Source organism: Phaethon aethereus (genome assembly GCF_964289735.1).
Source record: "Phaethon aethereus genome assembly, chromosome: 6".
In the NCBI taxonomy this organism is placed as follows: domain Eukaryota; kingdom Metazoa; phylum Chordata; class Aves; order Phaethontiformes; family Phaethontidae; genus Phaethon; species Phaethon aethereus.
In genome coordinates this window covers 26,606,291-26,858,135 of record NC_138580.1, presented here as the reverse complement: position 1 = coordinate 26,858,135, position 251,845 = coordinate 26,606,291, and the positions used below count along the sequence as shown (strand labels likewise).

The window sequence follows — 251,845 nt, the reverse complement described above, 5'->3', positions numbered from 1 at the left end:
CTAAGAAAAATGTCACATTTTCTAAATTTTTTTTTCTGTTTTTAACAGAATTTATTTCTGTGAGCTTTCGTGTAATAAAACATTTTCAGTCAAAAACATTTGCATGGAAAATAAATTCATCTTGCAGAGAAAAAAATAAGGCTTCTATCTTGTTACACCACACAGCTAAAAATGCTTTAGTGGCATCATGAGGTACATGTTGTTTAAGCTGTGGTGGTTTTTCGTCCAACGCACTTCTCACTTTCAAAATGATTTGTGCATTTTGGCAGTGTGTGCTAATTCTGGGAAAACTTAACTTGAAGGAATGTTTTCTAAAAAGAATTCTGCCGATGATTGTTACACTTCTTTCATAGCTCTCTATGAATATTACTGAAAAGTATCTGTACTTCATAATGGTTTAATTGTACAAAGTTACTTAATTTATCTAGAGTAATGCTCCCCTTACTATGTTATGGGTTTAATAGCATAAATTTTATTAACCCATAACTTTTGAGATATTCTGGTCAAGTTAGAAAGCTTGTTAATTATGTATTTAATAAATGGAAAATACTAAAATGATAAATGTGAAAACATAAAACATTTATTAAAAAATAAAGCATTTGATCACAAACATGCTGATCAGGAAATGCCAGCTTAAACATCTCCAATTTTTTGTGTTATCTCATGCTATCTGATAAAAATACTGTGCTCTTTGGTGAGAAAAGGGAGAGGGTCAGATTAGGACTGGAGCTGGGGTCTTAGCTGCATTTGCAATTTCTTGGGGTGGGGTTTTTTTTTTCATTTCCAGGAATATGAATAGATACTTAATAGAATGACCTATTAAAAATAGCTGTTATTTTTACCATTACTACTATGAGCAGGTTAATGCTGGCTAAAAGCAGTAAGAGGAGGAGCAGTAGTTCCGACGCACGCACATGAACAGAAGCGTGCTCAGAAGAACGGCGGCGCAGTGGCCCGCCAGCGGCATCCCCGGCCCAGAGCCAGGAGTGGCAGTGGTCAGCGATACCCAGGGCATTCCCAGCTTCTAGCAGACTGTCGCTTGAGGACTTCTTGAGCCAAAGGCGCTATGTGCATCTCTTAATAAGGCCTTGCCCATTAAGTGGCCTAATTCTTTAACTCATTTTGAGGGGATTCTGCAGCATCCTGTGCCAGGAGTTCCTCTATGTTACTGTACAGTATGTGTAAAAGTATGTTTCTTTTATAGCTTCTGCCTGATCTCTCTCCTCTGCTGCCTTCACCTGTTTGCTGAATAGCCGTGTGTAGTTTCCTGCTTGCCGTCCTGTGTGTGATTTTTATAGACCTAAACCTGTATATTCTTTGCCACTTCTTTCCCAGAAGTTAAAATTCACCTGTAATCTCTCCTTGTGTGGGACTACTCCATAGCCCTGATCTTCCTGCCCTTCATTTATTTATTTATTTTTCTATATTCTTTATAAAGGAAAATAAGTGGAAATACGACGTAGTATTTAAAATGAGGATATTCCAGAGTTGCATAGTGTCGTGAGAGTTTTGGGGGTTGGTTTGTTTTCAGTCCATCCTCTCAGTCGCTGTGGAGCTGAATGATCCACAGCGATCCTGGGCTTGCTTTCCTCGGCAGGAACAGCCATGTAGACCATGCGCAGTAAGGAGGTGACTCGGGCATCTGATCGGTAATTAGTACTGGAGCGCTAATGAAAGACTTCAAGAAGTGGGGGTTCTATGACACTCTTCACTATTTTGATCAGTTGTTAATACTTAGAAGCGTACTGAAGCAGCCCAGACTTAGCTTTCTGCAGGTGGGTCTGGTTATGACCCTGCTGTCAGAAGTCAACATAGGTACCTCTGGGCCATGTTCAGGTGTGGCTTGGCTGCCAAAGTAAATACTAAACTGCTTTGGTCTTACTGAACTGCAAGTCTCAATCGCAAGTGCTCTTGACTCAGAAGAGTGAAAATGTTACGTCGGAGAAGAAATGCGTTTATTGGCCCCATAACTAGCAACCTATACCCCGGCCTTAAAGGTGTATTATGAGAAGGGTGTTCACAGGCATGTCGGTGTTGGGCACCTGGGCCTTGGTCTTTGTGGTGTGTTTGAATGTGGAACTGTTGCCAGCTCCTTGGGCTGGCTTATCCTTCTCGTCCCTTGTGCTGGTCTGCGTCCAGGTGTGAGTTATTGCTGAGCGAGGCTGTGTGCGCTGAGCACCTCTGCCTGTCGAGGGGGACAGCTGGGTCTGAGCTGGTGTGAACCGAAAAGACGTTTGGGAGGGAACTTGTGATGACCAGTTCTGATCTTGTATGCTTAAATTTACCTTTCAAAAGAGGTTGTGGTATTTAAGTCCATAGGTACAGTAAGGGAGATTGCATCCCTTTTGCTAGGGCTCCCTGGCCGAATTTCTGAATTTCCTCACGGTAGTGGCATTAGGTGTTGTAAAGAGGAGCTGCTGACTCCCCCAGTGAATTCACCATCCATGTAGGAATAAATTTTGGCTGAACTGTTTGTGGCATTTGTAAGAACTGTAATTCTGTTCTGTAACTATAATTTTCTTTGGAGCAAGGTCTCCGAAGCTTGATTATTCATATACTCAAGTCTGAAGAATGTTTTCTTGGGAGGGGGGGAAAAGACTACCACTGTTTAGGCCATCTTGTTATATAAATCATCAAAATATGACCTCATAGTATGAAAGCAGTTAGATAAATTTTGGGACAAAACTATCCACTCTCTTTGTTAAAAATACTTTAAAATTATCGTTAACAGATCATGCTTTCTAAAGCAATTTTAGTTGCTATTTAAGCAATATTGCTGTCTTCAAATTCTAGACGCTTCATCTTCACAGTTGTGCATGGGAATCTGACTAGAAAACTGTTTTTCTGTTTGCATTCATGTTAAATGAATTTTACAAACAGATCATGTACATACTGAAAATCAAATTCAGTTTTGAAAACTACTAGTAGTACTGATTGGATTTAGATGGAATATTATTTTAACCTAGGAGCATGGTGTTCTTTTAATTTACTTAAGACTCCAGTAACATAACTGTTCTACACTTTTCAGTGCAGGCTATACTCTAAAATAGCTTAGCACATGCCAGCCACCAAAAAATACATGAGTTAGGGTGGACACGTCAAGCTCTAGCAGCAATTTAAGTGCCTCCCTGTACAGTTTTATGAATATAAAAGATGACACTAGCTCATCTTCATTCACTGTTCTTAAACTACTTTGAATTGTCTTTCACTGTTGAGGAAAGCATGAGGCTAATTTTCATGGAGAATCTAAAAAGGCAAGAGTCTATTATTATGTTAGCAGAGAGAATTGACTCCAGTTACTCTAATAACATTCAGAGAGCAGGGAAACTTGTCCTTCAACTTACTTTCAATTAGATAAGTTAGTATTTTTTAAAGCTTTTTTATTTGTCAAAATACATTTTTAAGAAATGGTGAAGTCAAAATACAGAATAAAGGGGTATTTTAATCAAAAGTCTATTTAAAACATATATTAGTAGGTTAAAAGTGGCATGAGCAAAATACTACTTTGTACACTGGAAAAACTTGAGGTCACTTCAGAGATGTTTTGCTTTTTATATGTTTGCCGCAAGCAAGTCTATAATTTGGCTGAGACTAGGGATTTTCTTTTCTTGTCTGCTCCTCATGACTATCATCAAGCATTTTCTTCTAACTTAAAAAAAAAAAAAAGAGAGGGGATGCAACTTAAAGCCTTGGGAAACCGTGTTGGGAAAATGGTTTGTTAACCCATAAAACAGGCAAGTCCATTAAGAAAATAAACTGTCACATTTTGACTCTGTTTACACAACGTCCATTTTATGCTCTCTTTTTCCGCTATTTTGCAAAATAAAGAGGGGACCAAAGTTTTTCCTGAGGGAGGAAATAAGTTGCAACATTTCTTAAAAGAAGGTGGTGGGGGAAAGAGCAAGGGAGTCAAAAAGGATGCAAAGCTTCAAGAAACAAGAGAATTTGTTTTCAGTGTCAGAGTGCTCAGGGCAGGTGAGGAGGTGCGATGCTGATCGGTTTTAGCTTGTTGACTGGTATGGTTCCCGAATTACTGAACGAAAATGCATGTTCTCCCTTGAAAATTGCCGCTCCCTTGGCTTTTTTCCAGTTGCTTACTTATGGCCGGTACTTGATGCCTCAGTCACAGCTGTGAAATCTCTTGTGCAATTTCAGATTCTGGGCTTTTTGTATGATAATAAGCTGTGTAAAAATGCCTTTGTCACTAACTTGCCAAAAATTTCGTTTAACTTGAAGAAATTCCTTTTATTTTTAGATCCCCATGGATAAGCCCACTCCACCTCATAAACACTGGAAATTTTCAGCATCCTTTTTTGCTGTGGAGTCATACTTAAGCTAGTTGGAGAGATGCCCATTGATTTAAAAGGGAGAGGAATAAGACCTTTCATCTGTTGGTTATAGATGCTGCTCCTGCACTGACTGTATTTTTGTTGCTCAGTATTCTTATTTTGATTAGGCTTTTTCTCATTTTCTCCTGCTCTAGCTACAGTTTTTCCATTTTTTTTCTTAGCACTTCTGAACTTTGTTCTTTATCACGAGGCGTTAGCCATTTAGAAAATAATAATGCCAAAAATACACATCAAAAATTCACTATACATCACTTGCATAATGCATCAAGAAATGATCTTTAAAGGATAACTTGGCTGAAGGAATGGTGTGTGCGCACACGTACTATAAAGAACAAGTGTGCAGCATGCTTCTTGCCTTCTCCTTACCTCAAAATAGTGAGTTACATGACAATTGCAAGTTTGATGATGTTGATTAGTCCTGTATTTATGAACATTTCTTTCTCATTGCCTTGGAAGAAGTATTGGTGGAGTTTTACAGGTTTACTGAATTTAGATAAATAGGTGGTTGAAGGGTCTCATGTACGCCAGTATGCCCTCAGAGGAGCCGTGGTGGTACTAGTAACAGCAGAAAAAGTGAGGAGTGGTCAACATGTAGCATAAAGTTGGATGCCATAGGCCTCTGTGTGCCTGTAGGGAACATTAAGAGTTGGTATCTTCTTACTGGCGGATTACGTAATGAACCAGAGCCCTTTGGCCATAAAGGCTCACGCAGAGGCTCGTGGAGGGAGGTGTCCACTGCTCAGCCAGTTTATCCATCACCTATAGAAGGCTTATTAGGAGAGAGATGTGTCTTACTGTTCCCTCCCTGCCATCCCTCACCACGCAAGCTCAGAGCTGGGTGTGTTACGTTGATGTCCGTTTTGGTGATCATTGCTCCAGCAAAGATTCAAGCAAGGTAAACGGTAGGTCTGGTCAGCACAGAGGGTTTTCACAATGGCTGGCTTGAACCCTGTGAGTCTAACCTACTGTGGCTGCTTTAAGGGTCATAAGTGAAGAAAACCTCTGCAGCATACAATGAACTGAAAATGCCTCTCTTGGCTATAAAAAGAGCCCAGAGGGAATAGCTTCATTACACCAAGATTAGCTTTTGCAAATGCTTTCCTCCGTTCCTCCTTCATCTTCTTCCTGATTCTCGGTTGTAGGTGAATGTCTTATGTGAAATTGTGAAGTGTCCCAGTTTTTCATTTGGTAAACTAGAGACACAATGAGAAGTGCCCGAATAGTCAACCTGAAGATCCCCCTAGAAAAATAATGTAGGCTAGTGGTGCTGAAGGGAGAACTATTCCACCAGTTCATGAGTGGCCCCAGTTAGGTGCCTGACAGCAGCCCTTTATTTTGCTCTTTCGGTCTTAGTGAGAATGACATCCTCCCTCTCTTACCACCACCCCTTACCGCTAGGAGTGTAAAACACACTTCTTCAAGGGAATGCATGACAACAGATCTCTCTCAAACTGTCCTCCCCTTCCTCTCTCCCATGTGTCTGTCAAAAAGGAAGAGGTGGTCAGCTCTTTCTGTTCCCTGTTAAAAATGGCATCTCATGCCCCAAATCTGTGTGTGTATAAACAGCTTGAGAAGTGGGCTTAAGTAATTCATAAGTTTCATCTGGCCTTCTCTGGGTCTCCTCTGTCTGTTAACCTGTGTTAACAGAAGCCTTTGTGGCTTCCCATGAAGAAGGAATACTGAAGTGGTGACCACCTGGAATGGGACGCACACTTTTAACGAATATGCTTCCTTTGTTCAGGCCCTGAGGTTGGATGTCTGGTCCGTAGGCTCTCGTCCTTTCTTCTTGTGCTACACACTTTGTTATGAGTCATCAGAGGTGGAACGCAAAAGTGCTTAAGAAAAAAATGAAGCAGAATGACTTACTTGATCAGTGATTGAAATAAGAAACTGAAAATAGCATTTGGAAAAATATTGTCGCTTTGCAGCTCCTTTCCTTCCTGCCCTGTCTTCTCTGCACAGAAGAAAACCCTTGTTATACCTCTTTGTAGAAGAGAGATGGTGCATCAGCCTGTTTTGATCACTGTACCTGTTTGGAACAGGAATTCTTTGAGATGTCATCCACAAGCCCATCATCTCCTCCACTCTTGCTGAGTATATTTATGGGATTATGTCTCTGAGGAGAAACTGTGAGGCTGGGTTCGTTGCTACGCCCGTGGCAGGGAAGGACACAGCCTCCGTGCTCCTCGGGGAACCTCAGGCTAAATTCATCCCTCTGCATACCGAGTCAGTTAGTTTGCTTGTTTCATTTTGCAAAGTAATTCTTTCCTCCCATTTCATTTTTAGCTCTCTATTTACAGAGGTGCAGATATATTTGAGAACTGTATTTCAGTTTTCCACATATGTATAAACACACACACTTGCATACAGTCTTCTATTTTCATTCTCTTTTTACATGAGAGCTTAAGATTAGATGTATGCATGAATGAATACAGTTCACTGGAATAAATTTCAGCTATTTATACTCTCTGCAATAAGCTTTATCACTGTACTATCTGAATAGCTCGCAAGTGTTGTTTTTCATCTATACCCTGTTAAACAATAAAAATATTCATATCTTGATGTTGTGAAATGTGGCTGGGAAAAAAAAAATGTACGTGGTACATTAACTGAGGTTCTGTGGTGATACATGGTGTAATATAATGCCACCAAAGAGGAAAAATGTGGTTTGTTTTTTTTTTTTTTATAGTACCTAATGACAGGCACTTCAAAAGGTAGGATTACTGATACCAGCATAGTTAGTATATATTTTGGTGTCACATTCTGATGTTTTATATACATGCAATTATACTTTCCTTTCCAGGAGTAATTGAAGTTTAAGCTTAACTAGCAGAGCATGCATGTCAAGATGAGGCTATGCCTCGGTGTACCAGGGAAGATGGGTAGCACATCCTGTGGTCTGCGTGACTTCGATTACCAATGTGGTAAGGAGCAATGGCTGGGTTTAGTGCACAGGAGTTCTACCCAAGACTCGAGGTCTACCTCATTTTGGGTGCATATATAATCAAGAAATTTCTTTGTTTCACAGTATTTATAGGAAGGGTTTATTTCCATAAGTGCAGTTTCACTGTAGGTTATAAAGAAAATATAGTGTGAAGACCAATTGTTTTAATGATCTGTATATCACACTCCAGTCGAGGGAGAGTGAGTTTCAAGGTTAGTTGCATGGCAGTTGTCATCAGTCTGTGAAATTCTCATTTTGGATGACAGGTTTAATTTGCACTTTAACCCTAGCATTGGCTTCAACTCCTTGTTTTAGCTTGTTCCTAATAACTCCAGTCTCCCTTTTTTTGTCAAGACCATTATAATATCTTTTTATAAAAAGAAATTAAAGGGGAGACACACCTCATAAATCCAGAAGGACCCTTTTATTTTCTTAATAAGCTTTCTGCTCCACCTGATTGTTCTGAATTACATGTGAAATATTTAGTTCCTTATCAGTCAGTGTTTCAGAAGAAGATGCCACAAATCTTGCAGACTGTTATTATGGAATTGTCTACAACATTAAAAAAAAAAGCTGTAATCTGTTTTAAATGTGTTGTTTTCATTTTCATTGAATGTCTCTCCTGTTATGAGATAGGGTAAGAAGAGCTCATTTTCTCTTCCATATAATATTCATTATTGCCAATGTCCAGGGCTAAGTGCTTTTCTATTCATCTTTTCTGTAAACAATTCTTCAGAGTTTCACTTCGGAGGGAAAGCCTTCATAGCCTATAATCATTTTTATTCCCTCTCCTTTCTCTCTCTCTCTTCCTTCTGTACTCTGGGGCCATCAAACACAACGTGCCAGTTGATGGGACCATACCACTAATTTTCAAAAAGACATTGTGTTTTCCGTATTTTTTTTTGTTTTCCTTACACTTTGAACAGTCTGTTTGCTTTTTGACAGCCACTGAATATTGATAAGGTAGATTGAGCTGTCCACAGTGATGCTCTGGTCTTTCTTCCACAAAAGAAGTACGTCGTCTTCTTTTGGTACACCAAAGGTGTGTGAATAATTCACAAGATTTCCTCTAATGTTCATTACCACGTTCTTCTCAACCACAACTTTCAGCTGTCATTGTGTTGTCCTTTCAGCTAACTCAAGTTCTTTAGTTTCCTGTCACTTTGGTTCCAGGTAAGCTGAATGACAGCTAGCAGTACTACACTATGTTAGAACAAGGTTTTGTGGCTGTTTCACTGTTAACATACTGCCATAGAGAATATTGACCATGTCTTTGTATGTTTTATATTCTAGGACCGTGTTTCAAATCACTGTTCTCTTACCTCACAACTGGTTGGTTTCTGTGATCGTTTCTTGTGCAGGACTTGTTAAAGACTGGGAAGACTTTTGAAGGTCCAGATGAATGAGAGTATTCCAAGTAGGTTCCCTCCTATATCTTTTGGTGGTTCCTGTAATTTTAATTACATTTAAGTTAATACTTCTAATTTTTATGGAATAATTATAATGTAACTGAAAATGAGGTCCATAATTCCCCTAAAGACTTTTGATACAATTTATACAACTGACAACTTGAGTTAAAGGATTAAGTGGTTGAAGAAAAGATGAAAATCTTTCCAAGGGACTTCAAAGTCTTTTTGACGACTTTAAGTTCAAATAAATTTAAAAAGGTACTCAAAGGGAAAGGTAACAAGTAAGATAAAGGTGTGAAAAATCCTCTCCCTTGCTGTGGCTCCAGATGGTTAAGCAGCTTCGTTTGAAACTACTTCAGGAAGAGCTAGAGTCTAATTTCTTTCATGCCAAGGACCAAAAAAAAGCAGTGAAATAAAATATTTTACTTATTGAATCCCCTTGTTCAATGTCAAGTAGACACTGCAGAGCTGCTGTGTCCCTGACCTGCTACAGCAGGTGACAAAAGCAGGAGGACGTGCGAACGCAGCATTAGTCCCTCCGGATTAACTAACCCAGGGTCAGGGACGCGCAGCCTGGCACGGGGCACGGGCCGCGCGGGGAGAGCGTCGCCTCCAGAAAGGCTCGAGCGCAGGGCCGAGGGCAGCGCCGCCACGTCTCCTTGGGCGCTTTGCCTGCCTTTACGCCACAGTGCCTGGCCGGGCCCTTCTCCCTGCCCGCCAGCCGCCTGCGGCGCAGGGCGCGGGGACAGCCGGGGGAAGCAGCCTGCTGGCAGGGAGGGCGACGTCCCTGGCGCGGCCTGGAGCCGGCGCCCAGCCCCGGGCCCTGGCACTGCCTCCTCCTCAGATCCTACCTGCTGCGGCCGCGGAGGAGAGCGTGCGGCAGCCCCCGGAGTGACTGGTACAAGCTGACACAGGGACAGGGACCAACCTCCAGGGCTATAAACTCCCTTGTTGTAGACAACATTGAGTGCAACCTGCTCTGTTTGGGTTACACACACGCTCTTCACGCACGCGGTCCGTGCCAGAGGAACTCGGAGCTGGTCTCTTCTCCCAGCTAACCAGTGATAGGACAAGAGGAAATGGCCTCAAGTTGTGCCAGGGGAGGTTTAGATTGGATATTAGGAAAAATTTCTTCACCGAGAGGGTGGTCAAGCGTTGGAACAGGCTGCCCAGGGAGGTGGTGGAGTCGCCATCCCTGGAAGTGTTCAAAAAACGTGTGGATGTGGCGCTTCAGGACATGGTTTAGGGGACATGGTGGTTCTGGATTAATGGTTGGACTTGATGATCTTAAAGGTCCTTTCCAACCTAGTGATTCTGTGATTCTGTGATTCTGTGATTCTCAGTCTGTTCCGCAGAGTCCTCGCTCTCTTCTCCATAGAGAGCTGTGAGCAAGTTCTCTCACCAGGCTTTATGTCATTTCTAGGTCCTAATCTTAATGATTGGTCTTAAAAGGGGATTGCAGTTTACAACATGAAACGGCAAAATACTGCATACTTAACTTCCAGGTGGGATTGGTGTATTTGGGGTAGAAACCAGGAAACGCATGTTCATAATCCCAAGAGAGAGGTATCTACCACCACCTCCCAAATTACAGCCTAATTTCAAGAGGAGAGGGAAGGAGATAACAGAATCACAGAATCATTAAGGTTGGAAGGGACCTTCGAGATCATCAAGTCCAACCACCACACCCAATAAACCATGTCCTGAAGTGCCACATCCACACGCTTTTTGACCACTTCCAGTGATGGCGACTCCACCACCTCCCTGGGCAGCCTGTTCCAACGCTTGACCACCCTCTCGGTGAAGAAATTTTTCCTAATATCCAATCTAAACCTCCCCTGGCACAACTTGAGGCCATTTCCTCTTGTCCTATCACTGGTTAGCTGGGAGAAGAGACCAACACTCATGTTGCCACAACCCCCTTTTGGGTAGCTGTAGAGAGCGATAAGGTTTCCCCTCAGCCTCCTTTTCTCCAGACTGAACAACCCCAGTTCCCTCAGCCGGTCCTTATAAGACTTGTGCTCCAGACCCCTCACCAGCTTTGTTGCCACCGGTTTTACTTGTAGCAGTAGCTAAAGCAGACAAAAATTTTTTTTTTTTTTTTGTCATTGCAACATTCTGTAGGAGAGGGAGATTGTTTTGTTAAAGACCTATATTACTGAATCAGAAGGGACCACCTGGTGCAAGGTTCACACAGAAACTCCACTTGCTTTAATGAGCCGAGAGCGAGGCAGAAATACGACCTTTGGCCAGAGGGGCCGATGCCGGCTGGCCAGCCAGACCACGCAACGGGGGCTGCTGAGAGGCCAGTGACCAAGCTGCAGCTGCAAAGAGCTCTTGAGAAAACTTTATTTTTTTCTTGCCCATTTAGTATTCTTCATTGTACTGTGGAGAAAGAACTAATGCAGGCTCTTAGGGGGAGCCTGCCTGCCCCGCTACTTTTGCTGTCATGAAGATTTTTGAGCTCCAAAGGGAATGGGTGGAGGTTGTACGTTTTTTGGGGACGGTAGCTGGCAGTAGAGACAGTCACGTCATACATCGTTTCCTTTGCTGACACACAACAGCATGGCTGTGCCGTGCAGTTGCCAGACTGTCACATGTTTTCAAAAGAGCCCATTTCCTGTGCCTTACTGGGAAAAGTTGTCCCTAATGAGCTAAAAATTGTGAGAGAGAGGGACTTTCTGTAGGTGTAGATCTGGGCAGAGCATCCCTTTTTCTTCCTCTGAGTCCGATCCCAGAACTCATTCATTCGTTTCTGTGCTTGCTTCCAATAGGGATTTCTTGTTATAAGAAAATGAGATGTCCCAGTGTTTTGCTTGATTCTTTCCTATCTGCCCATGTTGTGCAAATGTAAAAAAAATCCTATTGTTTTAATATGTGTCTTGTTTAGTGTAAGTAAGGTTGTTTTTCATTTCTTCTGAGCACTGCTGCAGCCACAATTGCTGATGTCCTGATCAAACTAGTCATTCATTTCACCTTTATGGTGAAGTGAGAGGGAAGAGGGAAAGAGCGAGGGCACATGAATCATTTGGTAAAATATCCTGTAGGTTAATAGCTCATTTACCTTAAGTTATTAAAATTCCATTCAGTCCATTCCTCAGCGTAATCACGAGGTGGACCAACTTTGATAAAACCTCCCTAATATATAAACTACATTTGTTGTTTTGTAGATAAATGTGTGTCTGCGCACTGAAGCATTCTCTTATATGCATGGGAAACAGAATATTCATCAGTGTTCCCCCTGGACCTTCCATCAAATGGACATGGTAGGAGCTCAGGGGCCATTTGTTTCCCCTTTCTGGCACAGGCAGTAAATCTGGTACCAAAATTTGCACGTTCTCCAAAGCCTATAACAGGCCTTGAAAAGCCCCGAGAGATCCCTGTGCCTTATCGTTATCCCCGGGACTGCTGCTGTATTTCCTTACAGCCTGTCGCTGGCACTCGCAACACCCAGGAGAGAGATTTGTTCCACAGCCAACAGAAGCTTCTTGAAATAGAAACATCATGAATTTTTTTTTTTTTCACTAGTTCTGAGGAAGCACAGTGCCTGGCACATGTTACAAACCAGTGTCTCAGGCCTGCGTGCCCTCCAGACGTCCCTGACCACAAGGGTGGCTCAGCCCCGTACCCGGCACAGTGATGGGAAGGGTTTCACAGAGACCACCTTCCCTCTGCTCCAACAATGTCGTTGCCACCTGAGGAGCAATGTGAGGTAAGAAATCCACCAGTGCCAGACTAAGGATGGCTTTTGTTGCAATTGTAGTCGAAGCAATTCACTTCTGAGATCTAAGAGCTTCCCACTCCGCTTTTCCTTTTCACAGCGCTGAAGTTATCATTTTTTTGTACACATGCTAAGCCTCCTCTTAGAGAGAAGGCCGATCTCACAGCAGCACAGATTTGACCTTACACATGAGGTTTGATTTGCCTTTCTGTGGTTACATCAGATGTAATTTAGTTTGGGGGATACTATTTTGGTGACTGTTCTTTTTCAGAGCTGTGTAATCATATGGAGGCAGCTTTTGATCTGTTTAGTATATAATTAAGCTGTATCTATTGCTCTTCTTTTCTACAGAATGAGCGAGTAAATGAATGAATGAGAATGTGCTGGGAAAAAACCCTGTTTTTTCAGCTGAGTTATAAACCCAGAGAATTGAGGTGTTGATATAATTCCTATTCTATCAATCAGAATTAATCTCCTCCTAAAATCTTCATGTACAGGATCCATACAAACAATCTAAGGAAAGATTAACTACTTAAAAATTATTTTGTGACTTAGTGGCAAATACAGTAATCATAAGGGTATAATTTTGTAAGGCTGTGGGGCTGTATGTTTGATAAGCAGCTATTCATTACACAGTGTTGAGTTTTTTAAAATATATAATGTAATTACAATGCTGCATATTAAAATTAATCTTTAAAGTGAGGAACCCATCTTAAGTTTCCCAAAGTTATTTTACTATATTATCTGTTGACTATACAGTATAGAAAATTCAGTAATGGCAATATTACTCTTTAACCAATAGTATAATCCAGTCTCAACACTATGCATGAAATCCCTGTGTATTTTAAAAATGGTATGTCTACATAACATATCCATCCCTCGCACTGGGTAAGCAGAAGTTAACTTTCTGGAACTCAAATTAATACATGTATGCAGGCATGAAAACCCTATGGAAATAGGAAATCAGAATAATCTAAGTCGTCGTCTTGGTCACCTTTTGTTTCTCTTTCTGTGCTGTTCTTATGGCACAAGCACACTCTTGCAAGTTTTAGTATGGAAAAGGAAAAGTTTCCGTATGAGAGAGACGTCTTGATATGCAGTCTGTCTGCTGGTGGGGAAAAAAAAACAAACCAACAAACCAGTAGTCAAATGCTCATAAATTTTCAGAAATAATCGTATGGCACACGGTGTCCAATAGGTAATGCTAGTACAAACTCCTAGTGTGGATCTTTGTGTCAGGAGAGCTGATGTGTATACATATATCCTGGTATAGTAATAGCACTTGCATAGCCTTCCTAAACTGGAATATGCTGCAATATCAGTATAAAGCACCTAATAGAGGTATCTACACCCATACATAGAATTTTATGGCATGCTATACCAGTTCAGTTAAGTAGTGTCACCTGTGTTGCCAAATTTTTACTGGTAGTCTTGTTTAAGATACAGAGAGAGATGCAGTAAGAAACAAACCCTATTATTCTTGTCACTAGAATAATTCTCCACGGGGATTAATTAGAAGGACTATTATTTATTTCATAATTCTGGATGATGCATTGAGATTTCATACTGCACAGTGTTAATTCAAGTACTTGCAATCAAGGATTGCAATGCATTTTCATAATGTTTTCTTTTATTTTCATTGTTCAGAGAAGGTCCTGAGGCCGTTTTAAAGAAAAGAGTCTGTCTTTCACCACCACCTTTCTTATTTTATCCCACACTATCTCTTCCAAGGTAAGCTTTGGATGAAAGATTACTGTTATCCTTGGTACCTTTTTCAATCCACAGCACAAGATAGAAGATGACTAGTTTCCCGTGTGATCTAAACCACTAGCATTTACATTGGATTTTGTATTTCATAGTTTTCCATTAGGATGGCAAAACTATGCTGCATATGCTTGGTTTGTCTGTCCTTGAAGTGGCAGATCTCTCAGAGAAGAGACTGTCCCTTAGCTGAAGAATGATCTTGTTCAATTGAGATTTTCTTGGAATCATAGTTTGTTGCACTACTTTTATATTAATAGAAAAATTTCCAATATATAAGATTACATGATACATCATCCTTGTTTTTGACTCAGTGACACCAAAGTACAAATGCATTAGCTCAAATTCCTTATACTACTTTTCTCACAGTGCCTCATCTCCTATGCTGTGCAGGCAGTATTAGCTTTAAAAACAGATGGGAACTCAGGGGGTGACTCTGATCTTTCACCTGTACTTAGAAGAGAAACTGCATAGTTCTTATCTGGAAATCCCTGGTGATTTTTAATGGATGCTGGCCTAGGAACACTAAGTGAAAAAAATATTCTAATTGGTTTTGTTTTTCAGCTGAAGAACAGTTTGTTTCTATGTTAAATGAAGTAGTGAAAACAAATAGTATGCCATCTGGCTAGTCTACCTGGGTACTTTAGCAGAAGGTTTTCAGCTGTTCCCTCTGCCAGTTTTCAACTTCTTAAGTCCTGTATTACTAATGTACTTTCTTTATCCAATTGTTCTTCCCTGTGTAGGAAATATCTTGTTCCTTGAATTGAATTAGAATTTAAAAAACCTGACTCTCTTTTGCAAAGATTTTCGCTGTCTATTGTTGGAATTTTTTATCCTGCAAATTACGAATGCTGTGTTTCCAGCATTCACAGTAAATCAGTTACACAGAGGAATAGGCCTCCATGTGATCTGTGAAGCTGATATTCTCGGGGGACAGGATAACACTGAATAGTCTTAATACGTACCACTGAGCTCCCATTCTTAGAACAGATTGTGATGGAAAGGAAGGGTTTAGCTGCTTTTCAACTGCTTGGAAAGATGTCATATGTTTTTCTTTAGATCACTTTTTCCTGCTTCAGTTTCTCAAAGGAAGAACATCCTGCAAAAAGATAAAAACATTTAACGTAGTTGGGAAGGTAATGAAGTACAGGTGCAAATATTTCATTAAAACAAAATATTTGTTGCCGATTTGTAACTTTTAATATTGTTTTTACTTAGTATAAAACACAAACATCTCTTCAGAAGTGATTTTGAAAAGAATTCTGAGAATACATATAACTGAAAACAGGTTTGTGAAGAAGCATTCATATGACTATCCAGTCATTCTGTTTGTTATTTATTATTTATATTGAATGTGCACATTACAATCCTAATCATAGCTCATAGATGTGGTTTTCTGGGCATGATATAGACAGATAATAGAATTCCTTGTGCCAAACAGCTTACAATCTAAATCCACATAATTTTACTCCACATGCAATCAGGAAACAGAAATGCTATCACGGGAATTAACTGACCTGTCACACAGCACAAATAGCATAGTTATGTAAGATTGAATGGTTGGCAGATAATTCAGAGCGCAATGTATATTCATATAAACAACTTATCAAACAATATTAAATAATGCAGATAACTTGCAGGTACCCTCCCCAAGCTAAATTCATCAGATACTGAGCATTCTAGCTGTAGCTAGCAGACACAAGTTTAAAAAAAATGTATCTTTGAGCAGTTAAGAAGACAAGTGGGACACTTAAACACATTCTTTACAAATACCAGGAAATTGGAAATCTGTGGGGTAAAATAAAAAAGAGCAGTAAGGAGATAATAGCAAATTGCAAAAAGCATCTAACGTAACAAGGACTCCATCAAATATAGATGCAAGGTATAAAAGAACAACAAAATAATTCATTGCCCTACTTAAGACATAAAGATACATTGGTTAGCAAGTAGCAGGGTGGCTAAGTAGCTGCTTTGTCTGTTTTTAACAGGGGAGGCAGATGGAGATCTACTAAATCTGGGATTGTTTCCCCAGAGGCAGTAACAGGGAAGCTAGAAAATGTACAGGCATATAAGATATCTGGTTATAAAATGTCAGATTCCCTTAGAAGAACCGAAACTCAAGATGTGCATACACCTGTGAATTTTAAATTGAGTAAGGACATCAATGAAGTTTAAAAAGTCTTAAAAAAAAAAAAATTTAGAAACAACTCTGAAGAACTTTTTTACTGGGAAAAAAAAAAAAACAAACAGGTGACAAAGAAGGAATTGCATCCCAGTGGGAAAAACTCTTAGAAAGTCTTTTGAAGCAATATTGTGAGAAAATACCAGGAAAATCTCCTTGTGATTAGGGACTGGGACATGGATTCAGGCATGGAAGATGATACTTCAGTCATCAGAAGAACTTTCTTCACCATACTTTTTCCATACATGAAAGTAAATGGTTAGAATTTTAGCTGTGTTTTATTAAAACTCTTTTATCAGACGTTAATTTTGAAGACTATAGAAATGGGTGGAAATCTTCAGGAAAAAAAAAGCAAACACCTCTCAAGTTTTTTCTTCAGGTCTACATGGTGACAAGGCTATTACTGTCTTAGACTGAACAGAGTGCAAAGCAAACACAGAAGGCTGCCCATATTCAGTTAAAATCAAGAGAATATGAGTTTAGATCTGGGCCAGTTACCCTGGGAAAGAAGACATGTTGAGGTAATCACTTAGAAGCATCTCCCATTACAAGAAGAATTGGTACTTAATGGAGGGGAAATATTGAACTAAATTCACCTGTACTATCTGTTTCTACATCTGGTCTCCCAATTTCTGAAGTCTTTTTTACTGAAACATTTCTCACTAAGGGTAAGATTGAATCGGTTACTGGAGAAGCCAGCTGAAAAGGAATATTGGAAATACTTGGGTTTCTTTCCACAGAGGGAGACTTGTGTAACATGCCTTGGAAGTATTTATTCTTCTTGTTGTTCCTTGCATTATTGGCCTCATGGGATCACAAAAAAGGCAAATCAACATTTGGAGTATTAGGACAGTAATTTCATATTTTGCATAGACCACAAAAAAAAAAAAAAAAAAAAGCCTATATTCATACCTCAGATGCCCTGTGGTGCTTAGAGGCAGCTTATTTTTGAAATGGATGATAATAAAAAACTACTGAGCCTTAATTCTCATGAAAAGTACAACAGTCAAGTAAAGGAAAACTTCCTCAAAATAAATAGTAGGCCTTTCATACATATAAAATGGACTAGTGTGGAGAACTCAGCAGTTGCCTTGTTTTCTGGAGGAAAGCCAGAAAGTTACTTAGATTTCTTGCACTGTGTCTTATAGGGTGAATTACGTCTGTGAGGGTTGCTTGAAGCTTCCCAGTGGTGACCTCTCCTCATAATCTGACACAAAATGTCATCCATCCAGTATTACCATTCTCTTTGGCAGGAAATGCTTCACAGCTCTTGGGATTTCCCTAACTGATTTTGGGTTGCGGGCATCCCAAAGAGGTTTGCTTGCACACACCATTCTGCATGGATCTATTCCTTTCAGTGACAAATTGGCATCACACTGAATCTATTCTCAATGACAGATGCTTTAAAAAACCAAAACCATCTAAGTTTATTTTGGTAGAGCCAAATTTAAAGTTCTGAAAAAATTGAGATTATAAAATGCAATTCTAATTCACACTCAGCATGTCTTCTTCCTACATGTTCTTACTGTACTCAGGATAGGATCCCACCTCTACCTGTTTTTATAACTTGGTTTATGCAGCTTTTCAGTGGAAATGCAGCAAGGAGCAGCCTCTCCTTTCTGAGGTTCCTCTTTACAGACCAGTTATCTCCTTATAAGCTCTCCTAGGTTAAATGGTCTTCCTGTTGCTCACAGCACTTTTACAGTTGTTTTGATGTTCTTCAACTCCTACAAAATACTAATTTTACAACAATTCTGTAATTTTATAACTTCTAGTGTGCTTTCAAGCATTTGACAGAGACGAAATGTGACACATAATACAGATCACGGGGCATTTAAAATTTTCCATCTTTCCCACCTATACCATCTTCTAGAGCACAGCATTTGATAGGGAGCTGGAGTCAAGAATGGTGGGTTGCACAGTGGAAGACTTAACTGAAACGCTTTATAAAGAAGTTTACAATTATGGATTAAATGTTGCTGCTTCTGATGAGGACAAGTTCTTTCAAAGACAGATCCAAGATATACTTTCACAGAAAGTGTTCAAAACCATATACAATTATCTATCAGCCGTTACATCTCTTTGTAGGAGGTTGATGGTTAGCATTCACCAAAATGTCCTTTTTTTTATTTTTAAAGTAATTCATGAGCCTACTGAACAGAAATGTATTTGTTCTGAAGAATGTTATAGTTTAAGAAGCTCTGTGAATACATTTTTTTCTTAACAGCAAATATGGTGCATGGTTATTGTAGACCACCTTTCAATTTGAGATTGAATAACATCTCTATGGCAACTACAACAGCTGCTTACATAGAAAAATAATACTGCGTGAACATAATATTCTTAGTTCTTTACAATAGGACTTAACAGTTGAATATGAAGAGAAAATTGCTGATTTTTTTTCCCAGTCCTGATAGATATTTTGAGATTTCTGAACATATTTTGGAGACTGTTGTTCTTGATAGTCAAAAGATAATCAAATATGAAAATGCTGGATATTACTAATGTGCAATCATACAGGATGTTCCTTTTCGGGATAATCAATCTGGTATCTGATTGACCCCAAATCATGACAGCCTGGGTCTTTTTTTTTTTTTTTTTGTTGAGCTGAGTTACTGAAGAGGTTGTGTACACTCAGAATTCCTCTGCCATTGGTCCAATGTTCCCACTTTCAGTAATGGATTTTCCTACTGTCTCATCTCTTCTGCCACTATAGGTTCAGACAAACTCAGAATTTATGGGAAAAGGGAGATGTGTCCTGTTTTCAGCTTCTCTTTCTCTCTATAGGAGACATCAGCAAATCTTTCAAAAAGACTTAGTGATGCTTCAGAGTTCTGATTTCTTCTGAGCAAGAAGTTTGTGGTAGGTAAGGCACCAGAAGAAGGGCTGTATTCATGTTTTCACAGGATGATTAATTCAAACTCTGAAAATTTCCAGTCCTGAATTATAAAAGAACTTTTTGAACATGAAACTGTAAACAAGGTATGATGCAATTCTTAATGGAATTGAGTAGCACTGCTCTTCTCCAAAAACTGAAATTAAAATACTGCAATTCTCTGATGTTAAATGTTCTTGTTTTCCTTTCTGCAGAGGAATGACAAATTAAGCATTGCAGGATTTCCACCATTTGCATCATGTTCTACAGGAGGGATATTTGAATTATAAAAGCTGATACTATTAAAATGTTTATATTTAAGTTTTCATTGATTTTAATGTTTCTGTCACAGTATTCTTTTTCTAATAAGTACAATTACACAAATTGATGTTTTCTAGTGTAATGGTTATATTTAAGATACGGGTTTGTACAGTTCACAAAACAGGACTTACTAATAGTGCTTGTTGTTTTGCACCACTCACAGCTGGGCTGACAAAGCCAGAAGTTTTGGAGTCCCACTAGCGGTTTTGTTTAAATTTAGGAAACGAAGAGAAATCCCAGAAGATGAAGGGGGGCAAGAAAAGCAGAAGGCACTGTGTTTCAGCTGGGTTTTTTTTTTTCTTCTTCTTTTTTTGAAAGCTGTTGCTTCTGGGACACGGCTGCGGTGCTTCTGGCACGAGAAGTCCCGGAGGAATCGGAAAATACTGAGGTAACGGCCATCGGCCACCGCTGGGTTTGCCCAGCGGAAACAAACACGCTGTGCTTGAGAGGGCTCCTTCCAACAGCAGCCGGGTTCGTTCCCCCTCGCCGAGAGACTCCCGGGGCCCCGCTGCGCCTGCACCCCGGACATGCGGACACCGCTCACAGCCTCGGGCGGCTCAGCCCTCGGCCGGGCCACCCAGAAGCTGCGCCCGAACTCCCGGGCGGAGGCGGGGACCGAGCCGGGGCCGCCCGCGGCGAGCCCGGCCCTCAGCCCGCGGCGCTCTCGCAGGTCGCCCCTCACAGCGGCCGCAGGGGCAGCGCTTCGCCCCGGCCGGGGAAGAGACGCGGCCACAGGTGCCAACGGCGCCGCCGGCGCGAGCGCGCAGGCTCCGCCCGCGCGGGCGACCTCCCGGCCCGCGCGCGCCCCACCTGAGCCCGCTGAGGCGGGGCGGCGGCGAGTGCCGCCGGGGCCGGGCGGACGCATGCGCCGGGGCGGCGGCAGCGGGGGAGCCGCCGGGGTCCGGCGGAGTTGGGACGCTCTCGCTTCGGCGCGGCCGGTGAGGTGAGGTGATGGGCGGGCGGCGCCCCGGGGTTGGGCAGGTGCCGGCAGGGCCCTTCCTCAACGGCGCGGCGCGGCGGAGGGCGCGGAGGAGCCGGGGCGAGCGCTTTGCCCGGCGGCGGTACCCAGCCCGGCCGCGGGGCGCGGGTAGAGCCGGAGCCCCCGATCAGGCCCGCCCGCTCCGCGCCGCCGGGCAAACTTTGCCGGCGCGGCGCCGCAGGTAGCGGACGGCGGCGGGGGCTTCCCCGAGGTGCCCGCCCGCCCGGGCGGAGCGGGTTTATCGGCGTCTCTCGCAGCCGGGCGTTTGTTGCCAGAAAAGATACGGCGCGCCTCGAAATAGGTCAGGGTCTTCAGCAGCGCGTGAGGTTTGCGTAACAATTTTACTTACCTCGGAAGGGTACGGGGCTGCTCTCTCTGGGCTTCCAGGCGAGGCGGGGCTCGGTTTTCCTTGCATACCGAGGCACTCTTTAGAAAACAGCTGCATAGGCATAGTTCGGCTTTCTTGTTTTATAAATCGCGACTTTGGGAAGGTAAATTTCTTCAGCAAAGGAGCAATTAACCTACGTGAAGGAGTCATCCTTGGTGAGCTAATTACCCGTGATAAGTGTAAGTGCTTGACTTCACAAGCTTCTCCATCGCGAGCCCGTGGACTGGCATGGCAAGCTTTAAAATGCTAAACTTTAAGTCCTGATGACACTATGTTTCAAAGCGTGTGAAGGAGGAGAGGTAGGTGCAACGCTGTGTTTTCTGCGGGTGCAGACAGGAAATTTCCTTCTTTCATTGGAATTGTCGGAATATCCGTGCATGTGTGAATGCTGATGTTTGTTTTCTGTCGACTTTTGATTTCTAAACCAACTAGGGAACTCTGGTCATGGGTTTTAAATGTTCCGGGCACTAGGTGTTTATTGTTAATCTCGAATGGAAGAATTTGTACGTTGAAAAGTTAGAAAAGCGTGGCATTGTGAGCACTCAAAAGTTTAAATCTTCAAAGTGAACACTGAACTGCAGCTAACTGCTACTTACAGGAGGAAGGAGATGATTGATAGTTTTATTTCCCATCCTCTTTGCTGCTATTACAGCGATGTCTTTCACAAAGTATAAAAACGAGGTGCAAAACGAGTTCTTTATTACTGTCAAGAACCTCTGAGTTCTCGTCTCTGAATGAAATGTAATCTGAAAGGGTAGCGTAAAAACCTTACATTGATGGGGATGCATCTGTGCCATTGCCATAGATGTAGATGAAGCATTGCGACTGCAGGTCTGGAGTGAGGGGCCATGGTAGGTCACTGGTGAGACACCCAGGCTGGTCAGTGCTGGGAGGATGTGCCCTGTGCAGCTTCTGCCTCTCACGGCAGCATCGTGCTCACCAGTGGATGCAGCTGCCTCCTGCCCCGTTATTTCAGCTCTGAAAAGGAGAAAAAGGTGTCTCTTTGCACAGTCCAGAGCTGACGCTAGGCAGGTTTGCATGGGTTATGCCACTTCTCCTTTCCAAATTTAGTTTCCAAATTTAGTTTCTTGCTACTCCTTCCAACTCAGCAGGTCAGTAGACTGCTTAGAGGGAGGGACGTGGTTTTTCTTCTTTCTTCTTTTTGGTTGCTAAGACGTTCCTCCATGGACACAAACTTTTTTTTGGTGTTTGATCTCCCCGGATGGGTTTTCTGTACCTCACGCCTTTTCCAGAGAGCAGGGATCAATATGATTGTGTGAAGCCTGAAGGCAGAGGAGAAACATGAAGTTGTGAAATTGGTCATGTTACTAACTTCTCTTTCTGTTGTTTGATTAAATAATCCGTAAGTTAGTAAGAAATTAGAAGGGAAACAATCCTTTTACATGATATCTTCACTAAGTTGCCAAGCTCCTGCATTTTCCCCTGATTAATAATATAACGGGTGCTTGGTTAAACTTAAAAGTATTAACAAAAACTAGCTGGTATCAAAGGACTGTGCTGCCTTGCCTCTCTCCCCACTAGCAGGAGCCGTCTATCGCCCCATGCTCGGTCTGCGCTGCGCACTCTCTCGCCAGGCACGAACGTGCTCACACCAGCATGAATCTCTCTTAACCAACTGCTCTCAACTGTCCGCATCTCTTTTTATTCCTCTTCTGGATTTCTTCAGCTTAAGTTTTAACTGAGAGGATGTCTTCCTACTTGAGTACGGTTGCTCAGGGATAAGGTGGTATAAAAGCAGGAAAAAAGCCTTGTGGAAGATAATCTTTTGGGGGAGTGTAGGCTTGTTAGTTAATTGGCTCTGCAAGTCCTTGGATTTCAAACAGCAGTGAGAATTGCTGCATAAAACGTAAACAGATGCTTAACCGTCATTGCAGTCTTTGCTCTTCAGGTTATCACAAGGGACTGTGATTTGAGAATATTTGCTCTAAGAGTTTGAGAATTTATGAAATGAGGCATTAGTGTTATTTTTAAAATGAACATATGGTACAGCTGTGGTAGTCTCAAATCCTGAAACATTTGTCAGGGCGTGTTGGGATGTAACAGTATGGAACTGGAGTGCAAGGTTCTAGCGTACTGAAATACGCTGCAAAGCTTAGGTCATCTGTAGCGAATGGGAATTAAAAATGACTTTGCAATCTGAATAGCTTGCTTTCTGAAATTCTGCTGTCACTTCCTTATATGCTTTAAAACCACTGAAATTCCTTGAATGTCAGCTTGTAGCAGATAAATATTTTAGTCCTGTAACTTTTGCATTTCATTCAGAAAATTATAATACTTAATATATGTCACCCATCAAAATACAAGCACGAGTATCTTCTCAGATGTGATCCTTTATTACCTCTGATGCTGTGAAGGTAGATACAGATGTTAAATGCCATAATATCCCAGTTATCAAAAGGGAAATTTACCCAAATCCATAGACTGCACTTGCACCTTTTATCCTCAAGCATAGAGAGTTGGAGGAATTACAGGAACTTCACTCTCCTTTGTGACTCTATCTCTCTAGCTCCATAGGTTGGTAGATTTTTCATCAGATGCTCTGCATGGCTAACTTTACAGATGTAGTTCAAATGTTGGTTGAAGGGCAATTTTCTATTGTTATTTTTTCCCACAAGTGCAAAATGTACAAGTTCTTTTCAAAGGAAAATTTTCTCTTTCTTACTGCAACTTCACAGAGCATGAATAATCATACTTTAGGAAGTTTATGGGTTTTATCATTTAACAAATGGCAATGTTTTTAAAACAAAACATCTAAAACATTTTGAAAATTGTTTTTAAATTTTTTAAATGTTTTTCATGTAATTACTCTGTTTTCTGATTTTACGTAATGCACAGAGCAAACCGAGGAATTATGACAAAAATTGTATCTGCACAGTGCAGTCATTTGATGTCATTCTACGTTGTTGGAGAAAGAATACTAGCTACTCTTCTGCAGCACTAATACAGTTACATTCAGTGGAAGCATATATTATTCAGTAAGCATTGCTTAATTTATGGCATCAATAGTATGGTGGTAAAAATAACAAAATACTTGGGAATTTGTTTTGGTATAATGTGGCAGGAGGTAAGGGTCTTACTCTGACAAAAAGAAAGCCCTTTTTTCTGATGCCCTGCAATACATCACATTTCATGAAGTTGAGCCAATATTTCCAAGAGTGATGAATCATGCCCATTAACTTTCGCCATTTTATTGTGTTTCCTTTCTAGATGAGTGTTCTCATCAGATCATCTGCAACAATTCTTTTGACTCTCTCAAATGTAAAGCGTAGAATCTTAACACACATGTTGTACATTCTGCATGCAACTGTGATTTTTCTTGCGTATAAGCTAAACCTGACATTGCTTTCTATAAATATATTAATTGACATGTTAAAAATTCATTAGAGAACCTGAGATGCCAAGGTTTGTAAAAATAGAAGCCTTGTAAACCAATCTAACTGTATCAGTGCAGTTCCAGTCCTTCACTTATCAGTACTGGTGCCTTACCAATTTTGCTGCTGTTGAAGTGTCCGGCGGATCTTGTAATGCCAGGTAGTGCTGACACACATCTAGGTGCCTTAGAAATGTGCTGCTTACGTTATTGATGATTATTTGGGTATGAGCAAGCTTGGCTGTTATGAAAACATTGCTAATACTTCATTCCTCAGATAAATTATCCAATAACAGTTTTTTTTTATTGACAACAACTTTTTTTGATGTTAAACATTTATAATAAGGAATTTAAGGGGTGAGGATTAGCTAAACGTGAGTACAGGTAGAAGCTTTAGACACCTAAAGTCCTTTTCACTTCACGTTATGTACCTAACTTCTTTTCAATTACATAGGCTTCTCTGTCATAAGTTTTAAAATGTTGTGAGTCTGCCTTGAACACAGAGACTGCATAAATGGGTTTCAGTTTACAGATATGTGAAATGCACTTTCTTCTCTGGCAGAATGCAGGATCTGCATAATTACGCATCTTGGTTCACAATTTTCTAGACTTTTTCCTGGTGATTTTGCTGTGTGACCGGATAACGGGTTGTGGTATCGGTAAAATGCTGGGATTCTGGAATGCACCGAACAGCGTTTCGTTACTCCTGGCTTTCTCTTGGCAAACTGTTTGGTGCAGACGTGCCAGTGCTGAAAGGATGGAGGACTTGTGGCACACCTGCAACAAAGTCATTCGTTCTGCATGTGAAGTAGGGTAATCTTGTCTCCTGCAGCTCACTGAATACACCGAGACAAGCGTCACCAAGTCTCCTCTTGCAAATAAAGCTCAAAGCCAGTCCGCTCTGTGATAATATGATGCCACGCATCCCATTACTTGCATCCATGTGGCAGGGAAGGCGATCCTCATAAGACTAAGGTAAGTCTTGTGTATAAAGGAAGACTATGTAACTGCTTACTGCAGGCACTGAAGAACAATTCTGTACTTGACTGAAATGATACAATTAAGGTCAGGAGAGCCTGAAAAAAAATGAGGTGAAACTTGAATTATATTGTGACATTAAAACATACTACCTTTTTTTTTTTTTTTACTGTGCTGCAGTATTTTTTTGGTTTGTGAGGCTTTTGGCGCAGCATGGCAGCCAAAATGCTGCCATTCTACAACCAGTGTGCCTTCTCATGCTGAGTGGTTTGCAGTTGATTTACTTAATGGTGGCTGGTATGTAGTGCTGATTCCCAGCAGAGGATGACACCTACTGAATTTTTAACACTGTTCAGCATTACTAAACTTGTAAGATCTAATGAGTTTATAGCATAAGTGGTTATGGCTGTATGCCATGTTGTTCTCTCTGTATATACTTGTGCAGGTACCAGAAAGTTAAACATACGGTAGGAGATTTTGTTTAACAGTTCGTGCTGTTGAGCTCTAATGTGACACTTCTTAGTATATCCCATTTAAATACAGTTGACTGTCAGGTATCTTTAGTCCTATTACAATTTGATACAATTTCAAAGATTAATTTAAGGATTAGTGATGTGACAGGCAGCATTAGTACAGTATGCCTCAAAATGGGAGGAGAGGGGGAGAAAAAAGTATAATGTCATTTTTATGTAACTTGGTTTACACTTTACAGTGTTTATTTGTCTCTACCGTAATTTTGAGCTTTAAAAATGAGCTTGTTTTCCTAAGCTAGGGAAAAAAAATTGAGCATAGAACCTCATTATCAAGATGTACCCCAGAGAAGATGAGTTTGGGTAAGATAATAAGTAAACACTCCCACAGTTCTTACTCTGCCCTGTGCAGCAAGACTCCCAAGGAAGGTATAGGAACCTCCTAATGGGATTTTAAAATGGAAATGCTAATAGAAGCTAACAGAGGAGTACCTCGTCTCTATCTTTGCATGACTGCATATGCCAAAAAAAAAAAAAAAAAGTTGCGTAAACTTTCCTGCTTTGGCCACCCGCTAGTAATTGGATGGCAAATCTTTTGACTTGGAATTGCAAATGCACGTAAGTGCCTAGGTGCACTTCATCTTTTTATAAAAATGTGATTACTTAATACATGTTACTAATTAAGAAAAACCCTTATAAATCAGTGTCAAAGCTCTATGGAAAAAGATTCTGCCCTTGTCCATTTCTGCAATCTGTTACCTGCAATGCAGGTGCACTCTGTGCCAAACAGCTGCATATTTGCTAGATTGTGGGGCCTGTGCATAGTCAATATGATGTTTGATGCTTAACTTGGTCCCTTGTTAATCAGAGAAACAAGAATACCTGAATTGTAGACATCAAACAGCATTAACACAACTCAGAAGTTGCAAAGTTAACCATTTGAAAATTACGAAATGCCAGAAAGTGTCATCTGTCAAACCTTAACTGAGCCTGTTGGTGTGTATAATTATGAGAGTCATTTTTGTTTTTTTCTGTGGGACCCTCACCAGGCTTAAAGCACAGGATACATAATGCTTGCTTACTGACAAATGACTTTTCTTGGATCTCTCGGTGCATGGCTTGTCACTAAAAGTTATTCTGAAAATGTGGGCTTTTCCCTGGTGCTCAGCCTATAGTAGCTGTGTGCTTTACAAATAGTTAAAAAAAAAAAAGGAGGGAGGTGGAAATTTAATCGTTGCAACACTTCCATGACCTAAATGAATGGCCTTCTCCTGACATGGGTAGGAGCTTCAGCACAGACAGAGGTTTTCAGCAATGTTAGGTGTTCAGTTCGGGAGTCGTGGGGACTGGTGCATCAACTACATCAATGAAGTAGTCCGTGTTCACTGCAGAGCTTCTGTTGCATAAGTATTCAGCACGTCAGTAACTAGAGCTTGCAGCTATCAAGTTAGGCTCCCAGAAAAGGCATGTGCAATTAGTGATTGTGGAAGGGTTGATTTAAGCAACTTGCCCAGCCTTACTAGCAGTTCTGTGGTAGAGCCTGGGCTACAGACAGATTCTGCACTGCGGCATTCAAATGCCTTAACCTTGAGAGAATCTTTTTCTTTTGCAGTCTCCTGCTTTTCTTCCAACTTCTACAGCAAATGAGGTAGTTTTTTTCAGGAGGTAGCTGTTCTTATGACTTATGTTGATTGTCTTGAGTCATCTCCAGTCTGTGAGGAGAGGGGAAACATGATCTTGTAATTTGAAGAGCCTATTAGCTTTTTTTTTTTTTTTAATAAGCAAGCTATACTATCTGTAAGTCTTGTCCTAAGGAATCATGGTAAGTCTTGAATTGTTCATCAGTGCTTTTGAAATGTTTAGATCCAGAGCTTGGCTTCTGGAGCTTACTTAATGATTGAACAAATGGATTTTGTACTACGATGTGGAGCAGCATTAGAGGCTTGATGTGCTTTGTCTGAGTTTCACTGGTATTTGCTCAGATATCGTCAGATCCCAGTCTGGAGAACTTCAGCACATTCTTTTAGACAGGTGACATTGGAAGCAGCAGAACCTTATTGTAAGACAGTTTTGGGCAACCAAAATGGAGTTATGACACTCCTAGTCCCATAGGTACTAGCATACGGGTAGGGATGCTTGGTGCTATTGCCTTATTCTGTATAGTATTAAACTGCTCAAAATTAATATATGTTGTCTGCAAATGTATAAAAGAAATTTTGAAGATGGCAATAACTCTTATCTTAGAAGTATCTGAGACTGCTGTAGCTTTACTGATCTAGGTTTGAATACGGCTAAATCCGCTGTACTCGGGACGCCTTCTCTACTGCAGGCGGGTGACAGATGCTCTTGAGCAAGTGATATTCCTGAAAGGCTCAACAAGAGCCACCTTCAGTGGCATTTTCTTTCTCTTTCAGACAGGTTTAAGGAAACATTTCAAGTCAAATTCTGCTGTCTTTCCTCGGCATGTGGGTTAATCTCACCGACCCAAGAATGATACAGAAATAGCTTAAGAAACCAGACAATGGAGCTTTACAAACTTCAGCAAGCATCGAAGAAAGTTGCATTGATGATCAGTAATAGCAAATGTTGACAGAACTAATGTCAAAATTTGGTTATATTGTCAACTATGTTCCAATGCTGTATGTTAACTCTGTAAATTTGATGAGTCTCAATTTTCCCCCTCATAATTACAATTTACCATTGTAACTCAAATAGGATGGGGAGGAGCAAGCAAGAGGTAGCAAAACAGCAATGCTGTAATGCTTGTTTTTAATTCTTTCAGTGAATTTGTATTAGCTGATATTTCTGCATATAACTTAGTGGCAGTTTGTTGTTGCAGTTTAAAAGAGCTGGAAAAACTTCTGCCCTCGAAGGAACCCCCTGGACCTCTCTTATGTGTTGTTTGTAGCTCTCAGAAGCTTTTCACCTTGCTTCCTTAACTGTAAATCAACATATTGATCAAGTTTCTATGCAGTAGTTTTGTAAGAAAACTACTTCTTCTCTGTCTGTAAAGTGGACATCTAGATCTTGAGCAAAGACAGGAAAACTTCCTTCTTGGTCAGAGGAAAAGATTTGTACTAATCTGATTTGGTGAATGTTTAAAACAAAAAAAAAAAGCACATGCTGGTGTTAAACCCCAGTTGACATGACATAGAAGGGCTGCAGGGAGTCTGTGGCCGACAGGAGCGTGTGGGGTTTGTAATCTCTACGTGCAGCACCGCGGCCGCTTCCTGCTTCGTGTGCTGTACAGGGTTGATCAGAGGGTTATGTTACCATGTGGTTGTGATAACTACAGGAACTGTCATGGGGAGTTAGGAGTCAACAGCATGTTTCATGCTGAGTGTGGGGGTCTTAGCAGATTTGCTTTTGTACTCTACTACCATATAAATGTGTGTTTAATAATAACAACGATGTTTTGTATGGAGTGGCTCTTGTTTTTACAGAGCTGGAGATCACATGTGTGACACTGCATCAAAGTTTTGAATGTTTCTGATTATGTATTTTTAACTTGATATATTTTTTGAATCCGTTCCTGTCATTTATTGTTATGTTGCTACTGTCGTATTGCTTCTTCCATCTTATGAGAACCCTCAAATTCCTTTCATGTCAATGACTTGTTGCAAAAAAAAGATGTATTTTAAAATTACTTAAGGCTGAAGTAGCTGGTGTTGGGCCACAAAAGTATTTTATGTTGTTTAAAAAGATCATTTCAGCTTGCATTTCTGAACGGGCTAGTTTTCAAAAAAGGGCACTAGTAGTTTTTTAAGCATTGTCAAAATCTCTCTAGAACACTTGTTATTAGGGTTTGTATTTTATGTTTTTCCAAAAAGCCATAGGCAGAACTTAATTCACTTATCAGAATACTGCCCAATGCTTCTTAGAGTTGGTAGGATAGCGTGAAGGTGAAAAGCTTCCGCAAGGTTCCTTGGGATACTTCAGGTTTGAAGGTCGCAGGAGATTGAGTTGTGGCTTCATGGGCTGACTGCAGGCAGCCCTGCCTGGCCCCTGCGGCTCCTGATCATCTTCCACACACCTGCCTCCTTGTTGTCCCCTCAGGCAGCTTGATGGCTTGGTCTTCGGCCTTTCCTTCAGTAGTTGTATTTCTTGGCTTTTCTAATTTCTTGACCCCCGCGCTGGCTTGGTGAGCTTAGTATTAGACCTAGTTGTGTATCTGATCCATATCCCCCTTCCTGATTGCAGCCCAGCTCTAAAGAGACTCACTGGGATACTTGGGACACCCAAGTAAAATGTGAATCTTCGGATGGATGCTGCCCCATTTTTAATAAAAATGTTTTTGAGCCCCTTTTCCAGTCAGTCAAGCCTGAAATAAAATATTTTTTAGAAATTTCACACATCTTTTTTTTGCCTTCAGTAGAATAAAAGAAGAATGCTCTCTATTTTTAAAGCTTAGCTGTCAAACCTGTGTATACATTCAGAGTGGAAAAATATTTGTTCTTCCTTGGTTTAAGGTATTTGGTAGGAAACCAAAGTTAGGAAAATGGAGTATAAGACTGCCATATAAGCACCTGACTATTCTTTTCAGTTACACATTATTGAGGCTGATGAATATGTATATTTTAAAATGTATATAGTTAACGATTACTCTGAGATTAATTCTCTTGCGTTTGATGAATTGCTTTAGTAGCTACAATCATTAGGTCACTAAACAGAGGGTGAAGAAAGAGTACAAAGAAAACATATACCCATATCTCTATAAAAATCTTTTAGAGAAAAAGCTCTTGGAGTTAGAGGATCATCCTCATGCTGTATTTTTATATGGCCTTGGTATAACGGGTTTCTCGCCTACTAATGGATGCTCTAGGTGTCACAGTAATATTATGCATACTTAAAAGCCATCTTGCTGTGAGAGAGAGGGATATATATTTCACTTAACATGTCTGCATCAGATTTACCTCTAACCCTTCAAATCTGCATCAGATTTACCTCCAGCCCTTACCACATAATTGCATCAACTGAGAAATCTGGTATTAGGAAGTAGATGTTTTTTTCTCAAGTGAGCCATGCCTTATTGTAAAAGGAATCCTGCACATAGCCTGAAGTGCTCACACTTGCAGGATTTAGGTGCATCTGGTTAATGACATTCGATTTAAGACTGCACCGCAATACATGTGCGCAAGGCAGAGTTAAGTATGTTATGAAAAAAGAAAAAAAGGCTGACTCAGGGTTTCATGAGGCTTCCATGCTAGGAAATTAAATATCAATGTCTTTCAGATAGCAATGCCCACCTCTTAGAAGAAAATACCTATCTGCTTGAAATGTCTTTTAATATTTGACAGTATTTTATACAAAATACCGCCAATTTTAGAGTTCTGATATGCAACAATGGAAAATTATATGCTTAGCTGACACTTTAATTAGCTCTCATTCTTTCTCACATGATTTATAGCTCCATGACTCCTGTGTAAAAATTATATATGACTTAATGAAGTGGAAAGCTAGAATGGGTTCACACTTCTGGTTTTTTCGTGGCATTCCCTAGCTAGGTGACTGGGGTGCTGAAGCATCTTCTCATTTATTATGGCAAGGATGTAAAAGTCCGTGTTGCTGTGACTTATGATTGTTTGCTTCCTTGTCACATGCACAGTTCATTGCAGTGAGGAGGGAATGTGGCTCTTCCATAAAGCATAAAAATAGCAGGTAAGAATAGAAATGCAGATGTAATCTTTCTTGCTCAAACTTAGTTTAATGCAGCTGTCTCACATATTCAGAATCTAGCTCTAACTTTTTCTTGATAGTAGAGAAACACTATTTTAGTGTGATTTAATTCCAATAATGGGGTGGAAAACCCTTAGCAGGCCAACTGTTTTTGTAAGCTAAGGGATTTTGGGGCGGGTTTTTTCAAATGGCTACTTGGAAAAAGTACTTGAGTAACTTTTAAAAAGTTACTTAAATAACTTTTTTGAAGAAAGAGGTAATTGTTTTTTGTACTACTTTTACACCTGAAGTTTCTCTAGTTATGTTTCTGTTAGTTTCAGAATATTTGTCTTTATAACATCTTTGATATGGTGGTTCTGATATTCTTAACTACAGTACTGTAAACTCCAGTTAGTTAATTCTGGATTCTTAATAGTTTAAGTGGTCTAAGTGTTTCTTCTGGAATGGGGAGGGGAAAAAAATCAGGAACGAATTGCCTTCAGCCTTGTTTTGATCTCCAGAAACCCTTTGGTCTCTATTTGGGGCAGCTGCTTTCAGCAATCGTTAGGTATCTGGGAAAAAAAATAACAACACTCCTCCTCTGCCAAGCATCCTCCAAGCACCGGCAGTGGGTCTAATTGTGCAAGTGAGCTGTGCAGGTCATTGTTGTATTTGTGTCTTTGGCTTCTGGGCATTGGACTCTTGTCATTCTTTTAAATGTTAGTAGAAGAACAACTGTGACTTTCCATTTACAGTTGCAGCTTGTGCTTACTTCATGACTGCAGTTAAGATAACAGAAATACACTATTCAAGGAAATATGCAACCTTGTGATGTTGTGGCAGGGCTTGAGTAATTACTGAAAAGCAAAGGTTACTGGAAAGGTAGATCAGTCCTCTTAAACTCTGTGTTTGGTGATGTATTAGCTTGCTGTTCCAGAAGTGAATTATAGAAGCTTTCCCAGCACTTCTGAGATTGTTGCAACTTCTGGGAAATCTCAAACAAGCTGTAATTTCTGCTAGACTTAGGCAGTTTTGTAATCAGGATCTTGCTCAAGGTACAAGGAACATCAAAAGAGCCATTTCCAGAGTAAAGAGTAGACGGGCCATTCACTGAATAATCCTGGAAATACTCACTGCCAGAACGGCAAATTCCACAGTGCAATCCCCCTCATGCCCTGTGTGCTGCTATATGAGATGATCTGCCTCACTCCTCTCAAATTTGGATGGAGGCTTTTCAAAGGTTTGTGTGTGAGGCTTGTGTTTCTGTTGTAAACCAGAATTTTGGCAATGGTGGTGGTTCCTGGTCCTCTGCGTGCGTGTTCACCCGCTCATCGCTGCGAGGTAGGCTGAGGTCACCTACAGAGAGCAGCTCTGCGTGTGAATGATACCATAAGAAACTGTACTTTCTAGTTCAGATCATCAACTAGGGAAGAGTTTTAGTTAACATAAAATATAAGCACCTGTGCTGAGGTATTGTAAGTAAACATGTTTAGATTTGTGTCAAGTAATAGATACAGATGTTATTAAGATCATCTAGCATCTTAATTTTTCTTTGGGAATGTTTTATCCAATTCTGAGTAGGCTCATCCTAGCTTAACTTGGGATATGATCAATTTTATTTTACAAGGTGATGTGTTTTGTAGGGAGTTGGAATTTTAGTTACACGTTTTTCTAGGTAAGAAATGCGTATGTTGGTGAATATAATAGGGTAACACTGATAATATCTTTATGTACAAAGGTATTTGCCTACTTGCTGTCACCATAAGGTGGTTACTGAACTATTTAATTGTTCTTGTTGCCAACTCCGGCATTTTTTGAGATACAGATACATTGATGTACCTGGCTCCAATCATGCAAATATATTGGCATCTCTGTGTCCCTCCTTTTGTAGGGAGATTGTCGCATGCTCACTGATCCACCTGTGCAGAAGCATTTGTGAGATCAGAGCCTAAGCGTATTACTGGTGAATGTAATTAGATGTTAGACTTGCACTATTAGTGCAATTTCTTCCAAGTGTCACCCAAGATTAACTGAAGAACAGGAATAACTGAGGACACTTTAACTGCTGAACCCTTGAAAACCATTCTGAAGAAGTGGACTTTATAAATTGAGAACCGGGGACTGTGGGCCATTACCATGTGTAACTCGTTGCTGAACAAAAAAGTTTTGAAATGTTCCCCCTTGCGTAGTCTACTTTTAAAGAATACATATTTTTTCTTGAGAAATTATTTGACCAAAAAGTAGTATCTAAGTATTAATATATTGATTATTTGCTTCTGATTTTGTGTATCCAAGTGGTGGTGTCCGCTGATAAATCTTTCTTCTTTGTCTATATAAGAAATTTGGAATGAGTATCTAAAAGGCAGGGTCAGTATGATCAAATCAAATATTTCCCAACTTGAATGAAATATTCTATTAAAATGGCAAACAGTGGATGCTGTACTGGCACTGTTTAGGCTTGCTATGTTTTAGGAACCTTGGGATTAGTGTTTATCTGTTCCATAAAGGACACAAATCATTTAGATTAGAAGTAATCTGATTGTATTGAAGTACAAATTATAGCACAAAGGCCATTCAAGTGGGTTAAGTGACCAGGGTTGGTAAACACCATATGACTGCTGATTGGTCGATGAAAGAGTATTAAGTGAAAGATAATGATGGATTTTAATCCAAATCTCTAAAGCACAACAGCTGTAGTTCCCAAACGAGTTCACTCTCCGAAAGAGTTTTAGGACACTGATTTGTTCCCAACTATTTCTCTTGGACAAGAATTAATTTGAAATATAATTCATTATTCCTATATAGAATACAGCTATTCCATGCAGCTTTCTTTGATTGAGATTTCTATTCTACTTTCAGTAAATTACTTCACTATGATTTTTATGCACATTGGAGAAATTGTAGTGTTTTTATTTCAGTGTTCTGCATTATGCCAGGGTAAATTTTTAGTGTGATTTGGTTTAGGAGAATCAGATGATGTTCCTCCGTGTTCATGTCTTTTTATCAATGGAGTATGAAGTCTAGTTAAGTAAAAAAAAAAAAGGTAAACTGGATAACTAGGATTCCATATGTACTTGTTTCTAGAATGCTTAGTGATGTTAATGCCTAAGAATGGCGAGTAAATGCTTATCAATGATAATAAATTACATGAATTTGTGTAGTGTGCTTTATTTCAGAGGGTCTATATGTATTTTAAACATGGGAATTGCATCATATAACAATGAATTTATGATATCCTGAGAGTGAGAAGTGGCAGCTGTTTACGAGTACAATCTAACATTATTTAGGATGTGAAACGAAAAATTTAGGCTGGCTGTATTTATTAATGACCTCAATGTTGGGGCTATACTACTTTTTTTTGGTGGTTGTTACAATAAGAACTTTGCAAAGTTTCAGGTTCTCTCTTACATTTTTCCCCCAGAATTTGTGCTTTCGCTGAAATACACGTGTTCATTAAGGGAATCAGATGAATGACTGCAAAAGGAAAGTAATTTAACTTTGCGGTTCCCTGGTCCATCTCTCTATTTGGTTTGGGAAAGTCAACAAGAGAACAGATGAAATGGTCCTAAATTATTGTTTACCGTCCAAGCAGTCAGACACAGAAAAAAGACTTAAGGTCCTTTAAAATGATACTGTTTTATCTTATCTGTCTTCATATCTAGAAAATGTGCATGATTAAACCATTTGTCTATTGTTATTCAGGATTTATTCAGATAATCTAGATAAGATACGCCCTTATGGCAGGGGGAAAGGAGACCTTGAATGCAGTTGTGTTATAGTAGTCTGAAATGCCTTTAGAAAATAATGACAAAAAAACCTTGTGACCTACATTTTGTTTGGTTTTGGAGCCTGTGAAGTCTCTTATTTTAACTTGTTTTCTTATAAATGTAATAGATACTGCTTAGTATCTCAATAATGAGATGCAGGAGTTTTCTCACTGAGAAGCTGGATAAAACAGACTTCCAATAAATGGTAACTACACTGCAGGTGCTATCTTGAGAGTTAAAACTTATTTGAGTATTGGCTTGTGCGTTTGGGTATCAGGATGTCTGTTTTGCTACGACTTCATGGAAAGGGCAAAGCAAGAGACACAAAGTACCCATATATGTTTTATATATATGTGTGCGTATATGTGCTTGGCCTAGCAGTAGAAATGGAATATAATGGTGTCACGCTTGCTCAAGGAGTTGCGCAAGAAATTTGGTCTGCCGAAAGTTAGGATAGGATAGGAGATAGGATAGAGTAACCTGTTGAATTTTGTTTCTTGTGTTGACAGACCAAGTGTGTCTTACAGGTTTTGACAGTTTGAATGTGGTTAATCCATAGGTGATTAGTTGTGTGAATTTTTCGTTCATTGGACTTTATGAAGCTGGGCAAACCCAAAGGTGGACATGAGATTGCTCCCCTTCTTTGTACGCTCCAGTTACCTTGGGGAATTTTTGCAGTGTCGGGAATGTAAGGCTGGGCCACAAGCATGCAATGAGGAACTCAATAAAATGCAAATGGTGACTGTCCCATGAGTTTCTCCTGAGAATTTGTCATGATCCAGTGTGAACCGTGAATATTTTTAGGGGTCAAGAGCTCCAAGCTGATCAATACCAGGATATTGCTGTACTGTGGCTGAAGGTTTTTCAGATATTAAAGGGGGAGATTGGGGATTAGGATACAGCCTAATTTCCTGAAAAATATTTGTTGATCATCTCTAGCACAGCTACAACTGCCACCCAAGCCATGCCCCAGTTCAAAACAAGAGCAGGATTCCTCAAGGAGACTTTTGCAGTATCAGTGTAGTTCATGAAGGGTCTCTGAATTAAAGACTTTGTTGGTTAAAAGTGTTTGGAAACCAAAGCTGCCACCTCACTTTAACTTCTCAATGTTAATTTTTAATTCCTGCTCTAAATTTGGGGAAAAGTCTTTAAATGTTAAACACAAACAAAAACCCTTTGAAAGTTGCTTCTGTAAAATTTAGATTCTTAAGTTTTCAGTTTTTCCATTTGTGACGCTTGTTTGACAGTGCTGAAACGGATGCTCATGATGCTATTTAATGAATATGTAAATTCTGAAAATAACATTTTGACTAAATTGATTATTTTCTAGAGAAAACTTTGTCTACAAAACAGCATTTTCCAAGGGCAAGTAGAAAATGTAATTTGAAAATTTGCAGCTGCATATATTTTGGAAATTTCTTCTGGAAACTAAGTCCTTAATATCCATTCCTTTGCAAGGATATTTTGTGAAATCGCTGAACTCTAATTGCTTTCACATGTGGATTCCTGTGGCAGATGATAGTCTGTCTCTGCTGATGTTTGAACTGGGCTTTCTTTGCTCATGTCATAGCTAAGGACTGACAAATATTTAAAAACAATAAAGTGGCATTTAATTAGCAGTTTGGGTAACTGATTGAGTTGGCCTTTTAGCACAAGCTGAATGAATTGCCATAGCTGAGAACTCTCACTGATACTTGCCAGTTATTTGCTTGCTATATGTAATTAAACATGATTAAACAAATATAAACAATATACAACATAATTTTTAAAAGTTTTTTTTTTAAATGAATTAGTGATGCTTAACCTTCCTGCTTTTTAGGGATAAGGAAGCATTAACGTCGCAATTGCAAAACTGGTGAGTCCTCATCTGGAGTTCAAGGAACTGGTTTGATTACTGCTTATGAGAAGTTCAGACTGAGATGGGTGCCGAGGAGGGTTCTGGTTGGCAAAAAGGAGATGCTGTTTTTTAATGGGGAGCCTTACTTAGTCTTGGAAAATAAAGGCTAAGGGAAGGAAGAGGTTGTGGGAACACAGGGGAAGAGAAAACACCTGCTTTCTGATGCATTTATGGACTGCGTACACCAGGGAAAGAGAAACTTGGTAAACCAAGAGCCAGCGCTGTCTCAGAACAAGTGGCTGGACATCACCCTGGAAAACCTTGTGTGGCCAAGTACAGGTCTGATTGTCGGAGCTCTGTCCTGGCTGAGGTACACGAGGACTGTATTTGAAGTTGTTGGTTTTTTTGCTAAGTCTTGTATTTCTTACAGCGATAAAGCATAGCAGCAGTACAGGACTTGATCAAGTGCACGGCTGAGAGAACATCAATGCTCCTGCCTAGCTGCCAGAAATAGTCAGCTCTGAACATTCAAAAATCTTGTCAGGTCCTAGAAGAAAATTGAAATTGGTTTCTTTTTAATTCCCTTCCAGTTCTTGAGCCTTTAGGGTTCATATTTTCAGTCATCTCTGCAAGGATTAGAGGGATATTAAAAAAGCTAGAGTTCCTAGGGATTTTTATAACTGCATGAGCCAGGCTTAAGAAAAATGCCTAATACTGCAAGATATAATTCTGAGAGCTAGCAGCCCTGAACCGATGAGTGGAGTGTTATAAGCAAGAGAGACATCAGACTGATAAATTAGTTTTTCTTAAGTGAACCTTTCCAAATGTTTCACGTTTCAAAATGCCGTCTTTGTCATGTCGGCACAGGAGGCCTCTCCAATCCACTGGATCTTTTATGGCAATCAGTGTGTATAAAACTGCCTTTTAGCAGAAATTGTGCTCAGCTATCATCTATTTATCTAAGTATAACTTGAGCACAGGTCAACTAGGTAAGCTAGTGAGAGAGGAAGGTCTTGATTAAACAAGGGATCTGTTAGAGGAAACGTTTATCATGGGATGTTTTGCATCATGAAGTCAACTGGCACATGCAAAAAGAACATTTTTTTTTATTTCTTAATAAAATGTTTAGGAAATTGAAAAACCACCAAATGTCTCCAAGGAATATGACAGCTCGGACAAAGGAGAGCGATCTACTGAAATAAGGCATAAAAGTCAGCTTTACTGCAATCTTAAAGTTGCAAAGGGCTTTGAAAAGTGAATGACCGGAGAGAAATATCTCATGAGAGTAAAATGGGCTTCTGAAGGATAACTTCAGCTGTAAATGCTAAAGTAAAAGCTGCTTGTTATGCACCTCAGCATTTTCAAGTGCAAAAAATATATAATCTGGTCACACTTCCATCTTTTGGGGGGTTATATTTATTCAGAGGAGATTAACGGCCAATTTTCAGTGTGACTGCCTTCATCAGAAGTTTATCCCTTTGCAAAATGACGTTTTTACTTTTTATGGGAGCACTATGCTTGAATTTTTGTGAACACTACAAATTCATAGTTGTAAAATGAAAGGTGGAAAAATGTTTATATCCCTAAGGAGATGTCAGAATTGTATCCTGTGTAGGATGGCAGTATAAGACTGTGACTTGTGTAATTTTATTTGTCAGATGTACTTGTGTTAAATAACTTTATTGTGGTATTGAGTTTTAATTACATTTATGATGACATGGACATTTAATAAAGCCATGTGTTCTGCAGATAGCTGCAGCAGGATGCACAGATTGGTACTTGTGGTCTCTGCAGTAGAGGTGGCAGTCTGGGATGATTTAAAGCAACTGACGGTTGTACTAACCGTCATTCAAAGGAGAGGAAGGAAACTTTTTATTAGGCAGCATGGAGAAACTTTGCCTTGTGCCCCTCATTGCCTCTGGTTGCTTATGTGGGGGGATAGGAATGACAAACCTTTCTGCTTGCATGTACTTTCCTGGATTTTCTTTCTTTAGATGGCCTCTACTTTTTCTTAAGAGCTAAGCTGTCATTTGGAGATGACTGTTTGGTGTGTTCTGTTCTTCTGCCCTGCCTCTGCCCCACACGGTCTGAGTGCTGGAGGAGGTGATGCACTCGTGCTGGCCGGAGGCGTCTTCCTTCAGAACCTGTGGCTGGGCTCCCGGGAGGGTCTCTGCGGACCCAGCCGCGCTGGCATGAGCCGTAGCACCGGGGGCTCTTACACCGTCAGGCCCCCCCGAGACCTTTGCAACCCCTCTCTCTCATGACTCTGTAGCACAGACCTTTATGATTTCTCTCCTTTGTGTCCTGTTTTTCTAATGTTAACAATTTAAGGGCAATTTGGCCGTGTTTTGAAATTCCACTTCCTAAAAGCTGAGCTTAAGCAATATTTTTTTTTTTTAATCTGTGCAGACAGTGATGTAACACACTTGTGCAAGAGTTAATTCCCTTCCTCAGTGAAAGGTTTGCATGTAGCCGGTGATTTAGAAATGTTTGGAAAAATGTACAGGTGGATGTGTTTTTCTATTTTCTCTGTTTGCTTTAGATCTTTATCAATGTACAAAAAGAGATTTAATTAGACGATTTAAAAAGAATGTGTAGAATTACTTTATGTAGTTTGAGTGCTTAATGGCCCCAGATTGGGGAGATTTCTGTATTCTCTGTTAACAATCTATAAGTGGATATGACAGATTAAGCGAGTAAGCGGAAGTTTACGCAGTTTGTGAGACAGGCAGAAGATGTCACGCTAGTTCTGCTTTTTAATTGATTTTTCTTTCCTCTGTGCGTATGGTATGACAGCACGTGCGCAGGAGAAGAATCTATGGAGGTATGGGGGTAGGAAAAGAGCTGGGGCTGTGCAAGAAATCATAAGATGGAGAACAGCTGTCAAAATGATAGTGTAAGAGGGATGCAAGGAAAGGAGGCAGAAAAAACATCCTGTCAGCAACAAAGACAGTTTCTAAAATTTCTTCAGGCCAAAGAAATCTGTAAGTTCTGCAGAATTTCATCTTGCTGCTTGGTCTCCGGTTCCCTCTGAGCTTGTGAGCTGTATGTGCCTTTTGCCACTGATGACAGTGAGAATGCCTTGCAGCTCTTGGGGTGTTGGAGGTGGGGCCAGCAGCACGCCGTAACTTGTTCTTGAGATGTACCCCATGCCTGTTACAGTGCAACTCACCCTTCTTTTACGGAGCATTTAGAGAGCTACAGCCTCCTGACCTGTCTGATCTAAAATAAACTAACCTAGGTCTCAAAAAGTCTTATAAACTTGACAGCAGATGGCACATGCTTTTTGTTTAGCCCTGCATATACTATCTCGGTGGGTGGTAACAGCCTTTGGACAAAATCAGCATCCCACCAGTCACCATCTGGGATGGCAGATGATACGTGGGACTGTCATGAATAAGCATTCTGATGTTTGTAAATGTCCGAAGGAAGACACTGCTTGTTAGCATGTAGCTAACACCGCGAGAAGCTCGCTGGAGCAAAAGCTGAATTTGTGTGCCTCGGGTCCATCTCTGCAATATGGGTGGGTGTAAGGTGATTCTTCCATGGTTTGCTCATTTTGATGGTGAACTTGAATGGCTCGTATTTTGTAAGGTCTTTAATCTTTGTTGGTGCTCTTGTGATAAAAATAATTCCTTGGAAAAAACCACCTTGGACACAAAGGTGTAAAATTACTTGCAAAAGAAATAATAGTTTTGTTGCAGATGCAGGAGTAGAAATGCACATCTGGCCCTTGTCTACTTCCATTTTCCCTTCTCCCAGGTGAGGGTTGCACAGACGGGAATGTGAACCATGAGGATACCCACAGGCCACTTTCCTCATCGTTTCTGTCCCTGGCTCTATGCCCTAAGCCTCTCTTCCAGACATGCTTTGAGAAATAGTATTTAGACCAGTTTTGGTTGTAAGGGCTGCTTGTCATTCATGTGAGAGGTTCTTTAAGTAGTGTATTTTAGACAGTAAAGCTGGTCCCATAGGAAGCTCTGGGTTGTATCAAGAATAAACATCTTTAAAAGTAAGAAATCTGTGCATCGATCGTGCAATTTGTGTTATACTGCAGTTAAGACATCCATTTTGGTTTGTGTTAAAGCATGTTTTATTCACACTTAGCTGGCCTGTGTATCTGCTGAAATGGGTATGAAGCAACAGTAACGAAATGGCATCTGCTTTAGTGATTCAAAGAGCCGACGACGACTTTTTCTCAGTATCTTCAGGGTAGTTGGTGCAGAATACCCACAAAGGTGTGGGGCTTAAAATTTTTACGCTTTTTAGTGCTGTTGGCATTGCCAAAGGTTCTTTGGTATGAAGGTTTTGGGGTAGGGGGAATAAACTGATCTGAGTCTTTTCAAGTGTTTTTGCTGCTTAAGTATGATATGCAAGCAGTATACTGATTTTATACAAATGAATAATCAAAGGGAAGAAAATGAAACAAAACCTCACATGAATTCTTAATTCAAGTACTACCTTTCAGCTTAAAATTAAAATGTTAAGGTTAGAGGTATGTCCAAAAGTTAATCCAATTTGGGTTTGATAAATGCAATAGCATGGTTGCACTGGCTGGCATGCAAAGAATGCATGAGGAGGGTTTGTCTGTCAAATCCGTATGAGCAAATGCACTCACTTTAGCAGGCTCTTAGTTGAGGGGAGAGCAGGGTGGATTATTTGCAGCACGGAAACACATGCATGTGCTATTTCTGGATCAGGGTGTGAAATGTCAGCAAAAACAGTGAAAAGCTGCCTTATTTCTCACAAATGGAAGTGTGTATTTTAATGTGGAATAGGATAGGTATTCAGGATGGATTTTGCAGGCCATCCCTTAAAGCCTAAGGTGACTGGGCAGCTTGAGTTTAGGAGAGATCTGTGCAAGTCTGGGGGTGGGCAGGAGGAATTAAGGAGTGGCTGTATCTTCGACTCTGCCAGAGGTGCCTCTGAGTTCCGTATCGGCACAAAACACGCTTAGCCGTGGCTCCTTTAAATAAAGAAAACGGGAAGTTAAAGGTTACATTCAAGGCAATGCCGACTTTAACCCGGTCCGTTTCTGCAGGTGGCTTCAAACTGGGTGATCTGCTTGCCTGTTCTCATGGTCTGTCATTTAGCAGTTGGGTAATTCTCTTATAACTTGATCACAGATCTTAAGTAGTTAGTAAGACAAAATATATGTTATGTCCCTTTGCCTTTTTACTATAAGGGAACATTGCTTTCAGTATTTTTTCTGTTGCAGAAGAGAATTAATAGTTTACATAGACGCTAACAGTCTCTTACGGATGACTAATCTGGGACCATCTTTTTAGGAGTATATTAGGGTTGATGTTCATTGCCGCTGATCATGCTTGTAGTTTTGAGCACGGTTTTATCTTCTTAGTCTTCCTGGTGCTGTCAAGCAAGCTGATGTGTCTCAATCTCACATTATTTCTGAATGTAGCTTGTTCTCTGTTCATGTCCAGCTATTCTTTTCACACAGTCCTCAAAGTTCTTGCTGTCGTGTCCAAGAGCTCTTTTACAGCGTTACCAGGCTTTATTCTGAATTAATGGTTTCTGGCACAACTTATATGCAGCTCCTAGCATCGTCAGACTTACGCTAGATGAACAAGAAGGCTGTCTACTCTGCCTGGCTTTCTGTTGTGGCTTCCTTTTATGCTCGGGTGAATTCTCCATATTTTTAAGAGAGGTAGGAATGATTTTTGCTTCCCGAGACTGAAGCTTTATGTACTCCTCAAATGAGATTACGCTCAAGCAAGATAAAGCAACAGCCAGGTACAAATACTCTGTGGGAGTCTCCCATTATGCCTGTGGCTTTTGATCTTTATTTGTGCAAGTTCATGCCTAAAACTTTTTTTATAATTAAAATAGATGCTTTACTAGAAGTACCTTACATCTTTTACCAGTTCTTCAATTAGTTAAAAGCCATTTGCTTTCCTGTGGGTATTAAGTTATCTTATGTTTTAAGAGATGATTCTAAAACATATAGAAATAATTTTTTCTTTTAAAAAACTCTAATTTTTTGTGGGCCTTTTATTTTTGAAGGCAGGTTGAAACTATATCCTCTACATCATTTTCCTTTTATAAGTTTGTTTTCAGCTCTTATGAGTTGTAAAATCTGGTGGAGACACATCTAATTACATTGAATAACATAAAATATTAGGTGTTTTTTCAAAAGGAGTTCTTTGATTTAAAAGAATACTTGGATACAATACTTTGAAAGATGCAAATGAAGAACCCAATCTAGCAACTTTGTAGAAGTCGATTTATGAAATAGTCTTAGAAAATTATCTTAGAGGCAATATAATTAAATTTGTTTTATTAAGTTAGTGATTGATAAGACAGTTCCCTAGTCTCAAAGCAGCGGATTGTGAAAATGGGCAAAACTGGGAATACTCTTAAGAAAACTCACTTTGTTCGTTTCTACTTGGAAAAAATAAGCTTTTTTTAAATTTTTGTCTACTTTTTGAGGAATTGCTCTCAAAATGACTTGTACTTTTCACATTTAACCATTTAAAAGCATCCAACTTATTTTTTTTAAATATTATTTTTTGCTGTCTGCTTGGCATTTTGGCACATGGGATGTTTTTAGTCCTGGCTTTGTCCAACAAAGAACTCATCTAAGTTTGCCTATATTTTTGTGAGGTTTTTTTCCCCTCCTTCCTGGGTGTTGCTTTGGAATTCAAGAATATTTGGGATTTAGGTCTTTGATAGGAAACTAGAGTTCCTGGATAAAATAATATGTAAATATGACCTGATACTGACAATCAGTGATGTTTGGTATGTTGTGGACTCATTTTTGTTTGAGGACACTAAAACACAAAGACAGGACTTGGCTGAATGTGTGCAGACAACACACCTGGGTAGCAGTGTGGTTATCGGGGATGTTGTATGGGTTTATACATCAGACTTGTTCATAGAGAAAGCTAAGGGAGCTGAGTAGCTATTTTTCTGGCAGGTCTATTCTCTCTGATAGACTTGTGCACATGGTAGGGGAGGACAAAAGTGTAAGATGACATATACAACCATGTGTTAGACAGTTTGGGCATGTAAGATGTTCTTCTACAATTAGATAAGAGTACTGAAAGTAGAGTGTAAGTTAACTGAAGGTAAGTAATGGCTTAATGACAGATTCCTGAGTAGAAGGCACCAACTTGTCAAACGGTTCATCATGCAAAACTATGTTATGACAATGCTGGAAAACTATGTTTCTCTTGAAGCATAATCCAAGATAGCTGTCTGGACTCCAAACTTGATTAACTTTCTTGGCAGCAGTCAGATATATTTTGTCAGGTGAGGATATATCTCTTTGGCAAATAAGTCGATGTGTAAATCTATTCTTGTTAATGTAAAAAATGCCAGAAATCCGTAAGTATCGGGGCTAAAGAGGAAAGGATCAACCTAATTAGAGCTAGCTACAAGCATGGGCACGTGCAACCACAGTCTGTGATAATCAAAGTTGAGAATAATTTTATTTACTCCAGTTTAGTTGAGCTCACAGTCTAGTACAGTAGGTCTTATTAAAATGTAAAATTTTGAGGAAATTTTAGGTTTCCTTAAAATGGACAGTATCAAGGCTGGGAGAACAAAGCAAAATACTAGCTACTTGAATGTTTTCAGTTTTCTGAATTACCTTGTACTGAACAGCTAGTGTTTATGTTGTGAAACAACCATCTGTTTTTGTAGTTTAAAGAGAATCTTGTTCAAATGTTAAATATTCTAAAATGTGTTAGTGAAGAGGCTGTCAGCCATTTGTCATAGTACACCATTCAAAACTTTTCATGTGCAGGAATAGCAATCTGACTTCCTATTCCTATTTGCATTGATAAATCAGCATCAAAATACAGGCTAAAAAATTACTTAACCTGGTTTGGTCAGTGTGCCATGATTAAATGATTATTCTTTCACAAGGAATAAAAATGTATTTCTGTTTCTGAACCATTCAGTTTTTACTGTAACTTTGAATTAAAACATTCTATGTGCTTTGTGAGCAGAGATGAAAGAAATAAGGAAGTGTTGACCAGATGTGTATGGATGGGTAATAAACAGTTTAACAGGTGGAAACATTGCAGAATATGATGCCTCCTTGAGGAATTTCAGAACAGGATGAAGACTAGACATGGCAGTTCTCTGTTTTGATTTGTACTGAAAGAAAGAGGAGCACATCTTCTGAAAGGAAACGGGTCCCTTAAACATATGGGGGATTTTTCAAGGTTGGCTTCAAAATAGTCTCTGGTGCTTTTTTAACACTGTAGGATACTGTGCACAAGGCAGTATGCATATGCTGTTCGCCACAGTATCCCAATAGAACTTGTTGCCCAGATGGTGCAAACCATATGCCTCTCGATAGTTTAGCTATGTTTGGGAAATACTGTCGAAAAATATAAGGTCATAAGACTTCTCAAAAGCAGCTCTAGCGAGTTTCTTTTAAATAATGCTCTGGAGGAATTCAAGCTGGTTGTTTTCTTTTTTCTTTTTTTTTTTTTTTCCTTTTTCTTTTTTGAGTGTTTTATGGCAGAGATGAGGAACTATGGAATCGTACTTGCTCCAGTGCAAGACTATAGCTCTTACGAAGTCATGCATGCAGTCTTCACCGGTCCATCTGCATAGATAGCTTTTCCCCGTAGGTAGTGCTTCAGAAGTGTACAGCACAAGGCTCAGTCTTGGGTCTCCCTCTTTTTCTCCTCCCCGGCCCGCCCCAAGTTGTCTGAATGAACCTTTTTGGAAATGTAACAACATAGAAACCCAGTTAATTTTTATATTTGTTCCTGTGTCTTCCGTAAATCATTTGACTATTTCCAAAGGCTAAATGAGAAAATTCTCTTTGCCCATATGTAAGTTGTTAAAATATGTTTTCTATTTTGCTTACCTGCCACAGATCCACAGAGGGATGGCAGTCTAATTACATTTCCAGCATAGTGGCTCTTTGAAGTATCAACTAATTAGGAAAGGACATTGCAAAAGTTTAGACCAGCACTGGGGAAAACAATGCTTCATGTAACCATCACTAATTCATTAGGACAACCAAAGCTTATTTCCTTTGAGTAAAGATTTGCACATTCTCACCTACAGCAGTGTACTATATATAATACTTCTTTGTAGCTCCTCTGAAAGCACAACTCTGTTTAAAAGTAAATTAGTTAAATTGAAAGGCTAATTGCCTTGAGCTTCAAGTACAAAGGATGTCCATGCTTAGATTTCTTTGCCAGCTGCAAGAGGCTGAGAAGATGTGGCTTCAGAAATCATAACAGGGTATCTCATGACACCTAAGAATTTTAATGTGGTGTCATAAATCACTAATTTATTCTTGCTCCAGTATTACTTGCAGAATCTATTCAGATGGATCACAGTTCTGTGCATGGCGGGAGGAACTGTGACAGGGGGCACAACTCGTTTAGCCTGGGAACAGCTTATGTCAAATACCCAAAAAGCTCTTACACTTGGATTGCTTCCGCTTATGATTTTGATCAGAGTAAAAATGAGTATATCTGGTTTGAATCTTTTTGGAAGAGAAAGAAGCAGACTTTCAAGTATCTTTGAAAGATGAATATGGCATACAGTCCCTTTACGGACTTAGATATTTTTTTTTTTTCTCTGAATCATTTCAGCTGGATGTTTTCTAACATACTGGGATGTTCTTTGTTTCCTGCTTTTTTTCTTGTTTTCACTTTCTCACATTTCAATTTTTAATTGGGTATAGTCCTTTAAGTTGTTGAGTAAATACAACTACAGTGATATAGAACTATCTTGGTAAAGGGTGTGTCACTCCAGTGTGAGTCACAGAATCTTGTCCTTTTTTATGGAACATTTTAATTTGTGGATATTGTTATGTATCAGCTGCTGTTGAGACTTGGCTTATCCTGTGCTGTGTCCGGGTTATACAAAAGTGGGAGCTTACAGGATTGATCTGTTGTGTTTTCCCCATATGATAATTTCCATCCTTTCTCCCTTTTAATGAACTTAAATTCTTGTTTTTAGTCTTAAACCTGCTTCTAAATACTTTACAATCCCATCTGTAACTATTACTCTTCATAGTCCCATCTATTACTCCAAATGATTTTTTTTTTCTTTTACTTTGCACAATATAATGACCATGTAACTTCTCTTTATTCCTAGTTCACTGACTGTAGTCTCAGGTAGCTGCTTCTGTTACATGATAATGTTGTTGAACTATGTGTAAGCCTGAGGAATGAATGGCCCCATTTCATACCTGACTCCTGGTGAGTGAGAATAAGTACCATCCAGAACTCTTCAAAATCTGTCTGCAGTGAAAAGCTCTTTTTGAAGGAAAAAGATGACAACACTCGCCAGATGCTTGCTTTCATAAATTGGAGTGACTAGGAAATGTAGAAAATAGGAAGAATGCTCATGGGGTTTTGGGTTTTTTTTGTGTGTGTTTTTTTTAATCACAATTTAATATATCTGTACAAGTTTCTTTCATAAAAGTCTAAAGTATTCAGATAGCCTTCTAAAGAAAAGTTACCTCTTACAAAATAAATCGCATTCATGGTGAGATTCTTACGCTGACTCATACAGAAGTAGTACAATTCTGCATTACTCTAGAATGAGGACATTTCAGCAGGTATTTTTAAAGGTGTGTTTCTTCCAACCCTAACTTTAAAGAAGTTTAAAGAACAAAGGAAGGAGACAGAATTTTGAAGGGAAATGGGACCTTTCATGTAATAACCTTTTTATTTTTTGAACAAATACATACACCACAAGAAGTGATCAGTTATGGTAAAAGCTGTACTACCATGTGAAAGATGTGCATACTGTAAAATCTCTGTGGATGTTTGCCACCAACGTTTTCTTCTTAAAAAGGTTAGAAGGGACTGGGCAAGGCTTTTCAAACACAGATGACGTGCTGTACCAAATGTTCAGGTCTCTCAAATCCCAGGAAGACAATGGCTGGGATTTCTGTGCAGGAGCAGGCAGACTTCTGAGGGCTAGCATGGTTTGGTCTCTGGCGGCACGTACAGGTCCTCTCCAGGGTTGGACCTGTCACAGTATGCTGCTGCAAGCCATCCTGAAGCCAAGGTTTAAAGTGCTCAGTGTAGGTATTTTTTCAGAAGTGCTTTGCATCTGCTGCTCCCATCAGTTTTTGGGAGGTCAGTGCTGCTTACATTTTAATGTAGATGCAGAGCTTTAAGGTTATTTTACAATTTCAGCTGTGGCTTTTAATTCTTAAATTAGTAGCAAGAGATTGCTTTAAGGACTCATTTGTCCTGCGTTAATGCAACTAAGACAGTACTTTGTGGTAAAAGTGAGTTTAAAACTATTCTGTCTGTAAAAACAGAAGTGAAACTTGGACAGTGGTTTCTTTTTGTTTGAAGATTAATTTTCTTTCTGGACTGGCAGCTGGGATGCTGCCTTAGGGTGTAGGTGTGGTGTTTGGGTCCTTGCTAATGCTCACTTGTCCTTTCTGGGTGTGTCCATGCTAAAAACATTTTTGGTCACATCAGGAGTGCAGTTTCGTGGCTTACCTTGCTTTGTTTCATATTTCATCTGTCTCAGACTTCACAAACTGAAAGGTTTCATTCCTTTGGATGAAAGTAAACCAAAATGTGTAGTCCAGGAGTGTATGTATCTCGTACTGCAGTGATAATGGGCTAATGCAGTTACCAGGTTGGTGCTTTCCAAAATAAACCCTCTTTGAAAAGGTCTGGTGCTGTTACAGGTACTCAGCAGCAGCTGTCTGCTCCACACAGCTTCCTAATGCAGATATTTGCCTCTGCCGCTTTTACATCTATCTAAACCAACTGAGTTTCATTAAGACCATTGAAATAATTACTGAATTATAGTTTGAATGATTTGCTTTCTGCATTCAAACTTACGAGATTTCTGACAAGCCAGGATTTTTAAACCTATTTAATTATTAAATAATTACATTTGTATGTTTATAGCATCTAAAACAATGTAATAATGTACTAAGCAGGAAACAGTTAAGGACCTGCTAACCCACCTGGACACCCACAAGTCTATGGGGCTTGATGAGATCCACCCAAGAGTACTGAGGGAGCTGGCGGAGGAGCTTGCCAAGCCACTCTCCATCATTTATCAGCAGTCCTGGTTCACAGGGAAGGTCCCAGAAGACTGGAGGCTTGCCAATGTGACACCCATCTACAAGAAAGGCTGGAAGGAGGATCCTGGTAACTACTGGCCTGTCAGCCTGACCTTGGTACCAGGGACGATCATGGAGCGGTTGGTCTTGAGAGTGCTCACAGGGCATCTGCAGGACAACTGAGGGATCAGGCCCTGCCAGCATGGGTTCATGAAAGCCAGGTCCTGCTTGACCAGCCTGATCTCCTTCTATGACCAGGTGATCCACCTAGTGGACGAGGGAAAGGCTGTGGATGTTGTCTACCTGGACTTTAGTAAAGCCTTTGACAGCGTCTCCCACAGCATTCTCCTGGAGAAACCAGTGGCTCGTGGCTTAGATAGGTTTACTCTTCACTGGGTAAAGAACTGGCTGGATGGCCGAGCCCAGAGAGTTGTGTTGAACGGCGTTAAATCCAGTTGGTGGACAGTTACAAGCGGTGTTCCCCAGGGCTCGGTTCTGGGGCCGGTCTTGTTCAATATCTTTACTGATGATCTGGATGAGGGGATTGAGTGCTCCCTCAGTAAGTTTGCAGATGACACCAGTTGGGTGGGAGTGTTGATCTGCTGGAGAGCAGGAGAGCTCTGCAGGGGGATCTGGACAGGCTGGATCGATGGGCCGAGGTCAACTGTATGAGGTTTATTAAACCAAGTGCCGGTTCCTGCCCTTCGGTCACAACAACCCTGTGTAACCCTACAGGCTTGGGGAGGAGTGGCTGGAGAGCTGCCTGGCAGAAAAGGACCTGGGGGAGCTGGTTGACAGCCGGCTGAACATGAGCCAGCTGTGTGCCCAGGTGGCCAAGAAGGCCAACAGCGTCCTGGCCTGTATCAGGAATAGTGTGGCCAGCAGGAGTAGGGAAGTGATTGTGCCTCTGTACTCGGCACTGGTGAGGCTGCACCTTGAATCCTGTGTTCAGTTTTGGGCCCCTCACTACAAGAAGGACACTGAGGTGCTGGAGTGTGTCCAGAGAAGGGCAACGAAGCTGGTGAAGGGTCTGGAGAACAAGTCTTACAAGGAGCGGCTGAGGGACCTGGATTTTAGTCTGGAGGAGGCTGGGGGATACCTTATCACTCTCTACAACTACCTGAAAGGGGGTTGTGGTGAGGTGGGCATTGGTCTCTTCTCCCAACTAACTAGTGACAGACAAGAGGAAATGGCCTCAAGTTGCGCCAGGGGAGGTTTAGATTGGATATTAGGAAAAATTTCTTCACCGAGAGAGTGGTCAAGCATTGGGACAGGCTGCCCATGGAGGTGGTGGAGTCACCTTCTCTGGAAATGTTCAAAAAACATGTAGATGTGGCACTTCAGGATATGGTTTATTGGGCGTGGTGGTGTTGGGTTGTCGGGTAGACTTGATGATCTTAGGGGTCTTTTCCAACCTTAATGATTCTGTGAATATGAAAATACTTTTGTTTCAAAACCTTTTCAGGGAACAAAAACTACAACAGTGCTGTTGAAATAAAAGTATATAGAAAACAAAGGAAGCAGTGGAAGTTATTTGTGGTTTAAAAAATACATTGAGAAGTAACAAGTACCAAAGCTGTACGAAGATTAAATTTTCAGATGAAAATGTCAGCTGAGTCGAGGATCTTGGTTGCTTGCCTTGAAATATGATAGTTACGCCTAAATGATTTAGTGTGACAGTGTCTAGCCTAGATTTTCAGGATGATTAGTATTTTGTTTTTAAAAGCAATTAGGTACCTGGACCCTACAATTATTTTTAATAATTCTTTTTTTTAATATTTGATGTGGTGTATATCTTAGTGAATGTATTGCTTCTATTTTTTGTTTATTTGATGACAGGACTGTCCTTTATATGAAACAAATATATGACTATGAACTCTGATATTTAGAATACTTGATCGGTGAATCATGCTTGAGGAAGAATTTGTGCAAATACTTAAATGTTAAGCTTGGGCTAGAGTTGGGAATGTGATGAAATACTCCATGCCACCACAGAAATGACTCTTTAAATGACTCTATTTCTGAAGTAGTTTCCATTTATATACCTGTGCCAAAGAACTTACCTATGCCAAAGAACTAAACAGACTTTCTCCTGGTAATATACTTGTCTGGATAACGAGAGGAGTATTCTAGTATTGCTTGCAAATATCACACTGTTTCGGGGAGGATTGCTACAACTGCTTTTGTGTTTTGTTTTTTCTGTGTGGAGGTGCAGTCACCTCCACACACGCCTAGGCAGGAGGAATGCCTCCTGCCTAGCAGAGTGGTAGGAATGCACAAAGGTCTGTGCTGCTCTGGTTACTGGGCTGAAAAAGGAACCTTGTACCTGAAGCCTCTTTGCTTCTGAAAGCTGAATATAGGTCCACTCTTGCCTGGAAAGAGCTCTTCTGCATGGCTCCCTGAGCCAGCCTTCAGCTGATACAGAATATTTGGTTGGTGGTGGGAAAGAAGAAAATGTAAACAGAAAGTTGTTTAGCCAAGAAAACATAAATATTTTCTATTTGAGTTACCCCAGACCCTTCGCCCCCTTATAAAGAGCCTCCCCCCCCTCCCTTCTTCTCTACTGGTTTAGCAGCATACCTTAAATAAAACACACACCTACACACCTCCCCCCAGATATATAAAACTGTTCTTTGTGCAGCTCAGTTCATTTATCATGATGAAGTTCTTATTCTCTAGAGACAAGTGCATATTTCAGGCTCTTGGATTGTTGTCCAGGGACTGTCACTTAATGTGTATTTGTGTAGCTCCCATAAGACTAACTTCTAGCTGGCATTTCTCTGTGTAATAGTTTTAATTGTGAAGGTATTGATGGACTGCTATAGACAACATGTTAATGCTTGTATGAAGGCTGAAGATTTGGGTGTATATAAAAGTAGAAAGTATTCATTAGTCTCACTTGAATAGTCTACTGTTCAGTAGTATTCAATAACATCTCTTGTTGGCATCCTTTTTGTTGAATAATTTTATTTAGGGCAGTGGGTACTGCTACAGCCATTGGAAAGTGAAAAGCTCTGGAACCAGTCTTCAGTGAGGCGAAGGAAATGTATTTGAAAATAATCTTAACCTCTGCTTATAACAATAACAAACAATTGCTTATATGCAATAACAAACCTGCTTGAAAATACAGAGCTTGCAGAACAAAATGATGAGTTGTTGCGAGTTGTTGTTTTGCGCAGATTGTGATATATTGCCAACTTATTATTTCTGAGCTCTGTGGTGTGTCACAAATGCGTGTATTTCTCTATTAAGTGACGCCTCTGCAATTTGGAACTTTATTTGTTAGAACTGGTCTTTGGTTCATGTTGTATAGCATTTTAAAAAAGAAAACGCTGATTTAGTAGTAAGCATTATTAGTTTGCTTCTAGCAACAATTTTGTCTGTTTGCTTTGTAGGTATGAAGCGTCCATTAAGTCCTGACCACGTCTTTGAAGATGGGATTATGAATCAACCAGCTGTTCTATGGAGCTTTGAAGAAAAAGGACTGAGGAATGACAGACAGGACTATCAATTAAGCAAAGAAAAAAAGAAGATACTGTTTTCCTTCTGCGAAGTGTGCAATATACAGCTGAATTCTGCAGCACAAGCTCAAGTTCATTACAATGGGAAGTCTCACCTGAAAAGAGTGAAGCAACTAAATAATGGAAAACTCCCTACAAGTACAGCTCCTGGCACTTTGTTTGCAAGTACAAGCACAGGTACATGATTAGTATGAGATGTTGGATTTTGGTCAAGAAATCTGAGGATGCTTTTAAGCCCTACCTTCCCCACCCAACATAACCATTAAACTTAATATAGATTAATACTACTAGCTAATAATATTTTGTCATGTTCAGAATTACTCATGTATTTCTTTTCCTATGAAGCCAACTTGTATTAAGGCAGTATTGCATTAATGCATGATTAATGGCTGAGTTGAGCTTTGTGTAGTTGAGAGATGGTCTATTTAAAAGTAGCTGTTGTGGGTTCAAATAGTCCTGTATTTTGTCATCTGCTTTTGTTCCCAAAACAAAATTCTGGAAGGATGTTACATGTACAGCAGAAACTTCTAAAAGAAATGTAGTGGTGGGAAGAGGAGGAGGAGAGCTGGAATTTACAGGCCCGCCCCTTTCATTGTTTCTGCTTTCAGTGGTCTGCATTTTAATTACTCTTATTCAAGTGAGAAGTAACTTGAAATAATATTTTTTTACTTACTAGACAAAGGTCCCAAATGCTTGGGCAAAATGCATTTAAGATGTGTAATGAAAAGGTGCAAAGCACATAGCATGCTTTTTGTTGTGTTTTTTTATTTCAGTGTTAGACTCAGCTCAGAGCTATTCTGAGAGAAGCGTAGTATTTCCTTACTTCTCTACGCACATAGGAAAGTGAACAGACGGAACAAATGATTGAATCTTATATGGTGGTAAGGGTGAGGATGTTGTGACTCTCCCTCCCTTTTTTAAGGGGTCTTGGTATGCCACATGGTCTCTTGCTTTGATGTTCATACTTTAAGGATTTTGCTGCAGGATTATCCTTTTTCTGTGATGTTCAAACAGGATTGAAGAAAATTTGTTAGACTACTTCAAGGATACTTTTCTTACTGATAGTTGAAATAGATACTTTCTTCCTTCCACTTATTTTGTTAAAGAATCTTCAGGGGGTTTTGACATTCTGTAGAATCCAAAAGGGCCAAAGTTGATCTTAAAAATTATTATTTTATATCTCAAGCAAGTATAGCAAGTCATCCTTTCGGGTTGCAAGATAAATAAAATGTTGCAGGCTTCAGGAATTATCGTCTAGAAGAAACAAAAGTTGCTGCTTATTAACACTTGGTATTGATGAAGTAAGAGATCTCAAATCTTAATGAAAAAGGTTTTATTAATTTTATTAGAGAATTTTTTTATTAACCACATGAGGGGATTTGCTTTGGTTTTGTATAGCAACAGTCAAACTACATTAAAGTCAAACTGCTTTTTTGTTTTTTTATGATTTTGATTCCTGTTAACTGAATTTTACCTTTTTTTTTAATCTGTGGTATTGTTTTGTTTGGTTTAGAACGAAGCAGTGTAAGACTATCCTCACCTGGGTAAGGCCTGTGGTCCAAAGATTAAATTCCTAGTGAATAACACCTAAATTACTTGTGTGCATTCTTAAAATAGCTTAATATCTATGAGACATTCTAATTTAATATAAATTCCTCTGTGTGCTGATAGAAAACATATAAAGTGTTTGCACTGTATGTTTTCTGTTGCTTTTTGTTACCTGGACCCCTGCATCTGATGTCTTTGCTGTCATTCCTGGGTATCGCAGCTGATACTCTGGCACCGTTGCCCAAAGAATGCTCTGATGCTGAGGATATTTTACATTTGATGGAACACATGCTTTGGGCTTGCTGTACAGCTTAGGAGTTAAGAATACATGTTTCTTTGTGCTTTGTTCACTGATGTCTATATTACACTATATCCTAGTTATTGACTAGTTATGCTGGTCTATCCAGTGCATGTTGAAATAGGCATTCTGTTTTCACAGCTGAAGGATGTTGGTTTCATAGCATTTAAAAGAAAGAAATGTCTTGCATAGGCAGTTTATTATTATTATTGCATAGACAATTTAATATACTGCTTAAAAGCCAGTAGGAGATTTACTGAAATGTAGTTCTCAAAGAATACTTTCCAAAAATAAGTAAAAATTAATTTTCTTATAAATTCACATTATCCAGGCTCAGTTTTAGTCCGTGCCCTCTGGAGTGTTATTACCCCCTGTAATGGGAGTCTGCCTTTCCTATTTCTTTGGCTAACATTGTAAACAGAATTAATTGTGCAGGTGGTAAGAGAAAAATTATATTCATCTCACTTCACCAATGAACAAACTTTATTCCACGTGTGAAGGAAGCAAATAGTCCCTTCATTGTTATAACTACATACTCTTTTAATGAAGTGGGTAGTGAACAGTGCAGCACACCTCAGGAAGTTTTGTGCAAAGGTTCCTGCTAATCTCTGGTTGGAGTTTTCCTTGTCTTCATAAGATGAATGTGAAATTAGTAATATTCCTGTTGGAAAATAAGGTGACTGTAGAATATACGTGACTGTAGGTATTTGTTGACGCTACAGAAACCAAAATTACAGACCTGACAGAACTGTCTTGATCCCGTGTGACAGAACTGACCTGTACACCATCACTGCCTCCAGCCTCTCTGGTTCTTGGTGGACTTTCTTCCAAATGGGGATGAACACAAAGGAGTCATGAGACACATTTTCATATTCATCTTCTCTGAGGTCCTCTCTGTGATAGGTGGCCTCAGGTGGTTTTAAAGCGTCCTTTTAATAGTTGACTTCCACCATGTTTTAAAACATAACCTCAGTTTATTGCTCCTAACTTTCAGTGATGGGTAATGGTCCTTGTTGTACTACTATTGAAAAGTTTACTAAGATTTGATAACTGTGGAATTCCAGGTCTTGGCAATAATACTCTACAATGTGTAGATGAGGGGGACTGTTATATATTTGAACTCTAAATACCTTTTTAGAGATAACTTTGAAGTTAATTCTGTGTATCTTGAGTAAGGGTACGATCAGCATAGAATTTCAAAAGTTATTTAGCAACATATTTTTCTAAAAAGCCTACTCTGTTTCTATAGACTCATTTATTTTGCCTCCCCCACCCCGTTACTGAAATCTAGAAGCTATTTTGCCATTGTACTTGTGCCTGCAATTTTAGTTACTTCACAGCAAGTAAAATGGCATCTAAAATGAAGTTTAACAGCTGCTTTTCTTTATATTGACCAAATCAAGAAATTAATTGACTGAATTGGAAGGCTTTGGTGATTTCATCCACTCACTGAACTCATTTTCTTTAGCTTCCTGTTAAAAACCACGCGGGCGAAGAAAACAGTATTCTCCTGGGAAGGTGTATGATGTTAGATAGCCTTTGCAATTGCTTATGTTACCGATTGTTCTTTACCATTCGTACCCATCCTGTCTCATGACAGCTCAGGCTGAGGCTGGTCAGCCGCACCACTCCCAGGAGCCATCCCTACCCATGCGCCAGGCGTACCTGAGCTACGGCCAGGCTTCCATGTGAGGGAAAGAAATGACGTCTCAGGGAAAGAAGAAAGCGTGTATTTGTTTCTGCAGCTTGAAATGGAAATTGTTTCAGTTATTTCGTATAAACAGGAAAAGAAAAGGTAGGGGTTTTTGCAGCCTTGGGCCTGTTAACGGCTTCTCAGCAGCCCGCCTCGCTGGAGCCTGCCGCGGCGACCATGTCACAGGTGCCCGGCGGACGCAAGCTCCCACCGGCCGCCCTGAAGACCAGGGCGGCCGTACCGGCTCTTCAGCGGGGGGCCCGTCTGGCGGCTGCGGTGCCAACTCGGCCGCCGCAGGGCCGCTTGCCGCCTCTTACCTGCCAGCGGGTTAACGCGCGGCCGCGCTCGAGCGCGGCGGGGGCGGCACGCGGCCGGCAGGAACGGCGGCGCGGCCGCGCGACCGCCGCGAGGTGGTGCTGCCGGCCGGGCGGCTGCGGCTGCGGCGGCCGCTCGTTGGCCCCAGCCGCCGGCGGCGGAGCGAGCGCTCTGCCGGATGGCGGCGAGCCGCCGGCGGGCACAGGCGGTGGCTGCGTTGCATTCCTCCCCCGTTCCGCTGTGGAGATGACGCCGATTTTGCTCCACGAATTCTCGCTACTTGTTTCCTGGGGTGGTAGCTCAGGTATCCCTCCTGGCCTCCTGTCCTTTGCCCCCGTGCTAACCTGGGAACGGTTGCTGCGGTTCTAAGAGGGAGTGTACGGGAAATACCTGTCCAAGTCCGAATTTTACAGACCCCTGGAAATGGGTAGGGTAGTTTCGTTTTAGTTCCAGAAAGCGCCCAAATTCTAGAAGCAGGCAAAAGCAGAATCGGTTTTTTCCTGGGCCCTAGGCCGTTGTGGATGTGCGCCGGGGTCTGAGTGGCACTCGTGGACGCCCGTTCCAAGACCTTTCTGCAGGTTTGGCTGGGAGCGAGATGGGGAGGTCGGTCCTCTGGCAGTGTATTCTGGTAGCGGCTCTGCCTTCTTGCTCTTGAAACCTCTGACTTTGCGGGACAGTTTTGGAAATGCTGTGGGACCCTATGCTGTGACTCGTAGTAGGGAAGAGGCCTACAGGCCTACAAGTTAATGTGTTCCCCTGCGGTACTGAGGAAATAACAACAGGATGATTTCCTGAGAAATGATCAACACAGAGTTGTGCGATCTGGCTCTGGCTCACGGCAATGACAGCCAGGGATGTGTTGGGCTAGCAAAATAAATACATACATGACTAGACTTCTGCTGTGTTCATGACTTAAATCCGCTCACAGAAAGGGCCTGGTAATGCTCGTGCATGGGAGATGGTAAAACAGCCATCTTGGACCTGGGAGGAGCACAAAGGAGCATGGAGAAAGCAGGTTTTTTTCACTTTTGGCAATAGAAATTAGGACTGCGTTGCCTCCTTGTGTGATGCCATATTGAGATGGAAGTCTAGGCATCCTTTCAGGTTAATGGAGTCAAGGAAGCTTACAATTAAAGTGCTCAGAATTAACCTTCAAAGGATCCATGGACTATGTAGCTGACCTGCATATTAGTTTTTAAAATTAAATGTCTAGATTTAGGAAGTGTGAATAGTGTTTTCAGCCATGTCAAATTAAAAGGACCTTCTTAAACATCTAGTTTGGATTAATATTTAATTTTCTAAGCATTTGACTTTTTCTTTCTCTCAAAAAGTAAAACTCACCATTAGTAGACATTGAGAAATTATTCTGAAAATAATCCAGATAGCCTTAAATCCACATGACCATGTTTGGCCTGGTGCATATGAGGAAGACTTTTTTTAATGAAACTGTAAAGAAATTACCTTGCCAGGTGACTATGTCAGTGCAGGATTAAACAATGGTCTCTTACAACAGAATGAAACTGCAGTGCATTACTCTGATTTCAGTGGGGTTTTTCCTTGGTTTTTAGTTGTCAGACAATTCTGATCCTAAATGGAAGCCTTTTATGTGTAAGTTTGAATCCTTCGCTGGGCCGACTTTCTTTCTGACAGGTAGCTTAGTTGCCATCTCAGTGCTTTGTGCCAACTTAATGGAGAAAAGAATTTTTGCTTACTTTAAGCCTCTTGATGTAGGTCCTCAAATTCCTTATCAAAAGTTTGTCTTTCATTTTTCTAAAAAAAGAACAAAGATAATCTGATTTTTATTACAGAAGATCTTTATGAATTATTCTACCAAGTACTCAGAGCAGTGCTAAGCAGCAACTAAAAGTATCTTGAAAAAGTTTGTGAGCTGAGTCCTACTAAATGTGTGCATGCACAGCTACAGAATCGGTGTGTAAGTCTACAGAGAAGAGGAGGGTAACAGAAAGCACTGTGAGCTTACTCTTTCTTGTGGTATGCCAAAACCTTTTTTAGACTTGTAGAAGGTCGGTGCTTGCTCTGCCTTGTATGTCTGCTGCCTACAGCCCAACCTTTTGGAAAGCAGTATGAAGCAAGCTGCTGCTGTGGGTGCACAAAGTGGAGCAACACCTTAGGTCTTCCTCCCTCTGCCCCTGTGTGAAAGGGAGGTTGCTCCCTGCTTTGCTATCCTACTCTGGATAAAAATCTGTTTTTCTATTTGGGAAAGGTTAGACTCTTGCTAAAAAGCAAAACTATTACCTTTCTCCAATTTAATAATAATAAAGAGAGTTGTGTTCCTGTAATGCAACTTATTAGTGAGCTGTTGAGAAACTGTTGGTATTACACTTCTCACTACAGGGTATCTTGACTTCTTTTCTTACTCAGTAGTCTTTTGAAGAAGATTGCATTTGGTAAATGGTTCCACATTCTTTCCATCTTCCACAACTTACTTAAGAAATAGGTGATGTTACATAAGTTAACATTTTTCTTACAATATGAAATGTATTTATGATAAGTGATTGCCATTTTTCTTTCACAGCATTCATGATTAGCTGCTCTGAAATTAAGGAGATTTATTATATTCTTTTGGTACACTTGATACTCCTTACAAAATGTTGATGAGTTAATATCAAGGGACAGAGCTGACATTAAAGATGATTTCTCGTTTACTAATAACTACAAACTAGATCCATAGTACTTTGTTCTGCGTTTGAGTAGCTGCACTGTGAAAGTCCTGGTAAAATTCATAAAAATGATTAGATGCACTCACTGGTGGTCTTCAAGGAAAAAAAAAACGGAAATTGTTTCATTGAGGTTGGTTGTTTTTAAGTAACTGCATTACAGCAAAAAATTCAAAAATTCCCTAACAGCAAAAAGAAAACCCAACCTTTTTTGGAGTTGGTAAAGGTTATCAGACTAATTATTCATCTGTAGCCTTCCCTTCATTCTCTTGGAGGTGAGGAGCACATGAATGATGTTTGTAAGCAAACGGAGTATGTGACTCGCATGGAAAAAAGCAGTTTATGGGGGGCGGTACTTTGGGTGGAGTGGGGAAGGGTTTCAAAATAAAATTGGCTGCCACAGTTGACACTGTTTGCCACTAGTTTGCATAAATACATTCTCACATCAAAATTCTCTGCAAAATTCGTTCTTGGAGAGTTTAACCTCTCTTCAGGGGCAGTTATGCTGTGGTAAAGTACCAGCATTTAAGACATCAGATAATCAGATGTTCTAGAGTCTAGGACCAAAAATACAGCTGCTCACCAGCTATGATTCCAAGCTGGGAATGGCTGCAGGAATTTTGACGACACAACTTCTGCTCAGTTTGGGAGGTCTCCCTTGTCATTTAAACAGCCCGGGCCGTGGCCTGGAGAGCTCGTGAAATCAGTTGAGTTTGTATTGGTGCAAGGATTTCTTCACCCTCTCTTTCAAGGATGTGACCCACAGTTTACAGGTGTAGACAGCTGAGATGAAAAGGGATCTCTAAATGCAGAGTAATAATTTTTATTCTGTGTGTATTTCCAACAGTGGTTTCTGTATTAAAATGACTGAAAAACATAAAATAATAACTAAGATTTGCTTATTATCTTTATCTTGCAAAAGTAAATCAGATATTCTCTCTGTACGGTAAGTATCCTCATCTGGGATAAGATCTTGCCAAAATTTCCCTCATAGTTGTCTCATGACACAGTAGCATGTTTGGATAACTGCACAGGTATTATAATAGAAACTCTGGTATCTTCCTTCGCAAACTTAACCCAGTTGTGATTACATCTGATTCTTATTATGTTGTGTACCTTTGTGGGTGTGAGTATGCACAGCGACACATGCCCTCTTTTTTTGGAAGGAAAACGTATAAAATACCTGAAAAGACAAAAAGATATTCATAGCAGGAAGTCTGTGTGGGAGTAGGAAGAGCATGAATTTAATAAGCCATGGAGATTTTTCATAGTAAGTAATTAAAAATTATTGTTGTTTTTGAAAGACAATGGCCATGTAATGTCACGCTTTTAAGGGTTGATTTTTTTTTTTTTGGTTTTTTTGGTATAAATACTTAATCTGCTGGACTGTACAGATCTTTGCTGGGTCAGTATTCTAAAATTTTTCATCCAAATATTTATGCTGCTTCTTGATATATATCCTAGTTTTTATATATAACAGACTTTGTCTGTTATGTGGTTAAGAAATACTTATTTGTTCATTTGCATAATTGTAAATTAATCTTATTTAGAAAAGCTGTCAGGAATCATTAATTTTTATTGCTTGATTTCCCCCCCCCCCAATAATGAACCTCATCACAATACAGGCTACTGATTCTCCTCTGTCTCATGTTCATTGTAGAAAAGACAGAGCTATTTTTAACATTTACACAGTCTAGATAGACGATTCTTTGCTCTGTGTGGTTTGGAGCTGAATCTGTAGAGCCTTTCATAATCGTATCGGGTTTTTTTAATGGTTTGTTTGAATTTGATCACTGTAGCTGATTCCATGCATTGATAATGAAGGCTTGGGTTGCCTGTTTCTCAGCATAAATTCACCTCAGACTTCTACTTTGACAGTGCTCTGTGTTTCGGAACGCATGAAGATACAGAACTGAAATTGCTTTGCTTTCTTTACAAATGACTCAGAGTGTGCTTGTCCTTCCCTAAAATGTTGCCAGCGTGTGAAGGATTTTCAATGAGCAATGCAATAAGCCGGCATCTGGGAAGATTTGAGGCTGCACTGGTATAACAGTGTACTGTCACACCGCTGATCAGGGCTGGAGCCAAGTCTCTGTAACACCATAGATCATATTGGTCACATACTGGAAGTTTTGTTTATGTAACTTGGTTGCTGTTTAAGCTGCTTAAATAGTATTGCCATAATGTGGAGTGGACTTCCCAGTAGAGGTAAGCATGATTTTTATTATTAAACTTCACTGAATTGCTTTGTGATACGATATTGAGAGTGGATGCTTACATGTTTGGCAGTGTTTCTGTGTGCATGTCATTTGTGTTTTAGTTATTCCGGTGGAAAGGGTAAGAAAAATGGCAAGGCATATAATGCATATTTTTCTTTTCTTCTTCTTATCTCAGTATTAAAAGTAACTCTAAATATGTGGCAAGCTCCCTTTCCTTGCTTGCTGTTTGCAGAGGGCATCTTTCCAGTAGGTGACTTCCTATGCATTTTAAATGTTTTTGGAACATGCCAGTGATGCTGTATTATTGTTACTGAAAGAAGCTAATTAGCAGTGTGACTAAATACCTCATACCAGAGCTTGCTTTCAGGCTTGTTAAATCTCAAATTATAGTTATAATGATATGTAAAACACTGGAGCTGTCGGATTCTCCAGATAAACTAAGAAAGTAGAGAATGAAATAAATTGTATACTGGATTTGACATCTTGCATATGTCTGTCACTGCTAATATTGAAAGTTATGACCTGTCATGTTCAGGATAGCTTCCAGTAATTCATTTGCACTGACAACTTGCTTTGAGAAGGGTATAAAATTGCTGTCGCTTCTCCCTAACCAGTTAAATTTGAGATTTAGTGCAGTAAGTTTTATTTAAGGGAACAGATAGTGTGCTAAAGGTAGCCTGTGAAGTTCTAGTAGTAAATCTTTAAGCTCAAAAGAAGCATTATCGTAAACTAAATAGACTTTGTACGTATGTGTTAAAAAAAAAAAAGTTCTTTGTTGAGAATTTCACCTATAGCAGAACACAAAAAATTAGTTCAACTGAGTTACTTATTAACTGCTAATATGTTTACTTTGTGGTGAGACCTGCTATGATGATATTAGCATTTGCTGATAGTAATTTTTTAAATAAAAGAAAGGAAGATGCTGAAAAAATATTTATTAAAATGTTTTTCCTGCTTGCTATAGAAATGTCTGTGCTTACTATGTAAAGACTGCTGTGGGGTTTTTTTTTTTGATGAGGAACTAGGACAGCTCATGCGTTTTCCTGCTAAATATATTTATGAGGCAGCTGTTTTATAGCTTTCAGCTCTAAAGTTATAGATAAGTGTGTATTTGTTTGACAGAAGATTCGAGAATTTCCATTTACTGCCAGTACATGTAAAGCTTGGCTAAGCAGACTGCATCAGGAGCACACACCATTTGTATTAGCCAATCTGTCTTTGCAAGTCCCAGGGCCACTATCTTGCTAGAAGCCACTGTGTGCTTTTGAAAGCATGAAATTAGTTTTATACTGAGCACATGGTTTCTCATTTAGCAGCTCTTTTTATGGTAATGGTCAATTTATGGTTCAGTGCCAGAATTTTGGTGTTCTGTCAAAGCTGATAGCTTCTGCTAAGGTGTTCTTTGGAGATAAAAACAAACAAATCTCAAAACAATACCTGCCACCCCCCAAAAAAACCCCCAACCAACAAAAATGCAGTTTGTGGTGGGGATCTAGGGAGACCCCAATAAAGGAAAATTCTCCCCAATGACCTGAACTACTCACATTTCTGATAGCATTTTGGAGTTATTTTGTTGTTGTCTTTCAGATAACATTTGTAAGCATACATTTGTCATTCATGACATAAAATTATTGAATTAATTTTCTTCTTCTTGCTCTTCATACAGAATTTTATAATCACTTTACAATAAGTTGTTTTTTTCCATGACATGGAAAATTACTACTCCTTGATGCTAAATTGCTCTCTGTGCTTATTTAATGATCAAGGGCAAAATACACTTGAAAAATGTATATGAAGCACCCTAAACATACAGGAGAGTTGCTTTTTAGAAAGCAACTTTAAACCATGTTACAGACTTCCGTCTTTCCTTGGAAATCTATAGGAGTCGAAATAAGTTGTTAGTAAATACCTTTGTAAAACCTCCTTTAATACATGTAATTCATAAATTGATGAGCCAACTTTTCTACCTATGTTTCATTCTTGGAAGAGGGCATTCTGACTCTGCCAGATTGCTAAGTCTTCACTGACTAGCAGTTAACCTCAGTGAAAGATTAAGGTGGTTAACATTGCGCACTATTAGGCTTCACTTGGCTTACTTTGTCCTGCTTACATTGCATATTAGGTAATTTTAAATTGTGCTCCATAATTCTGACTTGATCCTGCATTAAGCTTTTATTTTTTATGATACAATATTTGCTTCCGTGCTAAGTTCTGTCTGCAAGGGGCAAAATTTGACTTCGTGTTTTGTGTGGAAGATGTGGGCTCTAGAACTGGTAACATTTCTTCCCTAAGTGCTGGGGAGAGATCCTGATCAGCTACTGATATGCTTTCCTGGGAAGGAAACAGCTGGAGGCCATAGCTTCCAGAAGCTTACTTAAGAAGTAAAGTTAAGTTGGTGTACCAGTTTTTTTTATTATTCCATCATCATGGAGGAGGAGGAGAAGTAGAAGCTATGGACACTACTGCTCTTTGTCAAAGACGCTTGGAAGGCACAGCAGAGTATCACTTCAGCAGAGCTCCTTTCTCAAAGCCATGTTGCAAACATCCTGTAGTCACAAAGTAGATGCAGACTGACAGCTTGGGTTTTTTATACAGCTTTGGAAAAAAAAAAGATTGCTGTCATTTTAGGACCTTTTGGATAAATTTGCTTTCTATTTTTCATCGTTTAAAGGCTACCAGGCAGAAAATATTGTTATGAACATTTGGAAAACAATGTGTGACGTCACCACCATGACATATAAAACTTGTTTTATTTCTTTAAGTGCTTGAGCTAGAATGCCTTTCTTTGTCCGTATATTCTTTTTATCCATGCTTTTTATCACTATAAATACAAGCTTGTCACATTTCAAACTGGTTAATTCTTTCTTCCGAGACATGGTTGTTTGTAAGGTGCTTTCAGCTTCAAAGATCTTGCATCCTCTTCCAAGTGTCTTTACTGCTGCGTATTTCCTCTCCTGCCATTTCACGGTGGTAGGTAAAGTGAGAAGCAAGACCTAGTGTGCTAGTTACACTGGGCAAAATGTCTTCGCTTCCTTGTAGGGAGCTCTGCTGTTTCAAGAGCCATTTCTGTATCAGATTGACAATTATCGTATGGCACCGTAATTTTGATTTCTTCTCCTTTAGAAGACATCAGTGTTAATGTATGGTGATTTTTTGCAATTTGAGAGTGTTTACGGGATAGGAGCTTCACTACTGCAATGTTACTTATAGGGAGATTCTGAAGAAGAGGATACTGTAAGCTAAAAGGAAAAAATTATTGGGGAAATGGTATGGGGTTGTGAGCAGTTCCATGTTGATCACTTGACTTTGGGACCCAAGTCTAGCCAAACTCTTCATGGAAATCCTGAATTTACCTTTTAGTGAAGGTCACTGATGATTCCTGCCAGAGGAGCCAAGTAAACTGAGAACTATAGCTCAGTGTGGCAGCCCTGTTGAAGCCCTACTGCTGAATCGAGAGTCTGCGGGCTAAAGAATCAGAGATGTTCTGGAGGTCTCACCAAGAAAGTTCAGCCATGAAACTGTGTGGTTTTTTCATATGCTTTCTGTTCTGTTGGATTCTAAGCAGTGCTCATAACATGTCTGAAGGGAAAATGAACTGAGTAAACTTCCCTCTTTTGCATACGCTTTTTGTTCCTGTAAGGAATTTTTTTTTTTTTTTTTTTTTTTTTTTTTTTTTTGCAAGCAAGGAAAGCAGGGTACTTTTTGATCTGTACAGGTGCAAGGAGAGTGCTTTTGTATTGACAGCAGCAGTTAGGGCAGATGAAAAGCTAAATTCTTTAGCCTTGGGTAGGTCCAAGACCTACCCTGAAGAAAGATTTTTGTCTGTGATTGAGCAGTGCGTATCTCGAGAGGAGATGAGAAAGTCTTTTTAATACTCTGTGAATAGAAAAATACAGCTTCTTTAAGGACTGAGATTTTCAAATTCATATAGTGTGTTACAGGATCTACCTGAGGGAAAGGATATGACTGTGAAAGCTCAGTGGGTAGAACCTTTCCTGGTAGGCAACTTGTGAAAGTGTCAGACTTCTGACTGGACAAGTGTTTGTGATATGATGCGTTTGGTGATACAACTGCTTAGTGTATGCTCTTGCACTGCAGGGTGTATGAGATCTGTGTTCAGATCACCTGTGTTCAGGTGATTAAAGGAGGTTTCCAGATCAAGGGACTTCTGAGGTTTTTGTGGTATGTTTGTTTTTTGAATTTTTTTTCTTTGTTTTGTTAGCTCTTCACTAGAAGAGACAGAGAGAGGAGGTCTCTAGTGTGCTGGTTTCCCTTTTGCTCTCTCCAAGTGTTCTGTGATGAAATAATTAGAAGTCAGTACGTATTGTCCAGAAGTTTGTGACTTCCACCCAGGGGCCTCCATTTTCTTTCTTTAGTGTACTTGATAGTAGGGGGAGGGGGGAGAGGAAGGGAAGGGAAGAAATCCATGAAGAAAGTTCTTAAAATTGTCTGTCTTTCGACTCATACTGGATTCAAAATTTTCACATATGTGCAATTTCCTCTCACTCAGCCTAAGGTGTTTGCAATGATGACATCCTGAAATGTTTTGTTTCAGAAATGAAATCATAGGTCTGAGACTGAGCATTTAAATGTGAACAGAAAAGGAGGTGCTTTTTTTTATCACTAGAACACACTTAAATGGAACATGGAGAAAATAAAGAGGTGAGGAAGATTTCTAGGCTTTAGAGTGGCACATCTGGATAAAGAGTCACAGAAATCACTTCATCAAGAAAAAGCAGAGTAGTTGGAAAGAACTGAAGTTTATTGTTAGGAATTGCAATTAGTGTATTGTGGCCAGCTTTGTTAGTGGTGCCATTGAAGCCTGATACGTCTCTAGTAAGGGTCTGAATAGTAAAAATCTACCCTCTATTAAGTAATCATTGTAGCAACCTCTTTTTAAGGAAACATAAATAGCACTTGGCACCTGTCTACCCAGGTTACTTCTGAAAATAAGATTTAAGCTTTTCAGTCACTTTGGCTGGTGAGCAGGGCACAGACTTTCAGAAAAGGCAAAGTGGGAACACCAGAAGTTTATTTGCTGGGGGATTAAATCATCATGAAAACATCCTCAGGTGTTTTTATTTAATAACTATTGACAGAAACAGGGAAAAATCTGGCAGAAACAAGTTGTCCCTTATTAATTTTGTAAACACTTGCTTATTTTAATAATTTCTCCTTTGAAGGAAAATCTTTTTTTTCTTTTCTCCTTCCTCAAAACAAACAAGTCAAATAGCTTTGTTTTAGAGATTACTTCAGATTGCTTTTTCTGGAAAAAATATTTGAGTCGACATTGTTCTCTTAATTGTGTACTAGACTTCTACTCTGGAAGTTATTGTTATTGTATGGTACCTATTCCATTGGTATCCTTCTGTAGGTAATGTTTCTCAACTGGATAATCAATGAGGCTTAAAATACAAATCAATGAAGTAATAATTTACCCGCAGCTAATGAATTAAATCTGTAGTCTAGTTATGCCTTGTAAGGAAATACTCACCCATGTATAGCTGGGTGACAAAGCTATTTACTTAAATACTTCATAAACTCCCACATTTTAGAAGATTTTTGTTGCAAATAGTCAGTGCTTGGTACTTAAGGTGTTTCATATTGTTCACTAGCAGTTAAGAGGCAGAAACAGCCGTTGCTTGATAGGTATACCAGGATACCCACTAGAAAAGAAGTGGTAAAAATGAGAAAAGTATAACTTATGGAAAGATTAGTTTGCAATATGTATCCAAACTATTAAGTAAGAATGAAAACCCAAATCTTTGACATAATTCCATATGTGATTTTCTCAGTACAGCTATATAATTGCAACTTTTAATTTATAATCAGATATTGGATTTGTAAACATTTGTCAAATAGTTTGACCAGCTTTTACCCAAAACTATTATGTTGTTCAGAACATGATATTTATTCATTGATCAAGCCCAAGTTTACTAGAGTCTTCTGAGAAATGGGTCAAAACAGAGGGAGCTATTGCGAGAATGGATAAAAGCTGCTGGGGATTTCCATGCTCTGAAGGTGCTCTGCAACCTAAACACATGGTGTCTACTCCTGCTCTTTCATGCACACGCTAACTTGTTGGAAAGGTGTTAATGGGCTGGGTGGTGAAGGGGCAGAGATTTGGGTTAGTGCTTAAGTAATTAACTCCAGAAATAAATTAAAATAAGAGGAAGGAATCTGTGAGAGCAGAAGGCATTGCAGCATCCTGATGCATGAAATGAAACAGCAGTGTGGCTGGAGTCAGGGTCTTCCAGACTTGCCAAAGTCCAGCTACCCTCACATGGGCACTCTATCTGAGACCTTAGTGATGAATATTCATCCACCTAAGGTTAAATATTCATGTAAGTGTTAACAGGTTGTTGACTATTGTTTGTGAATAGTTTGGACTGGAGCAGAAGAAAATAGAACTCCTGGCCACTGAAAATTTCATCTTAAAAAAGGTTGCATTAAAAAGTAACACATAGTATTTTTTGGGATAGGCTTAAAGAAATACTACTAGAGGAGATGTACACTGGATTTTGATTTTTTTTTTTGTCCTGTTTTTCACTTTCTGTCTGCTAGTTTGATCAGTTCCTTTATTTTCCTGCCTTGCAGAAAGTGAAGCTAATGAGAGGTGGTAGCGGTGCAGTACTCTGCCCAAGAAAGTGGGGGATGCTGGAGCATTCCAGGGGTTTGTCCCCATCACCTGTTCTTGTAAACTGGAAGTCATCACAGCTGAAGAGGCAAATGACTAGACAGTGTGAGTTCTGTGGTGCATTTTGGGGGGTTTGTTTTGGGTTTTAATTTGAAACATATTTTTAAATCTGGGAAGCTTTGTTGTGGAGAAAATTTGTTTTGAGGAAGTGCACAATTAATCAGAAAAACAATTCTGAAGAAATGCACAAATGTTTTAATTTTTAAAGTATTTTGTGTTGCTTCATATTTTTATAGCAAGAGTCTAGTATTTGAATAAATATGGTGTACTTCACCTTTTTATCTGTGTTTAGAAGCACAATTTAATATATCACATTTTTTAATCAGAAGTCCATTTTATGTATGATAGGCATGTTATTAAATAAAACAAAACTCAAAAGGTTAAAAATAGCTTTATAAATAATATTTTTGTCAGATGATTTAATTTTTATTGTTTCCAGTAAAACGTCTAGCCACCTTTACTGAAGCCTCTTTTGAAGAGAAGCTTTGTTGAGTTCTTTAATTGATGTAGGTTTCTTTGGGTGGTGGTCTTTTATATAGAAGAAATATATTTGAAGGGCTGTTAATTTATTGAATGCCAATCATCACTGAAATTTAAAGACCTATTTGAAATTGAAGTTATAGATTTCAATCACATTTTATGTCAAGACTCCAGTGGCAGAAGGAAAGAGCAGGTTTTAGGGGATAATGATCCTCTGTTGCAGTTTATTGCACTGGACATCTACCCTGGCAAAGACAGGCCATGTTTACAATCATAATGTGCTTATTTTTTGCTTGGAAGGTGATGGAATGACAGACACATACTTTCTGGTTTAGACTAAACACAGTTATTTTTCCATCTTTTTACAGTTTTGCTTCAGAAATATTTGTTATAAATACCCAGACTTGAAATCAGCGCAAAATAAGCACTGATAAAATAAAGCTATCTATAATTTTAAAATATTTCTACTTCATACTGCTTTCCTCATTTGAAAACCTGGGGTTGCTTTGATAGATAGCAGACTACCCTGGTCTACCCTACTTTAACTACTTTAAGGAACTAAGATGGGAATCCTAATCACAGAAATTGTCATGCATTAATTGAATAACTAGAGAGTGGAGAGCAGGAATTTGTTCTTTCTGCTGGCTGTCGCTTAGCAGGCTGTTCAGCTGCTCGGAGCCTTATCCATCCTGTGTGAGGGGTTCTCATTCTCAGAACTGACAGCTGCGCACTACACACAGAGGAGCTGATCCAGCTCCTCTGAAAGAGGATGTGCCTTGTTTGTTCAACAGCATCCCTCTGTGGCAAAGGCATCCTGCTGAAAAAACATTAGGAGTTTAAAAAGACTGGACAAGGTGCCCATGTATGAGGGCGCATGCATGGAATCTGGGTGAAAAAATGACAATTTTTATTCTGCCTTGAGTGGTCAAAAATGTATATCTAGAAATGATACATCCTAAAATGTGTCAAAATAGCAGCTTTTAGTAGGTAATTGAGTGGTGATAATCTTCAAGAAACTGATGTGCTACTGCAAATACACTACCTATCCTGAAATTGAAATCCATTTACTTGCTATATTATTTTCTGGGCCATCTATTGCATGAACACATTGCTTATTGCGTACATTTAATAGAGTTCTAGGGTCAGTAGAAATTGTATTGCGAACTCAAGGTTTCAGGTGTTACGTTGTTGTTAGAGCAACAACCAACCAGTAATGGTGCAGATGCGCAGTGGAGGACTCTTTGAAGAACCACAATCTTCTGTAAATGGTCTCTTTTTTTTTTTTTTTTTCCCCTGCCCCCTTTGATCTTGTTGCTGAATGTTAGTGGAACATGACCATACTGTTGTGGTGTGGAGGAATCAGCTGCCAGTTAAGCGAAGTCTGAAGGGACATTTACCAATTAACTGAAAATAATGAAAAAAAAATCTTCTTGTTACACTAATCAAAGCGAACTTGTTACCAAGAAATTTGGAAGTCAAGAAATTTCTAAGCCATGTATGGTCTAGCCTGACTCTTTTGGTATTAACAAAATCAGAATCAGTGCATCCACTGGGGCTCATAGACTCTGAGCAGCAAAGGAATCACTGAGTCTTATCTGCCGTACAATACCAGGCAAAATAATCTCAAGCATTAATTCCTTCAGTAGAAGAAATTGCTTTCCCTAACATGCCCGTGCTTGCTGTTAAGTCCAATAAATCTGCAATTGAACTAGAACACATTATTAAGAGACACATCCAAGTTCAATTTAAGGACTTCAGGTTGTGATGAATTTACTTGTTACACTGTTGAATTGTTTAAATAACTCTTTAGCTTTGCAGTTAAGAACTGCATCTTACTGCCAATTTAAATTTTCTAATTATGAGCCAGGAGGTGCCCTTTCTTCCCTACTATTAAAGAACCCCTATTATTAGATATTCTCCTTTTAAAATGGCAAGGTGGCTTGATTTAAAGTCCAGCACTATTTGCGTTAAGTGTGCAATTACAAACACAGATCATGTAACATCTGGAAAGAGTATGTATTAACTTTTTTTCTTTTAATAACATGGTTCACATCAGTAGTCTCAGTGACTCCTCCATGAATCAGAACGACAAGCTCTGCCTCCACAATAGTGGATTGGTGGATCCTGCTTTTTAAAGTGTCCACAACATACTCTTAACAGTAACAAATAACCTTCAGCCAGAACCAACTTCATAAAGCTGTCTTTGTTAGCATCAAGTTAGGAGCATGATACCAATACCTCTCAAGTTTTCTGGACTTTTGCTGTTTTTTTCCTCTCCTCCAGTTAATTTTCAGCTGGCAGGGTCAAGTTTTTCCTCAAGGAGCACTTGTGAAAGGATGGTTGTTTTCCAGGTCAAATTCCCTGCTTATGGTATACACTGCTTGTTTTACTCTTATGTAGAGGTTGGCCTCCGTTTCTAAAACTGTATGTTAAATACTGAAGGACAGCTATGCAGCAGCTATATGTCTGCTTTTTGATACCATCCAGGATGAGCAGTGACCTTTGTCACCTTTATTTTACTAATAGTTTCATTTTTTTTGCAAATGCATTAAGCTTAATATCGTGGCGGGAGGGGGGGAAGGCTGGGGTAGTTTTAGTGTGATTTCCTTTCTATGATGTGTGCTTATCATTCCACCTAATTTTCTCGGTATTAATTTAAAAGACTTTTATTTATCTAAAACATATCTTCAGTGAAGATGCAGAAAATGGAGAATACAGAACGTTCTGCCTATTTCCTAACCAGCTTGTAAAGACACTGCATATACAATTTACCTATCAGATTATTTTTTTATAGTTTCACCTGAAGTTTTGGAACTAATAATATCTGTAATCTAACAATGTAAACAATTTTGTGGAGTCTTTATCTTTTTCATACACTAGTACTAGCACCTGACAGGCATGCCCATTAGCCATTGTCTTTTCCTCACTTCGTCAGGATTGTTTAGAGACAATATCATATTGGATTGTATTGAGACTGTTATCCTTAGGATGTCTTTACCTCCTCTGGAGCATGTCCCCAGAACCCACATCCATCTATCCACAAAGACTTCTTTTTGTAGTTTGTGGTAAGAGGGGAAGCACAGCATAAGCATACTAATTTATTTGGATGACTGATTCCTTCCTGTTTTACTTAAGGTAAAATGCTTACAGTTTAGTTGCACAAAACTGTCTGGAAAAGATGTCACTGGTAACAGGCTTGCTCTTAAGCCTGTGACTGTAATACATAATACTAATCCTTCCAATACCTCGCAAGCTGGTGTTTGTGATTTCTGACTCCAAAGAGTGTGCTGCCAGAATATGGCTTTTTTTTCCCAATACCAAACTTTCTCCCGCAGAAGTGGAAGTGAAAAAGTTGCATGAATTTAAGTATCTCTAGGAATTTATTTCTGCAATTGCTGTATCACTTGCAAACTTGACCTTTTAGTGTAATAAGCTGCTGTTTATCTAAGCCCTTCTTACTTCTGCGTCAGGGTGACCCCTGATATATATGTGTACCTGTATTCATGCTGTCCATGCATAATCCAAAAATATGTTGCAATTTTGTATTTTAAGAACTGAAAATCACAGCATGGCTTGACTTAAAAAAAGGAAGTTGTTTTGTCACAGTGTGTGAAGTGGAAACACTCAAACTAAAATAGAAATAGAGTTCTGCTCTTCTGCACATCATTGAATGTCTGGGAAAGTCACTCCTGAATTGCCTGATGTTTTTCCTGCTGCGTAAGCTCTCCCTCTACTTCCCACTGCTGAAGTTAAGTAACTACTCTAGGTTGGTTACTTTTTTTTTTTCCTGAAAGATCATCTTACACCCTTGTAGTCTAAATTGAAATTTTATGTAATCACATGGTAGTATTTTTGCCCCGTCTGTTAATATTTTTCTTTTAGTGTCAGAGTTTGTAACTGATTTTTCTCTACAGTGAAATAAAAATGTGGCGTGCTTTCCTGTGACTTCCATTCCTTTAGAATTCCTGCAGAATTAACTTAAGTGTAACATGTATAAAGTTTTGGGTTTTTTTACATAAATAACTCTTCAGGCCTTTTTTTTTTTTTTTTTTTTAATTAAAAACCTAATGTTGCCTATTCTGCTTCATGTTTCAGCTCTGAGAATATCTTAAAATTTTGAAACACAGTTTTGGAAGTTGCTAGTAACTGATGAACAAAAAACCTTCTTTTTTGGTAAATAAAACATTTACAGCATGTGAGAAGTTGGAAGGAAAATATTTTCATCTAAGGTAGTGAACTTGGCTTGGTTCCTCTAAAATGACAACACATAGAAGTGTTTTTCCTCTTTTGTTATCCATCAGCCACATTTGAAGCTTCTGATCTTTGATGTAAACTGCTGTTAAGTTTTCATTATAAATGTGCCACCTACCGGAGCAAAAGGCCCATCAGCAAAGGTTTATTAATGTTATCTTCTCACAGACACATTTGCATAGTAATTTCTTGCTAGATTCCTTTGCTTCTGGTTGTCAGATCTACACTGCTTCTTGTCAGCCTCACCATAGGGTATAAAAATGGTAATAAGAATTGGAGAGGATGTGGAGCATGGAGGCTTAATAAAATGCCTTAAAAAAAAAAAAAAAAAAAAGATATAATGAACTGTAATGAAAAATACCTGCCTGCCAATGAATGTCCAATAAGGGAATCTTACATGTGTAGGTACTGTATGTCTTGATTTCAAGATGAAAAAAGTCACGTAAGTGTTCAACATAGGCTTGGAGCAAAAAGAAACTTTAAACAAGATTTTAGATTACACTGTGGTTTGTTGTTTTTAAAACAAATCTTCAGCCATTCCTTAGCATGGGACTAGTCATGATTATCTTTACAAATGAGAAGCATTTTGCTAAGAGCTTGCTGTCTTTTATGTTATAGTAATTAACTGAATGATTATTTATATTGCAAGCAAGTTTTAAGATCCACAGTTTTACTATGCTAGACTTGTACAGAATTATGGGAAAGTCTTATCCCTGAAATTTTAAAATCTGCTTTGAAACGAGGACAGTACAGCAAAGAAGAGAATTATCTAGAAACAATCACTCTGCTAAAGTCAAGTGATTTTTTTTCATGATGTTTCTCATGAAAATGAATGTTTGTTTTGGCAACACTTCATTATATTGTAGTAGAAAAATGGATAATGTGTGAACAAGAACAAGCAGAATGGCTTCCTGAAGATTAATCTTTTTTGCTGCATGTTAAATTTGTGTGTTTCTCTAGGACAGCCCTTGGCTGGCTTGGGCAGGATTGCCTTTTTTTTTTTTACTGAACTAAGCACAGTGTAGCTGATATGTTAATGAGACAGCTATCAAAATGCGGTGGTTTTCCTTATACATTTTGCTAGTTGTTTCTTTCCATGGCTTGTAAATAAAACTCAACCATGAGGGCATTTGCTTTTGAAAAGGAAGAATGAATAAATGAACCACCCTCAGAAAAACAGTGCACAGTCTAATGGGCTATGAAGAATGAGAGAGGAGGAGGTCAGAGACCTCCTAACTCAGTATCTCAGGTTGTGATGCACGTTGCACACACCCAGGTTTTCAGCAGCCCTGTCCAGGTCCTCAATGTTAAATGCAGAGAGTCCAAATTATATGCTTGCTGAATCGTAAACTTCTGTTATATTTCAATAGAAATATAAATATGCAATTGCATGAATTCAGAGATTTTTTTTAAAGGGTTTTGTAAGCTGCTCACCATAATCAGTGTCTTTGTACACTGCCTGTTCATTCTTTTCCTCTGTCAAATGCTATAAACATTTTTGGATCGGGAGATGTTGGGATGATCTTAAACATTTGGTTCATATGTCATAGATAAATAGAATGTAAGTATCTACAAGAGACTGTCAAGGTATTTGGAGTGACCGCTGATAGGGCTACATGGTACGTCTGGAGTGGCACAGAAATTGGAAGGAGCTAGTAGCAGGATATTTTCCTTCAAGTTTGGCACCTACTTCGTGCTTAAGAGGGAAATTGAATTTCTTCGTCATACGTATTTCTTGCATTAATTCTCTTTTCAGTTGTTTATTTGATAATTGAATGGCCAATTTCATATTGCTGGGTGAAGGAAATTTGGCTTTGTTAAGGTGTTTTTCTAATGTATGCAACTGAACAATTTCCAAAACATTCATTTTTTGAAAATACATTTTCTTGGCTTTGTGTGTGTCAGATTTGTGAGCAAAAGCTTGCACATTCATTTTCCATGCTACATGAACAAAGGAAAAACCTGTTGAAAGGGTCCATGAATTAATGGCTTTAAATGACTTGGAGATCCTCAAATGAAGGATTTTATAGAAACACACTGATTCTGATTTTTATTTTCCCATGATGGAACTGTGTCTTAAGCCACTTCCTTGGAGACAATAAGCTTTAATTTTTTTTTCCTTCTCATGACTCACCTGGCTTTATGTTGAGTAGTCCTGCTTATGGAAAATATAAATTACTACTTTTTCTTTGTCAGGCGACTGAGTGTAATCTTCTACAGTTTTGTGAAACAGGCCAGGGTATATGTGTGGCTTTGCTCCAGGTAGTGAGCACTTGGAGTGAGCTGGGCCAGTGCTTCAGGAAACATGCTGCTTGCGGGAACAGGGCTCACATTTCCATTGGCTTGAAAAGTGGGAACATCAGCTGGAGTCATTAACATCGTTGTCTTTAGGGGTGCCTGTAGCTGATCTGCCTACTTTCCCAGAATGGGACACTGAAGCCAGTAATGAGGCAATAAAATATTTCACAGGTAATAAATCTCAAACACCACAAGAAAATAAAATCTAAACAGTTCTAAGAAAAACATGGTTCTTTCAAATGTTAGGAGATTGAGATTGTATAGAAAGGGCACGGATAAAGAAAAACTCTGCTATTTTTGTAGGAGGTGGTAAAGATTGTATCTCAGGAAACTTCTGAAATGCTTTTAAACATTGCGATAATGAAAAAAACAGAAAAGGGAGGTAAGTCCTAAGCAATGTGTGAAAGTGAAAATGCTTAAAGTACGTGAACGTAGCTCAAGGAAATACCTGAGTGCAAGAACACATCCCAAGGAGATATTTGAAATAAGCAGAGTACACTATTACAGATCTGAAAAATAAAATAGAATAAAAAAAATCAAGTTCTGCACACAGTTTTATGGGCATGTGGAACTGATTCAAGGCCTATTTCTTCATAACTGGGCTTTCAAGGATAAAGAAATGACCTAATCTATTACTAAAACCATTGTTCAAAGCATGATTGAATTTTTGAGAATGATTTGATTATTAGCCTTTTGACTAATGAATGGGCTAAATCAGCAGTGTTTCAGTTTATACCCTTTTATAGAGATATATGTGCTTTATGTAGTATACGCACATGTAGAATTCAAAAATAACTGAGATAATTCCAAAGGACAAAACTGAGGCAGGCACAGCAGTGGTATACTAGTCATCTAAGCAGTGATAGATTATTTCAGTGAATTGCAATTAATTTAGAGTTGTGTGTAATTGTAATTTATGCCTTCATCATTTGGGTCTCATTTCAGTTTATTCCCTGTTATATCCCTAAGCAGAAGAAATATGCTTGGGAATATGCAGAATTCAGGACTATAGAATCTGGCAACAGTGGAAAAGACATGCTAGTTGAAGTCACCGAAAGATATATAATACCTGGATGTCTTTCATGAAATATTGCAGCATCTTAATTATAGCTGTTCAAAAATAGGGGAAGCTTTTTGTAATATTAACATAAACTACTAAAAATTAAATCGTTCTGGAGGAACATCTGGAAGTGTTTTGAAAGTCAAAAGTCTGTGTCTGGCTAACTCAGATAATGATGATGCTTTTCTTATGACGCCTTCATAAAGGCGTGCACATGATTAACACGCTGTGGTGACATTGCTGGTACTTGGTCTGTTTATAAGGAGTACCACCATTCTGAGTTTATTAAAGATGAGCTGCTCTTGTTTACATAGCTTGTTTATATTTTGAACGTGTCCTGTGTAGTTGCCTGCAGATATTCACTGTTCCTCATTTATCTTCCCAACTTAGCAACTGATTAAAGGAGAATTACCACTTGCAAAATCACATGAATGTTCCAACATAGCTTCATGAAACCCAAACTGAATCACTCCATGATTATCACACAAAAGTGTTGTGCATGGCTAAGCTTCTACACAAGAACAAATGTTAGATTATGCTGACTGCCATCATTAATTAGTTTCTAGATTCTGTCTGTCTAAGGTGGAGTTGTAAATCCATGTGTCCCACATCTAGAATTCTGCATTTCAGCCTCTGAGATTTCTGAGAGGTTTGTAAAATTGTCTGTTGCCAAGCTGCTTTCTACTGAGCACACCTCTGGGAGGGTTTCTGTGGTCCACTTGTTTTATCTCGTAGGAGTCACTCTAGAAATGTGTTCTTGATTTCCCCATTCAAGATGGTAGTGTACAAAGAACTGAGTTGAAGAGCTTGAAACTTTTGTTTTTATCCGGATTGGACTGTCTTCAAATGGATGCAGACGACATCAAGCTATCTTAGTATATGAATATTAAATTGGCAGAAACCTGTATAATGTGAAATTATACATTATGGTTGAATTAGGTCCTGACTTTTGAGTCAATAGCTATATTCATTTGTGATAGACTACAGTAGCTACTAATATGATAATTTTATCAGATAAATGTGATACCACAGGGCATGTTGGCTTACAATTTGTGCTTTAAAAACCTTGTGTTTCTTGCATAATAATACGAGCCTCTATTGATCTGTTAACATGCAATGCACTTATTTGCATTTTTTTCTAAAAAATGTACTTCAAATTACTGTTGGCGTAAAAAATATTCACTGAAAAGCACTGAAGATTTGTATCAGCAATATGGATATTAAAATTAGCAAGGCCAGGAAAACTCAAGGTGAACTGATATGACAGTTCATCCTGTGCGTAACAGCTTAATAGTTAAACAACGCGGCATACATTTGGGTTTTAGCAAGACTTAATCTGGCAAGGTGTTGCGTTTGCAATCCAATGGAGCACTTGAAAGCTTAAGTTTTTTAAATAACCGTCTTGTAGACTTGCGATTAAATATGAGTTTCTCTTCAGTGACTCAGGCAATAAAACCAGTGCAATGTCTTGTACTCTGGAGCTTCACCAGTGGGATTGTACATCAGAGCAAGGTCAAACACTGAAGCAAGTTCTGTGAGCAAAGTGCAGTACTCCAACTTTTATTGGCAAATCCTCAACAAGATGAGGAAAATTTGGTGCATGCAATGTGTCCTCCTTGGAAACCACTTGGGATTGGGGTAACTTGTTCATATTGTGGCATCCACATCAGTCAGCTAATTCTCTTGATTTGTGAGCTTTTTTTATGTATTTATTGCTTTGATAGGCTACTTATGTGTTTTTTAAGTAAGGCTCTGACGTGATTTTATTTTGACACATGCTGCCATCAATAACTATATGAAGAGGTATTGATATAATTAAGCTCTACACAGTTGATGGAGAATGACTTACTTTTGATGTGTTTCTAGATTCCGTCTATTTTCATTTACCAAAGTTGCTTAAATAAATAAAGGCTAAAGTAGTAGATTGAATTTCTATAATAGCGTAGAAGATTTTGTATTTTTAATACTTAATAAACCTTAAACTTGTATTAATGTGTCTAAATGTATTGGCAGTGCTACTCAAATTCAGGTGATATTTTCTCTCTTCTTTAGTTACATACAAGTTTTGAAATTAGGTGATAGAACCTGAAGGTTTTATCACCTAATTAGTTTAGAAACCTAAAGGTTTATTTTTCCTAGCTGTATCCAGTCTTACTGCAATGAATAATTTCAAAAGAAAGAATGGAAGTGCAGTGCTGAAGTTTGCATTATATGTTGAAATAACAAGTGTTATGTCTGCTTTCAGTTGATGTAAATTTTGCGTGCTTCTTACTGTTGCATCTATGCAAAGACACACCAAAATCTACATACTGCGTGAGAAATTGTATTTTCACACCTTCTTGAATATTTCCTCTCTTTCTCAATAAATAGCATTCACATTTATTAAAAATACATATTTCCTAGAGTAATAGCTTCTCCCCCCGCCCCATCCTTTCAACCCAGAACATTCGTAAAGCTTTGAATCCATACAATACTAGGTGCATAGGGGTTTTTTGGCAAATTTCATTTAGTTGATGAACTTTTTGATGCAGTTGATGAAGTTGACGTAGGCTTTATGATTATGGTACTGAAATTTAACTCATTACTTCCATAAGATTTATGTAGTCAGTTAGTATGTAGCTGATAAGAATTGTATAGCATTTAAAAACTTTCTTTGCTCTTATTCTAAAATTAACCGAAGCGGAGCAAAAGGTTCTATATAGTACTAGTCTACTTAATTATCATCTGTGTTTGAGGTACACAGTAGGGTATTTCCATTCATTCACCATATTTATAACTTTAAGACTCTGAGAGTTTCGGAAGTCATAGGTTTGTCATTTTTCCCAGCCAGCATGTGTAATACATGCACATCTCTCTGAATCAGAAGAGACAGCTGAATTACTTCCATAATTATTTACAAAATAAATTTTGAAAACATAATCTTTTTATACCATTTTAGTGGTGTCAAATGTGTTTTGGGGGATTGTTCCCCTTGCAGTTGTTGCTGCTGAAAATCAGTTTCTTCATGGATAAAACATGAATACTGCTTTTATCACATTATTATTAATTATATACATTCCTGTATAAATAAAATGGGAATTTATTCATCTGATATGTTTTCATATGAATTTGCAAAGGTTATTAGTCTACTTTGTGAAGCATATTTTCTGAATTCTTTTACAAGCACTTAAGTAAATGAGATTAAATTAAGCAGGCATTCCATTATTACAGGTTATGTGCTATTGAAAGGATGGGAGGAATCCTCAAAGTAAACAAAACAACTTCAAGTTAAATAATGCAAAATTTGCACATCTGACTGTATCTGTTAAATTTTCCTAATTTTTTCCCAAAATTCTTACTTTTGGTATCTTATGTTCATTGCAGTAACTTCAGTATCCTGATAAAAATGTTAGAATCACTGAATCACTATCACTATCACTAAGGTTGGAAAGGACCTTCAAGATCATCAAGTCCAACCATTAATCCAGCGCCACCATGTTCCCTAAACCATGTCCTGAAGCGCCACATCCACACGTTTTTTAAACACTTCCAGAGGTGGCGACTCCACCACCTCCCTGGGCAGCCTGTTCCAATGCCTGACCACCCTCTCAGTGAAGAAATTTTTCCTAATATCCAATCTAAACCTCCCCTGGTGCAACTTGAGGCCATTTCCTCTCGTCCTATCGCTGGTTACCTGGGAGAAGAGACCAACACCCACGTCGCCACAACCCCCTTTCAGGTAGTTGTAGAGAGCGATAAGGCCTTCCCTCAGGCTCCTCTTCTCCAGACTGAACAACCCCAGTTCCCTCAGCCGCTCCTCCTTTCTGCATGTTGGCATTCAGGGTTGTGTTGTGGTAGGCTCCTCCGTGGTAGAGGGCACAGGACAGTATTGAATTCCTGATTTACAGGGTTCTTTAAAACCATGCTCAGGAAGTGTGGGATCACAGGTAGAAGGAAGGAACATGGTTATAGGCCAAAATAAAGACAGAAGATTATGTAGAAAATACCTGATGTTTATATAGCCCAGATATGTAGCGCTGTTGCTGTTTCACGAACTGTACAGTATAAGCAAGTTAAATATTAATCCCTTCATAAAGCATCTACCTAGCTACTAGGAGGTGACAGTTTCTTTAAAATAATCCATTAAAAGATTTATGATGGCAAACAGGGTGACCATTAGAATTTTCTGGTGTCAGGGGTGGCGTAAGGAGTGATCTGCTTGTGAGAGACGAGTTGATTATCGGTGGAAGGACTGGTGAGGCCGGTAGAGAGACTGTTTTGCAAAGGGCCTTAAAAGTTCCTGTTCAACATCTAACCATAAGCCATGCTAGCGCTCGTCATTGTCTGATGAGAGCTCTCCCGCCACCAGCTCATGCATGTGTGTTTTGGCGGCATCTGGAATCCAGCCTCTCCTTTGGGCTGTGCAGTAGGTTTGTTCAGGAGAAGTCATCGTTGACTGCATTTTGAGAGAGTCCAATTTCTGCACTTGTGTTTTATGAATTAACATCAGACCTAATGTAGACTTTCATTCTGACTTATAATGGTGGTCATAACTACAATATCCAGATGATGTTTTCCATTATTTGAGCATTATTTTCCCATTCTCTTCAGCAAGGCTTGCATTACCCAGGCTTGACTGGGATGTTGTGTATACTGAGCAAGGCCTTACAGCAGTGCAGTCCCACCAGATGCAAGAAATGGTACTATAGTCAAAACCAGAACACTGACACCTTTCAAAGCAAACCGTAAGTTAAACTGCAACCAGGGTAAATATTTGAATAAAAAGGAACCAGTGTGGAGAAAAATGTGCTGTAGAGACCTATTAGCCATATCTGAAAAAGAGCCCAGAAGGACAATCCTATTGATTTTATTCTTATCTTTGTGACCTTGTAGTTTGAGGTAATGGTTTCTAAACTCCGCTGAAAAGTTTGCAGGACAGTCCTGTTTGTCTCCAGTCAAGGAGAAAGGGAAGTAATGTAGAGCTGAAAAACAGACTCTTAAGATTTTGTTCGTTCTCTAAATCTTTAATATGTATTTTGATTTGTATGGGTGTAGAAGCAATGAAAATTTTGTACTCATATAATCTAGACAAGACTGAAATTTAGTTAATCTGTGTTATTTATTTCTCTTAATGATCTGGAAGTCATCTGGAACTACACTAGTCATCCTTACTCTTACCTAATAAAAATTCTTGATGAAGCTGCATTTTGAGGAGGAGGAGGAGGAGGGGGGAAAAAAAGGAGTGGGGTCTTCCTGATCAGGAAGGCTGTTTCTCGCTGTGGCATTCATGGTGTGGCTTCTAAGGCAGAATCATCTGAGGAAAAGATCTTTTGTGATAGATCATTAATTGATTTAAAAACTGTCACAGCTTCTGCAAATCCAGACATAAAAGCGAGTATGCAGTATTTTGTGTAGTTAAGATAGAACCCAATTTTCAGTTCCCACATGGCATGGTGAACTTCACCTTCATACATAATGTTGTTGGTAAAACTTGGATGCTGGGTGTTTCATAGATGAAGAGGTTGTTGCTCTCTCGTAAATGTTAACTATCAGAGAAGTCTGCGTAAGATCAAGAGACACCGGGGGATAATGTAATTGCAATTTTTCAAACAACTGTATGTGTTTCAGAATGAAGATTCATGATAAGAAAAAATAAGACAAAATAAATCTCAGTAGTTTCAGGATAATTAACATTTTTGGTGGTGGCTATTATGGGAAAACTTTCTTAAATATTTTGCCCTTACCCCTTCAAAAGATTTGATGTTAGGTAAACAGGATTTTAATCCAGCATCAACTGTTAAAAAAAAAACATCTCTGATTCCCAAACTGGTAGCTGACAAAAAGGACCACAGCTGTAATTACCATGTTTAATTAACTTTTTTTTTTTTGCTTTCCTGATGGAAAGCTGCTCAAGTCCATCAAGATGAAGGGAAATTATGTTAAAACACAAAGTGTTTTGTTCTTACGAAAAAGTTGAGAAAAAACCAGAAACTATGTAATAATATCTAATTATATAAAATATAAAAAAATAAAATTAGGTTTGAGCATTGTGCTTTATTTGTTACGGATTTAAATTATGTAAATGTCTGCTTTGGGGAATTTACACATTAGTATTCTCTTCAGCAAGGTGGTTAAGCATGCTTAAGCATGTCCTCTGTTTTGTACAGGCAAGGAACAAAAACAAAAACCACAAACTGAACAAACTTATAGAAGGTATAAAGGGGGAAAAAAGCTTGTATTTTTACAATTATTTTTGCTTTAGTTCAAGTGAGCTTAATAACAATATGTAGAGGCTTCTATATAAAAAAATCCATCTATTATGAGCAGTATTAAAGCTCCATTTTAACAATATTGACAAGTAAACACTTGATCTCATACATGTTATTGTAGTAGAGATGTTTGAAAGACAGCCTTATCAACCTCTGCTTGGTTCATTTCTTGAAGATATCTGAGCAGCAGGCTATGTCTAGATTTTAAGGTAGATTCTTGTATTAATGGGCTAGTCTTTCTTTTCCTGAACTAGTATCATTTAGCACAACTTATTTTTATGATTCCCCCCCGCCGTCGCCTCCCCATTTAAGTGCTTGTGTTAGCTCTCATCTGCATAGAAAAAGTTAAATCAAGTTGTAGAGGTCTTGGAGAATCTGCTGCCATTTTCTTATAGTCTGTCTTGTTATTATGTTGCTTTATCTTAGCATGTAACAGAGAGGAAATGATTTAAGGAAAAACAGTAACTAATATTGCAGTAATAAAGTTCACATGAATAAGGTAGGGAAGAGGAAAGAACTTGTGGCAGAGTAATGTATTATATTGAAAATTGATAATAGCTTTATTCTGGAGAATTAATTTTTTTTCTGGTTATACATCACAAAAATGGGAGGTACAAGATGAGTAAAGGATTTGGGATTTGACCTTTCTGTTTGTACATCTAATGAATAAATTTCATAATAAGATACTAGTCTTATGTGAAATGGTAACGAGCCCGTTTCCAGGTTAGTATTGACTGGCTGTTCTTTTCTGCTACAAAAAATGCCTTCTGTGAGGAAAAGGAGCACAGCGCATGTAATGTTAGGTGCTATCACAGCTAGTTATAATCCACAAGCACTTTCTTGACAATATTGTAGTAATAATAATAGAGAAAATAAAACCTGACAAACTGTAGGGAGGTGTGTGGGGTGTGTTTCCCCTCAGGTTTCAGCAGCTGAAGCTGCACCTTTCCAAACCCTGATATTATGTGTAATATTTTTTTATTTGAATATAAAAGTGGATAGCCTATGTCACTTTCGCACTGGAGCTTCAGAGAATGTGTGGTGCAGTAGCGGTCTTTGATCCAGTTAAGAGGCTTTTTATTCTTGGAACTTTTATATCTTGAAAATCTTAAGTCACAGTATTTTGAGATGTGATCATTTAGTCATAAGAACAATAGTTTTTTCCATCTCTTGGGGTTCTGTACAAAGAATGGACTCTTAATCATTTCACATAGTCTACAGAGATTTTGGCAGGTAGCTGTTAGCATTATAGATGGCCACTTTCCCTTGTAGATTGATTTCATTAGGATAGATTTCATGAGATTTCTTGATGTTATTTTTGTGCTCTAGAATTGTATGTTTAGACCTCCTATCTATTACTAGATAAAACTGTTCATCTTTGGACTGTGCTATATATATTTGGCTGTGACTTGGAACTTGCTTAAGCAAGAAACACTGTACAAGCAGAATCATGGAAATCATCACGGAGTTTCAATGGCTGTTTTGAAAAAGGGTGAGCAAGAGATAAGCTCTTTGATAATACTGTGTTATGTGACATTTTTTTCACTACATTGTTTTTTTTTTTTTTTATTCAACTTTTGGCATCATGAGCATATATATGTATACTTATAACCTTTATCATGACATAGTCTTGCAAAACTGGTTAATTGTACTATCAGAGAACAGGATGGAGGGGATCTCAAAAGACCATCGGTTCCAACCTTTCCTGGGAAGGGGAGTCTAGATGAGATTACCGAGCACCCTGTCCGATCGCAGCTTGAAAACCTCCAGCAGTACAGACACCACCGTGCCTCCGGGGAGGTTGTTCTGGTGAATGATTGATCTCACTGTAAATTATTCTTTTTCTTCTCGTATCGAGATGAAATCTCTCCTGGTGTAACTTGTACTGATTGCCCCTTGTCTTCTCCATGCACTTCCTTGTGTAAAGAGAGCCTCCATCCTCTTTGTAGCTGCCTTTTAAGTACTGCAATACTGTGATGAGGTCCCTCTAAACCTTCTCTTTTCCAGGGAGAAAAGACCCAACTCATTCAGTCTTTCCTCACAGGGCAGATTCTCCAGCCCTCTGATCATCTTCAAGGCCCTTTGGACCTCTCCAGTCTGTCCATGTCTGTCTGGATTTGTGGAACCAGAACTGTACACAGTACTCCAGGTGCAGCCTGACAGGTGCTTAGTAGAGTGGGGTGATCGCATCTCTATCTTTGCTTATAAAGCCCCTGTGGATCCAGGATTAAAAATTAATCTTAATTAAATAAGATTAAACGTATTTTTGTTTCATATAGATTTCAAAAGTGGTTGAAATGACCAGCACTTGTTATGCTGTTCTGCAGTCACTCTGTGTTTGGATTCACAGCCAGTAGTGTCAGAAGTGGTTTCTACTTTATTCCATTCTTTATATGTGGGTTCTTAATCATAGATGATGTCCATTTCTCTGCAATTTAATACTAGGGTATTAGTTGTCTTCAAAAGTAGATGTGAGGTCGCAAGAAGATGTATTTCAGTGCTAGTCTTTATGTAACTATGTTACTGGTCATATGAAAAATAATAGGTCATACGAAGGATTGAGACAAAGTGGCTCTTGCTCTTCTTTGCATCTCAAGTTTCAGTCTAGATCCAAATCTGGCTCTGGTACAGAAGCCACACTTGTCTCGTTAGTCAGTTTTTCTCTTGCCAGGAGCCAGCAAAGCTGACTGATACAAATGAACGTGAGCTGTTTGGGAGGGGTAGACAGAAGAGTGCTTGTGTGACTGTTCAGAGATGTCCAGGAATAGAATACTGAATTATTGTTTTGCTGATTTCTTAGTGTGGAAATACTCGTGTTTCACAGTTCTGTTGCTGCTGTTCTTTCATGTTTGTTTACGCTGATGGGAGACAATTGCTTGGCTCCAGGTCCAATTTCTTTCCAAAGAGGACAAAAATTTTCTGTAAGAGTTCTTTTCTAGGTTCATGAGGTACCTACCTCTTTCTTGTGATGTATTTTGATGTATTAGCTGCCCTGTGCAGGTTAACCTACTGAAGAGAGAATACGCTCTGGGACAAGACTGATATTGGTCTGTATTCTTCCCACTAGTTTTGAAGGATGTAAAGTTCTTTTCTTGTAGGATTTGAGGACATTGAGTTAATTACACAGGCTTTTCCTTTCTGTGAATTATTTTTATACATTTCTTTTTGCTTTGTATATAAACATCTTGAAACCTATACTTCTTTCTAAAGCAGTTATTTTCTCATATACAACATGTTTTTAACGATTTGAGATGCCAAATGAAACACTAGTTTACCTGCATGTGTGGTGTTTAGATTTTCTTTAGAAGTCCAGTTTTTAAAATAAGAAACCAAAGTCAGTTTTACTCTTTTCAAGTTTCTCTCTGAGTGGATTTTTTGAAGAAAATTCTTCAGAAAGATGTTATTTTTATCTAAAGAAAGTGAAATTGAGAAGAAGAAATCTAAGGCTAAATTATCCTAAGATCAAGTGTTTCTGCTCGTCTTCCACTAAGTCTGCTTAACTACTGTGTACCTATTAAATTTTCCTTTGAAATAGGTGAGAAGAAAGAAACTACCTGACATGCTCAGTAAAGCCAGTAGGCAAGGAGACCTAGAAATATGTGCAAAATACAGAAATAGTAAAATAATACCCTGGTGCTTTAAAAAATTGCAGATAGGTTGGGAGCAGGTGAGCTTCCTTCTCAGACTGCCCCTCCACTAAGACACTTGTTAAGGTACTTATTTTAACTGGCAATACTATAGTGCAGACAGCAAGCCCAAATTACCCAGTTAATCCATTCCTAGACAAGACAGATATTTCTGTACATTGCAGGAGGAAATGAAAATGAGATTAAAAATACAGCCCACCATTCTTCATCCGCCTTTGAAATGAGAAAGCGTGACCTAGCCTTGCAGGCTGCTCTGTGCAGCCATATTTCTGGATGCTCATCATGTCTGCCGAGCACCTCAGGGGAACATCCCAGGTAAGTAGAAACCAACCAAAGTAGTGACCTGGAGTTGTCATAAAGTAGTGCCGATCACAGAATAGCAGAGCTGAGTTACAGGTAGTCACTATACCAGTTAGAATTTTTGGGGAAACAAGAAGCAGGTGACTTTTCAATTGCAAATTCATACACTAAAGCATGCTTAACTTCTGCACTGGCCTGACTTGAAGAAAAATGTAAAGACAAGTGCACAAAAAGCTTTATTGTCATTCTGTTAGGTTTGTAGGTAGGGGCCCAGTAGGGCTTTTAACAGGCCCTGTAGTCTCATTTTTGCTAGCATCTTGATCTTGGTGCAGTAGTTGATTTGCATTTGGAGGACTGGGCGTGGACATAAAAGAGTTTTTCTCCACTATGATCGTATCAAATGCTTGATGCTGGTCTGAGGATTTTTTGGAGCAGTTTGTAAGAACAACATGGGATTTTGTCAATATTTAAAAAAAAAAAAAAAGACTGGAGAGAATGATATAATTTTTTATTTGTTGCTAGAGGAGACATGAAATTTAGCTTATTGTTTTTTAAAATACATTGATAATCATTATGATGTATGTTGTCTTTTCCAGCTGTTTGATACAGCTTTACAGCTGTCAAAATGAGCAGGCTTCAAAAAATGACTCATTCACAGAAAGTGGTCCTCTGCTCAAGGCAGTTAAAATTTGCTTCTCTAAACTTTAAGCTTTCTATTTAAAAAAACGAACTCATATGATTTTATTAAACTGGAAAATATTGAGTGATTTCATTATTATTAATATTGGGCCCCAGAGGCCACACATAACCAGGCAAAGTGAGGGACCTGGGAATAACTTGGTACATTGGTAAAGAAAGAGATGATGACAAGACTTCATATGAATGTTTGATTTATCCAGGGTACTTTTTCAAGGAAAGAGTCCAAAAACCCTTTATATGTTTAAAAGAAAACATAAATTGTCTCTAATTTCCATTAAACTGTATTTAAGTGCTGTTAGGCATCTAAATACCCAGTGGCTGAAGGGGGTACTGGCTGTACTGTGGAGTTCATCTCATTCAGCTGTTTGTAGTTCATCTGTTCCTGCATGTTTATTTGTGTTTCACTGTGTGGCAACACATAAAGCTTCCCTAGTGAACTGGCTTGCTCAACAAAATCTGTCTCGTAGTACCATTGAAAAGTAGGACAGATGTAATGCACCTTAGTAGGTCTTGCCCATATTTTTATTAGGAAACAGGCCTATCGTGGCAGCTTAAATTAGTACTGAATAAGCAGGGGTAACTGCAATTGTTGTGGTTCAGTACCATTCATTTAAAGAGAGTTTGAGCTGTGATTTCTTTTAAGGGGAGCTCAGGCATAAACTGAGGTAAAGCTGAAGGATTGCAAGTCCTAGAAGATGGCTGGCCTGGTTTTCCAAGGACACGGTATCTGCAGTTTTTTGGCTTCTGTGTAGTTTCAGAGGCTCAGTGCTTTTGGAAGCTGTGTTGAATGGCAGATAATTCCTGAGGGCTGTTTCACTATTATCACCAGATTAGGACGAGATTAGTCAAATGGCTTTACACTTCTGATAGTTTTATTTAGATGATAACACTATTGAAATAACCTAATTTGAATGAGATTGTTATTTTTAAAAATGCATATGCTTATCTGTTGTATTTAGGAAAAAAATGTTGTGATGCTTATCTGTTTTCCATATAACAATTAAAAACTCAATTATGTTTTTATGGGCATAAATCTTCATCTGTCATGCACTGCAGTATGTTGGTACTTTGCCAAAAAGATGGCAGACTGCAGGGCTATAAATCTGTTGAAGAACATACAAATTTGTTTCAAGAAAATTGGTGAAAATACATGCCATTCTGATTGAGCAAATCTAAATTACTTCAACCTATGATTAATTAAATGCGGTTGCTTAAAAATTCATAACAGGTGTCTGGAATATCCTTACTTTAATGCCATCAGTGCTTTAAATGTCTCCACAGAACTTGGATTAGCTGACTGAGTACCCTGTTAAAGAAAGGATGTTCTACGTGAGCAAATTGTCCCAAAGGGATAAAACTGGTATGTCTCAGATGCCCTGGAGGAAATACATACCTAAATGCATGTGATTAAAAGGCAGCTAAGGTATCAGATAAGAAGCTTAGAGGTTAAAATTGCAAGATTAGTATTTCATCCAGATTGGAAGAGGGGATGTCATGTATACATTGCAAATAACCTTCTATGAGGAAAGCTTATTGTTTATAACATGATTCAGAGATAAAATTTCAAGATGAAGTAATTGCTCTGAGATGTCCCTGTGATTTTTGAGCCGTAGCAACATACCCTACACAATTCATGTGATGCCCTTGGAAATGTTAGCTTTGGAAGCTGCAGAACAAACTGATGGAATTTTCCATCAAAACGGGATAGGTGGAGGTCTGACAGTGAAGCCACTGCTGCAGCACTGTTTCTGGAGTCGCAGAGGGTTGTTTTTCTTCTTCCATCCAAAGCCTGGAAATTTTCAGCCAACCTTCTGTACATCTTGCACTTGTTCATACACAGCTTTGGGAGCATATGCTTGTATTTGCAGTAGGTATAAATACTTCTGGAGTCTCACAAACATTCAAACCACTGTGTGCATCTGTGAACCTGCAAACCTTTTGGGATGGATTTTAACAGGTGTAAATCTGCTTCTAGTTCTGATGTGTCTGTACAGATGCCATCTCTGCAAAGCCGATGCACATAATTCAATGACTTTGTAGAAAGAGAAGGCTGTCTGCCAAGAAAAATTAACTCCTTGTCTTTTGTCAGTTCAGCAGTTTAATTGGCTTTCACACCGTAGGCTGAAATAAAAAGGAGCTACTACTTGTCACCATTCTCTGAGAGACTGGTCTCTTTGTAGAGTACCACACATCCATCTGCTTCAGGGGGAATTTGTTACAACAGTGTCCTACCAAGCTGGAATTCAGCTGCCTGATCCCAGAAACGATCCCCCTATGCAGTGCAGAGCCCTTGGTCATCTCCTCACACACACATTCCATGTCAAAAATAATCCTGACATGGATTCTCATGTGCTGGGTGGCTCCATTCCTTACAGCTTTCTCCCTTTCCATGATCTACCATGTAGCTATGCTGATACTAGAGTGTGCTTTCCTTCCAGCTGGCTCTGAAGTGGGTGTCATTGATCTGAAGTATTGCAGAAATACAGAAATACTGAAACAGAGGCTAACTCAAGCAGCACCAAAGAGGAAGAGGATTCACTGTGCAAGAAGAAAAAAAACAGAGAGAGGCCAGTATCATCATAGTTATGCACAATGGAGTATGAATTAAGCAGAGAAAGGATAGATGGAAAGACCAAGAAAAGGAAAACTGAAAGTGGCAAAAGGAGAAGGATTGAAGGGATAGGAGTCTGGGGAACGTGCAATGCCTCTCCAACTTGGAAGAGGCTGTGTGGGAGAAGACTGGAGCCAATACACAGTCCACAGAAGAACAGACATCTCACTTCACATTTACAGAGTATGGGTGGAGGTTGTGTTTCTCAGATTGTGCCAGTTAAGCAGCTCAGCCCCTGAAGGCAGGAGACTTTTCTCAGCATCTGTTTTACAACTCTGGATTAACACAAATGCTGAGAGAATCGCACTGTGTCATACTTGAGTCCTGTTGGAACACCCAGGGTAGGACTAGACTGTACAGCCTTCCAGCCCTGCATTTTATCAAAGTGTTTTCATCTGTAGAAACTTCCAGTTGTGCCCTGCCATTAAATGAGAATGTCCATTCAGAGGGCGGGGACAGACACACACACAACAGAAAAACAAAAACAAAACCAGACTTTTCTGAACAGCAAGAGATATTAATACCTTGGCTAAGTCTGCCAATAAGATCCCCTAATGAGTGAGCCTGTGAGTCAGGGATGGTGTTTCTTGGCATGGTGTCATTTCTCTTTCTGTTTCTTCTTGCATCAGGATGTTATTCTTTTCATAACCCAGCACTCAAACATCAGAAGGTAATTTGGGGCCATTGCTACCACAAATTTGAACAAGTCAGTGGCTCAATGCTATCCTCAACTCTGAGTATTATTTATGAAAAAGGCCTCTCCTGCCAAAAATATGAACTTTAAATTGATCAATGTGTCGTCATCTCCTTAAAAATGTAAATTAAACAAATCAGTTCATCAAATGTTTTTTGTCTTTGCTATGCTGCTGCTTCTAATTTAATATTTTATTTCAAAACACTCTAGGGAGAGGGAAAAGGACAAATGAATAATCTCTATAAGATGGTCCTTAAAACAGGGGACTAATGCAGTTTGAGCTATCAGCCTGTATTATAATATACCTGGATGTGTCATTTGTTTCTTATGCCTTCATTCTCTCAATAAAACTGTCTTGATACTTCCTGCCTGTGTTCAAACTTTTTGGCATATTAGTCCTTGCAAACAGTATGCATGTGTTTGTTTTTTTTTAATAATTCCTAAGCCTCTTAGAGTTATTGGAAGGATTTGAATGTATTTTCAAACTAAATAATGGCTCAGAAGGCTGTCTTACACTTACTTTTTCATGTCACTGCAAATGTCTTTCTCTTTTTTTTTATCATGAAGCTAACATTTCTGTGATTGTGACCTACTCTGCTTCCATTTGTCATATGAATTGATGATTCGTTTTATAATGTCTGTTATCCCTTAACAGCAGAGGGAAGCATGCAGATTTTAAAAAAACCTATATATATCTGCATGGAACTTTTTATTGCTCCTCTCCCACAGCCTTTACTGTATTTTCATATTTCTGGTGTCAAAGGGGTGGCTTTCAAGATAGGTAAAGAGCTTCTTTCACGGTATTCATGATAATGAAGTCAAATACTTTCCTTAGAAATCAGACAGTAGCTCTTCCTAGTATCAACACATGCCACAATATACTCCCCCTGCCCAAGCTGTAGAAAGTTCTTTCAGCACCCCAGATCCCTGTCCCCTGCTCCCTTTTCCTCTTACTGTTCTCCTTGAAAGTGCTTCTGCTTTTCTTCAAGCACAAAGGCTTCCCCAGCCTGACCATGCAATTTTTTGCACCACAATTTGTGAATCTCTGGAGCATGACTGTTGCTTCTTCCACAGTGACAGAGTGCTTTGCAAACGGCGTTGGACTGTTAAGCCTTTGTCGGGTGGGTTGGTTGGTTTGGTTTTTTAATGGTGTGTCATCACTTTCTAAAAAACCCTTTTATTTCAAGAGTAATGTTACTGGATTTATCTGTTGTGATGGGATAACTGTTTTCTAGCTCTAGTAAAGATGTCTGAATTAAAGAAAATGATCAGAATAGAACACGCTTAGTAGAGAAGGTTTGTTGTTACAAGGCAAGGCATATCACATACTTTCTTTTTGACTCCAGGAAAGTCATAGATGCTTTAATTCATTATACATAAAACTTGGTGTGTTTGTCACATATCTTGTTTTAGTATTGCTTACTTGAACTGTTATCTCTTAGGTCAGGAATTCTTTCTTAACTTGTGTATGTAGGGCTCTTAGGACTGTGGACCTTGATGTCATTTGACACCTCAGCATTACTGTAATACATACAATTAAAAATCATCAAGGGATGTTTTAGAGAATTTTTTAGTCTAACTTGCAGCTGCTTCTGCTCTGTGATTCCCTGCTGTTCACATTATTTAGGAACTCTTTATCATTAACATTATGACGACTGTATATGTATTTGAATTTTGGAAACAAAAGTTGGGGAAGAGATATATATGACCGATAAAGTTTTACCATTTTCAAATATACCATTTTTTCAACTCTATTTTTTTCTGAAGATTATACAGAAATGCAGTGCAAACAGAGTTGGAGAACAGAGAGGTGAGGAGTCTATCACAAGCACACAGATTTTGAAAAAGAGGAAGGATTAAGGGGGTTTGATATACTGTAGGGGAAACATCCTCTTCTCCAGTGCTTGGGAGCACAAGAGCCAAAGCACAAAATAAGTTTGTCATTCTCATTTTCCAACTGCAGTGAAGCATTACTCTGATGGCTCCTAAAACATTTGCTGTCATCTAGACCTTATAATGACAGATTATTGGGTCAAAGTAGCAAGTGAGTTGGGGCAATGCTGATTAATGACTTGAAGAAAAATAGGTTTTACTGTGCATTTATAGCTGGAGTGGCATGCCTTTGATATTTTCATCAGTATTTGTTAGGGCCTTGAGGGCTGCATACCTGTTGGACCTGTTGCAGTCCTGGAGGCTGGAGACAGATTTAAGAATTTGTCTATGAAGACCCCTGTTGAGGGATGAGAATTAAATTGACACTAAGTTTTTATGGCTGCCTCATCCCTTGTCATGACAAAGGTGCACATCTTAAACAGCGTGGCACCTGGTTGCCAAGTATGGAAAGACTTCTGTGTTCCATAAAAGAGAAACATATATTCCCCTATATTTGTCATCGTGTCTGTGTCCTAGGAGGAGTTGTTGAAGGTAAAATGTCATCTGTAAGGGTGCACTGTAGGTCACCTCTCATGACGGAGTGTCATGCCAAAGGGCAAAATTAAGATCTAAGGAGCTGGAATGTAATGATATAATTCTAAATTATTTTTCTGAATACCATAAACTGGAAGAGGAATACTGTTTTCTTATTTCATTTAGCATGCAACAGAGTACAGAGTGCTAAGTTTAATGGGATGTATAAACACATGTGAATGCATGCGTGTAAACTTGATGCATCTCTGTGAAGTAGATATGCAGATGAGTAGCAATAAGCAGAATTTACAGCACAAATAACAAGATACACAGCATGACCTGGTAGTTTTTAATAGTCCTTTCATATGCATTTCAAGTACGTGTTTACTACGAGAGATACATTTTATCCATAAACTGGGGCAGACTTAAATGTTGCTTTTCTAAATCCTCCTAGAGCGAAACTTCTAGTGAGGGCTGGGTCCAGTGCTCTGTTTGGCAGGAAGAGGAAGAGCTGCAATTCATATATGACTGGATGTGCGTTTGTCTTGATGGGGGTTATGATTTGAGAGTTTGGGAAAATACAGTTGCTCGCCTGCTTTGAATCTGTGTCTGCATGTACCACAACTCACTGTAATTAACCTGATGTGGGAAAAAAACCTCCTTTGATTCACTGCTTTCCTGTTCTGAGAAATTTCTGAGAAGCCTTGGGACTTAATTGTGTCCAGTGAATTATATCTAGTGAGAAAGAGATTTAACTGTTACTCCCTGGGCATGTGCTTAGCAACGTCTTCTCCCTGTTCCTGTGTGTCTGTACACTAGGGTCAGGTTATTCTACCTTGCTTCTGACTTCTGTTTTCCTCCTTCAAACTGAGATGATTCTTAGGGATTGTTTTAAATGCGTTGGACTAAAATACTACCCAAGTGTGGCCAGCAGATTCCCCAGCATATTTGACAGGGCTTCAGTATTCTCCACACAAAGTTACGTTGCCTTTACTTTGATTTCTGCCTTGAATTTTAAAAGCAAAGTGTGGGTGATTTGGCACTCCCTATTACTGGTGCGAATTCTTTATTACAGGAGGAAGGATAGTTGTGTTTTTTATTGAACAAAGGTCCTTTCTTTCACATACTAGTCATGGGTTTAATTCAGTATCTCTGGAGAGTGCTTATAGTTCATTAGTGTGATATTCCATGTATGTATCATCATTATAAATTCGTTGAGGTATTCATGACATTCATTTTAGCTGAGATCTTAACAGTAGCGTTATTCTACTCAAAATATATATGAGAAAATATTTGGTGAACAAAGTTGGGGATTAAGAATCATGATGGGTGGTACAATAACAATAAGGTCAAACCTTAACTACTAAATTTTGTCTTTTTCTTAACTTTTATGGTATTACCAGATGTTATTACCCACTATAGCCTGTTTCTCCTAGACTGCCCTTCCGTGAAAAACTTCTGCAACACTTCTGTATCTGACTAGTATATGGTGCATTGAAGATACAACTTTGAGAAGAGGTAGAGCAAGCCTAAACGGTTGTTTGTGCATGAAAAGCAAAGGACCGAAACTAAAGGATCCGAGTATGGCTGTGCAGAGAAGCCTCTCATGAGTTTGACAGCAGGGTGCTATTATTGCTGTTTGACACCAATCTCTACAGAAGTCCAAAGTGCTAAATTTTGGACTTCTGGAAGGATGATTTGCTCCATGCTCAAGCCAGAAATACAACACATCTACATAACTGTCCATTTTTCTTCAGTCACATCCTGACAGTACAATTTTCCAAGTTTCTGAACATGCTTACACTTTGCCTAATATTATATTGCAGTCTGCTAGGGAGACTTGTCTGTATCAAAGCAATTTGGGGACAGAGAATGGACATAGAAAGAATGGCAGTCTAAACACCATGTTTTGTATAGACATTGATGGATGCTACGTGATTTTTGTTTGTTATTAAAACTTCTTAGCCAGAGATAATAAGTAGCCTCTTACAAATGCTCAAAATACCACTTCTTCAGCCTCCACATATGAGAGAGAGGTGCTAGGAAAATACAGGGGGAAAAAATTTAAAGCATGAGCTCTGGTTTAAAATAAAAAAAAAAAGCAAACCACCTGAGCATCTTACCAGTTGAGCTGTATGTCAACTCATTCTTTGACTATGGGAGCTGCTCGTGAATGAGACCTGAGTGCACTTGACCTCACATAACCTGCTCAAGAGGCCTTTCCTTTTTTGTTCCTCTATGGTCCCAGCGTGCATGTTCTCATGCTTTCTCTCTCTCCCCTTTAATTAGATTTGTGGTAGTAGGTACCACACATGCAGTGAATGTTGCACCAGCTTGTCTTCTGGAAGGCCAGCACCTGATAGCTAGCTGGAAAAAAATGCATTCACTTTTGTCATATTTCATTGGCCATTGTTTTACTTTAATTTCTCCTTAATGTTTTTGCTTTCTTTTCATCTCTCCTTCCCTGTCTTCTGCGATCTTAAAACATTTTCCCTTTTATTCCAATCTTCTCTCACATATTGTACTGTGTTTAAGCGCCTTTTTTTTTTAGTTTTTCTCCTCTGTATTCCGCTGTTTCTCCTCTTTCTCTTGCAGTACCTGTCGTTACCCTTGTTGCTTCTTTAGCTCATTAGCACCATCTATAAAAGTGATAGCTGCATGATCACCTCAGACTGGTGCTCCAAAAGAAAGTGCTGTCCTGCTTTCCTCCTCACCCACATCACCCCTGTGCTTGTACCTGTTGTGTTTGCACAAGCGTATTGCATATCCTCATAGCCAAAGAGGCCACCATGCTGGCAGTGTGGAGGGGCCATCAGTGCTGTGACAGCACTGATTATGGATCTCTGAAGTGGCCTTCTTGAACAAAATAAAAATCAAGGGATCTCCAAAATCTTAGGACACTGGGTGTTGGTAGAGTAGATGGGTGTTAATAGTTGTTTTGAAGGGAGGGGAAGAGAGATCTGTAGTTACAACTGTGACTGTTTTTGCCACGGAGATCACATTTTAAATATGAGCTAGAAGGCAGGCTAAAACATTAAAACTGTGATTAGTGAGGCCTAAGACCTTGCTCTGCAACCAAAGACTGGTCTTCTGTGAGACGGGCTGTTAGACACTGTTGAGAGGGAAAGAGAAAGGAGCTACAGTGCATCAAACCAGCTACATGGTTAAACCTGATCATGCTAGTCCATTGTAATGGCTTTAGCAAGGAACTATCAAACATTGCCAAAAAAGTGACATTACAGTCATTGAACAAGTGGAGGGAGCAGGGGAAGCATGCCTGCCTGTTCAGGGGGGCATATAGTCCTTGCCATTTTGTCTTGCTATAATGCATAAACATACTATGTGCTTATGGAATGTGTGAGACACTTCTGCAGTTCACAGTAAAATTTTAAAAAAAAAAAAGTCCTTCAGACATCACATAAAATACAAATAGTAGTATTACTGTCAACATGAGAAAACGTAGTATTTGCTTGGGAATACTGGTCATCTTGCTAAGTTATCTGAGTCTATATAAAACCCACATAAAGTTTCATAGAAGTTTGGTGTTGCCAATCCCAAGTGCACAACGAGAATGAGTCACATCTTCCAAGATCACAAGATTTGCTTAAAAATCAGAGGGTTTTATTTTTAATTTGGTTACATTTTTATTTGCTTTTTTATATCAAAGCTGATTAATTTTTTCCACTGTTTCTCTGTGATCGTTACTGCTTGCAGTGCCCACTCCCCTCTTTATTTTAAAAAAAAAAAAGGGGGGGGGGGGCTTTTAAAAAGAATACCATATATTTCAGGACATGTAGTTGTTACCAAGTCATGCTGGTGGGTAATTATTGAAGTAATCCCCCTTTTAGTAGAAAGAATGAGGAGTAGGAGGATGTAGAATAAAATAAGATTAAACTAAAGTTTTGTATGTGCTGTTCTGCGTAACCAGTAGTCACACCCTAGAGAAGTGTGGTCACTGGAACAGTATGTTCTATTGACGACTGGGTGCAAAATTAATCTGACCACAAAAATTTAGTCTAGTATTTCTAGGTATGTGAATGTTTGTTCCAAGTAATTTGCTTTTCAAAGTTCTCTTCTACACCTTCTTCTATCCCTTCACTTTTGTAAAAAACAAAAGAGGAAATCCAGTAAATCTTAACTCTATACAGTTAAGGCAAAACACTGAAGTGGAAGGGTTGTGCACAAGGTTTCTTCCGTAATTCCTCGTGGAGAAACTGAAGATTATCTGACACTACACCAAATGCAAATTGCATCAGGTAAAAATCTGTCCCTAATGTGCTTGGATTTTTTTTTTTTAATAAAACTTTCTATCAAGTATTCTTAGTGGAATGCTCTTGAAAAAGCTTCTTTTGAAGAGTCAGAAGTTCTGCACAGCCCTCAGTTGTGGTGTACTGACACAGCACATCTCAAAGTGAGGGGATGCAGGACATGGGCACGTCTTTCGGTTAGAAGTTTATGATTTGAGTCCAAGTTTTCAGATGTTGTGGCTTTTGCTTTCATAATAGGAAGAGGGTTTTTTCCCCTTCATAGCAGAGGTTAATTTTAATTGTGCAAAAACAGTCTGTGGTAGATTTTAGTGGACAGTAGGTACTTGCTATGGTAGCAGCAGTGTTCTACATGTTTTTATTCCATGTCCAAATTTGAGCTAAACAATTCCAGTTTTAAAAAATCCCAAGCAGCTCCCTGCTGGTATTTCTTTAAAGGAAGTATTTTTTATTAGAGGAGACAAATTCAGCTGTGAAGTAATCAAGCACTATGGAAAGATGGATTAATGGTTGGACTTGATGATCTTGAAGGTCCTTTCTAACCTTGTGATTCTGTGATGGAGCATTTGCTTTTGCAAAACTTGAATTTAGCCTACCGTTTAGATTTTCCTTGATACTCTAAGGAATATAGTAGTTCTGTAGGGAGTTTTTCCCTTGGTCCAGGATAGGCAACCAGTGTAAAACCAATTGCGAGACAGATATATTAAAATATATAACTTTTAAAACTTTAGTGAAATGATTACTTTTTTTTTTTGTTTTGTTACCTCAAATTATGGTGGCAGTAGCTACCGCCTGACTCTGCATCACTTCTACATAGTCTGAAGAGGTATCATTCACCAATGAGAGGGAAGTAAAGTGTCCCAGCAGCTTTGTGGAGCAAGGCGTATTTCTCAGCAGCTCGAGTTCAAACCCTACTCAAAACTTGCACCAAGTCAAGAAGGAGCTTGTGAGAAGGTTCCCTTTGCTAGATTTATCGTGCAGAACTTTCTGTTCTGCTGAACTAACTGTAGATGAGAAACATGCTTCTGGGTAAGTAATTCCATGTGGAGGCTGAAATCTGTCTTTCAACTAGCTGCATAGTAGAACGCTGTCTGTTTGCTCCAGCTGTATGGAAGGAGAAATACATGCACTATTTTGCTGATTTATTTTTAATAGCAATCCGTTAGTGAAAGCTGTACTCATTTGCTGTAGTTTAGGAACCGAGTAGTCAAATTAGGAAATATTAGCACTGTGGGTGCCTGTGATCTACTTTTTTTAGATACTTTTTATCTTTAGGTAAACTATGTCAGAGAAATACAAATGCCAAAATCAGCATTTGAACTTTATCTTTTTTTCCCCTGTTCAGATGGTAATCGTGACATTTTCTGAAGGAAGGCTATAAATGAAAATTCTTATTAGTAAGCCCATTGGAAGAATGAATTTCTTAAATATTAAAATAAGTTTGTTTCTTATTTGTGAGCATACTGATGGTTCACTGTAAAAATTTAATGCTTGATTATTGTATGTCTTTAATTTCCTTTTAGTATTATGCCGCTAAGTCCTGTTGACTGATATTATGTTATATAATAGTTTCAATAACCATAAATAGTAATAGCATTTGAAATAGGGAATGCCTTCATGTGTATATTAAAGAACAACTTAAAATTATTTAGCTTATGAAATGTTAATACATTGCAGATTACACTGTCCTGTTTAGCTGCAGTGTTAAAAATGTGCATGCTGTATTCAGAAAGTTCCTCTTAGGATGCCTTGTTAGGTCAAAAACATAAATGTTCTCCTTCTGTCCTCAAAGTCCTGTTTATAGTTAGACAATTAGCTTGTAGAAAACTTTTTTAATTATTTTTTTTTTCAATACAAGGCAACCTTGTCTGGAGGAATGTTGTTGGTAATTTTTTCAGATGTTGAAATTAATGCTAATAGAATGCTTATTTGTTGTGAATTGAGTGTTATAAAATAACCTCTGCTCTGTATAAGGACGATCATCCTTGGGCTGTGACAAATTCAGTTTCATACGATTCCATTGCCTTTAAAACTATTTCTTTAGCTCTTTTTTTTACTAAAAACAATATGTATCATTCACCATAAATTTTGGTTACTGTCAACTTGTTTAACTTTCTAAAGGCATGAGAGTGGCCTGGGGCAGGTGGGTTTTTTTAAGCAGAACTTAGGATTAGTGCAGTACTTGCCTTAGTCTAGTTAAATTTTTCAGATTTCAGCAAATCAAGTTGTGTGGTTTTAGGTACTTCAGGACTGCAAATACAGCTATTTCATAAGCATCTATCCCTTTTTCTCTTTCTCTCCATATATGTGTCTGTGACAGCGGGCATATGTTTTGTTTGATGATCGTAGTTTTACAGCTTGGGTGCTGAATTCTTTGTGGTAGGGAAATACTCTCTAATTTTTCTAGACCTTTTCTTCTCTGTGTCATTTTGTGTATTCAGACATAGTCATGATACTAAAAATTTGCCGTGTTGCAAAGAAGTAGATGTTTGCAGAAGGTTTTAACAGAGAAGTCAGAAAAAAATCTGACTATTTGGTTGTTTCTGTTGCACTCTCACGTGATTTCAGCATTCTGTATTTAGAAATGTATTAATTCTCTCTGAACTTGGAGCAGTCCACACCTTCCATGCTGCCTTCGGGATGTTTAACTAAACATCACTGGTCATAATTTCCCTGTGCTGCCATTATCACGGTCATGTCTAGATTCATATTTATGTTTGGTTTTCTAGTGTGGCTCTTCTGACAGCCCACAGAATGGGCCAGGCTGCCATATGTTGTCCACAGCAAATGGCTACTGGGCAGTGCAGGCAGCCCCAAAATCTTGGGCTTCTCCTAACTCCTGGGAGACAAAGCATAGGTGATGGGCAGCCCATGCTGGCCAGGCATCAGCTGTATGCTGCTCTTGGCCAGTGGATAGCAAGTCCAAGCTGACACCGTCCCGGCAAAATGGTTTTCAAGCTGAGAGAGAGAAGTGAGATTCCCAAAATTGGTGTTCAGCCTTTGGGGACAGTTGCAATGGGTTGAAAATGGTAGAGAAAATTCTGTCTATCCATAAAGTGTAAAAAAAGAGGAAAAAAAAAAAAAACAACCCAACCAAAAAAACCTCAGTTTTAACTCATCAAAACGGCTTTATGCAGAACATGCAGCTCTGTTAAGCTGAGAGATACTCTGTTGAGAGGGGAAACCCAATAAAACTTGGAAGCTTATGCTTCAAGATTCATATAACCCAAAGTTTATATGAATTTTGGCAAGGGCTAAGCGAGATAAATGCTGCCAGATGAGGAAAAAAGTCTAACCCTTGTTGGTGGCAGTGACTCCTGCTGACCCTGCTCTCAGGGAAGAAGGCACAGGGCTCTGAGTCATGGGGGCAAGAGGCAGCAATGGGGGTCAGAAAGGGTCCTGGAAAGGGACCTGTGTTTGAACAGGACTCTGAATTTGTGGGAGGTGTCTGGGTAGAAAAAGGGTGATCCAGAAGTACTCCACCATCACTTTCCCAATGATATTTCCTAATAATAGTAATTTTAAAAGCTTTCTTGGTAAAGCACAGTGTGCAAATAAAATTTGTGTCATAAGTTTGTGTTTAGATAGGTAAATATCCCAGATGTATGTACAGATTTCTTGTTTTGCAAACAGATATTTGGGTTTGTTCCGTACCTGAAAATTTGGCCTTTGGGGAAAAGATGCTTTTACGTGCTGTAATACTAAAATGCTTTGAGCAAAGTTTAAAAACATTATACTCTATAGCTGTAGAGAACATTGAGATCTTTTGGAATGACTTATAGTTGACGGTGTATTCGCATTTTAATAAACTCAAGAAAGATTCATCCTAAGCTGTTTCTATCCAGCACTGCTTTAAAGAAACAGGAAAATATAATAATTTCGTCACTTAGAGCTGCTTAAACTTTCAGGGGAAAAAGAGTTACTGCTTAAATTTCAGATGAAAGGAGTGTTTTGTGAATTCATCTGTGTCATGTATCGTACCTGAATTAAAATGAGCCATGATGTACTGCACTTTCTCAGGAACATTACATAAAGTTCCTTGTTCTAAACCACGTAAAAGTTTGAAATGTGCAAACAGAACTGAAAGAAACTTTGCAGTAGTTTCTCCACAAGCAGGAAGCCTAATATTGACACAACAATCAATAGGGCAATGGACACAGAAACAAGCAGTACTCTCTCCTACAAAACGTGGTTTAACTGGTAAAAGAAGGTAGGATCTATCTGAACAACAACTTTCTTTTTATTTAGACATGTACGGTTGGGGATGTGTTTGGCCCGAGTTCTGCAGAACCTTGTTGGCCAAGATTCAGAGTTGTGCAATTAAAACAAGGGTTTGTTTAGAAGTATGTTATATTTGGAACAGTTTTCACCTGCTTTAATTTCTGTGATTTTGATCAGCTCTTTCAGTAGTGTTTTCATGAGACTGAAGAAGATTATTTGAGGAAAAATCTGATCCTGATACAACTTACTTTGGCATAGTTAAGGAGTTTCTTTATCTATGATTTACTTATATCTTCCTGTAATTCTTTGCTGTGATGTTTATTTCTGTTTGTCCTCTGTGCCCCTAGGGAGAAATTCTGTCTCACTGTGGGCAGATAGGCAAAGGGAAGCAAGGACACAACTGACCTCAGTGCAACCAGAAAGGGACAAGAAGAGACAGGGGACAGTATACTTATTTCTTGTTATTGTCTTATCTACAGGGCTAATAATATTATCTGACAACAGAAGTTGGCAATTTTCAATTCAAGCAAAAAGTTGCTGAATCCAGGAACTTGTAAGAGGAAGCTAAACCTGTCTCGGTTTCTGTTGTTTCCAGCATCCTTCTTGCAAGGACTCTGAAAAATGTTGTTGTTCCCCAAGTTCTTTGGGTAGGAATGATTGCTAATCACATGGGCTACCTACAAAGAATGGTTGAGAGAAAGGTCTGCCTGTCCTCATACCCCTGGAGGAGACCTGTCCATTGGAAGGAGAGAGGAGGTAGCTGCAATATTGAGACGCTGTGCTAAATTTCAGTTTTGAGAGTCAACATTTTGCTCTTTTACCCTGGTGATCCTTCTTACTGCTCCAGTGGTGGTAGGGGACCAAGTGTGTGAACGTTACAGGTACGGCATGAGCTTTAGAAGTAGCATGGTCCTTCCTGAGATTGATCAGAGTTTTTGGTAGGTTGTTGAAACCTCTCTGGGGCAAAAGTGAGGGTAAGAATTAGTGATTTTTACAACTTCAGAAAGTACATCGGTAAATCAAAGATTAGGTAGGGAGGCTTAGGAGATTCTTCCAAATATCAATGGTCAGATATTTGGAACATCACAGAATTGTGAGATGTTCCCCCAAAATTTTAAGATTTCTTCACAATGGACAGCATCAGGTAACCCTAACTGTTATGTCTAACCCTAACCCTGATGTCTACCTGTTTTTCTTTGTTCGAGCATATATGCCCTCCAGTTATTTATAACAGGTGTTCTCAGAAGTAACTTTAAAGTTAAAACAATAATAGAAATTTAAACTAGGAAAGGAAAACCTCAACTAATAGACTGACAAATTATAAACTACTGAAAAAACATGGGCTTACAATAAAGAGTATTGTGCAAACCTCCTAGTTATTCTAAATGTGTTGCCTATTGTAGTAATACAAGCCTGACAGTGAAGTTCATCTTATACTATGAAACCAAATTTAATTTTGTAGCCTTTGTGCTTGAAATCTCTGTTTATTAGGTAATTTCATTAACAGTTATTACCAACGAGAAATGCGTCTCAGACTTGCACATTTCAAAGGTTAGTGCTCCCCAAAGAACTTACATATACCCTTTGGGCATAGAAGCAAACCAATGTCCAGTGTTCCTGGATAAAGCAGATTCCTTTATTTGAAGAGGTAATGATTGATAGAACAGTGATAAGTGCAGCTATCCACAAGTGATGAGGCATCTCACCAGCATTTACAAAGTACTTCCTGTATGTTATTTTTCAAAACCCACCAGTTGGCCAACTCGGATCTTCATGTCTATGCAGAGCTCCTTTGGTATTGCTTTCTTATTTAGCATCCCGCTTGTAAGGGTGTGTTTGTGCGGTACTAGAATGAAAAAAAGAGACTTTTGTATGTAGCTACACTATATTATGAAGTAATTTTTAATTTTTTCCTCTGTTTTTAGCAGATGTTTAGACAGGAACTAAAATGTATGTCCTTGGTTATGCTGTGTTTTGTACTAAACTGAAGTTGGTGACTAAACAATCAGATTGTTCTTCGTAGATTTTATGGGCAATCTGAAGAAAGAGAGAGATTTCAGAACAGAGGAGAGAATTTCTTTTTGAACTCTCCCTGTTTGTCATTCTACAACAATACATGCATTGTTAAATGTCAAGACATTTACTCAATGCAAAAGTATGCTCAAGTTCATCTCACCGTCATCTTGCTCCTTGTTACCTGTATTTCTTGTTCTTGCTCAGGAAAGCATGCAGTCACACCTTTTACCATATTACACAAAAACACCATATTGCTTAGCAACTTGGATGGTGTCTGTCCTAAGCCTATAGAATAGCCTGTTTTCATTAACTGAGAAAAGGCTAAGTATAAATGTAAAACCCCAAAACAAAACACCACCACCCAAAAAACGTAAACTTGTCATATAATTCTATAGTTGTGTTCAATTTAGAATACTTTGTTTCATTCATTGTTGTAAATAAACCAAAATATAATATATCCATGTATATAATCTGTAATTGTTAAAATAGAATTATAACTATTGCAGACTCTGGAGACTTAAATTACTTTTATGTTACTTAAGATCACTTAGGGATACAGTCCTACAGTGTTCTTAGGAAAGTAGTTGTTGCTGACATATATCAGGAGTCCTTAATCAAATTAGACTTAGAGGACAGAATGAAATAGTTATGGCAAGAGGCTAATGAGTCAACAATAGGCCAGCTTTTCTTTTAGAAAGTGCAATATATTTAAAAAACAACAATGAGTACTTTAAAATAAGGATATGAAAAGATAGTGTTGTTCTACATTCCTTGAGTTTTTTGGGGGTTTTGGTTTGTTTTGGGTTTTTTTGGGTAGTTGATGTCTTAAGGGTGGATACCAAATTAGAAGAATTCTGAAAAAGTGGCTAATTCTTAATCCCAGAAAGGTATCTAACGCATCTAAAGCGTTGTTTTTTCTAGAATTCCACCTTTAAAGAGTGAAAATATTTTGGAGGTTCTATGCTACTAAAAAAATTTTATTGTCTCATTTTTAAGGTTGGGTTTGAGAGGATTATGTAGATTAGAGATTGTGTTTGGCAATAGCTTGCAGCGCTATTCTCAAGTTGATTCAATGTGCTTTGTCTCCTCTACAAAAATTAATCACTTTGATATTAACAACTGCTCTTTAGTGACTTGAGATACCATATATTAATGTCTGTCAGCATGTCGTGGTGGCACAGCTGAAACTTAGGTGGAAACGTCAATAATAGGTCTAAAAATAGTTCTGAAAAGTTCTTTGAAAAGCTACTGCCAACTTCCTGAAATGACAGGTAGTAGCACAGCAGAACAAGAAAGCAGCCCTGCCTTATGGGTGGGTAAGGTTATCTCTGGCAGAGAACCAAAATACTGGTTGTATGAGTAAATAATAGAAAAATCATGGCTGACTAGAAGGCAGATGTTTTTTGTCCCTTTTGAGGGCTGGATATTAATCTAACTATAGGACATTCACTTACAAACTTTAAAAACTTACTCACTTATAAAAAGGAGGCTGCAACTCCTGAAGAAATAGCAATATTGCAAAGATCTTAATTTGAACTTCCCTACATGTATCACATAGCTATTCACATTTTTGCTAAGTATGAAACACCTCATAAGAATTAATTAATTCTGTCCTGAAATGTAAAGTCTATAGCTAAAGCTCTTCCTAAATCCCTGCACTTTCCCTTCCCATGTTCTTGTACAACCGAGAAACTTCATGTAGCTTAATCCAAAAGCCTGTCTATTTTCTCTAGGTAGTCCCAAATCTTTAGAACTACAGATAACTTGGTAAAGTGCTTCTCTGTAAATAGAGGATTTGTTAGTTAGGGTGCCTGGGAACAGAGGCCATTTTGGAGATGTACATTTTAAAGCTTCAAGTTATGGCTAAGTGTGAGTCAGTGGCTGAGGCTGAAAAGGAAAATTTTATGAGGAAAGTAGAATCATAGAATCATTAAGGTTGGAAAAGACCTTTAAGGTCATCAAGTCCAACCGTCAACCCAACACCACCACGCCCACTAAACTATGTCCTGAAGTGCCATGTCTACACGTTTTTTGAACACTTCCAGTGATGGTGACACCACCTCCCTGAGCAGCCTGTTCCAATGTTTGACCACTCTCTCAGTAAAGAAATTTTTCCTAATATCCAGTCTAAACTCCCCTGGTACAACTTCCTTATTTTCAACATGCTGTCTGAAACTGAAGGGAGGAAGAGATGTCAGAGCAGGTAGGGAGAGCATTGTGGTAGAGAATTATGGAAGCAGTGGGGTTTCTGGGGGAAAAAAACCCTCAGAGGATGTGGTCAAGATCAGAGTAGGGATATCACTAATAGCAGTAAGAGAGACTTTACTCCAGGCTTGCACAGAACTGTAGGAAACTAAGAGCTCTTTTCATCTAGATATGAAAAGAGAGTAGTTTAAATTGCTTAAAGCTTTTGAAAAGATTGAGGAATAAGGATAGATTCAATCTTACTGTTTAACTGAAAAGTACTTTCTATGCTTATGTGATTTCAATGGCACTGAAACGGTAGCTGCTCAGCCAGTAAAAGATATACGGAATACTTGGAGGTAAAGGAGTCCATCTCTCTTTCCCAGTGTTCTTATAGCTTATGGTATGTGCCGAGCTATAAAGCTGAGTGACCAGGTTTTACAAGACTCCCTGTGAATATTGTTCTTGCCCCTCACTGCAGTGGACTGAGCAGTTGGTATGAGTAGTATATTATATTTCTGACATGCTTTAAAACAAAAGGCTGATCAGCATCTCCACTGCCTATCAGTTGCCTAATGTACTGCAGGTCAGCCCGTCATGGGGCATATGTTTCAGCTCAGTGTCTTGTGGCTGGCTTGCTCAGTCTTTATTTTTAACCCGTGTGAATCGTCTGAGGCTAGTGGAATTGATCTAATGGACAAGAGCTTATGTGAGAATAGAAGTAGGCTCAGCAATCCACAAAATCTGGTCTTTGTCCAATGTAAATGAAAGGTAAGTAAAATCCTAGAAGGGGGAGCATTTTCATTTTGGTTCTGCATCTTGAATGCAAAGGAGTCCATGGGGAGTGATGTGCGGTTTCTGATTAAGTAGAACAAAGTCAGCTTTTCACTGAGCATACTCCATAGTAAAGGATATACTTTAAGGTCAGCAATGTTAGAGGCTACATGATTACTCTGTGGGTCTCTGCTCTTTAAATTTTAAGTTATGGTAATTATCACATTTAAAATACACTTTATAGGTTTTAATATTAAAAATACAATTGAAATACAAGTGAAACTGATATTGAAACACATGAAAATAGGCTGCCCTTACTAATTTCATTATTTTCTGATCTTTCTTTAGGAGTCCTGAGGTACCTGGCTTTCCTGCCTTTTCCCATAGAATGCTCTACTTTTGCTTTCATTATTGGATAGGTTGTTTTGGAGATTTGTTTTCCTGATATTGAGCCTTAGGAAAACACTCATTTCTTCCATCCCATCATTCCTAATTATGCCCCAGTGTATTAAACTAAGAGACATTCTTTGCTTACAGTATTTATGCCTCCAACATTTGTGGTGCAGTGAGGGGTACAAATACTAATGTCCTTTTAAATTAGTCCTAGTAATAGCATTAGGAATGGTCTTCTGTGGTCGCATTTAAGGGTCTTAATAACCTTATTAAAATATTTATTTCAAAATTGTCTTTATCTAGTCAACTCATAGATACCCTTTGAATAGTGCTTTCCCTGCAGTGGAGTTAGTCTGTGATTCCTGTCCTGGTCACTAGGTAACCTTGGAGTTACTTTTAGTGGCATACTCTGTGCATATATGGTGCTTTGAAACATTTGTTAGATTACATGAAAGCTCTTTAAGCCAAATGTTTACTTCTAGCAGATGTAAATGGTATTAGTTTACTGTTTTAGCTGTCTGCTCTTGGGACATTAAGAACACTATCATTTTACTTTTTGAGTCCCTGTTCAAGTTTGGTCACTGAGAAATTGTATCATATAATGAAAGGGATGAGATCCTGTTACAGCTTAATAATAGTAAAACAAACAAGCAAACAAAAATAACTAAATAACCCTTTATGTTCCTCTTCAGGAATCCAATTAAATTAAAAGTAAAGACTTACTATACTGTAGTGATACTTAAGAAGCTAGTAATAGTCTTAATGTTTCAAAGATACAGTACTGGGATCTAAGTAGCTCTTTGAGTTAAAAGAAATGAGCAGCTTTTGTGGACTGGGAGGGTGAGCTGATTACAGAAAAACTAACCACAGAACAAACGATAAAACTTTCTAATGCTTGGTCTAAATAGGAAACATTCATCCAGATACATTTAATGTGCTGAGTCCATAAACCTAGGGATTTATTTTGCTCATAGTTGGAGGGATAGTTGTAAGATTTGGGAAATCCTTCTGTTACAGCTGTTTGAGAAGTACTTTGAGATGTAGTTATGCAAGTCTAACAAAAATGAGGATCTTTGCACCGTCTTTGCTTTTCAAAATTAAACAAAGGAACGACTTCTACTTGAGAGGGAGAAATTGCTTCATGTGAATCCAAACATCAGGGATTGAAATCCTAAACCCTTAGAGCAAGGAAAGTGTAAGAAATATTAAGAAGCATAACAAAGTTTCTACAATGTTAGTATTTTATATCCAATTGTGAGCCATTCAGTACTTAAAAATTATATAATTCTGTCAATGATAAATACAAATCCAGGGGAAATTTTAAGACCTTTCATCAGATATGTTAAAACCCTGATACCCTAAGGATTAATTCCCTAGGGAAACATGAACATAAATAATAAAGTACCTGATACTGACCGCTGAGAAAATGCACAAACTCCTATTAAATTGCATCTGGAATGATTATTCACACCACAAGAAACAAAAGAATGAAAGATGGCCTTACTGAAAGGGCAGCAAGGTTTCTTAATTTGAGCTGTTGCAAGGACATTGCAACGGTGGTTGTAACAGCTTTGCCATGCTCTGCCCAGAGCCCCTTGCTCTAGCAGCAATGCAGCTTCTCTTTGACAGACTTCTCAAGGGAAAGGCTTCCTGCATCTGCACCTTCACACCAAGGAGTGCCTCATCTCACTGACCAAGGTGCAGTGAGGTAGTACTAAGCTAATATAACAAGATAACGTATAAGTATGTGCTTTTTGTGTTTATTGCTAGAAATTGCTAGATTATCTATGGGTGTGTTTGCCAGTTTCTGCATCATTCTTCATTTTCATAATTTGATTGGATCCCTTCTAAAACTTTATATGTTTGACATCTATTTACACGTAATCTTAAATGCATTTCTTTGCATTTGAGTACTCAGAGTACCCTACTCCTTCACCCCTCGGTTTATCCCGATATTGGTCCTCTTTATTTAAGATATTTAAGATATTTAAAATAGAAATATAGGAGCTGGAATCCTAGGCAAACCTCTAGCACTGCAAGTCAACTGTCTATAATTATCTTGGGGCATTGATTTTCTTTTTTTTAATTTGGTTGTCCCGTGAAAGAAAGACTCATATTTCACCTGAGGAAGTTATATGTCTGGGTTTTTCTCAGGTGTTCTTAAATTAATTAAGGTAGACTTCACATAGATGCTAATACAGTGTCTCTCTCACAAGGAATTAGTGCGAACTTATATTAAGTTTTAAATACACACCCTTTCATATTCCTCATAATTTCTGAATACATGTTAATCTTCAAATACAACTTGACCTTGCAGTTATCTGTTTCTTGCTTTATTTCTTTTTGAGTTCCATCTGGATTTTTTTTTTTTCATTGAACAATCTTTTCCAAAAGTCTTCCCCCTATAAAATGGTCTTTCTATATTACCTTTTAAATTGAAGCCTTTACTTTCCTGCCCCATCACATATTTCTTTAGATTGTGTTTCAGAGAAGATTTTTTTTTCTCCCAAGGTGGGAGCAATTCCAAACATATTTGCAAAAATGCCAGTGGGACTGAGCTGCCACTCAGCTGTTTTCCTTTTACCTTTGAGTTTTATCTGGTTTCATGGTGTGTGGACTTCTTTCCCTTCCATTCAGTCTTGACTGTGGGTGCACAAGATCAGAAACTTCAACATTTTGTTAGCAGATTTATCTTCTCTTTTCATCCCTCACTTTTAGAGGGATGTGGAATTGGGCTTGGCAACCCGTCAGTAGTGATGTGCTAGACTGTGTTTTTCTGTCTGTAGCTGGAGACCAGTGTGTTGGCTCAGACTCGTCAGAAACCAGCAGCTGCTGCAGTGTTGGTGGGGTGATGCCCAAGTCCCAGCCCTCCGGTGGCCCTGATGGATGCCCTTCCAAAGGGGGGGCTGCGTGCTGTTGTTGGGCATCCCTGTCATGGGCTGTTGATGCCTCTGAATAAGATGCCATGAGAGGAGAGCACTCTCTCTTTTTGGAATAAGTTCCTTTCTTGCTGGGCATCTGCCCAGTTGACTTGCTTAAGCTGTGCAGTCTGTGATTGGACAAGTCTACAGTAGGACCTGCTGAGGCAAAACTGAGGTTGGAATAATGAAACTCCTGAGTGGGCAAGGAGCTTATTTAAAATATTGTTCGTGCCCTCTTTTCGATGAAGTTGCTCTTATGTTTTCACTGCTTCTCTTTGTGGTTGTGATCATGTCATCATGTCCCTTAGACCTTAGGATTGCAGATCAGTGCTGTCTGAGATGTTGAAATTAAATAACTGTAATAAAAACTTCTTTCATCACTGTCTCTCTTCTTCTCCCTCAATTAATAGAAAAGTATTTGCTCAAAAGAACAAAAAAGAAAAATCCTTCTAGAATTTTATTTCCACTTTAAGCACTTGTGTTGTAGATCAGAGAATTTGTAAAACTAGGATCAATCTGTGTGTTTAATTTCAGTTTATCAATAGAATGTTCTCACTCAGCTGGAAACTTCCAAGCTAGAGGAACAGACCTCTGCTGTTACAGTCTGCCTGTTCTTTCATATATTAACATTTAATATTTTTGCTTCTGTGAGCTCCAAAGTCAATTCAAGGCTTCTTAGCAAAAGCAGATTTTGTGCAACTGGAGTAAAAGATCATAATCCTCAGTGTGAAGTGTTCTTTCTGAAGTGTCAACAAAAAGTATTTTGGCACAGAGGCTGGGGTTGTTGCAAGCTGTGGGTTCGCAAGAGGCTTCTTTAGAGGTAAAAGGAGCCGCAAGTGGAATGTCAGGGCTGTGGGGAGCAAAGGCAGGGAGGGAAGAGACAATTCAGTGACTGAGAAGTGGCGTGCAGGAGTCTTTCAGAAGGGAGGTCTGGTGAGGAGGAGGAAGAATCATCTTCATCCCAGTCTGACTCCTCCTCTTGTGTATTATCCCCTACCACTTGCTGTCTTGCTAGAATATTTCCTCCTGACTGTATTATCCTGCACCTCATGGGAACAGGCAAGGCAGGGTTTGCTCATGAGGCAGGAAACTGAGGGGGTAAAGCTGCTTCTACTGCTGGAGAAGGATCAGGTGGCAACCCCTGGGAATAGGTTTTGTGTTCTTGCTGCCACTGAGGTTTTGGGAGAGGGGTAGCAATGTCAAGTGGAGGGTGGGGAGAAGGCTTTTGCATAGGAAAATATTCCTTCAGCTGTCCCTGACAGCTGCTTGCTTTGCCTACTGGTTGGCTTTGTGGAACAAGACTCTGCTTTATTTAATTTTGTCTCTGATCCGCTGTACCAAACCAAAGATAATCTGCTGTTTATAATGGTCTTTAGAAATGCTCTGACTTGCCAACAACAGGATTTAAGGTAGAAGAGTCTTTAGGTGATACTCATTTTGATCCCATGTGTTCTGTCTGCTCAGGAGCAGGAGCTATGGTGAGATGGAAGGAATTAAACATCCAGGGCTGGGATCTGAAAGGTGCCAAGCATCCTGGGGCCGAGCACCCTCCATTCCCAGCAGTTGCAAGTTATACTGTAATGTGAGTTAATGGATTATGAGCAGAGCGCAGCGAGATTCAGCTGTTAGTCTGAGTTTCTACACATACTCTGTGTAGGAAGGGTTGTGCTAGAGAAAAAGCAGATCTGTATGGCTACAGGAATCAATTCAAGGAGAGGATCCTTGATTCTTTTCCTAGTTTGTGCTGTGTTTCTGTGGATGAAGCAGCACTTTACCTGAGTTGGTGAGGAAGATGAAGCATGGAACTTCCTTATTCCTTCCCATTCTGAGGTTATTTTCAACCTAGAGGCACTTGAAGAGAAGATAAGGTAAGCATCGTGGTGCAGAGACTGTTGTAACCTACAGGATATGGGGCTGGAGGCAACTTCTGCTGTGCTGATCTCTTGTTCCACAGCAGGGAGGTGGTCTTCTCTGCCTCTGTTCATTAACAGTAGAACTAGGGTGGGTAGGAAGAAGCACAAGTCGTTTGTTTGTTTGTTTGTTTTTTGTCTTTAGACCTTTTTGCAGCGAGGCTTGGATTCAAAAGTTAGTATTTAAAATAACTTCCATAAAACTCTGAGACTCCATACTGACAAGTAGCATCCTATTAATAAAGAATAAGCATTTCTCAAGGATTACAATTGCTGTTCAGCTGTTCTTTTGTCTCCATGGCAACTTTAAGCAACATAACAACAAAGCAGTAGGTGATGTCAGCCAAAAAAATCTGTAATGCTCAAGTGACTGTTGATAGCAACAAAATGGATGCCAGTGCAGGGTCACTTACAGCCAGTAATAGATACTGCACCTATGGCTGAAGTATTACATGTGACATTTAAAAGCAGAAAACATACCAGAAAAAAGTAGGGTTGATACAATTGGCAGTTTCTATAAATTATACATAAGGTACTGTTTTAAAATTCAACAGGAAACTGTGGTTTACCGTCTCTAATGAAAAGACTTGCATGAAGAGCGAAGAGTTCCTTGAATATACAGTATGTGCCACCTCGAGAGAGGAGCTCAAGCTTTCTTCTCAGTTTGTTGAGAGAGAAAGACCCTCTTTAGAAAAGTGGGGTCAATTCCTAAAGGGGATAAAAGCTTCAGTGTTGTTCTGAAAAAGGAAGCATATTAAAAAAAGAAAAGGCAATGCATTTCTTCCAAATAATAAAATAAAAGGGGGGTTGGAGGAATTATCAGTTTTTGATCTTAACCCCATGGTGCCAGGGGCTTGGATATTTTGCTGACATGTGAAATTGAAAATCATTCATGAGGAAAAAGCCTTGAGAAAATCAGACTGAACACTGCTGATACTAGTGCTGGAAACCAGCTATGAGAGGAGAACAGATTAAAGAAAAAAAAAGTGCTTGATGGTAAAGCAGGGAGAATCGGAATTAAAGCAGTTTTTATGTAGTTGAGACATACTAAATTAGGATATCTATTCTAAAACAAAAGTATTGACAGATGAGTTACTGAAAATAAAACTATTATTTTAAGTAATTTATGTCCAATATCTGACAAATCTCTTTGAACTGTTGATGCTGGATGTACTGTGGGGATTCTGCTTTTTAGTATGTATGTATACTAAATGCAGCATGCATCAAGACACTTTTTGGAGTCTTAAATTAGCCGAATTTGAATGCTAGTTTCTCTGGTTAATGTATCACATCAGTGCTCTGTATTTTGTAAAGGTGTCATCTCATTTCTTGAGTCCAGGGCTCTTGATTGTTTGAACTGTCTATTATCAAAGAAGGCTTTCCTCCTCTATGAGAAAAATGGAGGATGGAGATTGCAACCAGCTGTTATTCAGAGTCTGCCTTGACAGCATCACACAAACCCTCTTTTAATGCAGACAAACAGAACAGCTTCATTCACTGGCAACAGCATTAGATACCATCTGATGGCTGTTTTAGACTTCAGAGAACTGGATGGATACTCACGTGGTCTTTGGTTACTTGTGACTCTAGTTACATGTGTTTGTGTCCCTCCTAAATGAAGACGACACTAGTGTATTTTCTTTAATTTGTTTTATTCAAATAATTTAGCCTGTTTGCACTATGAAGCACACCCAACTCTGTTTCCTTGCCTTACGAGGGGGAAAAATGTTTCCTGCTTTTTTTGGGGGTGCAATGCTCATAAAACAAGATTTTCAGGGCTGCTAATGTCTCCTCTCCCACCCAAAAAAGCCTGATTTCCTTATTTGTTTTCATCTGTCTCCAATACAGAAACTTTCTGAGCAGTCTTTTGGTTTTGAAAGTCCATAGGTAAACCAAAAGCATGCCTGTAATTCAAATAAAATAGCACATTTTTTAAGCTCCCAGTTATATTAAACTTTCTTAAAACTGTTAATTAAATGGAAACTCTAACCTACATAGTCTTCGACTGTTCATATGCCAACCTGTTGTGTGAGAACTTATGCTGAGATCTTATAGAAATTATTAATTTGTTTGCTTACAGCTTCTACCGTACAGTTTGAGACCAGGTCTGCATGAGGGAGTGACCCAGCCACTGCTGTGTCAGCACAGGAACTGCAGGTTTCAAATGAGAGCACTGTTACAAATTATTTATTACTTGGTGTTAACAGCTCTAACTTTCTCATGAAAAGTTTGGGATTAGTTTGAATGAACTAATGAATTTTTTGTCTTGGATTTTTTTTTTTTTTCATATTTTAAAAGACATATTTACAGACAGGTACCCTTCAAAACATGGACCACTTCAGGAATTTGTCTTTGTGGTCAACACTGATACAGGCTCTCTGCAAGGGATCTCTTCCAGATCAGTGTTTGAACTTATTTTGTATTATTTTGTGTTTTGTGAACTTATTTTGTGCACGTGGTGCTGAGGAGACATACCGGTCAGGTGGGGAAGAATGAGACATCTTGCATATTCTTACCAGTTCTGCCATCATCTTATTGGTGTGATGTCAAGGCAAGCAGCTGAGAAAACTGCTTGGACATGCTTGACCGTCAGCTGAAAGGCATTGAAGGGGAACTGACAAATGTCAAGATTTCTGTCATTTTTACTTTTAATCTTTGGAGGGTGGACATCAGGGTAAAGAGCTGCCACCTACTCGTTCGTTTGTCAGGTACACTCAACTGTCTGTAAAGCAGTAAAAGAAAAGAGGCGGAATGGTGGGAATCTAAATGAGACTGAAGTAAACTTGGGGAAACATGTTTGATGAGATTAATAGGAATGAGTCGATGGAAGTGTGGGACAGTAGTTGCCAGGTTGCTTAATAAAATGAATTTTATTCTTATGAGAGACAGGGTAACAGCAGCACTTGAGACTGGCAGGCTCTTTTTGCCGGGTGGTTATATTTATAACATAAATATATGTTATGTTATATATTTATAACAAATACTGGAAGCTTCTCTGTACCTGTTTGCTCTCCTGAGAAGCCAGTTAAGTTTGTAATAGTGCCAAATATGACTACGTCTGTCATAGGAGGAACTGAAGACCACCGGATAACTCCAGGCTGGTCTCAAGCCGAGCAGTGCCCACTTAACTGAGTACCCCTTCAGGCTTGATTCTGTACCTTGTCTTACAGTGAAATTTTATGTCTCATTTCAGTCCTCTTCCCTTTGCTTGAATCTTTTGGGGAGCATTTCCCTTCTGATGTGTTGTATGTGTTAAATCTCACTGATTCCCAAAGCTGCTCAACCTACAAGCGAAGCTGTTACTGCTCCCAAGTACGGCCCTATAAGCTCTTCTGAAAATTGAAAGTTGCATACGATTTTTTTTTTGCTGTGATTTATCACCAATGACAGTATTTTTTGCAAGCAACATATGTATTTATGCTGTTGTAACTGTAACTTTTCCAGTGTAAGCAAAACTTTGAGAAGTGGGATTCCAGATCATCAGGGAAAGATGGACTATATGTCTATATTGTTTTCACTGGTATTAGACAAAATAGATCTCTCAACATCTAGTTGCTGTTGAAGGAGGAACTTTGAAATGCTTAAGTAGTTGTTATAACTCCATCAGTCTGCATAATTAACAACTATAATCTAGGTAATTATTTTCCTCTAAATCTTCTCTCAAGTAATTCTAAATCTTCTCTCAAGTAATTAAAGTTCCAGACTACGAGCAAGATCTTGATGCTTGTCATTATTTGCTATTTACTCTGCAAATATCACATAATCTTGCTGACGCATCTTTTAAATGTGAGACATATTAGAGACTTTTGTAGTTTCTAGTGAATACCTCTTTACAGTTCACTAAGATCTATTTCAAAGATCTGATTTTCTGAGCTACACGTGCACACAGAAAATGCACCAGATTCCACGGAGCCAGTAGCAGTCATTATTTTTTTTTCTTCTCTGGCCACCTTTTCACTTACATTTACCTCTTTTCCCTCTGTCTGAGTGCTTTTTATAGTAAAGCAATTTTCAAATAATGGGGAGTTTGACACCGTAAATTTAAGGTAGAATCCTTGTTTTATTTCATATAGATGTATTGGATTGCTTGAGAGTGTCTAGCCCTACTTTCCATGATTCAGTGATCAGCTTTTAGTCAAAATGCTTTCATGTGTCTAGTGATAATGTCTGAAAGTTGCTGTCACTCTAGAAAAAGTAAGTATAAATTCTTTGATAATATTTTACTTTGTTGCAACTTGCACAAATCCTCATGTCCCTAAATGACAGCTGTGTCTGCTTTTCGCTGATTTAGCTCACAGTGCTTTGTATGCAAGCAAATTATGGTAGGGGTAAGGGATGGGGCAACTAGCAGCTGTGCTCGGCGTGTTTTATCATGAACTTTGCTAGAAATGCACTGCGGAAAATTAACATTTAAAATCAGATACAACTTATATTTAGGAATAAAATTGTAAATCTTGTGTTTACTGCAAAGATAAGCAACCCTGCTCTTGACGATGACACGTTTGTGCTTAATATGAAAATAACTGGAGTGTTGGAATGGTAGGATACAGGCTCTTTAGGTAGTACAGGCATCTAAAGAATCTGAAGGTGTACAAGTCCATGGGACCTGATGAGATGCATCCGTGGGTCCTGAGAGAACTGGTGGATGAAGTTGCTAAGCCACTATCCATCATATTTGAATGGTCATGGCAGTCTGGTGAAGTTCCTACTGACTGGAAAAGTGGAAACATAACCCCCATTTTTAAAAGAAGAAAAAAGGAAGACCTGGGGAACTACAGGCCAGTCAGTCTCACCTCTGTGGCCTGCAAGATCATGGAGCAGATCCTCCTGAAAACTATGCTAAGGCACATGGAAAATAAGGTGGTGACTGATGACAGCCAACATGGCTTCACTAAGGGCAAATTGTGCCTGACAAATTTGGTGGCCTTCTATGATGGGTTACAGCATTGGTCGATAAGGGAGGAGCAACTGTCATCACCTACCTGGACTTGTGCAAAGCATTTGACACTATCCTGCATGACATCCTTGTCTCTAATTTAGAGAAACATGGATTTGATGGACCACTTGGTGAACAGGGAGTTGTGTGGATGGCCACACTCAGAGAGTTGTAGTCAACGGCTTGATGTCCAAGTGGAGACCAGTGACAAGTGGCATTCCTTAGGGGTCAGTATTGGGACTGGCACTGTTTAACATCTTTGTCAGCAACATGGACAGTGGGATTGAGTGCACCCTCAAGTGCACACTCAGTGCAAGTTTGCTGACAACACCAAGCTGTGTGGTGTGGTTGACACACTAGAGGGAAGGGATGCCATCCAGAGGGACTCGAGAGGTGGGCCTGTGTGAACCTCATGAGGTTCAACAAGGCCAGGTGCAAGGTCCTGCATATGGGTCAGGGCAAGCTCAAGCACAAATAACAGGCTGGGCAGAGAATGGGTTGAGAACAGCCCTGAGAAGGACTTGAGGGTGTTGGTTGATGAGAAGCTCAGCATGACCTGGCAATGTGCACTTGCAACCCAGAAAGCCAACCATATCCTGGGCTGCCTCAAAAGAAATGTGACCAGCAGGTCAAGGGAGGTGATTTGCCCCCTCTACTCTGCACTTGTGAACCCACACCTGGAGTACTGTTTCCAGCTCTCAGGCCCCCAACATAAGAAGGACATGGACCTGTTGGAGTGAGTCCAAAGGAGGGCGACAAAGATGATCAGAGGACCGGAGCACCTCTCCTGTGAAGACAGTCTGAGAGAATTGGGGTTGCTCATCCTGGAGGAGGTTCCGGGGGCACCTTGTAGCGACCTTCCAGTACCTGAAGGGGGCCTACAAGAAAGCTGGAGAGGGACTTTTTACAAGCGCCTGTAGTGATAGGACAAGAGGTAGTGGCTTTAAACTGAAAGAGGGTAAATTTAGATTAGATAAAAGGAAGAAATTCCTCACTATGAGGTTGGTGAGGCACTGGAACAGGTTGCCCAGAATTTGTGGATGCCTCATCCCTGGAAGCGTTCAAGGCCTGGTTGGATGGAGCTTTGAACAACCTGGTCTAGTGGAAAGTGTCCCTGCCCATGGCAGGGGGTTGGAACTAGATGATCTTTAAGGCCCCTTCCGACTCAAACCATTCTATGATTCTGTGATAAAAGTGTTCCATGAAGTTCCCAATTTTATTACAGCTGTGGAACTTTCCATTTCATGTGCGGTGGTAGCACGACTCTGTACAAGTTGCTTTGACAAAAATAGTGTTTATATATAGTGGAAAATTCCACTTGCAGAGTGAGAGGGAATCTTAGCAACCTTCTTTTCCCAGAATTTGCAGCTGCTGCTGTATTGAGAACTATTAAAATGTTCAATTGTCAACAACCATATTTGATGGAAGCGTAAATGTGAAAAGTTTTTCTGCTTTACTTGTCTGCAGGAATAGGTACATAATTCCTATCAGAGTGACTCAGTTAGTGTTTATATTGTTCTCTGCATTTCAAATGCAAAAAAACCTGCAAGTACCATAGGAAAATAAAAATGCAAATGTATATGTTTCTATGTATTTCCATGTTACGATGTTAAGATTTTGACAGCCCTCTTTGTGCAGGAAGGACCCGCTTTTGTGCTGTAGAATGGATGCAATAAAATACACCGCACTGGGGACATCATTGATGTTGGCTTGTAGCATATGTTTGTGCTTTTGTTTGCTTCTGATAAATTTTGTTTTATTGATCTCAACCAAAACTTGTGATAAAACTATTTCTGCAAGACATAGCCTCCTTGAAATCAAGCAGGGACTTGTTTGTACTTCATAAAAGAAAAGTTTGACACTGGCTGTAAATACCTTATTGCAATTTGTCTTTAATGACTGCAATCAGAGTACTCACTGCGGGTCATCTAATCCTCTCCTTGTCAATGTGGAATTGCTTCTCTTGTACATGTAACACCATTTTATTCAGTCTTGATACAAATCCATGTGTGGTTGAGATTCCCAAATTCTCTTGGGAGATTATTTCCACAGTCTGGTTCAGCTCAAAAAGGCTGCCACCGTGAACATTAAATATCACTCAGAATAATCTTGGTGTCAAGAAGCTTTCTGTGATGTTCAGACCTGTTTTTCTCAGTTATATCCTTTTATTTCAATTCTCTCTATTCTCCAAACTTTTCAGAATTCTTTACTTCAGAAGTCTTTCAAATACCCTGCCCCCCTCTTGGCGCTACGTCTGTCATGTATTGTTCCTAGGGTGTCCATATTTCACTTTTTGTGTTTCCTAGACTTCCCAGAGCTTGCTTCGTATATTGCTTTGCCTCAGTCCCTTTTCAATTTGTAAATCCTTTTCAAGTTAAAAGGTACCTGCTGCTCAACACAATAAGCATTATCAGACAATGACTGATAAGTCCTTGCTTCATGTAAGGGATACTCTGATACTTTGAGCTTTGTCCCTCATTCTGTGGCCAGGTTATGAGGCTTCATGCATGATGGTTTTATGCACAAGAGAGAACTGGGCTTTTTCCTCCTTACCTTAATTGCTACTCTGGCAGGTCAATCCCTCACTCTTGCAAACCAAATATTCTTTGGAAAAACATCAAACTCTGTTGATGTGTTTTTACTGTTTATACCTTTTTTCATATTTGTCACTGCACGATCAAGGTAATCTTTAAAAAAACTTTTCAGACAATGTCCAGATTTTTTATTTTCTGTAGTTTTTGCCTAAGTTTTATTTTAACTCTGCACTGCTGCCTAATTGATTGATTTATCAATCTATAATCTATACGTAGCCCAACTTATGAAGACCAGGTGGTCTTAAATTGATTTACAGTTTTTCTCCACTATTTTGTTTGAATATGCACATACAGAAATAAAAATACTGGGCAAGGCTTATCTTGTCCAAACCTCTGTTCTTGTAGGCACAGAGGCTTACAATCTCAAAACTAGTTGAAGCTTTCTAATTCTTACCACACTGGAATCCAGCTGCTCTTATGATTTCTTCTTATTCCCATCTTAAGTTCATTCTTCGTATCCTTCATCATGGATTCCAAGGGTTAAATAATGTGCTGCAGGTGAGATCTCATGCCATAGGATGACTACTTCTCAGTTTGTGTGGGAGACATAGTTCCTCATTTTTTTTTCATGTAGTATGATGGATTTTCTGGACTTCATTGTTGCAAACAATGCTGTTAAATCTGGGAAAAAGCACATGTTTATGGCTATTTTCTATTTTTTCTGTTCTGGCTCCAGAGTTGTCTAAAGGCACACCTATCTACTTTTTTTTTTTTTAGTTGATGTATCAGTCATGGTACTCTATTCAAATCTGCATTCCATAAAGCATTTAAAGTATGTGACATACATATCTGTTGTTCTATAATAGAAAAAACAGCTGAGCATTAAATTTCACTTTGCATGACTTTTTTTGGGTGTAACTTTTTCTGAAGTGTTTAATAGAAGATGTTTGAAGTTAATATCCTGGGAAAAAGGTGTTGTAGAAGCCTGAATTTCTATGTTGGCAGCAAGTTTTAAGATAAAAACTGTCTTTGCTAAACTTTTGTGGTGAAATGGACCTTAAATTAAAAAAAACAAAACTCAAAACTTTTTCCTTTGGAAGCAGCTACGGCCATAATGCATCTTCTTGATCAAAAAGCATAAAAGCAAGTTAGTGGTAAGTTCAGTTACCCGATCTTCTCCTGTGCTGGTAGGCGTATACTATAGTTATGGACAAGTTTCACCCAGACTCTAATGTCAAATACTTCCAGAGAATGGTTTTGAAAATTCTGAAAAACGACACAGAAATTCCAAGGCTGTAGGTATCGTCAGTAGAGGTGGAGGTGGAGACATCACTTATGCTGTCTGTTGTAGGTGACCATGTTAAAAGTTTGTAGGCTCTTTTGGTAGATGATTGACCTCCAGAGAGTAGTTCTGAAAATGCAAGTTCAGAGCCTACTTCTTCATCACCACTGCGTAAGGAACCTCAGCTCCTGAATTAGGGAGTTTGGTTAGATTCCTTAGGTTATACGGCAGTGAGTATGTTCTGGAGTATGGTTTCACTCTGAAAGGCTGTATCTATTGCAGAAATAGATGACATATTTTTAGCCCATTCTGAAATGCATACTTAACTGTGAAACCATGACTGGTGTATCCACAGGAATGTTATAAGGCTTGACCTTAACCAAGGAGCCAGTCTTTCATCCCTATCTTTGCCAGCTTCTTTGCCGAATTCAGCATGTTGCTGTAGCAACTATTCATGCAAGGAGATGTTAATGATTCAGGACACCTGCACAGAAATGGAGAGCGAGCCGCAGTGTGTAGTCCAGAATACGTGGTGATAGACAGAGGAGTGGGTAAGCTGTGATCCTCTCTCTGGACTGCAAGTCGTTCTGCATGACTTGCTTGCTGTGGTCCTCCTGCTACAAATGCTGCTATCTGTGTAATGTCGTAACCGACCTTTCCATTCACTGTTCATACATTTCATGTCTTCCCTGGGTTTCTCTGTGCAGCAGTTTAAGAATTACTAGTCAAAGAAGAGCATGTAGTAGTTTCTGTTCATGTAGTATCAAAGTGAAAACATGAAACTGTGCTAACAAATACTATGGTACATCCTCTTACTATTCCTTTACATTGAGGAATGCTAGCTACAGCGTCTGACCCAGCGGCTGTTGTTTTACACAGAGCTCCTCCTGCCAAAGTTAATTGGCCAAATTTCATACTTGTACTGCTGCTAATCCAAGTGATTCTGTGGGCTTAAAAGGAACGATGACAGCTTTGCAGCTGGGTAACAGATCCATGTTTAGACTGTTTGCCGCAGTTTGGTACATTCACACATCGTACCTTCAGGCCTTAAGTTTATAAAAGCAGTCTTGCTTCCCTCTGGTTTTCTCAATAGCAAATATAGACAATTAAAAGGGAAAAGCAAAGGTATGTTATAGTCTTTTTAAGATTTCGTAGTGTCTAAAAGTATACTCTTATAAAATGCTTTCAACTATGACTTCAAAATCTTACACAAATAATTCTTTCTCCAATAATCTGGGTTATATTTCAGGGTTTTTACTCTCCCTCTTGCAGCGAGCAGCACTATAGCTATCAGAAGCATTGCGGGGCGGGGGGAAGCTGTGCCTTTGTAGTAGCATGTTTTCTCTCCTTGGTGCCTTTTGCCGGTTCCTCCCACCTCACAAAAACAAAATTAATTTTCTTTGCATTATGTAGTCACATCTCTCATTTTTAAGTTTTGAAAAGTTCAGAGATATAGAGACACATTTCAAACCATATGTTTTCTGTAAAAAGTGTATTGCCTTTCAGTCAGAAAAGCCTCTTACTTCAGTCTTACCAACAGCTAAGTATGGTTAAATATATGTGGTACTCTTGAGGGAATTTGGAAAAATGTTTAAACATTAATTTATAGTCCAGTGATTGGGAATTTAAGCTCATTCTTAAAATGAGAATCAGGACAGAGTTAAAAAATGTAGTGTTAGTTTCTTCATTCTTACTTCTCAGAATGATAGGCTCAGTTATTTATCATACTATATAACCAGGGATTTAGAGTGTGTAAGGGTGAGGGAAATACATCTGCCTGTTCTAGGAGGCAGGCTGAAGCTTGTATGCTGCTTAGATGACTCTAACTAGCATTTAGAATACTAATTATTAAGTATGGATTTTTGCTTTTAAAATTTGAGTGAAATAATGTACTTATTTTTAAGATAATGCAAAAGATATTTATTAGAAGTGAGAGGGAATAATTTCTTAATAGAAAAAATAACAGAATAGCCATCTTACCTGATTTTTAAATTATGCAGCAAAATGCTACTACATTTACGTATTGATAGAAGCAGTGTAGTATACCAAATGGCCATTAGTGAAAGTAATTTTAAAGAGAGGATTGACTGGATTTTTTTCCTTCAAGATACACTTACCAGGATATTTCTTTTTTCAAGCATACTGTAAGGGTTTGGAAAGTCTTTTAAAGAGACCCTAATAAGAGCACAACTGCAAACTGTCCCATGGCGGAGGAAAGATGGGAAGTGTGGCAAGGATAATTTGACTAAACTATAAGCTCTTTATGGAATCAAGCACAAAAGGACTACAGGTATAGGCAGGAAATGAAAAGCAGTTTAATTTACTAAGGACGATGAAGGAGGAGTGACACAAATGTATAAGACAAAATTAGAAAAGAAATGAGGCTGAAATAAGCATCAAACATTAAGAAATCTTTCTCTAAGTGCACTTACAATACTTACAGAATACCAAGGAGAAAGGTGGATTGTTACTCTGTCAATGTCAGAGGAAGCCAAGAAGTTTGGTGCCATTTTTGCATTGTTTTTCATTAGAAAGATCAATTGTGTTAACCTGACAGTCATCAATATAAATAACAAAAGCGTGTAAGAACAGGTTAGAGTGTCTTGATGAACTAGAATCTTCAAAAGGCTGGTTCAGACAAACGTGACACAAGGATGCTTGCACGGATGGAAATACCAGAGCTGTTAACCACTTGTGAAGAGAAGATGACGTCCCAGAGCACTGGAAGAGAGCCGATGGGGCCACAGTATTTTGAAAAGAGAAGAAGGAACAAACTGGCTTTGAGAACTAATAGATTATCTCCCCTTTGAAGAAAGGGACAAATTAATTAACGCTAAAATATATGAAGGAAAACAGGAGCTGAGTAATAACCAACGCAGCACATAAGCAGGAATCACTGTGAATGCCAGTTAACACTGCTGCATTATCAACTAAGACAGATACCATCCTGAGAGCTATGACCAGAAACATAGTGTGGCAGGCTGCAGAAATTTGTCTGCTGCACTGCAAGAAAGGTGAGGGCCAGTTCAGGTGAGCCTGGATGAGAATGAGAAGCATCAGCACTCACAAAATTTTTTAATTCAGCCTCCCCCATCGTAGTACTGTCTGTTTCATGACCGTGAGTTCAGCTTAACCATCTCACTGGTCTGGTTGAAAGAAAATTTCTCTTTTGTTGGCTTGTTGCCAGTTTGTTTCCAACTGGTCTGACTCCCTGCGCTCGCGCAAGAGGAGTGTCGGGAACGGAGAGGCGGTGAGGCTGCCCAGCCTGCTCCCAGTGTGGTCATGGAAAGTAGATGCAAGGCTGTATGGCACACTTCATAAAAATGCTTTCATGCTTTTTTTTTTTACATAAACTCTCACCACCTGTTTATTTCTCTTTATTTTTAGTATACTGTTTGATTGATTAGATTTAATTTATGAAATAAGTCATTTCAAAGTGATCTTAATTAGTCTCTGGGAAATTAGAGGTGACTTTTTGGAAAGGCTTATACTAGCTGAAGTCCTGTTAAAAGTCAATTTGAATGTTTTGTTAAAAAAAGTCTTTGTTTGTCCAACCTCAGTTTAATTTAACAGAAACATTCTGTTATATGCTCCTTTTTTTGTCTCTCTCTTTCTGAATGTAGCTGAGGGTAGGGCTGCCCAAAGTCGTGTCATGTCATGCAGGCTTTGAAAACATAACAGCATCAAAAGTGTTTATGGTCCAGCCCTGGCAAGGCTGGTGCGCTGCGGCACCCAAAAGCAGAATAAGATTTCTAGTCAGATACCAGTGTTTAATTAATGTTTGATAAGATCACGAGTGTGGTGATGTGTGCTAACAGATCTGTTAATTTATTGCCTTCATTCCTTCCTGTGTAAGAGAGCATGTGTAGATAGCATGTATTATAGTTTTATAAATTTTCAAGTTCTTACTCATCAGTCCTGACCTTGAGAATAAGTAAAGCAGTGGGCCTTAATTCAGGAGAGTCAGGATTTGTGGACTTTGATCTTCTGAATGTCATGACCCCGTACTGTCTGTAATCCTGTGCTCCAAGTTCCCCTTTTATGAACTTTTTAAAAAATTCAAGCAGACACCATGCCTTCTTCTTTTTTTTTTTTCCAGAAGTTATTTAAAATGCAGCTCTGTAGCAGCCAGCCAGCTAGTAACCCTTTTAAGTTTAATTCTAAGAATAATAGCAGGGAAAATGCTACCGAAATACAGTTTATCGGTCTCTTAGGTTATATTTGATCTGGTGATGTCAATAGCAGGCTGCCCTCCGTCTGGAGTCAAGTTGCAAACACTCTCCTCAAGGGTAATTAAAGCTAAGCACACAATTACAACAGCCCGGATTTGTTCAGGCTTGCTGGTTGCCCCCTGTCTTACAGCACCTAACATCACAAAAGCACCTCGTTGAAATGAAAGGATCATTTGTCTCCAAGCCTTAAGCTGTGTGCATGTTTAAATGCTGCGGAGGAGGTGGGTTGTAACCTTAGGGACTAAGGTAAGCATCAAGGCACTGATTAACAGTGGGAAGCCGTTATGGGGCTACGTAGTCTGTGTGTTATTATGCTTTTGCTTTGCTGAAATGATTCATGGTTGTGTGGTCATAGCAAAAACCTCTGCAGCTTCTGAATATTGTAAGGCACTTGCAGTATCTGTCTTCCACTTTTAAATGGTCTAAAGAACTTTGGTCAGAAATGCAATTCTTGTGCTCTTTTCACAGCTAGGTTAAAGTACCTTTATTTGTATTTTTAGGCGAGAGAAGTGCTGAATCTGGCTCCTACTTTCCTAAGCTGGATGAGGTCTCTGCCCTTTTTATGTTTCCAGGCACAGTGCAACAGAGTGCTCGCAAGTTGTAAAGCTGAAGAAACAGAGCTTGTCCCTTGCTGTGACTTTTATGAGTGTGGGCTCTGAAAAGAAAGAGATGTAGCATGGCCTCTGAGAAAGTTGAAATCCTCCAGGAAATCCTATGAGGATCTTCTTGTTGCTTTAGCTAGGGGTGGCAGATAGACCACCAGGAAGAATTAGAGAAGTTTGGGAAGGAGGAGCTTTCCCCTTCTATAGTATTAACTGGGAAATTATGAAATAGTTCTTTTTTTATTTAAACTACTTCTAAGTCATCTAGGAATTTCTTCAGTGAACAAGTCCTAGAAAAAAGATTATATCACTTCGTCTTAACTTAAACTGCATGTGTGATAAATCTACCCACTACCTTTACACATTTGACCTCTCTTTGGGACGGATGCTTGTCTGCTGCATGCCCTATGCATGAGCAGTTAAATTCTGTGTGGAACGTAGGCAACATGAACAATGTTATGAAGGGTTTTTAAATCTGCCTTTCTTCCCTGTCTCATTGTTTCTTATTTCTAAAGAGAAAGATAGTGGTTATTCTAAAAGCAAGTACCTAACTATGGAAATGATAGCAACTAAGGGGAAGGTTGTGACTGAAGTGGCCTTTTGGATAGAAAGTGTGTGGATTGGATGTTCAAACTGCTTTTGAAATTTCTGAAAAATTGAACATTTTCCTTGGAAGGAGAACTAGATTTCATTCAGTAGAGATCCTGGTTTGCATTGCAGATAGTTTCAATAGACCAGTTTCAACAACTTAAATTAGCTGTTCTTGCAATCTTTTTTCTGAAGGATATTTAGGGAGCAATACCAAAAGAAGAACTTACGAAAAGATAACAGGGCACAACTTGGGTACCTGTATTTTGTAGAGATGGTTGCGTAACATGTGGGAAAAGCAAATGAGGCGTGAAATTCTCTGAGTTATTATGACTTTTAAGAGAGTTGGAAACTGTCTAATGTGGTTAAGTGATTAGACACATCTGTGAGGATGCATACGGGTCTAGAGCCCTGTTTACCTTTGTGCAGAGTGTTGCTGGGCTGGTGTGTTAGAGTATTGAAGTGGAATAACGGGCAAGAAGCTAACTGCAGATATAAATCCCCAAATTTAAAAGTTAAGGCATAATGGTTTTGACCAATTTATAATAAAATGGTCACCCAACAGCATTACCAGTAATAGACTTGTTCGATTTTACTGGATAGGAACTCAGTACCTCCTGAAAGAACATCTGTGTTGAGGCTCACTGAGGGTTAGATGATGAGCTCAGTGGCGACAGAATTCAGGATAACAGATGGATTTTGAGAGAGATCAGGTTATATGAGAGGTGAAGTGATAATGGACTAAAAAACTAACTGCAACCAAGTCACAGAATCACAGAATTTTGGGGTTGGAAGGGACCATTTAAGTTCATCTAGTCCAACCCCCCTGCAATAAGCAGGGACATCTTCAACTAGATCAGGTTGCTATCAGATCTACAAGATCAGTCCCATCCTCCAAATTATGAAACTTTTAAGGTAATGTAAATTGGGCTTTTTTGCTCCTGTTCCTTAGGGAAGCTTCAGTTTGTAAAGAAACTTTATGATAAGTCACAATCCTGAACTGAGAGAGAAGGGAGTTGCAGTCCGTCATCCTGGGACACTCAGGGGCTTGGTGCCCAGCACCTAATAATGTGCATTCAGGAGAAAAATGGGGACTGGCATGGAAGTTGCACCATGCTCTGTACGAGATTGTTGACTTCAGTAAGCATGTGGTGATACTGTGTTTTTAGTTGAGGGTGACAGCAGAAAAGCAAAAAGATACCCTCTCTCACTGCACCTTTGTGTTTGGGAGAGTGGAAAAGACATGGGGGGGGCTGGTTTGACTAAATCAAGAAAAAGGATCCTAAGGATTTCACAAAGATCTCCATTAGTGTAGATGGCAAGAAAATAGAGAGCTGAAAACGATGCAGCTGTTTTTTCTGTCATACTTGGAAAATTTCAAAGCGAAAACAACTCCAAAGCAGTGTTTCCTAGAGGCAGATAAGAACAGAGGAGGGGACAGAGCTGCTTGCTTGGACTGTGGGTACAAGGGGTAGAGGCTTGAGCAAGCCAGTCGATTCTGAGAAAAAGAAACTGGATAGACTGCAAAGGTCCAGCTGACTTTAATGCAGGCATGAGCATTGCATTTATTAGTAGTTGTCACTGTTTGATTAGGATAAAATCCAACTTACTGAGCTTGATGGTGTTAAGCTACAATGTGCCACTCCGCTTTCCAGTGAAACAAATTGTCTTGGTTTCTTTAGAATTCTAGAGAATTAGCTCTTGTAAGAAATGAATGACAAATATTTCCATACTACCTATCGATAATACCAAAGTGCAGTTTTATTACAGCCAGCATGTTTCTTCTAAATATAGTGAAGGATGTTCCTTAATTTATTTGATTGCTTAGACTTGACAAGGAGCCAGTGCTAACAAACATGCTTTGATACTAGTGTAGTACTTCTGTAGCTCACTTGACTTGGGAATAGAAATACTGAAAAAAAATGTGTGGAACAGTATAGCACAATTGCTGTAAAATTTCGGCTGCACATTGTGCAGGTGTGCAAGTCCTTTCTCAGCCACAAAAACACAAGGGTGGTGGCTAAAGGAGAAAGAGGACGGGAGTGTGTCTCACATGTTCTGCAAATCCAGGAAGGGACAGGGCTTGTCCAAATGTTATGATCAGGCAATTGTAACACAGTTATTTAAGGAAAATGCAAGATAATCTGTTCTGCTTCCAATTATTGGACTTCTCTTCCCACTCCATCTGTTCTGGTATTTTCTATTCAAAACCTACGGAGATTCCTGTTGTTATCGCAAACTATTAGAAATGCGCAAGGAGAATGAGATTTTTCTTGATTAATGTTTTGATGTATTTTTCTCTAAAATACTGAAATTCCAGTTTCCTGTTGTTATGCCTCTACTCCCCGCCCACCGGTACATATCATTATTTGTTCTCCATGATTTTGATGTACTAAATGTAGAGATTAGGGAAATAAATAGTGACATACTTCTTTTGAATATAATATTATTATATTAGAGATTTTCAATATCAACTTTTCCATGATTGTCTTCATATCAAGTATATGCACAGTATTTATGATGTATAGTCTGTGTTTTCATTTTTAGAAATTAACGTCCTTCAATCATAAGACAGTGGAGATGGAAAACAATTAGATAGGCAGAGGAATATTAACAATTCATGGAGTAAAAGTAATTCCAAGTCAGCCCCTAATGTTTCAGTGAGGAAGGGTCTGATCTAATGAAGCTTTGCCTACTTGTAAGTACAAGTAAGTTTGTGTTTTTATTTTCAGAATTCTTATGTGAAATACGTGCAATATATATCTATACTTCTTTTCTGATTATAAATGAACTATATATAATTATGAATATTAAGTTGATGGTTGACTTTTTGGATTGATTAAATGCCAGAGCTTTAATTCATTTCAGCAGCACCAGATTTCAGTTTATTTTTGGTATTGACCTAGTTGGTGGAATCCTACATGTATTTGAAATATAGAAATGCCTCATTTCACAGTATCTGATTTTATACAAAAGGAGAATATGGAATTCTGTTAGCACGCCTTCATAGAACATTTATTTCTAGATGGATAATAATGGAAATACTAACTTCATGCTCAAGTATACTGGAAATCATGTTTTAATTTGTAGGGAGAGAATTATTTTCATAATCTGACATGCTTTTTAGATAAGTCCTTCTTGAGCATGAGGAGCTTAAACTGTACAATATATAGATAATTTGTACATTGCAATGAAGTTGCAGCAAATGCCTCTGGGTTTGCTGAAACACCTACTGAAAAAATAAACTCAGAATGGAGTGCAAAATATTTGACATGTCACTCTGTATCCGTATGTTGCTATGGAAGGCTAGACCTGAACCAATGCTTTCTTATCACTTGTCTTATGAGTTACACAGAGTGGTTCTTGCTTCGTGCTGTTGAGTAGCCGTAAGCTCCATGCCAGTTCTTGCTGCCTTTCCTTGTGTCTTCTGAAAAAAAAAACCCACATCTTTTGAGGATTTACCTATTTTTATTAGCCAAATATGGATAGGCGTGTATGGTTTGTGCTTTTTAAATCCATCAATAAGTCAATGGAAGGTCTGAGTGCTCCATTGATAATGTTGAAGAGGTATGAATTCAGTGCACTCTCCAAGTCTTAAAAGATGTGTGTGTATCAGTAGCTCTGACAGGAATCATATCAGCTCCCAAAGGAGCTGCATCCTCGTTCATTAGTGAGTTAGTTTGTATGGTGCCCTGGGGCAGAGACGTTGTTAGCATTTTTCCTACTGTCAGTTGAGGGCTGTGCCATGCCTCATATATTCTGGGCTTCTGCTTCAAGTTATTTTTAAAAACAAGTTGCCTGGATAGTGACTTATCTCTTAGGATCATGTTAATTTGCCATTTGGGAAAAATCTGTTGAAGTAATGGTCTTGTGTCTCCTTGACTGCTTTATTTTGACAGACTGGAATCCCTATGGGTATCATAAAGTCTCATTTATCATAATACCATATTATAAGGAAGCAATGTTTGTTCTGCTGAGTTAATCCTGGGAAAAAAAAATCTACTAAAATGCTGTATTTATTCACATTGCTTTTTATTTAAGAGGGAAAAATGTCTTAAGGTTCACCTCCATAAGTATTATTAATTGAATACTTCTAGAAGCTTCTTCCTTAAGCATTTTGATATCAACACTTGCTGTTCAGAAACTCAATTATTTTACTTCCATTTAACTTGTTTTTAGCAGTTTATCTAAGGCATAAACAGAAACACGTGACATTTTCTAAAACCCATGTATAGCTGTAACTAAACAAACTAAATTAGAAAATTTCTGAATCCTGTAAACTGATCATACTGAGAAGGAAAAAAGACTAATTTTTACATTAAGTATTGGGAAAGATCTCAGGGACTAATGTCATATAAATACCTAAACTACAAAATGCAGTGAATTGCAAGTGATTGATTTTTACCTGTCATTTATGGGGAAAAAACATTGTTGTGAACACAGATAGATCTGGGGCATCAGATATAAAGGAAGAAAGTTATTAATTTTTTTATGGTGTGCATTTCTGTAGTTAGGTGAGGGTTTTGTTTTTTTAATAAACATAATTTCATTGTGCCAATCTTCCCATAAAGCTCCATTTAAGCAAGTGTGGGAAGGTCTTGTGCAAGTTGGGATTTTTTTGGTGGTGGTGGGTTTTTTGGGTTTTTTAATTTTTTGTAAGGCATAGGCAACAGAGCTGAAGAGATTTTTATTCAATATGAAAGCCTAGGTACTACCTTTGGCTCTAACCTGTTTATAAAACTGGTTATTGAGCCACATGCTGAAGTAAACGTTTGACAATGTTCAGAGCTTCCACTGACAAATTAATAAACTGTACTGAAACTGGAGGGTCCCAGAAAAAGCTAATAGATGAACACATGCAGAATTATCTTGGAATTCTTCCAGGGAGCTCTTTCAAATAAGTCCTGCCAGAGCTTCTGTCTTCTGGAGCTCTGAAGGAAAATGCTGTAAATGGAGATGACATTGTGAATTCTAAAGGCAGGGTGGCTGTGCATAGTGTGATTGCAGTTCATAAGGAATTCACCCAACATGGGCAAAATGAAAGGCACAACTTGTCATCCATCCTTTAAAGGGATATTGTTGTGGCTCAAGCAGGGTCTGAAAAACACTGCCCTATAAAGGTCAAGGGAGGAAAAAGCCCAGAACTGACCCATCCCATCACTTAGATTGCTACTGTTCCCTGGCCAGATGAGACTACTCAACGTCGGTGTAGAAGGTAAAGGTTCCTCATGGCTGAAAATGGTCAGATAATTCAGGGATGAAAAAGCCAGCACAGCCTGTCCATAAACTGAAAACTCTCAGTGGAATGCGTGTAGGTAGTGGTGGGTGTGAAAAACTCAAACAATGTCCCTTTGAAGTTTTCCCAAGTACCGTCCATGGCACAAGTTAAAACAAAGTCAATCACGTGCAATCTGAGGTGGGTGTAGATTGTCCGGTTCACAGAAATTTGTCAACTGGATACTTTTCTTCAGTCCTGATAGCACTTCAGTTACTCTTCCGCTGCTCTTGTTCCAAGAGTGGCCTGCTTCCTTGGCTCACAGGATTAAAACATTGTAGTAACATCTTTAGGTAATAGAAAAAGGGGAGAGACTTGAGTTTGGCTTTAGATGTCTCTATAGTTGCCTTTAATGAAGACTATGGAAGAGCATACTTTTAAGTCTGGACAGTAATAAATTTCTTTTAAGTATGCTGAAATTGTTCACAAAACATGTTTTAGATTAGTAAATTTTGTGATGGAATTGGATTTTTCATGTAATGATCTAATTAATAATCTAATGAGGAATTGATGTGCAGACGTTACACTTTTTTTTGTGTTTGCCAGTGATAAAGACAAGCACTTAGGGAGAAAAACACAGAAGTGATACTTTCACAAATAGTTTTCAGGAGGTGCAAAGGGAAAAACTGTGTGCCTAGATTTGACTGAACTTGACACCACTCTTACTTGAAAAAGATGAGCAGTAACTTCAACGATGGCCGAAGTTAACTTGACTGCCCCTGCTAAAACTGCGACCTTGCCAGTCTTGGCTTCTGCAGTTTTTCTGTGAAGCTGCACAAAAGCCTGGGGGTGGGGAGGGGGGAAGTTGTTGGTAGAGACTCCTCGAGTCCCGTGTTGTCTGCCGCCTCTCTGGCTGCTGGGTGAAGCATGGCTCACTGGCCCCCGGGACGCTTGCCTTGGGAGTGACCAATACAAGGCTTCCTAATTACTCCCCCAAAACAACACTTTCGCTGCTTAATCTGTTACATGCCTTTTTTGTTAGAAACAGATCAAATTTGGGTAACGATTTGCAAAAAAGTCAGTGTACCACTGTGTTGCAGTGTGCGTGAAGCCATATGCGCGTGGCTGCAGAGGAACAGTGCCTGTTACACAGGGACTTGTTTTTCAGATAAATACGTGTAGGAGGAAGAAAAACTTCTAATAAAATAATAAAATTTCATCTGAGATCATCTGCTCAGATGAAATCCTGTTTTCTTCCTCTTAGACAATGGTAAAAGGGACCAGTGAGAATCAGTGCCTTTTGGCAAAGTCTGCTGCTTGCATCTCCAATGCATAGGTAACTCCTGCCATGGGAGTCAAAATTGAAGTTACAAAGGTAAAATACTGTTTAAAAATCATGAAGCTGAAATGAGCAAATGAATTTACAAGAAAAATCAGTTATATTTATGCCAAAGATTTACAAGTAGTTTAAAACAATATGTGTTTGACATGGTAAGTTGTCTTTTATTAGAATGCTAATGAAATTGTAAACATCTGTTAAAGTCATGAAGAGAATGAAGCTTGTCAGCTACATCTTCCTTGTGCCAGTATTCCTGCTTAGTCTGCATACAGATTTGGTGGAGTGATGGTGAGAATCTATTTGACCTTTGGGAGCAATGCCAGTGTAAAACTGTGCCCTGTTCTGTTTGATGATTTTTTTTTTTTTTAAGTGCTTCTACCTGTAGTTTATGTCATCTTTACTTGATCGTTCTTACAGAGGCTTTCAAAGGTGAGACTGAAAATCAGTCAACAGGGTAACTGGTGTTTGATTAGCAATAGTTGAAATATTAAACTGGCGAACAGACGTGCACAAGTTTCTTATTATTAATGCCTCCACTCATCAGTCTCGTAGGTGCGTAAGTTTTCTGTTCTGTATGGACTCTGAATGTATCCTAGTCTACCGGCTATATATTACTCTGGCAGCAGCAGGAGTGCAAAGAAGATTGCATTGTTTGCAGGAGGATGCTAATTGGTTTTTAATTTTTAAAATTTTTATGCCAAATGCTTTCTATACCTTGGTTAACAACAGTATCAGAAACATAGCTTAACTCCGATTTTAAATGTCAGTCACAATTTAACTCTATCCTGTTATATTTTTTTCTGTAAAATTTTAGTTACAATATGTAACCATACCTTCATTGAAGTATGTATGTGTAAAGAGAGGACAGGTCTTTGTTTGGTTGGTTGGTTGGTTGGTTGGTTTTTGTTACTTCATGGATCTTTAATTGCTTATGAACTTCAAAGAGAAACTTGTGGAAGTTAGATTGATGATAGTACTTTATGGGCTTTATGTAATTTAATACAACATAGCTGCTGTCTGAATACAACCCTAAAATATAAATTATGTACATCTACTGTTTCAGAACAGCTAGTAGAAATAATCGTAATTTTTGCAGTTGAAGATATTTTCTTTGGATAAATCTTCTGGCACACTGCTTTTCTATTGATGCATTTTTTTTCATTATGGATATGAAGAAGAAACTATAGGCATGTTAGCCTTTAGCTTTTTGATGCTTGTGACTCCACTTGAATAAGCTTTGGCTTAAAATTAATTAAGCACAACTGTCAGTGAGTTTCATGGGCTTATGCAGAAACAAACCTTACATTTATGAAAATATTGGGGTAGGAGAAAGGGGAAAATATTCTGGGAAAGTCTCAAGCATACTTTTCCTTTCAAGTTGTGCAGCTCACTTGGGATGGTTTCAACAGTTCTCTCTCCGTAGTTGTCAATGACCCATCTTTGTGCAGTCATCACACTTTTCCTATAGAAGAAACAGGGAATAGATTGTAGCCACTATTCATCTGCTAGACCATAATATAATATTTACTGTGCTGCAGCTGTGATCAAAATGACTGTCTCTCCACCATCTACAAAATTTGAGCTTAGGGCTAGTGTTTGGTTGTCCAGAAAATCCATGCAGCCCCATCTGGCTTCTGAACTCAGCTTTCCTCTTGGATACCATAAGATGGGTTTAAAATTGTGTCCATGGAGGCAGGATGATGAGATGCAAAGGAGGAAAATGTCTACTCTGCCTTCAATTTTGTGTGTCCATAACAGGGGGAAAGGGAGATCCCTTAATGGAAGACTGGCATTCAGGCAGCCCATGTGGATTGCCTGGCATCTTGCAAGTGGATGCAGATGATTTCATTTTATGGGAGAAGAGAGGGAAAATTGTTTGTTTACTTTTGTCCTCCCTGCCACCTTCCTGACTGGGTTTACAAAGCTCAGATGACTTCTGTGAGAAAAAGCTTAGGTATTGTCAGCTCTGCTTGAGACCAGAGAAACTCCTGAGAGGACTGTTATGCTCCCAGCTGATGCGCTGGCCACCGGTGAGTGGGAGGAGGAGGTAATTATGGAGGAATTCTGGCAGAGGTAGGAGAGGCGGAGGGTGACTCACCCTCCTTTAGAGATGTGGGACAGTTGTGTTCCAGTGCCTGCTCCAGTCAGTGTTGAATTATTTATTCAACCCAGGAAGGAGAAACTGAGATTTTTTTTTTTCATTATTTATTTCAATGGGGGAAATTTTATTTGAAATCTATTTTGGATGATTTCAGGAAAAAAAGTACTCCTGCAGGCATAGCTGGAAGCTGTGTACTAGGCACACTATTGTGTGAATAGGGCAGATAGTTATATAAAAATGAATATTTGGACATCTGTGCCTTCCCATTCCTTCAGGGTCTTGCTGGGGAATGGTTCTCAAGTGTACACAGAAAGAATTTCAGCATGTAGATTTCTGGAAAGCTCTTGTTTGAAGAGAAAGATCTGGGCTCCAATTAAGAAAATGCTAGTTTGCATTGCATGTAAAGAGTTGCGTTCATTTATAATATTTTCTAATATTTATAATTATAATTTAAATTATAATATTATTTTATAATACTTTCTAGTATTTGCCTTGCAGTGTGAAACAGAAGGCTTTTTTTTAAATATTAGGTGGAATGGTGTTTGTGCAGTACCTGATAGTTATTGTCAGAAGGAGGTAAAAATAAACACGTAGCTCACTATTTAGAACGAATGTCGGGATTTCAGCTTGCATGTATTGTCTGTGCTCGCTGATCTAATAGGCAACTGTGAATTGCGAAAGCATCTGACTTTCATGGGTGCCCGTCCTGGCCTTTTTGGCACAGAAGAATTTTTCAGCTTTAGAAAGGATTTATTCTACCTGCCAGTGTGATTTATATACCATATGTCTCCTCTTCAGCGTCTGAGTATCCATGGCCATAGGGAAGTGCTCTGCCTCATCTGTACTGTGTGGAAATAGGTTTCTTTTAATGATATTAACTCCAACAGAGCCACTTTATTACCCCCATGTATTATTTTTTCTTGGCGTTTGTGTCAGCTATACTGTGTGTGACGTGGAAAGGAGAATACTATGAATTCCTGGTTTTGTTTGCTCTTGGCAGGCGCTACTACGCTTCCCACCCTTGTGCGCACACCTACCTTGATGATGCAGCCCTCCCTGGATATCAAACCCTTTATGTCCTTCCCCGTGGACAGCAGCTCTGCTGTTGGATTCTTCCCAAATTTTAACACAGTAAGTAAAGGTGTTTCCACATTTAGTTTCAGTGTATGCTTTCCAAGCCGGTTCTAATGTCCAGTATTGAAGCTGCCGTAAAACAGGGCATCACTGGCACAATTCTGGGGAAGCCTTTCTGTCTGTGCTGTGGTGGTTGCTGTCTCCTTGCGCAAAAGGCTCAGAGTGGTACCCAGCCTTCTCACTGTGAACGGGGTGATCCTTTTCTAACTTGGTCTGTTGAGGTGGTGTTTGCACACTGAAATAAAAACACGTGTTAAGGATTTGATGAGCGATAGAATAATTTTGAGCTTTTGCCTGGGCGTGTGCATTTCCATGTGCTGTATAAAAGGAAAAAGCTAATGGAAAAACAGGTATGACTGGTAAGACCTAGATCCTCCACTGATGTGAATCAGGCTAAGTCTATCATAGCCAGTGAAGCAACTGGAGGGTTTTCTTAATTCTGTATAATAACAATAATGTCTAAAACTGCACAGCCAGGCAGTGTGGAAAATGTGATCCTGCTACTTTTAGTGTATGGTAAAGCATCTTGGGTTTTTGCAGAAAAAATATCATTGCCAAAATAATGCTTAATGCTTCTCCATGTTCTCCATGTTTATCAGAGCAGCAATAACAAAAATACTGTCTTCTGTAATTCTCACTTCTTTAACGGCTCATAAAATGGTTCTGAATATATCAAAATGCTTTTTTGCTATCACACTTCATCATTTATTTAATGACTTCTTATCTCAAATGCACTGAGTACACCAAAACCAGTATTTTGCATGTCGCCACTCAGGTTTCCATGTGTAGAGGTAATTCAGCATGGAACAAGTTGGCCAATAGTAAGCTAATAGCAACGGGAAGGACACTGCTCTGGGTTGTGTCTGCCAAGTCAGCGTGTATGATCTGTTCATACATGACAGTCACCTGAACTGTACAGCATCGCCCCTGTCGCTGTAATGGGGGGGTATGGAAAGGGAAGCAGTGTCACCGTCGCCAGACAGCGATCGGCTGAACCACTGCCAAGTGTTTCCTTTCACAGACTCACCTTCTGCCTGAAGTTAAAACAGCAAGAGGAATTTTTTTCTTCATGACTTGCAAATACGTCTTGCTGACAGGCCTTGTGCTACAGCAGGCGGTTCTGCGGGGTGGTTACGAGGTAACGTGTCAGCCAGCTTCTTTCAAATGTCAGCAGCCCAACGCATATTATAAACAGCAGCAAATATTACCAATTCATTGCAAAATGTAGATGTGAAAATTATGCATTTATGAGGGAGATGTGGGGACGTGCCTGTGTGTAGATTTGGGGAGTACGTGAATGTGTACAAAGTAGAGATAAAAGATTTTTAAAAATCCAGGTATGTTTAAAGTGCAGGACCAAAACTCAAGTGCAATTTTAAGCAAGCAGTGTGATCATTCTCATCTTCTAGGCATGATGCAATTCATTTTCATTTTCCATCCTTTTTCTCATTTGAGAATTTTATTTATTACTGATTTGTCTGCTTTCCAGTTGCACCGTAACTATAAGTGAGCTTTTTCAGAGAACTGTACATAACGACTTGGAGAACCTTTTCTTTAAGGATGCTGTAGTTGTAGAGTCAACCAACATTGTTTGCTTACTGGTGGTATTACTGAATTTCTGAGTTGCAGTAGCCTCTAGAGACAGATTGATTTGGATATTTAGACTGGTTTTGCCTGTGTACACTAGCTTACGTTTACCTGGGTTACATTCCATTTGCCTAATTCCCAGAGTGTTTATCCTTCACACCTGTCGTTCCTCTCCAAACTTCTATGGGTTTTATTAAAAAAAAAAGAACAAAAAAAGAGGCATGGGGTAATCGGCAAATACTGTCGATGCAGTGTCTACCTCCTGCCTTGGAATTCTTGATAATTATATAAAATCATGCTGCTGTGCACCACAGACACTGCATGTTTAAACTCTCTTTTTTGAGGAACAGAGGTTCAGTACTACTCTATTTCTAATTCACAGACTTTGCCATTTATCTTGCAGGTATTGATTTTCCTTAACAGTTTTTTACAATGGACTTTAAAGCCCATTGGAAAACTAAATCATTCATGGTTATCTACTGACAGGCACAGTGAACGCCAGCTGTCATGCACTTCCTTTCTTTCTAATTTAGCACAACCTTTGCAAATGTAGATTTCTATGTTTGTGTATAAATAGTCTTTTTTCCTTTTTCGCTGTAAAGTAGGGAGGGAGCATGTAAAAGCTTGTAAAAAGCATTTTCCCAGAAGATAACTAAGTGAGTAGAAGCTAAATCCCGTTGGCCTGTAATGTCATCCAAAGTGCTATAATTTTTCATCTTGTGCAGGAACAGAATATTAGAAGAGCTTTTTGTCCCTTCCCTTAACAAAAAGCCATCATTTGCCTTATGAATCAGTCAGGAAATCTCTGCACTTCACTCACGAGGACCTGTCAAGGACTGTAGGCAGTGAAACCTCTAGTGTGCAGCACTCAATCTCTTCGCCTTCAGTAGGACTGAGGGGACCCTGCAGCATGTGCCAGGGCTGCTGTTCATGCTTGCATGTGTTCAGTGAAGGTGGCAAAAAGAAATGTGGTCTCAAGCGAAAACTTCTTTGGATCCACCTGTTCATTTTCAGTGGCAGACAGATATAGAAACGTTTTTCTAAACCTTGCCAGGAGCTGGTTTCTAAATTAATTTCAGTGGCCTGAAAAAGGAAAAGTTTCTGCTTAGGAGCTTAATATAGTAACTACCAGGGCAGGAAAAACAAGGTAAAATATATTAACTACAAACATGTTTAAAGGATCACCCCCTACAGTGTTTCTGAAAGAACTTCTCTTATTTATGGAAATATATTTAAAATCTGGGGTAAACCCTTTCTTACATAGTTTAACTTTGACAGTTTTCGATTCTGAAAACATCTGTGATGCTCCAGATGAAACATCAGTGTTCCCATTTTGTTTGTGAAAGTGTTCTGATCACTTGCTTCTCTCTCCACATGGGGTGTTTCAAATGAAGCACTGAGCAGACCATGATTTTTTTTTTTTTTTGGAAGAAATGCGTACCCCATGTATATCTTATTTCCTTGATGGAATTGCGTGATTTAGTTTAAAATGCCTCCCTTCTGTTTCTTCTAAAAACATTAATAGTTCCAAAAATGCTATGGATGTATCTAAAGTACTTATCAATTCACACTCCAATTAAATTTGTCTTTGTTCCTTAGGACTTGCTTATTATATAGGAAAAATTGATTTGTGAATGATTGCACTAACTCCTTGGATTAAATACCTTCATTCCTCAGTAAGGGTTCCTTTTGTTTCAATAGATCAGCCAGAAAAGGATCTTCTAAGGGCAGAATGAAGGATTCCAAGCAGAGGGGTATTGCAGAATAGGTGCTCTCTCCTTTCCTGGTCTTTTCACAGCGCCAGCAAATAGTTTTGTCAGAACAGCACAGGCGTAATCAGACTGTCACAGCCTGAACCTGAGTTGCTGCACAGAACGACAAACCCTCTCTCAGAAGTGCTGCAGCAGCGGATCCAAAGGTGACACCACGTTTGTCCTGGCATCAACTTCTAAAAGCTCTTGCTCAGTTACTCATAGCCCTCTGTCTGAAACGCATAGCTTGTATCAAATTCTTGGCTGGTATTACTTAAAATGTTCCTGTTCATAGCAGAATGGGAGACAGCCTTATAGGAACTTCCAAATTGGTACTTCCAATTTGGAATGGATGTGTACAAAAAAGTATTGTTTAAGCAGAGCTCTTTTTTAGCACACCAAAATGACTCTAATGATTCCTTAACACGTAACATCTTGCATGTTGATTACATTTAAAGATCGGTAAGACTTCAAAGTCAAGTGCATAAAGTCAGTGGAAATGGAAATTAAGGTTACTGTGGTCCCCATTGTGCCTTTTATAATAATGTAATCTTGAATTTTACACTTGCTGGCTTCTACCATGCAGCTTCACCTTCTGTACCATTCTTTCTCTACACCTCCCTGATTCTTTTTCTCATGACATCCATCTTGTGTACTGAATGAAGAAAGGATGCTTTGTGGTCACATCATGGAAGGTTATCATGATGCATGTGCTAAAGAGGCTGAAAGCCAGGATTTATCTTGCAAGGCAAACTTAATGATCACTGTCTGCATCTCCCTATAAAGGATGTTTACTCCCCAGGAAAAACATCTCAAAATTCCAGTGCATTCTACCTTGTCCTGAAACGAGAGCAGCACTACATGATTCAAATTTAGTTGAAGTGGTACAGCCAGGGACCTGTCAGTCTGCAAAAAAGCAGTATCGGCAACTTCTCAGATTCTATCATCATAGAAAATAATCAGCAATTCATATGCTTCCTTCTGAGTTTGTTATGGCCTCAGGGGTAATCAAAGATTATAGCATCTCTTGTAGCTTTCACATTAGTGAAATATTTTCCATCTAACTAGCCCATGATTGGTTTCTAAATGCTGGTTTATACCTTCATATTTTAGAGGACACACGGGTTAATGTGGCCTAGTTACTGCTTCAGTGTCTATTTCTCTTCAAGTAGGTTGATGCTGATTCTTTATATTAGAGTTCCCTCAGTCCCCTTGCAAAGTGGACCAGAAGTATTTTACATCTGCCAGTGAAGGTGAGCCAGCTGGAATGGGCTACAGGAAGGGAAAGAGGAGCTGACTAGTAACTTAGTCAGAAATCTCTGTCTCTTTTCCAGCATTAGCCCTGCCTGCACTAAGTATCCCTGGCCTACCCCCAAGACAACTACTGGGAGGGACTAATTCACTCTTTCCTCTTCTGCATTTTCGATTATGTCCCTCATTTTTATTTGCTACTTATCTAGTTCTCATTTGAAGGGCCCAGCCAAGGCAGAAGCGGAGGTCTGCAGATAAGGGCGCGTGGCACTTGTATCGCCGCCTTCGCTCGCCTCTCTGCGCCAAGTGCCCCTTCCGCGTTCGGCATGGCGCCGCGGCTCTGGAGCCTTCCCCATCCTCAGCAGGGTCTGAATTCAGCCACTGAACGCTCTGCTGCGGTGCCAAAGTACGCTCTGGAGCTCAGGACTGCATACAGGAGGAGCAAATTGCAGATGCAGCCAACTGCATGTTGCCAACCCATTATCTACGGTCCTCTCTATGGAAGTAGCCTGTCCATGTGCTCCGATTTCCCCTTTTCCCTTTTGGGAAGTGCTGGAGGGAAGTGACCTGCTCTGCTCCTCTCCTTCTGAAACACCCTGCTCCAGAGAGCCGGGGAAGTTTTGTAAGAGCTATACTTTTTACACTCGTTAATGGCACAGAAAGGAAATGTAAGCAATTAACTTCGAAGGAGAGGTGTTTTGTGGGGTAGCTGGGTATTTTGTTTGGGTTTTTTGTTTGGTTTTTTTTTAATCAAGAAATGGCAAGATTTTTTTCTTACAGACATCTTATACCCTTTTTTATAGTCATGCAGGCACAAAAGGCACTTCAGGTTTGCCTTCTATTCCTGTGTCGACCACTTAAAAATATTCCTATTTCACTTTTAGTTATTACAAATATAATAACTTGTGTTTCCCAAGTCATGGCCAGAATAATCGAAACTGCAACATCAGGAATCAGCCTGTTACCTTTTGAAAAGGGAATAAAAGGGAATATATGTGTGTTCCCGGATACTTACAGGTGAGGAAAGCAGAGGTTCAGGAGCCACATAATAAAGCCCAAATTCTGGCAGCACAGGCCTCTGCTCTCTAGCTAATCTTTGCTTTCTCCTCTGACTCTCTCCTCTCACAGTACTTGGGTGCAGAGCTCCTTTACTCTGTCTTTATCTTTTCAGTTTCCTGTAGTCCCTTTTCTTTGTGTCCTTAGGCCTTTTGTACCAAGCCAGGAATTCCCCCTGGTCTTTCTATGGCTTTGATGCAAACCAGCAGAGGCCTCTCTCAACCGTGGTAGCAATTTTTGGAAACATTATTCTCAGCCTTTGGAAGCCCTGAAAAACGCTTATTTAAGGTAGTATATTTTTCCCACAAAATGCTTGAGCCATTTCAGTTGAAACTTTCAAAAAAGATTGAGCTTCAAGCAGATACCTGGTAAGATACACAGAGTTAGATACAGAAAAAAAAATAAATTGCTGCCAAAAGCAGAGAGTTGTCAATCAATCTTAGACAGCTATTACAGTTTGTGGTATTTATGACGGTGAGAGACTTCACTGTAAGGCTCAAATTAACAATTTATTTGAACTCCACTTACAGGTCTAATAACAATATATTTGAACTTCACTCACAGGTCCAATACGCCACTCGTGCAGTTTTTTATGAATACAACGGAGGAATGCACTATTGCAATTCTAAACCACGGGCACGCTGGATATTAGTACCTTGAAAAGAGTGCACTAATCACAATCTTAAAGCACGCCAAATACCATATGTATGTTTCTTAATCACGTACCCTCTCTCAGGTAAGGCCTCTCAATCCCTGGGAAGTTACCTTGTGCAGCGTCCTGCACAAGGGGGGAGAGAATCTCCTCCAGGCCAGCTGGATCATTGGAAAGATGGCCCCGATTTCTGCCCAGACCTTAGGGGCTTTATCTCCTGATTTGATGGGGGGGGCAAGGCTCGTCGGAGTGGATAATTTTGTTCAGTCTGGTGCTGTGATGGCCCTTTAGTCTACGCTGACACAGAGTTACCGAGTAGCGGTGGAATGGTGCTCAGGGCATCTGTTAAGGGATTACTGAAGGCGCCACTCGGGCCTCGGTTCTTACCATGGTGCAGTGTTCAGGACACCCCGGGCTCAGCCGTTTGTGCAGCTGCCCCCAGGTCGTCTTCTGCAGAGCTGCTAAGGTGAGACGAAGCTGAGTCGGTTCACAGCTTCCTGCGTCTCGCCTTTGTGCTCCGAAACCGGTCTATCCAGGTGATCCCTTACAGTTGGACATCCCTTACAGTATTTTAACATCAAGATGCAGGTTCCCTAGTTCCTGTCAGGAATCTCTTCAAAGAGCAACTCTTTGTTAAATCAGTGAGCCTAAATAAGTACTTTTTTGCCTTGTTTCTATGTGTAATTCATATGCTTCTATATGTAATACATATTCTTCTCAGGAAAAAAAATCTTACTTAAAATTATAAGAGACTGGCTTTAAGGGAGAATCTCTTCAAACATTAATTATTCTTTAAAGTTTCCTGTTGCTTTGTATTTTGTCTAACAGGAATTGGATGAATGAGCGTCCTCTTCTCAGTTCCCAGATCAGCAGCTGAATAGGGAATCCCGTCTGTAAGGAGAAAGTGTGCTGACATGCGCTGGTGAGAAACAGAAGTCACTGGCTGCAGTAGTCTTTCCCTACCGCTGTACAAGAGCTCGGCGTCCATGGTGTGGTTTTTGCAAAATGGTTCCTAAATTGCTGCAATATGTCCATTATCGTGCATACCAGTAATTAGGTCATCAGCCTAATTCTTTGAAGAAATACAGTTTCTGCATACAAACCCTACCATTTGCCGAGTCCTCCAACCTCCAGTTCCTTGGCTGGGCGTTTCATCCCTGTCTTTACAGAAAGCTTGGAGTTAGTCTCTCCAGCACTTCAGCAGTATTTGTTTCTTTTACTGGTCAGCACAGGGAAAAGCTAAGAAGCCTTTATCTTCATTGAATTTCTTTTTTCTCATGTTAGTAGTATGTGTGTGACACAAGGAAGCTGGTTAAAGGGAGAGGGTTGATAGCCATAAATATTTTAGGCATTAGACTACTGAAGGATGTTTTGCAAATAGACTGTGAGGAAGATGTCTCCCCTCAAAGCAAGCAGTCACAAACTTGTAGCTTAAGACAAACAAGGCACATTGTTGCACCACTGTGCTTATAAAGGTTTTGCTAGTTCCTAATTATAAGTCTCGTCATAAACAAAATTCTAGAGCACCTTTAGAGAAATCTAATTCTCCGTGTGTCTGATGAATACAGAAGTGGCTGCTTTTGCAGCATCCTGGCCATATGTGGCTGGCTTTCCTGCCCTCCCTTAGACCTTCGTCGCATTGTTCCAAGAGAAACTAAGAATTACTGCAATAATTAATTAATTAAGAAATTATGAGAATGTAGCCAAGAATTAATTCTTGTTGTACTCTTTCTTTCTGATTGTGGATATAGCTACTGGTCTTTTAATCTAGATACAGTCAATTTTATGACAAAGTACTGTATGACAATTTAAAGTCATAGTGTGAAACCTGTCTTTCTTTAGCATACCTGAAAACCAATGATATGCAGGTTTGAAGCACTGAGCAGCTCATTTCAACTACCAGAGCAAGGCTGATTTGAAGACCTGTGCCTTTCAAACCAGTCTTCTCAGTCTGTCTGGTTTCACAGTAGAGATACCATGAACTTCAGCTTGTTCCCCAAGTTAACACTAGGGAAAGTGGATCACATTTCTTGCTCGTATATTTGATAGAAGAGACAGGTTTTTATCTTGCTTTGTGTCTCATTCAGATTTAAAGCGGAAAAAAAAACCAACCACCCAACCCTTCCCCCCAAACAACAAACTTTGATACTACATGAAGTTTCAGGACAGGTTTAATTAGAAATTGAAGGTTCCTTTAAAGATTCATATCTAAATACAACACTTTTTAATCAAAGGCATTGTAAAGTTTGTTTGTGTAGTGTGTGGTACTGATCAAAAAAAAAAAACCCCAAACAAAACCCAAATCAGAAACATCATTATTGATTTTTAAATGAAATTATTCCTTACTTACTCTGAAGAGATGACAGCTGTCAGCTAGCATACTTATGCAATTCTTGGTTCTGATCTGCTTCTCATTTCTATTCAGCCATTTTATACATTTATATTCAAATCTATATTTATATACACACACACATATAATTTATCCTCTTTTTAGATTTTTTCTTTTCAGTATGTGAAATGGAATTATATTAATCCATTTCAGAAGACTAGGCTTCTTGTGTCTTTATTCTCTCCTGTTCACAGAATTAATGAAGGCCATGAATTTGTCTTTAACCTCTCTTTGCACAGTTCAGAACTGTAGAGGAAATTCAAATCTACCTAATGGGATATCATTCATCTTTGTGTCATTGCTGTTCTGGAGCAGGCTGGGAGCAAGACAACTCTCATCAAAACTTAGAGCAGACCCTTAAGAAGAAAAGGGTCATATCTAAGGACCATCTCAAAGATGAAAGCAAAAATCAGCAATCTTGTTTACCCCACATGTTATCTAAGCTGCTTTTCTGACCACGAACTCCTAGGCTTGAGTCTTTTGACAGGCTTCTACTGAAAGGTAATTTTTTATATTATTTTACCTATTCATATTATTTTTCTGTCAGGTGGAAATAGGTCGTGTAACAAGAATAGCTTTGCTCTCAGGGTATGTTATTGGTTTGATTTTCAGCAAGTCTCAAACTGTAGTATGTTTTTATTTTTTGCTGGATCTGGAGGCAAGATGGTTTTGGTTATGTTTGTTTAGCTGAACACAGCCAAATGTTCTGAATAACAGCAGCCTAATAATAAATAGCAGTTATATAGCATGTTCCATTAGATGATTTTGAAGAGTTGTAAACATGTTATTTAGACCTTTCAGCCTTTTTGTGAGGTTGCACATATTTTTATCCCCATTTTAGAAATGCATAATATAAGGCTCAGGTGAAGTGACTAATGTACAGTTAAACTTGTGAGCCAGCAGAGCCACAAAGGGAAGGGAAATTGTCATATTCCTTGAATATTAGTTTAAACATGGAGTTTGTACTTGACTTTGTTCTTTTTCTCAGGTTTGGTCTGTCATCGTCCTAAAAGTTCATCTTACTGATACAAAGTCTTGTACTATGGTAGAGGAGTAATCTGGATGAATTAAAAAAGAAGCTGATGATTACTCAAAGCTGGTTCAATTTAGTATAAAAAAAGGCATTAAACCTTAGATGCTTGCTTTTTCCCTCATTCTCCATTTGCTTGGGGGGAATTCACTTTTATCCCAAAACATTTTCAGTAGCTTTTTGGTTTTTTAATCTACAAAAATCTCCAATCTTGTCTGGAGCAGAAAATTTGACATTTTTCCACCATAAGGGTTGAATCTAGTGTTGGTGTTCACATTACAAACACAATCATTTTATGTATTTATATGCTCACCTGAGAATAAGTCTTATAAGAAACTGAGACCATTCTTATAAGAAACTGAGAATATTTTTTTTTTCCTGTGGTATCTCACTAATCCTTTCTTTGGGTTAAGTCTTTCTACAGGAATCAAATATTTAATTTTAATAATCTTTTGCATGACAATTTCTAAAACAGCAGTGGTATTTAATTTTCAGAACACTCTTTCTAATGCTGTCCTAATTACAGTTTTCTAAACCAGAAATTATTTTTAACATGCAATAAATATATCCATGGATGAAGGGAAGGGCGGGCAGAGGAAATATTCCCACTACTGAAAAAAAAATAGTAAAAAAAAAAGAATAAAAGGTGTTTTCTCAATTGTCTTTTGATCTCTGTGCTTAATCATGTCATGTTATACAGGATGAAGAGAGGAGTAGAGAGAGATTAGTTATTTGCCTGTTTGTTTGGGGTTTTTTTTTATATCAGAGTTTCTTGATTTAAGCCAGATATGTGCAAAGATGGAGGAAGACAGAAGAGCAAAATATTAGAAAATCCCTGATTTTATTTCAGTTGGACAGTGTAGAATGTTTTTCCTTTTGCCTATGTTGGTCTAAACCACTGGTTTAGGAGAAAAAAAATTCTACTGAGGAGGCTGGGATTCATCCTTGGCCTCCTGAGCTTGGTCAGACAAAGACTTGCAAATTAGACTTTCTAAGTGAAAACCCTACTGAAAGCAGACTCTGCTTCCACATAAGATTCCCAGTTTGGTACTGTTTCAGCCAGCTCCCTCTCCCAGGCTGGATCAGAACACGTCCTAAGATAGAGAAGGATGTGTCATGGTGAAATTACCTGTGCTAGCACACAAAATGGGTAAATGGGCATGTCAGTAAAGATTTAGGGCTGTGATTCCCAAGTTGATGCTGAGACAAGAAGATTAATGCATTTCTTGTTAAAACAAAAAAGATGTAATTAAGTAGGTAAAGAGAAAGTATATTTGAGCATGTTGTTCTAACTTTTATTACCTATGTTTCAATAGCATATTGAAAATCTGAAAAGGAGTCGGAGGAAACCTACCAAATGAATCAAGGCTTTTATAGTGAGAGGCTTAAGGAACTTACTTGGTTTATCAAAGAGAAGGTTAAGAGCAGATTTGATTGCAGTGTATGAGTGCCTACTCATTCAGAAGCTATCTGAGATTTGGGTGACCTTTAATAGAGAAGTACAACTAGATCATGTGGCTTATAATAGACACAGTAAGCATCACTTCCCCAGTGATGTAAATTAACTTAGTTGGAAACTTTTAAATCAAGCTGTTGAGGTTTTTTTCCCAAAATTTGGGCTCTGGTTGACCACAGATTATCGGACTTCATAATAGGAAGAGCTGAAACTCTCCAGTGGATGAAATTGTGTCATGAATTTTTCAAGAAATCATATGTAATGGTTCCTTCTGGCCTAAAACAAATCTGTAAATTGCTGCAGACATCGCTTTCAGTATTCTGTGTGATTGTGAATAGAGGCATGTAGAGACAAACATCCCCTTTTTCATTTTTCCATGCAAGCTCTACTTTAAAAGGGGAATGTGCAAGAGGGTAGCACACCAAGTAGCTCTGCATTATGCCATAGGACTGGACATAAAAAAGTAGGGAGGGAAGCCTAACTGCTAGTGGCTGGAGACAGAAAATTGGTCTCCCAAGCCCAGGACTCCAGCCCTGCAACTCTGTTAATAGTCGTGTACTAAAAATGAAGTAGAAGTGTAAACTCGAAAGGTGTCTCTTTCCTTTTTTATTTTTCAAGCACTCACTGTTATTTCAACAACTCTTCATGCATAGCTGTAGTATCTGACATGTTAGCAAGTGAATTACCGCAAGATTTTGGTTTTCTTTTAAAATGCCTCCAGGCCGATTTCACTGACTAGTAGTAGCGTGTGGAGGTCACGGCTATCACAGCCACTGTTTTCCTCCAGGAAGCTGGAGCTTTCTGCCAAATTGATCAAGAGGAGGAGAGACAAACACAGTGAGAAGTTGCATTCAGAGAGGTTTGCCTTCAGAGTACAATGTTGTTGTTTTATTTTGGGAACCATGTGGAAGGGAAGGGAGATATTAGTCACTGTGGTCTGAATTCTTTCTTAGTGGATGCTTACGTCTTTTTGCACTTGGGGAAAGACATCTACTCAGAATTTAAAAAGAAAAAAAAAAAGTAAAATCCTGGACTCCTTGCAACCTGGATGTGGTTTGGTTTGATTTCAATGAGATCCAGATTTCATGCTCTATGCAAAGGTGGTATATGTAGGTACATTAAAAGAACCTGTTAAACAACAAAATGTGATTAAAGCAACCTTCAGTTACACCACAGGATTACGGTAAAAAAAAACCCTATAATGTTGTAAATTAATTATTCTTTCTGTTCTAATGAAATATTCGCACAAGTCTCTGAATCACCTGCTGGGAATCTGACAGCGCCCTCCACTGGCTTGGTTGTTGGCCATTTACCTCTGCTTGGCTTTTTTCAAACCACAAAATGTTGTGAAGAGCATAGAGATGGAGGTGGGGGAGGTGGTGTTTAGAGAGCTACAGGCTCGCCATACAGAAGTACATCTCTGTGGGGACACGTGCTGTGCTGGTCATGGAGGGCCGATATGCAGGGAGCGTTGATGGCATTCCCACGAGGAAAGGAAGTTATGCACATCATGGAATCAGAGAATCATTTAGGTTGGAAAAAACCCTTAAGATCATCAAGTCCAACCGTTAACCTAACAGTGCCAAGCCCACCACTAGACCGTGTCCCTAAGCACCACATCTACACATCTTTTAAATACCTTCAGGGATGGTGACTCAACCACTTCCCCTGGGCAGCCTGTTCCAGTGCTTGACAACCCTTTTGGTGAAGAAATTTTTCCTAATATGCAATTGAAACCTCCCCTGGCGCAACTTCAGGCCTTTTCCTCTCGTCCTATCGCTTGTTACCTGAGAAAAAGAGACTAACACTCATGTCACCACAACCTTTCAGGTAGAGCTCCTTCATATAGCTGACTCGAGTGTTCCTGGTGATGCAAAAAAAGCAAGGAAATGTATGACACTATAGCATTGTTTTGAACAGTAAATTACACTTAGCATTGGCCAAATGAGAAATATGGTCCCTGTTGGGACAAAAACAGCACAAACATGGAGAGAACAGATCCTTGCTAGTTTGCATTTGCCAAGTGTGCCAAGTATTGCATCACAATGTTAATGTTTCTGATTTTATGCTGGGCATTTTAAATATGTGCTCTGTTGAGCATGTGTATTCACCTCTGTCACTCTTCTAGTCATCACAATAGTTATGGCAGGAGGCTGTGTATATATGGCAGAGTTTACAATAAGCTTCAGTGTATGGTCATTCTCCACCTGGCAGCATGCTTGGCTTTCCTGACAGCTGGAGCTGAAAACACAGGAGGAGTTTACGTAGGCCCTGTGGTCTAGAAGGATGTTGGAAAGATCTGATCTACAGGATGTTTGTTGCTGTTTAATAATAATAATGGTACACAAAAGAGGAGTGTTGTCCAATGGTTTAAAAAAAAAATATCCCAGAACTTAATTTAGATGCTGCTCCTACATTGGTAATTTATATATACCACTGTTTTCTGCCTTTGCCAGAGGGAAGCACTGGATTATATTATTGGTTTGTTCCACAAACAGTATAAAATTTTGCTTTATCAGAGTAAAACAACACAGTATGCTGTAGGTTTGGGGTTTTTTTTCAGAAGCTTCTTAATGCCCAGTGGTTAAATCTCTCATACCCACTTACCGTTATGCCATTTACAAATGCTTGTCTAACAGACAACTGTAGATTTGACCAAATAATTACATCATGATGAGAGGTAACTGAATTCTCAGTCACAATTTTAAACCTTATTCAGAATTTAAGGTTATGATGCTGTTATGAGAAGGCAGAACTTTTGGGTGTAGATTTTTGTCGGAGTGGGTAGCAACAGGACGTATGACACTTGCTTAGCATGCTTCAATAGCTAAGCAGATCAGGAAGAAAAGGAAAGCTTAGAAATCAGGTCATTAGGTAGAAATGGCAAACATAAATCAGTGCACTATCACTAACTCAGATGTGTAACCAGCAACGTAGCCCTGCGTACTAGACAAGCACAAAAAGCTTCAACTCAGATAAGCATCTGGACTTACCCAAATTTTTAAACTGGAGGTTGTACCTGAGGAAAAACTAATACAAATATCCTGGATTTCCAACATCACAAAAGCAGCATTTCTTGCGATGTAGTGTCACTTGATTTAAACAAAAAGTTTAGAAATGATACCTAACCTTTCTGTTTGCAGCAACTTATCTCTTGACCAGATCAGTGCGATTTATTTCTGAGGCTCACAAATCAGTGTGTGTACTGTCTGCTACGGAATAGTTTCCATACCCAGAATGATTGAGCAACACAGAGACATCCTGGAATGTGGTACGGCTCTTATAAAATTGAGTTGCATGGAGCTACGTTTAAACAAAAAGAATTGTTTCATGACGTAGCAGGTTGTAGGCATTGGAACTCACTGCAAAGAGTGCAAACTGTTTTACGTCATCTCAAGGCGTGACTACGCAAGAGAAAATCGTCAGGGTTTACCAAGTACACAGAAACACCTGGCTCTGCAAAATAATTGGTGGAAAAATATGTGAACCTCGTGAAAATAGTTGGGGGAAATATGATGTATATTTGTGCTGCTCCTGTTCTTTTCTTGATAACTATGTATGTTCGTTTTGGGGGATAAAACAATAGGCTAGATGGAGCTTCAGTGGAGCGTAGCAGTTCTGTGCTTTTGGATTGTCTGTTGCTACATTTGCATTTCCTAAGTTCTTTGAAAGCCACTGTCACCAGTCTCAGTAGTTGTAGAGTATTTCTCATGTTTGCACGTTCTGAAATTGGGAAACAGAGGAAGTAGTAGTAGATTGCTGCTGAAACCTGTCTGGGTTCTGCTTATCCCTGCTCACTTTGATAGCTTGGGTGGCTTTAAGGAGACTTGTTGCAAAAAGATAATATCTTCAACTTTGTTGGAAAGACATTTTTAAATTTAACTTTTTATTAAACCAATTGAAATAGGAGAACCAGACTAAAAGGTTGTTAAACTTAGTTATGGCTACCAGAGCAGTGTGAATTGCTTTATTAATTCCTCCCGTAGCATAAACAGCGCTGTGCAGACTTTTATTTGCATTTGTGGTAGCTGTTAGTTTCTGTTATTATTTTGTTTTATAGAACTGGTTTTTAAATACTGGTGCTCCCCACTGGGCAAAGCATGCTGCGTCATTTCCTAATACCTACCTCAACAAATTACTCTCTCCCTCTTCCCTACTCCCTCCCTCCCTGCAATGTGTGTAGTGATCTGAGATCAGTTTATCCTGCAGCATCGATCTTTTAGCAGAGAGATACTATTTTATTTTTCCAGCATGCTGTAATCCACCCCAGTTTCTGATATATTTAAAACCTATTAATTGTTAATGTTGCACTTCTTGAATTCTAATCATGACCCGACTACGTGCGGGGCTCCGGTTCGGGAAGGATCGTTAGCTGTTCCCCTGGGGATCCCGAGTGGTACTTTCTGGAGGCGGCGTGAGCTCTATTACTGGGGTAGATTTTGTCCTTGTGCTGCTCCGGCTGTTTGAAACTGGGACTTTGTGCACAGGCTGCATTGTATGATTTTGAACTGCATTGCCCAACGCTGGCGCTGTGGATTGCTATCTGGCACGCACAGAGGACTCATTGATCACTGCGTCTTTTTCCCTTTTTATTTTTTTAAACGGGACTGCAGACGCTAGTGGGTAGTTTTGCTATTTCTTTTCACCGATCTCAGACACTTCAAATGGTTGAGGTACTTTTCAGCATTACTCTTTTGTTCTAGATTACCTGATCTAACAACAAATAGTTAAATTGAAAAGCAAAACGTATTTTCTATTTAAGAAAAAAACAAACAAGCCCACCCAACTATTCCCTAACGATACAGCAATCTTATATGTTAAAAATGTAATAATATATGGTGACTGGCATATCTATTATAAAATGGATGCTCAAAAAACTTTTATTCTACATATATAACTGTGATATATTATGGCGGGTGATACAAGTCAGAAACAGATTTTGTTGTTATATTTTAAGCTTTGAAACTTTGGACTGTCACTATATTCTAGAAACAGGAAATAAGGATATTTATTTTAGGGGTTTTTTAGATTTCATCACATTCATCATAACAACACTGTGTCATTTAATAGTTCAGTAGTTCATTCTAGACAAGGTGCTTTTACTTTTGCAATTGTCTTAATATGGTACCCCTATAGCAATGAAGTAGTCAATGGCAAAAGATGATAAAAATTATATAATCTCGCCAGAAAATTTTATAGCAATGACATTTACAAAACCATGCATTTGATTTAAAAGGAATGTAGCAAGAAATCTATGTAGCCATAGTAAAAAAAAAAAAAACCACAAAAACCTGTTAAGTGAGTGTTTAATGTTAGATAATGATTATTGGATAATATCTTCCTAGGCAGATATGATGCAATATGTTTTTCTTGAGTTAGTGCATTTGTGTGTGTGCATATATGTGAAGAAAATCCTCATTAGTGTAGGCTTCTCTGGAAGCTTAAATGTGTACTAAGGGAAAATTACAGTTTTTATCCTCAGGTTTACAAAGTCCGGAAGCAGCTAATTTACTGTTATAATTCTTTAACTATTATAATTCTTTAACTAATAAATCAGTAACTTCAACTTTTCTCTCTTCCTTTTGTAAATTGGCTTAGTATCAAAGATGTGATGTGTACCACCCAAAGTTAAACAGCCAGGTTTGGTTTCTTCAAATAGTACTGTAAAGGAAAAAAACCATCACTGTGACAGCAAAGCAAACTGCAGAAAAATACAACTTGATAACAAATTGAACTATTTTCTCCTGAGCTGGTTTAAAAACAAGGTTGGGAAATGAGCACTTAGCTTTTCTTGTAGACTGCCATTTTTTGCCCTCTCCTTTTCAGAATCCATTTCTGATACTAAGTAAGGATGGAGGAAGACACGTGCACAGATTCTCATAGGATAATGCAGGTTGGGAGGGACCTCAGAGGTCATCTGGCCTGATCTCCTGCTCGGAGCAGGATCAGTTGCGAGATCAGAGCAGATACTCTGTTTTATTTGAATTAAAAAAAAAACCCATTTGAGTCTTTTTGAGTCAGGAAATTCGTTTTAATCTGTATCAATGCCACATCAGGAAAAACAACGTTTATGCTTAATTGAAGCCTTGACGCAGTAGCAGTTACAAACTCTGTTTCCTTAACATCCAGTGCCATTCCCCAGCTCCTGCAGCGTCAAGGACAGAGCCCTCCGTCATCCTGAGGATGTTCTAAACCAGTGACCAAAGGAGTCCTGGTATTTACCGGAGATATAATCAGTTCCCAGTTCCTGGAACCATTCAGTTAAATTTGGGATTAATATATTCAGTGCTTCACTTAGCTCACATTTTTCACAGTGTTAAAATGTTTTCTGAAGCGTCCCAGCTTCAGTACTCTTTCCTGGCGCAAACTCTCCCCGCGCGCTGCTCTGAACCTCAGCCTTCCCGTGGGCTCCCTCACTTAGCGGTTCTGCGTGGAAACGTGTGGGCATTGTGACCCCTTTTCCCAGCCAGTGGCATTTCTAACGGAGCCTGCAGAGGACCTCCTCTCACTCAAAGCTCTCCCGGAGAGAATGTTTTCCAAATAAGTGCTAATATCTATCGCTGAACAGAAAAAAAAAGAAAGTAGAGAGGGACGACAGTGATTTGCTAAGGGGCAAAAGTGGTTTCTGGCAGCGTGTCTGTGGGGTGGGCAGGTGATGGGGGAAGGCTTCAGGGGGCTCTTTGCAGGTTGGGGGAGGAACTCTGTAGTAGCCTGGAGAAGGCAGCAATAGCGGAGCTGCCTTTTTCTTGATAAGCTCTGGCATGCTGCCAATTCCCTAACCTGTGTTAAATCTAATTATTATGAGGGGCACAGTTTTATTTCCTCCTGTTTATTTCAAAAAAAAAAAAAAAAAAAAGAAAAAGTAAAGAAAAAGTTTCCAGCAGAAAGTGTTGCGTTTTATTTTTCTTCTGTACTGGTATATTGCCCTGAAAAGTTGTAAATTGATTATTGTTTGTTCTCCAGATGGATCCTGTGCAAAAAGCCGTCATAAACCATACATTTGGAGTGTCCATTCCCCCAAAGAAGAAACAAGTCATTTCCTGTAATGTCTGCCAGCTTCGCTTTAACTCTGATGTGAGTATTGGCTATTTTCGTTTCTTTTTTTTTTTTTGGGGGGGGGGGGTGGGGGGGGTGGGGGGGCGAGGTGTGGGGGATGGGGGGGGTGTGGTGGTGTACATTAGGTGTAATTAATCTAAACCTCTTTTTCCCAAACAAAAAATTCCAGTTCTGCCTACATTCTGCTCAGCCTGTTGGGCTGATATTTTGTCCACTCAGAGGTAGAAGTCCATAGAGCTACACTGCTCTTTGATTTTCTTGAATCGGTCTAGCACGATATCCAGTGCCACGTCCATTGACAATATCCCATTTGATAGTCCAGTAACCTTCAAGAGGTATTTAAAAAAAAAAAAAAAAAAATTTTAAAAAGGAGGGAGAGCAGACAGAAACGCTTCCCTGTGAGCTCTCCATGTCATACCCGCTCTTCTTCCAGAAGAAATATGTTTTTCCTGTTGTTTCTATGTCCTTGCTGATAATGTCTTCCGATTTCTTAAAGAAGTCACTCTTCCAATAACTTTCATTTGTAATAAATATGAACAATTACTTCTAGTTGTCTTTTTGAGTATGATAAGGTTCAAGGAAACTGTTTTCTGAGGTGTAATAAAAAAAATTATTACAAAAGAATACATTGACTGATATGTCTAAAATATATATCCAATTAATTTTTTTCCTGAGTAGCTTGAAAATTAAAGAAATACAAGAAAACTATGTCTAAGAAAATTATTATTATCTTTGACACTTCAAAATATATATTTGTTCCTGGAGACTACTTACTAATGTCATTAAGCTAATTAAAAAAACCCCAAATTCTCAGATTTTTTGTTGATCTGAACTGTAAGAACAAATCCTTAAGTGATGTGTTACTATTACATATTTTGCTGTTATAATCTCAGTCTAATAGTTAGTTTGCAGACACCTCTTCAAAGCCTTTGAGTGCTTGGTGTTCACAGAGATTCGCAGTAAAGCACCCATACCTATTACTCTGATTTTCTCTGCCTCTACCATTCCACTTTGAAAAGTGTCTTGTGAAGTGGTTTCCCCAGTTGGGCTTTCTTGTCTAGGCTGGTAAGAGTTTTGAAGCAGTGCTATCTTACCTCCAAATTGACTTCTAAATCTGTCGTCTTTTGACAAGTCTATTAAGATTTCTTTGAAGAGGCAATATCTACTTAGTTAACCAATTTCAAAAGTCATTATTTAAAATTTAGTTCACTTGTCTTTCCTCTTTAAGGTTAAAATTTAAGGTAAAAAAAATCTTCCTGCTCTGATACTTGGTCCAGATACCTACTTTTACTGACTAAATCAAGGAACCAATAAAGTCTTTAAAAATTTCCTTGGGCTCTGTGGATCTGAATCTTGCTTCTGAGCTGGGCCTTACTCCATCACCAAGGAGGCATCTCAGCCTGTCCTCCTCTTCCCTCTCCTCCTGAGGTCAGGGTCCTTGTGATGATGGCTCCTGTGCCTAGAGGAGTCACTCACTTTGTCTGCACTGACAGTCAGGTGGACAAACAGCACTTTGGGCAGATGGATTGAATCACAATTCAGTAGTTCAAAGCAAAAAAAGAGCTGAAATGTTATATCATTTTGTACATCTGCCAACCAAGCTATTTTTCCTATCTAGACTTACAAAGTAGAACAAAAAGTGCGTATCGTATTTAGCTTTCAATAGTGGCATCACAAAAGCATGGCAGATTATAGCCTTCTTTCTTCTTCTGAGGTGGGTGTATTCATAGGGTGTCGTGCTCCTTTCTCTCTAAATGTGATCAATATGCTCAGTTCTAGTTACTAGAAAATATCATCATCCTTTTGTAATGGATGGTTGTAAGAAAAGATGAAGCATCATGACTGTGCCACTGTTAGTGATAAAATTACTTTCTACAGCAGTTTGCTTTACCAGGACACTCACAATCAACCTGGAAAATTGATTTTTAGAATGCACTGAGATTCTAGTAGTGTTATTAATACCAGAAATTTCTTAAATATAAATTTAAGCTTCACAAATATTTCATAACCACAACATACAGGAATATTGGAGACTTAGTTTTCATAGTATAGCATGTCTATTTTAAAAGGTATCCAGCCTTTCATTGGATTATTCACCTTCTGGGAAGCTTACATAAGATTTTAAATCTTTCCTCCAGTCTTTTGACCTTAAGAGTTATTTATCCGAGTGTGTGTTGCTTTTTTTTTTTTTTTTTTGAGAGAGAGAGAAAGTGAGATCTTATTTTATTCAGGTATTATGCTCACCTCTCCCCCCGCCCCCACCCCCAATCTGTGTTGTTATAATTTTGCGGAGGTAATGGTAACGGGCTTTCAGCTAAGATCGGCAGACTCTTATAGTCCTTTCTTAGCTTGGTAAAAGCTCCTTCACAGAAATAAAAATCTGGACTCTTTGCTTGTATTTTACTTTTTGGTCCCTTTATAATGTGAAATTATGCTTAAGTAGTGGAATGGTCTTTACAGTCGATCCTGTGTTTGCTGACTGGGGAAAAGGGAATCAGGTATTTGTGAACCTTGTAACTGTTGAATCTTTCAGTGAATCGGTTCTGCCATGTAACATCCCAAGGATGTACTGAGGGCCTCTCAGGTGGCATCAAACTGTGATAACCTGTGTTAAAACCTTGAGCATAGCACATTGCAGAATGAGATTTGTAGTACAGCCACTTCACACTTGCAGTTTCTTCTAGCTCTACAAGGCTGACATGCTCCTTCTTGTTGACGGGCATTTTGTTCCTTTGAACTTCCTTTGACCTAAATTGTGCAAGCAAATGAAATAAAAATGACAGAACTAACTATTAAGTTGTTTTCTTACTTGTGTTCTCATAAATGAATTCTTGGACTTGATGATCTTAAAGGTCTTTTCCAACCTTAATGATTCTGTGAATTTCATTTGCGTGGTATTTGAAGATTCTGACCAATTCTAGCAGTGCTTTATTTATTGCATGAGTAACATATGGACCGGTGGATATTCATCTGTGAGAAGAAGAAAACTGGTTTCCTTGCCTGCAGTCTTCTCCTTACACTGTGGACACCCACTGGTCTGGATCAATAGACAAAAAATTCAGACTCATCAATTTATAGTTGTCAAACCTCCTACTTAAATTAATACAGTAAATTGCAAAGGTTTCAATTTTCTTCTGCTAGTGTGTCTGCAGGTTTAACTTTTTGCTTAGAGTGTTCTGGCATCAGATTCAGAGGCGGGGATCTGTAGCTATCTGCAGGAAGAGAAAGCCTCATATCAGGGATGGAAGGACACTTTAAAATAGGTTGTCTCCAATGTGGGAGTAAACATATCTAATGTTGAAGTGATGCATTCTGTATTTTGAAAAATAAAAATTGCTAAGATGATGCTATTTTTCTTCTACCGTATTATAATTTGAACAGTGTTTCCTAACAGAATTCTTCAGGATCTTGCAGTTTGTACTTCTAAAACAATTATTTGAAGTACAACATGAAGAAAACATATGTGTACAAACTCTAAATTTGGTCTAGTTTTAGCCTGATCTGTTTATCCTCTTCCAAAAAAAGAAATGATGGGTTTTGACTCATAAACATTCAGCATCATATTCTATCTGTCCTTTTTTAGAATTCATTAGCTGCAGTTTGGTCAATTTGGAAGTTGTGTTTTTCTGTTAGTAAACGCTGGTGCAGACAGAATTGAGCACCCTTTCCGAGCTCTGTTAACTCCAGGAGAAACTGTAGTACAGAAGACATGATCCAAATCTTGAGAAACAGTAAAAGAAAATGCTACCTCTGTGAAGTATCACCAAACTAAAGTTGTTTTAATAGCCTGAACTTTGAGGTCCTTGAATGGGAATTTTATCTGTAGTAGTAGTGTTGACCTGACAACAGCGATAACTGACGTTGCTTCAACAATATTTTTCACATGATCTATTTAAGATGCTGTAGCTGGTGCTTAGAGTGGGATTAGGTGCCTAAACCCGTGTCTTGCATCCGAGGTATCTGGGACATCCACACCAGGCTGGTAGACCTGACAGAGGACTTGCAGTTGGAGGTCAGGCAGCAAACCTGAGGACATCCCAAATCATACTTGGATGCCTGTTTCTAGAACTGAATCCCCACTCATTAAGTTTGCTTTCTATTTTCTTTTTCCCGAAGCAGGATTTTCTTTTTCCTGAAACAGGATTTAGTGAGGAGAATAAGCATTACAAGAGATAGGAGAAAGTTAATTGACCTCAAGATTATTATATCAGAAAACTGGAAAGTTAGTAGAGCTCTCAACAATTCAAAGGAAGTGAAATGGCAAAAAAGTGAGGAGGGAACAGAGAAAAGGGCTTTTACCTAAACAAACTTTTAATGATGGTAGATACCAGGGGTCAACTGCTGTTGAATTAAGTTGGAAATCTCAATTTAGGAAGGATAGCGTTATGAGTATTGGTAGTTGATGAGATTGATGAGTCATAATAGTCATAATAGTCAATGAGATACTTATTCCAGCCTGCATAAACTTTATTCTGTTACACAGTTTTTTGGGAAAACTGTTTCTAAAAAAAAAAAAAAAAAAAAAAAGCAACACCATCCATTAACAGTTACAGCAATGACTAGCGTGGCAGTAAAGTTCAAGCTACAGTCTTGTGTTATAATCCAGCTCAGAATAAATAAGAACTATCTCAGTTGTGTTTACTACTACCAGAGACCATGCAGCAGAAGAGGAAGAATCCTCTTCATGGAACAGATTGTGGCAGTGAGTCAGATTTTAGCTTGCTTAAAGGCCACCAGAGCAAGGGACGTAACTGTATTCCACCAAGAGGAAGCAAGACTTGCTAAGAAAGATCTAGTTTATCCTTTGAAAAAAAATTTTTTTTTTCCTTTTAAGAATTCTGGGATTCCTTCCAAACTCATGATATATCTATGTGGACTATAGATAAACTTTGCTAAATAAGTTTTCATATTAATTACATAGGTCTGGCGTGTTGATATTAATTATTTATATTACAGACATTCTAGCAGAAACAAAAAGCAGCTTGAGTGAGTTTGCCGGATCCTTATGATACCTGTAAGAGGGTCCAGTAGCAACAGGGCAAGGGGAAAAATGGCTGTTTTCTATCCCACATAGATTCCTTCTCTGCCTACTCTTGGCTCGTTCTTTCTCATTCCTTCTGGCCACCAGATGTATCAGCAGCATCTCCTGCAGCTGCTGTGTGGCAGGAAGTCCCTCCAGCAGCTGTGGAGGTTTGGCCAGACTGTCCCTGAGATGTCTATTACATTCTGTTACGGCATCTGACACTAGCTTGCGGCCATAAGAGAAGAGTGAGTTGCAGTTGCAAGGAAACCTGTTTGGCTTCTGCAGAATTGCTTTTTCCTCCATATCTATGAATCATCACTTTGTCGTCAAGTAACTTCCCTCTGCTCTTCTCCATCCTTAATTGTCTTGATAGTCCACAGTTTTTGGAGCTTGGGCACTATGCAATAATGTCAGTGCTAATCCAGTCCCTTTCCTCAGCAACCAAACCTCTCTGTTCTCCAAACTCACAAATATATTATGCCAGCAGTCCACATGGGGTTTTTGTTTGTTTGTTTTTTGTTTGGTGGTGGTTGGGTTTTTTTTTTTAAAACGTAGTTTGTCATCTGTTGATCACGTCCAAAACAAGTATCTGCTTCCCTCTGCACACTTTCTCTTTCTTGTAGAAAGGTCTTTGACTGTGATACAGCCTGGTAGGTCCCATCTTGTTGATAGGATATCATTTTATTGAAATAAACTTGTGTTTGTGCAGTGTGTTGCTCTCTGAGTAATGACTGTAAGTCGTTACTGCTTTTTGGTGTCACCTGCAAAGACTCCAAAATCAGGAAAAAACACCTTGTAGGCAGATCAGAAAAAGCAGATGGGGCATTAAGAGATGCTGAAAGTCATCTTATTGTTGAATGCATTTATAGCTAATAAAAATGATGTGATTATAGTGATCACCTTTTTAAAAAGCCAGAAGGCAAATTTTTGAAGTTTAGGCAAGTGTTACCAAATGTTAACTTTGCAAATTTGAATGAATCACTCATGCTGTCAAAAAGATAACACACAAAATAATCAATAGCATCAAATAAAAATCTACAGAACTGTCATCGACTTTGTCAAATGTTTTACATTTTCCCTATAAATAAGACTATTTATATTGATTCTTTGGGCATGGAGGGTAGTGAAGCGGATAGGAGGTAATTAAAAGCATAAATCTCAGGAAGTTGTGAAGGTAATTTTCTGTTTTGTAGACAGAACTGACAAAATGATGAAAGTTGTTAGCTGCAACATGACAGAAATATTGCACGATTATAGGGTACAGGGTTATAACATGCTGAAAGTTATGTTCAAATAACAGCTATTTAACAGAGCTTTTAACTAAGTTTGGTTAGATATATAAAATATGAATTGACTTCTTTGATGAAAAATGGCTGATCTTCACAGCTTTTTTATTTTTCTATGTCTGTTTCAATAGTAATCTACCTTACTATTTGGAGCAATTAGGTTTTAGAAATCCATTGAGAACAGAAGTGAAAAAATAATGCATAGCTCTCGTATAACAAATGTGAACATTTCAATTTTGCAGATTTCTTCAATTACATCTATTATTAATATCAAATGAGATAAAACTAAATTTTTCAACACTGCTTCTTAATTTATCACTTCATGTAATTTTTATTGAAGTTATGATTCTAGTCTAAATTCTTTTTAATTTATATACTCCTCACATTAATATGCATACTCTTACAAGATGGTTCTAACAGGCAAACTATGTGATCAAACATTTGGTAGATCTCTTGCTATTTTAAGAAAGGGAGCTTTATAGTTTAGGACCTGCTGTGAATTAAAATGACAGTATGTTATGGATGTAAATACCCCTGTGTTCCTCCACATCTCTAACAGGACCACTGCCATTGCAGCCATGTCAGGGGAGCTCTCATAGGGATGCCGCACACACTTCATTAAACCACTTCTCCGTAATGCCTAGAGTAATGCAGCTACGGTTAGCCTAGCTGCTTCCAAGTTAAGAGCTTCACCTGCAAAATCAATGAATTTTTTTGTGTTTGAGACTATGTAGTTATGATGGAATTCTGTAGTTACCAGGAATTTTGGAAGTCATGGCCTTGCTTAGATCCATGCCTTTACAAGAATACTATTACTTATCTTCCAGTACTAGTTAGGCCTAGTCAAGCTATCAATAATTTAGGATAAAGACCTGAATATTATGAGGATGTTGTAAGTATTCGGAAAAAATTATAAAATAAGGAAATTCTGTAATAACGGTATGCCGCCTGGAATTGGCATCAGCTTGATGTATACAAAGTGTATACAAGTACACAGGTGTTGAGAGGTGGTCTTTCTACAGAGTATGTTATGACTATATTTAGGACATGTTAGATTATTTTTTTAGCTTAAAATTATGTAAAATTTTTTATGGTATGCAGGAAGAATTTATCTTTGTAGATACTCCAGAGCAGAATAGGAGTTTTCAGGTTTATTACATATCTGTTAAGTCTTCCAGCTGTAAATTGTCTATGTGGTTGAACTGTTACTGGCAGAAGCTTTTGTGGTATTTTCAAGAAAATAGTTTTCGTTGGAGACTACCACTGTGTTGCCACCAAATGAATACATACATAAAATTGCTGGTGAGAACACTTCCCACCCTGGGCGGAATTCCTGCTTTAAAAAGATGCAGTAGCAAGGGAGAAGAAATAGGAGCTAGGAGCCACCGTGTTCAGCTCCGTGTAGTTACGGCACTCACCTGGCATTGCAGAGTTTAAGGCATGAACCTGGACTTCCCATGTGGACGCTTCAGAGTCTCCCTTTATTTCTGTATTTCTCTTTCCGAATGTCATGCTGCTCTACATGGATTTAATTTTATATGTTAATTGCCAGACTGGATAACATATTAGCAGGTTCAAGCACTCAACTTGACTGTTGGTGGCCCGGTGGTCTTATTTCCATCAAGACCTACTGAAGGGCTACTTCAGCTGATCCTGAAGAAACCTGAAAAAAATCTTGTTCTCACACCCATACACACTAAACCATTAGGCTTAGTAAAACCTTGCATCAGCTTGTCATTGAAGGGATCCAGTAGGTTAATATTTTGTCTCTTCATGTAGTAATAAATTCAGTTAATTAGTCATTCACGTGCCAAATAGATTCTAAAGCTCAGTCGCTTGTGAACTGTCAAAATGAATAGTGTTGATTTCAAATATACCGTCAGTCATTGCTCCTGACAGGGATAATTTTCCGTAATATTTTGTACTGCGGACTTACTTGAATTTCAAAGTTTTCTTAAAGGTAATACCACTACCAATGAAATCTGTATGATCTGTATGTTTCCTGGGTATCTGTACCTTTATGTATGTATGTATTTATACATGTACATGTATTTAAGCTTATGCAAAGTAAAGTTACTGAAGTTATTTTAAGCACTACAATATGCTAATGATATTCACATTTATTTCAAAAAGTATGTTTACATGTAGAAGATTAAGATTTGCATTGTTGATGTTTTATTAGATGCAATCTAGTATATAAGGCTTTACATGTTGTAGATAGTCTCACAGTTTAACATCCTGATGCTTAGATTTCGAACTTAGTTTGTAGTTGAAAGTAGCAATTAACTTTAGATTTTAAATAAAATGTAACATTTGGATCATTTGTGTGTGTCAATGAAATATATTTTTAAGAGAGGAAAAACTTGTCATGACTCTTACAACCGAGTCATTAGTCCTTACAGCATAGAAGGCTTTCTTAGAAGCAAACCAACCAACCCAAACAAAACATAAAGTTTAGTTGGTTGGGTTTTTTTAATTACTACTTAAAGACTGTGAATGGAAGTAAAAACCTAGATTGCTTAAAGGGAAGACAGGCATCCTCCCACCATTTTAAGGTGTAGAAATCTGAAAAACAATGGGAGAAAATTGCATATTTATTTGTCTGTCAGTGATATTGTTAATTATTTGCAACTGAATTCAGAATACAGCTTTTCACTAAGCCATAATCTTCTGAAGATTTAGACATATGTTCAGTGTCTTAAAATATGCATCCTGCTGATCAAAAAGTAATGCCAGGCAAATGCATAAACACTTTTGTGGAATTTGGCCTGTCAGTAGAAAGGTATAGTTTGCATTCTGGTATTTAATGTCTCATTTATGACAGCTTAAAGCTTTTCCTATTCATTAAATCTTACTAGCCAGTGCTTGACAACTTTCTGTACTTTCTAGTAAGTAGGAGGATTCCATTTTGAATGGAATGTGTATATACCGAGCTAGTAGACCACAACCAGTTTTAGAACTAAGTGGAAATTAGATTTTCCTTTCAGGTAGCGAGTTCTTTCGTATGATATATTTTTTTATTCCACTTTTTCAAAAAGTGTCATCCTCTAACCTAGTAAGCATTTGATTTAATTATAATCATAATAATAATAAAAGTTCAATGGTGACATTTAATTTTGATTGTAAAAGCTATAAATGTAGCTAAATATTTTTAAAATAAAAAATTCAAATATTCCAATAATATTGAATTGTGGCACAGATAAATTATTTTACTGTAGAACTGATTCATCCCTACAGTAAATGCAGCCCTATACACTGGAATAAATTATTATGCAATTAAAAAGCATCACAGTACATGAGTACAGAGAGATTCATTAAGGTTACATATCTTTATTTTGGTTTTTCCAGACTTTTTTTATTTTTTCAAATATTGCTTTGATGATACAGAATTTGCATGAGTTAGTTGTACTTAGTTTAGTTAATGTTAATGATGATCAAAAAGTACATGCTGTATCCATTTAAAATAGTGCATTCCTAATATATTTACTCTTAATTTTATATTTTATTGGGGTTTTATGTTAAAACTGGTAAATTATCTTTCTTTTATACATGTGACTTAAATCTTGTGTGTACAGAACGTCCTTTGGATTATCAGAGCAAATGAAAATAAATGTTTGGCCTGTTGTCTTAACTAAAAAGAAATTTTTTTATCTCATTTTTTTATGTCACTAAACATATCATTCAAAGATATGTTTAGTATTTCAATGATGTATGTTACAAAGCTCGTAACCTGTACTGTGTTGCTGTATTTGTGTCAGAAACACATTTTAAATGGGACTTGGAGCAAATATGTTTGCCTTTAATGTGGTACTTGTGCAAATATTTTATAAAACTAGGATTAGTAATGATCAGGACATTAATAATCAGAATAATTGGTACCAGTAATAATCAGAACTTGAGTTCCAATTTCAGATTCCCACAGCTGTCCTTTTTTCTTTTGCTTACCGTGACTCCAGAAAAGTCCCATGGTTTTTGTAACACAGTTACACAGAACACAGTTCCGTGTTGATACTGCATCTCAGTTACCAAAAGGCAACTGGATCAAATGATTTATCCCACAGTGAATAATAAGCAAACTCTGAACTTCAGATGTGTCTGAAAGGGTTAGAAAATAGTGCTTATGTGGCTGGGAAACATCGCTACGTTATCTCAAGGAATGCTCCTCTTGCTTCATGTTTGAAAAGAGTGTCTGTGTTTCTACTTACAGAACAGAGATGAGTGGAAAGAGCCTAAAAAAAAAAAAAAAGGTTTAACAAAATCCAGCCACTGGAAGTTGAAACTAGACAAATTCGGTGTAGAAATAAATGGTATGTACTTAACTGACGAAGTGAAGCACTGAAACAATTTACCAAAGGTAGATTTTCCATCCCTAGCTACTTTAAAATCAAGACTGGACGATTGTTTTCCCTAAAGGAATATGGACTAGTTCAAACAGTTTTGGAACAGGCTGGTGTTTTCAGAAGCCCTACTTCGATGGTTATAGCAATGCCTTTTGGCCTTACAGTGTACAACTATGAATTTGATCATAAAAATATTATAATAATTACAAAACCTAAATCAAAAGTGAGTCCATTCACCACGTTTCCATGAGGCTTTGCTTGTGTTTATGGAAATCTTAATTTTAATTCTGCCTGGGCTTGTTTGTTCTCAACAGGTCTCATGTACACTATATGAGGATTGAATGAAGGGAATCAAAGACCGTAGTAGGTTATGACTGATATTGCAGCCATTATTATTGCAAATATCAGCAGAAAGGCTTGTTATCAAGGAATTGACTTACTAAGTCTTTCTCTTGAGTGCACTTATGTCTCTTATGTTTTAGCTTTGGCCTCAGACAGCATATGATCCTATCAACAGCACACATATGCGCAGAGCAGAGTTCAAATATTTAAAGGGACATCATCAACTTGAGAATGCTTGAGTGGAAAATCTTGTACTTGCTACTACTTGAAGTTAAAAGTATTGGAACAGAAAGGTTATGTATACACCTCAATTTTTAGCTTCACTTTTTGTACACCATCACGTGTGAATAGTTCATTTAATTTTGTTGATGGTGAACACTCCTTCTAGTGCGTCATTTAGCAACTTAAGCAAAGCTTAAGAGAAATGGACAAAACCCAGCAAGGATGGAGAGAGTCAGGGTGCGACTCCTGTGCCTGCCGCGTAAGGCACATCGACATAGCAGGGTACAAAGAGCTCTGTGCCCCTCTACCCCCATTCAGAACTGAAGAGGTCCAACCCAGAAGTTGACAAGTGTCCCTTTAAGTAGTGCACGTCGTAGTAGTGGTATAGCTGTTTAGTTGTTTCCTTATAATCCTTAAATTGTGTTTGTACATGTGTTAATATTTCAGAGGTTTTAAAATCAAGAAATAGTTTAATAGCAATTGATGAGTAGACTCTATACGGGTTTTATACTAAAGGGTTCTTTTAAATCTCGGTTTCAAAGGAATTCAAAGTAAAACTTACCTGGCAGCCTTTCTTACTGAATGCTTGCTTACTGAAATCTGCTATAAAAGAAGAGATGCAGCCACAACATGCCACCGACACTGTCCTTTCGAGGTGGAAAGCACTGTGTTTCACAGGATGTATAATCACTTCAGAAGCTTCGGTGTATACGAACTTCGGTCTATTTTAGCAGCAGTTCTCCCTCAGTTTTAATAGTGCATATAATTTTTATGAGGACTCCCACACACTGTCTATTCTCTTGTCTGGTCCAGCTGTTTCTACTCTTCACTTACACTCTGCCATACGATAAAACTCTTATTACATGCTGTCCCAAGGTGACTGTATTGTAATGCCCATTTCTGCTGATCTTAAAATGATTTTTCCTCATTATGGCAGCACTCTATGGGATTCAAACGTCTTAGATGTTATAGTTACTTTTTATAAAAGCATGTGACTTGTTTCATGGCTTGCTTCACTTAACACAGTGAACTAAGTAAAATAGTCCTAATAATTGAAGAGAGAATGTGTTTTTGCATGAACATGGTTAAAGTTTACTTGCACTGATGTTTTTATATGCCAGGTGCCAAGATGTGGTCATCTGGCTACATGAAGCATGCTTTCTCTGAGTGTTTTACTTTGAAATGAACTACAATATTAACTTTTTCTAGTTAATATGTAACCTTCAATAGAGGCACCTAGTAGTATGTGTGAAATTATTTTTTTTAAATTATGTTTGGAAATATTAATAATGCAAATCTATTGCTGAATAGTATAATTTTATGAAAATTGTGTTTTGTATAAAATTATGTTTCTTAGCAATTTTTTTGTAAATTAATTTCTTAAGAAGTCAAGAAAAATGTTTAAATTCATTAGCTGAAATTTCCAAGCTTTGGAGTTTGTATTAAGCATGTAGTTCCTTAGTTTTGCACCTAATAAAGTGGCCTGATTTGTCAAGGCAGCTGGTTATGTGGAGTCAGGGACAATAATGGGTACTCAGAATCACTGAAAAAAAGGTCATTTATTTATGTGTCTAGCTTTAGCTGTGCAACTTCAAAAACACTGACCTAGTTTCTGAAGGTAGTTTCAAGACAAAGGTGAAGTAAACATTACATCTTGGTACATATTTTTACAGTTCTGTTTGGGCAGACCAAGAAGAGTACATTATATATAAAGCACTTCAACCACACAAAAAAATAATAAAAAAAAATAAATCTCCTCTCCTTCCTGTCCTTCAGGTTCCAGTTTTCTTAGTCTTTGGAAAAATATATTCAAGGCAATTTGTAAAACAGCCAAGACTGATAGGTATTTAGTTTTCTGCGTTTTATTTGGGTCTGCTGAAGCTTATAGGTGTGGTGTTTCTTCATTTTAGCCCTTCTTGCGTGATCTAATAGGGAAGTCATAATGTCATTAATGCCTGTTTCAATTGCTGTTAGTGTAATGATGAAAATACTTCATGACTTTTGTACTAGATCAAACAGAAGGAAAAATTGATTATTTAATCATGTTACAGCATCATACTCTTTCTAACTACAGGCAATAAAGACTAGGGAAAAGTACATGAAAATTGAGTAGCATCTTTCTCAATTGGATGTGTTTACATCTGTATAGTGCTTTAAATCTTTAAGCATCATGGCAGCAAAGAATTACATTAGGAGTGACAGAGCTTTCTGTAATCTTGAAGCCTCTTTTTCCAAATTACTGAAAACATGTACCATTCATTAAAATCCTGTTGTTTGAATTATGTAAGTAACTACATCTAGGAAAACTGTTAGTATAAAGCTACTAAAGTTTTCTAGGTGGAATAATATGGTGCCTACTATTGAAAGTGTCACTTTTCTGCCTTGTCATCCATTGTGTTATATAGAAGTACAGAAAAAAGTGAGCCTGATTTGTTCTCCTTTGTAGAGCCAGGCCGAGGCCCACTACAAAGGAAGTAAACATGCCAAGAAGGTCAAAGCACTAGAGGCAACGAAAAATAAACCCAAAGTTGGTTCTTCCAAGGACAGCGCAAAGGCTAACACAAGCTGCTCCACCACGCCAGTCACAGCCAACATCTCTGACAAATCAGGTCAATGAAAACTTTTTGTTCTCTACGTTCTTTATTTTCTCCTTTTTTGGTGTTTGTATGAGAGAATCTGGTTGCATGACGGTGAGCCATGACTTGTGTTTCCGAAACTATTTGCTATACTTTCTTGTACAGAATTGATTGGTTTTGATATTATCAAAGTGCTTTTTCACATCTGTGAAACATCTGGTTTCTCTGAATGCTAAAGTATTTTTTTTTTTTCAAACTTGTGAAATTTACTCTTATAAAGTATGGTTGTGGTTCATACAATAATAATAACGAATGGGTGTGGATGGGGGAGCAAGTCTGAAATGTACGTATTTAGCTGAAGCACAACAAACCTTTGCAAGACATTTTTCCTTTCTGAATAGGATAATATTGCTCAAACAGGAAAACACACCTACAGAAATGTAGTGAAGCCTCATGACATGGATATTTGCTGACTTCTACAGCTCATTAGTGCTTCAACATCACTTCTTTCTTTTTTTTTTTCTTTCCGTATTAGTAATCTGAGGAAGATCAGTAACACTAATTGCAGTGGAGTTGCTTGAGTCTCTTTTTGCTCTGTCAGTGTTGTGTTACTGAATGAAACAGGAGAATTTCCTGAACTTGCTGACAGCCTGAAATGCTGTAACTTGTTACCCAGGAGAAAGCACCTACTGTGGGTTACCCAGTTGGTCTAACCAGCTGCTGCTGATAAATTTGCTTCTGCCTTGGTAGCCATTTGTTATCCTCTTCACTGGAGCTGAGCTTGACTCAGATGCCATAAGGTGAATGACAGTTTTCTCTCTCTCTCTCACACACACACATACACAAAAAGAAAAAAAGAAACAGGAAAAAAAAAGTGTCGGTTGCTATTTGTCATCCTGCTTTCTTCACAGCAGCACCAGAACTGTCTTTGTCTGGGTCCTTAGCAATGACAACAGGTCCCAAATTTTGGGTTGATTTACCTGGAAAATCACACTTTAGGTTTGAGAGACATAATATGAATCCAAGTAGCATCTTCAGGTAAACAAGCCATGTTACTATAAAATGGTAGCAAAATAACATTGATCTAAGTATGTGGACTATTGAATGGAAAGAGATTTAAAATATTTGAGAAATATTTTACTCTCTGAAATACCAAAAATAGCTTTGGTTAAAATAGTTACTGCTCCAGGTGTACTCAGACAACCGCTTAAGTTATCAGTTAAAACTTGAGAGGATTTAACATGTTAAGAACGCATTCTGTGATAATGTCATTGTAAAATGCCTTCCCCCACCTGTGCTAAAGGCTGAGGGCCAAGTAACAAAAGTACAAACTCCATCATCTCTTCTGTAAGTCTGGATCTGTCTCATGTTTCCTTTGCCGGACTATGAGATCTGTCCCTGACTTAACTTCCTTCTTCTCTGTGCAGCGTACCGAAAATCATTCACACCTCTTCACTGGACTTCTGATAAAATAATCTAACCAATGACAATGAAAACCTGCTCTTGATATTTTTGTGTTGCCCTTTTTTGGCAGTGTATTGTTTTATGCTATTAATTACTCAGCTAACCATCTGTGTCTGTTGGACTATACCACTGCAAGTGTTTCTACACTAAAATATATCCCAGTGGCTATCTAGTTAAATGCTTGCTTCCTGTTGGGAGGACAGTGGGATTCTCTGTGAAGGGGAGGCTGCTCAGAGCCTGTTACAGCGCTACAGGAGATTGTGGGTGGGACGTTTGGGAGGACAAAAACCTGAATCTGGAGTGGCAAATTCTCCGTATACACAGGGAATGCTGGCTGCAGAGGTGGGGAACGGCTTGGAGATGGGGGTTTTTACCAGCCTATGGACTTGAAACCAAACCATAATTTTGTTCAGCCACACTTCCCCTTACAGAGGCTATTGTTAGTCTGTTCTTTAACATATGTTTATCTTTTCAACATAATGCTTACTGCAGCTAGAGCAATCACTATGTTCCTTCTGGGAATCAGTGGTGGGGCTTTTTTTGCCTTGGAGCAAATTAACTGATACCATTTTTTCCTCAATATTTTAACACAGCTTTCATTCTCTGAGAAATGGATTATTACTACATATTAGCTGTATAGATATATTTTAGTTTTCTTGAAAAGATTTCTAATACTCAGAGTTTCAGTTCACATGTGTCTTTGAGGTCTTGGCGGTTTTTTTCCCGATTTCATCAGGAAGTGAGACTTATGGTCACATCATCTGTCCTTATCTCTGTTATTCTCCGGTCCTGTCTTCACAACTTTGACTGTATTGCCTAGTATCAAAAAGATTCATGACATGAAGAGGTTTTAATGAAGCTCCCGTAAGTTTGATGAAAATTGGCACCTGGGTAGAAGAGAAATCTTAACTTATGCTCCATCCTGAGAGATGTGAACTCTTTTTGCTTGGCCAGGAACTATGTTTGCCTTCAGGGTGGGGGATTTGAGAGTGTGTGTGCGTGGTGTAGGTCTAAAAAAAATTGCATTAGAAGGACATAAGATAGGGGCTAAATGGCATCAAGGAATGAAATTAAATTCGGCCACTTGTGGAGCTATTGTTTAACCATTGTACCTTGGAGGATTTCTAAGTTCCTGAGAAATGTTCATCAAGAAGTCAGTCATTCCTGGTGCCCTCTTCTTGAGTATGGAAGAGGAGAATGAAAAGCTAAACAGAGGAGACAGTTTTAACTTCCCGTGTTCCTTTGTTATCAACTGTTTTTCCACAGGTATTAGTGCAGAATGGGTAAAGGAGTATTATAGTAAACTGATAAACTGAATTTACTCTTCTCTTGTATTGGTCTGGACACAACAGGCACAACTAGCAGACTTTTTGATGTACAGTCATTTTGAGTGACATAATGATGAATGATCTGGAACTTTCCAGACTGAACAATTGGTATATATGGAACTAAAATGTCAAGTTAAGTTTGCTACAGAGCCATGTCTTCTGTGGATCAGATATAGCATGAGATACAAAAACTTATTTATCACAAGTCGCTACTGTAGTAGTAACAGTAAAAATAACTTCATTTAGTCCAGCTTGTGTGATGAATCTATCAAATCTATCAAAGGCAAAATCCCAATTCATCCAGTCCTTATTTTTCAAAACCTGTGATGCAGTGGTCTCTCGACAGCTGTTCCTTTCAACTTAAGAAGTGTGGCTGCTGGTAGAGCTACGAAAGTTAAATTAATCTTTAAGGTCTCTTGGAAAGTTTCCAGAAGAACATGGGCTCCTGCAGACAAAAGTGGCCTCAGCCAAATGGAAAGAGGTGACTCTGGAACTCGGTCTGAACATGACAATGCCCAAATTGTGAGAGAGTGGTCTTCCCTGCTGATGTTAATAATACATTATGACTCAGAAATTACTTTTGTAAATTGATCATCTGCAATGTGTAATAATAAAATACCGTACTGGCGAGTTGACTGCAACCTCAGGTAAGTGGATATTGATGGGTTGGATTGCACAAGTTTTGTGTCCTAACATGATTAGACTACTATGTAATCTTTTTTTCTAAGTTCACAACTCTTCACCACTTAGAAAATACTTGTTTATTGGTACTTGTAAGTACCATCATCCTATCCCATTTACTGTTTCTGAAGACAGAAAGAAAAAACCACAGATGATGTGCGACAAGGTGGTTGTTCCCGTACCTCTTGCTGGGTCATTTCTGCTTGTCTTGATGGGTGTTTGCAGATTGGAGGTGTCCATAGGGGACCCTTTCATAACCTGTCTCCCACACAGTTTCTCTAACCACCCAGGAAAAGTCTAGTAACAGCTATAGAACAGTTTCATGCACTAAAAAATCTCTACTGTGACACTGCAAGCTTTTTTGTAGCTGCTTTGAGACGTGGTTACAGAACAGCAGTGTTAACAGCACTGAGAGCTGCTCTTTCATGTAGGGCAGAGATTCCCTTCCCTCCCTGTGGAAGCCCAGGATTTTCAGGATGGCTTCACACAGAAGTATACATACATGTATGGCATATATGTATGGTATTGCTTTAGATAAGGGCAGGGGTAGCAACCAGTACATAACACAGTTTAAAATATTTAGACTGTGTTTTAAATATAGCTCTGAGAATGCAATAGAAGACAGTGTCTGTGATACCAGGTTAGCATAGTCTAGATGCTTACAGTGATGAGTCCTTTAGGAGTGCATATGATAACAACTGGATTGAAATGTCACTGTTTACTTATCAAGCGAAGAGGAATTCTTTGATCATGCTTCCAAATCAAAATAAATAGTTCAAAATGAAGCACACAGAGGATGTGGTATCACCTTCTTTGCATTTTGCTTTGATATAAAAATCAGGAAGTAAATGCAACTGTTTTAAACTACTCAAGAGTCAAAACCAGGTTTCAGATTATAAACTTAAGGTCATTTTTTTTTCAGTCTTTTATCTATTCAGTTTGTGCTCTGTTTTCTTTGTGCCAGTGGGAGCTGTTTATGAAATGATACGCATGGGCATTTCAAGTTCAGTCCTCATTCAGATAAGATCAGAAGGCTTTGCTACTTGGGACTTAGTAGGTACTGATAAACCCTTTGGATGCTCTGTGAAAACTCCTTTTTGTTCAGCTGGTACAGGGGTAGGTGACATTATGCACCTAACTAGGCCAAATTCTAGACCCTGTTTCAAATCCTGACACCTCTTACTACTGCTTTGCTCTGTAGCCATGTCTCAGGGCAGCTTAACGAGCAGTTCACGGTGTCACGGTGATGATATTCCAGCATAGGAGCAGGCCTGTGCTGACCGGCTGTGTATGCCAAGGGCGGCAGGAAAGGAATGCAACTGCGAAGTTCTTTGCCAGCTTCTCGATCCTAAGCGGGCCCTGTAAGAGTTATTCCAGTCGCTACAGCTGTGTAACTAAAAGCAGCTGGAGGTTGTTCTGAGGAACGTTGTCATGCTGGAGTGCGGTACAGTGCCTGACACCGAATGGGCTAGCTCACATTTTGAAAACAGCCTGGACATATTGACGGACCCAATAAATGCCACTTGATGTCATGTGGACATATGGTAATTAGTTGGCCCATTAGACAGGACTGGCAACTCCAAGCTTTATCAGACATAGAAAAGTTGACCTTGAGGTCTTGTCTGTGGGTTTTGGTTGATTAAGGGCTTTCTGTGGGTGCTTTGACAACAAAACTGAGTGTTTTTTCCTTCTGTTCCTGAAGTAGAGCACAACACATTGAATCGCATTTACTGAGGAAGATTGTGATGGGCTGGATTTCTCCAGTGTCTCAATTACCAGTGCTGTTTATTCATCAACTACCAATGAGATGTAATGTCCCAAGGGAGGGCTGAGTTCGTATTTCACAAGTCCACCATCAGGACACTCCCTTAGTCATGTTGCTTTCATTGCTTATTTTAAAAATCTTTCTGCCAATGTTTAAACACTAAACTTTTCCATATACATCTCAATACTTGGAGTAATCCCAAAAACGGTACCAGTTGTTTTAACTTAAAACCCTTTTCACCTTAACATTTATTTCCATTTATCACCTTGTTTTCCACTCATTTTAAAGGAATGGCTTGTTTACGTAGCTCCGGTAAACTTTTTTTTAGGTAATCCTTCAGAACTAGAAGCCTCCACAGCTGAACTGTGGTATATCTGTTCTGGGGAATTCTAGGTCATTTGTCGTATCAGTATCATTATAAGAACCTCACAGTTTAGGGTGTTTTTTAGGGCATTTCTTCTTCAATCTTTTAATTCTTTGTAATGTACCCAAGTCCTCTAGACCTCAAAATTCATTGTAATAAAGTTGAATTTTGAGGGCGGGATAGGGAGGTAGAGAAGCTATAAGAGAGGAACTGGACAAGGATAGGTTTGGCTTGCTGTCCCCCAGTGTCAATGAGCCATATTTAGATGTTCTGCCTTATACCCCTCAGAGATGCTTGTCATGTCTAGCCTCCATCAAAAGCCACTGATGAGCCTCATCAGTTCTTCACATTTATACTTACATAAAGAATTCTGCTGAAGTTATATGCTATAAAATAATCGTGCGTCTGTGTTTATGTGTATTCAGATAGTGCCTGCTAAGAACAGGCATATTTCTGTTAGATAAAGACATTAGTTTATGGTCAACTAAGTAGTAAATTCAATCAGATTCAGCCACCAGGAAGAGTCAATTCAAGGGCATTTTTTCATTAAACCCTCTGAGGATGGTAAGTTTTGTTCTCTTTTCCTTCAATGTTTCACAGTCATCTGAAGATCACTCCATATCTCTGGCTGTTGAAACTGTCCCCAAAACAGAGATGAAGGCACAGTATAGAATTTGCTGCTTGACCACAGTGCTTTCATAGTGATGGTATAAAATAGAATTAATAAATGCTCATCAATTCATCACAGATACAGTGTTGCAAGTACCATGTGTGTATTTACATGAACATTATATTATCATTATTAGTACATAAAATATACTGTCGGTGTCACATTTAATGCCTGTAAATAGCTTCTGGGCATTTTCTGGTGGGTTATTTCAGCAGCTGTTTCAGGAAGTTGCTGTTTGGTTTATGCTCTCAGGATGAAAGGTTAGCCAAAAGGATAATTAGCAAATCAAAGTCGATTAACAGGAAACCATTATAATAGTTTGGATTTTTAAACACTTTCTTCCCTGTCACTGTTACTGTTCATACTTTACAAAAGTGGATAATCAAGCCTCAGCTTCCCATGTATCTCTTAAAATCTGAATGGGAGAACAGTCATTCTGCATGTTTTGGTGTTGATAAACTCCTGGGAGCTCCTGGAAGTCTTCAGGTGTTTCCTCAGTCTGTCTGTAACAATGCTAACTAGCACATACCAAATTCTGCACCTCTACTGAAAACTGATTATAGGTGCCATTAACTGAAAAATAAGCTCTGTGGCTGACACATCTACATCGAAAAGCTGTTGCAATTCCTGTTCAGATTGAAAAAAGTCTTTTCTTTATCCAGTTATTATATCAATCAGAAATATATGCAAGCAGGATTTTGTTTTGAAGAAACGGTAAGATTTTTCTCCTGCAGTAACTTTCTCCAGCAAAAGCATAGCATCAAAAATATATTGTAAGATGAAATAAGGCTTTTTTTGGGTGCTCTGCCACGTGGCTGAGCATTCATGTGTCCTGTATCACTAAAACTGTATAACACTATTACTTATTCCAGTTCCAAAAACTGGAGTTTCATTCCCTATTTTTTTGGTTAGTGTCCTTAAAATTATACAAAGTTTTTCTTACTTTGCGGGGAGGTAAAGATAGGCATTGGGCCAAGCGAGAATGATTCTTCTAATGTTGCTGGACAGTGTGAGCAGAGCCAGGGATGCTGTCAGCTACTGTTTTTTTAAGCTAAATGTATGTGGTCATTTAAAGAATCCATTTATATACATTGAATCTTTCAGCAACCCTTTTATATTGTGAAATCAGGCATCTATTTTTCCTGTTTGTTCCACTAATGATGTGCCTACTGAATATCCAAAGATTTTTTTTTTGATAGGATGATGATGATAATGGAATGATAATAACACGAATACGAAATTCATTCAAAGTACTAGCAAATGTATGTATGTATGTATATTTCCGTAGAGGACATAATGCAAGAGAGGTGGCACTACCAGAACTGTTAATGTATCACATAATTCTTTACTCATCACTGTCTTTACAACATACTAATATAAGAGTTCTTGAGTCTTCAGGTTAGGAAATATAGAAGGGGAGAAAGTGGGACTCTTTCTCCCACTTTTTCTCTTTTCTCTGGTGAAAAGAGAGTTGAGACTGAGATACCAATGTCATTTATCTGCTTTGCAATTTTCTATTAGGAAGAAAGACGATCCAGAAGTATCCTAAAAAGTGAGGGTTATGTAATGAGATTTTGTAAAAACTGCGAATGAGAGAAATAAAATATCCCCTTCTATTGCTTTAAGATGGTTATTGTTTTGATGATGAATGACGGTATTATTTGCCTAAGAAAAAAATAATTCATGAACCAAGCCTTAGGTCTGTTTTTAGATGCTTAAGAAATTCAGACCAGTGGAAGTTCTCTTTATTTACATAGGACTGAAATTAGCCTTTTAAATCCATTAGAATGGAAAACTCACAAAAAAGACAGCTGATGGTTTTGTTGGTTTTTTAACAAGCCAGGGAGACGTATTTGGAGCTGTTGAAATTGTAGGGAGTAGTAGTACCTAATACTTTCACAAAGTTTATTAAAGAAATATGTTGTTAAAGAAGTAAGGCCGTTCTTTTGATGACAGACATTTAGTTTTCTCACATAATCAGAGAATAAATAACAAAATGCTGGCAATTACTCGTATAATTGGTACTTGAACGGTGTTTTGTCTGTGTCCAGTTGTGCCAAAGTCACAGGTTGTGTTGAGTCTGTAAAATTTGAGTTAAATTTCTTCCTTTTCTCTCAGCCTTTGAGTGAATTTAGTCTCCAAATGTAAAACAATGCGTCAGGCCTAATGCTGTTGCTTCAGGATCCTTGGGTTTTGCCCCTAAATGAGATAAATGTTCTATTTTTCAACTTTTTTTCTGGAAAATGTGTACTTACAGTTGTGGAAAACAGTCCTGCAGGTGGCTTTTTTTCTGTATTTCTCAGCAACTATTTAAGTAAAGGAAAAGACCTCGGAGAGTACAAGCTGGTCTAGAGGCAATTTCCACACAATCAATAATGTGGCTTGATTTCAGGATTTTTTAGTAAGTGTTATTTTTACTCATATTTTGTTTTTGTAACATAAATACAGCAGTATTTAGAACACAAGGAAAAATGCATGTTGCTAGGGGATGGCAGGCAATTGTGAGACCAAGAAGTTTGGTGAGCTGGTTTTGATGCAGAATTATTCAGAGATCCTGAATCAAAAACGAGCAAAAATATCTATGGCTGGCACATCAGACAGTTAAATCGGTCTTTTGAAAAACCTTCCTATATCATCATTCCACCTTAATTCTACAGCTGCTGCATTATTGACTTGGTATGAGAAATACGCTACATTTCCTATAGCATAAAAGTTATACATACAAACAATAGGTTACATATTATTTCCTTACTACTTGTTTTTAAGGAGAGTGAAACTATTTTGGTGTCTGTTAGACAAGTTATCTTTGAAATGGCATTTATTGGTCAAATCTTGAGGGCATGACTAAATACTCACAGTCCTCAGCCAAACCTGCCACGGAAATCAGTGAGAGTGCACAATTATAGGTGTCATTTAACTGAAATGAAGATGAGTGGTTCATAGTTGACTTCAATGGCAGTTCTACCTGGGCAAGTACTGAGTAAGTAGTTCAGACACAGGCCTGTGAGAATGTTCTTGCATGCAGATTGTCAGTTCTTGATTCATTTGTTTAGACACCCATGAATTTTGTATTTAGTTCCAAAGCACTTTAGCAGCTGTGGATAGAATTTTAAGATTTCCCCACCCCGCCACAAACAGCAAGTGGAATGTGTTTCTAGTAATATGTTTCAGATTCATAGATGGAGGCAGCAATGTTATTTTTGTAGTTGAGGAGATGAACCAAAACATTTTTAAGCAGATGTGAAGGACGTCTGGGCAGAATACAGTATGTTTGTTGTAATCTTTGTGCGTTATTTTCCTGAGCATTCCTACATTACTGAAATGTTAAAAGGACAGTGCAGTACTGTAGAAACTTTGCATTCCAGAACCTCTGAAATAAATGTGGCAGAGTCTGTAATGGGAATATAAAATATTTACAAAATAATAGATGTCTGGTGTCAGAAAAAGATAAGTTTAACCAACAAAAACATTTACTTTCACCCAGATGAGAGTCACATTTTGTAAAAACAGAACTTGTATTTCAAACTTTGCCCAAACTGTAGTATAATTTTCCAACTCTTAAATTTTTCCATTCCAGCCAATACAGACTGGCATAGGTCAGAAAAGATGAAAGGTTAAGGTAGATTTAAAGTAAATTTGCCCAGGTATACAGCAGCAGGACCCAAGAAGACTTAAGTTCTTGGATAGTGTCACTTTACAGGTACTCATTAAATTAACGTCCACCCTCGCCAGCCGTGTGTTATGTGTCCCCTGGTTAGATCCAGCTCGTTTTCAACTGCTGGCAGCATCGTGCTACTGATCTTGCTGAGCTTTATGAACAAACCTCTAGTGAAAGTTTTCTCAACCTACTGTAACAGGGGTTGATGTGTCACTGAGAAATCAGGTATCAGCAATGTACAGTAGGAAATTGCTCTGTATTCGTGTTTGTAGACGAGCTGGTTTTCTCCAGAACTAATGCACTGCAATTACCAGTTACCTGTTCACCCTGCTCAGTTGAAAAATTGTAAAAAAAAAAAAGGGGGGGTGTGGAGAAGTTGTAGTAATCTCTTTTCAAATGAGGAAAAGAGAAATCTGATACAACCTGCATTCTGTAAAAAAGCGTAATTGAAGACAAGCAGGTGAAATGGAGACACAACACAAGTTGCTTGAGTGAGTGCTAGGAGTTAGTTTCTTTGCTCCAGACATAGCACATACACTCCCACGTTTTGGCTAACAGTGCAGAATCAACCCCTCTTCTTGTTTCTTTTGCTTTTGCACAGAGAAATTGCGTTGTGTTGAAATATGAAATAAGAGACTGTTTGAAATACGAATGCCCTTCCCCCGGCAGAGAGTGCACCCAGATTTTTCTTGATCTTGGTCAGTAAAACGGATCCAAAACACCAGCCAACCAACCAAAAACAATTCCCCAAGAATACGCAACTATGCAAGGAATTGACTAAAAATCACGGGTGATATAGTAAGATCATCTCAGACACCCCAGTAATTGGAGCAGCAGGCACTCTCTGTTCAGGAAGGTGTACAAATAGGTACAGAAATAGATTTTGCAGGGCAAGATTTCACAGTTGCAGAACTGTGTGTACTTCTGAACATTTTCTAATTCCCGTCAGTCTGCTTTCAGAAAAATTAAACCCATACAAAATTTCAAAACCAAACCTATGTAACTTTACATCTTTAATCTGATCAGTTGCAAATAATTTTGTACTCTGAAAAAATGACATGTTCCTTTGTAAGAAAATTCCCTGGAACCTTTGGTATGCCAAATCAGAAATAAAATATCTAAGAAATTAAGTATCAACATCACTGTTGTACCATAGCCAAACAAGCAATACTTCTGAAATGAAAAAGATACTTTGCTCAGCCCATTGGAGAGTAGTGATGCAGTTAATCAAATAATCAGTCCAGCTACAGAGTTCACTCAATATCGCAGAGCCATCCAGACATTTCCTAATGTAGCTTCCGTACCTCGAGAAAATATGTTGTAGCTTATTTCAGTGCACATTTGTGTTTGAGATGAAAAGCTTTGTATTTATAGCTGCCATTTGTTTCTCATCTTTGTATAGAAACAAAATTGGTTTTCTTTAGAATGTGTCAGATTTATCTCGTGTAACAACTTTTCATTATATAAAACCTAGCTGTTTTTCAGACAGGTCTGAAGTACAAGAAAAGACATTTTACTAAAACTAAAGGTAATCAAAGGGTTAACAGATATACTGTGCTGTCTGATTTGCATGTAGGTTTGCAGTGGAATTTTTCTAGAACAGAGCCCTACGGGTTTTTCAGCCTCATTTCTCAGTAGACTGCACAACTGGTGAGAAAGTAGGTATTTTGTCTGACAGCCATTAGAGTCTCATTATTCAGCAAATGTGGAGATAAAACAAAAAAGATTTTGAAAGCCCTTATCAAAGTTAGCTAACTCTGTCTTAATGAGTGTCAAGAAATAATCTAATGCTCTTTGTTGTTTTTTTTTTGGTGATGCTGAGATGCAGGGCAGAGTGCTCACAAATGCTGTAAAGGTTGTGACCACTAGTGACTTAACTGCTTTCCTGCTATTGCCTCTATGGCATATATTACTCAATAGTGTTAATCTTTTTCTTCATAAAAAGGATAATTAATTGTCTAAGTGCATGCTTTATTCCTTTATAGCAGTGTAAGACAGCAGAAGATAAGACTTTCTGTGAAGAACAATGTTTTGAAATTTGCTTTTCTTACCGGAGCTATTGTCTGCCTTTCTTTTCAGTAGCTTTTGTGATAATACATTGAAGGAGGCCCTTCTTGTCTTTCTATTAATTCAGTCATTAATCTTCTTTCCCTCTGTATCTTATTTCAGGGCAAAATATGTACAGCAACTATTGTTTCCAATATGACAACTTGTGGGTCCTCTCTCTCTGCCCCAGACCTGTGTCCCAGGGTAGATCCTTGGGTTTGTTTAGGTAGTCCTTCAAGTACAGTGTGGCTAAAGAAGTTGATTTTATTTTGTCATGGTTTCTTAACACCTCCCTTAATTACTTTCAGCCAGGCTTGTAACCCCTTTGACTGTGATCTCTCTACTTTCATTTTTTTGTTTTAAACACTGCAAGTTTTGTTACAGTATTTCTGTGATACAGATAAAGCTACTGATTTTTCAAAGCTCTCCATACCTTTATGTAGCTTTTGTAATGCACTTTCAAGATGCTGACTTGCACCTACCACCCATCAGCCGTTGATACCAGCTTCCCAAACGGCTTCCTGCTTTTCCTGGTCCTATTTGTGGAGAGCTCCCTGCAAACAGCTGCCAAACTTACTTCTGTTACTCACACCTCTGAAAACTTCTCTTTCTGTGATGGACTGAAAAACAGAAAGAAGCTTGTGAGAAGTTTGGCTGCCACGCCGGTGCCTGTTTTGGTGACCGGTTGTTCTGTCTCTTTTGTGATTTCATACCTGTCTGTCTGCAGCTGTGATCTCTGCTCTTAAACCAAAAATCTCTTGGTCTGGGGACCACCTTATTGTCCTCTGTGCAGAAAGCTTAGAAGAGCAAGGTCAAATGATAGATTTTCGTAATATCAACTAACTCGCCTCTCTTCAGCATTGTCAGTGGGCATATTTTATAAAGAAGTGGAGGAAGAAAAAGGTGTAGTGAGAAATAAGTGTCACTTTTTAGTTTTATGTCAGATGTCCCAAGCGTCTAAAATGTCAGATTTTAACTGAGAATCGTATTTTTCAATAAACATATTTTTTACTTTGTCTTTATTGATACTGATTTAGCTACAGTGATAAGCTTTTCAGCAAAATTTCTTGGATTATATATGGCTGTAATTAATGTAACTGATTTTACCTTTTCTCCACAGTTGATCAGGGAAAGAGCATTTATACAATAGTCTGACAACCTGATTGATCTCCTCTTCCCGTTCTGTGATCACAGTGTGCTTCACAGGTTGTTTAATGTGGCCCAATATTCATAGACATATTTGGAGCTGTTGAAATTGTAGGGAGAACCTGAAAATTGGTTTCACTCAGTACAGCTCTGCTGGTTTAGGAGATATGCTTGCTTTATCTCAAAGTGTCTGTTACTCTCAAAAATCAGCGCTTCAGACTAATACCAGTTTCCTGTAACACGACTTGTGTGAACTCGAGGCCCTCATAACACAGTCTTTGTACCACATTTCTAGTAACCCATAAATGAAACACAAACCCTTCCTTTCAGAAATCACTTTTGGTTTGAGTTGCCACAGGAAGTGGCATGGTCGGAAATGAACTGAAGGTGTTCAGTCATCAAGCTGTCCATGTTTTTAACCGTCCTCCTTTCAGTAGTCCTTTCAGTCCAACAAACAAGGCTGATCGCACCAAAGGATTTGCACCTAACCATGCATCGGTTCTGCTCGTTGGTTGCATAGTGTTGATAAGCAGTGATTCAGTAATACATGAAATTATTTTGTTGCTGTGTTTCTCCTAATGTGGCTTTTTTAGGCTGGAAATTGCATTGGAAATTGCATGGCTCTTTCCTTCAGGTTTTTCCAAGAAGAAAAGAAGCACAAGTACTCTATGATTCTATGATGCTATTTACTATTTTCTTAACTTTACAAAGGAGAATCACAAATATCTAGACTGCTGAAAAGTTTTTCCATTATGCTCATTTCTAAGCTGGCAATATGTTCTGTTCTGTGAGCAGGTGGAAGAATTATAACAACAAATCTCCATTTCTAGGATGGCAAATTAGCAAATCTCTCACAAGAGCGTAGGTGTAGGGTTGTCTGGAGCGGCAGCGGCCGCTTCGCAATGTCTGTGCTGCCCTTCTGTGGTAAGTACTTGGCGTATGGCTGCTGATCCGTGCCTGCAGCTGGGGGATGCAGTGAAGGACCGGGCACAAGGAAAGGTGCGAAGCCAAATGCTGAATCTCTAGATTTATACATGAGTTTTAGAATTCAGCTTGGTTTTATTTGTATTGAGAATCTCAATTCCGAATTAAGAATCTGAATTTTAAGTTACTTTTCCGCTGAAAGTAGTACATATACGTTCATCAAGAAGTCATGAAGTCCAAATTAGAACTTCCACCTAACACGCACCAAAATCGTCACTCACACTAAGAAAAAAAGAGGTATTTCCTAGCGATAGAAAGCAATACCTATAGGCACATTTTAGTACGGTAAGAGATCATTTTAAAACATAAATTTATAATGTGCAAATATATAAATGTTATAAACCAGTAAACACTTCACACAAATCACAGCGTAAACCAGGTGATCTGACTTAAAGGTACCTTATAAACCAAACCGTTAACGGAAGGTTGGTGGGGAATATTCTTTCTGCTTTCTGCATGGACTGCATCGATCGCTGGGCTACGAGCGCAGCATTCATGTTCACCGGGCAAGCAAGCCGCTGAAAACCAGAGATGCAGGTTGCGCGTCAGAGGGAAGAAGTTTTATGACAACATTTTTGCCCCCTTTTGAGCTAGGGCAAAACGCGTTCGCCTGGCCGGAGAGGGGTTTCGGCAAGAGCAGGTGGGTGCTGCCGGTTGTGCCGTAGCACCTGTAGCGCGAGCGCCGTGACCTGCCGAGGCTGGTGGATCTCTTAAACCGCCCTTGCTGCGGGAGCAGGGCCCCGCCAGGTTTGAGCCTCTCGGGTGCTATCCTGTGCCGAGCCCTGGCTGTGGTGCGTGCGGCTGAAACGAGGCGGTGCTAATTAGATAAATAAGTCTTGAATTCTAACGTGGTGCTGACACAACCAACCAGAAATATGTGAAAACAACTTCAAAGCAGAATTGAAACAATGTAAGTAGGCGACACGAGCATTGATATTACTGAGCCCAAAGCAATACTTAATTAACTTGCTGTATTTTTTCCTTGGGCTCTATTTCAAAATAAATTCAATCTTCGGTAAGAACTTGAAATGAACCATTGATTTACTTCTCTGGAGTCTTGAGGAAAAGGGAGACTTAATTTAAGGGAGACGGGAATTTAACGCAGATGAAATACGGTCTTTCTACGTGGAAAAAGAACACAGACACAGTGCAGCGGCGCGGGTTAGATTTTAAATGCCTCCCTTGCATGTGAGTTACGACACGAGCGTTTCCACCTGACCCTGACTCAGATTGAACCACAGCTGCAGTTTTCTGGGAGGAGGTTGGTACCGCCGAGATCTCCTGCTTCCAGCCGTGCTCTGCGGAGCGGCACGGCAGCGGCCAGCGGTTCGGCCCCGGCCCTGGGCAGGGCCGGCTCACTCATGCGCGGGCTTGGCCTTTGCCCAGCTCCGCTGGGCTGCGTTGGCTCGGCCCGGGTGGAAATCTGAGAAAAATTTGAGCCTATTCTCAATAACGCTTGCCTTCAGAAATAGCAAGAGGGCTGTAATCCTGCCCCTGCGTCTGACCATCTACATGTATTTTATATGGTGATGATGGTTTGGAAGTATGTATATGCTTGTGGGCACTAACAGTTACATTTCTGATTTCTGCATGGAGATATTATTTCTTAGCTCTGTGCTATAAGTACAAATAAAAGAGTAATCTTCGTGCTTTGTATGTACATGTGATTTGCATTTCCTGTGCTTCGCACGGTTGAACAGTTAGCATTTCTGTCTCAAACATAAAACTGTAAGTAATGGTGTTTTGAATTCTGTGGATTGAAAACAATAAGCTGTTATCAAAAGCCCATTTGGAGAAGTGCAATTTTCTCATTTTTGAAGCCAGGAAAATCTAATTCTGGCCCCACTGCACTGACAAATATGCACTTAGCTCCGTGTACTTTCTGTGGGAGTTAAACTGTATAATAACCTTACAATTAGGATCTTTGAAGATGTTCTGCGTTAAGCATTTAGAATGGTGGAAGGAAACATTAATTCGCAGAGGGGTGTGTGCGTCTCCTTATACGTATACTTCCCTATGGATGAAGAGCTTATTTCTGTCAGGAAGCTTTCCCAAACGTTGAAATTATTATGTGATCTGAAGTTCTTTCCAAAAGCTGAGATACTGGCAGAATTGAGCCCAGCTGGATGCTGGTAACGTCGCTCGAGTTTTCTGGAAGTTTTCTTGTCAGCTTGTTACACGTTATATACTCTAGAATTGCTTTGTATTATGAACAGTGAAAACACTGTAAATCTAGGGACTGATTTAAAAATTGACGTACTACATCAGCTGGTGACCGGCTAAGTGAGAAGGGGGAAATGAAATCTGTCATTTTTCAATCATCTGTTAAATTCAGCAATGGGAAACCATCAGTCTGTGATGGTAATTGGTGGCCTGTGTAAAATGGATCTTACCCCGTTGCTCAGATTCTCACTCCACAGACACTTGATGGCAAAACAAAAAAATGAAAAACGACTCCCTCGTGTTGCAGACAGTGGGAACGGCGAGGTCGGGGGCTGCAGGCGGGAGCGTGAATGATGCTCTTGCTCCGTGGGGCGGTCTCCCGGGCCGGGGTCCACCGCAGCGTGCGCCAGCTGGCCCCCTCCTGCGCTCTCTCTCACAGGAGGATACCATTTCTATCTCTGGGAAGTGTTTCAGAAGCACCAAATCTTCATGCTTGCGTTAAAAAAAATACGTGAGAAACAACAATAAAAAACCGCAAACTAAAAGTATAGTCTCTGTATATTAGTTCTGCAGGCGCATTCTTCTTTTAAGGCCTGAAATGCGAAATACTGAGGAACCTTCCTTTATTGCACTCAGGTTCACATCTATCCTGGTGTTACGTCTTTTGTAGTCTGGCATAATATTGCATAAAACAACAACAAGAAGTCGTTTATTTTCCTGTAAGGTGAATTCACAAATGGCAGAGGTTCAGCGTGTTTCCTTTGTAGACGTTAGCGCCTCTGAGAACCTTCCATATTGAAAACTCTTTAATTTAGAATGTTAGCAAATGCTGTTTATTAAAACTCTGTATTTTACGAAGACTCACGAGTCATATAATGTGTTCTAGATTTTTGCAGATGTGACTTATTACTATAGAGACATTAAAATTGAATAGTCTACGAACTATGATTTAACATCATTTTCTTTTGTCATGCTTTATCAATCAAAATACCTTCAGAATCTAGTTTTATCATTAATTTGGTCCTAACAGTCATCGTTGTACTTGATAATTTTCAGTGCTTGATGCAGTTCGTATCATGTAATTTCAAAGTATTTCTATCGCTATTTTAATAAATAATAATTCTTTTATTAGAATTTTTTTTTCTCCTGGTTTTTAACCATCTAAAATTGATGTACTGCAAAGCGCTTCTGGGAAGTATGCCAACAGCTGTGGGTTTTAGTTTCAGGATGCCTGTTCGTAGTTCATACACACTCCCAAGTGTTTGTTGTAGGGGGTACATACAATCCTGCTTTCAGAATTCTTGGTAGCACGACATTGGCCTGATACACAGAGTGATGTTAAGACAGAGTCTGGTAGCTGTAAATTTAAAGTGTAAGGGCCCATGTTTAAAAATAACCAAGTGCTCAAAATAGAACCTTGTTTTTCAAATCAGTTCAACACTGTTTAAAACAACGCCATAGTTATCAAACAGGATACAAGTAATTTTTAAGAGGTTGCCGTTATGTAGATGTTGTGCTTGCTTAGACGATAAAGTTCGATTGCTGCTGTTCAGAATGGCAACAGGTCACTTATATCCATTTTGTCGGGGTTGCTCGTACCAGCACCGCTGTACTGACCGCCTCCCATCCCGTGTTCGTTACAGGTGATCTTCTTTTACTGCCGGCAATGGGTATGGCTTGTGCTCACAAGACCTGCAGTTGAATAGGTTAAAATGCAATGAGCTCTTGTAGATAGCATGTAGGCAAGGAGCATCTGAATACTGCCTCTGGCACGAAGTTCCTCTGTAGGCACTTGGGACATTTAATCTCTCTCCTTGCAATTGCCATCTGTAAAATGAAGTAATACGCGCTTACCTGTCTCACAGGAGCACAGATGATTAACTTGTGCTTGTGAAGCGATACAGGAATGCACTGAATGCACATCGGAGCCATCTGATCTCCAGATATGGGCAATTGTTCTTGGAAAAAAACTAAAAATACTAGCAGCTGTGTTCATGTGTGTAGTGTAGTACCATAATCAACTCCTCTAACTGAAATGAGGGATATCATATGTCAAGATGGTGCTGGAGCCTTTCAGCATTCTCTCAGTGACTCTGCGAAACTTCAGCCATTCCAAATGTGAATATATTGCTTTTCAGAAATATTTTTGTAATCCTCAGTGCAAAGCCTCGCGTGTTTCTGAGTGCTCTCCAGTCTTTAACCCTGGCTGCCTTTGGGCTTTCTTGGGCTCCTTTCAGCTGGCTAAACCTGCAGCACGACAGCAACAACAGCTGGCATGAATTTGTTGAAGTCATTGGTATTCGCTGGTAAGCTTAAAAACAGGAAGATCACCCCTTTTGCCAAATTACACACATTTCATGGTAGGATTTTAAAAAGGTTTCAGGGATGCTGCTGTCCTGTGTAAAACGAGATGAATGAGGCCCCTGTTGCGTTAGGTGCACTAACACCACAGGACTGTTACTGTATGAGTTTGTGCGCAGCATATTATGACATACGTATTTTACTTCTTTTAGAAGACAAAGGGAAAGCAAAACCCAATAGTGCAAGTCAGCGGTCCAGTCCAGAAGTGGGTCCTTTTCTTCCCAAACCTGGAGTGGCAGCAGTGGCACCTGTAACACCTGCCTCATCCTCCAAGAGCACAAATGGAGCTCCTAACACAGTTTCTGAGTCAGAAGAGGAAAAAGCCAAAAAACTACTTTACTGTTCATTATGCAAAGTGGCTGTGAATTCCCTGTCACAACTAGAAGCCCACAATACAGGTGAGTGTGCGTACAGTGCAAGTCAGTTGTGTTTGTTATTTTAAAATTCAGTGTAACACGCTGGTTTTCTGACACTGTGGTAGCCACACTTCACTGAAGAATCTTTTAGTGAAAACATAGCAATGGCAAGTTACAAAAACAATGACAATTTCATGTGTAGTGTTTGATATTTTATTAAAGTGCTCTCTGAATTTTTTTGAACTGTCCTTCATGTAGTCTGTAAGCTTTTAGTTGACAAAATCCCTACCGTTGATGTTACCTAATCAGATTCCATCATACCTCCATAGTGAGGAGCGTAGTAAGATCATAGTGGTTTCTGTAACACTAAGGTTTCTAAAAAGTCAGTTCACTGTCTCTATCATATTTCATCTCACTGCCTCTGGTGTCTGGTTTTTTGCTGGTACGACTTACCGTAATTTTTGTTACTTGATATTTGTGATAATTTTAGGGTGGGCTCCTCAGATTTCCTAGATGTCCTAGAATCTTTTGATTATTGCAGATTAAATATGCTCCCTTTAAAAGGCCACAGGCAGCAGTCCCTAATGTGCTCTGGCTGCTCTGTGATGTGCTGGTGATGTAAAGCTTGTTAACAAATCGAGCTGGTTTTACAGCTGTAATCCATTCTTGAAATGGCCAAGCAGCCATTTCTTCCGAATCAGAGGATACTTACTGAAGTATTACTGTTCCTTAGGCAGATTTTGAGTGATTGCTGTGGTTCCTCTCCCACTCTTGGCTAATGCCCTTTTCCGTCATTCACCAGCTGTATGGATTTTGGCAGAAGAATAAGCAACAGACACCTTGGCCATACAGCCACACGCTGCCCTGAACAGAGAGGCAGTGGCCCAGCATGCCTGTTGTTCCCTTTTTGTACAACCCCTTCTTCCATTGTCTGGCTTTGCTTTAGATGGAGGAAGTGGGAACTACACTGACCAAGACCAGAGTCGTCATTAGTCCTGATCTGTGGTGACTTTAACGATTCTGTCTTGAAGATAAATGTGTTACAAAAAGTCCCAAGGCTAACGGGCATGGTTGTATGTTGCTGATCATTAACTCACCTGTGCCTCCTTGTGCATTAGGCTCCAAGCACAAGACCATGGTTGAGGCTCGGAACGGTGCCGGTCCCATCAAGTCTTACCCTAGACCTGGATCCCGGCTGAAGGTGCAGAATGGCAGTAAAGGCTCAGGACTGCAGAACAAGACGTTTCATTGTGAAATCTGTGATGTCCATGTTAATTCAGAAATTCAGCTTAAACAGGTAGCTTGCACGTATCTGGGGCTCCTTTGTTGTTTTTAGTTTCGTTGCAATATTGTAGGTGGAATATAGGTCCGTGTGAAGGTGTTTTGGCAAAAAGTGAAGTTAGTATAACTATTTCTAAGTAGTTCTGCATAGGTCAAGTTCACCTAATTGTTTCAGCTGGGAAAAAAATGAGCTTGAGAGCCATAAAGCAGAGGTGGACAAGGTGTCAGTATCATTGAATAACATAAGAGGTTCCCATAATTCCTCTTCTGGTGCTGTTTCAATCTGTTGGGATACTTTTTAATGCCATGTGAGAAGGAGAATGTGACTTGAATCTATTGGTTTAGGACAATCAGCAGGGGGGTGATACTACAGATACTTCTGAATTGTGTAGAGCACCATTATCCGTAACAGTGTAGCTGTGTTAACATGCAGCTCCGCTCTGTCCGAGCCCATCAGCCCTGGATTCAGAGCTGTGCCAACACAAATATGGTGTTTCTGATACCCAAATGTGAACCTCTAACTGGATGGTGCTGTGCCATGTGGTTGTGTCCCCTCGTTCCCTGTTACTTCAGTTATCTCTAAGGTAGTATTAAGTTGCATGGTATAGACATATCCCTGGGTACAGGTTCTTCCTTCAGCTAATACTGAATTATTTATACAACCGAACAGCATCACTGAGACTGAAATTTGCCTCCTACTTCTGAATATCCCTATGACCTAGTGATTATAGCTCTGCCTGGTTCAAAGCTCCTCAAGTGGAAAAAAGAAAGAGTAATCAAAATATCAATAATTTGCAGAGCCTGTCTCAGATCACAGTTAGCTGTATTCGATTAGTTCCTGATTCTCCATTTGATGTGCTCCAAATTGTTACGTTTAATTTAGCAAAACTCATCTTTGCTCTCTCTAAAGAACCTACTTTAACTTACAAACAGGGGCTTTGGCATATCCTGCTGATAAATCAATTTCAAACTCAAAACTGAGAAATGTTTAAACAGCTAATTAAATGTGAGGATATTTATTTCAGCACATTTCCAGCCGAAGGCATAAGGACAGAGTTGCAGGAAAGCCTATGAAACCTAAATATAGTCCTTACAACAAACTGCAGCGCAGCCCAAGTATTTTAGCAGTAAGTATTTTTATTTCTCATCACTGTCTATGTGAATTTGTGACCCTGGGGACTCCCACCACACAGAGACAGGAACGTGACAGACCTGATGCTTCCGCAGCGTTTCTTCCCCTGCAGGCTGAGTCTGCACGGGGATCAGATTTGAAGATAGTTATGTATTCTGTCTGCCCAGTCAAAGGCATGCAGACAGCACCGCGAGCGTTATTTACCGCTAGGAAGAAGGGAATAATCAGTGGGATGGGGAATGAGCCGTGTGCCCCGTGGAAAGGTGTTGGCTCTGCTGGGCTAGTGTGTTTCTCCTTGAAGGCAGCAATATCCCCTGTCTTTCTGGGCACCTGAGATAACTCAGTTGTGACAGATGCAGTCAGGGAAGAAGACATAAGATGTTAAGATATAAAAATACTAGTGCTCCTTCTCTGCATACAGCAAAACAGAGTGCTGTGTGGATGTATTATGTAGGTGCAAAAGAGTTATCAGGTGTTTAGTAGAATTGATTGCCTATCCGCATGCTCAGGCTGTGTCTGTCACGGGCTATCACAACACCTCTCCTGCCTTTGTGCCCCCAGCCATTCCCTTTTCCCACCCACCTGCATTTCCAGGAATTCCCCGAGCTGGTTCTGCCTGTCGGCAGCAGCCGGAGTTCAGCCTGGCTCTAGCACAACACAGATTGTTTGTATGTTTGCTCCTGACTCAGTCTGTATTTTCTTCATTAGGGAAAAGTGCATGCCACCTACAGCACAAAAACAATTTATAGGCTGGAAAGAGAGAGATGCAAATGTGTGTGCGCAAGAGTAGGCGTGTGAAAAGCCTTTAAAAGCTGAAATATTAATGTGTCTTTGTAATTGCATAGAGGCAAATGAAAATGCTACAGGCTTTCTCCAAGTTTCCCTATTCAATAGGTTCTGCACACACTAATCTTCTTCACTTGTGTAATGCAGTGAAGATCATTTTGTAATCTGTTGCATAAGGAGAGACCTCCACTAATAAAGGAAGGATCCTTGCCCCCAAAAACGTGTCATGGTGATGCAAACCATTTTCCGTGAGACTGTAGTGTGTGTATTTCTGATTAGCTTTTTTACCACAAGTGCTAGCGATGATTGTAGATCATCTGTATTGGCAGGTAAAAAGCTGATTGGACTACTTGCCTAGTCTACTAAGAACTACTAGTTTTCATCTTGACCACTGTACTTTTCTACATTGCAAGTGGAAAATTTGACTTTTGACATTGAAGTCTTAATCATGGGGTGGGTTTTTTTTTTATTTCCTGCACAGTTATGATTTACATAATTTAATGTTGCTCACTTGCAAATTATGCTTCCTTCTAAATGTCAGTGTGTCCCTACACTCAGGAGATTTATGTACCTTTAAATGTATTATTTGGTTGCTTTAGTTGCCTTGGGAGTAAGAAGACAATGTGGGTAAAATTTCTAAGCAGCTGACATGAAGCTTCTGTGAGAAACCATGGCGTGCCCTTTGTCAGGGTTCATTTTCTCCCTCATGTAAAAGAGGGCATGGAGAGAACTGTATTTATATTGGGGTTTTTGTGTGTTTTATTCCAGGCAAAACTCGCATTCCAGAAGGACATGATTAAGCCACTGGCACCTGCTTTCCTTTCATCTCCCCTTGCTGCGGCCGCAGCTGTATCATCGGCTCTGTCCCTTCCTCCCCGTCCCTCTGCCTCCTTGTTCCAGGCGCCTGCAATACCACCAGCTCTCCTCCGGCCGGGCCACGGTCCCATCCGGGCAACACCCGCCTCCATACTTTTTGCGCCATACTAATTTATTGATGTAAAAAAGAGGTAGCTATGGCCAGTAGAAAGGGTAGAAGAAAAGCAGGAAAGGGGTCAAGATTTTAAAATGTCTTTCTCTTTCGAAATGCCATCCAGCATGACACCTCAACAAAACACAGCATAAAATTCATCATTGATGGTACTGCATTTTGGAGTCTAGACAACTCTCTCTCTCTTTTTTTTTAATCCAGATAGAGTGATTTACTAGAAACTTAATTGCTCATAAAATTTATACCATTAAAGATTCATGCTTTTTTTTTTTTTTTGCTATGTGTATGATGCACCTTGGAATCAAGGAACGTAAAATATTCCTGACAGACTTGAAAACTAGGGTCTTCCTCACTCACACTTATGTAAATACTTCTCTGAAAGCCAATGGGTTATAATCTAATGTGGAAAAAACGTAGATGAACCAAACGCTTGATTGTGGATAACATCTCAAAAATTAATTGCGTCCTTTTTTTTTTTTCTTCAGTGTGCTCTTGTTGACAGGGACTGTGTACTGTCCTAGGCCCCAGTACTGGTGTATCTTGTGTAGTACTAAAGATGTATCACATGTCTGATTTTAATATTTTTAGTTTCTGTGCAAATGTTTGAAAGCAATGCAGCACTGAAGCTTTTAATTATTTCTTTTGTGTCACACTTTATTTAGAGAAATTAAAAATAGAAAGCCATATAAGATGTAGTTAGGATTACTCCTTGTTTGTTACTTTTATTTAACTTATTTTTGTTGTTTCCTCACTGATGTTGCTAAGCAATGTTTAAAGAGAAAAAAAGCTTTTCATTTGCACATTACCACGGCTCACATGCATTGTTCAAGAAGACAATGGATCCATGTATTTGTACGTAAATATAATTTTCTTCTTCATTTCTAACTAGTTTCCTTTGTAACGATGCTGCATAACATTGTGGCTCCCTAATGCAATAATGTACAGAACATAAAATATTTATAATTGACCGCATTCTCTGTTTACTGAATATATTGCAGTAATGCCCCACCTATCTTCTTACCTCCCCAACCCTTTTATAAAGGTGATGTCAATATGCAGTACTCAGACTGAAGTCATTATGTGATAGTGGGGACAACAGGTGGAAGACAGGAAAAAGAAACAGAATTAACTTTTAGAGCATCTTTATCTGCAATCCATAATAGTCAAATGTCTGTGTATTTTTTTAAATGTACCTTTTCAATAAAATAATAAGAAATATATACATGCTTCTTGTGTTTATTAATTGCTACAGGAAAAACAACCTGGAACAAGCAAAGTTAGTTAAAGGAGTCTTCGGGAGCAGGCAAAGCATTAGAGTTGGAATAAAGTATAATTACAGAACTTGTGTTTACTTCCCTTGTGTTTTAACATCATTTCATTGCTACATCCTGTTACAGCCTTTACTGGGGCTGTTTTGCAGTAAGACTAAACATTCGCTACGTCGGAGATTCAAAGAAGCAGTAGAGTCAGGTGGGTGATTATGGTTTTCTTATTGCACCACCAAAATGCTACAACATGGTTATGCAATCTCTGATGGAGATTAAGGATTAACTTTAAAACCAGCCTGGGCATACCTGAGACTGAAAGCAGCTCGCTTTGGAGCCAGGACTTGCTCTGAAGCATGGGCAAGGTAGGCAGCTGCTTCATGCAGCAGGCTTTTGAGGGCAGGTGTTTGCGGAAGCTTTGAAATAATCCTTGCTGAAAATCTTGATCTGTTCTGTGAAAATCTTTTCTTTGTTGCTACAAAGTGAAGAATAAAGAGTACAAGAGCAAAAAGACTCAACTATAAGGCTGTTAGGGTTAGCACAAAGCCAACAGGGCCATTACAAAGCCACCATGGCCAAGGAATAAAAATTTCAGGAACTTCAATAATACTGAATTTACAGACCAACATATACTTCATAGTTGCTAGATATTAGAGAGCATTTTCTAAAAGTGTAATTCTGCCCGTTTTCCACTATTCAGCGGAGCAGTCGACTGTATTGTGAGAGGATAATTCTCTGGAGAATCACCTCCAAAGGTAAGGGAGTCGGGGCTTTTAGCATCCTCTGGGGAAGCAGGTACAGTTGTATTGATCCTGCAGCCTGTGAGAATTACAGGGCAGTACAGGTGGGCTCTCTGCCATGTGTCTCTCCTTGTCTCTGGTTCTGCAACTCGTGCTCGTAAGGAGTCAGGTTGAGCTGCTCGCCTGCCTTCAGCCAAGTCGGGTGCACGAGGAGCCTGTTTCTCTCCAGCGTGAGACAGGTTTACGGATCTGTTGTATTTTAATTGGTTGTTCAGGACACAACGGCTGTATGTAATAAACCACTGTTGTACCTGCTTTTTGTAACGTACTGTTGGTGATGAGAAATTTAAAGCAATTACAAGTTTCTGCAATTAAAAATGTTCCCATGTAAAACACAGAGAACCTGTACTAAGGAGAGGACAGGCCAGGGGTGTGTAGATTTGTTTGACAGCTGGTTGTTTCAAAGAGCATCCTACACTGGAGAAATATTTAGGTTGCTAAGAGTGAAAGCATGTGTCATGTCATCCAGCAATGAGAGGAATTACTTAACCTGTGAAACACAAGGAGGTAGAAGACTGTGATTGTAAGCTAAGGAAGACTCCTGTTCAACGCCCTTTGTACTCTTTGCCGGGTTAACTTATATTTTGTGTACTGTTACTCCGCTTGCCACCAAAGCTTTGTCTATGACATGCAGGACTGAGCATTTGAGATGACAATTACATGACAAATGGCAAACCATCTCATTATGCCTGCCGGGATCTCATGCTTTAGAAACAAGCTCTACATGAGAAGAAAAATTTGTATCATACTTGTACAAAGGCTATCGTCTGCTTTTTTGATATGTTAGGATGTTTTCTCCTGAGGTGTAATACCATTACAGACAATTGGCTATGAAGTTCATGGGTTTGTTATAACAAAGAATTAGTACTGAAATCTAGTATTTGCACTGCAGTTACCATTTTGAATAAATATACTGAATGTGCAAACCACTGAGGTAGTAAGGCTAACGTAACAGCATCACATCCTCTTGTATGTCTATTGTGCTAGGTCTGCTCACCGCACTCTGAGCTGCAGGTTGTTCCTGTATGAGAAGTCAAAAGTTGTCAGGGACACTGTGTTGGTCAGGGGTTGTCCCCTGGCATTGCCATCTTTCTGTGGCGGGAGAAAAAGGATCCAGATCGGACAGAGACACATCAAGGGGAACTTTCTGCTGGTGCACGTGGCTGGATCATGGTCCCTGTACTGCAAAGGTTTTCCACAAAGGGTATCAAACAGAGGACGTGGCCCAGTAGTCTATACAGAGAGATAATTTTAAGAAAAATAATATAAATTGTATCTATCTTCTGTGACCACCGCAGGGTATTAGTATGTGTGCTCCTCGTTGCTGCAGGTCAAAATGATAAAACCTTTCCCTCTGATTTTGGTCAGATAGCAGAAGGAAGACGACAGAAGCTAGCACACACGTTGCCACTTGAACTCCTGTGATAACGTTACACTGGCAATTGGAGTCCATCTACTATAAATTAATAAAGGTTTCCTGCAAGAAAGAGATTATTTAATTAAAAAATACATTACCTTATTTTGCTCCCTTACTCTTGGGATCCTTGATCTTGGACTATAATTTTTATGCTCAGAAAAGTTTGCAAAAGAATTTGTCACATATTTTTCTGAAAAAAAAGATAGCACGGTTGTCTGAAGCTCTGCAGGAAGTATTTCACTATCTTTATGTATCTGACAATAATCCAGTGAGCCTCACTGTATATCTCTTGAACATGTCACCTTGAATAAGTGAGGTACTGTACTATTTATTCATTCTTGGTTGGACAGTAAATCTCCACAGCTGTCACCTCCTAGTCACAGCGGTCGCGATGATTTTCTTACTATGGCTAGCATATGTTTTTAACCCTTTTTTTTAAACATTCTCGTTTCAAGTGACAACCTAAACATTCTCAAGTATTTATTGGAATGACCAGCATTTCAGGTAAAACAATATATATATATATATATTTAGTATCTAGAATTCTTAGATATTATAATGTTTTTGAATTAAATAACATTGATTTAGAAATGTTTCTGTTTGGTTTCGTTTCCTATTCATATTTATTTGTATTGCTAGAGTACTGTGCTAGGTGCCGAATGCCAAGAGCTAACTCCTGCCAAGCACCAGAAGTGGAGGAGGCCGAATTGAGCCTGTGGCCTTTGAAAGGCTGCAACTGAGGGAGGTCCCCAGCAGCTGGAAAAAGGACAATTTTATGCCTGTCTTCAAAAATGGCAAGGAAGAGGACCCGGGTGCTTGAAAACAAGTAGGTGACTGGGACTGGCCAACATGGGTTTTCAAACGGCAAGATGGTGCCTGAGCACTTCCTGTGATGAGATGCCTGTCTGTGCAGACACGGGGGAGCAGCAGGTGCCCTTAGGTTGACTTCAGCAAGGCGTCGTTACTACTCAGGAGCGACACCATCTCTTGTAGAATCTCTGCCCGCAGATGGGGGCAGCACGGACGGGGTGGGTGGCTACCGGGTGACCGTAGGAGTGGCTGGGCCACCAAGCTCCAAGTGTTGGGCAGCTGTTTGCAGTCCGCAACGGCCAGTCGAGCGCTGTTCCTCGGGGGTCAGCGACACCCAGCGTGCTCACCAGCGACCTGTACAGCGCGATGGAGGGCACCTGGCAAGTGTGCAGGTTCCAATACCAAATGGGGGGCTGCTTGTGCAGGCGGTATGCTGGAGGGCCGGGCTGCTGTCCGGAGGGACCGCAGCGGGCTGGAAACGTGGCTTGGCAGGAGCCTCATGGGGTTCAGACAAAGGCCAGGTCCTGCGTCTGGGAAGGAGCCACCCCTGAGCCATACTGCAGACAGGGCCCGCTCCTCAGAAAGCAGCTTTGCAGGGAAGAACCCGGGTGGGGTGGGGGGACACCCAAATTTTGTGGTGGACGAATTGGACACAAGCCTGCAGTGCGCCCTTGTGGCAGCGGAGCTCGTCTGAGCGCCGTGCTGCTGTAGCAAAACCATGGCCAGCAGCGTAAACCACGCGGTAAAACTCCTCGCCGGCATGTTTGAAGCGGCGCCTGGAGTGACGTGTCCAGTCCGGGGCCTCCTATATGAGAGAGATTTTGGCAAATTGGAGGAAGTCTGGGAGAAGGCCACCAGGGTGGTTAGGAAACGAGCACGATGTGTTTGGGGAAGTGAGGTGGGTTTGTTGAGCCCGGAGAAGGCCTCAAGTGTCTGGTCGGTGGTCACAGGGAAGAGAGATGGACATTTCTCAGAGAAGCCCAGCGAGATGATGAGAGGAGACAGCCAGAAGCTGCAGGAAAGAACATTCTGGCTGCACGTAAGAAAAAAAAAGGTTTCCCATTAAAAGCGGGTAAGCCTTGGAGCTGGCTGCCCAGGAAGGTCGTTGCAGTTTCTACCCTTGGGGAACCCCTTATATGCAGCCAGATGAGCAACCTGATCCAACTCCGATTGCTCTGAGCAGGAGGCTGGACTAGGTGACCTCCAGAAGACCCTGCCATCTTAAATGAGTCAATAATTCCAAAAGATAAAAAGTTCTTCTGCTGAAAAAATCAGAGTAATCGTCGTGTTACAGGGCAATTAGAAGCTGAAGGAAACTTTGCAGCACTAAGTACTGACTGATCATTCACAATATGGTGGGCACCTGCTACGAAAGCCTGAAAAAGAATGAAGACGAGCATCTTACCTGTAATAGGCCAAAGAAGGGGAACTGAAAGGAGGATGTACCTGGAAAGGTGAGAGAGTCAAAGTGGCAGGGCGGGGAAATGATTTGTACCGCAGTATTGTGACTGGGTTTTGAAGGGGCTGAGGCTGTATTCTTCAGGCCAAAAAAAAAGGACTTTGCAGTAATTGCGATGTGGTGTGTTTCAGGCCTTGGTGAGTTTTGCTAAAACAAACACGTTTTCACAAAGTTATTTGTTTAGATTATCTGAAAGCATTTAACCAATTCAGTGGCTGAAAATCTTCTCACCAATCTTGTTCAAGCCCTGTGTTCACAGCCAAGCAGCTTCTATTAGTGCATCAAGCACCACGGCTGACACCTCTTCGGCGTTTGTCTCTGGGTACGTGTGTTTTGGGGCAATGGACGGTTTGGGTTTTGAATTGCATATTTCTTCTGCACCCTATCAGACTTTAAAGGTAAGATCAATCCAAAAATTGGTCATATTTTTTTGAAAAGTATTATGGACTCTTAAAGGGTAACATTGGCAATATAGTAAAGTAGGGTGGATTATAAAGTAAAGAGGATATATATATATAAAAAATATAGTAAAGAGGGTGGATTATCATAGGAAAAAAAATACTCTGTGCAAGAGACAGTAAGGCTGCTGGTGGCTGAATCTGATGAACACCCACTGGTTTATGCAGGTAAGGTGCTGACTGAAAAAAGGGCACCTGCTATCTCAGAAGCAGGGTTAAGTAAGGTGGAGACAGATTTCTGGGTCAGGAGAACTGGCCAGCAAAATCCACAGAACATAGATGAGCTGTCAGACATAAATCCATTACACAAATATTTTCTCTCTGAAAACAAATGCAGATCTACACAAATGTACAGACAAAGATGACCCCTTTCTCCCCCCTGAAATAAAGGTAGGGAAAATATTGTGATTTTACAATGCAAGCCAAATGAAAATGGAACAAAACTGAAAGGCTGAGTTCATACACAGCAACAGTTTTTCACTGACTCTTAGAAAGTATTTGAGTGCCTCCACTATTTCTCTAAATTCCGTGAGATGGAAAGGGAAAGGGATGTTAAGCACTTAGGTGGAACTGAAGAAAAAGTAGTAAAACATATTCCATCAGCATAAAACATTTTAACGTATTGCGTGAAGGGACAGAATCAGGTCAGTCCCGTTTCACAAGATGGGGTAGGTGTAGGCGTCTGCAGTGGGCTTGTTAGTTCAGGAACCACTTAGAAACAGACTGCTTCCTCTTGCACAGAAGACCTAAGGCATCCTGGAGGAAAGGGATGCCTTCTCCATCAGATGGACTGAGGAGAGGAACAGACATAGCCAGGCTCACAACCACAAAATGATAGAATCATGGAGTAGTTTGGGTTGAAAGGGGCCTTTAAAGGTCATCTAGTGCAATGCCCCTGCACTGAGCAGGAACATCTTCAACTCGATAAGGTTCCTCAGAGCCCCGTCTAACCTGACCTTGAATGTTTCCAGGGATGGGGCATCTACCACCTCTCTGGGCAACCTGTGCCAGTGTTCCACCACCGTCACTGTAAAAAAATTTCTTCCTTATATCTAGTCTAAATCTACCCTCTTTTAGTTTAAGACCATTACCCCTTGTCCTATCACTACAGGCCCTGCTAAACAGTCTGTCCCCATCTTTCCTATAAGCCCTCTTTAAGTACTGGAAGGCTGCAATAAGGTCTCCCCGGAGCCTTCTCTTCTCCAGGCTGAACAACCCCAACTCTCTCAGCCTGTTCTCACAGGAGAGGTGTTCCATCCCTCTGATCATTTTTATGTCCCTCCTCTGGACCTGCTCCAACAGGTCCATGTCTTTCCTGCGCTGAGGGCTCCAGAGCTGGATGCAGGACTCCGGGTGGGGTCTCACCAAAGGGGAGTAGAGGGGCAGAATCACCTCCCTCGACCTGCTGGCCAGCAGGCAGCATAAGTGCCAGGATGGCCATGTCTAGCCCTGTGAAGCAGGTTGCATCAGAAAAGGGACCAGCATGTTTAGGTCAGTCTTGCATAAAAGCATTTGACTGTAGTGGTACTGGAAGAACACGCCCGTTAGGAGGTGTTGGCTACTATAAGCTATTTTCCTAGGCTGGGACCAGCCACAGCACTCAAGGCTGCTTTTCAAAGTTTTGCACTTTAGATATATGATGTAACTTCAGCAGATTTAAATGCCCAACATACACAGCAGCCAGCTGATGCTGTCAGAGTATTCCATCTGAGCCATGGCTTTCAAGATACTTCAGGCAATGAGCACCCTCTGCAGCACTCCAGACCCAAACACGGCTCTTGTCCAGCAAGGGAAATTTCCATTTCATTTGCCCAGGATTTTGTGTTTCCTTCATGAGGTCAATTGCTCATAAAAAGCTGTAATTTTTGGTTAAACCTTCTCTCCAGATCCATCCACCCAAGTTACTTTTCCATTTGGACACTTCCTCTCCTCCAGCTGTAAGAGGGAGTTTTTTCCCGCTGTTCAAGGACTGATTTCTGCCAGCCAAGCTCTCGCCATCCCATGGCTGAACCTATTGCAGCATTGTCCTGCCTTGCCTCCTGATTATATCATCTAACTCTTTGATCCTCTCTCTAGCTCCTTCCTTGACCACGTCAAACCATGCCGCTTGTTTCTCCAGCCCTCTATCAGCCTCTTAAGTATCATATCTTATAGCCTGTCAAGATGTCAGCTCCCTCCTCCATCTCCTGAGTGAAGTCCGTCTTCATCTTCCAGCAAGCGCTGGTGAGATTTTTCCATTTTGCCCTTGAACTTGAAAGCAGCTCCCTAAAGTCACCAAACAGTCCACCTTCAGTATCTTCCCTGCAGCTCGCTCACAGCAGAACCCCACCTCCCACCCCTCCCAGAGAAAAGAACCACCACCACAATACCTGCAGGCAGAGTAAAACTGGCAGGAGTTTTTGTGATGTCAGTTTTCAGCACACCAACGCCTAAGAATAGGGGACAACATAACCATGACCCTTCTCATTTTATCTGTCTAAGCTCTGTCAGCCTTGACTGTGCTAAGCACATTTTCTGGCAGATCTGATGCTTGCCTTAGAGGGTCAGTGATGCCTGCAAACACTTCCTTTTCGGAATATATTATCTCTTCAGGAAGGCAGGTGGTAGCTTCATTCAAAGCTAATTTTCACCTTCAACTGTGCCAAATCAGGTTTTCACATGCAATTCAAATTTTAAAATGTTCTCTAACATTTTCTGCAAAGGCTGAATGAAAAATGGTTCTTTACTGCCTGACTTCACCAGAGCTGCTACGAATCTCTCACGGTCAAATAGTGTGAGCCTACCCGTTGCCAGGCAGGGCAAAGGAAATAGTGGGGGTTTGGTTTGTACAAGACCAAATGCACTGGCTCCATTCTTGCTTTTTCTTGTCTCCTGGTGGCATCACATACAGGTATGCTCCTACTCTGAACACAGTCCACCCACCCCACCAAACAGCGCTGTTTGCATCATAGCCACAGTACGGGGAGGCACACGCATGCCTTATAATGTGTGCTGGGGTTTAATTTCCTTTCCTGCTAAGTATCTGAGAGTCATCAGAGAGACAAGAGATCTGCCTCCTGTTGTATATCTGCCCCTGAGTCCAGGGGGGTACAGTAATCCTCCTCCATATCTTGAAAAGTTAATCCTTGAGTTGACGCCTCGCTTCTTCCCTGGGGCAGAGATGTGTTTCCGGCACCCCAGCTTCCTGCCTCCCTCCCCCAGCGGAGAGGCAATCAGAGTTCACTTAGAAAAACCCTCAGTATGAGATTTACCTGTGACTTTCACAGGTGAGCGTTTGCTGCTGAATTACTCCGCCTCCAAGAAAAAGGAGATGGCAACAGGAACACAATGTCTCTCTGACAGCAGTTTGGAATTCGTTAGTGAATGCTTTTCACCTGTGACAGCTACGAACCATAAATCCCAGACTCCAGCTCTTGGCTGATGCTAAACAGACTCCAGTCATATTCCCCTCCTTCTCCGCTACCCATCTTGGGAATACATGAGGGGTGGGGGGACATGGAAGCATGGATGCCTTCTACCCCCTGAGCCCGTTGTGGTGCCAGATCTGGCACCAGGCTCGTAAATCAGCTTCATCGGTTGCTCGCTGTAAATGATCCAGTGCAGGAGATACTGGTTAGTGGTAGCAAAGGCACCGGAACCGTTCAAATGTAGAGGGTGGTAAGAATTACGTCCACACTTTCAAATGCAAAAGTTAATTTTAAAAGTTATGACTTGCTGTTCCCCCTCTGGGATTGAATGCTGGGAATGTTCTCGTGCCTTCTAAATCACCGGAGCTGGCCTGCTCTGCAGTCCCTGTTATGGGAAAAGAAAGCATTACACAGTTTTATCCTCTGCCTGAAAATACTGAACTCCTTACATGTGCTGCCTGCCATTATTTACACCTATTTTTAAAGAGAATTAATGCAAATTTTAGATATTTTATATTTAAATTTGCATCCTGTAGCAACTACTTGACATGTGCCAGGATGACTCTCCACCAGCACAGAGAGGAGGCAGCGAGAGTGGGCTGCAAGAAGAGAGGGAGACCTCCCTGCACCAGGATGGTTTGTGAGCTACGAGGAGGTAGAATGCACTCGGGCATTTAAGGAGGAAAACATGTTTACAAAGCTGTGTTTTCAGACTGTCAGTTTTTGGTTTACATTGTGAGTGAGCAAGAATTCAGCTGTGATTTGAAATACACTTCTGCGTTGTCACTTAAAGAATATACAACTAAAGACTTAAAATAAAAAGCTGCTTGACAGATCTTATGAAGTGGGCCATCGAGGAGAAGACTCCACTCAGTGCCAGGAACTTCACCTGGCCACTTCAACCCATTCTACTAGCATCTCTCTTTCTGTGCACCGTGGCTTGACCATCTACAAAGTATATTTGCACACTAAAAGCCTTAAATTTTTTTTCAGCTTTGTTTTTTTCCTAGGGCTACAATTTTAACTGCCAAATTTTATTCTGTGATTTGAAAAAGCTCCGATGTGCAGTGAGTTCAGAAGTCCTATACATTTTCCACAAGGCACATTTACTGTCAACATCTCCAGAGTTGGCAAATGTTCCAAGTCAGGGAGTTACCAGAAAGCAATTAAATAACTTGGATGGTGATGGTTATTTCTTTCTATTCATATGTTCATTGCATGTGTTTACTCTAAAATAGACATTCAACACCACACCTCTGTAATAATGCAGAATATTGATAATGAAGGTAGAACTTTAAGACTATCAGAACTTGTCAGATATTTCCAATATTTCAGTAAAAATCTTGGTGATCACACAAAGAAATTTTCTTCTTGGCATGAGAGAGAAAGGATATCTCTCATCCTGATTCATTGGCATTGTTTGACCTTGGCTTAAGAAAGAAACACAAAATGCTATTGCATGTTGTTCCTCAGGAGGCAGCAATAGACAACTTGATATCACCGACAAAATGTTGACTTCTCGACATATTAGTATGGGTATAAAGAAAAAATACCTTTGCTTTATTGCCTCACGTTCTTAGTCTAATTTGAAACCTGTTCATGAGCCTTAAACTGCATGATGTTGTTTGGATGCTTTCTTCCACTGCTAATACAAATACCAAGTGGACTGATGACGATGTTTGAATGGGGTAACTGCACATAACCTTCAATGTATCAAAGAGGAATAACACTGAAGTGGTAACAACACAGAATTTAAATACAGCATATCTGCTTTACAAACAGTAATCCTCCCAAGACTTTATTGACATGACCAGACATGGTTAAAACATCCCATGTGGAAAATCTGTTCCTGCCTTGATCACATCTTACAGTACCCGATTTTTCCAAAATACACATAGAGGTTTTCAGAGAATAAGGTCAATAGAAATGGACTCCAGATAGCAAATAAGATTTCTTTTAAGAAGATATGAATCAAAAAATTACAATCATCCTCTTTCATTTTAGGAATGTATTTCACCACATTGTCAAAGGAATTGTCTTTTCTCATCATGACAGATAGAGAAGATGAAAATCATCAAACATATTTTGCTTGGTATTTGGAAGGCTGATAGCAGTGATTGTTCCCACCTTTTCTCAAAGCTTGGCTGCATGCTTCCAACGAGCAGTTCACACAACGATGCATTTCAGCAGATCACCCACTTGCTTTCTAGTTTCATTTAAAATAAGAAAGTTTTAAATTCTGCGAGTGTCTCTTTCACAAGCAGCTGAGACGAAGGGAGGGTTTTTTTATATTGCCTACCGGTGAAAAGGAACACCAGGACCTTAAAAACAGCTAGTGATTCTTTGAAAAGGGGAAAACATGGCCAGTTCTGCCAGGACTGAATCAATGCAATCTGTGAAACAGGCTGCCAGGCCCCTGTCCTGACGGGAAATTAGCCTCTCACCCATTATCTATTATTAAAAGGAAGAGCTAAGAAAGTAAAATGGGCATCACACCACAGGCCTTGTCTTTGCCTGACAACGGCAAGGAGGAAGAGGTGACGCTTTTCTCTTCCAGCAGCCTAGTGTCCTGGCAATAACTTTTGGAGATCTTGAGCGCTTGGCCTCAGTGGTCTCTGGCACTTGTCCTGCAGCCCGTGACTCTGCAGCCAGCCTGCGGACGGGGCTGCCTTGTCGTGGGAAAGGATCTGGAGCCATTCACAAGCTGATCTCCAGGAAGTGTGTACAGGTGGTGTAAAGAGAAAAAGCCAGTTGTCAGAGTTATTTGTGTATCTGACACATCTCACAGCAGTAAACCAGTCTAAGTTTCTTATTTCCATGTACTGTTAAGAAGGTATGATATTTGGTCTGCGTGTACTACTGGTGGCAGCATTTTTTCCCCGCTATTTGCTGGGAAGAATCTTCTTATTTCTAGCAGCATTAAAACGAAACAAACAAAATGCTTCTGCTGCACTGGAACTCTGTATTTTCAGAGTTAAATCTTGGAATAAGCAGACTCTGACCAGACTCTCTTTAGATGATAAAGAAGTCAAAAATTAACACCACGACTCCCCAGCAGAAATGCATGTCTTCTTGGCACTGATTGAAAGCACGGAGGTTATATATGTACCTCCAATGAAATTGCTCTGTAGGCATTGTAAAGGAATTGAGAGGTAATGCCAAGTATTTCTGAAGTTCCCGCAGAGTCTTCATACCGGGAGGACAACAATGAACTCCAAGAAAAGCTCAGTAGAGCTTGTCACACCTGGAACATCTGAATGTAGGTTTATAATAGAAATAGTTCAGTCTCCTAAGAAGCTTTCAGATTGATTTTTTAAAAAAGAAGAAAGAAAAGGGAAAAAAATTATTTACTGTTGCCTGAGAACTTCACTTCGATCATGCTTGTTGGTTTTCCTTTTTTTAAAATTTATTTTAATGTACTGAAAATAATCTTTAATATTCTCAAGATACAGCTAAGTTAGAAGAACTCTTCAAGCTATTTAATTACATACAACTTAAATTTGTAATTAATTGTATTTTCAAAGATTCCTCTCATACTTTTATTGATCTGCACAATGTCTCCACTTGGAGATACAGCCTAGGTATGGAGGTACACAGTGCAGTTCCATGTTCTGTGTGGCCTCTGTCCTCCTTTGTTTGCTTTCCCATTGGCGGAAAAATACAGTGGACAAAAGTGTCTCATAAAGGAGTTTCATCTAAGGAATTTCCTTTTCTTTGTCTCCAAACTGATTGAGATTCTTGAACTTACATTGTTGAATGTGCAGAGAGGCCAAGATCACACCTGTCACTCTGCTGAGCCAACAGTTTCTCCAGCCAGCAACAACATGCATCCACTAACCCAGCAAAGGAGGAAACAGGAAAGAACTGCACCCCTAAAATGCATTAAGTCTTTGTTGAGCAGAATCCTTGCAGGAACCTCCATCGAGTCAACCCCACTGCAGCTTTCTCAGAGCTGTGCTCCTCCCACAGGCATGCCTGCTGAAAAGAAAAGCATGGATCTTTATATTAGAAACTCTGACTTGGTGTGCAGATAAAGACTAACAATCTGTGATGCTTACTGATGCTTCATGCTGCCTTGAAATGCAAAACTTTAGGAATAAAAGTGTAACTCTCTTGGCTATCATTAGAGTCAGCGGTAGGGACGAATAGCACATTACATTTGATTTACACTGCGTCTCAAAGTAAAGAAAGTAATGCAGAGAGAGTTTCTTATGGCCTGCTGATGTTATTTTAGGATGAGTGCAGTTAAACTTGCAAATAGCTTTCTTTTTTCTTTTTAGAATTACAGCTTTAAGTTGCAGAAGTACTGCATGTCTGTAAAATGGTCTACCGAGTTCCTGTTTAAAGTATGTCACATATGCTTCACCTTCAAAGAATGACTTTATTAGGAGAGCCAGCTGTAGCAATACTTCCCTACTACTCCCCTACTACTTCCCTTAAAACACAGATTAATCAGAAATATATCATTAAAAGAGAAAGATACTTTTCTAAAGTACTTTCCAAATTACTTTCCTAAAGTAATTAGATTACTTCAGAGTTTACTGTTAGAAGCCAATAAATATTTTTGCCACAAAACCTAACAAGATGGTTTAAAAATATAGCATACAATGAAATCTTACTTCTTGTAAAGACACATTAAAAGCTTAACATTAATCAACATTTATCATGCTATAATAAAAATACTAGTGATCCATTTTTATAGGCAAATACTTTTATACTTAATTAGTCAGAGCCCATAAACTAGAAAGAGAGAGAGAGAAAAAAAAAAAAGCTCAAGAACCAAAGAGCAAATCCTTAAATCTGGAATTACATATCTTAACCTGGATCCAAACTATACTGAGCTAAGATATCTGAATAATGAAGGTGTATACACCATGATGCAGTTGCAAAACCTTTATATTTCATAATACTAAGAAATTCTGTTGAAAATGTTCTGAACTAAATTAAATTATTACAGTTTGAAAAAAATGGATGCAAGCCTAAAGCAACTCCAGCTGGGGAACCAATTAGATGTAAGACCAAAGATCCTCTCTAACTGGATTATTATAGATTTTTTACAGAAATTCAAAACATAACTCATAGAGTTGATGACTGAAAAGGACTAAAATTTGAAGCAAGCTAAACAAGTTGGGTTCCACCCTGGATTAGGGTTTTCTCTAGAGCCAGCACACTAGAAAGGTGCAGAACAGTTGAAATGGTACCACCTGCATCGCAAAGGTCAGTCACCCAGAGCGGATCACATCTAACACAGCAGCTCCTGCCTAGCAGCAGAAATACCCTTGGGGAAGCAACCTGTGATCCATCTGCCAAGTCCTGGCCTTGAGTGCCTGCCTGTGCAGGCAGGTCCTTGTCCACTACAGCTGTGACCTTTTGAACCACCCAGTGGTGGCAATTCTCGTGCCTTGTCTTCTTGTGTCCAACTAATAAGCGCATCAAAGAGGATGTAGATGGGTATGTACCTCTCAGTATGTATGCTATATGACAATTTAGACTCATTAGCCAGCATGCAACTACGCCTTATGTCACATCACTTCTGAACTTTGTCCATTAAGAAAACTTAAACTAGTATAACTTATGTTCTCTGAGACAGCAACAATCTGACCTTAAATGAACTGAATGTGAAATTGCCCAGTAATTGATTTTTCAATTTAATTATTTTTACTTTAGAAGTTAAATTTAAATGTGGCACTTTTCAGTTTACCGAATCTAGGTCAAATAGATGGGATATTAATAATAACCAGCCCTCTGTGAAATCTAGATGCTATATTTAACAGTAAACTCATTTTGAAAAATCCTGCAAAGCCTAAGTTTCATGCAAGTAGCCATCTCACACAAGACAAAGGTATAGGCCAGAGTTTCCCAGACTTCTGTAGATACTTGAATCCATTTAGGACTCTTCCTCCACGGCTCGCTTCCTTCCTCTGTACAGTTCTGGGCATCACGAGCACAGAAAGAAGTAGAGAGTTTCTAGGTGGTGATTCTCCTTATCCTTGTTTAATCATTTTTCTTCCTACCCCCAAGGAAATTAAGTGACTGAAGGAGGCTCTGCTATCTGCCTCACATACGGATAACTGCAAATAAAGACAGAGGGTTGTTTCCTTGGATCCGAGAAGGAAGCAGGATCCTGCGCTGACCCAGCCAGAAGGCAGCTAAGCTAAAAGGCAATGGGTAACATCCAGTCCAGCTAAACCACCTCAAAAGGCAAAAATCGAAAAACTAGACCTTGCAGGAATGACAGATCAACTAAAATGTTTTGGCTTGTGTGAGCTGAAACAAAATAACAGACTTGGAAACATGTAATTTATTTGTGTAGTGGTGAAGATTTGCTTTTCTGAAAAATCCGAGAAGCTTTGGTGATGCTGTTCTTTTTTACTGCAATGTGCTCTCTGTAATTTGCTCATAGATGATATTTAAGACAACGAAGGGGTGAATCTCTCCCTGCGTTTGGCTCTTGTGAATCACCTGGCTGGTGCCAGACAAACCGACACCGGCTACTGGCTGCAGGACACTGCCAGCACGGCGCAGCCCGCGGCGCCGCGGCGGCAGCCGACACGCAAGTGCCGCCCGGACGTGTCCGGAGTCCGGTGGTTGTACCGCCTTGGCACACCTTTAGCTGGGTTTACTTTTTCCCATGCACACAGCAAGTCCCACGGTCCCTGGCCGCCTCTGAGAATTCAGGGCAGGTTTATTTCTGCGCTTGACAGATAATGTTTTTGTGTCAAGGATCTGATTAACAGCCCTGGTGAATGCTTGTAATTTATTCAAGCTTCTGGTCCAGATGGTTTAAAAAACAAAGAAATACCCTATGCAGTAAATGAATGTAGAAATGGAGAGCTGGACAGGTGACAGCATACAGAAATGGGCAGTTGGAACGTGTAGGTAGAAACAGCATTTAACATTTTTGTCGAAAATGTAAAAATTTGGGGATGGAGAGATGGAGGACAAAGATGAAGAGTAGCATTTGCTTTGAAAAAGAAACTGCTTCACAATCTGCTGGGGGACTTTGTTAAATGTTTTTAAGATGAATCCCTGGAATAAATGAGTAAGTCCTATCTGATGCCTCTTCAATTCATGCTTCATCTTGTAGATGCCGTGTATTTGGGAGCTCCAATGGCTTGTTGAAAAGCCAGGGAAGCCCGGTGCAAGGAGAGAGACCCTTTCCAGGCGTGCTGATGAGCGCTGCACATTCGGGCAGGCTTTAGAAGAACTCTTAACGCAACCAAAGGTAAGCTGACATCAACCACCCGCAGCGCAAAGGTTTGGAGCGCGCTGTTTGCGTCGCGTTGCTGTAACGCAAAAGTCTAGCTAAACAGAGAAAGGCATGGAGGAATCAGAAGCGTGGCCCCCTTGCTACTGGGTCAATTTATTGGCAGCTAATGAGAATTTATCTGGGGTCCCCCCCCCCGAATTCCCAAATCTTTCGGTAAGGGGAGCGCCGCCGTGCTGCGGCGCGTTTTGATGACACCTAGTGGCAAAATTGGAATAATGCGCCAGAAATAGGAGGCACGTATGGGTGAAGTCAACGTTACTGAAGCTAAAGAGGAGATCCAGGGGGAGCAGAACGCGAACTAGGGGCTGACGGCAAGAAGTGGAAAATAATATGTTATGAATGAAATGGAGAAGCTTAATAACGTTATTTTAAGAAGCAAAACCAGCTCTGATAAATGTATTACACATCTTTATAAAGTGTTCCGTACAGAGGAGCTATAATGGGCTCTATGGGATCAGTTGCTGACTATTTAAAAACAACTGTAAACAGCAATAAGATAAGATTAATTAGTTTAGTTCAGTGAAGTTGTCTCCTTGAGTAACATTCAAGCGACTTCCACCATTGTTCATGTGAAATAACTGGGACTTCAAGCTTCGGAGTAATAAATACAGTGTTCCAGACAAACATTTGTCAAGTGAATTTGGTGTGGAAAAAATCTCTTTTCAGAGCAGAAGCTTTGAGGTTTGCCTTTAAACCCCTTGCAGCAGGCATGGGGAGGAGGGCAGAGGAGGGACTCTGCCCAGGGCAGCGCTCCCCAGCTTGGCACTGCCTGGGACCCGCCACGGCGGCAGGGGAGGAAGCCATAAGCCTCAGCAGGTACCTTTGGTGAGCTGCAGGTAGGCTGTTTGAGGATGTTACCCATCTATTTCTTTTATTGCCAAGCCGGATCCGTGAGGCTATTGAAGTGAAATGCCAGCATCTCTCTCCGTTCCCGGGTACGAGTCCTGAGACAGTCCTTTCACTGAAGAAAGGATTTAATGCTTTTTGTTTCGTTTCTTTCTTCAAACATACACCTCCTGTACCTTGCAGGTGAGCTCCTGAGAGAAGTCTGCCACCACCGTTACAGACCTGCAAAACACTCCAGATCTCTACCTGACCTCACACAACAATTTCTTTCACTCTAAATGTTTTTGGCACCTCACTCTTTAGCTGCTCTGTGTCAGATGTTTGTGTGCTGTCTTCTGTTTGCTTTATGGAAGCAGCCCTGAAATCACCTAAGGAACTTCAGTTGAGCTTCTCATTCCCCTGCGATGCCTGCTAATAGATGGTGTAGGCAGGGAGATGTGTACACAGAAAAGGAGGCGGTTGTAACCCTGCCGCCTGCGTTATTCTCCTCATCTCCCACCGTGTGCCACCTAATAGGAGCACTGGGGCTGCATTCAGCCTGCTACAGTGATTGCTTGGGGCACAGCTGAATTACCAGTTTGAGATTCCTCAGTCAATCGAACATTCATTTTAAAAATGTAATAACTTATAATTCGCAGAGTACCAGCGACGTTAAATAGTTGGTATTCTCTTTGTTTTAAAACTCTGAAAATTTCATGACTGGCTCCTCTTTCCCCACTCCATATCTTCTGTTACCTTAACTTGTACGTTGGGCTGGTTTGTTTTGGTTTTGGTTTTGGGTTTTTTTCCCCCAGAGAATAAAGACTCTTCCTCTAAATTATGGGTCTCTCAGTCGAAATATTCAGTTAGATAACTGAAGGGCACCAGTATTAATGATTTGCAAACAGTGACACACAGAGCTCCATTTTCCTTTCAGAATGCCCTCATTTTCACTTTGTAATATCACAGTTAGAGGTCAGCAACTACTTCAGTTTCAGGACTCTAAGTTAGAAAAGAAAGCAAGCAGGAAACTTTCAAAAACTCCCCTCCAACAACCTCTTTGTAATTTTTCTCCTCTTGGAACAATATCCCAAAGGTTAAAAGCCCAGTTTGAGTCTTTTTTGTCTCATTTAAATTTTTTCTCAAGGTTAAATAACATATCAATCCTACTTACGTGGGGTTTTTTCCTAATTATATGATTTAAATAGGTTAAAAAAAAAACTGGTGAAGAAGAAATACAATATAGATATTCTCACAATATGCAAGTCAAGTCTGTCCTATGCTCTAGCTAAAGCAAGAGTTAGTTTGTGTTTACAAGTAAGGAGTGAACTAAGTATGTATTTCCAACTTAAAGAAGTTACATATAAGGCAAATACCTTATCAAGACTCAATGACAGCAATCCTGGCTTTCAGCGCCCGCTCCTATGGGATGAATGAGAGCCCCTGTCTTGGCTTAGATAGCAGAGAGAGGATATGCCAAGATCTGTTGGCCTTCAGGTTTGAACTCACTATTTACACCCCTGGAAGGGGTGCAGCCCCCCATTCAGACCTGCTGGCGCTCACTACAGGAGCTGTAAGACCTGCGGTTTGCACAGCATGGCATAAGGGAAGGGCACGGCCCTCACCAGACCCTCACCAGACCCAAGCTGCTTATATGTCAAGTCTGTGAAAGGCTGTGGCAGAAAAGAACAAAACAACCTGTTCTCCATGTTCACTGAGGCTAGCAGAAGAGGCAACAAGCTTAAATTTGAGGAAGGAAGATTTAAATTAGATGTTAGGAAAAAATTCTCATGGTTTGGGTGAGTAAGCATTGGCATAGATTGCCTAGTCTTTGTTCTTAAAACCTACAACAGAGGAGATTTCACAACCTCTCAGCAAACTTTTGCCAAAAATGACTCACTGCAGAGTAATGTGTTGACTGATACCTTAAGATCCTTTGCCACTCTAGATTTTAATAGTCTGCATACGCACAGTTCATTGATTTGCTGGTTTGTTCAACCATTTGACATCTTAGCCCCAGTAATTACATCAAAATTCCTGTATCAGCTGCTAGTATGGTTGCATTACAGAGTGCTTTGATGCATTTTTACTAATTGGCTGCTTCTGTATTATTGTTTAAGTGCACATTAACTTTTAGCCTGACTCATAGAGAACACTTCAAGTACGAGTGCCAAACAATAATTAATGCTGTTAAAAATATGGTGCGGCAAAAAGTAGAAACTGAGAGCGATGAGTGAAATGTTTGCTGCTTTCTCCCCAGAAAGCTTCAGCATGAGAGGTATTACAGTATCAACTGCTGACATAACAATGAGGGCTTGCGGCCTCCTTGTTAGATCAATGCATTTCCATCAAGGATTCACTTTTTCGTAGAAAATCCTAGTAATTCAAGATTTCAAAGTACCCGAGTTAATATTAACAGCCAAACAGTCTAGCAGTCTGCCAGGGCCATCAACCTCTTGCAGCCTTTCTGTTCCTTTTCCTGCTACGTACCTGGCAGTGCAGAATTGATGTGGGGTTACAAACAGTGACCACCAAGGGCAGCTCTTGACTTAGAGGGACAGCTTGTTAACTAAAAAAGAAGTTACACTGATATCAAAAGTCATCTTTATTTTGTCTCCAGAGGAGATGAGAACAGCTGTCTAGCTCGTGTTGTGAAATGTGTCAGGAAAGCCACTGGGGTACAGTTTTAAGAAACTCAGTCCCACTTTCCCACTACCTCTAAATTAATAAAGATCCCAAGATGTCCCCATTGCTCATTTTGCAGCTGCTAGAAGGGTTTGTCACAAATATATTTTTCAGCCTTAGTCCCAGGTCTGCCTGATAGATAGTGAAACATAAATTGCGAAATAAATATTTATAATGTATAGTCGCTCGGATTCTTTTATTTATGGATTGTTCAGTGCAGATGCCTATCACAACAGTAAAGCTAAAACTGAGCTAGGTTTCAGCATTTATGATTCATCCACTATGGAAGGCTTAAATCATCAGTCTACTAAATGGAACGGTTCTAACTAAATCATGTAGTCTTTACAAGTGTCAGTCTTGCAAAGAAAGGAAATTTATGTTACATAGTTTTTGCGTTGACCAAAAAGACTATCTTGAATGCAGGGGACTGACTTACAATCTCTTGAATAGAGAGATTAGAATAACTGACTCTTAGAATAACTGACACTAGAAGAGTAGCTACTAGAGTTGACATTTCTAAGATGAGCATGGGGTTCAGCAGCGATCCCCACCTAACTGTATACAAAAGGGTTTCCAAAAGTCACTTGAGCTTTGCAAAACTCTGTGTCTGTCACAGATGCAGTGAAAGCTGCTGTGCTAGGCAAGAGGAGTTGACAGTCGATGAAAAACATCCTCTGCCTGACACTTCACTTTTTTGAAACCCCAGGTGCATATTTTTCATGCAATTTAACTTTCAAGAGACATATTCGTATCTGGCCATCAGAACCTAACCATCTCCAGCTCTGCAACTCTCCTCTTCATGGGCAATGATTGCAGATAAAATACCTTCAGGTAAGAAGATGGCTCTGTGTGCTTGTAACAAAGCATCTCAGCCTTTCCTCCAACGTCAAAAGACTGCTACTTTGGATCTACTGACATGAACCAATCTTGAACAGACAAGAAATGTAGTGTCTTCAGTTAAACACAAACAACATAAGGAAACGGTTGAAAATAGTTTAGATGCCAACCTAGCAACCTTTCTTGCTTTTAATGAACAGTGCTGGGAAAGCAAAACTTCTGGGTGAGGCTCAAGCATCCATTATCAGATTTTATACGCTAGGCTAGATCACATGTCAATCTCCCCCCCCCGCCCCGTATTTTTTACTGGTATTTGTATTTCAGGTGATCTTAGCAATCATATACCTCCACTGTGCTCGTACTGCTGGCACACAGAAAAGATGATCTTGCCACAGAAAGCCTACAGCTTAGGCATATGACAAATAAATTGATGTATGAAACTACTTTTGGTACTGAACTGATGTGAGATCTCTAACATTTCACAGTCTCTTTCATAGACGGTAGCGGTATGTCATCAGTTTGCTTTTTGCGCTTTCTATCTCGTGGAACTGCTGCAGGAGAGCAGGAAAGTTATCACTCAGGCATGAGGAGAAAAAAATAACCCTGCCTAATCAGCCCTCAAGTTTCTGGTGCTTTCATTTCATCTTTGAGAGTATTATTCACTCTGACCATGACCAGACTGAAAATGTGCAGAAGCAGCAATGACATTTACTACAAAGATCATTTGAACAGAGGGTTAAAAAGCAGGACTTTATTGACTTGTTATGTTTTTATCAGTATTGACTTGTCTGGTTTGGTGTCAGCTCAATATAAAAAGGAAGAAGTGATTGTTGTCCTAAAGAATTTTTGCAAGCTAAAACCTAAAATGGGCATTTCTGTGGATGGACCCTTGCCTGAGCCTCTGTGCCATAGGAAAGGTCTGTTCCTGTAGACTCTTCTGGCTTGAAGTGTAGAAATAAAACACGACATCTGATAATATTGCTTATGTGTCCTTACACTGGTTCTTTGGGAAGTAGTCTCACTTCAGTTATTGTCTGGGTTTTGGTCTAAGTCAAGCTGTTTGGACACAACTCTCATAATTCCCATGCAATTTCCCTTCTTTGTGATTTAATGAAGTTGAAATCACATCATTGTTGTTGAATGTATATAATTCCTCGGTAGCAAAGCTTTACTGAGTTTTTATACGTTTTATTGGTAACTAGCACTTACTTACCAGGCTGTAATATCATTTGCTTATCTTGCTTTTTTCGGCTCCAGAAGCAAATAGCACAAGAATAGATTGGCTTCTCTGAGGGAGACTGTTTTGGTGCCAGTCTAGAAATGAGCTTTGGCTGCTACTTGCCTACAGATGTTTGTCTAGGTGATAGGCTTGAAGGTCTGTCTTCTTCATGAGGGGCCCATAGGGCCTTTTTCCAGAGGGGCCCAAAGAAGTCAGCAGAGGTTTCACTGTTCGGTCTGCTTTCTTGCCATCCTGCAGTTCTCAGCACTATCAGAAGTTGTCAGGTTCACAGGCAACAAGTTTCCTACCAAGCAGGCGTTAGTACAGACGGTCCTTCCACCTGCCCCGTTCAGCAAAGGAGGACCCACACCGCAGTGTGGTGTAGCCACCTCAGCACGGCCATAAGTAACTATGAACCTGGCCTGCTACTTTAAAGGTCGTTTTCATCCCTTCCTGATGACAGAGGTCAGTCTGCTCAGCTAATTGCACAGAAAAGCTGCTCTCTGAGCTATGTGCTCCATAAGCAAATCTCACTAACATGATGAATCACTGAAGGGGAAAAGGCAAGTCTGAAGTAGGGAAGTTTAACAATCTACCGTATCCTTCCCTTAATTAAAGGTTTGGAGTGAGGCATGTAGATGTGAAGAAGAGATAACGAACTTCTCTCTTTAAAGGGGGGCGGGGGGAACCAGCTGTGGGTAGTTTTGGCTTTAAACATGACTGGCAGAATACCAGCCTGGAAGTCAAACAACCCTCCATGCTTCCGTAGTCCAGGGAGAGCACCTGGTTCCCACTAGGATGCTGGGACTTTATCTCCCTGTTCATCCTGAGGCCTATTTCAATTTTCTTGGAATTACATACAATGGAATTTCAGGCCTTCCAGGATTTATATAAAACATTAATGCAGGTGCAAGTAACAAAAGGGAAAATAGAAATTCTGTAAGAAGACCTTCATATGATTATGTAGGAAGGATAGCAAATGTGTGCTATGAATAAAGACGCACAAGAAAGATCTCTCTCGCAAGTAGCTAGAGGTTTATGGGACTCAGATCGTCATTGAAAGTCAATGTGTCAGCTGCTGTGCCTGTTGTGAAGGACTCGACCTGCCCCGTTCAGTCTGACAGTAATACTTTCATGTTTGCCATTGCTGTAGAGAACACGCAGGCCACCTTTCAGACCTACACGGCCACAGCGACAATTCCTGCAGTATTCAAAAGACTGAATAAAGGGATGGGTATGCATTGATATTCCTCATCTGAGCCTCCTAAAATGCTCATGTCTTCATCTAAGCCTTTGCAGTCCTGTTTCACGCCTCTGCTTACTGTAAATCAGAACTTTCCACCTGACAGAAACTTTGGATGGCATTCCCTGCTCTCCAGAACAAACTGTGGAGGAATCTGTCATTTTTGAAGTCCAAAGGCAATGAGTGACAGACTGGGATAAGAGCAGCAAGCAGATATTGATGCTGGGTACTTCTTAGTGGAGAGCGTTTCTTCTGCCAAGGGCAAACACACACCCAGATAGGACTGGTTGCACAGAGCTGAGATGAAGCCAGCTCTTACACCATTCAGCATCAGTCAAAATAAAATACTTCCTTACTTTGGAATGCTTGGAAGTAAGAGAGGGAGAAATCATACCCTATAGAATAAGTGTTGTTCAGATCAGTTGCCTCACTTAGCAGTCAGGGCAAAGACACAGCTCCAGTATTTCATCCTCTCCTAATGATGTCCCCACGCCCTTCACAAAGCTTATGGTCTTTACGGGTCTCCTGGAAGCAGCATTACTCACACTAACACTAAGACCGTCTATTGTGTTTTAAAGGGAATTGGTCCCCATGAGAAACTTCAAACACCATGCACACACACAAAATGTAAAAATTGTTCAATAAAACATTTGCTGTACAAGCAAAAGGATATCAAATACAAGAAATTAGGGGAAAACAGGCTTCAGTAACGAGGCACAGCAATCGTGTTCCTGATGGCACCACCCACTGTGGCTTTCCTGTGGGGACACGCTTCCCTTCGAAATGGTTGATGCTTAACTGAAATTTCAGATCAACAAAACCCCAGCACACAACCACTTTTTGAGTTTACTTTTCTCTCTCTTTGATACTTGAGAAAGACCCTTTTATTTCTCTCCTGCATTTAACAAGAAAAACTTGTTTTACAGAAATGCAGAACACAATGGTGGCAGACCTGTACCACATCAAACACTGTGGGAGACTCCTTTGGGTTTTTGTTCCAAGGTTTTGAAAAAAATTTATACTAATAGAAAGCTTTTGAGGGATGTTTTGTCCTGAAATGTTTCTACCTGCAAACAAATATGAAAACAAAGCCCAGTAAGTTTGTGGGGTTTATTGGCAAAAGAGTATTTCAGCAGAAAACATGAAATAAAATACTGTTTCTTTCACTTTGATCCATTTGATTGCACATAAAATGCTTAATAAATTGTAACTGCTAGTACCTTTGCTGTAACATAACATAAAAGATAATGTAATAATTAAGTGCAGAAGTGAATGTTGGTCTCTGGTATTTTATACTTAAGACTCTTATTGCCTTGGAAGGCAATATATATTATGGCACCCTGATGAAACACTGCTGTCTCATAAAGAACACCGCAGTGCTAAATTTTCCAAAGTACCATAAACGTAATTACCTCCTGCTGAGAATCGAAGTGTTCATTCATAGCATCATTACTTTCAGTAATTAAGTCTGTAATTTCCTTCAGAATATGATTCGTTCCTTCCTAAATCATAAAAGTTGGGGCAAAAGTTATATTTGATTGGTCAACGTATAGAAATTTTGTTACGTTTCCGCCGCTGAGCAGATTTTAACGGTATGCGTGAAACCCACTGGCCAGCGAGGACAGGGAGCACAGGCGTGTCTCTGTGCTTGGTCTGCAGCAGCCAACTTTCCGATTCTGCAGAAGGCCCATGAACTTTTGTCGTTCTTCTTACTGAATACAGAGAGCAGCATTTTGGTCCCTGTAAATGCTTCTGGCTGAGGTTGCTTTCCCTTCTCAGCGCAAAGGATGGTAGTCACCTACAGAAACTTCAAGTTAACACAACATTTTTCCTTTTGTTGCCTCTTTCTACCTGAAACAGCGAAGAGGATATAATCATAAGATGTCAGATAACACATCTTAATGGTAGAAGAATTAAGTTAGGTTGATCTTTGATTTTAATAGCAGAAGCTGACAAAGCTGTGCAACAGTTGCTGGTGCATACAGTATAGATATCCCCATGTTATTATGCATGTTGAATGTTAATATGGTATTTGCTTTTTTTTAATTCAACTCAATTTTCTTCCAATTTGTCTCTTTCTTTACATGATTTTTTTTTTTTTAATTCTGTTGGGAAAGAAAAATCTTACTGGTTGCTAAGTAACTGTAGCAGTAGTGCTGCAGATGTGCAATAGGCGTATCTGCTTACTATGGCGGTCTTTATTTTTTAAGTAAAAAAACCCTTTAAGTAAAATAAACACAATTTTGAAAGTAACAGTCACCTGATAAAAGATGCTTTTCATTATCCCAGATGTTTGCAGCCATGTACACATTACATCAGCTGATAGTAGAAGGGAGGAGTGGATTACTCTCGAATGGGTTGTTTTAGTAGCATCAGCCACCACAGGACCACCTCTCCCCAGAGACGTATGCACACGTCAGGTATGACAGACAGGCAGCCTTGTCACGCCTGGCTGCACCTGAGGTGGGACAGACTTTCTTCACAGCATACTCATGCTAAAAGCGTAGGCCAGAAGTTGCAAGATTGTGGGCTCTGATATTTACCAGTTTCTGCGAACATTCCTAAGTAGATCATGAGTCTTACCACTGACCAAGATCTAATATTTCTGCCCAAGGCGGCTGACGAGTCCTCCTTTGCCTTTGTCAGTACAGCACTCCAGAGCTTTAGCCAAAGCTTTATGGGAACATAATGCAGGTGGCTCTGGTGGCAGAAGGAAATCTCTCGGCTCGTTTGCATGGCTCCTCACAGGTAGCGCATACGTTACTCAAACGTCGAAGCTGTCCTTTCTCAAACCGCTTCCCTGAGCGCAGCGGACACCCTTGCGCTCTTTAAAGCCAGGAATCCCCACACCAAGCGAGATCTGCCCCCGATTCACATCACCCCGTGGCACACGGGGCAGCGTGCCGGCGTTCACTGACCAGTCCATGTGAGGGCCGGCAGCCGTCTCCGTCATCAGTTGCTTCTCTGTGTAACAGAACTGTGCTGACGGGTGTGAAGTATAGGAGTTGAAATCTTATTGATCATTAATTTGGGAGGAAAATACCAGAATGCATATGTAACAGTGAGTGCTTGCTCTACTGATAGATTTAATTTTAGCACTTGCTAATTTGGGGGTGCTTGACTTTGTACCCACAGCAGGATTTTAATGTAGTTTTTTAGCAGTAATTCTATATAGATAGACTCTCCTCTCAGTGCAGGAGGAACAGAAGAGATGTAATTGTTGACATTATTCAAAATTTATACATGGCATTTTAAAGATGTGGATATTGTGTTAATATTTAATTTACTGTAGCTAGGTTAGGAGGGTTCCATTTATTTTGTTTTTTTGTATTCAGTTTAATCAAATATGTCCATTAAGTGTAGGATGTGGCATTTGAATTCTTTTAGGGTGTGCTTGCAGGAGATTGATTTTTGCCTGTGTTTGCAGAGAGTGAAGGAGCTTGCCCGTGTAATCTCAAAAAAGGTCAAATCTTGACTTAATAAATGTATGATTCAGGAACATAAAGCTCATTCTTTAGGACATCACATTAATATTTATTGGGGTCTGGATACTACAAAGACCTGTTAATTAGCTACAGAGTCTTTTGTGTATTGGTTAAACTGGCTTAAATCCAGTTCTGCTCAAGAGGAATTAAAATTGCTCCCATTATGATAAATCTGCTAAGCAGAGGAGTCACATTCTCATTAATTCCTATGGCTCAGATTAGTGTGTAGGTACATCCTTCTGCCACGACTAATAGCTAGTGGTAGTCGACATTTTTAATAAACTCAGCAAATCATTCTTCCAAGGAAAATCATCCCCTATTGCTGACAGTAGAGTAAGAACCAGGGAGCCCAGCACGGGCTACACGGCTGCATCTGGAAGAGGCACCAACTGTCGCGCTCCGTGCATGACCTGCCCTGTGCAGGAAGGCAGCAAAGCAGCGAAGACCAGAGACCCAGTCTAGGAGGAAGAAAATGCTCCCAGATATACGGCTAACAGTCAGTCCAAATTTTAAAACTATAGAAAAATGGAGATGGCTACCCTACTGAGACCACAACAGAAAAGCAACTCTGAAACTGGAACACAGAGAAGAGTCTGCCATCCAAGTAAAGGGCTACTACGCACAGCTATAGTTGCAATACTGTCCAGGTGAGGGAGGATATATCTATATATTGCGCAAGACAATATGGTATAGACATCACCAGGCTGAACTGAGCCTGTAAATCCACAAGACTCAGTCTAGATCTGGTCCAGGATGAGTGCAGCTGTATTTGCATAGTGCCAGCCCTAATCAAGCATACCCTGCTTCTGGACTCCATTCAGCTGTTTCTCAAATACCTTTGATTACAGAGTTACTGGGTTGGAAAAAGATAAGATTCGACAAAGCAACTAGTAATCTCAGCATTTTTGTAAAGAAGGAAAGGGAATGTACACAGTGTAACAGCTGAAAAAAGACTTTGTGCCCTGGTAGAAAATTCCTAGAATGAGTGGTCTTAAGACGTACTGGCAATTAAAAGCTCATTCCTTACGTTGAGGGAAGAAGCCATGGAGTCAAGAGTGGATTGAAAAATTAAGGGCGGAAAGGACCTAAAAGTGAATCACATGGCACAGAAGGACACTAAGCAGAATCCGCATATTGTTTTTTCCTAAAGAAATGTGGAGAATACTGTTCCCAGGCATGCCACTAAAAGGTGCAAAGCAATGGGGGATGAGAGTAAGTTTTGTCAGCCTAAGATGCCCCAGCTGATCCTGCTTCTTGACATTATAGGTGGTGATATAGACCAAGGCGGGGAGGATGCGGAGGAGGCAGGCTCATGTCTTGGGATGTTGAAGTGAGGGAAGGAAAGTAAGCACTTATGTTTGTTTGAGGAATCTGAAGAGAATGCACTCAAATGTAACTGCAGTAGACCAGCTTAAATCTCAGAGGCACTTTCTGGGCCGGTCAGTGAGAGATAAGTATTAATGGAACTTGCTTGACCTTGAATCAACAGAAACATCTTTGTTTTCATAGAGCATATAGCATCTGATAACAGAGTGATTCAGCTGAAAAACTTTGCACCTTTACACAGTATCGTCAACACTGTGGTAAGTCTGGAGGGATATTGAGATTCTAAAAAATACTTGAATGCAGCTGTGGGAATCTTAACTCCTGTAATTTTTTTTGTTTGTTTTTTCTTCTGACAGGCTTTATTCTAAAATGGAAAAATATTGTTTCATAAAACCTCGTTTAAGCCCTATGCCCCGAATCTTCAGGACTCTCATCTCCTGGTGAAAGGGAGAATAATAGGCAGAGCACTAACCCATCTGAATAAAGTATTTACCCAGAACTCCTGATAGAGTAAAACCACCGAGAGTAAAACCACCGAGAATAAAACCACAGAGCTCTTAGTTATTGGCACACAGGGGAAAGTCAGCCATCAGAAAGCTTCATTTGCATCAACTTTCAACTCAGCACTTCCCCACTGATGCTTTTGAGCCATCATAACAGGAAGCAAATTAAAAACTGGTTTGGATAGTGAAACTGAACTTAATGTAGACTTCAGTTTGGAGTCCTTCTTCAGGAGTTTCCAAACAAAGTGAAGGTTATTCCAGAAGCTGAAGAGAGTAATAGCAAATTTGGATTAGCTCCATGATGGCCTCCTTTTTCCCAGGGCTAAAGAGAGCTGAAATGGCCACCGGTAACTGAACTGAAGGGCAGGGCTGGGCAGTGCTCCCAAGGGGCTGAAGCCTCTCCACGAGCCCTCTTGGACGGTACTACACAATGAAAACCATACACCAGCCACAGAAGTGGTGGCTAACAGCATGGCCTGCTGCATGCTCTTTCCAGTGAGTGAGGAGTCAAAATACTGAACTACTTCTAAAACTAGCTTAAGGAAATATGTTATCTATCATCACAAACACGTTGCTGGGGGCAGTACTCAGGTTGAAGCTGTGTTTCTCTAATAATGATAATCTCTTTTCCCACCCCTGAGAATCCAGTGCTTGGAAGGGGGATATATATGTATTGGTTCTAGAAATTCTGGCTGAGGGCTTGAACTAAAGGTATATGCTAAGCAAGAACCTTGAAATACATTGAACTAGTTTTTTTCTGATTATACCGATCAGCTAGGAGACAGTTTATATGATTTGAAGCTTTTATTTCTTGCTAACACGTGTTCACACACACAGTGGCATTCTGTTGAATTGTATCCAGAAAATTAATTATTCTTCAGAAGGATTTTGGCTTTCTCTGAGGACAGTCTCTACTTCTTTGCATTACAGAAATCTCTTGTCTTTGTTTAGCAAATAGGTGCAGTGGGGAAATACTTGCCTGGGAAATTCCTGGAGGGAATAAGATGCACAAAGATCTTGGTGCTGCAGTCCAAGATAAATAGGACATTGTAATACTCTTAGCAAATGAAAATGCAAATCACAGAAAAGTAGAGGAGGAAAAAATATATTCCCTGGCCTGAACATTCAGAGAAAGGGAGTGGGACTGGGAGGTGTCTGACAGGCGCATTATTTGCAGTCTCCTGCTAATTGAGTGTTATCTGAATTGCCTGTGGCTGTTGTTCCATGACCAAACGTATTTGTAGAAATGCCAGCAGTTTCAGAGAGACGATGCACTTACCAGAAAAAATTATGAGCACTGTAGGGAGACTACAAGTTAATGGTAACTGATAGAAGAGATGTCCAGGAGCACTCCTTGTGCTTGTCAGGAGTCCATCCTTAAAACCTAATCAGTGTCGTGTTAATTCATCAGGTACAGCTAAAGACTCTAATTGAAGTTTTCTTTGTATATGTGAGTTCAAATTACCAGTGTGCTTGGCCTCTCTACAACCTAACAAAGAATTACCATCTAAGCAATGAGATTTAGGTGATGTTAATGCAGAAAGATAGTTGGCAAAGCAAATAAATACTTTTAAAGGGACTCAAGAAGTAGGCACACAACTCTATGACACTTAGGAAGTAGAAAAAAAAAAACAAAGGAGAAAAAACATGAGTTGAGGGGAGATGTGTAAACATAAAGGAAGAAATTTGAGAAAAGGTGTAGAAAAAAAGAATAGGAGAGAAGGAAGGAACAACTGTGCAACACAGGAAAAGTTTGGATCATAGAAGGACAAATATAATTATGCAGAGGACAAGCAGAGAATGGTATGAGAAAAGAGAAAAAATGTGAAAATTAGAAAATAAAAACAAACTATCAACAAACTAGGATTATGGAACAAATAAAAGCCATACCTAACACTGTGCTCAGTGAATGTTTCATACTAGTTGTCTTAGGCTTTCTGATGAAACGATATTATCATAAACCATGAAGCCTTGATGTGCCATTGACGGACAGCGATATGGATCTTTAGAAGATGAGGCTGCATGTAACCAAACTGAAAAATGCTTTGCCTACAAGCAGGTGTGTTACCATGTTGTGATCCTCAAACGCAGCTTGAGGTAGCTACCTTTTAGATGCCCAAAAAAACACTCCTCTCTCCCTTCCGTCTGCCTTTGGCTGCTGCTAAATGACAGACTTGTGACGAATGTATGAGTCTGAAGGACCCTTACAAAATAACTACATCTCTGTAATTCATACTTTTATTTAGCAGATACAGTTTAACAAGTCTTCTGGCATGTATGATTTTACCCCTTGTAGGTTGTAGGAAAATTTTATGGATCTTTTTAATCCTTTTAATGACACTGAAATATATGTTCATGTTTATTTTCAACTAGAGATCATTTCATCTCCACGGTTTCTCCTTTTGGGAAAACCACAGTTTTATGGAGATGGAGCAATACAAATGACTGCATCCAACAAATTCTCTTTCTGATTTCTATTGTGTGGGTACCGAGTAGGTGCTTTGAAAAACCAAGCTCCAAATACTCCAAATTCCCTAAAATCAGATTTGCGTCGAGGTACCCTGCTGCTAGCGGTACCACTTGCCAGCTGTCAACCCCCCTGATATATCGCATCGCTTGTGACGCTTTTTGCCACGGGTTATTGACTGGGCATTGCGGATTTGCGATCCTGCTCCTGCCTTGGGTTACCGCTCTCTGCAGACGCGCGGGTATGCGCACGCCTGCTCCCGCCGTACCAGTGCGGCTCCCTCTTCGAAAGCATTAATCATTGCAGAAGAGCAAGGAGGATAATTGAAGTCCTGTGGGCATTTGAAAGCGTTCAGCCCCGCTCTGTTCTGTGAAGACTGCCAAGCTTTATGCGTTGTGAGACAAATAGGAAATGTTGTTTGAATAGAGTGTGTGGGGAGGGAGAAATAGATTAAAAGCCGCTCTTGGCACACAGCACCTTTTTCAAAGTGCTGACTAGCAGTTTTTATTTAGACAGTAATTTGGGACAGAGAGGATACTTTCAGATCGGCTCCTACCTAGCCAAGAAGAGTATGAGGGTGTGGGGAGTGACTTGACTCAACAAGGCTATTTTTCCCTGAATTATGGGCTCATTCATGTCTATGTTCTTAAAAGTAGGGTTCATTTTAGGTGTGTTACCTCATCCTTGAAGCCTCTCAGCAGGTACTGCTGGTTCGTTGTTTGGAAGATGACTTCTTCCACAGGTTTACACCGATAAATTCAATAATGTAAAAACCTCAGTAGAAATGGCTGTGTGCAGCTGTAAGTGCTTTAGATGATGCCGGAAGAACAGTGTTACCTACAAGCCACTATGAGCGTATAACATCTCCCAGATAATGGGAAATTGCTTCCATGCTAGAGATATCATATCTCAAAAAGCCCAAACAAACCATGCCACAAAAAAAAAAAAAAAAAACCACAAGTGGGAATGGTTTCTAAAGTGAAAATGGGTGGCAGTTTTTTCAGTGTCAGTAAGAATGAGGGATGTCTTCACAGTTGATGAATACTGGGAGAAGAAGCAGCGAAGAACTTGAAAAAATATCTGTCAGAGCTTTGAGTAACTTTGGGGTGTCTAACATACTTGTCCTCTTGAAATACGAAGACATGGTATAATTGCCTTGGAACCAGTAAGAGATCACAGTTTGGTCACTGCAGCAATTAAAAAAATCCAACCTAAAAGCAGAAAAGGAAGGGTATGGCGCAGTTCAGATATGTATGCCCTGAAGCCCTGGATGTTTTAAGTCATGGAAGAATACACATACAATTCAGCTTAAAAGGAATGGGAATGGCCCTGTTCATATAAATGTGGCACAAAGTGTCTATTTTGAGAAATGAAATGTAATGATAAGCTCTGCCTACTATTATGACTAAACTGACTTCTTAATCTACACCACAATTTATGTTCATGTAAGGTTTCAGACAAGCCATTTATTTTATCTCCTCTTTTGCTGCTTCAAGAAAGAAGCAGGAAGATTGGCTAAAATTTTCTCTTATTTTAGACAAATGCAATCCTGATGGCTGTGGCCTGAAGGGAAGAGCTACCCTCCCTCCGGAAGAGGAGCAGGACTCCATTGACATCTGGTGACAGGAGAGGAACAAAGGGTCGGCTCTGAGACGCACAGTTTGCTGCCAGCATTATAGGTAAGACATTTCTCTTTGTAATAAACAGACATACCATAACGTGCGTGAAATTGTGTAGTTGCGACACTGAGTATAAGTCTGGGCAAATCGGCTCACGTAAACGCAATTTGGGGTGCAAAAGTGTCGACTGACAAGGCAGGATAGGAAGTCTATTTAATAAGTCTCCTTTGAGTAGCAAAGACCCGGGTGCAAGCCTGTGTGTTACACACGCTCTTGCTGGAGAGCAGAGGGAATCGAGGAGCTGCTGGCAGAGCTGCAGTGATCACTCCCGTGAGCTTGGAGCTGCAAAGGCCCTTTGGAGCAACAGGGCGACCGAGGCAAGTGGCTAGAGGCACCAGCAGAGACAGCAGATGATGACCAGCTTGGACCTGTGGAGCTTCAGGAGATGGAGGCCTTGCTCCTCAAGCAGCGTGGGCAAGACATCCCCCCAACCCAACAGCCACAACCTGCAAGACCGAGGTGTTACTATAGGATGAGAAAACCAGCCACAGGACCCAGCACAAGAGGTGAAAGAGAAGGGCTATATATTATATACTGGCACTTCTGGAAAGGAGAGGTTAGCTATTATATACTACCCTATCTCTCTGTCACCACTTCCTCCTCCCCTCTTCAGGGAAATAGTGTTTTAATAACTGAGTTAATCTGTCATTTACAAGTGGGAATAATTAACTCAGTTTGATATTTCCGAATTTCAGGGTATAGATTTAAGATGGTGTTTATTACAAACTCCTGAAGTTTGAACCCAGCCCTTTTTGCTTTCAGTAAAAGCCTGACAGAAGGGTTATATTCCCCCATCTTCATATTTATGGTATTTCCTGAAATATTTTGCAGTTTACGTTTGAATATTAAGCCCTAATATATACTCAGAATAAGTGTGAGAAGTTCCATATGCTGCCATGTACTTCCATATACTGCAGGGCATCACTGAAGCTCCCAATTTGTTCTTATTTAAATTATACTCTTTTTATTACAGCTTGAATACGTGCTCTAGCTATTTCTAACGAATATAAGGTCATCAATTGCCTCGCAGCTGTTTACAGCGCCCAGCATTATGTTAAATGCCTCTGCCAGACTCAAAAGAGTGGCTCATCTTTCAGTGAAGCCTTTATAGCACCTAGAATGAGGCATCAGAAAGACACGAAGTGATTGGCAACCTGAGATCAACTTGTGTGGACAGGCTGCATTCCTCCCACCTCCCTCCCTGTGGGGTCAGGCATGCAACTGGTAGCGGTGCTCATAGTACGCCCGCCTCAATCTAAGTGTGGGTGCTTGGTGGGATATTCTTCATGGGGATCCCTGATGGCTTTGAGATGTCTTCTTGCTCTTGCTCTGAAATACTCTAGAGTTACTCATTTTGAGGCATAAGGCTCGGCTCATTTGTTTCAACTTTCCTTTAAAGAGGGGAAGAAAGCATGAAATACAGGCTCCTGTGTCTACCCTGGATACCCGCTAACGCTTGTGGGAGAAATTAAATAGATTGCATTTTCAGTTTTGCAGTAACTGAAATGGCTGATGGGGCATTCAGATGTGGTAGTTAAGTTCTTTAAACTACACAAAATTTCAGAAAACTAGGAGAAAAAATTTGCAACTTAACAGAAGTTACTGGTAGTCCAGGTATGATTTTAAAAAGATACTGCAACCACTATTGGTTTAACTTATTTTTATTTTTCATTTAAATATGCATGACTTACTGTATTAGTAGTATGTGAAAATATACCTTGCCTTCCTTAGAAAGGCAAAAGTTTCTCTTAACACCCCCATCTGTAGTCTCCCTACTTTACACTTGGACCCTCACATATAAACCTCACATTGTGGTTTTCAGTGATCATCAAGATATTAATTTGTAAAGCTGTATTTCTGCAAAGACCTCTACCATGTACTAAACTCACAGCAGAGAATACTTGACTGTTATTTAGATCACCACACTTTTCTAGCCCATTTGTCAATGTCCAAGTTTCTAAGTAATCATCTGTTACTTCAAATAATATAAAAATAGCATGTCATTACCATTAAGCACCAACTGCAAGGATTTAATTTTAAACCATTTCTCCTTCCTCTGACTAAAGAAATGCCTCTGCGATCATTTTTAACCTTTCATTAGCATAATTGCTAAATAATTAACAATGGTTAAATGATGAGAACCTGAGAGATTTGAAAATTATTACCAAAGCATGTATTTCACTGGAGCAATGACCTATATGAAACTGTCTCAAAATAAAAGCAACGTATATTCACCAATAGCAGCAGCACAAGTTCTTTATATGTGCTAGATCTTATGATATATGTGCTTATGCCTTAGTCACTTACAGCTGCTTGGGGTCCTACATCAAGGCATAAAGACCCATCTCACTGGAAATAACTACTTGTGTGCTGAGGCTGAGGAGCTCTACTTCTCCAAAATTACTTCATAATGCTTTGCAATGTCTTCATTTCCACTAATACAGAATACTTATTCCACAGAATAAGCAGTGGAAAACAACGTAAAGGGCCTATAATCCCTTTCTATTTCTGTAGCAGATATTATTTCTTTGCTTCTGTTAGCTGAGCTGATTAGCATGCTGAGTTTTTCTGCAGTTTCTCCACTCTTCTCAATGAGATCCATATGCTGACTTTGGATATGCCCTTTATACACCCTTTAGGAGCTGGCAGTCATCAGCCTCTCCATCCTGTCCCATCTCTGTGAGTCATGGGGGTTTACCCACTCCCCTTTGTCTCCTAACTTGGGTATGATTAGAAGCTGCACATAGACCTGCTGTGATCCTGATGACCTGCTAATCTAGGTGCCATCTACACCTGGGCCCTCGTACCCTCTCCTGCCCTCTGTGCCAGGCACTCCCATTCATTCTCCACTCACCCCAATCCTAACGTTTCTACTACAACTGTCTGCACAACAAGGGTAAAAACACTTGAGAACTGGAGGTATTCATTGGTAGGGGGAGGAGAGCAAGGGTAGGAGAAGCCATGGGAGCATGACACACCCAGCATAAATCTTTCAGAAGCCTGGCTGCTCCCTAAATGTTTGGGTTTTTTTAAAGTTGTGGTGGTTAGTGGACACAGTATTATCATGACATTATGAGGACTCCCAACTCACATCTCTACAGATCTTCTTCAGGTCCTTCTCAAGTTCATCCTTTCTGTAGATAAGTTTGTCTTCCCAATAGTTTTTGGTAAAATCATGGAAAGTTCTCTGTGGCTTTCACTCCCTATTTTGAGGGTGTGGATATATCTTCTATCTAATCACACACCTGCATCTCCCCGTTCCGCAATGTTCTTCTTTTCGGTTGCATCATGTACCTTTAGTGGTGGATGTGATTCTGCAGCCGGTGGCTGATGCAACTACCCTTTGAATTGCAGTTCCCCCTCATTTGACCCAAACCTCTCAATAGCCACGTCTGTCTTTCTGCATGCCTTCATCTATTGCTGGGCCATTCATATTCAGTCAAAGTTTATTTAAGTTTTTTTGGCTGAGGTTTAGGGGGAAGTAGTGGCGGAGAGCTTGATTTGTTTTTCTGTTAGAGGTTCCAAGGTACGTGGTTTGCTGAATTACCGGTGGTGACTATACAGTCTAATGACTCTTCACGCCTGGCACTTTGTTTATGCCTTTGAGCCGTTTAACTCGGGGGCACCTGGCTGGAAACAAAGGGAAGTGGCTGCCTGAGTATTTTCACAAATAGAAGTAAAGTGTATTGCTCTAGCTATATCCCCACCACTTCCCCGTGGAGTATTTGGCACAAGGGCGTTCAGCAGGCTTTGTTAAACACCTGCTCAGAAAATCTGCTGAGTACTGGAGGCCATGGGAGTACAGCAGCCCACTCACGCTTGCTTTTGAAAATGCTGGTCTAACGCTAATACAGCAGTTGCCATCCTCTGGGAGAAAGTGCTCCAAATGCAAATTGTAATCAGTGCCATTTCCTCATAAATCAGACCCTCTAGCTCCCTGATTATCAGCGCCAGGCTCTGAATTGTCATTGTACTTCTCATACGGAGGTCCAGATTGGAAGTGGTATCTTCCTGTGCTGCAGAGGAAAGGATTATCGCTGTGTTGCTCCATCGGGGCTCTGAGCGTACACCATGAAGCTGAGTAGCACGCATTCCTCTCTCCTGTGCACAAGGATCCGCCACTGCAGCTCTCCTACCGTAAAGCTACTTATTTTTTTATTCTTCTTAAAGAAAAAAAAACCAAAACGACCAACAAAACCTACACGATGCTTCCGCAGTACTCTCATTTATAGCTATTTTTAAGAAATGCCAAAATGAAAGTTGAGCCAACATCAGGCTTATTTTATTACGCAGTTCATAAATGTGATCGTAACTGCTGCTTCTCTTTCCTTCTGTGCTAACATTTTTGCAGCCTCCTGCTTTTTCTGAACAACTGAAAACCTCTAGATCAATAAAAAGAAAGTGACTCTGGCTTACAGATGTCTAAGCTTTCAAAACCACTGTGAAATTATTTCCCTCCCCAGTAGGATAGATGTGAAATTCGTTGGCAAGCAAGTGCATGTTCTGTTTTGTTATGTGTAAATAGACTAAAAAAGGAAGTATGATTCCTGTATTACAATTGTTTGGAAAATAATTGCATGCAACCTGTTTCCATTAACAATAAGCAGAGCTTATTTATTGATTTAATAATGTAAAAATAATCACATGCTTTGATTAGGTTTTTTTACTTTCCTTATGATTGGATGTAGCCTTGTTATACGTAACTACGGTATATATAAAATTTATTATTGCTGATGTTTATTGTTAACAAAATAATAAATGAAAATGAGAATATGATCATAGTAAAAAAAAAGTAAAATTTTTTACTGCAACAAGCAGTAAACATTTTGCACATTTTAGAAATTTTATTTTTGATTCTTTAAATGGAAAGTCTTAAAGAGATTTTTGCAAAGCAAAGAGAAAAAGCTTTCCTTTTGCATTTAAACCTGAAATTAGAAATGCAGACTATGTTTTAGAAGACTGTATAGTGGCTCAGCGCTCAGGATACTGTAATTTATTAATGACTTTTGAAGGCACGCTCTGCCAGGGAAGCCTAAAAATGTAATTGAAAAAAATGCATGGTGGCCACTGATAAAAATAAGGATATTAATCAATATGCAGAATAGAAAAACTTTAAATCTATGCAAGGGTGCAAATTTTGAGGCATAATCTGGATTAAACCCAAATACAATGTTTTATATAGACCCAAATACAATGTTTTATTTACCAACTACAACAACAGAAAGACTTCAGGGTTTTGTTTGCTTTCTGTTTTGCTTAGCTGCTGATTAGCTGCTGCAAATGTTTAAAACTGTGCATCTGTGGCCTGCTCCCTGTGAGAAGCAAAGAAACGCTGTGCATTCTCAGCTCTGGTCTGGGGTGTATCCTGTACACGCTGGCTCGGGGACGTAAACCGCCTTTGCTAAGAGCAACTTGGGTCTGGCCTCCAATATCCGCTTTACACAACAGACATCTCAAAAGACAGGTTTCTCAGCTGACTCTTCTTTCACGCAGCTAAAAGCTCGTTCTGCTATTCCAAAAGCCTTCTGGGAATTAGAATCCTGATTTTAAATCTTTCCTACCACTCATATACTTACATGGTTTATAGGTGATTGAAAGTCCAGGTCTCAGTCCGGCCAGGGGAGCTACAGAAATGTTTGAAAGGAATAGGGCTTCTTGTCAGTAGCGGCTGCCTACACACATCCGATTACAAGATTTGCACTCCAGTACAAAAAAAGTGTCTAATTCTGCAGATATTTTACTGAAACAAGCAACTTCATATACATGAGTAGTCACCTTGAATTATAAATACAATAGCACTAATTACACTGGTGAGGCTTCGCAGGACTGGGACAAGAATGATGAAAAGGCTTTTCTCCCCATTCTATCAAAAATGGTTTAACTTCTTACATTGGCTTGAAAATTAAAAAGAATGAAGGAAGAAGTCATACATAACTGCCTGGGGAATCTCTGCGCAGCTTACAAATTCCGATTGATCTCAAAACTTTTCTGTATTACTAAAGACCACAGCGTATGTGTAACCTGCCGCACGCTGCCCGAGGCTGGCACACGTTCAAGAACTGGAGTACTGGAGGGCCCCGGAACTTTGCTGGTTGCACTCAAGTGGAAGCTACTTGAAGAATGGCACAGCAGTGACTTAGAAAACCCTGGCTAGTCAACTTCGTTGGACAACAGCAAATGTTTGAAGAGAGGACTAGTGAAGTCAGGGATTGGCACCAGGGAAGGCACGAAGGACTGACCAAGAACTCAGAGGGAAGGCCATGTGTGACTTAACAGGAGGCGTTTACTTTTTAACTCGAGGTAGAGTTTGATGAATACCTCCTTCGGTGGAAATGCTGGCTGAAGCAACTTTGCAGGGAGGGAAAGAAGCTGTTTTTATCTTAGTCGGTTCTCCAGCCTGGCTCACTGTGTAGCTGCACAAATTAAAATGCACCATGAAGAGGCAGCGGTGAGAGGGGCAGATGCAAATGAAGTTAGGGCTTATCAAACTCTGTCCTGAGATGACCAGCCACGGAGGAGAGCCTTCCTGTAGGCGGGAGGATGGAGAGACACGTGCCGTATTCCAGAGGCATGAGTAGACAGGCAGAGCGGGCACAATGAGAGAATTTTGAACTAAACCCAAAACATGTTTAGAGCAGGGAGGAATACAAAATGGAGACATGCATAACAAAGTTTCTACCGTTGGCTGAAGGCAAAGCTGAGAAGGCTGTTTACTTCCCTTACGGCACGAGACTGAAGTGATAAACTCTAGGCACTAAGCAGGCCAGCAAGTCTGGAGTTCAGAAAAGGACTGCACTTGAGCCACTGAGGATGTTGAGGAAGCTACAGGGGAAGAGTTGGCACTAGCACTGGTGACAACAACCAACGGGCACAGGGACATGTGTCTGTGAAGGGGTACTAGACAGCCTCAATGGCAGAGAAGCCAATGAAAATAGATGGGGCCTGTTTAGCCTACAGAAGGGTTAAAAGCCTGCTGCTTCCGACTGCACGCACTTGGTACGCTCGTGAATTTTAAGCAGGAAGGTTCATTAGGACAATTTGCTGCAATGTCAAGATACGGAAAACTCAAATGTTTCTTGCCAGTCCTGAGGATTCTAACTTTCTGTAGGGTTTTTTTTCCCCTATTTTATTCCAGATTCTTATCATACAAGCATTCATAAATACAGGGCAGCAAATTACAAGCAAAATATTTGCTTTTAGGATAAAAAGGCAAACAGTAGTCTGGTTCCAGTTGCTGATTATTAACTAGAGGACACACATATTTTATTTATGGATAAAGTATGAGAGATAGCCATAGTCCGTTATGAAAAAGGTTTGTGAGCAGAATGAATGAAAACCAATTATTTCATAAAATAAGTTGAAACTAGCAGAGTCCTTGCAAAATGCTTAAGCAAAACAATCTCACAGCTCTGCATTTATTGCATTGCTTCAAATATGTTGACATTCCAAATATACTTATTCAGTTAAACCAAACATTTCAAAAAATCCTGAAATGCAAGCCTGTGTAGAAATAAGCAATAAAAGTCAGTAATGGTATCAACTCCTAGCAAGCAATACACACACTAAAGAGGCACAGAACTTGAAAAGTCGTAGCTCCAGATGGCCATTCCATTAAGTACAAATTCTGCTCCCTCCTCTAGCTCAAAACACAATTTTGCAAAACCTGAAAAGGAATAGAACCACCACAGTTTGCTGAAAGATGCGAGTGTATGATGTTGCAAATAGCTGTTCCTTTTCTGTAGAGTCTGAGAACAAACATAGCAGCTTGAATAACTCACCGTAAAAGGATCTACAAACCACAGAGATTGACTGGCTGGATTTGATGGGTAGGTATAGACAGGCTGTCATGATAGTTATGAGTCAGCTGCTGCATACCCTGCACCAGACTGTGGGAAAGAGTCCACCCAACTCCTGCCTCTCTGAAGCAAAAACCAGTTAAATATTAAGAAATAACTAAACTTTATTTCTTAATGCTGAAAAATGAAGTAGATTTAAACACTTTTATTACCCTTACAAGAAAGATACTATTGAAGCAATAAGGTACTCGTCGATATTTGTAACAGTATAAGAATTTACTAATTTTAAATTTCTTACCTAACGAAGGTACGGAAATGTTTTCTCCCCCTGCTATGCCCTGAAAGTGGAGTTGCACACAGGTACTTGAGCTGCCTCTTACCATGCTCCCTGAGATTCCTTTCCTTTTATCTGTGGGCATCTGATAACTTCTCTTACAGTTTGTAGTACTGAAAGTTTAATTCATAGTACATGGTGTTTTCAACCTGCTCACTGGTTCATAGGAATATTATGAGGAGTTTTAACGATCTTTTCTTTAGAAAGGATCATTTGCTGAAGTAAAATTTGCTGTGAGTCTGTAAGGGACGGTTTGTTAGCTTTTTTTTTTACATAGAAATGTAAATTTTCATGGTTTTTAAAATTTTGTTACACACAGTAACTCAGTGCATGATAACTTCCTTCGACAATATTCGTTTTTATGAAAGATTTCAATATTACCTTATTAAGTAAAAATTGTTGTGTGGTTTCATTCATCTCTGCCCTATTTTTCCCATCTCTCAGTATGAGCTGTTCTGAAATTATGTTCATGTACTAGAAGACAAAGTGCCAAGTACCTAATTTAGTACTCAACAGTCACATCCAAATTTCAGTTGTTACATAACACCAGATACTGTAAAGACAAAAAGCTCAAGAAATCCTTGCCTCAGACTAGAAAATTATCAGCACTTTTGGATTAGACAGTATTATTCACATTCCATTTAAATCGTACCTTATTCTCAAGGCGGCCTGAATGACTTTAAGAACCCATTTGTAACGTGTGTGACCTCTGTGAATAAGATCGGTATTGCAGCCTGATTGCCCATGACTTCTGACGTATGTGTGCAGAAAAGCGATATAGGAAGAGGTTTACAAAATACTTGTGAACTATGCAAAACAAGGACCAATGAGTGGGATTTTAAAACATCTCTGTGGATTAGAAGCATGTCCCATGATTAGGCTCCAGTGCTTTTGGATGTGTTTGAAAATCATGGCCATTTGACTAAGATTTCAAGAATATTTTAAAGTTAAGGATAAACCAAAGGAATTATATTTGAGCCTACTCTTTCAAAATGCATTAAAGTTAAGTTTGTACACAACAGTTTTGATAAAAGCAACTAGAAATTACCTCCACATATTCCAAAATGTTTTACTTTTTAACTATAATTACAGATGCAATTCCTTCCTTCAGTAAAATAGTTGGGTTTTTAGCCATGAAATTTTATCTTTCGTGAAGAGGATTTCTGACAGGCAGGGTGAACACTGCGTACTGAGTAACTGAACACCGAGTAACACTGAACCTCTATAAAATAAGCACTCTTCTACACCAAGGGTTACAATTTTAAGCTCCTAAACGCTTAATAAACATAATAAACTATAAAGTCAGGAAGCTTTAAGGACACCCATAGACTAGCAGACGCAGAGATGAATTTTAACCAGATCAGCCACTTACTCCTAAAAATGGATTTTCTCTGAGAGTGAAGAGCTCTGGCTTACTGCCTCTAAAAATAGCTCGTATTTCTTATCCTCTTTCAATTCACTGTTGCTAACAATGACTGCGATTAGTGTTAGTATATACCCTGGAAGCCAGCTGCTGTTTGTGAAGTTAGGAATCCAGGCCGTATGAAGAGGAACCTATACAATGTATTTAAAATCCGTAATTGAGCAGTTCTTGTTAACATAGAAAGACTTGCCATTTAGACACTACGGAAGAAAAAGTTATGGGGAAACTGCTTTCCATTTATTCTTTCTCTAAATAATTCTTCTTCTGAACCCCAGAAGAAAACTACAGCAGTTTTTTCCCAAGCGCGTGCTCATTAACGCCTCCTGGTTAGAACCGCACCAGAATCTATAATCGCCCAATATGGGGCATGCACACAAAAAGTGTAAAGCCATCTTTGTCCTCCCCTTTTCTAAGACAGCACAAGGTAGCAGCTACAGTACAGGACACTTGTTTCGTGGTCTCTGATGTGCATTGCCACCTAACCTCCTTTACGCTGTTAACATTTTGCTATAAGTGCCAGTAGTTCATTTTGAAGCTGGAAATTGAACGGAAATCTAACGCAAGCAAAAATGGTGGTGATACCGAATGCAGCTTCTTCTACAGGCTGTTATTCATAAACGCCATGGCCAGAGAGTGAGCAAGTTGCAGGCAGACAGCAAGTAATCAAGCCTCATTGGAATAATCTCTGTTTTTTCTTTTTTTTGGTGCAAGCAGAAGAAAGCAGCATGGAGCTGCAAATACGCTTCCAGCAGAACGTTAGGTCTTTGAACAGGAGTCATTCAAATTGTCACTGACTATCAGCACCCTCTCTCTTACCTCCATAGTGAGCATTTCAGAGTCATGCTTTCTCAGAGCTGTTGTGCCTCATGTGATAACCAGTATGGTAAGTACACTTGCTCCTTTTCTTCAGCAAGCACCACAGCAGTAATCCTTGATCAGATTGAGCCACTCCGCCACGGAGTCTGCTGTAGACATCCCACCAAACCTGCTCAGTGGGATGGCACAAGCACCTAACAGGACAGGTAAATTGGTTCTCATCTCCTTCCCCTGCAGCCACAAATGTGGCCCGAGACAAGCCCATCTCCATTCTGCTGTCGTGTACCTTCTGACTGAAGCTACAGAGATGGGATCAAGATCCATACCCCTGTAATTGCATGGGGAGACTCAGGCCAGACCCGGTGGACTGATTTCCTGTGTAGAAAGGAAGGCATTCCTCCTGTATTATGGAGGCTCGGGGTCTACTGCCAGCCAGAAACCATTTCTCCTTCACCAGATGAAATAAAATTGTTAGGAAACCATGTTCATGTTTAAGAAACCTTGGCAGCAAGGTACTGACCACAGATAGCTTTGCTTCCCATTAAACATTTCTCAGGCAGCTACTCAGCCAATGCAGCCTTTAGGCTTCTATTTTTTTTTTTTTTTAGAAGAAAGCCCTTATTTCCTCAGTAAGAAGGACAAGTTATGAAGATTGTATTTTATAGAAAATAAAAAGTAATTAAACAAAGTAATAAAAGTCACTGCAGAGTTTGCTGCAGGACATACTACGCAACAGCCTGTAGTACTTGGAAGGATATGATGAGATCAGGGTATGCTCTACTGTTTCTATCTGAGGCTAAGAAGCATATGAGAAAAAAGACATACACCCCCACACACATGCTTTCTTCAGAATCTTGCAAAGATTCATACTGCTGTCTCTCATTACAGACATGTCACTCATGCAAAGACCTTTATAAAACAAGGGCTTTATCTTTTTTTTTTTTAATAATTTAACTGAAGAACTTCAAAATTATTGCCAACATGATTGCTATTTAAAAGATTGTTTTATACACCCTTTGATAAGTATGAATATAATAAAACATAGATCCTTCAAAACCTGCTAGGCGCGGCCTCCGCAGCGGGCCAGGCTTTCAGCTTGTGCTAATCAGTAAATGCAGTCTCAAGGTCTGGGCTACTTGGGACTTGAGTTTCAGATTCTATTACGAGCACAATTTAAGGCTTTGTTGCTAATTGTTTCAGAAGAAACAATGTCTCCTCAGTTCAGGATTAAAAACTAGTATTTGTATTTAAAAGAACATCTCGAATTTTTATGCTAATAGCAGGTGAATGTGGCTACCTTCAGACGCCGGCGAATGGTCGTTCACATGCTGAATACTGTCGCAGATCTTTTCTTTGTTTCTGTGATGTTTTGAATGCGCACCGAATGCTTATATTTTTCTGTCACTTCCACTTTCCAAACCTCCTAATACTGTTTATCAACATAGAAGGGACTTTTCCCACTGTTTTGCCAACATGAGTCTGGCTGTATGACAAATACATAAGGCTTTTAAAGTAGTAGATGTCTCTGCTGCTTACCCGTGAATACGATGATACCATCTTGTTATGATCATAAAGCTCCACACACAAAACATTCTCCAGTTTTTATTTACAATTCATCACTACCAGCCTACACTAATCCCACTGCATATAGTTATCTGCTTATTTACTGTATATACAATTTATGAATTGCAATGGTCTGCAAGTTACACCTCTAGCCACTTAACGCGGATAGTGCTAGCTTACACTAATTTAACTACTCATTCATTTTTGTGCTACAGGTAAAAACGATTGTGTCTCTGTTGCACGGAGATTTGGGAGCAAATAACAAGCAAGGCAGCAGAGTAAAGCACTCCAGGTGGAGGTTTTCCAGCCTGACCGGTGCGAGGCTGTGCCCGGCAGTGACTCCCTGTGCCCGGTGGCAAGTGGAGCAACAGCAAAGGTGTGTAGCAGGCCCATGGGGTGCTGCACAGGGTGGCCACTGTCACACCTGGTGGCACCTGGGACCGCTGTCACAGTGATGAGCTGGTGTCCACCAGAAGTGTGTGCGGGTTTGGCTTGTTTTTCACTGAAGGCTGATTTTTCTGGCAGGGCAGCAGCTGAAGCTGGGAGCAGTAACTCCATTGTGAGCGCGCTGCTCTGCCTGGAACAAAGGCGCTGTTGTGTTGGCAGGCAGCGCAGTGCCCAAAGCTCAGGATGTTTTCAGCCTATTTACTTTTATTCTTATTTGAGTAAATCTGGCATGGCTGCTGGAGAATAATAGCATATATTAAGGCCCATTTTAATCAAATGGATCCTTGATACAAAAATGTACTGTGATTTCTTTTTACTGGTGGTTTGCATGGCAAAGGCAGTTAACTCCAACTCCAAACTGCCGGTATGACCTTAAGCAAAATTAATCATCTCAAATTCTGTCCTGGCAAATCACTCAGCACAGTATAGTCAGAACAGAAAAGTCAGAAAACCTGATACAACATCTTGATACTCAAACTAGCACAGCTCCAGCCAGCATACAAATGAGAATGACTTTTGGGTTGTTCTGCCTTCCAGCACTGGAAGCCGCTGCCCCTCCTCTCTGCAGGAGGAGAAGCCTCGTTTGGTCATTGAGATTCCAGTTGTGACCAGGAAAATGGAGAAGAAGTTGGGTCTATGTCATTTTGGCCTAAATGTCTCTCCTCTTCCCTCCCTTCTCCTCTCCTCCCTTCCCTTCCCCTCTCTTTTCTCAAAAGTAACTAAGAAATTTAATTAGGATTAATTAGTTCATGTGTACAGAAAAGTTTGAGATCCACAAGCCAAACCACAAGAACTAAAAGTGCACAACCTTGTCAAAAAGAGACGTACTTTCATTTATTGCATAGGCTACTTGATAGGAATGTAGTATCTGCACTACAGAGGCTTTTCGAAGTGTGGAATCACAAAAACTCAGTATGGCCATCAGCTGTAGTTTTCCCTTCGTTGATTTTGGTTTTGCTCCTTTTAAAGATGAAACATGTATGTGTCAGTGACTTCCCTTCGGTTTTCACTTGTGACACGACTTCAGTGCTGGATATCATATGACTTATCCTATGTCCTACAGTCTGAGATTACAAAGATTCAGCCGGTGGGATCTTAAGTAAATGTCAATGAATAGTGTAAGGTTCTTTCTATTGTCTTACCTTCTGACCACAAGTATGCAATATATAAGCATAAATGTAGAAGAGTGATCTAAAAGTTGTATCTGGTGCATTCTTAAACCATTAGTGCAGACACTTAAAATATTTTTTAAATTTTCCTCTTTTAATAAAGTACCAAATAAGGTATATGTTACTTTACAGCCATTACTTTCAGTGGGAAGCTGATAAGGTTGCTTATCTCTGATTATCTCTAAAGGTTGTTAGGGAAGTTTTTTTGTTCTTCCTCTTGTTTTGGTGCCGCTGCTCTAAGTGTTCTTCCAAGACAGAAAGACATGACAGAGAAGGTACGTTCTCAAAGCTGACAGACCTTGACTGATAGGCCTCCTTTGAAGATTTTAATGACAATTCTTTATCTTTAGCTCTTGCATGTCCAATGAGTTGTGCTGCTGAGAGAGGGACAGCTTTCTGAGTCAGCGGAGGCAGGGGATGAGGTCAGTACCACAGGCGTGCTCCGATGGTGACGCTGGCTGAGGGCGATTCCTGCAGCACATGTTGACTGGCAGCTACCAGGAAGGGAAGCAGACAGTGGCAGTTTTGCAAACTGTATTTTAAGGGGAGAAACCAAGCAGTTGCAGCCTATGTGAGACAGTTTGACTATATGGAATGAGTTATCGTATATGATGTTCAGTTGCTCTGCAAGTAACAAAAGCAAAATTACTGTTAAGACTTTGCAGGAGCCTTTTTTTTTTTTTTTTTTTTTAAGAGCCATTTTGTAGCCTAAAAATTATGTGTTCAGCAGGAGATTTAAGCCTGACAGCAATTTGACTTGGCTGGTCAGACTGAAAGCAAGAAGTGTCTTGGCTGGCTTACTTCATAGCATTCCTTTTCACAATTTTTCTTGCGTATTATTTTAGTCTTGGCGTGACAAGGGTATCAGGATGTTTGTCCAGGAGCCTGGACAGATGACAGGTTATTAGCGGCATTCTGGGCAAACAAAATGCACGTTGGTTGTGTGATTACTGAAACACTGGTAGCAAAGAGCCGCAGGTGGACGCTGACACTTGCCAACAACCAGCTTTCACCTGCGATCAATTTGACCTGCATTCAACACACGTACATGTCCAAGTAGCGAAGCACGACTTTTGTTATTTTAACAGCGCTGCTAGTGCTAAAAAGACCCGCAGCCAGTCAGACTCAGGCCTGTCCTACGCTGGATGTTTACGACGCCCCTCAGCCGCTGAGAGGCTGCCGGGGCGGCGGGAAGAGGGCCGGGCCGGGCCGCGGCCTGCGGGGCGCAGCGCAGCGCTCGGCACCCCCTAGCGGGGCGGCGGCGGCGCATTGTCTCCCGGCGGGGTGGGGCTTCGCCTTGCCGTCTCTCGGCCGGGCTGGGTCCCGCGAAGCTGCCGCCGGGGCTCCGCGGGAGGGGCGCGCGGTACCGCGGCTCCGCGCCCCGCGGGCGGCGGGTGGGGGGGAGGCTGAGGCGAGGGCAGCGGAGCGGAGGCGGGCCCGGCAGTGCCCGGTGCTCGCTGTCTCCTTGCCGAGGGGGGAGGGGTCGGAGCCGCCCCCGTCCCCGGGGACTGCCGCCGGGCCAGCGAGGCGGTAAGAGGCGGCTGAGGGCGGCCGCCGCAGCCTGGCCGGAGCGGGCGGGTCCAGGCTCCGCCCCGCGTCCGCCCGCCCGCCCGCCCTGCCGCCGGCGTCCTCCCAGCCCGGGCAGCCGGAGCGCCGCAGCTGGGTGAGTAGCCGCGTCTGGAGGGGCTCTTCCCTCGCCCCAGCCTCGCGGAGGGGCGGCCGGGCGGCCCGGGGCGCCGCGCAGGCCGTGCGGCCTGGCCGTGCTTTGTTACCCGGACGGCGGCGTTGGACTTGGGGGGCGCCCCGGTCCGTCGGGCGGCGGGCTGGGTCCCGGCCCTCCCGGGGGGCGGCGGTGGCCCGGCCTTGCGGCAGGGTAGCCCTCCCGCGCCTGGCCTCTCTGGCTGGCGCCGCCTCCCCGCGGGAGGACTAACGGGGTACCTGGCTGCAGAGCTCGCCTCCCCCACACCCCCCCTCCTTTTTTCCCCCTGCCCCTTTGTGGGTGCCGCCGGCGGTTCCCCGGCCGGGGGCACGACAGGTCGGTACAGCCCAGGGGAGCCCGCGCAACAGGTTTGGGTATTGTTCGTGCCGCCGCAACCTACGTGGCCGCGGTGGCGGGGGGGGCTCGCGAGTGGCCGCCGGGGCCTGCCTTTGTGCGGGCGGCGGGCGCGGGAGGGCGGCGGCCCCCTCCCGCCGCGGCCGCCCCGCGGGTGTCACGGCAGGCTCGGGAAGGAAGGAGGGAGGGAGAGGGCTTCGGGCAAGGGATAGCTCCCCGGAGCGGGACGGGGGCGGGAGCCGGCTCCCCGGCTCGCCGATCGTTCGGCTTCTCGTGGGGATTTTGCCGGTGCGTGGCCGCCGGTCAGCGCGGCGGCGGGCTGGTGGGGACGAGTCACGGTCGTGTCAATGCCTCGGCGTCCGGCGCTCCTGGGCTTCTGGAAGCACTGCCTGGTCGGGAAGCTGATTCACTGCTGAAGCCGTGGTTGCTCAGAGCCGTGGTTGCCATTTCTTCGATTTTTGACAGGTCCATTGTCTAGCAATTTTGCCTTTCCCCCATAATTGTTAGTACCCCTTGGTACCCCCTAAACAGCGTTTTTTAGCCAGGCAGTTGTAGGAAGGAGATGCTCTAAAACACCCTTTTTTTTAAAGAATTTGAACCAGTGTATGGAAGCAAGAGTGGAGAACAGTTCTTTTGTTTTTTTGAGTTTGTGTAATATTTTCAGTGAGGAAAATTGGTGAGGCTTACGTGGATGGGCATTAGTAGATGTTTTTGTCAGTTTTCTTTCATCTTTCTTCACCCCAAAGGAAATACTGGTCCTCTGCATTTTTAGTATTGCAGTGTCTGCATTGTGCTAACGATTGGATGTTGACTTTGTTCTTGCATTAAAATTCAGCGTGCTGAGGAAGTACTGGGGTTTTTTCCCCCCCTTTTCCCCAGGCTGTGACATTGTCTTTTAAGATTCAGTGCATAGTAAATAATGAATACTGTTATTACATTATAGGAATAGTGATGGTGATGAACTTCCGTGCTAATAAGGGTTCTCATTTTTCTGAGTTTGAGGGTTTCATAGTCCTAGTCCCATTGTCTATACCAAGCAGAAACTTAAGGAGGAGAAAAGGGAGAAGGTGGATCACAGAATAGAACTGAAGCTTGGTCAGAGAGGCCTACTGCTTGCTGGTAAGGTGCTGATCATGCTTTGCTCTGCCAGAGGAAAAATAAAACAACCCACAAAACAAACAAAAAAAGCGCCCCCACCCTCAAAAAAACCCACCAAAACTAGGAGCAATTACTATGGTTTTTTAGTGATGGATATTAGGATTTTGCACAAGTCTTTACATCATAGATTGCTGCTTGAAGAATCCTGTAAAATCACATCAGACAACTGTTTTTCCTAAAGTAGTATGCTAACAGATGATATTTGCAGCTTAGATGATCTGTAACATCAGTTTACCTAGAAACAAAAGTTAAGAGAAGGTGGGAGGGGAAAGTATTTTTAAATTTCCTAGAAGAAACAGTGCCGTGATGGCTCCTGGAGTTGTAGGCTGTAATTCATGTTTCTCAGAAAAGCTTATGTAAACGGGGGAAATGTACATAAATTTGTTATTTTCCAGCAGCAAAATAAAGGAATCGGGTGGAGTACAGCTCAGTTTGTTGGCTGCTGCTTGGGAGTGGTAATAGGGTGGGGAATGGGAGATACTTCTGAAAGAGACTAGATACATTGATGGTGAACTTTAATACCATGCTACATAACTGTCAAGAGACCTTAGGAGTAGAGTATGAAGAGGAATACCTTTATTCTCCAGTGACTATGATTGGTTGGGGAAATAGAGAACACCTTCAATAGGTACCTTCTGATAAAGCAGGCAAAGCCTGTCCTAGGGTCTTGCAAGGGTAAGACATGATGTTGCAGGATTTCCACCGCATCTCTGTTCAAGCTATCTTGAGCACTTGCTGTTGATGTTCTTCCTGATCTATAGGGTTTGTACTCTTGCCTTCACTTCATCTTTTTGAGGCTGCTAGTTTATTTACCTGACTAGAAAACTTCTGGTAATAGAAGTTTTTTTAATTAAAACTTGTTGTGAGAGAGATTACTGCAATGACTGCTGCATCTGAGTAACTGTAAAACCACTGAAATGTGTTTAGCATCTTGGCTACGCCTCTAACACAGTATACACTAATTTTGAGTTTTGGGTTTTTGTTGGTGGGTAGAATTTGGTCAGTTTCAAGGTTTCATGCAAGTCAGTTTGCTGAGGTTTATGTTTGATGCTTATCTCTTAATTCTGCATCTTCTAATACAAATAGAGACTATTTACATTTCTTAATTCAGGTTATAATTTGCCTTTTAATTTTACAGCAGTGATTACTACTGTAGGAATACCTTCTTCCTCTTTTCACAAAAACCACTAATTCTGTTTTATTTTTGAGTTTTGCCTAAAATTCTGTGTAGATTACCTCTGACTGAAAGCATACTACAGGGATTCTGGTTCTTGTTACTTTCCCACTGCTTCCGGTGCTGCCTCAGGAGCATTGCCTGCTAATTATAAACAATGTTGATGTCTACCATATGTTTTGGTAGGAAATACGGGATTTCTGCTGTCCCACTCAACTGGAATGCTTAGTTTACAAGTATTTGTGAATATATAATGGAAATGTTGACTCCCCTATCATGTAGCTTTGTAATAAACCCTTGTTTTCAGCCTCCAAGGAAATACGGTTTTAGATTGACCATATTTTCAGATGTTAAACACGTTTTTCATTTAAATTTGCAGAGTCCAGGATCTCGAGTTCAGACTTGTATCCCTAACAGTGTTGCATTACAGTACTAATGGTAAGTAAGATCCAGCTCTTCCAAAAATAAGATTTTTTTAATTTTCATGCGATGTATTTGGTTTTTATGAAGCTTTGACACTGATGAATACACTGCGTAGAATAATATCTTTGCAATTGGTTTGGCACAAACTTGCTTAGGCTGTAACTCATGCCTTTAACTTACCTACTTTACTTTGGTTTTGTCTTGTGACTTTTAAAAATCTTTGAAATTTGCTATAACATAACCCAAGCTTCTGATACTAAAGTTATGTTACAGAGTTTGGCTTAGGTACTATAAAATAGTGTAGCTTGTGTTACAGTGTCTCATGTAGTGTTAGTGTCTTGCACAGAGTAGTGTTTGCAAATGTATTAGAGGGTGTTTAAGCATAAGACTGGAGATAATGCAAATTCTAATTTAAAGAGGGAGCTGTGGTTGTGGGTGAGAGTGAAGAAAGAATTTTTAAAAGCATTGAGGTAGATTGTTGCTGCTCTGATGGGGTTGATAAGCTTGTGCACAGAAGAGAAATGAGAGACTTGAGCACCTTGAGTGAGCAAATAGAAAAATGCACTGGCAAAGCTTTTTACTCTTTAGACTAAATGAGAGTGATTTATTTCTGAGGTTAGGATATCCTTACAGCAGACTCTAAACTCAACGAGGAAGCAAGTGAACACTATGGAGTGTTGTTTTCCTGTTTCTAGGTGAGAAGATGAGCAGCTGCATTTTGGACAAGCTGAAGTTTGGAACGCTGGGACATAAAGAACCCATTAAGAAGGAAATTACAATAGTTAAGAGGAGATGAAGGTATGACTTAGGGCTTTGCAGAATCAATGATTCAAGGGAGATAGTTGTAGTAGGCACATGAGAATTCAGAGCCAAGCTAAACTCCTGTGGTGTTAGCAGAGTTGAATTTGAGAGGCGTTCTTGGAGATATCACAAGGGTAGATGTTGGCCAGGCCGAGTAAGGCAAAAAAACCCCCAAACTGTTGGAAGAATAAAATAAATGGATTTGATATTAACTTGATGTTTTCGTCACTAAATGATATGTATGGCTGAACTTGAGAAAGTAAATGGCCTTCCTGAGGGAAAGGATCAGGGTGGACGCATAATAATACATAGATGAAGGGTGCCATGGCTTGTCTACTTTTTGGTGCTGGTAAAAGCAATGGTTCCTTTCTAACTAGTATACCCTCAATGTGGGTTGTCTGTTCTCTGTCTGCTAGCACAGTGTTTGCTAATTCTTTCCTGTTAGTATTTTCTAGGGCCAAATTAGGGTGTATGAGTGGAAAACGTGTGAGTGTTGCATCTCTGCAAGGTGCTTCAGGTAGCAGTTTAGAGAGCTTGCTTTTATATTCTCTCTGCTACATGTTTGTTTTTGAGGGGGTGGGAGAGAGGGACAGGTGCTGTGGTTACTGCAGGTGGTTGTGTGGCCAATTTAATTTGTGGTTTGTAGCTGAAATGTTCAGAATTTTTAACATGGGTACAAAAACTGAAGACATCTGTGCAAGTTAAGGATTAAGATTTCTCTTGCACACAGTGATTCAAGGGCAGTGTAGATAATGATTTTTATTTTCTATAGCACTGAATTAGTACAATTCTGAAATATTTTGAAACTTAAAAATGTGAATGAACAAGGTATTATGTACCAGATGTGGCATATTTCAATTTCTTCTACTCTTATGTTTGGTTAAATCTGCAAAGATCTCAAATTACTCACTTATTCCTTTTGAAGGGATTTTTATTATCCTCATTGTGTCTACCTTGTGTGTTGTGCAGTGAGGCAGGGGGAAGCCACTACTGTAACTTTTTTTCTTTTAAACACAGAGGAAATTGTTCAGGATGTTTAAAGGTCCACACAAGATCTTACCTGACCAAAAAGTTCCCAGCTGAAGAGTGTTTTGGAGATTTGTAAACAGTCTTTTTATTACCATCTCACTTTTTTTTTCCTTGTTTTGTGTCAATGTTCTGCTCCTGAAAAGGGTGACAGCTTTTGTGCCTGCTACACTTATGTCTACGCACCCCACCCTGCTTTTTCTCTTAAACAATCCCTTGCCCTTTCATAGCCTCTGCCACTCTAGATGGCTTTCAGTTTAGAAGAGCATTTCTTTTTGTTTCCATTCAGTTGTAGTGTCACTATACTGAGCTCAGAAGTGATTCCTGAGGACCTGAGCCACACATACTTGTAACCAATGCCAAGTATGTGTATTGTTATGAAGTTGTAGATTGTTTTCTTATATAAAAGTTATAAAAGGAACAAGAAGTTCTAATCTTGCACCCTAGAGGAAAGTTATTTTTCATTCGCTCCAGACTGCCAACAGTTGCAGTCATCAGTACAGCTGTTTGTCTTTTAACTTTGTCTTTTGACTCGGCTGCTTATGGCCTGAATTGTCCAATTTCATTCCTCCCACTGTCTTAGTTTTAGGAAGTACTGAAGGTGTAAGAGCTCTCTGTCATCTTTCATCACAAACTGTTTTTGGACAGTTCCTTAAAGAACTGGTGATAAGGTGCTCATTTCCCTCAGCTCATTCTTGCCAGCTTTTGTGGCTTCTTTGGGTTTTTTTGTTGGTTTTGGGTTTTTTTTTTTAGTAGAGGGAGCTAGGAGTATGTAATTTTATTTTACTATTCATTGATTATGCTTCTTCACCCCAACCTGTGACTCAAAAAATATTTCTGTGGGAGAATTTACAATCTGTGTGATTTTTGTCTTATTTCCACATGATCTCTGACTAAGTATAATTTTAAGACCTGACCCTGAGATGTATTTTTCTTTAAGTCTTAGGGAAGTGTGACGAAGGAGAGAAAACATCCATGCTGTGCTTTGAACATAGCATTTAAATTGACCTATTGTTATGTAGAAAGTAGTGGAAGAAGTAGCCTCCCAAATTGCATCATTCTGTGGTCACTTGATGCTGTGAAGTGAGTTGGGACTATACCAGATGACCGCTGCTGTTTTGGCTGCCTGTTGCAAGGGCGGGTATAAGGTTAGATCAGTCTTCTGTTGCCTATGGTAACATCCTACAAGAGCAAGATACAGGGTTCTGCAGGAAGGTAAAGGCAGGGTCTCTATCTGTAAATATGACAGAAAAGGAAATGTGGAGATGCATCCGAAAGCTGTGACTTTTCTCTACTATTCTAGATTAAAGAAGCCTGACAACTGCTGTAATTTAACATAACGTGTTTGGCTTGGCCTGAGGCTGGAAAGGGTAGAAAACTCTAGCAAGCTATCACTTGTTGTCATGTGTTGTAGCATCATTATGAACTTCTGCATGTGTTCCTTTGGGTTGGAGCAAGACTGCTGTCTGTAGACGTGGCCTTTGAATCAAAAGAAGTGCTATTCTTTGAGAGAGTGCTAACTGCTGCACAGTATCCTGTGCTTGCCCTTCTTGTATGAAAAGACTGAGGTGTTGGTATTGTGTTTCAGAGCTATACATTCAGATGTTGTTGTTCATCCTTTAGTTATATTGTTTCTGTGCTTGGTGCTCTTCCTTCTTCCCCTCTGACACTTGGTCTAAGTCTGAGGAAAAGGTCTACCATTCTGAATGAATAGTTGACTGAGCTGAAAATTAAAACTTAGGAGCACAATTTATTTTTCTTCTCAGGTGGCATAACGTCTCTTAATCATTTGTTCTCCATTTGCTGGTTTGCTCTTCATTATATTGCTCATCATTTTTTGCCACTCATCTTTTATTTAACTTTTCACAGAGTGTTGGGGGGGGAAAGGGTGGTAAATGAATATGGAAGATGGGTGTCATGGTTTAACCCCAGCCAACAACTAAGCACCACGCAGCTGCTAGATCACTTCACTGCTGCCCCCACCAAGCAGGATGGGGGAGCAATTGGAGGAAAAAAAAGTAAAACTTGTGGGTTGAGATAAAGACAGTTTAATAGGACAGAAACAGAAGGGAATAATAACAATAACGATAAAAGAACAAACAAGTGACGCACAATATAATTACTCACCAAGGCCCAGCCAGTTCCCAAGTTGTGGTCACTGCCCCTCGGCCAACTCCTCCAGTTTATATGCTGAGCATGATGCTATATGGTATGGAATATCTCTTTGGCCAATTTGGGTCATCTGCCCTGGCTATGCCCCCTCCCAGCTTCTTATGCACCTCCTTACTGCCCGAGCATGGGAAGTTGAAAAGTCCTTGGCTGTGTATAAGCACTACTTGGCAACAATTAAAACATTGATGTATTATCAAGACTGTTCTCATATTAAATCCAAGCCACAGCACAATACCAGCTACAAGGGAGAAAATGAACTGTATCCCAGCTGAAACCAGGACAATGGGTTAAATAGAGGAAGTAGGTAACTACAGCTCTTCTAAATTCTATTATTAGCTGTAGTTAGAAGACTTGTAGTTAGACTTGAACCCCCAGGTGAAAATGGGGCAGAAGAAATTGAGTTTTTCCAAGCTTAAATTTGGTATGGCTGTGACAATGTGCTTTTGGATCATGGCCTAGCAAACTGTTAATATATTTTCCGTCTGTCCATTCATCTGCTTGGTCACAGGTTACTGAGTTAGCATAGTAACTGTGTATGTGTAAGGGAACTGACATTGTATGGTTGCATTTTGCTTTAAAATTAAACAACCTAACATACTGATGAAATCTACTGAGTCTATGGTTTTTATTTTCTTAATCCTATTGCATGAATTAACAGCAAGATCAGGAACATTTTCTTCGTGCACAACTTGAAAATCAAGCATAATATAAAACTTCAGTATGTGCTTTTTTATGGATAGTTGTTACAGATAGTCAAAAAGAAAATAAAACAAACAAAATGATTGAAAAAGCAAAAAACTTGACTTGATCTTCCTTAAATATGTGGACTTACCTTTTCTCCTGAGGTCTTAAAGAACTCTAATGTTACAAATTTATTGGTGCTGCTCATAATATGATAAACATTAAATAACAAACACTGCATTTGAGTACCGAAGTTGATGTTCTTGTTATTTTGAACCTGTCCAGCTGAGTCACCCAGTTCCATGTGCTCTTTAATTGGAGACAGCATTAACTCATGAATGATTACAGCCTTTTTCTACTTTTTGGGCAGGTTTGATGCGCTTCCTAAATTACCCTGGGGTATCAGCCCTGGAGACACCTTTGTGTTCTTTCTCTTTGTGCCACTTAGCTGTGGGAGGGATGACATCCTTTAATGTAGCTTTAAAGGAAGGTGAAATAATAACCTACATAGATAATTGTGATATTCAGCTTTCTCTGTCTTTTGCGCATGGATGTTATTTCTCTGTGGGACAGATGAACTTTTTTTAAGCTGATCCAGGGGAAGTGTGGGGGTAATGCTTTGTGGGTTTAAGCTAGTATCTGAAAAAACTTGCATGCTGGCTTCAGGGCACAAAGCTGTTAATTTTGAAGGTCTGCAATTCCGAAGTTGCTTTTAAAAGAAAAAAAGAATTTCATCCTATATGATTGAGGCTTTTTTTTTTTCTCAGTACTTCAGAATGTCTGTTGTTGTTTGTGCTATTGTTTGTGGCTGGACTTGCAAGCTGCTACCGTTTTTGAATTTGATGCTGCCCATCTGCTGCTTGGTTATTTATAGGCAGATCTGTGGAGTTCCTTCTAATCTCTCAACTCTTCAAAAACATTAATGAATTAAACATCACAATACTCTTGTAAAAAGGGAATTAGATGGAGACTGAATGGAGACTAAAGGGGATAAATGACTTGCTGAAAGCCATATGTGTATTTCAGAGGAGAACAAGGAATAGAAAACATTCCCCCCCCCCCGCCCTGACTTTCAGTCCTGTGCTTGACAGACCAGCTACACTCTTGCTTGGTACATGGTGAGAGAATGAAGAAAGTACTCATTCTTTGAAACTTGCAGTAGGTGCTTGTGAACAGACTAACCTATTTAAAGACCTTGCACTATGTACTGAGAGTATTAAATGTTTCAGGTCTAATGAATTTGAGTAAACATGATTATATTAATTCTTACTGAGCTTGAATTCATTTTGACTGTTAGTGTTTTTGACCAGTGGTTCCCACTGGGTTGCTTAGAAAGAAAACACCTGTTACTTGCAGGGCAGCTTCTCTCTAGCATCTTCATGGCCTCTTACATCCAGTCATCTAGTCAATGGGAGTCTGTTAACTTCTCCCTTTGCCCTCTCTCTTTAATAGACTTTTAAAATGGTTTTAAACAGTGTCTGGACATTGGTTCTTATTTAATTTTTTTTAATTAGATGAGACTGAAGATGTATAGCAGAAAATGCAGGTGCTATTCTTCATTCATCAGAAATTATGCACTTTTATGCTGAATTACACATAGTTATTGTGTATGAGTTGTGTGGCTTTTTGTTTTTTTAAAGAACTTCTAGAATTTTAAACTGAGTGAAACAATGAAACTTACAGTCTTTCCAGACCCTAGAAATGATAGGTGATGCAGCCTACCAAGTCATGATTTAATTTCACATTGGAATGCAGCCTGAAATACTGTTTGCATTTTTATCTGTTCTGTAAATCTTTTTGTTTAGTGTCTCCCCAGCCTCCTATCCTACTCCTAATGTATAGCTCTTTTATTTAAGTTTGTATTTAAGAGAATTTTCTCCACAAGTAGCATTAGTTTCTGCTTGGTGGAGGGATTGAAAGAGTTTTCTGTTTCACTGCAACACTCTTCAAATATTTAGGTTTTAAATACAAATATTATGTGGATTTAGACTTGCCACTCTTCTGTGGCAATATTCAGAAGAATGAATACATTGTTGGAGATCAATGTTGCCGTATTGATTTATAAAACCTGAAAGCCCAGGCCATTCTAAACAAGTTCAATGAGGTTCTTCATTATAGTTCTTCTATTTAACAAGTTTCCTGTATGTACAAGTTTTACAATTTGGCATATGATATTTTAATTGGCAAAGTAGATTGCAGGTGGGCATGCAGCACTAGATTGTTTCTGAAACTCAGTAAACAGATTTAACCTCTTTAACTTTTACATGCTCAAATTTTACAGATATGAAGCAAAGCTATGTCTTCTGTTTTGGAAGTGATAAAATGCAGCTTCTTGAAGTGTTTCACTTTCCTCAAGAGAAATCTGTTCTCTTCAAGTGCTCTTGTTTTTCTTCTGTAGCTTTTTTTCTATTTAGTGAGTTCAAATGCCTTTTTCATTGATGACTCGACAGTGGATCTGCTGCTTTCAGCTAAATAGTGGTATGCATAATTCTTTCCTCATTCTAAATTGAGAGCTTGATGGCCAGTTGAACCTGCCATTTTATCTCACTCCAAAAAAGTTAAAAAGACTTTGTTTTATTTGTAGGTCTAAATATACTTATACCTGCTTTTTAGTGGTGTACCTTTTTAAAACACCCTTGATAGCTCCCAGTGGAAAGTAGATGTCAGCTCTCTTGAGATAGTTTCACTTTCGAGTATTAAAAAAAGACACTTAGTTTAATTCATCCTGAGATTCTCGAGCGTTAGAGAGAAGGATGTTAAACCCTATTTTTAAACCTGAAGATTTTTTTCTGATACGTTCTGAAAACCTGCTCTGGTGTGAGTTTTCTGGCTGGAGCATATCGCAGCTCTTGCAGAAGAGAGGTAGTTGAAAACTTCAGGAGTTTCTGGAACAAAGGCTAGGTGTTTGAAATTGTCGGCAATTGTTCTGACTCACCTCCCTCCACTCTGAATGAACAGAATGCTTCCTTTGGTTCCAGGAAATGCTGAACAAAAGAACTATTTTGATCCATGGACAGTACCATTACTGTGGCAGAAAGCCAGGCAGTGCTTTCATATTGAATAAATTGCTCTTTTCACAACAGAAAAGAAACATGCTCCCTAGAGTCAATAAGTTGATGCAAACTTTTGTTCATATGTGAAAGCATGAAGATAATGAAGTTTGTGTGTGTAGGCTTGGGCTTTCTTCACTGATAATAATAAAGAGCTATTTGTAATAACTTTGAAATATAACTTGGGGAGGAGAGGGGAAAAAATAATTACCAGGTACGTGTTCCACATTTTAAGGAAAAAAAAAAATACTGCCAAAGTTAAATGGCTTACACAGAGTGGTATGAGCATGGTGTTTGAGAGACAAAAAATGACTGCTTGAGTTGTTCTTGAGTTTTATGTTTTTATGCAACAAATAACCTACAAATTTTTGTCTGAAGCATACAGGAAGCTTTAATAAGATGCTTATTTGAGTAATTGTTTAAAGTGCAAGCTGTCTTGGGACTTGTTTCCTGAAAGAACTGAAATTTGTTTCTTTCTGTAATATGGGAAATGTGTATTTGACATAATTGACAAAAATGACACTTAAATATGGAGGTTTTGGGATAAGGGATGGCAATGAAGCATTACGCATTGAAAGAGGGAGAGACAGTAAAATTGTTGAAATGTTATTTCTGTTTCATAATAATTTTGCTTTTTTGTTTGTAAAGAAGCTCATTGTTTTAACAAGAAGAGGAATAGCTATTCTATATTACCTCAGACTCTCTAGTTGGAGTGCTCTGTTTTGTTTTTTTTTCTTTTTTCTCTTAGATCATTTATAGTTTTGATTCAGTTAACACCCCCCGTCACCCCTGAAAAAAAAGTTCTGTTTGTGTGCATGAATGTTGAAGTGTCCAGATAGAGAACTTCAGGTTGCATGCAGTCTGAAGCCTTGTGCCTTCTGCCTGGAATTAAAGGAAAAAAAAAAAGTTTGATCTGTGTTTTATTTTGAGTTGATACTGGTGCATATCTTGCGTTGTGTATTTCTGTGCAGAATTTTTTCTTTTATTATATGAATTGATTTGTGCAAGTATGAATGCAGAACGACTTACAAGCAGATGCTGGTTGCTAGTTTGTGTAGCCTGGAAGAGGACGTTGCAGTTCAAGCATCCTGTGGATTTGTCAGTGAAAGGCAGAAGCTTAATCATAGTGAATTGCAGTTCATAATGTAATAAAAATGTGATGAGGGTAAGAAGGGATTTGTAGACAAAAGGAGCATAAGCATTTCCAGCTATAGGTTAGACGCTTATTCTGACTGTTGGATGTTTTCCTTTAATTGAAGACCTACTAATGTCAGGGTAATGGCAGTGTCCTGACATAAATGCAGCATAATGTATTTAAATAATTATTATATTCCTGGTAATATGACACAGGTTATACAAAAGTGCAATTTTATTTACACTTATTTTACATCTGAATGACTGAGCAACCAGATGATCTACCTGGAAAATAACTGTAATTTAATGGGGTTGGGAAATAGGACTTTTTTATATAAATTATCTGTGTCCTTGGTTGAGATGCTGCTTTGATTTTTTTTTTTTTTTTTTAAGGTCAGGGGGAATAAATCTTTGAAGATTTACATGGAAAAATCATGGAAAAATCATGGAAAAATGCATAGGATAATGTTTTTTCTTTTTTTTTTAAACAATACTTTGGCTTTTGGTTACAGGCTTCTGTGCTTCCTTCAGAAGAGTACAAAAGTATTTTGGCCACTGCTCATTCTAGTGAAATGTTGTAATTGATTTCCCATGCTTGATAACTTTAACTTCTTGTGTTTCAGAGCTGTGAAAATTATCTGAAGTAGAATGGAAGCTTCAGTAATATTACCCATTCTGAAGAAAAAATTGGCTTTTCTTTCAGGTACAGTTTCTGTTTTCCTCAGTTGGTTCCTCCCTGCATAATTTGGATGGGATTTTTAGGTTGTTACTTGTATTTGCTGCATGTATTTAACAGAAATATATTGTTGGTTAGCACTTTGTCATATTTCAAAAAGATCTCTGAAACTTTTAATCTAGTAGCCAAGCTATTGCTGTTGGCATTTAGCACTTGTTTTTGCTGTAGCC

General features: G+C 39.7%; 2 protein-coding genes across 4 annotated transcripts in view; both read left to right on the top strand.

The window, feature by feature from the left end:
* Positions 1 to 52,461: 52,461 nt before the first annotated feature.
* Positions 52,462 to 191,278, top strand: ZNF385B (zinc finger protein 385B; the record flags this gene model as incomplete). Of its 3 annotated transcripts, none has more annotated exons than XM_082001756.1 (8): positions 52,462 to 52,762; positions 135,241 to 135,371; positions 153,510 to 153,620; positions 167,262 to 167,424; positions 186,174 to 186,419; positions 187,496 to 187,674; positions 188,684 to 188,785; positions 190,345 to 191,278. In XM_082001756.1, 8 exons carry the CDS (start codon positions 52,462 to 52,464, stop codon positions 190,561 to 190,563), a joined length of 1,452 nt encoding a protein of 483 aa, XP_081857882.1. In that variant the 3' UTR covers positions 190,564 to 191,278. The 3 variants fall into 3 exon arrangements, with proteins under 3 accessions (XP_081857882.1, XP_081857880.1, XP_081857881.1); XM_082001754.1 differs by having other exon boundaries at positions 186,096 to 186,419; XM_082001755.1 differs by having other exon boundaries at positions 135,241 to 135,404.
* Positions 191,279 to 249,546: 58,268 nt separating this feature from the next.
* SESTD1 (SEC14 and spectrin domain containing 1) overlaps positions 249,547 to 251,845 on the top strand; it is a 53,778-nt gene continuing 51,479 nt past the window's right edge. Inside the window, exon 1 of the mRNA XM_082001410.1 lies at positions 249,547 to 251,642. Within this exon, the coding sequence (XP_081857536.1) occupies positions 251,588 to 251,642 (55 nt within the window). The 5' untranslated portion in view covers positions 249,547 to 251,587. The remainder of the gene's footprint in view (positions 251,643 to 251,845) is intronic.